General features: G+C 39.5%; 5 protein-coding genes and 1 long non-coding RNA gene across 14 annotated transcripts in view; 3 read left to right on the plus strand and 3 right to left on the minus strand.

Moving 5' to 3' along the window:
• The window catches only part of TIAL1 (TIA1 cytotoxic granule associated RNA binding protein like 1), a 20,915-nt gene extending 13,693 nt beyond the window's left edge, over window positions 1-7,222 (minus strand). Inside the window, exons 1-2 of one of the 3 annotated variants that reach the window (XM_074831400.1) lie at window positions 6,889-7,222; window positions 27-123 (exon numbers count right to left, since the gene is read on the minus strand). In XM_074831400.1, the coding sequence (XP_074687501.1) occupies window positions 27-123; window positions 6,889-6,917 (126 nt within the window). In that variant the 5' untranslated portion in view covers window positions 6,918-7,222. Of the gene's footprint in view, window positions 1-26; window positions 124-2,974; window positions 3,685-6,888 lie in introns of those variants that run through there. The other 2 variants (XM_074831401.1, XM_074831402.1) reach the window with 2 other exon arrangements.
• An 18,401-nt stretch (window positions 7,223-25,623) lies between these two features.
• Window positions 25,624-43,050, plus strand: BAG3 (BAG cochaperone 3). The gene is made up of 4 exons (XM_074831405.1): window positions 25,624-25,853; window positions 37,228-37,581; window positions 39,699-40,079; window positions 41,734-43,050. The coding sequence occupies exons 1-4, from the start codon at window positions 25,674-25,676 to the stop codon at window positions 42,502-42,504; spliced, it is 1,686 nt and encodes a 561-aa protein (XP_074687506.1). The 5' UTR covers window positions 25,624-25,673; the 3' UTR covers window positions 42,505-43,050.
• Window positions 31,136-65,799, minus strand: LOC141926133 (uncharacterized). 2 transcript variants are annotated; one of them, XR_012624043.1, is made up of 6 exons: window positions 65,666-65,799; window positions 64,853-65,090; window positions 56,210-56,269; window positions 54,737-54,833; window positions 47,054-47,149; window positions 31,136-35,959 (listed from the first exon to the last, which is right to left on the minus strand). It is a non-coding gene; the product is annotated as an uncharacterized LOC141926133 (long non-coding RNA). The 2 variants fall into 2 exon arrangements; XR_012624042.1 differs by lacking the exons at window positions 31,136-35,959; window positions 47,054-47,149 and adding an exon at window positions 52,002-52,175.
• A 204-nt stretch (window positions 65,800-66,003) lies between these two features.
• INPP5F (inositol polyphosphate-5-phosphatase F) lies at window positions 66,004-111,241 on the plus strand. 4 transcript variants are annotated; one of them, XM_074831407.1, is made up of 21 exons: window positions 66,004-66,226; window positions 80,842-80,922; window positions 87,374-87,510; window positions 88,906-89,034; window positions 89,753-89,920; window positions 90,228-90,284; window positions 91,854-92,052; window positions 94,464-94,643; window positions 96,487-96,554; window positions 96,900-97,024; window positions 98,337-98,414; window positions 99,152-99,272; window positions 101,315-101,443; window positions 102,966-103,083; window positions 103,621-103,819; window positions 104,831-104,902; window positions 105,001-105,074; window positions 106,339-106,467; window positions 107,212-107,299; window positions 108,572-109,717; window positions 109,838-111,241. In XM_074831407.1, the coding sequence occupies exons 1-20, from the start codon at window positions 66,130-66,132 to the stop codon at window positions 109,704-109,706; spliced, it is 3,384 nt and encodes a 1,127-aa protein (XP_074687508.1). In that variant the 5' UTR covers window positions 66,004-66,129; the 3' UTR covers window positions 109,707-109,717; window positions 109,838-111,241. The 4 variants fall into 4 exon arrangements, with proteins under 4 accessions (XP_074687508.1, XP_074687509.1, XP_074687507.1 ...); XM_074831408.1 differs by having other exon boundaries at window positions 103,675-103,819; window positions 108,572-111,241; XM_074831406.1 differs by having other exon boundaries at window positions 66,005-66,226; window positions 108,572-111,241.
• Window positions 111,242-113,191: 1,950 nt separating this feature from the next.
• MCMBP (minichromosome maintenance complex binding protein) lies at window positions 113,192-130,816 on the minus strand. Of its 2 annotated transcripts, XM_074831413.1 has the most exons (16): window positions 130,551-130,812; window positions 129,639-129,724; window positions 127,783-127,923; window positions 127,438-127,479; window positions 126,852-126,953; window positions 125,254-125,383; window positions 123,696-123,847; window positions 122,836-122,936; window positions 120,848-121,017; window positions 119,855-119,978; window positions 118,125-118,242; window positions 117,453-117,618; window positions 115,162-115,295; window positions 114,350-114,514; window positions 113,856-113,944; window positions 113,192-113,570 (listed from the first exon to the last, which is right to left on the minus strand). In XM_074831413.1, the coding sequence occupies exons 1-16, from the start codon at window positions 130,606-130,608 to the stop codon at window positions 113,444-113,446; spliced, it is 1,905 nt and encodes a 634-aa protein (XP_074687514.1). In that variant the 5' UTR covers window positions 130,609-130,812; the 3' UTR covers window positions 113,192-113,443. The 2 variants fall into 2 exon arrangements, with proteins under 2 accessions (XP_074687514.1, XP_074687515.1); XM_074831414.1 differs by lacking the exons at window positions 113,192-113,570; window positions 113,856-113,944 and having other exon boundaries at window positions 114,350-114,510; window positions 130,551-130,816.
• Window positions 130,737-155,892, plus strand: SEC23IP (SEC23 interacting protein). 2 transcript variants are annotated; one of them, XM_074831410.1, is made up of 19 exons: window positions 130,737-131,054; window positions 135,431-135,960; window positions 137,365-137,560; window positions 138,067-138,260; window positions 138,701-138,790; window positions 140,123-140,243; window positions 140,560-140,649; window positions 141,309-141,450; window positions 142,778-142,986; window positions 143,652-143,770; window positions 144,348-144,518; window positions 144,901-144,996; window positions 145,173-145,379; window positions 146,016-146,171; window positions 146,653-146,755; window positions 147,106-147,291; window positions 148,202-148,364; window positions 151,426-151,526; window positions 154,822-155,892. In XM_074831410.1, exons 1-18 carry the CDS (start codon window positions 130,751-130,753, stop codon window positions 151,505-151,507), a joined length of 3,159 nt encoding a protein of 1,052 aa, XP_074687511.1. In that variant the 5' UTR covers window positions 130,737-130,750; the 3' UTR covers window positions 151,508-151,526; window positions 154,822-155,892. The 2 variants fall into 2 exon arrangements, with proteins under 2 accessions (XP_074687511.1, XP_074687512.1); XM_074831411.1 differs by having other exon boundaries at window positions 137,380-137,560.
• The last annotated feature ends 132,466 nt before the right edge of the window (window positions 155,893-288,358 follow it).

A 288,358-nucleotide genomic window follows, 5' to 3' on the forward strand; every position in this document is an offset into this window, starting at 1 on the left:
ACCCCCCCGGATGTGGAAGGCCTTACCTCTGTTATCATTTTACAGCTTTTGCATGGTCCAATCTGGCTGAATAACTGAAGTATAAGAACTTCAGTCACATCTCTGGAGAGGTTTCCTACATAGCTACACAAGGAAACAAAAAACCAACATTTTAAACCAGAAATTTTCATCTTTTCAGATGTAATTTAAAATCTTAAATGACTATGAAAAATCTCCCTTTAAATATCCCAGGTATCTTAAAGGCAGTGTTTAGAAATTTCATGGTATTGTTTTAATGCAGCATTCATGGAGCTTCTAAATTATAAAGTTGGCCGCACAACTGAGAACATGAAGCTTGATTCAGACATAATACTGGACACTGATATCTAGTGCCAATCATTTCTTTGGCAGAGAACTAACTGTCCAAAGCAGGAAGAACATTGCTCGAGAATACTGGGTAGAACAAGCAACCAACTGGGCAAAGATGTTTTAAGTTGCACTTCCCACTGAGCATCTAATCAAGACTACTTCCGAATTTGGGTACGAACCCACATCGAACTCCTCTTAGTTCAGTAGTAGCTAACAGACATAAACTGTGCTGCCTTGCAAGCGACCAACTCAATTTTCCTGTTTTCCTGAACATTTGGAAAACCAGCCCACTCACCAATAGGCAAGGCAATTTATGCAGCATTATGCCATCGGAATGCTCTGCACAGCATCTATATCAACAGCTACCACCTCCCTAAAGCTCCCCAAAATTCTGGCAGTGTTATTTTAATATCACCCATACTTCCTGATTTTTTTTATTTATAAAACTTTAGAAATAATTCCAAGTTTTGAAATACCTATCAAGTTCAGATAGAGTCCTAGATTTACCCAGATAGCCAGAAATCCAATAGCAGAGTTGTAGAACTACTTCTAGATACTCTATGCTACACTTTACACTCGCAAAAAGTAAAACCAGGTCACAGAGATGGCTGAGAAAGTCATGAATGCAAAGCTTAATTCTAAAAAAAGTGACTTATTTGTAATCAAATTGTAAACAAAGTGATCAGTTAGGAGAAAGGCTTGCTACAGCAACAAAACTCAGAAGCACAGGGACATTCATTATCTTTACAAATAAGCCTGTCAAGACAAAGTATTCAAATGCAACCAATAACAGGAGCAGAACTTCTGTGATTTAGCTGTTGAAACAATATACATTTTATTCATTTTACTCTGATCTATTGCAGAATGTCATAATACTAACTAAACATAAACTAAAGTCAGTCTGAGCTGCTAATACACTACAGTGAACATATACGTGAAGCAGCATTTCTTAGTCTATGGATAGGCCAAATTCTTTTGAGTACAGCAATTTAAGTGCACACTTTTGCTTAATGGACATCCCTTTAAAATTTTTGAAAAGTAATTTCTGTGCTTGACAACTAGACTTTCATCTAGCTTCAACAAAATTAAAATGGACACAGTAAAGAAGTTAAAAACTGTAGAATTCTGTACGACCTGTTACAGGACAAATCGCCCATCTCACTGACTCCTCAATTCTCTGTTCTGAAAACTTAGCAGTTAAACATTTATCCGTACCTTCTTTCTGAAACCTTAACTAAATTTTTGTTAATCATTCACCAAGATTAAACTGTAAATCACTAATAGTTTTAAATGGAAATACTAACTTTTGCAGACACTACTAAAATCAGATGGAAAATATAATTACAAGTAGGAATTCCCACATAAATTGTCAGTACTGCTGTGAACTTATTACTAGTACTTGTTTCCTTTGTATGTTGTAGAACAGTATTAGTTAACACCATGCCTTAACAGCATACTGATATAAGCACCTGTCTGGTAGCACTGACATGAAATTAAACACACTGAAGTCCTATTTCCATTATTTCTACTGCAAAATCAGATACAGTAAGGAGCAAATTAACACTATAGGAAAACAGAATCTCAACCTCTTTTGCATAACATTAATATGCATTTTGGAAATGCAAGAACTCTGAAAAGCATTATGAAGAATTCCTCTTAGTCTGACAAAAAAAAAAAAAGACAGGAAAAGTCATTCCTTAGAAATCTATTCCAATTAAGGTAAGATAAGTTACACTAAGTGCTAGAAGAGATACTAGGTGGTTTTCCAATACCACTATGTCTTCATCAAAACAGTTGTGAGTGAGAATGTCGCATTATAAACTTTAGCTATGAAACAGGTTGCCTCTTCATAAAAATCAGCAGTGTAATTCTGGACCACCTGATTGCTAGATTCAAATAGGGTGTAAACTCCTACTGGTCCATTAATTCTCTAAATGTATATGATAAATACTGCCTTGATGTTTAATATTACCATAGTCAGAAGGCATTAATACCTTTCACAAGTTGCTAACACTCTGAAACTTGAGTAATACACTGAGAATACTTCACAATAAAAGGTTCATGTAACAAGGACATCCAGGGAGAACCAAATCTCTTGAACTGCATGGAAAATAAGGGAATACAAACCTCTACAAGTTTGAAACAATACACTAAAAAATATGACTTGATGGTTACTTTCATGTCTTGAAGTAGGTTGCAGTAACATTACCTCCTTCTGTACAGTTAAAGATGACTTAAAAAAAAAAAACCATACAAGGAAACATCTGCAGTGTACAGCATTTGAATACTATATAACTAAGAAATATATTCAACACATTAGGAACAGAAACCTTACCTTCTGGAAACACAAAACTTTCCTCAGCTGATGCTAATCACCTGCCACACATAGCCAGCCTATTGGTGCACCCAGTTTTCCCCTTTCTAGCTCAATTTATACATGATATAACACAACATAGTATTTTCTATTCTACTTTATGAAACCAAAATAAGCAGAATCACACCTCAAGAAAACATACAGCTTTTAACATGCAATTGCATGGTATTTCAGTCTTTTTGTTACACTCTAGAGGATATATTATTCAAACTTTTAAAAAATTATAAAACCCAACAGAGAAGAAGCACTTACTATACTTTTATAGGCTGTTGTCTTGGTTAATGTGACAGGGCAGCAAAAGTTGTGGCTTTTTGCATACAGGCAATAGTGTTTGTTCCCTTCTGCAAGTTTGAAGCACTTAAATACCAATTAATAAGCACATACAAAAAAACCCCGAACCATATATATATATATCTCCTGATATAGATTGCAATATATTACACTTTTGAATGCTTCTGACAACACAAAGAATAACAAACTGTATTTGAAATTCAGAGATCTTGTAGAATTATCTAAAGAATAAAAGAAGCACATATCAGCAAGTAATGAGTTTTAGAATTAAACTCTTTGGCTTGAACAGAAAAATCCTCTTTGTGAAGGTAAACAGGTTTTTATTGTATCCTAGACAGGTAGGGAAGAAAGGGACATTTACAGCCACTACTTTTAGGTCCACACAACTCCCCTATGTACTATTTGTTATGTAAAGATAGTAAATATGTTTTCACACTCACACAGACAACATGCAAGAAACAGCAGATTCCATATTTGAATGAAGAAAGTATGATAAGCAGTAAGGTAACTGATGTGGTGAAAAGCCTATAAAAATTCTAGTAGCATCTCTGCCTTAGTGCTAGTGAGCTACTGGAAATAAAATGATACCAAGAAAAATCCACTCTGTAGCCTCCACTAGCAGACAATATTCTCTACAAGAGAACTAAACTGAAAGGAAGTGTAAGAGAAGCAAATCCCACTCCCGGTTCACAGCTGAAGTCTTACCTGCGCACTCTACCCAAATTCCATGACACTTATAAGAGGGCAAAGCTAACGATATAACAACTTGTAGGTATTCAGTGACTGTTCACAAACTTTCTTCTAAAACTATTAATAAGAACATACAAATTTGGCACTTTTCTTCTGGTTATCAGCAACAGCTGAGAATATTAGCAACACATTAGATTTCAGATAGTTTAGTTTCCACTTTAAAGTAGAAACAGGACTTTGATACAGCTTGTGATGGAAGGAGATCTGACAGTACTCAGAAAACAGAGCTTTCAAGTGTTCTATTAAAAAAAACAAACAACCCAAACCAAAAAGACCCCACCAAACAGAAGCACAGAGCTCATTTTAGGACCAGGTAAAAAATTACACGTTGTGCATTTTCTGTATCACATTTGAATTGAGGGGTGTGACAAATCCTGCAAAAAGGCCTCTCTTTCTCAAGCTATCTTCAAATTGTTTAGAGCAATAAGGAAAACTTTTTGGCAGAAAACACTGAATGTTATTCTTCACATTTCTATAACAGCCTACTAGTTATGAAATGTGAGAAATAAAAATGCAAATGGTGTCTATTTTCTATATTAAGCCTCAGAAAATATTTTGAATTCTCAGAGGTTCATGACCGACTTATCATGACTGAAAACAACATAACAGCCCTGTAAGTACTGCAAATGGAAACAATTATTATTTCTGAGATATTTAAGATGGACATAAATGTTAGATGAACAGTGGTTAAGTGTGTTTTTCTTTTTATAATTAAAAAAATTGCTTACAAGTGTTAAAAAAGAAACCTCCTTCCTAACCTACAGGCTGTTTTTCTTTCCTGACGGAATAAATGAAATACCAAAGACATTCATAAGGTATCACTTAAACTATCAAGCAAGTGCTTAGGCAGGTGGTCAAATAGCTACAGAAACAATTTGTTCTTCACTTACTTGCCCCCGCTAAAAACAAACAGAAACAAGGAGTTCAACTTACAATAGTATTAGTTGTTCTTGGGGGCCAGTGAGTTTTATTTATATGAGAGATCATAACTGCTATACATGAAAAATATTACCCAGGATAATAATCTTTAAAACACAACTTGCAATTCTGAATTTAAAAATACTTCAGATAAAAGTGCGTACAAGAGGGAGGTGTAAGAAACGCTACAGCAAAATTTTTGTGTTCTATGAGAACAGCCCTCAAATAATTACAGGAAAGGAACCCTACGTGACTGTGGTCACTACAAAACTACCAGGAAATTAATGTATATGCTGTTTATTAGTTCGACAAATTAAACAGTCACATGTGTGCAATAAAACATCTTGGGCAGCTGCAGAGATGCCATTTCAGACATCTTGGTACAAACGTAATTTCTTCCTTGTCAGGGACTATGGGCTAAGTCAGGTCATCAATGGATGCGTTAGTAAGAAGATCCCACTCCCAACGTAGCACCAAAACTAGTTAGCAGTAAAAAGCATTTTAAAACTTAGTCTAGATATAAAAGAACACTTTAAAACTTAGTCTAGACATAGCACTTATTTTAAAAAAAGACCCAGGAAGAGAAGAACCTTGAAAATAAAGCTGAGTAAAAACGCTGTGTAACTTTGCCCTTTTCCCTCCTCTCACTCTAAAGCAACACTCTGAAAACTACATCCACTATCAGGGCCAAGTAAACTCAAACCATTTGGGGAGTCAACAGAAAAAGCATTTAAGATATGGTTATTTAAACTATTCATCTTAGGGAGCACGGACTGAGTAAGTACTTATACTACACCATAAACAAGTTAAAAGAACTTTTGCAACATAGCAAGGAGAAAAAACACAAATTGCCTTGAAAAGCCCTAAATGCCAAGTCATCATTTTGGTAGTGGAACCAAAATTCAGGGATGTTTTACTCTGTTTCAGTAGTTTCTTTAAAGTGGCCTTCAGTCCAAATTATCTTGGAAAGCCTTTCTGAAGGCTGCTGTCCCAAAAACTAAACAGACAAAGATTTCATTTGCACTGTCTTGAGCTGTGTTTCTCATATGGGCAGCCTGAACGCTGCACTGCTGGGACTGCCTTTCTTATGTGGACGGCCCGAACACTAAACTGTTCATACCGCACGTAACATCTTTTGGCAACTGGAAACTGAAAACCTATGAACTAGTTATAATAATCAACAACAGAATTATGTGCTCTCAAGTGCCTGACCATACATACTAGCCCCCCGCTCCTCCCCACCCCCCCCAAGTAATAGGACAAAGAAAACCCATCAAAACCATACCTGCAGAGTCGAAAAGAACTCAACAGCAACCAAAAAACTCTCAAATTTATATTTTTAAACAGAAAACAGATGACAGCCAGCAACTAACTAAACACTGCCTAGAGAGACACGGCCGACACACAGTTATTCCTTTTGCCAGGGCCCAAGAGACTGCTATTGAGCCACACTATAACATTAACTGGAGGGAAAAACAATTTTTCCTATCTGCCCGCTCCAGAGAGTCTCGCTTTGCGGCGATCCCCATCCCACCCACCGCAGGGAGAACACAAAGAACTTCCCTAACGCCGGCCCCGCTCTGAGGGGGACCCTCGGGCCGGGCGACCCGGCCCCGGGAAAGGCTCGTCCCCGCAGGCCGGGCAAGCGGGGCTGCCCCCCCCCCCCCTCACCCCCGGCACTGGATATGGACCGAGTTACACCCCGAGCCCCCTCGCCAGCACGTCGGCAGCCCCGGTTTCCCCCGCTTTCGCCCCGAATCGGTGCCACGCCAAGCCTGCGCCCTCCCAGTCCCCGCCGCTGGCAGCTGCGCTCTCCCGCGCCGCCCGGTCTCCTCTCCCCTCCCCTCGGCCAGCTCCGGACCCCGCTCCCCGTCCCTCCCTCACACTCTGTCTCCTCAAGCACCCTCCGCTCCGCTCCCGCCCGCCGCCTCCCCGCGCTCCCCCGGGACCCCCGAGCCCGCCGCCCCGGCCCCACTCCCCCTCGCTTCTCCACGCACCCGCCCGGCCCGCGCCTCCCCGCCCCCACCGCGGCCCGGCCACGCACGCCTCCGGGAGCGCATCCCCCTCCCCGCCTCGCCCCGCCGCCGGCCCGGCCCTCTCCGCCCCTCTCCGCCCAGGGCCCGCCGGGGATCACTCCCCACCCCCGGAGCACACCCCCCGCCCCCCCCTCAGCCCCGCGGCTCCCCCGCGGTCCCCTCCCCACTCACAGGGTCCTGGGCTGCCCGTCGTCTTCCATAATGGTGGGCGAGCGCCGCTCTCAGCCGCACCCGGGGGCAGCGCCGGAGGGGGGCTCCGCCGCGCAGGGAGGCGAAGGGAAGGTGAGGGTGAGGGCCCCGGCTCCCCCCGCTCCGTCTCGCCCCCTCGCCAGGTCCCGACACCGCAGCCCGAACAGGAGAGGGAAGAAGCACCACAAAATGGCCGCCGCCACCAGACACTCAGGAAGCCGCGCTCTGCGCAGCCGCGCCCCGCCGGCCCGCTCCCTCTCGGACCGGATTCTCCTTCCCGGTCCCCGCCGCCGCGCCGCGGAGCGCGCTGGGGATCGTAGGCGCTGAGGGGCAGAGCGCGGCGGGGCGGCGAGCGGGGCCCACCGGCCTCCTGGGCGCTGTAGTCCTCACGGCCGCGCACCGCGCCGCGGGCCCGCGGGGAAGAAACTACCGCTCCCGGCGTGCCTGGCGGGGGTCGGCCGGGCGGCGCGGCGGCCCGCGGCCCTCCCCGCAGCGGGGGGCCGGGCCCGGGCGGCCGCGGATTGGCCGCCGGCAGCCCGGGAAGATTCGCTTCTCCGCGCCGCCGCCTCCCGCCAGCGCCGGGGCCGAGCGGGGCAGGGCCCGGGGCCGGTCGCGGTCGCCGGCGGCGCTCGGGAGCAGCTGGGTACAGGCCCGTGCTGCGCCCCAGCCCCCGGAGGTTTCCCTGCGGTGGGGGAGCGCCCGCCGGAGGCTGCGCTGAAGCGTGGCGGGGGGGTGTGCGGGAAGGGCGAATAAAGCGAGCTGACACCCCTCTGGGGCTCAGCCTGGAAATATTTGTTGTATTGCCGTGTGCGTGCCTGCGGGCAGGCTGGTCTGTGCTAGCACACGTTACTGCATGTCGCGTTCACCAGCAAACGGTATGATTTTATGTACTGTCCACACAGGCTACCGATCATACAGCCTGGCTGTCCTCAACCCCACAGCGCAGAAGTACCGTATCGGTTAACTGTCAAGATTATGAGATGTGCAACGCTTGAGGGGCTCCCCGAGAGCAGAGGTGATGGGGAAGGAGCCCTGTCCATCTCCGTGTACCCCATAACAGGCGTTAGAGGAAGGGCACGATTTCTGTGTACTGTTTGGGACCGTGGCACCAAGCTCTATCATAGGCACAGAAGAAAGCGCCATTAATTAGCACTTAGAACCCCGAGCAGAGGTGGTATCACTGAGCAGAACTAGGTGCCAGCAGCTGGACTCAGGAAAAGTGACAAGAGAGCAATGACAATATCTCAGAGTAATTTCGAAGGAAGGAGCCTTGTGCATTATCATCCTTCATCAGCAATTTCAGCAGAGGCATCGACCAATGGTTTCTGGAAACTCCTCCTGGAAGTGCTCTCCTTTTTACATCAAACATAAAAATCGTTGCTAACATCATTGTTACAAAAAAAGGTTTAATAGAAGAATTTTTATGGTAACTTTTCTTTAGCTAGTGAGAAGTTAAGTTAGGAATTGTGAGTGAGGAAATGGATCAGAATAGCTCTGCATAGGCAGAGAATGAGTATCCTCACACGCAGTTACTGCAGAATAATCACAGCACTCTTACTCTGGAAGAAATTCAATTTGTATACATACTGAATATTCAAGTACTCTTAAATACTCTCCCTCTTCCAAAATTGTAACATCGTGGAGAAAACTGCCTATATACTTATCAAACTAGATATTTTCATGCCTGCTGCTCACACAGTAATGTTTGCCTATCTTTAACTTAAACACGCAAAACTGTTGCCAAGCATATATTTCTGGAAGAAGCTATTCTAGCTCGCAGATGCAGATATAGGTGGCTTAAATAACTTTTTAAAATGTATTAAAAACACAGAAGGTTGAATACATAAGGAATTACTGGAATACTCTAACCATGGGTTTTGAATAGCCAAAGATCTGCATATAAAGAATCTGCATATCCAGCAGGGATCAAACACTTTTTTGTCAGATACTGCCACTGGCAACGGCAGTAGAAGGAGGCACAAACAACAGGGAGAGAGGTGGTGTGTAACGGTGGTGGGGGCAAACACCAGCTGCATATCGCTTTGAAGTGGCCTGCATAGTGCCCTGCGTATGCCTGAGTCTGAGACCTAATATAAAACACGTATTTCTATAGCATGGACAAAACTGACTCCTGATGCAAACCATCTGTGTGGCTTGCAGGAGCGCCTGCACGGGAAGCTGCAAATTAACCAACAGCACAGCAGGAGTTTGCACTGCTCTGTAGGTCCCATAAAATTCGCTATTGGATCTGTGTGATCCATACCGGGCAGACTGAAGTCTTGGCACAGCATATGCAGATTAGCAATGCCTCCTGGGAAAGTCAGTGGGCTAAAAAAGTGAATGATACACATCTATACAAATAATTTAATTCCATGTACTACTCTGAGAAGAGATACTTGATTTACAGGAGCAATGTAAAACAATCATGAGAGACATGTAGTTTTGTAAAGATTATGATACCATAATATTTTAAATATTCTGCCATACACAAAATGACCAGCTATATCCAAAACCCCATCAAAACAGCACTAAATATTATTTCTCTCTTCCCTTAAAAAATGTTGCACTAAAGCTTTAATAAAGTTTCCCACACACTGTCATCAGTTCATGCCCTTTAAACCTTGTTTTTCTCTGCTTTTTTTCCCCCCACAATTGCCTGGGAAACTTTTTAAAAAAGTATCAAGTGCGAAAGGTCATGCCAGAAGATATGTCTGGATATATATACTTTTTTAATATATATCTCTCTCCAGATCAGTAAGTGAAATTATTTATTTCACATGTTTGGTTATTTGGCCTATAGGCAGTAAATCACAGGCACTCTCTGAGTGTTATGATAGTTTCCAGTGTTTATAGCTACAAGAGATGATGCAGCATGACAGATGAGGTGCTGCGAGACAGAATGGCATTATGGTGCCCATTACTGTCTAGCATCAATAATGTGCATCACTGTCATAACTGCCAAGACCCTGGTTGTTTAATGCAGGAATAAAAAAATATTTTTTTTAAATGCAGGAAAAATTAGTTCCTGAGTTCAAGCTTCACAGATTGTATGAATCAAAACTTACAGCACTGGTGCTTCTATTTTATTTTGTTAGTCATTTGAGAGTGTAGGAACGTTATGAAAAGCTGATAATGGAGGTAATTTGTGCCAAATGACTCCAAAATGAATGAGTACAAAAAATGCTTTCTCAAGCACAAGAATGTGGTTTCTTAAACCACAGCATGCTTTTTCATCCATGAAACCAAAGAGGCCTTTGGTAGGAACACAGAATCAGTTTCTTACACCAGTCCAGAGTGTCGCAGAAAACCTTCCACAAAGCTGAGAGCAAGGTGAAGGAAATGGCTGAACAATTTACTAGAAAATGAAACATCAGTTGACACAAAAATTGTCTTCTTGACATGAGTTTAAACAGCAACTAAGTTTCATTTCGGTTTCAGAGATAGGTAAAGTCCCTGCAACTTGCAGACAAAAAGTGGGTGTACATTTAGTTACATCAACATCCAAGGAGTGAAGCACTTTATAAAGCAATTATACACTGACTTAGAAATCTTCTCAAAGTACGGACTGAAAGCTAAGTTTTTCTACCTGCTTTAAAGACTGACAGATCTGCAGTACTCTGGGTGTTGGGTAGCATTGATCCCAGGAGAACATCTCTGGAAACACTGCTTTGCCGTTATGTTTTCCCATTAACAAGTAGAGATTTGTTAATTAGCATGTCTTAATCTGTTTGATATGTACCTTGATGCCTTTCTATAGCTCTAATTTGCTAAACAGAATGCCATTTAGTGTTATGGAAAGACAGTAATTCATTAAGTACAATGGCCCATTTTATGTCTGCAGATATTTTTATCAACCAAAGCAGCAACCTCCTTAAAAAATGCTCTAAGGACTATTGACTAGGTTTACGTTCCATACAACTACTTTTTAGGCACTGAATCCTAAGCAGCTGGGAGAAGTCTCACAATTGCTAGCGCTTGTTCTTGGGGGAACTTCAACTTACCAGATGTCTGCTGGAAATACCATACAGCAGAGAGGAAACAGTCCAGGAGGTTCCTGGAGTATGTGGAAGAGACCTTCCTGACACGGCTGGTGGGGGAGCCAACTAGGGAAGGTGACCTGCTGGATCTGTTGTTTGTGAACAGAGAAGGGCTTGTGGGTGATGGGATGGTTGGAGGCTGTCTTGGGCATAGTGACCATGAAATGATAGAGTTTTTGATTCTCAGAGAAGTAAGGAGGGGGGTCAGCAGAACTGCCACCTTGGACTTCTGAGGGCAGACTTTGGCCTGTTTAGGGGCCTGGTTGACAGAGTCCCTTGAGAGGCAGTCCTGAAAGGGAAAGGACTCCAGGAAGGCTTCATGAAGGAAATATTAAAGGCGCAGGAGCAGGCCGTCCCCATGTGCCAGAAGATGAGCCAGCAGGGAATAAGACCAGCCTGGCTGACCAGAGAGCTTTGGCTGGAACTCAGGGAAAAAATGGAGTTTATGACCTTTGGAAAAAGGGGTAGGCAACTCAGGAGGACTGTAAGCATGTTGTGAGGTTATGCAGGGAGAAAATTAGAAGGGCCAAAGCCCAGCTAGAACTTAATATCGCTATTGCTATAAAAGACAATAAAAAATGTTTCTATAAATACAGTAGCAACAAAAGGAGGGCTAAGGAGAATTTCCATCCTTCATTGGATGTGGGGTGAAACATAGTGACAAAGGATGAGGAAAAGACTGAGGTACTTAATATCTTCTTTGCCTCAGCCTTTAATAGTAAGACCAGTTGTTCTTGGGGTACCCAGCCCCCTGAGCTGTAAGACAGTGATAGGGAAATGGTTAGTGACCTGCTACACCACTTAGACACACACAAGTCCATGAGGCTGGATGAGATCCACCCAAGCGTACTGAGGGAGCTGGCAGAAGTGCTCACCAAGCCACTTCCAATCATCTATCAGCAATCCTGGCTAACCGGGGACATCCCAGTTGGCAGGCAGTTAACCAATGTGATGCCTGTCTACAAAAAGGGTCAGAAGGAGGATCTGGCCTGTCAGCCTGACCTTGGTGCCAGGGAAGCTTATGGAGCAGATCATCCTGAGTGCCATCAAGTAGCAAGTACAGGACAACCAGGTGATCAGGCCCAGTCAACGTGGGTTTATGAAAGACAGGTCCTGCCTGACTAACCTGATCTCCTTCTATGACAAGGTGACCTGCTTAGTGGATGAGGGAAAGGCTGTGGATGATGTTTACCTGGACTTTAGTAAAGTCTTTTACACCATTTCTCACAGCATTTGCCTGGAGAAACTGACTGCTCCTGGCTTGGACAGATCTACTCTTCGCTGAGTAAAAAACTGTCTGGATGGCCAAGTCCAAAGAGTTGTGGTGAATGGAGTGAAATCCAGTTGGCACTGGTCACAAGTGGTGTTCCCCAGGGCTCAGTATTTGGGTCAGTTCTGTTCAATATCTTTATCAGTGATCTGGACGAGGGGATCGAGGGCACCCTCAGTAAGTTTGTAGGTGACATCAAGTTTGGCAGGAGTGTTGATCTGCTTGAGGGTAGGAAGGCTCTACAGAGGGATCTGGACAGGCTGGAGTGATGGGCCGAGGCCAACTGTATGAGGTTCAACAAGGCTGAGTGCCGGGTGCTGCACTTGAGGCTCAACAACCCCACGGAACACTGCAGGCTTAGGGAAGAGTGGCTGGAAAGCTGCCCAGTGGAAAAGGACCTGGAGGTGTTGGTTGACAGCCGTCTGAGTATGATCCAGCAGTGTGCCCAGGTGGCCAAGAAGGCCAATGGCATCCTGGCTTGTATCAGCAATAGTGTGGCCAGCAGGACTAGGGAAGTTATTGTTCCCCTGTACTCAGCATGGGTGAGGCCGCACCTCGAATACTGGGTTCAGTTTTGGGCCCCTCACTGCAAGAAAGACATTGAGGTGCTGGAGTGTGTCCAGAGAAGGACAATGAAGCTGATGAAGGGTCTAGAGCACAGGTCTGATGGGGAGCAGCTGAGGGAACTGGGGGTGTTTAGCCTGGAGAAAAGGAGGCTCAGGGGAGACCTTATTGCTCTCTACAACTACCCGAAAGGAGGTTGTGGAGAGGTGGGTTTTGGTCTCTTCTCCCAAGTAACAAGCAATAGGACAAGAGGTAATGGCCTCAAGTTGTGCCAGGGAAGGTTTAGACTAGATATTAGGAAGCATTTCTTTCCAGAAGGGGTTGTTGAGCGTTGGAATGGGCTGCCCAGGGAGGTGGTGGAGTCCCCATCCCTGGAGGTGTTTAAGAGTAGGGTCGACATAGCGCTGAGGGATATGGTGTAGTTGGGAACTGTTAAAGTTGGGTTGATGGTTGGACTGGATGATCTTTAAGGTCTTTTCCAACCTAGACGATTCTGTGATTCTGTGATAATATTTGTGTTTAATCCATTCTCTAGAATTTCCCTACTATTCCAGAATTTATTGTGAGTATTAGCAGGATGAGAAACTTCAGCCCATTCCTTAAAGACCCTTGTGTAAAAACTGTTCAGGCTGACTGATTTTAAAATGTTTCTTTCTAATCAACACCCTACTTGTCCAAAAGATTGCAAATAAATTTATCAGTTGTTTATAACCAGAGGTCCCCATTGAGTGAAATATATTGTTCTACTTAAAAATCAGTATCAGAGTATTGACCGCAGGTGCTAGATCCCACCTGTCAGAGTTAAATGATTATTTTTGCTTAAGTGAGAAGTTTTGACAGTCCATCTGGACGGAGTGTAATGCGAGGTAAATGATACCTCATAGCTGCTTTATTGCCTGAGAATAAAGTCAAAATAAGCGGATCTGATTTTCAGACAAACACAATCAAGACAGTTGACCTTGTGCTATAGGGAAAGGATCAGCTTTTCAGCTCTACTGGGTCGGTTTTCTCTACTGATATAGAGAGGCTCGCGGACACTTCTTGATGGTGCAAAAGGCTTTTTCAAACAGCTACATGTACCATTTAACAAGAGCTAACACTTAACATTTATGTGGTGTTTTGCCTCTCTAAAGTGCTGCTTTACTGCTTTTTTTATGACTCATTCCTTAATAACAAGAACCTTAAGCAAATTTGTATTTCATTAAATTTGTGTTATAAATGGAAAACAGAAACTTAAGTCTATAGAAAAATTTAATGTGTCCCATCTCCTGACAAACCACTGATATTTTCAAGTAAGATACAGCAATTCTCATCTGAAACTTCTGGCAAACAAATTCTCTTGGATGCTCCAAGTCAGCAGCACTCTGTTTCAACACACCGACAACTGACAAAGAAGGCAGGAAGCATTAGGAATGAAATGAAGAAGTTATCAAATGATAAAGGAGTTAAATGAGAAATTAAGACATTTATAATCTCTGGTCACCCAGTTATCTCTGTTTTCCAGCACCACTCTACTTACTCCAGTGGGCAGCAGATGGTACAACAACATTCCCTGCAAACAGTTTTCGCTAATTATAGACTCCAGCAAAGGAATTGTTTTGGACTAGCCTCTTCATTTATCTCTTTGTCAGGCAGCTTATCTACTAGAACTTGTTAGCTTGCATACTTTATTCTTAATTACATACAGCAAGTCTGGAAGCTGTACTGTGGCAGTGAAATTTTACAGAGATGGTTTGCTAGCTTGTCTTCACCTCAGCTCTAAAATCAAAACACTTTTTTTTTTTTTTTTATTCTACAGAACCTGCATTTTACAGATTTATGGAGGAAATCAAAACACAACAAAGGTTTGAGTTCCTAATCACTACCTTAGACCACTGGAGGCCTACATGGAAGGTAGCACAAGCTGCCCTAGGAGGGCAATGTGGAATTACAAATAGGGACACCCTGGGAGGCAGAAGCCAGCAGAGTCTCTGGCACCGCTGCTTTCCCAGAAGCGAGAAGGAAGGTACAGGGCAGGGGGGCAGAAATTTGGTGCACAGCACACTGCTGTGAGTTCAGTTCATGAGAGCGTCTTTGAGGCTCATCCAGCACAAGGCAGAGCAGCAGTGACGCTGTAAGATGCAGGACAGCCAGGTCAGAGCCCTGCTGAGAAGCAGGGGGAAGGAAACAAGACTTAAGTACAATCTTTTCTTGCTCTCTGTCATCCTCACTTCAACAGCAAGAGGGTTAGTCTTGATATCCAGCCTCTTTTAAATCTAATTACTTTAATTTGTCTTCCTTTATGGATCAAATTATCCTTCCAAAGAACAGCAGATACAGTGAAACTTAAAATAACTCTTCAGATATGGAAGCTCTCAGATGTGTAATAGAAACACCTGGGGCAAACTTTGGAGGTCTCCTCAGGACTGTTATCTAGCCCTTGGTCACAGTGGTCAGATCCCTGTGAGCTAACTGGGATTTAGCACAGAATTATGGAGTACAACCAGGAGAGGAACCTGAACTTAAATCATGTCCTGAGAACATGCTTTTCCCTCCTGACCTTGGTTTTTTGCTTTTTTTTTAATTTTTTTTATTTCTCTGCCAGAAATCTAACGTTTCATCTATAAAATGTTTTTATGCTTTATCTGACTTAGGTGAAAGGTTGACATTTACAAGGAGACAGAGCTAATAGTCTGAGCTATTTGAATTTTGCAACTGCTAAGCACACACATACAGACATACCCAAGCCTCTTTCCTCACAGCAGACAGGTAGGAGATCAGAGCTAGGCCAGGATGGGAGCTGAGCAATGTAAACTAATGAACAGTAATGTGTAAGTAAATGAAAAAGGAGTAGTCAAATTATTCAAAATTTTAAAAATGAGAACACACAAAGAAGGCTCAGTTTGCTGAACTGAAATGCTCTTTTATTTTAGCTGCAGTGAAAAGTTCTTTTATTTTAGCATCAATTACCTTTTCCTAAGAGGAAGAAACCTTACCTATAGGTCAAAACCAGAAGAGTCAGTTCTGTATTTTCACGTAGCTCATCAACCCCATCAACTTTTCTAAACCATCTGGTTGTAATGACAGACAGCACTAGGAACTGAAACTAAGAAAAAGAAAATTACATTTCAGCTTTACATTTCAGGTAAACATGTGCCCCCCATTTATCTACTTTTTGAGCAGGAGGTTGTGAGAAAGCAGAAGATATCTTCATCAATTGTTCCCACAGAACTCCTCTGAGCTGAAAGTGTTTCTCACGTGGAAGTATAACTTAATCAGGAAGCATCTAGGGCCTTTACACATTGAAAGGTCATTCCACCAAAAATAAACATAAAGACGCTGCCAGCTTAATGAAAGTTTACTTCAAATGCCATCCAGAATTTGTCATCTATTTGTCAACTCTTAGTTTGCAACAAGAAAACACACATGTATCCTAAAATAAAATAAAACCTGCTGTTATGTCACACTGTTCCTATTTGTTCATGGTCTAAACTCTGAAAAAACATTGGATGTGATCCCACAGGACTAACAGGAGCAAAATGTGATCTGACAAAATCAGTGAGCTAAATACACAAATAGACTGATGCAGTTTTGCTTTTCTGAAGCTAACAAAAAGAAACTTTGAAGACCGTATGTGTCTTAACTGGAGCTGATTTCAAAAGCTAGGGTGTTCACAGTGTCTTCATTTCTGTCGTTAAACTGAGCAAAAATAATCTGAGAGAATATGATTCCTTGGACATCTTAACAGAAGACATCTGCTCGATGAGCAGTGAATGCAAGATGGACCAGGTCCCAGTGTCCCTTTTGTTCATCTGCAGCTCTGGTAGTCTTAACCAGAGGAGCCAATTCTGATAGTCTTTTTCAGTCAGGACTTCACTGGACATGAAGTTACAGGACTTAAGTTTTAAATTCTTGCCAGATGTACCGACAACTGTTATATTATTTTCCCAAACCAAACTATAATACACATAGTTGCTGTAACTTCAATCTGTTGAAAATTTCCCACCACCTGGATTTTCTTAAATCTGCTTATCACAATTACCCCAAGCTTCAATTCTTGCAGTTCAAGAGTTTATTGTACCAAAACCATGATGCAGAACTGTGTAAGATGTGCCTTTATTTGCCTGTTCAGAACCAAAAAGTATTATTCCAAACTACTGACGTGAGACTTAATTTTTTAAAAAAGTATTTGTCCATTATGTGTATTTCATAATCACTCAACATTTTTGTTTAATTATCATAAATGATTATGAACAAGAATACTATGCTAGGTTCCTGTGTCTTCTTTACAGGCTCACTGATTGTGCAGTTAAAACATAATTTCCTGTCACATGAATACACTGTGCTACGAATGTACAACCTTGCATCAGAAATTCTTACAAAGATTTTGTTTCTAAGACTTTAGCCCTAGAACAGGCAAAAAGAGAAACCATGTGCACAGACAACTGTGTATTATAAAAACAGGATAGGGATTCTGTGCAAAATTCACCCGGATATTCTTTGACTAGTGAGTGTGTAAACTGCAACCTGATATTCTCTTAATGTATTTTCTTTGGGAAAATCTTCTAACTGCATTCATGTTAGAGAAGAAAGATATATAAGACATATTTGTCTAGACACTGCTAGATTACAGTACCTCACGCTGCGTGTGTATTCAGTACAAGGGCTCATTCATGCAAGAGTCTATCTTTCAAACTGAGTTTTTTAAAAACTTATTTTACTGAGTCTTGCTGCCTGCTTGATATTACTGCAAACTTTCTGTGCTCAGTTCCCTCGCCTGCAAGTTCCTCCTGGATGTTCAGACTTGGCATTGCTCCCAGTGAAGATGTGGAGCTAAAAAGCATGGTGAAACACGTAGAACTTTAGTCTCAGAGCTTGGTTCTGCTCCAGCTGATTAAAGCAGTAGAGGATAAAGACTTAATACATAATTTTCAAAGCAAAAATTTGTACCTAGTTCAGGATGGACTTCAGCAAACACAGATATGGAGCTAGCTTTTTGCATATATTTCCATGTTTTGATGTCTTGAAGAGAAACTCATCAAACATACACATGGAGCACACTCACCTTCTTACAGGAGATAACCTTCACCAACACCATTAACATTAAAAATATGGCTGTACTTGAATTTATCATAAGAAGGATTATTTGGTCATTTCTAGTCTGCTTCTCCCAAGCTCTTAACATCTCCACTGAGCAAAAATACCATATTGCGTGGTAGGGCTATGGCTGTGCTGATTAGCCAGCAACCAGCTGTTGATCAGCGGGCTTCTACTCATCTTGCCTTTGCAAGAGATGTTCGTATGGGTTTCTCTCCTCTGCCCAGCTGTTGATTTCCATGGAGTGTATTAGGATGCAATTGCTTTTGAAACATTCTTCCTGCTCAAATGTATGTGAAAGGGGCCATGGATTCAAAGGAGTGACTGACAGACAGGCATCAGGATTGCATAAACAGCTTTTTGTTGGGACCAGGCTAAAAAAGGAAAAAGAAGGTATTCAAAAGGGTCCAAGGAATTTTAAAAATACTTCAATTTTCTCATCAGAACCTGCTGACTCCTTGAAACTAAACTTTTCTCAGGACTATGAGCTTTGATAGTAAAATTTTCAGACAAGAAAAAAGACAAGAAAAAGCACATGCGATGATCTCGTGGTATAGAGCTCAACTGGGCTGTAAGAAATAAAGGTTAAACTCTCTGATTTGGGTAAGAGCCAAGAGACTTGAACCCACAATTCAGTGACTGCCCCAAGCATGGGATTATTCTGGTATGATATTCTAATTTTTATACATGAAGACAAAAAAAGTAAAGATTTCCTTCTCAATGAAGGTCACCGACAATTAAGAAATCTCAAAACGTTTTGTGGGATGGAAGGAGAGACCAGGGCAGCAGACTTGTTCCCTGTCTCACTCACCTTGCCAAGGCAGACTATTTTGGCAGCTCAGGGTTTGCTGAAGGCTGGAAGTGATCTACTCCAGCTAAGTGTCAGGCCACATTCCCAGCCCCAGGGAACAAAAGGAGGGCTGTGCTGTCCTAAAGCTTAGCAAGGATCTTTCCATGCCAGCATAACTCTCTGGAAATCAGATCCACTGGTTTTGTGTTTTGCACTGTCTGTAATTTTTTTTAATAGAGGTGATATTTAAACCACAGAAGAATACAGAATAGATGATGTTCAGCCAAAAATAAAATAAAATAAAATATGAGAACATAGAGATGAGAAAATTTGCAATATGCACTTAGAAACAAAAATCTAGTTTTCCAGTGCCCTGGACTATTTAGAAATATAAACACTGGGAAAGGAAAACAGCCTTGTTCTGGTTTAAAATGAGCTAAAGATTGGAAACAATCTTTTTAGCTACCACAGACCAGAATTTAGGGGGGGAAAAGATTGTTATCACCATTTATTGTAACAGCAGTTCTCCAAAAAAATCCAAAGATAAGCATCATCTAATCTTCTGTTTCAGAAAATGGGTTAAGTTTGGAAAGTATTCCCCTACTGCTGCAATGAACTACAGGTTTTATCCATTATCCAGGTTTCAGTCTTCCTCTGAAACTCTGGAGATGCGGTTCTGACTCAGCTGAGCAGAAGCAGAGCCCTAGGTTTCCTACCTCTCTGCCCTATCAGGCATTACAGACCTGCAGGGATGGCAGAAGAAGATAATATGTGATCAAGAGCTACAGATGACAGTCCTCTGTTCTAATTTAAGAAGGAAATTAGCGACAGTTCAGATTAATCTGCAGGCTGCGGACTGTAGTGTAGCAGAGCTGTTTCATTCTGTGTCCCTCTTGCGGGGTAGGATGCTGCAGGAGGCAGAGCTGATGGGTATAAGCAGCAATCACTGAGCCATCCTATCCAAATCCACATATGAACATATGTCGGAGCCACTGCTAGAGATGGGATGTTTACCCAACTCCATTAGCAACGAAATTAGAGGAAAATTATTATAATGAGTAGGATTCACTCCTCTGATCAGGAAAGTTTTATAAATGCCTCCTCTGAATGTTGTTTTGCTTTTTTCAGACTAAGATACTCTGCTTGGAATTCCTTACTGCCAAAGACTGTATTAAAATTCACCATGGCAAAACTCACTTTTTCATGAGTATACCTGTAATCATGGTTTTGTATGTAATTTCATCTTCTGAAGGTTATTGTGCAAGTGAAGATTTGTCCTGACTTTTTGGCTAGTTCAAAGCTCAGCACAGACAAGGTAATGCTCTCCATTAAAATAACATGCACATTCTGTGCCACCCAGGACTTACAGTTTTACCTGCTCACTGGTTTGCAGCACTGAGTAGATGTGTAAATGTCTACATTGATCAGATAGCTGATGCAATGGGTAACACTGTCCAGAAACTTTCCACCTCACATCTGCCCATCCTGTCAAAACAACTGTCAAACGAACGATAGATTTCCTACATAGATAAATAGCAATAATGGCAGTGCAGCCATAGTGTAGCTTTGGTGGGGGTCTGGAGCGAGAGCTCTGCTGGAAGCAGCTCCCAGGAGAAAGGGAGGGAGGCACTAATGCTTCTTCCAGCTCTTCTCAGCTGCTCTTATCAGTGAGACAGCCTTGAGCAGCCAACTACACTCCTAGAAGTGGAGGGGTTGCATTCTTGGAAGGGACCCAAAGAGCTCTTTGTACAGCTAGGAAATGCTAGCACTTCCAACGCCGAATTCCCAGGCAGACACTGCTCCAAGAAGCAGAGCCAGAAGGAGCAGAGACTAAAGGACGTGCATTTGTTACTCTTTCCCTCTCAGTCTGCTGCCTCCTTTGAGACTCTAGTGTGCCAGGGAGAGAGACAGAGATGCTATCAGCTGTGCATCTGCTTCTTCAATTCAAAGGAATAAAAATATTTTGAAGGCATGATTAGGGACAGAGCACCAATACCATTAAATCAGTTGCAGTACCCACAGAAACTGGAGAAATACTTCTGCCCCCACATGTGCCATATTCTGCTACTGCTTATAAAAGGATCAATTTACTGATGAAAGAGGGTTTTCAAGTTCCCCTTTCAGTTGATCTTCCCAGCCTCTGTACTGTGCCTGCTATTGGGCACATTCAGCTCTGGAAACGGTTCTTTTTTGGACCGAGATTTACTAGTAAACCTTGAAAAAGTAACCCAGATGTCCCAAAGCACATTTGGGTCCTTGCAGCCTTGAGTACAGAAGAGCAGTTTATCCACTAGGTGGAGGCCTGGAAATACTAATGGCTTGACCTCAGCACCAGTTAAAAAAGTCGGATGAGGTTGTCTCTAATTCATTGTCCTGATTTCTAACGAAGTAAGGCAAGGTTATCCCGCTCCCTGGGTAGACCCAGACACCTCTTCCACCGAAGTGCTGTCTCCTTAGGCTTCTGTCTGACTGACTCAGGAAAAACAGGGAATGGTCAACCAACAATGCCTATTCTGTAAAGATTAATTTAGCTTACACGTGCCATTCATAACATATTAGGAAAATGAGGAGCTCTAAAAATCCAATTTGTCGTCTGCTGTCTATGTTTTGGATTGAATTTTTCTTTCTCTGCATACAGAATTTAAAACTGTTTTTGCTGTGTTCACAGCCAGGTTCGCTCCCTGATTTAAGGCAGGTTGCATTCCTGGTGGAAATAAAAAGGCAAAAGAAGGAAAAAAAAACTGTACTGGAATTAGCTTCTGGAATCTTTTTCAGGTTGAAAAAATCTGAAATTTTGAAATCTGAGTATGTGCTTTGTGAATTTAGTGTAGTTGCATTGTGATTGCAACAGGTATGTTTTAAAAGCTTGTCTCCATTTAGACAGTACCCTTAGCACTCTATCTTCTTATTAATGATTTGCATTTTCTATTAATAATATCTATCAAATAATTTGCATATTGTTACTGTAACTCCAATAAGCAGATGACATGATCAAGCTACATGAACCATACAATGTCTGCACCAGCACAGCCGTCAGTGTGAGATCAGACCATTTGTGGATGGCTGTCTACTTCATCAGCAGCTACACTAAATTATGTACCAAACATTGAAAATCAAGTCAAAAGTTGTCTGTGGCATAAGTGGCAGATTTGTACAAGACTACCAATTACTTTGCATCTTTAATTTTCTGAAATATGGGGCCCAACTGTATCAGTGGCTCTTTTTTTTTTGTACTGTTGATACAAACAAGTCCACAATTCTGAACAAATCATGAAGCCAAACATTGCCACTTCTCTGGTTGTAGTTAGCAGAGAATCCGTAGTTGAGACCTTTTGCTTTTAGTTGAAATGGTTTGTACACCTGGAACAGGATATTCAAAATGCAACCAGTGAAGGTCTGGGCTATTCAGTATCAATACTCTGGATTTGAATGAAACATCAGGCGATGGAAATCACACTGGTCAAATTCATCACGTCTCTTGAATCTGAAGAGTGAGAAACTCTGTGTGCTTGCTGCATTTATTAACAGACCTTTCATATGACTCAATCTTAAATGCATCCAGCAGAGAACTTGGACTGACGCCTGCTTAGAAACACAGCACTAGATACATGCCATAGGCATCACTTACCCACTTCATCAATAACAGCTTTCTACAATTCCTGATCCAGAACAAACATTTTAACTCACAGGCCTGATTAACAGTGCCTTTTCTGTTCAGGTGATCTGCTAAATTGCCACGAGTACTCAGGAGGTAGAAAGCCAATTCAGAGTTTACCACAAGACATGTTGTTTCCTGACACACCAGAGATATTTACTTGTTTATACAAAAAATAACTATTACAATGGTGCTACTTCTTGCAACCTGAGCTAGAGCTGGAGTGCATCTAGGAGGGAGCTCCCTGCAGCAGGACAGTCCACACAAACCCTCCCGACCACCTTGGACAGATCTGTAACCAGAGACCTCACGTGAACCGCAGATGAAGCAGATCACCTCTGCAGACATTTACTGATCCATCCACCAAGGGAGATGTGGCAGCATGCAGTGACTCCCCAGGGTGGTCCATACTCTCTCTAGCTAATACGCTGTCCTGAGGTTTCTGGAAAGTAGCTTTACCTACAGACTCCAGTAACCACAGGCCACCGTATGACTCAGAAGCTGAGGCCAATTCTCTCCGCAGTTCTAAGGCCAAAATTGAGAAATGATGCAGTTGATGGCTTGAGGAAGAAATGGCTTTGCTTTGCTTTGCTCTGGGGTCTTGGGTTGTCCATACAAGCCTAATAATTTTCTAGATGGTTTATCTAGAATCAGCCCATTTTCAAGACAAAGAAACACATGAAGACGCTGTAGAGTTTACTAACTCTGTGTAACTACAATTAATTACACAGTTTCTAGTTGTATTGGAACACCCTGGAGCAAATGCTTAGACCAGTACTCCTGGGTGTGCGAAGCACTGCACAGATAGACACCTGAAGAAGTCAGGAGTGCTGTGTTTGCCCGTGTATGAAGATGACAAAAAGTAGCAAATGGTTCTTGATTGTTTTACCTTTTGAAATGGAATGTATAGACCTTCAGCCTGGAATCGCATCTGATATTAGCCAGCACTACAGAGACTTACTTATCTTAATAACCAATTTTCCCAAACCCAAGATTTTTGCTTGGCAGTACTCCTCACGTGAACATTTCCATAAACCATTCAGATCATCATAATGACAATATAAACCAGAAACCATGTTGCCTCAGGGTTACAGTTATGGCCCAGTGACAGCACAGTACAAGAGGACAAAAAGCAAATCCCTGTACTGCTATCCCATATAACCTACTAGCTGGGAGTCCTTTCACCTTCCCAAGAAACCAGGCTAAAACCTACCTGTCAAGGAAGACAATTTAATCAACAATAAAAGCACGAGGTCTAGCCAACTAAATTCAATCACTAAAATGCTTTTCCTTCTCAGCCCAGACTGCTCTCTCTCCAGCTGGATGCTTGTCCACCCATGGGTTTCTTTCCTGCAGCAGCTCAAGTGAATCCTGAACCACTAGCCCATGCTAATTTCTGTGAAATATAATCCCTTCCGTTTCTTAGCAGGGCGTGCCCTTGCAAAAATATCTAATTTAAGCCTGTTAGACACCCCTTTGAATTTTCCTTTTATTATTTTTTCACCTACTTGCTGACCTTACTCATTACCTCTGCTGAGCATACAGTTAGCTGTCAGCTGCAACAAAACAAAGAAACCCCATTCTTCATGTCTCTGTTTACACTCTACAGACCCCATCTGTATCATTTCCTCAACTTACATGAGTAATTTTCCTGCAAGACCTTTTAACATCTGTGTCCCCTGTGTCTGAATCAGCTGCTTTTGTTGATTTGGCAAAGACTCTGGCATATGCTACAGAGAACATATGGTCTAAGCATGCCTTTCTGTTACAAGACAAGAGAGTGAAATTCCTCTGAAGATCTCTACAGATTAGAAGCAGAATAAACCTCTGATGTTACATCTTTTGAGGCAACTGCTGACAGTGAGGCTGAGCAGAGGTGTTCTATCACTGAGAGAGCATGAAGGGTAGCAGAGGTGGGAGATATGGCCAGAGATAGGCACCACAGGTCACTACTGACTCTGAGATGCACAAGGTATGTGACTTGTTGCTGTAGGAAATAGGCAAGTCAGGAATGGTGATGGTAATACAGACATCTGAAAGTAAATGCTCTTGGAAAAACGGATCCATTTACAGTACTTATGAGTCAAAGGCACATCACAACAAGGCCAGAAAACCAGGTCTGTGATGGACCACAGTGTGATTCTGGAGGTGAGGGACGTGCAGGGTGGAAGAGCTGCAGGAATGAAGAGGCAAGTTCAAGCAATTATTAGGATTGTCAGCGTGATAAACAAAACCCACTCTGTCAAAAGATAAATGACTATCGGTGCCAAGAAGTATTGAGAGATCTTTGATCCTGCCCTGAGCAGGGGGAGATCCTCACTGTCCCCAGGGGGGTGAACAGGCAGGTTTTTCTGAAGAGATACATCGGTAACGAGGATCTGTCTCTGAGGAATGCATACCCTGAGCTCCTTGAAGCAAATAGTTTTGCAGCAGGTAACGTCCAAATTTGAGGGCCACTGTGCATTCAGTCTTCTACTTAAAGTAACCATCAACAGGCATCTGTGGCTGTTTGTGTGACTGTCAGATGACTACAAGTGGTGTAATTGTGAAGTACAGTTACCTCAAACTAAACATGCTGAGTGCATGACACGCTGATACAGCACCCATGGAGAAAGAGATGATTTTAAAGCTCACAGACACATAATTTGCCTTCAGGTGTATTTCTAAGTGAAACCGAGGACTGACACACAGAGGTGAGAAAGTTCAAACCAGTTGAACCTGAAGAACAACACCTGCCCACAGCCTTATTTGGGAAGAAACATTATGTTATTTGTCCATTATAACCTCGAATTATCAGTCGCGGGGCAAAGAGCTTTTGGGAGGCGCTCCGGGCTTTTGCTCACTACTCGGGGCAGTGGGAGATTGTTAAGGGGTGATCGTGCCCCCGCCAAAGCAGGAGGGCTGTGGATTCCCCAAGACGGTTTGGGCAGCTGCCTGCCCAACGCGCAGGCGGTGGGGTACCGCACTCGGGGCTGCAGCAGACACCGGCCAGAGCAGTACAGCAGCTCCGGGCTGGCAATTGACTTCCCTCCGCCTGCACCCAGCGCTGCCCGGGTGAGCGGCCCGCGGGGCTGGGGCTGGGCTGCAGCTCTCGGGGCGCTACGACCCGACCTCCCGAAGAGCCGCGTCCGGTAACCCGCGGGTCAGCCGAGCCGTGCTGGAGACAACCAGAAGTTTCCAGCCGGCCAGCTCCTCCGTGTCCCTCCTCCGCGTCCCTCCCCCCGTCCCTCGTCCCTCCTCCGCCGCTTCCAGACACTTCCAGCCCCGCGCCTCCTCCTCCCCCCCCTCCCCTCCCCAGCCCCGCGGCGGATAAAGCCGCCGGTCCGGCGCCCCCGCCCGGCACTGGGCACCCGGCACGGCACGGCCCGGCCCGCCATGAGCGCCGCCGCCGCGCACTCCCCCCCGCCTCCCCCGCCGCAGATGGAGGGTCCCGCCGAGCCGCTGCCCCCCGGCTGGGAGATCAAGATCGACCCGCAGACGGGCTGGCCCTTCTTCGTGGATCACAACAGCCGCACCACTACCTGGAACGACCCGCGCCTGCGGGCGGCGGCGCAGGTACGGCGGCGGCACCCCCCCCCCCCCCCCCCCGGCCTTCCCCCCAACATCCCCCGTGGCCGTGGCGCCGGGACGGGGGGCGGCCCGCGGGGGGGGGGAGGGTCGGGCGCTCCCCGCAGCTTCGCATGGCAATGCAGTGAGGGCAGGAGCTGGCTTTTGTCTCTGACGCACTGCAGTCCCTTTTTTGTGCATTAAATCATTTGATACCACGGCCCTGTAATGTTTATTTAAAGTTGGGTTAAGTCCCCCCGGCCTGCCAGGGGAGACGCCAACCTTGATTTATTTTTCAGCTCCGAACAGCACAAACAATGAATGCCGTTAAAAAAATAAGAAACCCAGCCCGGACTTGTCAAGTTTTGTTTTCCTTCTTATTATTTTCTTTTTTTTTTTTTTTTCTGGTCACAAACTATCTCGGTAGCTGGTTTTGCTCTTAAGCATGCTCAGAGAAAAGCCGTGGCTTCGTCCAAATATGTCCATGGAAGGAGAGGCGCGGAGGGGAGAGCCGTTGTGATTTTATCGGGGCCCTCCGGAATGGCCCTTTCGGGTCTAATTCTCTGGGATTTGGGGAATACAGCCCTTTGACCCGCGATGGTATTTTCGCTTTGCAATGGCTGAAGGCAGAAAGTGCTGGAAACTTGAGCCGAAGTTGCCTGGTTGGGAAACTTCCCCCCGGGGTTTTCGGGCGCTTCTCAGCGAGCGGCATCGCCTGGCAGAGGGGGCTCCGCCACGTCCCCGGGGGCGGCTGGCCGGGAGCCCGGGACCGGCAGCCGCCGGGGAGGGGCCGGGCCCGGGGAGTCGGCGGCTGCTGGGGGGCGGCAGCGCCGGCCCTGCCCAGGGGAGGAGGGGGGGAGCGGGGGCCGCTCGGAGCGGGCCCCCTCGGGTGGCTGGAGCTGTCTGCTGAGCGTAGCCAGCCCCGCAGCGGGGAGGCAGCCGCTGCCCTCGGCATGTGTCGGCAGCATACCTGTTGCAGCTTTTCCTCCTGTACGTAAAACAGGAGGATCAACGCGCTCGGTGATATTATCTTAAGAACTTAAGGTTTCTTAAAATAGTAGTTGCCCCGCGTGTGAGCGCAGACCGTGACTGAAAGCTCGCTGGGAGAGCAGACTGGTGTTGGAAAGAAATGAAAAGGATGTACTCTTCTATCACAAATTAACCCCCTTTCCAGCTTTTTAAGGGCTAGTTAATTTGATCTATGAACCACATCATTCTAGTAATAATACAAAGACGTCTTAGAAAAATGTAATTTGGTAATACGAATATTGAGACTGGCATAGGAAAAAGTGCTTTAACTCCTCTTTGGAGGCACCATCTTCCTGCTGTAATGAGGCACCTGTTAACACTGGCTGTTACGGCAATAAAAATAATAAGTAGTATGTTTTTTATAACCATAAAACATACTTGAGAAGAAAAGTGTGCTGTTTACTCAGAGGCTTTTGTTACGGAAATACCACTTGAAACCCATTCAACGGAAAAGTCACATTTAAGCTGCTTTTGATAATTGTGCGAAAGCAGAGTCTGAAGTACTCTGATGGATCAGTACTTTGCTTGAGTGGGAGCCTGAAACAAAACAAATTTTCACCCCAATCTGATGCGCAGTCTGTGGTAATGAAAAGTGCCTTCTCCTCTGCCAGCTTGCAAAGGTTATTACAGAGAGAAAAAGTTGCACCTGCTTTTGAACAGCTCTTGTGGGATACATTTTTCCAAAGAGAAAAATCTGTTACTGCTCACTATAAGCAACTAATGTGTGTATGCTTTGGGATTGTCCACTGGGAGAGAGAAAAATGCTTCCAGAGGTGAATATGGAAAATTGTTGATTTTGGGGAGTACCTGTCTTATGTTGTTCAAAGAAAAAAATCTCCAGTTCATGGTGACGGAAGTTGCGTGTAACTGATCTCCTACAGCCATTTGTCAGAGCCTGAGTTAAGAATATCTGCTGGAATTAATGGACAGCTTCTGAAGTTGTTTGTTTGTTACGTACCAGTGTGTTTCACAAGGATGGGTATTATTTAGCAAAAGAATCTCAGAATCAGGCCCAAGGAAAGTATGTCTCTTCCTAAATAATATTTTCTTAGCTAGACAGTGCCAAAGAAGACAGATTACCCACTGATACTGAATTTCAAAACCGGCAGTGATTTTTGAAGGCATTAGACTTTCTTTTTTTTAACCTGAACAGGTAGGAAGGACAAAATCAGATGTAGGCAGAAAGAGAGACTAGATACGAACAGCTTTCTGATTTCCCTCATTCTCGTTTGAGCTAGACTGAGAACGGGTGGGTTTTAGAAGTGATCCAAGAAGTGCAAAAGCTGACTGCGTGGGTCAGGCTGCATGCACCTTTTCAAGGATGATTATACAGAGATCAAACTTCTACTGACTTTATTGCTGCCTTGCTTCCACTGAAATCAGCCAGTGAAACTAGCATTTTTTTAATCACCTTTATGATGGTCTTTAAATAACCCTTAAACTATATCTATCAATATTCTCTGAGTACTTCTTCCCTTTCTGAAGAGACCTAGGCAATGAAATGAGGTATTACACCATAAGTGGACAATGAATGGAGCACAGGTCTAAAGTGAACTGAGCTTTTCTAGCTAAGTAATATAGCTGAGACAGTATTAATAATGAAGTCCCATTTTTCTCAGGTGGTTGATCTTGGTCTTCTCACTTACTCTAGGCCTGACATCAGTGTAACTATGCTGACTGCAGTAGACTGTACCAGAGCTATAATCGGGTAAAATGAGAAATGGCTCTTCTAAAATCTTAACCAACAGAGCCATTTGAAATCAACGGAACCAGACCTTGATTTTGCACTGAACTATGTATTTCAGATGTGTTCATCAATTCAGATGGCTCTGTTATTTTCTCATTCGGTCTGGCCTTTTTTTTACCCACATGAAGGGTGGGTGTCCTCCTTCTGTGTGTTTAGCTTTGGTACTTACATGAAATCATTGCAGTGTAAGGCTGGACTAGGGAGACCTTCCTGAGAAGGAACAGAAAATTTCATACCGTACTCTAGTGAGAAATAAGCCCTGACTTTGCAGATGACTGAAAAAACATTTATTAACAAAACCTCTTGGTAGACTAATGATTTTCTTGCAAGTGTCTTAATTTGTTAATAGTAAGACATTCAAAGAATAAGGTACAATCAATACAGTAAAGCATGTATATGCATACTTTTACTAAAAGTGTTTACTAGCAATGTCACTCTTCTTCCTATCTTTTCTTTAGTAGAATTACTGATTTCCTATGCTTAGCTATTGTTGGTATTTTCTGTGTTAACTTATGCCATCACAGCTCAGCATACTTTCTGCAAGATTGTCTTATAATGTTAAATTGTTTACTTGGTATTTCCCAAAGTGTTGGTAAAAATAGATAACGTTTAAAGAAGAAAACAGAAATAAGGCTTGTACAAGTATTTATTGATGCCCCTTCCGTGTGTTGTTTCCACATGCAGTAAACCCAATGGGGAATACTGCAACTAAAAATAGACCAAAGGAATTGACTGTGCTGGGCTTCATTGAACTAACACAGTGATCGATAGCTCACTAATGCCTTGGGTTTGAGATAAAAGCTGTACCAGCCAGCCACAAAGTCTGGGAGCAGTCGTAAGTGGTACATTTATTGGTTGCAGCAATGACTGCACAGGCCTAAACAAAGAGAGAAGAAGCCATCTTACCCTCTTACTGATGGCGTCGTCGGTATTTGGGGAACAACTAACTACACCTAAGTTTCCAACCTCACCCTTCATGACTGTTGCATCTCTTTTCTCTCTGCTTCCCCAAATAAGTCTTAAGTCACTCAATTCCCATCTCTTTAGCAGTGAACTTATTTTTGAGCACTGACTTCTCACATTCGAGTTGACTGAAAAATTCTTGGTAGACCAAATTAGAAATTGCATCGAAAGTTCAATACAGCCTCTCTGCGTGTTTTGCAGTGGTTCACATCAGTGGAAGGGAATGTAAGACTAGGTAACAATTTAGGTCTCTCTTACCTGCAGTGTTTTTTACATTACTTATGTGCATGTGCGTTCTGTCACAGGTTAATAAATTAGTTACTGGATTAAAAAGGTACTGTATATAAAAGGCATAATACGTAGGAGTGGTTAAATTACCAGTAGGGGATTTTTGGAGGGTTGTGGACAGGCTTTGTCCAGATTCCCCGAAGCAGCTTTGTGTAGTTATTTAAAGTCCCCCTTGATAGAACATGGTAAGCAGGGAGTTAATTTATGGAGCTACCAATTAATCTAAACAAGGGGTGAATCAAATCAGAAATAAGAGAAGAACACGAAGGAATTACACTAGAAGTAACATGGCAGTGTCTGGGCAGTCAGGCAAGAGGAGAAGCAAGGAAGGTCTTGCATGGTTCTGTGTCACTCCCGACACAGCGTACCTCTTTAGATCTAAAGGAGAAAGGAAGAGTATGTGTGCTGGATGGCAGCATTCTTACCTGGAATCATATTTTTAACACTTCTATACACAGGCAGGAGTTTTCCATAACCTCATGGAAAAAATAGAACTGTTCCCACTTGAACTGTGATAAGGCAGGTAACAATCCAATATGCTTTGGGGTATATAGACAGTATCACTCTCTAGGTGAGCTCTGTCTCCACCTCCTTCTGTGGCAGCTATGCCCTCTCTTCATGCCAAGTTAAATAGAAAATAGAAGAAATAGCTTGTTCACACAAATTACATTACTTATAGATGAAAAATGCTGTATCTTCAAATATGTTGCAGAAGCTGTTGGTTTGATTCTTTTTATTTTTCCTTCTTGATTTTACAGACAGGAAAATGAGACATGCAGTGAAGTCACTTGTCTAACATCACCCAGTAGGTCAGGTAGCACAAAAGTGTGTTTTTATGGCTGGCAAAGCCTTAGAATTGATAAATTGGGTGCAGTGTAGCAAGTGTTTTTATAGTGTTGGAAAATTGCTGTTTAAGGAAGTGAAGTCAGAAAATTGCTGTGTGCAAAATGAAATTTAGATGAAAATGTAAACCCTGACTATAACCTGTGAAATTCACAGCCGACTCTTCAAGTGCTAGCTACTTACTCTCCTTTTTATGGGGCATTGTTTTGCTAATTCGTGAGGCTTGTACTTTTTTCAGTGTTTCAAATTTCTGGCTCACGGGTAATAGCAGGAAAGCAACAGGTTGACCACCTGCTCTTAGGTGAGCAGGCAGCGAACAGAAATAACTCAGTGAAATGTGTCATTCCCATCAGCCTTGAGAAGGATATTTCTGTTAGTGCTCCAAAGGGCTTTTCTGTAACCCCGTCCATTAAAGCTGTCAGGATGGGTGGTGATAGCAGCTCCCTCTGAAGAGCGCTCTGCTCTTCATAGCAGTCGTTGCTTCTTTCTCTGAACATGTTCAGTTTGGCCCATCAGATGCTTTCCGTGCATGAGCCAACTTCCACACGTGGGTATAAAGGGCAAGTGTTGTCATGTCTGGGCCAAGGCATTTTAGCTTAAGAAAGAATAATTTTAGTGATAAAAAAGGTTTCAGTTCCTGAAACAAGGTTGGTCCTCAAGATAGCCAGCATGTTTGCTCCAGTAAGGCTCTCTGTTCTGGAAAGTTTAGGATTGGGTTTCTCCTTCAATTTTTAATAGTGTTTGTTTATTTCCAGTGACATCATTGCGCTCCATCAGTTAGAGCATATGTTAATGTAATACTTGTATAATACAACACGATAATTACAAGAAAGAACAAAAGGCCTATTTGCCTACACATGTATAGGTTAGGAAATGAAACTCAGCACGCAACAAGTAAAACATCAAAAGCAGCTTGGCGTATAAATGGGTTACATGATGTGACTGACACGGAGTTCTGAGACAGCTCATGCGACTAAGCTTATTCATGGTTTCCTTCAGTCATTAGCTAATGATATCTTGCTCAAATGCCGATGTGCTCAGTGTATATATTTAAGCACAAATTGTGAGTAAAAGAGAATGTTAAAATCTTCAGTGGCTGAAGCGTGGCAGTAGGAAGTTCAGGGTCAGCGCTGAGAGCAAATCACTCTCCACCTTCCCATTTGTATAGGTCTCTGGGAAGTATTAATGAAACGTACTGTATGCTAATGTTGTACTATTAATATGGTTAAACACAAAGCACTGTTGAGAAACTTTATAAAAATACCTGGATATGCTAATTTCTATTGGTAGCAAAGCTAGTGTAGTCGTTTTGATTTATCTAGTTAGTGCAACAGAGCGGGGGGGGGGGGGGGGGGGGGGGGGAATGGTCTGGCCAAAAGTAAAATACAAGTGGATACGGAATCTAGTGGTTAAAGTTTCGCCTTCCATGACAGAATTTTTTTTTTTTAATATATAGACTTGGTACATCATTCTTAGATGTGAATAATGGGTACTACTGCCTTTTTTGGTTATTCATGGCAATAAATTCTGACTAAAAAATAGATTTGAGGATATGTGCAAAGAAAATTTAGTTGTGTTTCAGTCACTCAGTTATATTGTTGTATTCTGCTGTGAAAGAACAGAATCGTACTACTCCCTTCTTCCTAAATATATAGGATCTGGGCTTAAAATCAGGGGAAGTGTGCTCTCAGGTGAGATATTGGCATTTTCTCAGTCATTTGAGCAACCACAATATGTTTATTTGCATGATACTCTTTACAGCACCAGCTTAAAAATTCAGAACAATACTGAGGTCGGTAGACCTTCTCCTTGCATACAGAAAGAGATATTTCATCTCTTGGTAATGTTTGTAAACTTTGCGGTCCTTTCCTAGGTAATATTTACAAAACAAGTACAATTTAAATATTTGTACTGCTGCTCTGCAAGAGTATAGAGGTGCCACAAGTATGTATAATACATACCTGCTTTAGAGAACTGAATTGACTAGACTACAAATAATATCAGTACAGGTCAAGAAAAATGCAAGAGTGAGATGGCAGCAAAACTTGCTTTTTAACTTGTTCTATAAGAGGAATGAAAAAGGTATTATGCAAGCAGTTTCAAAAGGGATATTCCAAGTTTGATACAACTATTCAAGTGATCTAGTGTGCATACAGAATATTTTGACAAATTTCATTCTATTGGGACAGCCATCTGGATGTCCCCAGTGGCAATTTGCTAGCATCAGCAGTGACTGAATTTGCTGGTTTCTGTGTTTCCGTCTGGAATAACACTTGAGCAGTCACTGGGGCACATGAGGAGTTACGCCATTATCCACTCCAGACAGATAGTACGGCTGTACCAGGAGTTTTGTTGCAAGGTTGTGTTTTTCTCTTGCTGTCATTTCTTTCATTCCAGTGGCACACACTGTCAGAGCTCACTTAAAATCTGAGCAAGTTTGAGGATTTTAGCGTCACTCCTGACGGTGCCCTTCCCATGGGAAGCCAAGAGTAGGATGCGGGGGTATGAAGTGTTTTTTCCAGTTGCACAACTTGTGCTGGCTGCACCTTTTATTTATCATGGTGATGGCCTCACAACAGAAACGCATGTCCTCGTCTGGAGAGGTAGGAGTGCTGTCATTCCTCCTGAGCAGATCTCCCAGCACGGCTCGGCTGTCCCACTCGTGGCTTGTCCAGAACAGCGATGCTTTTTTCTCTCGTTTGACTGGCAGTGATGACTCCTTTACACTCACTCGGCACCTCCTGAAATGGTGGAATGGGTCTGAGTTTCTGGTCATGTTTCAGGCTACCTGAAGTGTAGTCCAGGATTGTTGTCGACATTTCTGAGCGGCTCAGGGGAGTCCCTCTCATTTTTGTGTTCCCTCCTTTTTGGGGATTCTGTCTCTTAAATGTAAAATAAGGGTGTGATCACAGCTGGCATTCCTGCAGTGCTGATTGTCAGTCCTACTACTTATGGGAAAAATACATGAATATTATGTTGCTTATAATTACTCTCAATTTTATTGTCAGAGAACTTCTTGTTTCCTTGGTTGAGGGCAGGAGAAATTTACTTCAGTTTTGTAAATGCAGAAATCTGAGTTGGGTTCCTGTTTTATATTTAAACTGTGAAGGATGATGTGACTAAGGCTTGTTATTCATTTATTGGTCATATCTCTTTGTGCAGGTTTGTGTTAAATGTGAGCTCTGGGCTTTTTCAGATAACATGTTTGTTGATATAATGAGCAAGAACTGTATTTTGATAGTAGGCAAATAGAAACAAAAAATGGTGTTTTGGTCTCCTGGCCGGCTGTCCTGTGAAACAGGAATTAAAGCATTCAGAGGGAATCAACAAATCTCTTCTCTGTAGCATTATGATGAGAGTTTTTTGGAGCTTGATTCCGTTCCTCCCCCCTTGCCTCAGTGTCCCTAGGCACGCCTGAGCTTCTCCTGAAGTCTTCCAGAGCCTGCTTGTCTAGGCTGGAAACAGGCTCCCTTGCACAAAACAGAACTGCTTTGGCCAAAAACCTGACCGTGGGGTTATTGGGATCCGTGTGCACTCCCTGTTGTGCTGGATTCTCACTAGAAATGAACCCAAACCACTTGCAGCCATCTGCTTGAACCCAAGGCCTCTTTAGTCTTCAGTCATGGTGCTGTGGTGGTGTTCCTCAGTGCAGGGTGTTTCAAAGAACATGTGCGTGTTCATGGACATGTGAAAGGGTGGGAAGAAAGGGAACAGGAAAGAAGAGGGAACATTGAGGATGTGGCGATACAAACTGGTTAATGTAAGTTACTGTTTATAGAGTTAAATATTAATCAAGTGTTGAAGAGAACGATGAGGATCAGGAAGAGCAGTCGTGATGAGAGCACCTTTCCTAAGTCTGATCTCTCTACCTCAGAGAGCTACTGATGGTGGAAAAAGAAAAAAAGGACACTGTATTTGTTCCTTTACTGAGGACTGCTCCAATATGACTGCAATGTTAAGAAACACACACACACAAATTCCTCTGTAGTTGGCACACCCGACTACAGGGGGGAAAAAAGCCTGGAACAGAGGACCAACTCGAAATACTGACTTTCCACAGGAGCAGCACAGGTTGCCTGAAGCTGCAAGAATACATGACAAACTATCAGAGCAGAAGTTTATGCTGTAGTTCTTACAGAGGGGCCAGTGCAAGTATTAAACTTGCCAGAAGTTTCACTTCAGATACAAACTGAATTGTTTGAAAAGGCAGTCCAACCTGATTTTAGATTGGTTGTGGGCTGCTTCTTTTGTATTTCTTACCAGGGCTTAAGTTGCAGAGGCAGATTTTTCAGATTGCTAAAACGGTTCAAAACAAGGGCAGCCTCAAGGGTCTGAAAATGAAGGCGAAGGAGGGGAAGCCCATGGTCAGACTCCTAGGAGGGGGTTCATGGAGGGTGGCGGGAGTGGGACACTGTCCACATTGAAGCCTTGGCAATGATTTATTACTGTGGATTACTCCAGAAGATTAAAAGTCTTATCCCCAAACGGAGCAGTTCAAAACATTGTAGACCCCTAAAATGCTACTCCTTTAGGGCAGATCTGTTGTACACCCAGGTGGAGTGGAGCACCTGTGGCTGAGAGCCTCCTCATGTCAGGGCATCTGCAGGTGCTACTGGCCCACCCAGCTCCTAAACGCTTCCCAGCACCGACCCTTCCCGTGGGGAGTCTGACAAGGCTAGAAGTGAGTGAATCTCCTTTTTATAGCCGTGGGAGCCGTGCCTGTAGGTGGGGTGGCTGGCTATGAACTCTCGGGTTACACCCGCAGCCTGCGCCCTCCGTCAGGGAGACTGTGCCGAGCAGCTGGTGCGCGCGGGGCGCCAAAGGCATCGAGTCAGCGCGGAGCGGCAAGGTGCTTCTTCCGACTGTCGAATCATCAGTTTCCCTCCCTGCTCGGCAGCCTGCTCGGCTCCGCTCGCCCGGCAGACATTTGGCTCTGAGGCGGCCTCGCATTGTTGCTAGCTGAGCACACCTCAGATTTATTTTCTGGCAAATGCAGTTTGCTGGCGTAACTGCGCGTCCCTCCAGATCCCAGGAGAGGTGGCTGCCGGGAGTGCTGCGGATTCGGGGTTATGCTGGTAGGAGGTGAACTGGCAAATGCTTGTTGGTCCTCGGGGTCCTGAAGCCCCTAGACAGCCTGTGTTCAGCAGAGGAATGTGGTTTCCTGGTAGGGTGAATTTAAAATGACTCATCTGTCGGCAGTGGATCCTGGTGCAGACCTTGCCATGAGATCATCCTTGTTCTGCAACTGGAAAAGCCAACTTCAAATTACTCCTCTGTGCAAACTTTCTAGGCCTGGCTCTCCTCTATGCCTCTTTCAGAATTTTTCGTTTGTTTATGGAGGATTTTTTTAATGAGTAAAAGGAAATGTAACATCAGGGCTCTTTGAACTCGTTCCTTTTAGTACTTGCTATCTTTATTTTATTAGCTTACATAAATAGCCTTTATTCTCTGCAGTTTCATTGCTTACAGGAATTCTCAGAAACTACTTTTTAAGGGGATACTGTCATGTAGGAAGAACACTCAAAATCTGGTTGGTAAAATAGTTAATGAATTGGTATATTAGTTTTTAGTTTGTACAGAAGCAATGTTAAATATTTTTGCAGCTTAAACACCTCTTTAAAAATAGGGTTTCCAACACTTGCACCATATGTCCCCTTATTAAATTCTCCTCTTACTGAATAATGACATTACCCTCTGAATGACAGAGGTGCTTGTTACATGATCTGACTTAGAGATACATCTGGAACTTGGCCCTCCCAGGGCCTCAAAATAGAATGACCGATGCAGGAAGAACTTACTAGAGGACTTGTGAGGGCTCTTAGTGCAAATCACTTCCACCCTTGCCAGGGCTTTGACATTGTCCAGTGAGTGTACTCAGACAACACAGGGATTTATTTTAGCTTGCTTTTCAGTGTTTTCCTCTTCATTACACTATCCCATCCTCCCCTCTCCTTTCAATATTTACTGAACTGGATCCTCCTGTAGTCGAAAGTGAATATATCCTTCAGTATGCAGTATTATAGCTCTTCAGGTAGCCAGTGGGAAGAACACTACCAGCAAACATCCCTTGAAAGTTTCTTGTCAGATGTTATCTATAGCACCAGGTGGGTTCTGAGAGGTGCTGAGGAAATGTCTCTGGTCCCACAGGCAGTTGTTTGGAGGAGCTCTGTCTGAAGGGGGTGGGCTGGTGGCTAAATGCAAGTAATACATGCTAAGTAAGAAATTGTCTTGTAATTAGGCAGGTATTTTAAAGGCTAAGTTGGTATTTGTGAGAAGTGAGGGTGAAAGACTCGTACATAAGCAGATTTTTTTAGTTTACTCTCTTCTTTTGCCTGCAGATCTGGAGCATTAGTTAGCACCTGCTGTTAGCTGCCCTGCATGGACCCAAGAGGGTCTGAGCTTCTCATACGCAACTGATACTGCTTTTAGGCCAGACCTTCAGAGCAGCTTTTTCTCACCAGGTGCATTGAGCTGGGCAACCAGCAAGTGCTATGTGATGTTTTTAACTTCTAGGAAGGCCAGTCAGCAAATGGTCCATCTCGCGATAGCCCCAAGCAGCCACCAGCAAGAGAAGGAAACATGGGATACCCCAAGCTCCGGGCCGGCTATATCCCTATTCCCGTCATCCACGAGGGCATCGATGGCAGACAGCAGCACCCGTGCTTTTCTGCTCCACAGCCTGGTGTGCAGCGATACAAGACAGAAGCTGTGCCTACCACCGTGCAGGCGCAGCCACCTCTGAGGGGGGCCTATGCCGGCCCTGAGTCCCCTCCAAGGGGACCGACGGAGGCTTCTCAGACAGATAAACAATGTGGACAGACAACGGCAGCTGCAGCAGCCCAAGCGCCGGCCGCACATGGACCCGAGGTAACTCAGTGTTGCTGGGGTGTATTTGCATTGGTCTTTGCAGCATTTATGACCTGAATGTCACACGGGTAGTTTATCCTTCAGAAAGCCAAACTTGCCCCAGGATTACATTTTCCCAATACTTCCCGAGAATTAAAATGCAAAAGTGCACAGTCATGGCAGCATAAATATGTAGGGTTTTTCTAGCATCGTCTGCTTTCATTCTGGAATGATTCTGTGGAAATAAATGCATGTAAATGGCTTCTGCCTCTAAGCTGTACAGGTCCTGCAGCAGGGGAGGATTGTTTTAGGGTTTATACCAGTTCCTCCACAAGCGGAGGATACAGGCAAGTCTCTGGTGTTCTGCACCATGAGTCAGAAACTGAAGTGATCAAAGTGGGAGAGACAAAAACAAAGTGGCCAGTTAGCTAACAAGCCAGGCCATTTCAGAAGTTACACTGCTGTGATCTTTGCTTTCCAATTTAATACTGCAGTTGTATTAAGTGTATAGATTTACATATGTACAGCTTTAAAACTGAGTCGCACAGTATTTTTGTCCTTCAGTGGCATGTTAAAGCATTTTAAAACTATGAGCTTCTTTAAAAAAAGAGTCACCCTGCTTGCTTTGTGTTTCAGAAGGTGGGATTTTGGTTTGCCTGTTCTCTCTACAGAATCAGCAGAATTCGTATTTGTGTAATATATGGTAATATCGACCTCGTTTTTATTCAAAGTAAGATAAGCAGGAAATTCAGCCTTCATCAAGCTGAAAATATATCATAAGGTCTATAAGTGAGCAGTGGTGGCTTCTTCTCTGAAACCTGTTTATAGTCTGAACAATGTAATTAAAATTCTGTTAGCAGGTTTCTCAGCTGTCTTGACTAACAATGCCTTGTCTGTGCAGTGCTGGGACAAGAGGCTCAGCTTTTCCTTCTCCCAACACTGTACAGCTTTGTGTATGCAGAGAGGCTTCAGGAACCTGTCTTCTGTGCCTCTTACTGAAGTCCTCTGAGATAACTACTGAGGACCTCAGAACTTGCTGTTACAAATTTAGGCAGCACAGTGTGGGTATCAACTGCCCAGAGCCTGTGATTGTGCTAAACTTTAAACCCCATGTCAACAAGGCCACCAGTAGTGGCAGTGATGGGTGTCATAATACAGACCAGCATTCATTTATTTATTTAAGGTTGCTGTTTTATGGGCAGTGGAGTGGTTCACCAGCACCAAAAGAGGGGTCTTGCTCCCCTTCCTCTCCTGCCTTGCCCGCCCTTCTCTTGCCTCTGGCTGTGTCCTGCCCTCTCCTCTGCCAGCTCCAGTCTGACGTGGCCTTTCACTGAGCCGTGTAACAAACCCGTCAGGAAATCATTTTTTTCCTCTTAGTGAGTGAAGCTGGTCAGAATAGCCTGACAGCTGCTGGAGTTGGTGCGGAGTAGGTGAGGTGATGGATTGCCATGGCAGGAGGTGGGAGGGAGCTGTGAGCAAACAAACTGCTGCTCCCCAGACTGCAGACCCACAACCTGGGACATGCCGGGAACTGGATTTTGCAGCGAGCCTGGCACTTGCTTCTGCTAATCAGCAAGTCTAAGCTAGTGCCACTCTGCTGCTGGTGCCAAGGGGCTAAGGTGTTGGGAGGTTTGGGGGGAAACAGGGCATTAGCCATATGTGCATTGCCATAGCCTGCCACTGAATTAATTACATGCCTTAAAAAAACCCCAAAACCCGAAATCTGTTAGTGTCACTGGAATCAGAAGTCTAAATGTTGTGTGCCTCTGTTAGGGGTTTGTTTTTGTCTCTAGCATATAATTTGTTTGCTTAACTTCAGTTTACCTCAAATTTAGCAGGTTTAGACAGGAACAGCCATGCAAAAGCAGCAAACGTTCTGACTGAGCATCCACTCCCTGCTCATGAGGGCTGGGAATGCTGTAGCTCAGGTTTCTACTTGTTATAATGATGGTCTCTCACAACTTCTGTGGTTTGTCTAGTGAGGCCCTTGGCCAAAAAAACAAGGAAATGGATCCCTTGCGTGCCGGAAACACGAGTTCAGTTTCTATGACCATCTCCTTCTTTTCTCTTTGGAAATGAAAAGTACTGTGAGCACAAAACCGGTTCAAATTTAATAATGGATTTTGTTTTCATGGCAGCCTCAATCTCCTGGAGCTTCTGATTCTCCAACGGTTTCCCCTCAGTCCGCTGGCAGACCCAACGCAGGAAGCCATCAGCTTCCTCGTGGTTATATTCCAATTCCCGTGATCCATGAAAATATCCAGCGGCAACCAGCGCAAGTCTACCATCAGGCACAGAAGACACACTACCCTGCCCAGCAGGGTGAATACCAAGCCCACCAACCAGTGTTTCACAGAATTCAACCAGATGAGAGGGAGCCTAAGACAACGCGAGCACAGTCTCCGTTCAGAGTGTCTCAGAGAGGCTCATCGAGCCGTGAAAGTTCACCGGCCAGAGTTACCACCCAGATGCAGCCCCCAACTCCCATCAGAGTGCAGACAGTTGTAGACAGACCCCAGGTACGTAGAACGAGGAGGGGAATTAACTGCCAGGTATTTTGTTCAGTGTGGCTAGAGCTGAAAAATTGGCTTGTACTAACAGGCACGTGAAAGCATGTAAATCAGTCTCCCTGTCTCGATTTAAACTGAGAGATCCTGTGATAATAGCAGCAGCAAGTTGCCTTTCCACCTATCAGGACTGTGGAGTCTTTGGATCACTGAAATATGATTTAACACACGATTTCATTTTCCTCTCATCAGAGTATAATTTGGTGTAATTACACTGAGGTCACTGATGTTGCATTATGTTTGTGAGAAGAAAACCAGGTCTGCGGGATTTGTGGCATCTATGTAAATACACCTCATTGATGTCTCAGAACCATTTAGGATAGCATCAGATGCACAACATAATTTTAGTTGAGAAAGAGGATCAGCAAAATCTAGTCTTAGAGCTTTTAATTTTTCCTACATGAAGCATGCTCTTGCTCATGGAACATGTTGCTCACTGAACATTTTTTCCATGTTAAAAAGCTTACTAAAACTACAGTTAAAGACTACTGGAAATTTGACAACTGTGAGTGTGTGGAAGGGAGGATGTATAAAAACAAGCCTTGATTTCCTCTCTGGAGAGATTTCACATTGAAAATGACAGGAGCAGAATTAGGTTAATATTTTTGAAAAGCCAGGTGGTAGGACAAAACAATGAAGACTTCAGATTTAATGACATATTCTAGGTTATAATGCTAATTTATTTTTACAGGTGAGAATTTGAGTCCCCTAATGAGATTTTACATTTAATGGGTAAAGCAGTAATAGATTGTCAGTGCAGGCTATTTTCTTATTTGGTTTAAATATAAATGTAGGTATTCTACTTCAGACATCTAAATCCGTGAGAGCTGGATCTAGTACCTTTCCAAAATCACTGTATATGTGCACAAATAAATGAAGGGGTTGGCAGGGGAAGGAAAATACAGATCTCATAAATTCCGGTTTTCTGCTAAGATTTCAAAACTAGTGTCAATTTCAACAGACTTCTGATTTGATGACTGTTAGATCTGTGGTAATTCCAAGAATTGTCTGTAATCGCTACAGTGTAATAAGATTGACATAGTAACCTCTGCATGTAAATACTCTAAAAATAAAATCAGTAAAAATAAGCGAAAAACCCGGAATGTCTCAAAAGCAGGAATAGAATGAGAATAGCCCAAAATGTGATTAAAACTCAGCAAAGTAGTTAGCTTTTGAAGAAACACCAGCTCTCAGTTAGGGACACACTGAGGATGAAACTTGATGGTGCTGCAGTCAGCTCCAACAAATCTTACTTAAGTCAGGTGAGGGCTTTGCTCAAAGGTAGTACCTTATAAAACTGCTTGTAGGGCTGATTTTGGTGAGCATGGGCAGGATTTGGCGGGTTGAAGTTTAATGTCTTTGAGAGTTGATTGGTGCTTGTAATCTGCAATAGTTTGAAAGCAATAACTGAACTCTTCAGCACAGTGCTTTTTTTAAAAAAAAAAAAGTAAAATTTAGCAACACACAGGAAACATTAATCATCTGGTGTGTGCAAAAATTGCACTTCCAGAAATACAGAAAACTGAATGTTAGGTTACTTGTTCTTTAGAAGGAAATAAGGAGCATTGTTCATAGTGTCTCAACACAAACTTGCCTTATTCACCAGGTTTCTCAGCAACAAGTCCCACCTCAAGAGCCACCAAGACCGTCCCCACCACCTGAGATCAAACCTGAAAAGGCAGCCCCACCACCCGAAACTGAGGTGCCGTCACCATATATACCCATTCAGGTCACCCACCAAGAACCAGATGCTAAACTACCACCCCAGAAGCCTCCAGCCATGGCAGAAAAAGCTGATAAAAAGGTTCCCTGCCAGGCTAAGGTGGTTGCCCCACAGGAAAGGCCTCCTCCTGAAGAAGCAGCAACACTGAAGACAATGGAAACAGGAGAACCTCAAAAGCATCCCGGTGTTTTGAAAGTGGAGGCAATTCTTGAGAAAGTACAAATGCTTGAGCAGGCAGTCGACTCCTTTGAAGGCAAGAAAACTGACAAAAAATACTTGATGATTGAAGAGTATTTGACCAAAGAGTTGCTAGCCCTAGACTCAGTGGACCCTGAGGGTCGTGCGGATGTGCGCCAGGCCAGGAGAGATGGTGTAAGGAAGGTCCAGAACATTTTGGAAAGACTTGAACAGAAAGCAGAAGATGTCCCAGAACCTGTTCAAGTTGATGGACTTCAGCCAAATTTGCCAGAGCCTAAGCCACCACAGGAAATCATGGAGATTGAACCTGTGGTAGTCAAGAGCAAGGGAGATACCAGTAATGAAAATGCTAAAGAGGAAACCAAAATGGAAAGACATCAGCCTGAAACTAAGGAAGAAGTGTTTACCAATCTCACCACCACGACAAACACATCTAATAATCCAACTGAACCGTAGCCACGTGCTGAAATTAAAATCTCTCAGACTTTATAACTTAAAGTGTGTTTAAGTGAATTTTAAGTTGCATGCATTTCCAGAGCTCTTTTCAACTGGTTTTTAATCAACATAGCAGCTTGGGACACAGTAAACACTTCGCGGGGGAAGGAGGGAGTTAAAAAGAAAGTAATGCATTTATCCTTTATTCTTACACTATGTAAAAGACATGCTTCAAAAATAAACCCTGTACATTAATCACTTGTACATCAGCTGAGTGGAAGAAAAACCCAAACCAACGACTTCAGGGTTAATATTGATGCGTGTTGTTTAGGGTGTATTCTTTTGCAGGTGATTTTTGTGAAATCAGTGGCCTGCATTGTCAGAATACCAGTCCTTCTATAAGTATAGCCACTCTTAACAGTAATGTTTTTATTTTTAATGTTCACAGTTGGGCACTTTAAGTAATGATGGATAGAAAAGTGTGTAAGAAATTGTAGGGATATTTATATGTGTGCAGGACTTCGATGCTATATTTTAAGAGGGAAATAAAATAATATAGAAGCCTTATTTAGTCTTGTGATTTCATAAGCTGGAAATACAAAGGCAGCAATCGGTTTCAGATACACTCTTCTAAACAGATTTCTTTTAGTACACCATTGTAGTTGAAGTCTGGACAGCTGCTTTCTCAATGAGACCAAAATGTGCCTTTCTCCATTCACTTGCTCCCTTTTAATGTTACTGCTCTATCACATATGTGGATTGAGGAAAGAATTTGGCTTAGCATTTCCTTTTTCTTTTTTTCCTTCCTCTGCCCTTAAACCATTTAACAGAAATGTTTTATAACATTAAGAAATCCATACCTATGCTGTTGTCATACAGAAATTTACTTTACAGCATCTTAACTCGTTCTGCAAAGTCATTAGTCCTTTATTAACAACTACTTCTGAAATTCCAGCCAAACACTTTGTATTCATAGAGCAAATATGATTAAGAGGTAGTCCTCTCATTTTGCGAACAGTTCAAGCAATACTTCATGGTTGTTCAAAGTGATTAGCAACTTACACTTAAGCGAGGGGCATAAAACATACTTCAGCTACATCCATGTAAAATGAAAGGAGCAGAGTCAGACGAGTGCAGAGTGACTGCAAGGGAGGAAGGAGTCCTAACCAACTCCAGAAGTTACCTTTGACTTGCATTTGTAAATTAAACAATTTTTTTTTTACCTGATAGCTTATGTTTACAGCATATGAGGAAAACTTTAATATAGCCACTCAAGGCAATTGATTACTTATTGAATTACACTCTGAATCACAAGATTAGATTGGAAATTAGATTTAAGCCCATCTGAAAACCTGGTTTTAAAAGGCAGGTTGAGAGTGGTTGTCTAAAATCGTCACTATTTTAATATAGTGATAATAGCATGTCAACTGTAATGTAACAAGTGTTTTGATGTAACAGTTGGACTGTGAACTGTCTGCTTAGTTGTAGGTAGAAGGTTAATGCTTCATTTAGTTTCATTTTGATAGTCAACACCACCATGTAAGAATACACAATGTCTTGTAACCATTTGGCTACTCTAGCTTTTGGAGCAGCATTGTAAGCATTCTAGCAGGAGAGGTGTGAAAGTTCATCCGCCTGCATAATTCTTGTATGAACTCATTTCAGTGACACATTCCTCCTGCAGGATTACATTGCAGTTGAGGACACACATATCTGACAACATGTAACAAAACACTTGAAATCAAGGAAAATCAGCTATGGGTTCTTAAAATTAAGCTATAAGCAAGGTGTGTGGGAGGTGTGAGGCCCTATTTCTTTCTGGTTTCTCTTAGTAGCCCACTAAAGTAATTCAGATCAAAAGCACCTCATTAGCTGAGATGGCAATGTGGAAATTCAGATTACAGTCATAAAAACATGCCATTTAGAGGAAGTTAAACAGGTGCTATCCTTTTAAAACATGTCATCCGCTGCTAATGGAGCCTGATTCATGTTATACTACTCAGTGTTGGTCAGAGTAGGTGGAGTCAAATTTAATGACAACTTTTTTTTTTTTTTAAAGAAGCAAAGCTAGAGGTAGAGTTGCACTTTGTGAAGTGGTACTTTAAAAGTTGATTATTAAAGCCAGTGATACTACTGCAGAATTGGGTACCACTCAAAATGAAGCAAGGTTTCATGATCTGGCCTAATAAGGGAAAGCACATTTGGCTGCCCTGGAGCTGCCTAGCTGGAAGACTGTTGCTCTGAGTCATAGCCTCTCTTTGTTTCCTCTGTTGCTCAAGAGTAAACTACACCCAGTCCAGCATATATGTCTTGACACATCAGCATAGCTACAAATTCTGCATATGGGCTGAGAGGAGGGATAGCGAAGGAGGAAGCAGTTGAAGATTCCCACCCATTCCCTGTAAGCTTCTGACCTGCTCTTTGCAGAGCATGCTTGCTTCCTTGCTTTGGTACCAACTATGTGGGTAGCTGGCAGAGGGGAGGAAAAAGATTCTTCATTCACTTGCATTTCTGCAGTAAGGTACTAGCTGGTCCGTGGCTTGACCCTGGGTGTGACTAACTGCGGAAACTTGGCTTTGAAACTCAGGTAGAGAGTAATTAGGGCTTTAATACTAGCAATAAGAATTACGACATTGCATTACTTTTCAAATAACAGCCATGTACAACAAATGGCAGATGTGCTGTGGCATACAAGTTGTTCAAATATATACACTGCATTTGCAGTAGCCATTTTAAAAAATGAAAATACCCCTAAGATTTTAATTAAGAAAAAAATAAAGCTGCCTGTTATTCTTTTTGAGTAAATGTCAAATTCTTGAAATTTATTCAAAAAGCAAATAATCCCCAAGTCAGTGAAAGACACTGTTGAAACATTTTAAAAGCAAGAGGGATATGAAAAGCCTGTACACAGAATCACAGTAAAAGCTGAGGCTGTTTTCTGATTGCGCTATCTTGTCCAGCTAGTGATATTTTAAATGCCAGTAGTGGCCTGTTCTCTATATTTAAACTATCACAGCAGGGAGGCATTGTATTTCCTATAAATATAGCATTTTGATTATTTACACATGGCCAAATCATACCGTACCCTGAGGAAGGGGCAGCAGATAGTTACATTGCCCTCAGGAGCATGCTGAGACAGACCTGTGGCACTCTCTGGTGTCCAGTTCCTCCCTTTCTCCAGCGGGAGGTACAAGCCCTTTATCTGGGATATGTTTCACTTCCAACTTCATGTTAGCTCAGCTGTGTTTGCAGACAAGTTGAGGAAGGAAAGGAGTACAAGTGAAACTCCGCCCAGAAGGCAGGAAAGAACACAGCACAGTTTGTAGAGGCAGGTCATTCCCCTGCACTCCAGTAGCAATTGTAAACCAGCCTAGGAAAGCCCTAGCCTCAGTATGGGTATCCTCAGTGAGGATACCACGTGGCACTTTTTAAAATGATCGTTGAAATAATAAAAAAAGCTTCTGGTGGCTGGCATATAGCTGCTGAAGAGGACAAAGGTTAATCAAGGTATGCTTATGAGAAGATTTTAATTTGCTAGGTTTTCAGTTCCCTCCTTAGATGTGCGTGTATTGATGTTTTTAAATATGCAGGTAACCAAATAAAAGACACTACTGCATCATGAACTTAAATAAGATGTACACAAACATGAGGGTAAAATCGGCTCAGACTAGAGGACTAGTTATGGGCAGTAACTTATGTGCTTTTGGTCTTGTGTCCAAGTAATGAAGTGCAGATGTGTTATGAAAGTAAAATCTAAATTGTTAGCTGTAAACATTTAATACTGGATCAATCTTTGGTTTTGTTACAAAAGCTAATATTGACCAATAATTGTTTTTCCAATGGAAACAAATCCAGCCCTTTTGGGCCACTTGGGTAAAGGAGTGCTTCTGAAAAAGCTAATCTGAGCTCAGTAGGGCTGGCTGTAGAATACAGATTGAAGCCATAAAATAACCATACAGAATATGATTCTCTGGAGCCTTAACATAAATATTAAGACTCAGAATCCAAATTTCTCTGGATATATAATATTGTCATTAATGAAATACGAACACGATCATTTTAGCAATAGATACAGTGATCTTACTGGCACTTTCACATTCTAGTTACGTGGGTAGGAGTATCTTGTAACGGTACAGGAGATCCAAATCAACCAGTCTGTTCAAACTATTTTTCTCTTAAGATAAAGCATTTGCTTAAAGATAAATGGATGATACTAAGATACATTAGCCTTGCGCACAAAGAAAGAGCCTTTTATACTGGATAATTTGGATTTCCTAGCTCTACACAAACCAACACATTCATAGGATTGTATATGGTATCAGTCTACACTCCCGTGAACCTCTGTGTGAATGTGAACGGTCTGTCTGCTCTTTGTAATAATAGATACAAATGTAATTGTATGCCAGCCAATGTAATCCAAAGCAAGAGTTATTTTAAGATGGGCAAGAAGCTGGTTACAAGGCAGTGGAATGTACCAATTCTCAGTCAAATACCTTTCCAGAATTTATAAATAAGCAACTTTAAAAAATAAAGAGGGTAAAAATTAAAGGCTAGTTCAGTTATCGCCTACCAGAATTTTCACTGCTGTCCCCAGAAGCTGGGAAACTGCTCGAAAGGAAGGAAGAAGGTCCAGCCTTCAGTATCCATATACCCCTGCACCAGCAAACTGCAGAGCAAGCAGAAGTAGAGGAACTCACGTTAAATTTCAGATTATAAAAAGAAAAGTGTGTTTGCCACACCTATTTCAGAAAAGAATTCCAAAGGGCAGTGATCTGTAAAGACATACTTCGTGTTTCACGATTAAACATGGAATATGGAGTTCTTCACCTCTGGTCCTTTACCTCTGACATCTATCCAAGGACTGTGCAGTATTGTGTGACGTGTTCCACAACAAATACAGAAGAATTAGCACTAATCAATAACATTGGAAGCCTCAGTAAAAAGGCTGGAGACTAAACAGACATGAAAATAAGTAGCTTCTCCTAATGAGAAATGGTACCTTTTCTAGGAATGAGGTGAGCAGGCAAGAAAACGGAACAAACTTTGGAGTGTTACTACTTCTATTATATGTACTCAGGGGATAGAGGATCTATCTGCAGGGCTGTTCAGCTGCCTTCACAAAGATAAAATTAATTTTAAAAAATCGGGGGTTATCTTAGTTTTAAAACAGTAAAAGAAATACACTGAATTGAGCAACAGAGGGTTATGGAACTTTGAACAGTGAATAGATTTGCAAAATCATCTACATGGATTACCTGAAGCTCTGATTTATTGCTTTTCATCATTTGGTGAATTTTGAGTTCAGGAAATCTCAGCTCCTTCCAATTGCAGAAATGAGCAATGTCTGGAAAAATTCTCTTGTGCGTTTCCCACAGGGCTGGCAGGCAGATGATGTATGTTTTCTGCAGCCCATATAGATCTGTGGCAAAGAATATGAGGAACCAGTAGTCTTTCCTGCCTCTCCTAGTGCACAGCTCAGAGTGTAATATCTGTTAGCAAGAGCTGTAACATTTAACAGAGTCTGAGTTTTTCTATTTTATTTAAAGATAATTGAGATTAAATCAAGGAAAACCTAAAGCAGTGTTGCCCAGTGGCCAAAAATATGAAGATTTTTACTTTGATGAAATGGTAACACATACCCCTAGTTAAGCATTTCAGTAGGTGTTGGTGATTACTTGGTCCCCAAGACCTTCTCTCAGTGTCATAATTTCTGATGAGCTCTTGTCTCCATTCCTGCTCTCCTCAACTGCCTTTCCAACTACCATGAAAACTGTTTCTCTTGGCCTATTACCTCAGGGAAGAGTGAGATAGAGCAGATTTGCACGTGAAGATTTCTCTTAACAATTTAGAGAGCTTGGTCAAAAAAAGTTGGGAGTTCAACTCTAATTTATCTCTCCAATTAAAGGTGATCTTGATCCTCAGTCATTAAATTCAAGTGTTTATCAAGCTTTCTGCATGCCAGGTTATAAAGCCAGCTCTTGAGATGGAACGTGCCTGGAAGCATGAGGACAAAGATGAAGGTAACTGTAACTCAATCCAGATTTGGCTTCTCTCCACTCAAAATACTGAAATAATTTTATTTACTTTAAACCTTTGGAATTTTGTACTTTTGAAATATGTAAGCATCTGCAGTAGGTGCTGAAAGTGCACAGCAGCACTACCAACTTGTAAATAGCCTTATTTAAATATTCAGTTTTGAATATTGTGCAAAGAAAGAAAAAAAATGCTAGTAGTGCATCCTGACAAAGAATAAATCTACATCAGAGATATTTTATCCTTCTTAACAGTAGTTACTTCAATATGCTGCTCTGTGAAAAAAAAAAAAGTATCAGATTGAAATTTAACTGTATGGATATATTAGATTACGCTGCATAAAGGATATAAGGTAGAAAGAGTTGTATAACAATATCATAAACAAATATTGCTGCCTAGAAACAGCAGGCATAGACACATTAAAATATTTAAGGTACTTAAATATTAACTACCTAGCAACAAGTCTGTGATTACTTCAAGGAAAATATGCACTACTAGGGAAGGCAGAAATCATAGCAATCATTGTTATTATACTTTTTTTTTACAGTAACAATTAAGACACATCACTCTTGTTACATAACATACAATTACACGCATAGGGAACCCCTGCCTTAAATAGTTTATGCTTGACTACATTAAGAAACAATATAGGGCTATGAAATTACAGGATACGTATTTGATAGAGCTGAGAAACTGGCTCTCTGCATCACTAAGCTCTAGTTTGTCCTCTGCCTCTGATTTGCAGTGTGACCATACCATCTCACTTATATCCATCCACACAGTCCTGTTTTGGTGCTTGGGATTATAATGTAGTTGTGCCATAGCACAGGCAAACATAATCTGAGGGACGTTACATGACACTGTCTGACAAGAGATCCAGCACAGGTTGCGAGTCTTCCTTCCCTTGACATTGCTAAAGTCACTTAATGTTCCTGCATGTTACTCTCATCATGACCCACGGTGCACTCGCATGAGGAGCTCCTGGGGGTTACAGCTCGGCTCTGCTGTGTCTTCCTGCACCACCATTACACATTCCAAGCGTATGAGCCCAAAGGCAGAATTTCCTCCTGCAGTATTTGTAAAACAGCTGAAAGGACTGTGATGGAAAATGGTTTCCAGTAATAGTTAAACAAACTTTCTAATCTTGCATGTGTTCATTACAGCAGTGAGTAAACATGTTGGCAGGGTGCTTACATGCTGTGGTGGCAGGCTCTAGTAGATGCCTACATTCCTATGATTTTTTTAAAAGCTTATAAAAGGTGTTAGGTTAATGCAGGTTTGCAGGGTGTTGGAGGCCTTGGGTTCCTGCAGATCTAGTTATAACAAACAACACTGACATATCCAGCATTTTAAAAGCCAGGATACTTTCAGATTTGGCTTCCAAACTAGCTTTTGTAGAACCCTACTTGCACATGACACTCTCAGGCTTCTCATAAAACCAGTAACTGTTTCCAGTCTGGGATCTACACAAAGACAGTAATCCCCTAGCAGAGGCATTAGACTTTGGTTTAAAGTTTATAAACCAAAAAGAAAGCCACTGGCTCATTTCTGCACCTCTATTCCATAACCACAACCCTAATCCTCATCCCAAAATTCAACACTACCAACAAGCCTAATCCATCAATCTCTACCGGCCTCAAAAGAAATACAAGCCTGCAGACTTGGGCAGAACAAGCCTTGAATTTCTCCATCAGCACTTCTAGACTGAACACTAGCAGCAGTCCTTAATTTCCTGCAAGCTTGAAACTGAGTACAACCTAATTGAGGGAAAGGATGGTAAACTGAAGTGGAAAAAACACTGAGCGAAGGTGTAGATTCAAACACCTCACGCACACCTACTTTTGAGATTATTTAACAGCTTAGCTTTTTTATGGTAGGTTTGGCTTTTCAATAGGTGGAAATGAATCAGCCCATTGCAAAGCCAGGCTCTATATAAATGTGCATCCAGAAAAAGTTTACAGCTTTTACTCATTCACTTGAATTTGTGCTTTTATTGAATGAAGAATGTGGAATTTAGCCACATCTTTATTATTTGTGAATGTATTGAGCTTTCCTCTGATAAACCAGTAGTTTATTTCTCTGCTATAAGTCATGCTTTCTTGTTTTTGTCACTTGTGAAAAATGCACTAGCGCCTAACTCACAGAATTGTTTTCAGACACCTGGCTCAGCTGGGGCAACAGCCTAGAGGTACAACAGCCCCTTTTACACTTGTGGTTTTTTAGTTTCAGGACACACCGCCTGGTAAGACTCACGGACACCAGTTTAGCAGAGGACCTGCATGTAAGTGGCATGCAGAGAAGGGTGATGGAAGAAGAAAACTTCATGATGTTGGTTCTGGTTGCTTAGAGAGTGTCGTGTTCTTTGTGATCACCATTCCAAGCAAATGACTCTAGATAGCCTTAATTCCATTAAAATAATAAATATAAATAAAGATTTTTACAGGGAGGCTTAAAGCATTTCTTTTTATAACTGATTCATTCAGATTTTGTACCATCCAAGTTCCTTCATCTAGAGGGTGAAACTCTCCCAGTGTCACATGGTGATATTTTTGCTTTTTGCCCATAAGTTTTCCATTGGGAACTCTGCATGAGTCTCCATCAGTTGTTGACAGAGCCTGATCCATCAGTGCAATCCACTCCTGATGCATCCTTTTTTATAACACTCCTCTCACACAGGGGCAGGAAAGTCAGGGAGCTTTTTGTGCTTACGATTTTCCCAGTTCTCCCTGGTGGATTTTCTGCCTCAAGGATTGCACAGCTGAAGCTTCCTTTGTTGCCAGAAGTTGGAACAGAATCTGGGTGCATTTATGTAAATGATGGAGGAAGAAAAGACCAATTTTTGTATTAGTTCATACGGACATTTCAGGTGTGATTCAAGCTGGTCATGTGCAGAAGACATATCTTGGCAAAATGAAGCTGTGAGAATCTTTCAAATTTACAATCTAAAAGACTGAAGTTACTTGGGCTTGAGCCAAGAAACATGTTTCTAACTAACTTCATTTGCTACATGGTGCTCTGATAAAGGCAAAATCCAATTTAATAATGAAGACACTAACAATGTCGGTAGATGGTAATTTAACATTCATCATACAGCCAACATTTACATAAAGAAAATGGGCCATTACAGCATTATTATTAAAACCAGCATAGACTAGGTAATTTTACGCCGTGACAAAATTTTCTTTTTCTCAGGGCCACCTGATACAGTTGCATTACCGCAAGTGGAAAATACAGCCCAATGGCTCATTCCAGCCGACTGTGGCCGTTACCCGCCCTTCTCAGCTCCAAGTATGACGTCAACAGCAACGTGACGTCAAACCCGGGACGAGAACGGTCCCCACCGACCAGCAGAGGGCAACGGAGCCCCGCGGATGACGCCGGCACCGCCGCCTCCCTCCCGGCCCCGGCTCTGGCCAAACCCGGCGGCACCGCCCGGCTCCTTCCTCCGGAATCGGGGCCGATGGGGCAGTGCGCGGGCTCGGCGACTCTTTCTAAAGCAGCCGCCTCAAAGTGTACTTTTAATGAAGCACAGAGCGTTGAGCGTGGAATGATGAGCGGAGAGAAGGTGACGCAGCCGATTTGTGCCGCAGCAGCTTGTCGCTCCCGTGGCAGAAATCCACCAGCGGGTCCAGAGCTGACTGGATTTTTTACAGTACCTACTGTCAACACAGAAAACACTCTATGAAAGACACGAAACTCCTTAATTTCCTTTATTTTATTCATGCATGCTAAGGCACTAAGAAATACAGGTTCTTGTTTTAACTTAGCAATTTTATATGATATGAAAAAATCCCCAATGACACCGGCACGAGGAACAGGGACAGTGAGTGAGGCAGGGCCTTCTGTGCCAGAGCAGGTAGTGCTTGTATCAGTCTTATGGCACATAAACACCATTTTCAGCTCAGTGCAGGTGTTCTTAAAAGTGGAGGCTTGCAAGTGATGGCTGAAACCCTTCAAACCTCAAAACTACAAAATATGAGGAGGAGTTAAGTAATTCCAGTACTTTGTATCAGAGTGATTTTTCCTTATACGGCACTGGGGAGCTGTACTGTCAGGCTTCTGAGGACCAGCAAACTTTAAAATTTCAGCTCTGCTTTTTAATAAAGTGCTGCTTCAAGTGAAAGGTTGGACTAATGATCCTCAGAGGTCCCTTCCGACACTTTGATGTCTGACTCATTTTAAAAGAGCAGGACATCAAAATCACAAACAATTATTCAGTAAACCTTCTTTTTTTTTTTGTCAAGGGTGTTATTTCTCGAAGCCAGGCCAGGTCAGACTTCATATAAGCCACTTTTTCCCCGAGATGGAGTGACTGCATATCCTATTTTAAAGTGACTTACGTCAGCAACAAAAGCTGCCAAGAAGTCACAACCATCTGACTCTAAGGGTTGCTCCAATCCGTTTGATATGACAGCTGATGCAGCCTTCTCTTGAACAAATTGGACTGTAAGAAGAGGACATATAAAGCATAGACCAAAATTGGTCTTTGCATAATGGCGTACTCCCCACATAAATTCATTCTACTATCACGATGGTTGGGGATTATTCTTCACCTAATTTCCATCTCAGGGAACTCTGCATGTCTTACATGTATTTATCTAGTATTTTAATTATATGATTCCAAAGTGTTTTCTGGTCATAAAATACTCCACGGGGACAGGTCATATGGCTATTATTCCAGGTTACAAGTGGCACAGTAAATTATTTGCAGTATCAGTAGTATAACCCAGCGGTGTTGTTTCCCCAGTCCTTCCTGAATCCTTTTCCTGTGGGCATTATACTGCTGTGAGCAACATAATTTATTTTATCTTCCATAAGCTGAATCCAAATACATTGAATAAACTGAAGGATACATGGCTACTTAAAATTACATACTCCAACTGAGAAGCAAATCTGTGACCACAGTTGGTTTTGTTAGTGTTAAATTGCATTTGCCTCTGGATGCTGTGTTTGATTAAAAATAGGGTAGTAGCATCTATTTTTAAGGCTGTTATCAAAGTTAAATAGAGAGTCTGTATTTATCTTTTTCACTATAATTAACATTGAGGCTGAGACAAATCAAATCAGCCAAACAGAGCCATTGCATGCATAATGCACTAGCTGGTCTCAGAAACCTTGTTTCAAACCCTTTTAGTTGAGCAGGAAATTTATTTGGGGACTTGCTGATGTTTGTTTTCTCTTTTTTTGGGGTTTAGGATATTTTTGGCACATTCAGAGCTGCTTCTGTAAAGGAGTAAGCATAGCTGAGCGGGGAAAAATGGAATGCCAGCCTTTTCTCTCTTTTTTCCTGTTCTTTGTGTGAACCTTTTTCTTTACATTGTTTATTCTTTGCTTTTTTGGAAAACATTGAAAAAATCTCCCTCAAGTTTTAAAGTACATTTGGACAATAGAAGCCTAGAAAGAAAGCACCAGTAAACAGCACAGAAAGAAACAAAACTCTTGTGAAGAAGGCATTTTTTCTTAATTAAAACAATAAATTGGGAGGCTATGGCCCAAACTTTCTGACAAAGTATCTACAGCCGTAAGGAAGCGCTAGAATCCACTGGCCTGAAATTTGAAAATCCTGCCATTTCTCAAGAGGATCTGGATGGTTAAGTTCAATTTGTACGTTATTTATAATGAGGCAGGTTTAAATTAAATAACCTCACAAGACCTGAGCATAGGAGGTGACACCAAGGCCATCATTCTGAAGACTCAGAACCCAGCTGGAAGAAGAACAGCAAGTGAGGATGCTGCTGTGAAGCAGGGCAGCAAGTAAAGGTTAGATAGCATGAATGTTGCAATTTCTGGTTAGCTAGCAAATATTTGCAGTTCTGTGGTGTTGCTATGCCTTGACAGGAACTTCTGCTACTACTTGATAGATATATGCATGAGAGAAGACAGACAGAATGGGATAGATGAAAAGAAGGTTAAGGAAATATGGAGATAGGCAAAGAGACTGAGATTCAGAAAAATAAGGGTGCAGCAAATCACCATAGGTTGTGAATAGGAAGAGATCGCATTACCTCATTGCTGTCTTGCCCAACCTGTTCTTAAAAAACATTAGTGGTGGATATTGCCCAGCTAATTTCAGTGAGCAGTCTATTCCCATGTTTATTTATCCAAATTCTTTGTTTCTAACTCATTCTTCCTGCAATTATGCTCACTACTTTTTGTCTTATCTGCAGTAAGACCTGCAATTGTTTAGTCTCAAAAAGAAAAGGCTCAGGGGGGATCTTACCAGTGTGTATAAATGCCTGATGGGAGAGAGAAGAGAAGATGGGGCCAGACTCTTCTCAGTAGTATCCAGTGACAGGACAAGAGGAAATGGGCACAAACTGAAACACAAGAAATTCCACTTAAAGTTAAGAAAAAACTTCTTCATTGTGAGGGTGGTCAAACACCGGCACAGGTTGCCCAGAGCAGCTGTGGGGTCACCATCTTTGGAGATACTCAGAACCCCACTGGACATGATCCCGGGCAACCTGCTGTAGTTGACCCCGCTGTGAGCAGAGGGGTTGGACCACAGGTACCTTTCAACTTCGACCATTCTATGATTCAGCCACAGTGAACAAAGAAACCAGTTATTCTTGTCCCCTTTCCATCAATTTTTATATATTTCCAGACTGTCTTCCTCTTTCCCATGAGAAACTAAAGAATCCTAATTCTTCATATCATAGATCACAGCTTCTAAAATTCAGAACATCCCTGATTTCCTTTAGCTCATTTTCAATTGATAATTCTGGAAATGGTTGTATCAAACTGAATATAGTATTCCCACTGAGGTCTTACTCACAGTAGAGTAAAAGGATTACTTCATAGGTCTTACGTATAATGCTCGTGTGTATTCATTTTAGTATAACTGGATTTTATTTCACTATTTTGTTACTGGTTGGTCGATCAGTTTATGATCTAGGATTACCCCAGAACTCCTGGTTAACCAGCTGTTCCTGAGCTTCTATTTATGCAGATGATCATTCCTCTTGGAAATTTTTCTCTTGCCAGTCTATTTCATTCATTTCAGGTAATTCAATCAATTTGCCACAACAATCTCATAATGGAATCCTGATACCCAGTGGGCATTCAGGCCCTCCTAGCTTGATAATTTACTAAGTACACTTGTTAGTCCATTATTTGGGCCATCAGTAAAGATACAGGACAATACTAAACTCGTGAGTTGACCATTAGTAACCACTCTACAAGAGAAACTTCCCAACTATTTGGGACTGTGGAGGTGTCCTAACCGGACCGTATTTCTTTAGATAGTTATTGGAAAATCACAAGAGACAGGATCAAAGGCCATATTAAGTGCAGATATATACTATCGCCCCGGACTGCTAGACTCTCATAAGAGGAAAGGGTATCGATTCAATCCTAAATCTATTACATTAACTGCTCCTAAATTTATTATGTTAACTGCTTCTTAACACTTTGTTGTCTTGCAGGTACTTGAAAGAACATACTTTGATTATTTTTTTCTATTCTTCTTTCATTTAAGAAAAGGGTCTGACTGATCTAAAATTCGCTGAGTCTTCCTTCTTTCCCTTTTTTAAGGCTCAGGATGGTGGCACAGATTCATCATTATATATAAAGCTATAACCTCCCATTGATTTCGCAGACATTGGAAAACAATAGTAAATTAGAAGCCCAAATACTTTTCCTGCTTTCAGGTGCCTTGCTCATCCTCTGATAGTTTTCCAAGATCAGCACTTACTTCTCCAAGGTTATTATGTCTCCACCTGGTCCTACCGGCTCAATGACATAGTGTAGACTCCTGCAACAATAACACATGCTTGTAATTTTTCCCTTCAATAATTACTCAGAGATAGATCTATTTCCTCCTGCATTCCATACGGTGTGATGGTGTATATGGCAGGCTTATAATGCCTTAATAAATGAAATGGTGCCTTGTAATTCTTATGTGCCTCTTCCCCCAAAGAGGTAATTGATTATTTCTAAGTAGTTTCTAGGACATTTTAGAATTTTGTTCAGGAAAGGCTTTGACTTTTTCTCAGGAACATCTTCTGGTAAAGCTGAGTCATCTGTGTAGCTACGTATCAGTCACAGTGTTATAGCTCTCTGATTTATAACACATAGTCATAGATCTAGGGTATAAAGTTATCATAGATATGCAGTATATATATTGTTCAAAAAAATATATATATATGTATGTTGTAACGTAATTAAAATGTCAAACAAAGTGAAAAGCATGTTAGTAATTGCCAAGTGTTACATGTGGCTCTGATTCCACCTTGGCTTCTCGCTGGTGTTTCCCTTCACAAATGCAAAACCTGACTGACTCCAGTGACAACACCGAACTTTCCTGATTTGTCTGAGGTATAGTCTTACAAAATTTTTTTCTTATTATTTCCATAAAATATAGAGATTGCTTTCATTTATCTGCATATAAATATGAGTGTAAACTCTTTCACCATAGCAGCTTAAAACATTTTACACTTATCAATAGTCAGGCTATAATACCTCCACACAGTAGGGAAATACTACCCTTAGTCATATATGGGAAAAGCAGGGTACCGAGAGCTTAAGTTATTTATCCAAAGCTAGGCAGATAGGACAAAGATTCAGATTTTCTGATTTTCAGTCCTCTTTTTCAGTCTCATGTCTATCTTCTTTCCCTAGATTTTACAATGACCTACATATCATTGCACAAGAAATGCAAAGCCAGCAATAAACACTTTTAGCCTGTACATAGCAGTGATCATCTATCCTAGTTATTCAAGTATAGAACATATAATCTCACAGGAAAATAAAATTCTTTTAATCTTCTGGTTTAGCCCTTTGAGAGTCATGAGAATTCTAATTACCGGTACCGTACTTAACTGCGCATCAAGAGCTTGAGGATTGCCAATTCTATACAGGACTTTTTTTATCCACATGCCGCAGACGAAGGAAAAGCTGATAGTGTTTTTTGACCTAAATTATAGCCTAGCAGCTAGAGATTCTGCTCTTGGGACAAAAGGATTCAGTGCCACTCTTAGAACTTGATACATCTCTACTCTTCTCTTAAATACTGATATGTTTATCTGCAGTATAAACGCAGCTTTACGTAAAGGTTGTGGTTCTGCAAACATGAGTTTTATTAGAGAGCAGTGGGTATGTATGTCAGGTTTTATTATGGCTCTATATGTCTGCTAAAATAACTTCACTAGCAGTGTTAAAAATAATCACCTCTTCAGCCAGCATATCTGTGCTGCTGAATCTGATTGAGATACAGCAAGGCTTACAGAAGACCACTCTTACTGTTCCAGCTCACATCATTTGGGAAGGTGATATCACAGTCTCTGGAAAAGCTCCTCTGGATGGCACCTCTGTGCCTCATCACAGGGCTCTGCTGCTCTAAGTGTGGATGAGCACAAAAATTGGATTCCTTACAGATGAAACAAAACCAGAAGATGCACTCCAGGACTGCATCTGATGTGCTCCAGTTGCTAAGGCGTCTGTAGGACAAAACTAGATCTAATCTTAAATAAAGCTCCTGGAACGTGCGTAGTGCGGAAGCTGGATCCTCAGCACCAGCTGTTTTGTTCTCCAACCCCTTTCGTATCGTACTGTGCTGCTTGCTATTGTAGGCACGGTTGGCATTAGCGTATTTGTAATATAGACATGATCTGATTCTGCATTGCTTGGCAACTCAGGATGAATTGCCAAGTGAGTGACACTAAAGTAAATCCTGACCCTAAAAAATTAGGCTCTTCCCATTCAATAAGGGCCAGGTAGGTTTACTGTTACTCTGGTTACTGTTATTTGGAGTCCAGTTTCATAAACAGTATTTTAGTAGGTTATTCTGCATCTGCATTAGTTCCCTGAATTAATTTCACAATATGTTGCACAAATGCTTGTGGCTATGCAGTGCAGGCATGGTACAGGAATAGAAACATGCAGCTGGGAAGGAGGAAATGATTATTTAAGCTGGCCTTAGCAGTATTGTTGCTGAATGTCACAGCATATCAGACCTTACTCTGAAAAGTTCCCTCTGGAACATCTTTTGGGGTAAGGAAAGGAGGATTTGACCCCCAATTACTTTATTGCATAGGCTTTTGCTGCAACTGAACAAGTACATATGCTATTTTAAAAGCATGTTAGTCACAACACAGAAAATGAAGTCAACTAGAGTGACAGGATACAAATATTTTGTATTAAAAATGTAATAATTGAATAGAGTACTAAAGTGTGTCTTCCATCACAACTTGGTAATGCTTAAATCCTGGGGTGCTGAGACCACTGGCTTCCAGGCTGATCAGTAATGTCTCCCTGTCTTACGTTCCATCCCTTAAACATCTGTTTCTGTTACTGTTCCTTGTCTTTTGTGATGGTTCTAAGTCTCTGGAACCTGAAGAGACATTTCGCTTTGGCTCTGTACAGTACCTAGCACAGCGGGGTTCCTTATTCATAACTAGAGCTCCTGGGCATGACAGTAATGTAAACAATGCATAATAATTAATAAATATTCTATAAAATAATAAGTGCCATGAGAAAGGGGAGCAAGAGGAAAGTGATTTTAAAAAACTCAGGGAAGGTTAGACTTTTCCTGCATTTATTTCCATCACATTCAACTGATAGAGATTTTTGCATGGAATAACTGATACATTTTCATAGGACAGCCAAAACCAGGGTGAAAAGTGACAAAAAGAAATGTGTAACACTTTTGTACTTGGCAACTATTGCTATTCTTCGGGTGTTATTTGATGCTCAGACTGAACAGGATTCACAGCACATAAAGTTAGTTATGTGAAGAATGGAATACATATATTTTGCTATTTTACTATCAAGTTGCCATAATAGCAAGAAACTGGGTAGTCATATTCATAACTAGAGACAGAAAGTATGATAAATCTTGAGAAAAAGCTAGATTCAGTGAACCGTAATACCATTACAAAGATAACCGGATGGTTTTTGTTTGATAATTTAAATTAGAAAAAAAATCAGAGAAAAAAAAAGCAACTTCCAAGAAAACCACTTACAAAATTGATACAAATTGGCTAAATTGTATCAGAAAAGAACAGACTTATTTTTTTTTTTAAAGACATATTAAATTCCAGTGATCCTAAAATTTTACTTTTCATCCCTCCTAAAAGCAAAAGTCTTGGGTTGGTTTTTTTTTTGAAATGTGAACTATTTTTAAAAAAACAACATAAATCAAAAGTAAAGAAAGAGAGGCAAGCTCTTCCAAAGGGTAATAAAACCATTAACTTTCTCAGACTGTTTTTAAATCTTATTTTGATGAATATATCTTCAATGACTTGCTGATGGATTTCCACCCCATTTTTTATTAAATTTATTCTGCTCCACTCCCAATACACAGAGTTAAATACTGTTTTGTAGCTAGAACCACCAACAAGACAAAGTTGTCTTTGAAACATTTCCATAGAAGCCCAAATTATGACTTCATGCCACCCTAATAAAGACACATATGGTTGTGAGGAAGCCTATTTTCGAAACACCTACACTGAAACCTTCTTTGATCAAACGTAGGTCTAGAAAGGGAAATCTCTTGTAAGGCAAATGTGCAAAAGCCCACACTACGGAAAAATGAGTCTGTTGTGTCTATTGCCTTGGGCAAATGGGATTCATGCCTCATCAGCCCTTAATCAATGAAAAGACTGAAATTGGGCTGTGGAGAAAAAAAATACAGTCTACTTGGTGAAGAACTTTGTTTGTCTGAGCTGGTCTACTCTGTACACTTACAAAACCACTGGAAAAGCAGCATGACTAGGTGATCAGATGAGGAAAAGCAAGTAGAATCTGTTGTAAATTAGCTGTGAATTTTATGATAATGGGCATGAAGAGCAGCCTGTCATTTACTTGGAGAAATTACAAATTAAATGTGGCCTTAGTATACTATAAATAGTATTTTAACTGATGAAGGCAGACCAACAACACAGGAAGGAATCTTTTCATATGTGATTGCACTAGCTTGGTAGTCTGCAAGGTGAAAATTGTAATTGCAGAATAAAAGAATCGTAGGCAGTCAAAACATTCTCATTTATTTTTGCAAGTGGTCTCATTGATTTGATCTTAACAGAATTGCAGCTGAGGGAAATCAATACATTACCCATGAGCCGTATAGTACACTGCAGATGTTAACCACATACACATTGCTTTGAAGGGAAAATGTTACTGTTTTCCTATGTGCTCGGTGAAATTCGGTGAAGCCTGATTCCCATTGGCAAGTAAGAGGTTTTCATGGGGAAAGAGGAAATACCAGAGTCCCTCTTCCTTTAGAGATAACAGCTACAGCTGCCATATGAAAAAGTTATTTCAGTGGAAAGAAAGCTAAAAATAAATTCAGGCAAAAATTCTTATGCTGAACTGTTTTCCCTGGTTTTGAGAAGGTTTTAGGTTTCTTGCCAAAAGTGAATATTCATGCCAGTGGTTTTGTATTTCTCTGTTATAAAACACAACATAATAGTATTTTTCAGAGTATTTAATATTGAAAGTACATTTACAGGTACTTCAGAAGTGTTCTGGTGGCAACTGTTGGCTGTCACAAACAAATCTCTTTTTATCTGTTATATTGCCAATCAGAAGAGCCTGTTGTGTTACTTTTGTTCTGAGGTTCCTTGTCAAAGCAGGCTTTTCAGAGTCTCTGTTTAATGCATAATATAAGCTCTCTAAAAAGCGCACAAAAGCCTTTTCAAAAAAATATTGCAGACAGGAAAGTAACTCAAGAGCGTTTCTTGCATCATCGTTTATTAACCACCTCACACAGCTGGGGAGCTATCAGGTTAATAAATATGTGATGAAGGATTAGGTAAATTAAAGAATCTGATTGGAATATTGTAGAATCCCTGATCCATGGATGTGATTTAAGACAGTAAGGGTATAGCATCATGGATTTATTACTCATATTCTTGTATTAGTAGGAACACATTAGAACTATCTGAGTTACAGAAACAGGGAAAGCATAAGTGGGTAGGGACTACCAAGGAGGAATACAGACACATTGCCTGGGCACACAGGGGTGAAAATAGGAAGGACAAAGAGCAGCTAGATTAAAAACTGGCAAGGACTATCCAGGGTAACAAGAAAGGCTTCTATAGTTACTTCGGCATTAAAAAGATGACCAAAGGAAACGTAAGCCCACTGCTGAGTGGGGTGGGCAACCCTGGGATGAAGAACACAGAAAAAGCCGAGGCCTTTTTTGCCTCAGGTTTTACTAGAGGATCTGCTTTCAGGCCTCCCATGCCTCTGTTCGAATAGCAAACTTGGGGTACAGAAGTCCTACCAGTGGTAGAGGAAGACCGAGTTAGGGAACTACTTAAAAAAACTGACATACAAAAAGTCCATGGGACCTATGGGATGCATCCAGAAGTGCTGAGGGAGCTGGCTGATGTCACTCCAAGACTGCTTTTTATCATCTTTATCATAGCACTTGACAATCCTTTAAACAACTAAACTGAATATACCTTGAATAAATAATAAGGTAGCAAAAATTATTTCCACTCGTTGGGCAGCTAAATAAGTGATGGCTCAACCTGTCAGTCAAAAGCAAAGCAGCAAATGTCCATACTATAAAATTTCCACCAACTGCACCTACGAACTGGTATCTCTAATAGCAAAAGAGCAATGAGCTGACTATAATGACATCATGCAGGCAAACAGGAGTGCTTTGAATATGTTACAGGTATATTCACTGCCAAAGAGGATTTTTCTGATGTTCGTCTGGAAGCTACCAGGAGCATGAAAGCCAAACAGAGAAAAAAATGTTTCACGACTTCTTACTTACAGACATTTTGAAATATAGGTCCTCACACTCTCTTGCAGTGTCATTTCCAAAACTGGTATCATTCATCCAGGAAGAGTTGCGTATTTGTCCAATCTATCCAGTCAATTGTACTTCCAAGTATGGACTGTTGCTAAATTGTATAATTTCTCATTAATCAACATTGAAACTTGAAATCAAGCTGTGGGCAATCAGGTAATATTGAGAGTGAGAGTGCATGACTCATTGTCAGCCTATGCATTTCCTTACCGTTAGCTATTGACAATGAAGTGAAAAACCACAAAATTCCTTCTCCAATTTTTTTCCCTATGTTAACTAAAGCTGACAGGCTCATAAAACCACTGCCCAGCTGTGAATCTATGGAAAACACACTGAATGTAAACAGAAAACTACCCAAGGGGACAAAAACCCAGAGCAAAAGGTGAACAAGGGTGAAACAAAGTCTGTCCTTTAAATCCCTGCAAGGAGCTCTGAATTATTTTAACGGTAACCCTACGCATTGCACTACAACACTGAACTACTTGGGAAATGCATGCAGAATAGAAATGCTATTGCAAGTGGCAATGATAAATGTTTAGCAAATGATAGTGCAGACTGCCCAGAAATAGAGGAAAGAGATGGGAGCAAAAATAAAGGGTTATCTTTTGACCCATTGAGATGTTCAGTTCTTAGTCTTAAACCAGAAAAGTTCTGAGGCTCATGCTCATCTTAAAGGATGTTAATATCTGATCAAACATATTTAATTTATACATCTAAAGTCACGCATACACTTAAATTCTTTTCTAGACTGGATGCTCAGTACCTTCCAAAACCAAGCGGCTAACCTCCCCAGTAGTCCACCCCCTCTGTCAGAGGAGGCTTCAGTACCCCCAGCCAGAGAGTGTCCAAAGGAAATCACTCTTGATTTGGCGTGAAAAAGGGATGCAAAAACCTCTGGCAGGGGAGGGAGATTCCCAAAATGGATCTGCCACTGACAGAACAGACTCATTCTGGAACCTTTGCCCTCAGCTGCTAGTTCCCACGCCCCAGCTACAGATTCCCCCTCTCCTGCTGTGTGACAAATGCAAAGTCAACTGTTTAGGGAGCCACTCTGAGTGGGTGGAGTCCATAGCAGGGGACAGGACACCTTCCTTACTGTCATTTCCATATTGGTTTTCATTTGTTCTTACAATATAATATCAATCATCTTAGTTAAAAAACTTTATGGTCTCAGATAATTAATTCAGTGTATATGTAAAAGTCAAATGCTTACATTTACACAGTGAAATGAAGGACTGGTACCACTGAATAAGGTGTTTATTTTCACTGTCCAGAAAACAGCGACAAAATATTTCAGGCAGGCAGGTGTGTACAACTGACGTTTAAAAGAGATTCCTCTACCTACTGAGAGTTAACTTCTCAAAAATCTGCCTCACCTCCCATCTTCGCAAATCTTGGCTCCAAATAATTCTCAGATTTCTTTCTTCCTTAAGGCTTCACACATTTCTCTGTGAAAAGGCGAATGCTGCAGCTACTACCGCTAAGACACCTGCTGCCTGTGACTCATTATCTGAAGTACTGTCCCTCTGCCCTGCTCATAGCGCAAGGCAGGGAAGAGAGAGAGGAGAAGAGCAAAACTCAAGAATCTCTTTTAGCTGTCAGTTGCCAGCTTCCTTGCAGGCTCACTGAGTGCCTTCTCTCCAGGAGAAGCTGCAGCAATCATTTTACTGAGCTGAGCATTTGAAAACCCGGAGGCTCTTGCTGCTCCTCACTCTTCCCTTTAGGCAGCTAAAACTGACAGACACAGCTTTCTTTGAACACCAGGAGCTTTCAGTTAGAGACACAAAACAGGTCCTATTGCAATCACAGCTCTGTGATCCATTCATTCTACCTGAAATTTCACAACGCCTTCTGTACTTGGGCTAGGCTTCATTTTATGGCACTATAAATGTATTTCATTTTCAAGTGAGAAAATAGCGCTATGCTGTTCTGCTCGGAAACCAATCCATCCCTGTACTGCATTTTTGCGTATGTTTGATACGCCTTTGAAAATACGTGACAGTGTGCTTATGGGAAAATCAAGAAGAAAGTAATTAAAAAGAGATGGATTTATTAAAATGCTGAGAAGTCATTTAAACCCTTCTTTCACCCAGTACCTGCAGGAGTGATCTGAACTACTAACATTGCCAGCATTCTGCCAATGGCATTGTCTGCTACATACAAGAATTAGGCAGGCCAAAGGCTACACTGGAAGCTGTAGGGCATCCACAAAGCATAGCATTTTCAAAATCGGGATGTGTAGCCAAGAAAGAAACAATAGTGTGTCTTTTTGCATACCTGTCCTGGGCAAAATGTTAAGAGATACTAGCATCTATTATCAAATCAAAGAGTTTGGTTCCATTCATATCGTTTCTATATTATTTAAGTGTACTGAAAAGAAAAAGGCAACATCAGAGATCAGACCTTATATTTGAAAGAAAAATCTTAAACTGCATTCAAAATAATATAAAGCCTGTCTAGAGACATTTAAAAAAATTCGATCATTCTTTTAAGAAAGAAGCATAGATGGAAATAAATAAAAAGATGAGAAAATTGGTTTTCCAGAACTATATAAAACTACTTACTTACACGCACCATTAATTTTCCAAGATATACTGAAGATATTCTTTCAACAAACCAAGCTGCTCCCAAATGGCTGTATGCACGATGGCATGCTTTTTGTCTATGTCCATTTCTACTTCAATTTTATAGGGAGTGAGACTTCAGCTTCTGTAAACAAACAAAAGCTCTGGAAACCTGTGGACAAGGAGCCTGTAAGGCTGGGAAGGGTTTGTAGCAGTGATGAGTTTGATGGTACATTTTCCAGTGTTGCCTGGAGAGAAGAGAGAGGGTATAATTACCCTTGTGTCAGGAGGTGCTCTTGTCTGTATAAATATTTAAAATCATAATGAGTCCTGTGCTATGGTGTTGAGATTTCCTTTCACCACTAGTTGGTATCAACTCCTGCCTGTTTCCACCAATTATTAAAGTTGCTCCCTCTTGGGAAAAGCTGAAAAAGCTTGGGGGATACAGACTTGGTTGTTACCACTTCGTCTGTGGCGGCTGGCTATCATCACCTCCTGCGGCTTTGCGGCTTGCGCTGCTGCTGAAGGCTTCCAGGCCCTGCGGGGACCCGGCACTCCTCCTCCCGGCACCAAGAGCCGGCGATCGCGGGCCGGGGAGACCCGGGGCCACCCGGGAGCCAGGCCGGGCTGCCCTCGCTCCCGGCGGGCGAGCGTCGAGGCTGGGCACTCGCCGGCGCTGAGGGCGGGGGGCGCGTGCCCCTCCCTCAGACCTCAGCCGCCCCCGGCGCCGGGGGTTATCGCCCGTTATCCCACCGCCGCGGAGGGAAAAGCGTCCCACTCCCCGCCGCGCCGCCTCAGCCCGGGTCCCCTCCCCGCTCCTCACTGTCTCTGCCGGCCTCGGGCTCTCTCTCGCTGCCCGACGGGTGGCTGAGGGGACCGGGCTGGGGGGACCGGGCCGAGGGGACGGCGAGGGAAGGCGGGAGGGACCGACCGGCGGGCGGGAGCGGGAGCCCCGCCCCTCGCGCTCCGCAAGGCCCGCCCCGCGCGGCGCTGCAGCCTCTAAGCGCTCGGCGAGGGGCTGATGGACAGCGTGACGTGCGGTGGCGGGGCCGGAACTCGGAGCTTGTGCGCGCGCCTGCTCCGCCTGCCCGGGGACGCGCTGGGCTCCCTGCGGCAGCGCGCGCCGCTGCCGCACCACCCCCCTCGCCGCCTCCGCCACCTCCGCGTTCCTCTCAGGAGCGCGCCCGGTCCCGGCCCTCCCCTTTCCGCCCGGTGTGCGCGCGGCAGCTGCGGAGCGGCGGGAGCGCCCCGTTCGCCCTCGCTCCCTCCCGGCGGCGTCGTGCGGGGATGGAGCTGTTCCAAGCCAAGGACCACTACATCCTGCAGAGTGGCGAGCGGGCGCTCTGGTGCAGCCGGCGGGACGGCAGCCTGCAGCTGAGAGCCGGTGAGCCCCCGCCGCCGCGGCGGGGCTGGGGCCGGGGCGCGCCACCGTGCCCGCTTCCTGTGTGGGGAAGGGCGGGCCGGGACCCACCCGCCCGGGGTGCCCTCGGTGGGCGGCGGGGAGGGGGCGTGCGGCTGACAATGGCCCGGGAGAGGGTCGCTGAGGGGCCGGGCGGTGGCGGAGCTGCCTCCGGGGGCCGGCGGAGGGGCCCGCCCCAAAGCCGCCGGGAACGGCCGGGCTCGCGCCGGAGGTGCCGCGGGTCGGTCCTGTGGGACGGGGGGTGACCGCCTCTCTCCATCGCTCCGGTTCCCCGAGGACGAGCCCCGGCTGCCGCCGCGCTGCCGGGGGCAGCTGCCCGGCGCGCTGTACGCGGGGCAGCGGGTCACGCGTGTCCGTGGCCCGGCGAGAAACGTCCCTTCTGCGGGCGGGGGGATTGGTTTTCGTGCACCGTGTGTTTGTTTCTTCACAAAATAAAGTCAGGCTGCCCCTGCCGCCTCCCCGTGCGTCACCTGAGTAGTTTGTAATGTGGAAATGCCCCTGGTCACCCTCGCAGGAGCATCATTAAATAGGGAAGGGCCATCTTGTGTTGGTGCCAGCCTTGTACAAGTGATGCCTCTCTGATACAGGCTGATTGCGTCTTTAAACAAATGTATTCTCTTGTCTCTCCTTTTAGGAGAAAGGGAACAGGTGTCTCCACTTGTACAATGCTCTCAAATTTTTTTAGTGACTATAGGCAGTATAAGTGACAATTACAGAGCGGGGTTGTGTGTATTAGTGTCAGGCTGCAGAGAAGGTAGTGGGAACAAAAATAGTAGATAGTGAGTTAACAGAATTCTTGAAACAACGGTAATTATAATGTCTAATCTGGGAGGTTAGTCAGTAAAGGTGTCTATAAAATGAAATACCATCCTTAGAAATTAGCTTGCTTTGAGTAATACACGTAGCTTAGATGTAAAGGACCAAAGTGTATCTGCTTATAAGTTAAAAGTACTCTGAATAGCTGGATATTTTGCCAAGCATATGGCAGGTTGCACAGATGCTACTTAGTTTTCTAAAATGGGGATCTGTGTTACGCCAAAAAAGCCAGTTAAGCATGTATATGACTACGTTGACTACTTGAGTTCAGTATACTCATGAGCTTTTTTTAAAAAGGCTGGAATAACTTTATATGTAAACAGCAAATACCATTGTTATCTGTGTTTATACAAAGAACTGTTTTTCATACTGGTCTTCCTTATGTTTTCATACTTTAGTCATGCTAATGCTTTTGTCTTGTCAGTGCAATTTGTTTGCATCTCTTAGACAAAATTACAGTCTCACGTGAATGTGACTTATTCTTGTCCAGCAACTTCATTTGTGCTTGAAAGTCCAGTAATACTTTGATTTATAAATCGCCTTACAAAATACTTGATGTTAAGCTAGGAAACAATACTGCTAGTCAATGAAATGCATGTTTTTGCAGAACACCCCCCCACCCCCTAGTTTTTTTTGATTTGCTGTAGTTATAATCATCTGCATAGGCATAACAGCTCTTACTTGACACAGAGTAATAAAAGCACAAACTAGTGAACTGTAGTTCTAGGAGATTGTTGGTTGAAAGCTTTAACTTGAAAAGCATTGGTGACTTGTTTTTATGCAGCCATTGCTGTGATTTGTGGGTTTTTTTTTTTTCCTCCTTGAAGTCTATTAACTTCGTAGAGGCTTTGCCAGTGCCCAGCAGTCTATCTGAATGCTGTTCAGCAGGATTTTGTCCTTAGCCTACCTTTAAATTTTCAGCCAGTATACATGTGATCCCTATTGTGTGTGACCTACAGATTAACGAAAGGTAATATGATAGGGAAGTCTCTTAGTCTGCTTGAAACTCTTGATGGTTAGTCACACTTTCCCATTTCAATGTGTTTTTCAAACCCTGTTTGTGGATTGTCCTATTGAAAGTGGGCTCTAGGGCTGTGAAACGAAATACCTTAGTATGTTGAAAGTAAGCCCATGGAAGAAATAGTTCTCTCACAAGAAGTATTTCTTAGGTTAATAGCTCTTGCTTGTGTTAAGATAAAGCTGGATATCCTCAAGTTTACGATTTTATTACATTTGATCATTTATAATCAAGGCCGCTGACCGGAAATGAGTAAACAGATGACTGTATGATGAGTCATTGCCATATTAAAAAAACCAAAGTCATAACTTGTGTTCATTGACATGTTTAATAGTCTATCAAAAGGCTATAATCTAACTATGTGTCTACTTGTTTTTGGAGGCCTTGCTGTTATTCTGTTCCACAGAGGCTGCTCTGAATTAATGTTTATACATTCATGGATTGAAATGGATAATATTGGCAAACCTTGCAAAGCGTTGCTTTATATGATAGGTCTGAATCTAAAGAGCTGATGCTGTGCTTTATAATACTCTCCTCCCTCAACTGTAAAGGCATGTTCAGAAATTTGCTAATCTTGAATGCTGTATTCTGACCTCTTTGAATCATGGGGAGAACAGCTTGAATTAAAAAAGGCAAAAAACCCTTGGTAAATATTTGCCATAAGCAAAGTCTGAGGTTGGCCCTAGTTTGAAGTATGTCTGCCTATGTTTACAAGATGTTTCTGGTGTTTTTTTCTCTGAAGTGAAAGCACTAATGAGTCACCTGCAGGAAATCCATGAATCACTTTGGCATCATAGATTTTTTTTTTGGAATTTAGCTGTCTACAGTGTATTTTTCAGTGTAGTGAAAAAACATGTGGTGTTCAACCATGCTTTAAATACCTTACATCAGGTCTTGATCGGGATTTCACTCTTGGTTTACTCTGTTTATGCTCTGCTTGGCTGTTCTTGACTGGTAGTTCTACATGGATTACAAACATTGTCTTATTGATGATGTTGGTATAAATTATGTATTTATATATGCATGTGCATACACATATAGAAAAGAGCAAAAGTACTGAAGACACTGAATTCTCCTCACCATTTTCTTATCAGCAGAAAAAGGAATGAGACTATTTTATGCAGTGAAAACATCTATTATCATTGTGGTGGCCTTGATAATATTCCGGGCAGTAATGCCAGACTAAATAAGATTGGAAATAGTTGCCACTAAAACTATTACTAGTAGTAATGCAGGTTCCCACCACCCTGGAGAAAAAAATCTATGAGATATTTTGAGTGATACACAGATTGGAATTATTCTAACACTTTTGGGGACTTCATGCTGAAAGACTCTTTCGCCTCTGCCTGTAAGAGTAAGGTGGTGTTAAGATGTGTTGTACCTCTGGAGCTATAATTAGAGGCAAATAAGCATTTATTTGTGTGAAATCTCTGAATCACAAATCATAAGGCCATCTAATAGTCTAGCTATGTGTGCTTGCCTTACTCCTCAAAGAAGTTACAGGAGTCATACAGAAATTACTTGTCAGAATTCCTGAGCTGTTCTTCATGACTGGAGGAGAAGAGTAATTCCTTTGTTTGCAGTCTAATGCCTGTAAATGCTCCAGTGAAGGCCTTGATCTAATGAACCGTGTAAGGAGCAATGCCACTGACACCAAAAGATGTATCAGTAGGCTTCAGGCTACAGAACAGTCCTAAGCATGGCTCTGAGGGATGATGGCCTGAGTGTTAACTCATGCTACTGAGTTAAGTATTTCATACAAAACTGACTCCGTGAATTTCAGTAGCATGTCTTGGAAACTGCCTGCCTATCCTGGAAAATGAATTCCAGAGGAGCTAGTTGTAGCATTTGAAAAATTCTCTCCATATTTCAAGCTGCTTCATAAGGAACCTCAAGCTGTTTTTTGACACTTTAGCTGCAATGGTAACTGAACTGTTTCTCACCCTTGCCTGCTCATTCTGTTCCCTCTTTTCTGTACCCTTTCTTAGTTGTCAGCACAACATACTTGTGGCGTATGTGACAAACCAGATGTCAGAACTGATCTGTATTAGCTTCAACCCAGCGAGAATGTACGCTTAAAAAAATCTTGAGCAGTTAGCTCCCTGCTGCTGCTTGCTCCTTCTTGCAAAAGAGAACAGAGAGGACTAGGGGAGAGGGGTGGGCTGCTGTATATCCTTTGTCTGAATATTACATACATCAATTTTGTAGCTTTTGACTGTGAGGCAAGATCTTCAAATGTATTTACCAGAGAAAAATTATTTTTTACTTTCATTAAATAAGATATACTTTATAATTCCATCCATGATTCTTTTTACAGAGCATAGTAAACCTAAAACTGAGGCTTAAATGAGCTGATAGTATGATACATCCTAACCTGGTGAGAATTGGTGAGGTGTTTCTTATCTAGTTTTCTGCTGAGTCTTAGTAGCAGATGACAAGTTGTATATAACAAGAGTGTTCCTGTCTATTTTTTCTTCCCCTTTTCCTTGTATGAAGAGGTCTGGAAATGCTGAACTTGTCCCAACTGGGATGCATAGGTGTCTTGGAATTTCTGCCCACACTGAAATGACTTTAGGTTTTAAATAAATATATGAAAACCTCTTAAACTTGATATGCTGTTGCTTTTTTTTAATCTGAAAGTTGCTTGCTTTGTGAAGGAAAAAAGTTGTTTTTCTTGCAAGAATTAAAATGAATCTGTAATCCAGGTGGATTTTTGTGGCTTGTATTTTGCTAGCAGAGGTTAGACTCATCTTTGATCTCATGGGTTAGTATTAACTAAATAGTGAATAGGAAATTGCAGACTAACTGCAACTAAAATATTTAGAACGGAAGGCAGACAGGTAGCAGGGTTTCAATTAAAAAAAGTCTGTGTCTGTATAAAAGGCTTGTGGCTTTTTAATCTGTGAATACTGTTCTTAACTAAGTTCTTTCACAGTTTAACAGTGTGGGCAATATTTCAGCTGTATGTAAGGAAACATTAAAACTTCAAGTCATTTAAGTTTTAAACTGTCTGAACTGTAGTAAAAGGCAACCATTTATTTGATATGCCACCTATGTTTTTGGAAAACAACTATTGTAGATTGGAATGTGATTTTTTTTTTTTTTTTATGGCCTTTAATTGATACTGTTAAACATACAGGAGAGACTTTATATGGCTGAAGTTATGCCCCGGAATGCATGGTTAGTGCTGTAGCTTCTTAAGCTGAAACATTTAAGACGCTTACCTGAAAGTTTTGGGTGACTTCAGGGCATGATTTGGTGGGCGGTGGGACAGTTGCTGGTAATGAAAGAGTGAGGCTGAGAACAAGACGCTTTCTCTTGCTTCTCTTCCAAACTGCTGTGCTGTGTGGCAGGTGCAGTGGGAGCCTTGAGATGTCAAGGGACTCTGCAATAACTTCCACTAAATGCTTCCCTTAAACTGTGAGACTTCTCAGATAGTGGTTTAGAATTTTCTTTGAGAATCAAATTATTCGGTGCAATATCAAACAGGTCTCATATATATAGCTTAAATATTGAATGTGTTTCAGAAACTTGTTCTGTTAAGGTTGTATATTGAGGCTCAGGGTCCAGAAATTAGCAGACTGTACTCTTTTCCCCTCAAAGATTTGAGATTACTGATGAAAGCTTTTTTGTCAGTGTTTAGAGATTTCATGATTCATGTTTAATGTTATAAAGCACATGAATTTTTAATCTACATAGAGGTCTTTAACGAGTAAGTTACAAATTTGGTAACTCAAAATTTGTTTAAGTGTTAACTACTTTTTAAAAATAACAAGTTTATAGCAAGTTTCTGTTAATTGCATATTCTGGATTTGTTACAAAAATGCATATGGTTAGTCTAATTGCAAAATTCACATGCACAACTAAATCTGTATTTCTTGAAAACCCTCTATCCTGATGTAGTAATCTAACTTGATCTAGGATGATTTAACTCTATTTAAACAACAACAAAAAAACTTTCCTCAGTTTATTTTCAGTCATGATTTAGTCATATGATTTTTGCAAGTATCACTTGCAAAAAATCTTAACCAGGAAATAACACTTATTGTTAAGATAGAATATGAAAACAGAATCCACTGAGGAGGATGGGGCCTATGGATATATGCAAGTTTTTCTTCTCCCTCCCTTTAAACCTTTTGTGAAGTGCTCTAATTCCTGTCTGGAGTTATCACTTCCAGCTGATGGTCATCAGTTCTATCAGCTGATCATGTTCTAAGTATAGCTTTATTTGTTAACATGATTGCATTCTGCATATCTTCATAGGAACCAAAGTAATAGGAATGAGTATCAAGAGAAGAAATTGGATGTATTTCTAGAGGAGAAATTTGGAAATGGTGCAAAAAACCTCTTTTATGAAAGCTCTGCTTTAATAAACAGGAATATTAATACTTGATGATCAGTTGTATATTCTTGTTCCAAATGCCTCTAATTTCTCCCCCATTAAAAACAGGGAGAGGATTTTTTCTTGAAAAGTTGAACTGAAATGAATGGAATTCTACTTGGAGACTCAGGTTCTTCCTTTTAAGGAAGAAATCTTAGTTGAATAGAAGCCCTGAAACAGTGTTCATTGTGTCTTTGAAAAACTGAAAACAAGCTACTTGAACATACTTTGAGCTCAAAAACTTATGTTCTACTTTGAGTAATGTAGTAAGTTTTTATCTCTGATAACATAAGGGATAGTTGGCAAGATCATACCGAGATGCTGAAGTAAATCATGTAATATGCCAGCATTGTGCAGAACAGAACTCTGAGCCAAATTTAGAAGTATATGACTTTGCCCAAGAGGTAGTTGCAAAATGTAAATGACAAATGTACTGGTCTATCACTAATTGTTAATTTTCATTTTTTTCTTCTTGTCTCTTTCTCTGTTTAGGAAAAACAGCAACTTCCCTAAGTATGGCTAATGCTTAAGTTTTTTCCTGTACTGAAATGTCTTCCAGTAATGTTTAAATGATATATTGCTTGTTGTCATTTGATTAAATAGTCAATTTCTCTGCAACAGTTTGTTGTTTTTTTTTTTTAAAAAAGGTGGGGGAAAGGGGAAAGATGTGGTATGTGTGGCATGAAATCCTTTACTTCCTGTTCCTGAAACCCATGTGCCAAGCTTTTGAGTATAACTTCCTTATTTAGTGTTTGAAATGGATGTTCCCAATCCATAATTCTTCTGCTTTAACTTTGATTAGTTCAGCAGTCAGAGAGGCAAGTTAATTATGGAGTGAGAAGAAAAGGTGACAGTAAGGGAAAACCTTACCTTGCTTAGACTTGGCTCACTACAGCTATACCAGTATTTCTCTCATGGCTTTTAAGGAGCATTAACATAAGTTGTATGATAAATAAAATATTTAGTAATAAATAAAGCTATTTTTTCATAATCATGAAATCCTTCTGCTCAATTAATGTTTATATTTAAATCTTTTGAGGGTGGGATAGATTTCTTGCATTCTCTTTTGAGTATAGCTGTAACTGTTAAGCAAACTTTTTACAATAGCATATCTTCAGAATGAGTGAACACAGCATTTAAACTGTCAGTTTTGTAAGTAGATTTGAATAAAATCTTTCTTCTGCCTATCTGATAATTTCCCTCTCACAAAGTAAATAGGATTAAAAAAAATTGCAGACAACCTGCTGCTTTTCTAGCTTTAAGAATATATCCACAAACAACTTGATCTTTGTTAAAATAGCAGCTGAAAATGGGAATGTGTGTTGGTCTGTAATAATATTTAGTACAGTGTTGGTACTTTTGGAAGGATAAAAGATATTATTTCCTTACATGTATCACTTCTGAGAAAGTATGTGTTTACTAGCAGAGTTGAGCAGCCTAGAAGAATAAAGGGAAGGTCTAAATTAAAAAAAACACAACCCACTGAGCTTCAGTGGCTTAGCACCTATTTGCATTTTACCAGAGTCGCTACTGATCTCTTATGGAATGATGTTTACAGGTTTGTGGAAGGGGTGAGGAGGTGATTCCAGTTTCAGACGGTTGAAATGCATCTAACAGCTCATTGCAGGTCTCTACAGTGGGGTGCATGCACCTCAGGGATGCACAAGACAATCCATTGGGGTGTGGGAAGAAAATACTTTGTACCATTAATAAAGAGAAACACTATTTTAAAGTTATTTCATCCATTTAAAATCTTTTGTATATGTTTTATAATGTATGTAGTGTTAGTACAGTAGAACACGTATATAATTTAAATATACATATATTTGAGGTGCATGCTGAAATATTTTTTTACTTAATGTGGTATGTGATGAAGTTTGCAGAGCACTAATCTACAGGGTCAAATCTGTTTGGAGGGAAGATGTTTCACCTGGTAACAACTGGTAACAGCAGTTTGTTACCACTTCTAGTACAGGACTTCCTTGTGCAATTACTTGTAGTGCTGGATACTCTCCAGACAACTGAACGTTTTCTGTATGTTTTTAAGTTTCCTGAGCAATGCCTGGTGACTCAGGGGATTTTATGACTGCAACAGAATACAAAGAAGTGTTCTTTATCAAAATGAGTAAGGATTCATTTTTATTAGGTGCTTTCTCTGGGACTTGCATCCTGCTTTTGCATCAAAAATACAAACTTGCATTGTATACTCCCACCCCCAGTGCTTTAAATCTGTCACTATAAAACCTGAATTGTACTTGAACCATTCCTGTCCATCTAGTCTGAGATACTGAACAAAAATGTCCAAAGAAACAAAATCACTGTTTCATTTTCCTAGACACATGTGAGTAGATGTGTACTTTGTAGTGTGCTGTACTTCTCTAGTTGAGGCAAGCACTCTGTAAGAAACTTGCATTGAATTAGTGTTTGGAATACATGCTTCTCATTACTGGGGATTAAAGGATAAGCAGGCTTTCTAGCAAGGCTGTAAGGTGTAGTAGCAATGAGAAGACTAACTGGGATTTAAAAAGAAAAATCCTCCTAGTGTAGACTAGCTCTGTGTGTGTGTGGGCAGATTGGGGAGTAGCGGTGATTTCATTTCTCTTATAAAGCAAAACATTTCAGTTCTAAATGATTGAGGACTATCAAGAGTAACACAAACAGCACAGGCTGTATAAATGACAAATTAATTAAAACAGGTGATTAACTGAAGGGATAACTTTGGAGTTTGGGGGAGAACATGCAAGTAAATTAACACTTCATGACAATTAAGAGTTTGTATTTGTAATCCTGAATGTTTTAATATTGTTCTGCAGTTACAGTAGCTTAAATATAAATTTAGAAATCTGCGCTGAAAGGAAAACTTAATTAGCTGAAGCTTGTTTGCATAAGTAGTACTTTATTTTCTACAAGAGAAAGAAGTTCATGTTTATACCCTTAAATCTTGCCAGTTTGTAATCTCTTAATCTTGGTTGATATTTTGGAACACTGTTCAAAGATGAACTGGAACTTGGAAGCAGACTTTCTTTTGAAAAGCTCCAAGAGGTCCTAAGGGTCAAATAATGCTAATAATAAAGTCTTGTAGTTGTCTTTGATCTAAAGCAGACACAATTTAAAGAAAAAAAGAACATCAAATCTATTTAAAAATAGTATTGAAGTTTTTTTCCTAAAAGTTCACACTTCAGGTATCAAAAACTACGTTAGCAGAGCTGAAAGGTTTACTTTGGCTGTTTACAGTGGGTTACTCAACTTACTTTTTATGTATAAATAAATATTGCTGATGTTGAATTGTGAGAATTGCTACACTGTCAGGCTATGGAAAGAATTTTTGAGAAATAGCATGCATTTATGCCTGTTTATATACTTATGTATAAACTGAGTTTGAAGTTCAGTGACATTTTGAATGTTTATACTGAGTCTGCTAACAGAAAACACTTTCTAGCCAAGGTCCATTCCTGAAAGCCAACAAAGTTTAAGGAAGATAAGAGGAGTATACTCCCTGAACTATAGCAGGATTGGAAGATAAATAGTTATAGCTGTTTGGGGGATTGAACCATGCAGTGGCTCAGTAGTAAGGGCTGGATTCAGGTGATTACAAATGAAATCTTTTTTTTCTTCTTTCTGCCTTTTCCCCAAAGGAGGCTGACAATCCCCCTCCTTAAACTGTTCAGACTTGCCTAGCTAGAGTCGTTCAGTGTTGAGCAAGTGGCTTATCCCAAAGCAGCAGTTTGTTTTCTTATCGGTTTGTGCCTGACCTAGGATCAACTCTGCTGGTGGTAGACTGGAGAAAGAGCTAGAAAGCACTTCTGGCTTTTGATGCTCTTCCAAGTTGCTTTTGTATCACCTTTTTCAGGGTTACGTTTGTGTAAACACAAGGAATTAAAGAAATTTTATCTGGTATTGCACGGCCCCGCGTCACTGCTGGTAAGCTCTGAGGGGTGATGGTGGAAGTAATCAAATCAAAGCTGGTTTTGTTCTGAATTTGTGACGGAAATTCTATTGTGCTGCAACTACAATGCTGATACAATCACTGTGAATGGTAAACATATAGTCAGTAATCCTTAATCTCTGACAGGAATTGGCAAAAAGAGGTGATGCTTATTTCAATAGCTTGAATTTAGTTAGTGGGGTAAGGGAAAGAATGAGCAATTTTGTACTTTGGAATGGAAAGTTGGTAAGCAAGTACACACCTCGGAGTATTAAGGGCATGTATTAAGGCCTATCAAACCTTGGCAGTTGTCTCAAGTTAAAACATACTGAGGACACCAGAGAACTCCCTGAGTCAGGGAAGATCTTCCATGGGGCTCACCTTGCTGCTTGTAGTGACTCTTTCTGTACACAGCTTCCCACTTGCTGCATTGAAGAACAATGACTGTTTTGACAGTGCTCATTATCACAAGCACAATACTGTAAGAAGTCCGCTTCAACAACACTGTGTTGCGGTTTCAGGTTGTTAAGTCTTTATTCCTGGCTGTCTGAGTTTCAAGAGATCACTAGATGGCTAGTATGACATCTATAGAAAGATAAGTTTGTGTGGGGAAGCAAGAGTAACTGTATTGATAAATTGTATTTCACATTATATCTCAAAGCATTCGGTCTGTTTTGGGTATAGAGGAAAGTCCAGTGTTTCCTTTGATAGAGCCTTGCTGTAGCTCTTATTGATAAGGCATTTCTTTAAAAAAAAAAAAAAAAAAATCAAACTTGCCATGTGTTGTTTCAGCAATCAGAAATGTGGCCACATATCTCTTATGTATGCTGTCCAAAAACTTTTAACTGAGGATTTTCAGTTTTGTTTTGCGTGGTTACTTTCCCCTTGGTTTTAAAAAGATGTAAATACCTTCTGTAACATGTATCACCGTCTACCAACTTACACTGCCTCTTAAATTCTGCTATATTTTACAGTTAAAGACTAATCCCCTACAGGCTTGCCGTTACCTTTCTTAGATATCTGTATATTTAAAATGTTACATAAGCAAAGATTAAGTGGTTATAATTTTCAAAGATACACGATGGTGGCTGAAGGTAGTTGTTGCCAGAATTGCCAGACTAAATGACTGCAAGCAAACTGTCTTGAACGATTTTACAGTTAGACAAAAGTTAGAGACAGCTTCCAAAACAGAGTAAATAGGACTGTACTTGACATGAAAGCCCGTATTCTTTGGGAGTGCATGGGGTAGCAATAGTTAAACCTTTTAATTTAGTTCATCCATCTTACATTTCCAGAGTGTACTCTTCAAGAGCAAGAGGTTCATATCGGTATTTACTGTAGTGATATTTTTTCGGCATGATTGGGTGTTGGCTCTGAGTCGAGATATGGCTGTCACACAGGAAACTGAGCTATAACCAGTAACTGAGTTCTTATCAGAAGGTCAGAACCAGATGTGTTTTATTTAGTTAAAACAACTTGCCTGCTTCTATGCTGTCATACTTTCTTTCCTATAGAAAGTTCTCTAGAAATATTTTAAGAAAAAGCTTTGTGATACCATCACCAAAGAAAGTCAATGTGATTCCACAACTGGTATTTTTTCACAGCCTACAGGCATATCTCCTGTAAGACTTCTTTGCATCTAGGTTTTCCTGAACACTGAAAAAAACATGTTAATCTCTTCAAATGTTGCTAAATGTGTCATTTTTTTCCTATGCCCTGCCTTCCCCGTGGAAAATTTCTCTTTGAAACAGCCTTAAACTGTTAGTAGCTTGGTAATTGCACTTACCTCAAGAGCCAGTGCTGGCCAGCTGGTGGATCTATATTTGCTGTCTTTAAATTCTTAAAGTATAATGTGCATTTAACTCCAAATACATTGGCTTTTTTCCCAAAGCATGTCTATATGTTAAGTGAACATAGGAGTTGGAGTTTAGAGCCCGTTCTCATTGTGCCTCTATACTACTAGGGAGAAGTATTCCTGTAGAAGACTTGGACATTGCGTGTGATTATGTCTAGGGCTACATGTGTCAGAGTAACCCACAAAACAAATAGCCACATAAGACCCGCTTGTCCTACAGTCCCAGATACGAGTTTCCTCATGTCCTTTTGCAGGCAAGTCTAAACTATAGTTTCCTTCTATCTGTAATTAAAACAAAATCTTGGTTTTTCATTTTTTTAATCCCTTGTAAGCTACTAGAAGAAAACCTCACTATCCAGAGCTTTCCTACTAATATCTGTTGTGATAGCAGGAAATCAGGGGTTTAAAAAAACTAGATGGTATTCTAGATTACTAGGTTTGTAGAAGCTACAGTAAACCTTCAGTGATTTGGTTCTTTAAATTCCTCCTGTACGTAGCTTTTTTGGCTGTTTGATGTATCTAGCTGGTTTCTAGCTCTCACAATGGAATACGAATGCAGAAGTCAATTGCAAAGAGAGCAAAAAGTAGATGAAGTCTGACATAATACAGCTCCAGAAAATTCCTAGGGGTGAAGACAAGACTCTGGGATTTTGTTGGTGAACTGGGAAAGAAGGCTGAAGATTTGGGAGTGAGGAAAACTGCCTGTGTTCCTCTTTCCTGTAAGTTTGACAGTGCAGATTTTCCACTCAGCATACAGATGCTCTTGCGTGTTATTTGGACTGAAACTCTGAGCTCAGGCTGTCCTAAAACTTGTTTTGTATGAGCACAGGTCTTTGGCATATGGATACAAGATGAGTTTAGGTACTTCAGCAAGGTTTGAGGGTAAATCAAACTGTTCAGTCATAGCCCCTGTCACTTATTTGCTGGTGCTGATCTATCTGTATTAGTCTCCTTAAGAACTTCATTTGATTGTCATGATTCATACTAGGGTCTGTACAGACCAAGAAACTGTCTGTAGCACTCTTACAGTGAAATGGGAAGAACCAGGAGTTTCTCTGCAGATATAGTCCATTGAATGGCACAGCCTAGTTTCACACATAAATTTGTAGCTCTGTACTGCCTCCTGCAAACATCTCTTCAAATTCGCATGTGTTCTTAGTTCTTGCTTTCCTGCATACAAGCACATGTAATGTATCCTATTTAAGGGAGTTCAGTTTAGATCTATCCTGACTGAAACTATTTCTGTTGTATCTCGTGTAAATGCTTGTATTTAATGATGAAATTAGCAGTCTGGTTTACTATTAAATGTTATGTTAAAAGCTAGGAATAAATGTGTATTCTTGGAATAGCAAAGTCTCAATTACAGATGTTTCAAGGATGATACAGTGTTTGAAAAGAAGTATATAAAAAGTTATCACGCTGTCAGTTGTCAGCTGGAGATCTCAGACTTCCAAGAAGAAACTAAGGTCTTATAAATGAAGCGTGTGTAGGTAGATGATTTGTACTCTTCTGTATCTTAAGATATTGTGTGATTTTGTTCTTTCAAATGTTCGTCTCCTTATACCAGGAGCTAAGATACTTAGTTTGTCTGGATGTTAAAACTGGAGAAACGCTTTCCACCTTGGAACAAGTGAGTTTTGGTAGATAATAACAAGCTTCTTGTCCTTGATATAGAAAAGCCTTGTCTTCTCCTTTGCCGTTGAGAGTTTGTTCTCTCCTACACAGATATTAATTGCTTTTAAGGATTTGGTTTTACTTACAATATTTGACTTAATATTAGACGAAATTTATTCTTTCCCACAGTCTTGAACTCTTGAACAGGTACTACACCACTATTAAACTCTTGCTAAGTATCAAAAATGCGTGTCTGTGTGACCACAGGATACTCTGTATGTTTACACTGTCATACTGACTTGTATTAAGTGATGGCTTGAATGCATGTTGAGAGGAGTACCCTTCACAGATTAGATAGTGTTGCCTTCCTGCTTTCTCTTATACTTCCTATGTGGTACACTGGAATTTTTTAACAGTAGGAGAACTAGGAACCTGAAACTTAACTTTGTGTGCTTTGGTATTCCATGTAGTTGTTGAGAGTGTTTTAACAAAAGAGGAATTGTGTGTGTGTACGCATGTATATAGAAAGAGGATGTGAAACTAATAGTAATTGGATAGGTATGCGAGAGCATGGAGCTGAAAGTTATCATCTGATAGGTTTTTGAAGCAATGTTATTAACTTGATGGCCTGTATTCAATTTCACTATAGCCATGTAAAATTTCAGGTAAGTTGCAAATTCTTAGAAGAATCAGGCCGCTGTTAAACTGAATTACTGTAGCCTAAATCAATTATGTATTTTTTCTTGAAATATCTGGGGTAGGGCTTTAAATTAGAAATTTAGTAATTTGGTCATAGCTACTTTGTAATAAGCAAAAATTGAACAGCATATGTATCTTATTTTTATTGCAGGAATTATGATGTGTTTTCTGCTCTCTAAGGAGGGGAAAGTGGAGAGAATGGCCATCACTGGATTAATTGTCCTATTAAGTTTACTTGAAAAAAACAGGAGTTCTGTTCTTTGTTTTTCAGCTACTGATCTTCTTCTGGCTTGGAATCCCATCTGTCTGGGCCTGGTAGAAGGAGTCATTGGTAAAGTTCAGCTTCATACAGGTATGTGGCAGATTCTGTGGTCTTTTTAGTGCTAATACACTTTGTTTTAAAATCAGTGATACTGCAAATAATACCGTGTGGCTCAAATAGAATTATGTACTGTTCTTTGCAATGGAGGAGTACTCCCCAACTATGTGAATTTGTCAAAGTGATTATGTTATAGCTGCAGATGCAAATTCCGTCTCCTTTCCAGTATATGTGTTTTGGTTTGTCATGGTCTTGTAAAAATAGAGAACTGCATTCACAAAGAGTAGAAATTTGTGTTTGAAGTTCTGAGACTCAGTGTGACATGCATAAAATTCTCGCACCTTTTTGAATAATCCTTTCAAGCATTTTTTTGTTCTCCTGTGGTACAGTGTGGAACCTAATGATGGAATCTTTTACAAAACCATAAGGCTTGAATTCTCAATGCTATATGAAAACCCAAAGACTAATGACTACCTTGGTAGATGACTATTTGAAAATAAAGGAACACTTGAACTTATTTGTAGCTAAATGTAAGACAAAATGAAAGCAGGTGTAGAATGCATTGTGATTTAATGTTAAGCCTGTCTCTGATTCTACCTTTTCCTGTAAAGTAAGGTCAGTGCGCTTTTAGCTTCAGTCAGCTGCAAATTCCTGTAGCCATAATAAATATTTGTTTTAATATATGCCAGCTTTATCTAGAAAGATTCTTCTGCCAGTAGATCTCTGGATATTTATTTACTGACAGGTAGGAAAACTAGCTGTAAACTCTGCTTCATTTACTGTGTGTGCTGTTCTTTCTGTGAATGCTTAGACCCTGCATTTAAAGTAGTGCCGGGCAATATGATCAATACAGGTAAAGTTTCAAGTGTGTTCCAGGATAACAGAATGGATTAAGTGCTGAAATAGATCAGATGTTTGTGGTCTGCTGAATAGAAGCAGATTAATCAAGATGGCAGTGGCATACTAGCAATAGAGGAGGAAGGAAAACGGCGACTGGTACACCACTGCATGAGCGTATGACAGATCTTGTTCTAGGAAATGCTTTGCTCCATAGCTCCTGTAACCCCTAGGTCTTGTTTCTGAGAGTAATAGTTCAGGGCCCATCTCTCTGAAATTTACGATCACATCCTCTTTCCAGTTGCATCACTTAATCTTCTTTGAATTTCATGTCATGTTTTTGTCTGTGCTCATTCTACAGATCTATTCAGCCATCCTTTTTCAGATCTGATGATATGAAGTGCTTCAGACTGCCATCTCACTTTCTCTTCTCATCCAGGTTGTCTGTGCTGTTCAGCATGTGCTGTTCATGATGAATGACGGCTAAACTGCAGTAATGACCTCCTCCTGCTGTGGGAAAATGCTCAATGATTGTTTTTAGCATGTTTTTTCTGTGTGTTGTGGTTTGGGTTTTTGGCTTTTTTTTAATTTATTTTCTAAACCAAGCACTTTGGTACACAAAGGCCTTCCCCCCTCTCTCTAGGGAGTCTAGTATAGAAGTCTTTGAAGGGGGAGACTGTGTCAAATCCTTTCTGGAAGGTCTAGTATGTTAAGGCAACCAAATATCCTTGCATGTGTGCTTATTGTGAGGCACTTCCTCTGCTTATGAAAGCTGAGTTCAAACTTTCCCCAGCATGTGACACTTCAACAGTTGCCAGCTTGTTGTTGTGAAATTATCAGGTAATAAGCCTGAGATCTAGTCATCTTTCCATGTGCACTGTAGAGCTACCAAATCAATTATGCTTGTCCAGGCACTCCATTCAGTTGCTGCTTAGGCCAGTGGAAGCATTTTGTTTCTGCATCAGATGACACCATCACAAACTGTTAATGGACTGTCCTTCTTGCTATCAATATTCTGGTGTTTAGTGATGCAACTGTCCTGTAAACAGACACTTATTTTTCTACCTTAAAATGTCTGAAGAAAGATACAATCTCTAGCTATTTATCCTTATTCTTCTGCTGAGAACTGTTCTCCCTTGAATCTGCTGGCAGTTGCTGCTGAGTGTTCCGTGTGGGGCTGCAGTTGAAACGAGAGGGCTGGCTGAGATGTCTTTATTACATAGGTGTCTTGAAGCCTATTATTGTCAATGAACTCTCAATTGATCATATTCAAGTGTAGTTTTATGTAATCTTCTAGCTGAATCATCTAGCACTCTGTAACAGTAACCTGTCTTTGTTACTTATTCTTGTATCAATCTTTGTCACCTGGAAACTTTTATCAGCAGAAGTTGTATAAATATTTAACATTGCTGGACTATTATCTCCAGACTTACTGAGTACAGTGCTGTGGAAACTGGGCGAAATGCTTTTTTCCCAGAGCTGATCTGTAACAGGAGGACTTGTTGCTCTGATTTTTTTTCTCCGCTGACCCCACACTGTAAGGATCAGACAACTTAATTTGAAGCTCTTTTGGCTAACTAGAGTCCTGTATGGCCTTGTCCTGCTTAGAACCTTGTCATTAGCTGTTGTTGGAAAGAAGTACTGGTGTGTTTTAAAAATGCTTAGCGCACACTGACTGGTACTGGAAAATTTAAATACCTGTTTAACTATTGAAGTTGCTACCTGTGTACTCTAAAGCTGTCACTAAGCGTATATGCACTTTAATATCTTGGGCATAGATCCTTACATGTTTTTGAAAGATTTGCTTAATGCAGAAATGCCGGAGTAGTCCTAAAATGACCTTGAAATGTCCCTGTAGTCAGTATTGGGCTGTCCTTAATTTAGCATTGAAATACTCTTGCCAAATTGCTGTAACTAGGGATGGAATTTCACTTACTCTTGATCCTGCAGATTTTATTGCTGACCTACTACAGGAGAATTTGTAGGAAAGCTTCTGTGGCAGGGAAGCAGTCTTGTAGAAGCGAGCTAGCCAATATTACATGGTTTGTTTTTTAATTCTTTAAAGAGACTTTTTGCCATGAGACGGTCAGTTGTACATCTGGACATAACTGTACACTCACATTGGAGATGAAAGTCTGCTTGAAGTATCATTTGGTTCTTCCCCAATACTGAATTTTCTTAAACATCAAGATGCTTTTTAATTTTTTTAATTTAAATCCAAATTAAATGCTGCTGGCAAGGTTCCATAGACTCAGTAAACAGAAGGGAAGTGGAGTTCTTCCTTTCCTATCCCCAGGAAAGGAAGGCTGCTTTTTGTTAGCATGCCTCTGAATCTTGGTACAAACAATGAGTGGTTCAGCATCTGAAATATCTTCAGTGAGACGTAACTACTGCCACTTCTAACTTCATCCAATCAACAACTTAAAACATTCTTTTTGCATGCAACTAATTTTTCTTATTTTTTGTTACCTGAATAACTTAAAATGGTAGCATGGAATTTTTTGGCTAAAATCAAAATACTTGCAAAAAGCAGGATTTAAAGTTAAGCACAGTTTAAGAAAAGTTACAGCAAATGTATTCAGGGAAAGAAAATGCTAGATTGTTTGGGAAGCGTTAGAGAAAATAGCAGTGGTGTGCTGACTGTTGAAGTGAAAGAGGAGCTAAATTCCTGTTTTAGTGAGGAATTGGAAGTAATAGCTTTAGATATAGTACTTCAAATTAATTGTTGCCATCTGCTCTGCCATAGTTCATAAAAACACTAGAAATGAACATCAGATCTTGAGATGATTTAAAACATGTACTCTTCTGCAATGACATGTAGCTGCAGTGTTCTTCTGTACATACCATACCTCCCATGTTGAGTAGACAATGATTTTTTTTTTTAAAAGCTATTCTATGGGACTACTTTTATCTGCAGAAACAACTACTCTATTTGGGGATTCAGTTATTTAGATATTGCTGGCAACCATAATATGATGCTATGGTTATTGTTGAAACTTTTACTGTAGGGCATGCTTTATCTGCATAATTACTTCCTGACTGTTTTCTTTTTATCTGCTGGGGAATTCCTGTTTTCTTTCAATGTTCTGTGGCTCTGGCTATAATACAGATAGTTTTGAAATGTACACCAAGATGACTTTTGAGTGCATTTTTAAAAATGGTAAAAGGATACAGAACTCAATTGGCTGTATTGAGCTCTTAAGTTCTTGTTTACTGCTACCAGGGTTTGTTAATACGAAGTAAACCAAAGTGTACCCAGAGACTTTTTTTCTTTTCTGGTTTTCACTAAAGTGTATCTGCTTAGAAATGCCTTTACATTATACTTTTTTCCAGTGGAATCATGTTCATTATTTCCCTGGAACTCTAGATGGTACCCTTTCTTAAGAGTATCTGTTTTGTTTATTGACATACTCTGGTGGTCTCCTCATAGGATTAAGTTGTGTGGTTAACCTTCTCTAGGTGGGAATAGATGAGATTATAGGACTGTCCAACAGGAATATCTATCTGGATGCCCTATTGTATTACCCTTCTGTTCGGCTTGGATTACCCTGAGTTTCCAGAGACTGTGTTTTTGCCTACTGGAAAGCAATATAAAAAATGGTAGACCATTTTTTAAATAAAGCAGTAGACATCATCATCTGTTGCTGGCGGTTTTGGCAGCATTTCAATTTCCCCTTTTTAAAAGGATTTTCTTACCTATTCATTGGTTTTTTCACTGTTGCATAGAATCTGTCCTGTTTTCCTCAGCTTCCCTTTTCTTATTTCCACCTTATCCCCATGGTTGCTAGGTGGAATGCTGGAGGCAAGGACAGGTGTTCTCCAAGTAGTGTTGCCTGTACCTGTACAGAGAAGCTGTTCCAGCACCTGCTGTCAGTGAGGATAACTGTCTTGCTGGCACTTGCTGTGACTCTCTTGTCCTTGTTTGTTATCCTTTGACGGGTTTTTAGGAGACTGCTTATGTCACAGCATTGAGTAACCTGGTCCAACCTCAGAGCTGACCCTGCTTGAGCAGGGTGACATCCTGAAATCCCTGCCAACCTGACTTGTCTCTGATCCTGTAGAGATTATGATTCTGATGCCGTGTTCAGGAAGTAGTGCAGGACTCCCTTTAGAACATCACATACATTAAATAAGTGGTGTACGTCTTCATTCCCCTTCCCCTACTCCCTTTTGGGGGGCGGCTGCTGGTTCTCACAGCACATTTGTAATTATAAGGGTCTAATTTTTAAAGGCTTCTTAGTACCCACCCAACATAACCACATCTCTTTTCTAAAGATAGTAATATATAATCAGCATAAGGAGTGGAGTGTCATAACACACAGCAGTCTATTTACAATGATTATTCCTTTTCTTTAGACAGAAGAAACTGATGCTTATACATGTCGTGTTAGATTTGGGCTAAAGTGTTCAAGATTTTTTTTTTTTTAATTGCAGTTATTGGGAAGATGCTCACAATTTTGATAGAGCTTTAATTCTGTGCTGAGAGTATATTAGAAAACTTGGGAAAGAGAACAATTCTGGGTGTCCTGTGACTTTAAACATGTTATCCTGGGTTTTTCTTAAGCACTCAGAGGATAAAATACTGTTTAGAATTTACTGAGCAAGGAAAACAGACTATTTTCTGTAAAGCCTCTAAACAGATTTTTCAGAGCCTATATATTGTGTCATGTGTTATGCCTTTGAATATGATCTACTGTCACAAATGTGGAAGCATATTTAAGTCTACCATAGCAGGCTTTTAATGTCTGTATATGACCTCTTCACTTAAACTCAGGTGGTTGTTTCTCAGCTGGGAGAAATAGTGAGTGTGTATGTGTGTCTCTAAGACTTTCTGTACCTTTTTCATCTCTCTTAACAGAACTCTCACTTTTGACTCAAAAGCCCAACATACTATTAGCATGCCAGTGATCTAACCAAGGGATTAAAATCTAGAAGCTAATGTCTAGGCACTATTCAGCAGTCAGTGGGAATGTTGTTCTTCTGTTTCCCTGTCTCTTTAAAATGTTGGAACTATAATTGTAGATTGAATATGTGTATGGAATGCACCTGTTACCAATATCTTAATTAATCTTTGGCTCATTAATTTCTATGCCACTTAGATGCATGTACTTCAGAAATGATGTTGTGAAGCTTTAAGCATATGTGAGCTGCTTTATGATGCAGTCCATGTTTGCTCACCAGATTTCTTAACTCATGAATCTTGTAGTCAGATATTACCTGTGTCTGTCTTGTTTGCCATTTTATACACAACAGAAGGTACAAAGGGAAAATTTTAGCTTGCTGTCTGAGCTGCAGCTATTCTTTTCAAATTGTACTGCTGTTAGTGACATGGGTGGGTAAGTGCATCATCCTAGAGACTGCCTAATTGCTATAGATGAAGCAGTAGTAACTTTACCTCTAATGGGTAAGTCTATGAAATAGTTAATCTCCTTATTATATTAGAGGGGGAATAAGTATTGGTTTTTAGAGTGGGTTTTTTTATTGCAGTGCATAATAACAAAATATAGCAATAGTGAGTCATCATTCACTGGAGTCTCCTAGTCAGATGGTTCCTGGCAGGGGTTTTACATTGGGGAGAAGCTTCTGGCAGACTAATCAAAGTAAATGCCTGACAGACAAATCAAAGCCTCTACTAATCTTTTTCCAGATTTACCATGGTGGCTACTTTTAATTCGTCAGAAAGCATTGATTGGCAAACTTCCAGGAGACCATGAGGTTTGCAAAATAACAAAGATTGCAGTGATTCCACTTTCTGAAACAGAGCCTCAGGATCTAGAATTAGAGGTATGACTATCTTCAATGAATTCTGACTTCCCCCTCCTGCTTCAGTGAAATGTAAATGTGAAATATAATAGTTAAAGACATGCCTCTTATCTCTTTTTTCCTGGTATATGCAGACATATTGAACATTTCATGCTTTTTAAATGCTGGGTTTTGATAAAATTTTTATTTTTTTAAATAGAAATAGCAATTTCTGCTAGGGAGGGAAAATAGAATAAAATTATACTCAAATTTCATAAAGGCCCTTGAAAATGACACACAAGAACAAAATTTTATTAGTGTAATTGAGCAACAGATTATTTGAGAACAGAACTGAATCCACTGGAATCATCTAAAGGGACAAAGCTGTAAACTAGGACAGGAACCTTGCTTTTTTTACTTTTTTAGAAAAAAAGCTTTCCTGATTACCTCTTAATGACTAGGATGGTAAGACCTTCAATAAATCCCAGTACTCGAAGATGATCTACATGGTGGTTAGTAGAATGTTGGGAGAACAATTCTGTCTCAAGGCTTTGTGTTTCATTTTTGAACGTGTGTGGTGGAGGGGATGATGATGGAGGGACAGGATGACTTGCGATAGTCTCTATGGTGTCTGTCTGACAGCATGAGAACCCTTCCCTGAAGAGGGAGAGAGTAACATGGAATCTCCAAAGCTTTGGTGGAACTCTGGGAGCATGAAAAGCTGCTGAAGCACTGCTTCAGAGTCTGGACATTAGAACCTCCCAAGGTCTGGGATAGAAGAATATGCCTTAATCTAGATTTAATACCTTCCTGTTCTTAGTCATGTAGACAAGAACATACCACATCAGCTTGGTGCTTCTGTGCTGAGAAACTGGTACAAGAACTCAGATTTGCAATTCCTTCTCTCAAATACTTCAAATTTCTTACTCCTGAGGTTATCCCTGAATATCTCATCTGTGGTTTTGGGGGAAGAAGCTGTCATATCTTTACCCTCTGAATCAGAAGAGAGTATATTTTTTGTTAATGGATGCTTTTGCTTCCATCCTGTTTTGGAATCTTAATTCTACAACTTGGCTTCAAGGGAAACCCTTCCTTTAAATGTTGCAGAATGTTTTTCAAAAGAGAATGGATAAAGGAAAAACAATATAAGTGAGTAATACTGATTTATACTGTAATTTGTGTGGGAAGTTGAGGTGGGTCTGGATAGTCAAGTCATGTCAAATTGAGGCAGGCATTCTCACAATCATAGGAGAAAATGCCTTTTATAAAAAAAGAGAATTATGCTATAGATGTAAACTTGCATGTTTTCCCTGTATTAGAGTGTCTTCCCTAGGTTTGTGGACATTGCAGTCTTGCTTTTGTAGACTTCAATTAAAATTTCCCTGAACTTTTTAAAGAGTATTTAAGTATTGGCTTTAATTCAATATTATTATTTAGCTTTGTAAAAAGCACCATTTTGGGATAAACAAGCCAGAGAAGATTACACAGTCCCCAGATGACACAAAATTCCTGCTGAAGACTCTTACTCAAATTAAATCAAATGTGTCTGCTCCAAATAAAAAGAAGGTAAAGCTTTCTACTGTTTTCTTGATTTTTTTTTCAAAATATGTAGTTGATAATTCAAAGGTTGTGGTGGATCATCAAATGGAGTACTAAGACCTAAAAAGAGAACTAGTGAAAAACTGCAGAATGTGCACCTACTGTCTTGAAGTTCAGTTTAATTTTTGATTATTTAACTGTGGCTCTTCTATGATTTTTCATTTTGTTATTATGTAATTTTGGTAGAATTACTAATAGAGTGCCTTTGTACCAGGATTAGCTTCTAATGGGATTCTAAACTTCTACAAATTGCTCTGCATAAGCATCTCATAACATAGAATTGGAGACAAAATTTAGTGCACAGCTCCTGAGAGAGCACCATACAATCTTATCGAAATGCTTTTAACACAGTAATGGCTTGGGTTAGAAAGTCCAAACAATATTTAAAATTAGAACAGGTAGATGCAATATTTCTTAAACTCTTGAGATTGAAGCATACCACTTAAATGGAAGCTCCAGAAGTTTCAGAGCCTAGCTGCTTTGAATGCCCTTACTGCTAAAAGTAATACCATGGTATTTCTGAAGATGCTGTCCCTTGTCTTTATCTCTGCTAGGAATTTTGAGATCCTGCTTCTCAATGGGAAAATGTTTGTCCTACAAGGTTAGAAATGGTATTTAGCAAATATGGCTGATGTCCTTTTCAATCAAAGAGAAAGACGTAAGAAAGCCGTTACTTTTCTTTCAGATTAAAGAAAGCAAAGAGAAAGAGAGGCTGGAGAAGAGATTATTGGAAGAGTTGTTCAAAATGTTCATGGATTCAGACTCCTTTTACTACAGCCTGACCTATGACCTAACAAATTCTGTGCAGAGGCAGAGTGCGTGTGAGAAAATTAACTTACCACTGTGGCGAAAAGTAAGTTTTTTTTTTTCCTTTTGGTAAACATGCCGTTCAATAACGTATGTGATCCAGACTTGACTGGTCACATTCTTTGCTGGTATAATCTACAGCAACTGAAGATCTTGTCCTGTAACCAGCTTTAGTGCAAGGAAATGAAACAAAAGTCTCCAGCAGCATGTCTTAAAGTGAGCTGTTATATTCAGAAGCAGTGAACACTATGTATGTATGTACAGTTGTGGTGAATAACATTGGTGTCTTTACCAAAGATATTGCCAAACCTTAATTAAAATATTGCAAAAGCTGCCCTTTTTCTTTTAAACAGGTTGATGACAGATTCTTTTGGAACAAGCACATGATTGAAGATCTCATCAGCATTGATGTGAGTCTCATTTCTAGTGATGTGTATTATGAGAACCATTCTTTAGTTTTAGTTGAAATATTTACTTAAGGCCTCACAGAAGTTTACTTAAAAACCTGCTTGGCAGATGGTCAGGGTCAGGGCTGTGCCTTCTGAAGCCGAGCAGCTGACATTACCTTCTTCTATCAGCCAGCTTTCCAGCAGCCTTCTAGTTAGCCTGTCGTCATTGCTAATGAATGAACATCAATGGAATTTAAAATTTCATTATAATAAAACAATGCAGAATAACTTGTGTGATATGTTTGTGCTGATTTCTGAAGGTAAACTTAAGATGTATTAATCTGTGAAATAGAAAATCCCTGGACAGAGCTGAACTTGATAAGGAGGAGGAGCCAGAAAAAGAAACTGAATTGCAAGGTTTTCTTGAGACAAGATTTTGTCTTCCTAAGTGGAGAATACTGTTTTTTCTCCTTGAACAGAGTAGCTGGTCAGTGTGACGATAGTGTAGAACAAGTTATTTTGAACAGCTGTTAAGAGTAGATAAAGTATTTTCCTGGCTAATGAGCACATAAACATAGAACAACCACTCTTTATCTTCAAAAGATGATCTCACTTCATTTTAAATTGACCTTGATGATAAAGGACTGAGTTACTAACTAATACATGCCAGCTTAGACCAAGTCTTAGATTTTTTTTTAAAGATGACAGCACACATCCTTACCTTGTGCTCTGCATCTCTCATTAATAATTTTACATACTCTAATGGTTATGGAGTCAGAGCAGGGTAAACCTAGATGCCCTGAAAAGTTGTGTATAATGCAGGAGTTTAGGTGTATTTTTCGTGTTATAAGATGTAAATGGATAACCTTGAATTAGTAGGGAATTGGAGTCTCAACTCTGTTTAAGAAATTGAGGTTTTAGGGTGACAAAGCACTAATGTGCAGAGCCCTGAACCAGTTGGCTTGGGTACTAAGTTGGCCCACATAAAGCTTATGTTAATATGTTTTGCTGAAAACAGGCTAACAACATTACAATTTTAAATTTTTATCTATTGACCTATATAAATGTAATATACTATATGTCCACATAGGTGTTGTAGAAACTACCTTAAAGCAGAAACTAGGTAATAAATTACTTATACTTCCTGCTGTACCTGAACTGACTATCCTTGTCTTTGACGTGAGAAGTTACTACTTCAAGCTTTTAATGTGCTTAAACATCAGGTGTAACATTGTATTGAAAACTCCCTTTGGGGAAACGGGACAAGAAGTTTTTAAATATTGCAGGGTTTTCTTCTGTCCCTAGATAGCTGGGAGTAAGGAAGGCTTTTTGCCTTGCCTTGATTCAGCTTTCTTAATCTCCACAGAAGACTCTTAAATTGCTTTCTCTTTCTTCCTACTGATTTAAAAGCCCTACAACTAATGGAGGAAAACTGCTGGTACCTCTTACAGAAATAAGACAAGGATATGGCAAAAACTTCTTAAAACATGAAAAGCATGTGAAGCAACTGTTTATAAACATGAGAAATGGCAGAAATAACTGTAGGTAATATAGAACCAACAGAATGTAAATGTTTTTTGTAACCTTCAGAATGCTGAAGTGGACTTCTGGATTATACCCATCATACAAGGATTTGTGCAAATTGAAGAACTTGTAGTAAACTATAGTGAATCTTCTGATGATGATAAGAGCAGTCCTGAAACTCCTCCTCAGGAATCAACTTGTGTAGATGACATTCATCCAACATTTCTGGTGGCACTTATTTCACGCCGGAGTCGGCACAGAGCTGGTAGGCAAACATAGTTCAAGGTATCGGGATTGTTCCTGAACACTGGAGAGGGATGAAGAAGATAAAACTTGAGTGCTGTGTTGTTCAGCAGATAGCTTTTGTCAAAGTGCTACAGCCTTTCCTGCTTATAGGAGGAAAAGAAAAGGCTATGGTGCATACAGCACTACACAGCTGTTGCTTAGAGTGGTTACCACGTGAACTTCGCTAGTCTCTTGAGCACTGAATGCATCTTTGGAGGACACAGTTCTGAGACAAAGTTCCATCTTTGCAAAGAATATGTTGATTAGGACCTTGTGTACAGTTCTGTCCTGATGTATTTCAGTAGGCCTGGGTGACAGCTAAGTTTTCACAGGTTTTTCTTTGAGGGCTTTGACAGCAGCTGAATAGAGACTTGAAAAGGCGTGTGTGTGCGTGCCTGCATTGCAAGAGATGTTTATGTAGGTCCAAGGTGTGAAATAAGAACCATACTTTAGTCTTGCACCTTATTTGACTTATGCTAATAGTAGCAAGGCAAAAAAAGATTATTCCCTTTCCTTAGCACACAGAAAGAAAGATTGAACCCTTTACACTTTAGTAGATCCTGTTCAACTCTAAGCATTTTAAGATTTTTAAGATATTCTCTACTGTGTCCAACTCCTTTCCTACATAGTCAGGTTTTTAACATGTCAAAAAACCACGCTCCCCAGGGTTTTTTTTCCTTACCTTAATATGGGACTGGCCTTTGTACCACAGCTCACTTCAATGCATTTAATTCAGTTCCCAGGAGAATTATTTGTTAGAACAACTCGGAGTAAATACTTGAGGGCTTCGGGGTAGTACCTAATTTGCAGTATGCCTTATTTATACTAAATTGTTTTACAGATACAGAAACTGAATTGCAGAGGGAAAATTTCTTATTGCTTTCCTCTTACTATTAATGACACTATGCTCATCTGATTGCTCGTCCAGAGCATAAACTGTGTAGAACTTTCCCCCTTGACATAAAAATAAAATTTTCAGTAAATTGATGTTTTGAAGAATAATTATAGGATTGTTTAATTCGTTCTGTAATACATAATTTTAGCCAAGAGTTTAAAGTGTTTTCATTTCTGAAATATTGTAGTTAAAAAAACCCACCCCTAAAAAAAAAAACCCAGAGGAAACACTGATTTGAAAGCCTAAGATACTTCTATGTTAAATACACTGATTCTTTACTTGTCAGGCAGCTTGTCTGTGACTAAAAAAAAACCAAACCAAAAAAAAGTCAAACCCACTGCACTAAATTATCAACATGCCCAAGACCTTAAGGAAAGGTATCATGAGGTAAAGACAGCTGCTCTTAAGCTTAAGAGAGTAAGAGCCTAGTGTCTGCAAAAGTTGAGATGTTAAAAGAGAGCTGAAGTTTCCTGGGCAATGGTTTAGTTTGGGTTTTGGTGTAAGGGCCATTATTGGTGGCAGGACATAAGTAAAGGGTGTCTGAATCTTTGGTCTAAAAGCCCATGTTTGCTTAAAGGTCGTAATACTGCTCTGACATTTTGTGACCCTATAAAGGTCCCTATGATAGGTATTTTATATTCCTTTTGCTTCCCTATTTCTAACCTCTTCCCTTCTCTCCCATAGTCCTTAGCTCCTTACCTAGTGCTGTTGCGGTTCAGTTCAAAAGTTTGGTCTAGTGCTACTTCAGGACTTGGAACAGAGTTGTTTTGATTCTGTGGAACTGAATTTTTGTGCTATAAACCATGGCCTTGAATCTTGTTTCAACTCTCTTTACTTACTTTCTCCATCCCTTGCTACCACCTGCATCCTTTCTGAAATGGTGATGTACTTTACTTTGAGGAAGGGATATGCAAACCTCCACATGCAAACACTTATCTGTTCTGTTTAATGATCAGATCAGAGATGGCTAGGCAAAAACCACGTAGTCAGAAGAGCAGTATCAGTTCTTAATGTGCAGAATTAGTTACACAGGTTAAAATGAGGGCAGGATGTCTTCTGTTTTGTGGAACATGCAGATCTTCTTGGGCTGTTTGTGGGATCTCTTATTGCGAGAAGTGGAGCATCTATCAGTAAAAGTGGCCTTAGGTTCATGGAGAATACTGAGCACTAAAGTAAAACTTTCTGCAAAACTTGACAAAACAGGAAGTAATTTATCCTTTAGTGTGGAATAAATATATCTGTGACTTTATACTGCCAGTAGACTGCCTTGCCGCATCAACTTACTTTCCGCTGCTTGTAGTATATCAGTAAATAAACTTTATCCATATAATTAACATAACTTTTGGGGATTAGACTAGGATAGGAGTGACTTTTACCATTGATCATGGATTTTGTCTAGAACTGTTGTTTTTTACTGTTTTTGACAACAGTAACACAAGTTATTAATGTTTAAGACTATTACTTAAGTATGAATTGATCATTCTCATTCCTCCTAGGAATGCGGTATAAGCGAAGAGGTGTTGATAAAAATGGAAATGTGGCAAATTATGTTGAGACGGAGCAACTGATTCATGTTCATAATCATACTCTTTCATTTATACAAACGAGAGGCTCTGTGCCTGTTTTCTGGAGCCAAGTTGGATATAGATATAACCCGCGGCCCCGACTGGACAAGAGTAAGTATTTGAGTGGAATACCTAAAGATCAGAGTTCCCTTAGAAGTAGGTTCATTGGAATGTTGCTTTACCACTAGTCTTTCAGTGGCACTTTCTAGAAGCTAGGAATAACAGTAACTCCTAGTCTAACTGCAACTATGCAGAGCTCTGACTTCTTATCCATTGTCTTGAATTTCAGTATTTAATGAAGTACCCGTTTTATGTTTAATCTTACTCGTTGCAGTGTTTTCTGGGTTGGGAAGGGAGACAATTTGACTTCTTTTGAGAACCTCCTTAGACATTGATTCTTAACTTGGTGGACAAAGATATTCTTAACTTATGCTGAGGTTCCTTCTGCATTAAGAACTGCTATTTCAATGTGGGAAAACAGACATTTCACATAACACCAGTTTTGTAGTGTTCTTCTGTCTTCTCTGAAATTACATGCTATCTAGTGGACTTTGTCATATCTAAATTGCTTCCTTTTCCATTCAAAGATAATGCAAAAACTGAGACATGTAAGAATATTGACGAGACTGGGAAATGTGGATGTTTGTACAAACTAGATATTCATAGCCCGAACTTTCTTAAAAGATAGAGGTCAACAGAATCTTCTCTAGGTTTAGAACTGTAAAGGAGAAACTTTTCTTGGAAGGAAACTAGTATGTTCACGATCCTGTATAATCAGACTGCCACTGAATTGGGTTGACTGGCATCCTAGATCACAAGTATGTACTCCTCCAAGTCTAACTTGTGTGTTGACTTCATATTCTCCTCTAGCATTAGCAGGTCTGGTCTTCTGCCATTGAAGACTATTTTTAGGACTGAAAATAAAAAAATAAATCTGCTCTTTCAGAGGGGACTGTGATGTTGGAAAGTTAAAGGACTGTTTTCCCCTGTGTCTTCAGTAAGACCTAGTAAAAAGGGCCTTTGAGCTTGCTTAGGAACTTGGGCAAAGCACATAATCTTAAATCAACAGGCAGTTGTTATCATTGCAAACTTAAGGAAAATGCATCAACAGATCAGGATTTCTTGTGATTTTTATACCAAACAATCTGGAGATTACTGGAGAGCAATGACTTGTTGCCACACCTTGGAAATGGGAATTTAAATAAATTCATAAAGTGAGGAAAATCAAACAACTCCGAACCTCCCCCCCAATATTTGGAAGCAACACTTGATTAGTTCCAACTGAAAGCTTGTGCTGTGACACCTGTTTATAGAGCTGAACAATTTTTTTGTTCATCTCTTTGTTTGTTTGTTTGTTTTCCTAATAGGATTAGTTTCAAAAACATTGAGGAATTACACTTAATTTGATAGATTTACAGGTAGGAATTGGGGTATTGAGGCATCAGTGGTGCCTTGAATCAGTTGGATAGCATTTTGGGTTTTAGTTTTGTTCTCTAGAACTGGATAACACTTTCACTATTATCCCTTGTCCTGCCCCCTTTGCAATTTTCAAACCTTTCTTATACTTCAGTTTGCTTTTTCAAAAGATGCAAAACAAATATAAGCACTCCTCATCTGGGAGGTGTTCATGTGAGTGTGTGGTGCGTATGCAAAGGGATTAAACAGGGTTATTAAATATTAAAATTTTGTCCAATCTGCTCTGCACTAAAAGCAAAATAAAGCAAAATTTAAGAATGGTGTTTCCTGTACACTATAGTAGTAGAACAATGTTGAAGTTGAGCAAATTGAAAGACAATTAAAAGTAATTCTGTACAGTGTGTTACGTTGTGTGTCCAAGTACTTAAATGAAGCTGTCTTGGTTTTTTTAAAGTATAGATTTGGGCATGATTTAATACTTCAAATGGGGCTTGTTGCTGAACAGACTGTTTCTGTCTAATGCTGCTCTGCCTTGTAGGTGAAAATGAAACGGTGTCCTGTTTTCGTGCACATTTTGAAGAACAGCTGAAAAACTACAAAAAGCAGGTGAGTGCTACATGATAAAATAATCATCTTATGAAAGTACAGGTGTTGAAAGCTAATGTTTTTAGTTTGTTGTTCTTGTTGGTGATATGGGTTGTGGTTTTAGAAGCTTGTGGAAGCCCCACTTTTGTGTACTTGTCCTGTGAATTCATAGCTTCTTTGTATTAAAATTCAGGTAGGCAGGTAACTGTTGGAGTTTGTTTGATCTTGGGTATAATATAGCAAAAATTGTAACTTCAATATTGCCTACGAATCTTTTAACTCTTGAGCTATTTTTTATTCCATTGTATGTATCTAAGCAAGTTGTGTAGCAGATGACAAGTGTTAAATTATTATATTTTTGAACAGGTTATTATTAATTTGGTGGATCAGACAGGCAGAGAGAAGATTATTGGAGATGCTTACCTTAAACAAGTTCTTCTGTACAATAATGCAAATCTGACTTATGTTTCATTTGACTTCCATGAGCACTGGTAAGAAACCTTTTAAAAATGTCACTTTGCATCTTTTTTTATGATCATGAAAGAAGAGTGGAAGGGAGGAGAAAAGCTATTATTATTTCTATTTCTGCATGAAACACTTTTCTTTTAAATAGGAAGGATACATTTTGTAAACTAAAGCACTGTAAAAGTTCAAGTTTGGGTAACCAAGCACTGCTGTTTGTTGATCTTGTATCTCTGACCTGTTAAATATGCAGTTTTTATTAGGCAAAGCTTAGAAGCTGTGATGCGTTTGAAGCAAGAGTTTCCTTAAACATGCTATGAATATAACACTGTGGCTGACCTGCTTTTCAAACTGCAGCATTCTGCTCTTAATTCTTTACTACAAGCCATCCTTCTGTTTCTCTTGTTTGTTTCTATAAGCATACGATGGGTTCTTTCAGGACCTTTATAAATAGCTGCAGTTTTCATGACTCTGCTCTGTTGGCATGGTCTAGTGCAGTGTTCATGTGCCCAAGCATGTGATCTGTCACACAGGCATGTATTTCTCATGCTTCCTTCAAGCAGACTGCATTTGTGTATGAATATGGGTTCTAAAAACTGTTTTAATCTTCATTTCCTAACTTAATCTAGGGATTGCATCTGGCCTGGGTAGGCATTACTGACTGAATGTCATTAGCAGATATTGTCTGAGAGGGGGAGGGAAAAGGAGGGGAAAAACCCCTCAAAGTAGTAATGGCCTTTGAGACTTCTAATAGGACTGTTGACGTCCTGAATTGATTTTATAAGGTTTTGTTTAAATGAGCTTTTATTTTTGTTTGTTTGCTTTTCTCCTAAGAACTGATGTAGTGACCAGGACTCTTTATTTTTGCACTGTGAGCATGAGTGAATAGAGAATGATACTGCAAACAACCTGGTGGCGTGGGGGTAGGAGGGGATGATGTGTCTGTGGGTGTTTTTTCTGCCTAATCACTGGTAAAGCAGGGCAGGCCATACCAGTTTCAAATTTGTAGTGGTTAATTTTGTTGAGACACTGCCTAAAATAAGAACAGTGTGTTGCACATGCCTGAATAGCTGCACACTTGCTCTTCCTTATGGAAGCAGCACTCAAGAATGCAAGTTCTTGAGAATTTAAAGATCTGAATCTCTTGCCTTGGATTTAGATATTGAACTGTACTTTAAAATAGTTCTGAATATTGGCTGCTATTTAAAGTTTATTGCAGGAGAGAATGTCTCTCCCACTTAACCAAAACATTAGCTTTGTTAACATTACAAATAAAATAATTAAGTAAAGAAAAATCACTACTCTAGGTCAAACTGACTTCTGTGAAATTCTGTGTTTTAGCCGAGGAATGAAGTTTGAAAACGTTCAAACGCTGACTGATGCCATTCATGATATTATTCTTGACATGAAGTGGTGCTGGTAGGTACTTAACTGTTTTTAGACTAATGTGAAATATTTGTAGGAAAAAAAACCCCATATATTCAGCAGCTTTGATTTTTGGCATAACTGCTATACTATATATTCCTAGCTCAGCTTGTGTGTCAGAGTCTGTGTTCTGAAGTATTGGTGTCCTACACACGTAACAGCAAAAATTCTTAGGTGCTGTTTTCTGCCTGAGGCTTACTGCATTTAACACTTTTAGGGTTTCTTATATTTAATGTGAAACACTTCACATTTGACCCACAAACCCTAAATGCCAACCTTACTATTGAAAACAGTGGGCATGTTTGACCTTTAGTTTGTACTGATTGAAGTTCATGCATTTCGGTAATGAGTGTGGCTGCAGTCTTCAATCAATTCCTGTATATTGTTCAATGTATTTTGTGAGTGAGATGTTGCTGTCGTTATTGTTGGCTCCTGTTTTTGAAATTAAATGCCTTCTCTCTTGAAGGCTTGTATTATATATGCATGAATTGAATTCAACATCTGATTACATATCAAGTTTATGGCCCCAATAGGATGAATGTTGGATATCTAGCCTAGACTAAGAAGGAGGATAGGTGGGAACAAGAGTATTTGAGTGGGATGTGACTGGGGTGATGAGTGCAACTATAAATAGTATTCCATGTGTAAAACTTTCTACTGTTCATAGAAGCTGATAAATTACTCTGGATTTTAAGTGTCTCAGTATGCTTTTGCTCTATCTTTGTTGAAAGGGTTGATCAAGCTGGTGTGATTTGTAAACAGGAAGGAATTTTTCGAGTTAACTGCATGGACTGTCTGGATCGTACCAATGTTGTGCAGGCTGCTATTGCAAGAGTGGTCATGGAACAGCAGGCATGTATAACCACTGTACTTTTTCAAGTACTCAGTACCTCAGAACTTAATTGTATTCATGGGCGAATTTGTGTGTTTGAAAAATGCTAAACTAACCTCTACTGAAAAGGATCTTTGCAAACTACTTGGAGAGCTATGAAGCTGAAAGTAATATGTACAACTAAAATAACTTGAAATCACGCTAAAACAGTGATGCCTAGTGTCCTCTTCAGAGAGGAAATGACTGTCCACATCTTGGAGAGGGTTCTCTTGTTTTGATCTAGTCAATTTAAGTTATGCAGTAATACAAAGTTTAAAAACATCCCCCTCCCCCAGATGAGATGTTAAAGGACTAAAATCTAACTAGAAGTTGGATGCTATTTTAGCCCCTTTGAAGTGAAATACTGCAGCAGGTAGGGAGATTAGTTGTCTCTTCTGTGTGTAGAGGAATAATTAATTCACGGTGTAAATATCTCAGATGGCTGACTACTATGCTCTGGAGTAGTTCTACCTGTATAGGGAAGGCATTTCCAAGCAGACTGAGTCCTTACTCTAGTCTTCCTCCTCTTTGCCCTGCCCTCCATTTGCTTTTTGACACAGAAGCTCAGTGACAATTGTCTTCCCTTGTGAAGGCTTAATAGTACTGTAACTGAAACTTTGAAGCCTCAGTTACAGCCGGGCTCTAAATGAACAAACCTGACTATGCTTAGAGTGAAGGACGGAGGATGAAGTGGGTCTTTCATCAGGAAGAAGAATGAGTGGCTCTAACTGTTGTATCTGGCAGTTCCTGTTTGTCATCTGCTTTTATGAACTCCTGACACAGAAGGAGTACTGGGGACAAGGGGTGGGACCAGCAATCCCACAGTCACTATTTCAGAACAGGATTTCTACATATGTTAACTCAGAGTTCAAAGGCAATCTTTCAAAATCTAGTTATATAGATTGTTGTGAAGAGGACTTCAGTAATCATTGCTGTAGTGGTAGCTTGTGATGTGCTACATCATTCTTGTATTATAGCTGAAGTACTTTTGGAATCAATTAATAACTGAGAAATGCCCTAAGCATTGGAAGGTGACTGATATGAAGTGAAAGACTAAGAGTTACACGTACTTTACCTTTGCACTTCCCTGGAACCATAGGACTTGTTTTCTCCCAGCTGGAAACTTGATGGGGCTTTCAAAGTCAATGAGCAGACATGTATCAATTTTCATCAAACTTGTAAAGAGTGCTTGAGCATTTTTTATTGGTTGTAAATTGAGGTTTGCCTATGATTTAGTCCAAGTTATCCCTGCAGTTGCCCTAACATTTAGTGACTATGCTGTGGTTATATATGTGCTGCTTTACCAGTTTAGTGTGTGTAAAGAAAGACTAAAGTTTGTATTCCCAAGACTTATTTTGGGAAAACTTAAGTACTGGTTATTTGGGAGAGTAAGATATCTTACTTTCAGTATCAGTGTTAAACAGTAACTGTCCAAATGCACAAGCATTAGTAATAAACACAACCTATGCAGTTGTTCTAAGGTTTTATTTTGAGGGAGGTGTAAGTTTGAAGATGGAGCCATTACTAACATTTGCTTTAGTGTCTAGAAGCAAAAGATTAAGAATCTGGTGTGCTTTATCTTGTAACTGGAAAGAGATTCCATTTCTTTATTTTCAGACCTTTGAGGTCATGAATGCCTTTGCAATAGAAGACATTAAGTTGTTTATCAGTGTTAAAGATATGTGATGTTTGTTCCTTTGATAGTTCTCTATAGAAAATAGAAACATTTCGTATATCTTGAGTAATCTAGAGTAACTTGTTTTCCTTCAGCTAATTTTTTGGAACATTGACTCCAACATCCATAATTAATATATTACTGCTGTGTCCAGTGATATGATGTTTAACAATGAATTAGTGATTCATTGCTAACAATTAATTTAATCTGACAAATTAGCAGAATGGGTTCCTTTTTCAGATCATACAAAACTTAAACGCTTGGCAAGTGTTCCCATTTTCTTTATCAAGCTCTGATATCGAGAACTGTTACCTTGAACCTTATATTAATGTGTATGTCAAATTCCAGCTCAAAAAACTGGGTGTGATGCCACCAGAACAGCCCTTGCCAGTAAAATGCAATAGAATCTACCAGATAATATGGGCGAACAATGGAGATGCCATAAGCCGGCAGTATGCTGGCACAGCAGCCTTAAAGGTAAAGGGTGGAGAGTGTTACCTGTTCTGATTATTAGTATGTTATGTTACAGGTTTTACGTGCACTGGAGAACTCTTGTATGTGTAACAGCCAAATATTCTGCATGTTTTTGTCTTGAAGAGATACAAGGCCTTTCAGTAGAAGCATAATTTGTATCACACTTAGTGTGAATTGGAGAAGACCTGAGTGTCCAGGTATCCTGTGGCAGTGCTGGCTGTATTTTAACTTTATTCTTTTAGTTTCATGTCTAGATACAAACCATAGCTGAGCTAAGAGTTTAAGATCTACATTAAGCATTACTTCTATTTAAATTTAAGCATGTTTATAGTACTTTTAAGCAATTACAATACATCAAAAAAATACTCTGAAGGACTGAAGATCAGGATATGTAGGTACTTTTTCTAAAGACTTTTCTGAATTTAGTTGTAATGCAGTCTGTCAAGGTAAGAAATCAGTCATGAAACTCCTTACTATTCACTCCTGATGCTTTGAAAAGTCATAGAATTTGAGCTATTTTCTCTGTGTATTGTCACTGATAGAACAATTTTTAGTATTCCTGGTATTTGGCACTGGAAAAAACTTTACAGTGGAAATGCTTAACTCTTAAATCTCTTTTTAAATATCTCTACTGAACTTTGATTAATCTATTATATGGATCTTTTTTTAAAAAAAAAAAAAGTAAAATCCAGCCTGACACAGTTGTCTTGATTGTGAATATTTAACTTTAAATCTGAAGCACAGAACTCAATTTATAGATCTATATTTTCAGCCATTCTGCTTGAAGATTTGTCTACTCACTCTTGAGGTTTGCGGATTAAATTTATTCTGAGTTTAATTGTGATGCTTCCTTTAATTTGAAAGTGAAACACACTTGAAATGTTCTTCATAGCAGTTGGCATGGCTTTTAGAACTGCTCTGTGCCAATGTTCAGAGTGTCTCTGAAAATAGAATCCTTTAGTGAAGCGTAACTACCAAAACTGCTTTTTATTCAAATTCTAAGCCTTCCATGGCCTAGAAACTTTTTGTTTCTGAGCTTGTGAGGATATGTTCCTTCAGTATGTTATGATTGTCTTGTTTTGGCAGCAGAAGCAGAGAAGATGAAAACCATTTTTCAGTAAGCTCCCATCTTCTCTGTTGTTCCAGTAATGTTCCTTTTACATTAAAGGCAAAATAAGGGTTTTTTTTTTTTTGATGTGTTCAAGCATCCCAGTGACTGATGTCTTAAAAGTTCTGCTTTAGTATTAGCTGGCATATATGTCCAGATTACTGTTTTCCATTAGGACTTCATGTAGAATTGTAAGTCTGTCAAAAGTGTAAGATTCTCTGCAGATTCAAACAATGTCCTGAGAAGTAGATGCTCCTTGAAAATCAGTATTTTCAACCTGTATATGAAATAGTTACTCGAACGTAATTTCTGAGTTGTCATCTATTCAGTTCTGAATTTCAGACCACCAAAGCTTTTGAGCTGAGAGTGCTACTTCAGAGTTGCATATGTTCATGATTCGCATATTCTGTGTAACAGGGTGACTTCACAAGGACTGGTGAAAGAAAGCTGGCTGGGGTCATGAAGGATGGAGTTAATTCTGCAAACAGATACTACTTGAATCGTTTCAGGGATGCTTACAGGCAAGCAGTCATAGGTAAGAACACAACTTCAACTAAGCTGAGCTATGGTATTTAGAAAAGTATGAAAATCATTTTGGCTTTATCTTTCTGACTGACTTTTTTTTTTCCCTGAAGCTTAAAAGCACCTTGAGTGTATATAATATTCATGTCTGTGTAGTAGACACGATATGGAACAGTCACTCTCCATTTGGAGATTAAACACTCAACTCAGAGGCATTACATGCAGTGTAGCTCATTGTAGAATTTGCTCCTAGTATCATTTTAGCATTAACTTTTTTATAACATCTCTCTTTTAGACAAAGTTAAATCTATGTAGCAAGTGTTTCTTAAAATGGTGAGTTAATTCTTGCTTTTCTCTGAGAGAAAATAGTGTTATACCTACTAGGTTTTAAGTTTCAGGCAACATTCTATTCAGAAAGAATAACCATTTTCCAAGACTGTCTTCAAATAGGAAACATTTGGAAGGAATTTACAAAGTAATCAACAGACTGTAGCTGTATATCACTCTTAACTGTTGGCTTCTTGTTTGTTATTTTGTGGGTTTTATTTAGATTTGATGCAGGGTATCCCTGTAACAGAGGATCTTTACTCCATATTTACAAAAGAGAAAGAACACGAAGCCCTGCACAAGGAGAACCTGAGGAGCCATCAGGAATTGATCAGCCAGCTGTTGCAGAGCTACATGAAACTGCTCTTACCAGATGACGAAAAATTCCATGGAGGATGGGCACTTATTGACTGTGATCCAAGGTTTGTTGAATAAAGTCATAATTGATCAGCTGGTACTATGACACCTCTGTTAATTACTACTGATGTTAAATGATTTTGATAGCTGATGTGTTAACAGAATACAAGTGGACAGTTTTGTAAAATGAGAAGAGTCCTTGAAAGGAATGAACACTTGTAACTGTAAAAGAAAAGCTCCTCTAAACATGTGCTTTTTTCCAAAGTGCCATAAAAATGGTGCATGCTGGTGTTACCTTTGAGACATCACCTGGAAATGCATGCGTTCAGTTAATATTGCCAAAATGGGGTAGGCACCACGAAGAGAACTTTTAACCACCCTTAGTTCTAGAAGGGACTGTTTGAGGATCTGTTGTTCCTTATTGCTTTATAGGGAAAGTGTAATGTGACTTCAAAGCCATATCCGATCAGATTAAATTCTTGTGTAATGAGTCAGTAGTAGGAAAGCCTAGATTTCTCTTCATGAAAAGTAGTGAGCATAAACTAACTTCACTGATAAGTCTCCTTACCAAGTTCGGAGTTCACTAACTTGAAAAACAGAGACTAGATCTTCTGCAGGTTAAACTTCAGCATCTAAAAATAGCAAAGCAGGATGTTATGATAGCTATTCAAAGCACAGACTCATCACCTTAACTGAGTCTTGAGGTATTTTTCCATTTCTCTGTTAGTGTTTTTAATTGCTTGTGGGTTTTCTGTTTATTTTTGGACCTGCTGCTGACCTGTTTGAGCTATTGAGTAACTCCAGGTTTAAGAGAGTGTTGGTTACATGGATCCACTTATGGTTTGATAAGTCTAATGACACATCACGTTTTGGCTTGTGAAGTGTCTCACCTAACTTGGTTTTTCAGTGGCTGTGAAGAGGTAGCAGCATCACTCAAGATAGTGTACCATAATTGAAACCTCTTGTTGTAATGTGCCTTCAACTGTAAGAGTGTCCCTAAAATACCCTGGGGATGTGTTGCAGCTGTACAAATAAAACCTTCTCCCTGTATTCATTTTTCTTCTTCCCTTCCTTAGTCTCATTGATGCCACTCATAAGGACGTGGATGTTCTGCTGTTACTTTCTAATTCTGCTTACTACGTGGCCTAGTAAGTTACCACTTTCTCTTAGTATGTGTAGCTTATTTTTAGTACCTTTGTTTTAGATTAGGAGGAAGCATTAAATTCTGATTCTTTTTTTTTTCTAGTTATGATGATGAAATCGACAAGGTGAATCAATACCAAAGGTTAAGTCTTGAAGCTCTGGAAAAAATAGAAATAGGTAAGAATGTAGTCACCATCTATTTTTTTTGTATGCTTTTAACAATAGCTTGAGCACTTATCAAAGCATCCTACAAATATATTCAAACAGCAAGCCTCAGTGTACTGCATGTATCCTGTGTAGTCCACTGTAGCTAGAAATGTGCTTTCTTGCCAATAATGGATGCCAGTTACTGTCTTTTGCTACTGCTTGAAATGGGAACTTTGATCACTGGCAGGGTTCTAAAATCTTTCCTCTTCCAAACTCTTAAAAAAACCCCCCATGGATTCCTCAAAACAAATTTCATTATTTATCAAATGGCAGTAACAATTCGATCAACTTCTGTAATGAATCACAGGTTTGTGCATTCAGTGCACTCTTTCTTTGATCCAAATGCAGAAGCTGGTTCAGAATTGTACTTTAGATCTGTTTCATGGCTTTCTAAAACTCTTCTTTCTCAAGGTCTGATAAGAAACATGCTATTATGAAATCACCTTGTTATGCTGATTGAACTTATTTATTGACTAAAGAATGTAACATCTGCAGGCTAAATCCAGCATTTTCTGCTGGAAGTATTAAAGATGTGCTATCTCTGACTTTACAGATTAAAAGTGTTTCAGTTGGAGAGAAGGGAGGGGAATTTTTGTGGCCTCACCCCCCTCGCTAGAGTTCAACCCCATTACACAATGCATAGTGATTTCATCAGCTCTTTGCTGTAACTTTCACTATTCTAAGTGAATTTCTAAGAATTCAGTGGAAAGGTCTCTCACTTGTGTATTGTGGAGATCTGTAATACATCCTGACGTACAGAATATAGTTGAAACATCTGGACCAAATACCTTATAAAAACAACCCCTCTCCCCATTTAATGATATAGATCTGATGCAGTGCATTGGAGAGTTGAAGTGCTTGGTCTAAATCATGAAACTCACATTTCTCCCCTTGGTAAAAATATATTGGCTTTTCCTTTAATCCTTGCAGGAGCATACCCTAAAACACAGGATGTAATAGGTGTAGATTTTTTTTCTTCTGTTTGAAAGGGTGCTCTGTAATAATCAATCAGACTGGATTATAATAGATATACACAAAGTCTAATTGCTTTTCGTGAGTAATTGATTTAGTTTCTTTGTGAAAATATTTAAAATGTTTATCCTACTCTGAAGAAAACATGAAGCTTTTTACGCCGAGAGACTTGTCAACGCTTACATATGTTTAAGTAGTCTTTGAAATATCTCTTTCAGTGTTTGGTTAAAGAAAATTTCTAATCTCCTGGTTCATTTCTCAGGGCCTGAGCCTACTCTCTTTGGCAAACCCAAGTTCTCTTGCATGAGGCTGCATTACAAATACAAAGAAATGAGCGGATATTTCCACACTCTTAGAGCTGTGGTACGCAACCCAGAAGAAGATGGAAAAGGTTTGTTTCATATGTAAAAGTTTTATACATCAAAGTGTATTCAGTATATCAGTGTTTCTCTAGGGAACACTTTTTCCATTGCTCTTAGAATAACTTCTGAAGAAGGATAGATTTAATATAATCCAGTTGTGTGGGGTAGGGACCCAGCAAAAAACCTCTGTATGTGGCTTCCTGTGTGAGCACTAGAATGTTACTGTTTTAATACAAAGAAAAATAAGTTTCAGATGTGGCTTTAAAGCAACATGTCTCTCTAGAATTGAGACATTTCCATGTATGGATCTTCACTGCTCCAAAAATGATAAAATGAACTTAAAATTAGCTCCTAAAGAGTAGAAGAAATTTATTTAGTGAAATCAATGTCTACAAATGTTCTGGCTTGTTTAACTAAAATGAACACTAATAAGGGAAAAAATATCACTTCTTACCTGGAGCACTGAGTTTTGTCAACAAGGATTAGAATAAAAATAATTGCTTCTCTTCCTTCCACAAATGATGAATTGACAGTGATTCACTTACACCCAGTATTTAGGGCTTAAGGAGAGTCTGTTCTTTAGGCTTATTTTGTAAACTTTAAATCAGCATTAGAGCTTGTAAGGTGCAACTATTCTGTGGGGTGAAGGAGGAAAAACAACCAGCAAAACCAAACTAACTTATGTTAAAATTAGACTTATTTCTTTGTAGATTTTGGAATATGGGATGTTAAGGGGTTTTTAAGGGTCTGACAGGCTGCTACTTGGATTTCAGATACTCTTCAGTGCATTGCAGAAATGCTGAGAATCACAAAGCAAGCAACGGGATTAGATGTGCCCATTATTGAGAAGAAGCTGGAGAGGTGAGTACTTAAATGATGTGAACCTTCTGGGTCCCACTTTTGCTCTCTTCTCAGTGGCTGTAACAGTATGTGGTAACAGCCATATGTGATGCCTCAAGGAAATGCCCCTAGCTGTACTGTGCTAGGAGTTAATTCGTCTGTGTGCTGCTTCCAATAATAACTGTCTGCAGGTGCTTATCTAAAAGTATAAGCAAGAATACTATTTTGTACATGTGTGCTTATAGAGAATATATACTACCAAATGTAAACAACATATTGCAAATCAGATGGTTCATGGTTAGTTTGTCAATTTTGATTTTTCCTATCTGAACTTAATGTCTGCTTCTGTAGTAATACAACCTGTGAAGTGTAAGTCTGGTTTGGATTCCACTGCAGTTGAGTGTTTAACAAATCCAGATAAGATTACAGGTCTTGTGTGAAGAAATGGCTGAAGTTAAACTTCTGAACTCTTTAAGTGTTAGTCAGCATGATACAGAAGTTTTTGTTTTGCAAGCCCATTAAGGGGGCACATGAAGGCATAGTTGATAGAGAAAACTACCTAAGAAGTTCTAGTAAGTATTTTTAATTAAGTCAATTGTCTATAATTAAACAGAAATAACCTTAATCTAATATTGTTGAGGTGTTAACAGTGAGAAAATAATTTACAAAGGACAATGGAGTAGAAATAAGAGAGGATGGCTAGCTGAAGTTTAGCATGTTTTACCAGTTTAAGTGTGATCTGTTGCATTATTCTGAGCTCTTCCAAATCAGGCTGTATGAACTACTACAAAATGTCGTGTAGCACAATTGTAAATTGTCAAGTGAAAACTATTAGGGCACATTTAAATAACTTTCTTCTGCATTTGATTATTGGGCTACTATTTCAGATGCTTTTCCCAGCTGAGTAGAAAGTGGAGCAAGAAAATTTTGTTATTTTTTACAGGTACCGGAGACTAGATGTTTGCTAAATCTGGCTACTGAGTAGAATATGCATAAAGGCAGGGTTACAAATACAGAGAATTCAAATCCAGTTTCATCTACAACTAAAAATGCCTGCAGAAGCTTGATTTCCACCCCCCCCCCCCCTTGCTTGGCTACCATTCTGTATCAACCTTCCTTTTTGTTGTTTCAAAATTGATTAGCTTATATAGGTATGATTATGTAAGGAAAGAATAACTTAGTAACAAAAATGTCCATCTCTATTATGGAAACAGTCTCTAAGATGGTAAATACTTGGTGTTTATAAATGAGACTCCCTTGATTGTACATTAGAGATTTTTTTTTTCCTTCCAGGAAGAGCAGTAAACCTCATGAAGACATCATTGGCATTCGGTCTCAGAACAGAGGGTCCCTGGCTCAAGGCAAGAATTATTTACTGAGCAAGTTCTCATCTCTCAATCAAAAAGTAAAACAAACCAAGTCCAATGTAAATATTAGCAATCTTCGGAAGTTAGGCAGCTTTACCAAACCTGAAGTGAAAGTCAATTTTTTAAAACCAAATTTGAAAGTGAATCTTTGGAAATCAGATAGTAGCCTTGAAACTTTAGAGAATCCAGTGGTAGATGCTAAAGTCCATACTGAATCTGATACAGAAGTATCAGATAATGATTCATTCCACTCTGATGACTTCCTGAGTAATTCTAAATCCGATGAGGACAACCAGCTAACTGACTCTCTGGAGAACATAGGGCAGGCAGACTATGTGCTGCCTAGCTGTGGTATCATTGCCTCGGCTCCACGGTTGGGCAGTCGGTCCCAGTCTATAAGCAGCACTGACATGAACATCAGCATTCACGTTCCGTCCGAGATCCACGTGTCTCAGGCCAGCCAGTCTGACTGTGAAGACATACCCATGCCTTCTGCTGACGATGCGGAGATGGAATTTGCTAAACCGATTGATGTGTACTGCCAGAGGTTTGTGCACGATGCTCAAAATAAGATGTCGGATGTTTTGGAGGCTGAGGCTGGTTCTCAAGAGCCCCATCACATAAGAAATCCATCCAGCAATAATACATGTAAGAAGGCAGAAACCAAGGCTGAAGCTATCAGAGACATTCCTTCCAGGCCATCTAAGCTGGATGTACAGTCTTCTGAACGAAATCCTCAGCTCTTAGCTGTTGGTGGGACTGACTTCACTAAATCTCATAAAAGCCCAGTATCTGTATCTGGTAACCTTGAGACAGGACTCCACATGACTCCTTCTCCAGCTGACAGTAGCAGCAGCAGAGCTGTATCTCCTTTTGCTAAAATTCGCAGTTCCATGGTCCAGGTTGCTAACATCACGCAAGCAGGATTGACTCAAGGGATTAATTTTGCTGTGGCAAAGGTCCAGAAGAGCCCTGCAGAACCAGAAGCTATAAATGAAATGAAACAAAAAGAACTGAAAGAAATGTTTACGCAATGCCAGACACGAATAATTCAAATCTAGTTGCTCATCTAGTAAGTGTTCTTCTAGTTGTGGCTTTTAATACAATACTAAAAAAATCAAATCAGGTCTCACTGTGGCATGAACTGCTACTGAATACTGGGATCAATAATATAGATAAAACTTGTTTACAGGAAGTGAGAGATGCAAGTGAATTTGGTTCTGACCAAGCTTCGTAATTCCTTCAGGCAGCTGAGACAAAAGAACAGTAAACCATATTTAAACAGGTAGCTTAGACACTGGGATTTAATAAGCATGCTGTCTGTCTTAAATGTGTTGCACAGTTATTTTTTGAGACTAATTTTGTAGCTCTTCTGACTTATGTAGAAAGTATTTATACTAAAAAGGTGATACTGCACTTCTATGACCTTACTTACCTTGCACTGTACCAGCAAAATAACTTACCGGTGAATTACACTATTTATTTTTGGACTAGTATTTTTACTTGTTTCCATTGACATTTTAGATGCAGCTTTCTATGAATTGTGCCTCTACGATGGGAATTGATGCGTTTCTGTTGAATTTAATTACGTTAGTCAAAAATTAAGATTTCTTTTGCTGTCCTTTTTCTTTCCACACATCTTGGGACACTTTCAGTAAAAATAAAGCATATTGATCCAATCTGAAGTATCCACGATCCTGCAGTGCAAATTTAGTTTGTAGATTTTTTTTTTCCTCACTTGTTTTGAGGTGAGGGGAAATGGAGCAAATGTCCTCTAATTGTTTGCCCATGCTAAAGCTATTCCTATTTCCTTTTTTCTGAATTGCAAACACTGGTAATTAGCTGTAACTTTTGTCTGTGTAAAGCAAGACAAGCCAGATGCCTGACCTTCAGGCACTGTGTCCCTCTACTATAATTTTTTTTAAGCTATATTTTAACTGTCCAGATGTAGAAGTCCAGGTAACTTCTAAAACAGAAGGCAAGTGTATGGTTTCATAAAATCAGTGTTGCATTAGAGCATAGTTGTCAGCATCTAATCAAAACCAAATTCATTACCAACTCAAGCTTTGTATACTTGCAGGATAAGGCTAAGCATCCACTCCTCATGCAGAGAATGGGATAAAGAAAACCAACCCTTATCTATGTGTGTCAAAAGATTAAATCTATCTAAATTACTCTTTCCCAGAAATGCCTTGCCATGCCATTCTAGTATAGGACATTATCCAAAAGCTACTGTAAAGCAGGATCTTACTGTGCTGTGGTTTGTAACTATAACCACCATGATAGACCCAGTGCCTCCGTGTTCTAGTCCATGTACTGTAGATAGGCTGCACGTGGTGTTCCAAGAAAATAGTGTCATATGGGTAGGGTAGTACAGTGTCTTAGGACTTCTAGTGCGTCTGAAATGATTATCATCTAACCCTGATGGTCTGAAACTTTGATAAGCAAATTTGATTTATTTATTTGTTTTATTAAAGTGATGTGGGTTTGGGTTTTTTGAGTGTCTACTTGTGGCTATATTTAAAATTAAACTACTGCTGTATTTTAATGTGGGCAATATACATGAGATATTTTAATAAAAAAAGTGGAATCAAAAGGTGTGTTTTGGCACATGATGTTAAAGGATACTCCAGGACTGTGGGGTTTTAAGTTTCAAAGATGCGTGGGTTCTCCTGACTTTCTCTGGCTTGAGTCAAAGGATGGTTGAGGTTGGAAGGGATGGCTGGAGGTCTCCTGCTCTGGGCCACCTGCAGCTGGTGGCCCAGGACAACGGCCAGCTGGCTTATGAGTATCTCCAAGGATGAAGACTCCACTGCCCTGGCAGTAAAAAGTGTTCCCTGACATCCAGACAGAACCTCCCGTGTTTCAGCTTGCGCCCATTGCCTCTTGTCCTGTCACTGAGTGCCCCCTCTTCTTTGCAGCATCCCTTCAGGCAGTTATAGACCTAAATAAGAACCCTGTCAGTCAAGGGACACATACATCTCTTCAGTCTTTGATCCTTTTCTTCTAGTGTTGTACTGCTGCAACTCTGGCCTCAGGGGAGGAAAGAAAACAAGTCAAAAACATATTTATGAGGACACTCCTTAAAGTGCCTCAGCATTGGTACTTGAAAAATTCTGGTGCCATTATTTTGGTAGGAGAAAGAGAATCTGATCTATACAAAGACTTCTGCAGTCTGAAGGAGTCCTGTAGGGCAAGGGTACTAACAGCTATCAAGTCACTCTTACATTTACAAAAATGCGGCTTAGTCAGGAGTCCAGGCGTATCTTCCTGGAAACTAATTCCTGACCTGCTGTATTGGTTCATTGCTTTCTGCTTGGTGATCTAAAAGTATCTCACTTAGGGATTGTCCAATACTTATGAAACATTGGAGATAGTCTCAAATAATCCATGGAAATATGCATAAAACCATCCTCTAAGCAGCCCTGAAAGACAAGTCTCACAAACCCAGGCTGCCTCTGGGAGAGGCACTTCATTTTCTTCCTATATTTGTTCAGTTGCTTAACTTCATATTAATGTAGCACAAGTCAGATCAAACCAGGAATGTTCATTTTAGTGTTCAAAGAAATAAGCTAGAAGTGACTTGAAAGGGCATCAAACTTGAGCTCAGTTTAAGATAAACACTTTTTGTGTACCATAAATACTCCAGTTAGTGTGCAGAGGCAGAAAGGACAGTTTCAGATTGGCTGTGCAATAAAAAACATCATGTTTAGAACACAAAAAAAAACAATAAAGGGGATTCCTCTTTACACACTCTCAGTCAAGAGAAAGCATTAACTGAAGGTGGTGTTGGCTTAATGTAAACTTTTTCTTGTTCAGAAAAGGATTAGTTGAAGGAAAATCTAGAATTGGCTCCATCGCTGACTCTTGCAGGCTGTCTCCACAAGGACAGCCTTACTATTATATCATCTTTCTGGATTACGCCAACTACTCTTTTACTACTTAAACCACCCTTGTTAAACTAGTTCTGCAAGTCATATTAGGGCCAGTCTGTCCTCTGAAAACTAGCTCAAACTGTACAGCATAAATAAGATATATACAGGCCATTCTTAATGCTTAATTGATATTATTCAAACACTTTAAACACACTGCAGTACTGGTCATGTAGAGAGTAAGGTATGTTTTGCATGAGCACATCACTAACTCTCTCTACTCAGTGCTTTTTTTAAAAAAAATGTGCCAGAATAAAGGTCATTTTGACAGATTGGAGAAGTTTTGAAGTCCTGCTCTTTAAGTACAATAATGATGTGTTTCATACTGGAACGTTGTCATGGATAAGATCCAAAACACTTTTGTGCCACAGTGTTATCACTATTATGCTGCTGCTGTGAGGGCAATGTGCCTTAGCTCATGGGAACAATGGGAGAGAGTTCTGGATACTAAAGTCAATGTTTCTTGCAGCTGCAGACTAGCCAAAAGCTCTGATCCTCAGAATTCAGCCATTCAAGAATTATAGCACAAACTTATTTCAGACTAGAGCCTACCCCTGCTGCCTGTGAAGGGCTCTGGGTTAAAGTTTCTTCTTATTAAAGGAAGTTTACACAACTTCAGTATTAAAGTTTAATATCAAACAATTTGCTCGTTGTTACCAATTTTCAATTACAAAACAGGCTCCAAAAAAATTTCATAAAATATGTTTAACTGGCTGAACAGAGTTAAGTGTGTTCAGACTGCAAGGGTAAATATCCATAACTTTTTGGTATAAATTATCTACAAAAACTGGTATAAACAATATTCCAATCTTAGTATGGGTTCCATCTAGGATTAGACAAATTTTCATAGCGACAGCCACAAAATATTAAAGTTCATTCCCATTAACACATTTTTGTTGCTGAAGTCGGACTTTCCGTAACGCCTCCAGTTGTTTTGCTCTCAGCCACCTCTCCCGCGACAGCGTTGTCTGCCCCGCACTGAGAGACAGGAACCTGGAGGAGCAGAAACAGCGATTAAGAGCTTGTTCACGTGTCAGGTTTGATAAGCTAATACAGTACAAAACCAGTTTTCTTTCAGTATCCTATGAACTCGAAAGCATGGGAGGAAATACTTTGCCTAAGAATCTGCAACAAGAGGAACAAAGGAAGAGGAGATTCCATCTTTTGACTGTTAGCCAGCCTCAGGCACCTGCAATCAGACTGCAGACTCTGAGCCTTGACTGGATTTATTACCAGCTTGCCAGAAAGCTTTTAGTTCTGGCAAACAGCACTACCCACCTTGCTACAAGCAGAGTTCTGTGCAGATCATCAGCTGTTATGCTCTCGGGGTCATTCTTGCGCATTTCTACAAAGTCTTCTTCTACTGCCTATAAACAATACGGCATGTAATTAAGTGGCAAAAAAGAATCTTCACTATGAGATAAGCTTTTATGGAGCTAAACCACCATAACAACCCTTAGATTCCAGGAGACACATTTCAGCCCATTGCTGTCAGGAAGCAAGCCTGAGTAAAAATAAGCTACTTCTCATCTTTAAAAAGAATTAGCTTTCAAAATGAGTTTTAGAAAGCAGGGTACATGTAAAATATATACTGAAATACTCAAGAGTACAAAGCCTTGAAGGCACATTCCAGGCAAGAAAATGCCTCTGGTTTTTAGAACACTTCAAGGAGAATCACTGACGGGGAACAATGGGAAAGTACAGTAACTTTCTATAAAGGTGCTTTTTATCTGAATATACAGTTGAAAACACATTAGTGAAGTCATCCATACCTTGGTCACTTCATCAGATATACTATAGTCCAGCAGCCTCAACAAACTTAGATAAATTCGAAATTTGTTCAACACAGAAGGGAGCACTGCTGTTAGGAGGCTGTTCATGTACTCTTCCATGTTTGGTGGAATTATCTGTGGTTGTAAGTGGACTTGGCAATCTGACTGAAAAATAAAATTACATATCATCTCTTTCCACATCCTGTTTTCTTCTATTCCAAGACTAAATTAATCTCTAAAGCAACAGAAATCAATATTTCCCAGAATTAAGGTAAGACAATTAATTCTTTAAATATTTAACAGTTCTTGTCTTGAAAACTAGCGTGAAGTCCTTATTCAGGCAGGAGCCAGTTTCACTTAGAGGCAAGAGAGCACAGACCCAGTTCATAAAGCTGGAATGCAAGAGATCAGACATTTGTAAAGCTTAGGCCACGCTGGCGTCAACGCCAGATCTGTTGCTCTTTATTCCTGTGCCCATCACCTGAGGAACTACTGTTCTAGAGTAAGGCTTTGAGATCAGTGGTGTCTCTGCAGGCTTTACCCATTACCAGGCCTCCATTAGTAACTCGAGCCTTGCCATCACTGTACTGTTCAGCCAAGGAGGAGGGAAGGTCAGTCTCTTCGTTTTCCTTTGAACAGGTTTTTGGCCTGGCTGCAACCACGAGGGAGAAGGCAGTAACTGATGCGAGTGTCATACCCGCCCTTGGTCACAAGACAGTTTTCCTGTCTACGCTTGTCCCTGGAATAGCATGCTCTAAGTAAGTAGCTACCAACTGTAGTTACTCCCCAAATTCAGGAAGACCTTGCCATACCGGTAGGAGCGATCGGCCCTCTGAAGTGATAAGAACATTAATATTGCATGGGAATTCCATCTGGTGGTAACTGAAGTCATAATCCACCTTCTGCCAGGTTATCAGATTACCCAGTGCTGTCACATTATGTACACCTAGAAAGGCAAGAACAAATTCTCTGACAACCGGACCTAAACAAATGTCAGACTGGATTTTTTTTTCCAATCTCTTTTCAGTGAGCAGCTGGTAGAAGAATTCTTGCAAGCATCCTTCTTGTGTCTGTGGGGTCTTCCAGATAGAGACAACCCCTTCTTAAGGCCAAAATTAAGAATTCTTGAAGGATTTCAAGCCTAAATTTTATCTGGCCTAGCATATGTGTTAATAGCTAATGTTTTCATCGGTCTTACAAAGCCAGATAACTATTTACAGAGAAAATTCTCTCCTCAAAAGAGGACAAAATTATCTGACAGCAAGTGGAGTTTAAGAGGGGGGAAAAAAAAGTCTTGCTGGATAAAGAACACATTAGATAGGCTAGCAAGACCAGAACAGCTGAAGAAAATACTTACAAAAATTTGGCAAAATGATAATGAAAGTCACTTGCCTTACCTGGAATGAAGTTATTTAAGATCTAGAAAGTTAAGACTGACAAATTAACTGGTTAACTCTTGGAATTCTCCCTTTGAAATACTGACATGTACCCAACAATTCAAACTTCTTTTCAGCAGCATTACTGCATCAAACGACACATCCGTTGTTATGTTTTTGCCTTTAATGAGTTAATATTAATTTACTATACTGTAAATAAAGGGAAAGTTAGTAAATAAAGGCATATTTAATATTATGGCTTACTTCTGGGACATTTTCCCCATTTGAAATCTCTTAAACTGTAACTTCTAACAGTTCCAGACCAACTATTAGATCTGTTAAGACACTTACTCTTCTCTAGGATTAAGTTTTGTTCCCAACATTGTTACAAGAAATTAAAAATTCCTACTTTTTAAACTCTAAATTCAGTAGAGAACATCACACCAACAGAAATGAAATAAAATTAACAAGCCTATTTTATCTCCAGCTTTTAATACTTTAAATACTACTTTGCATTAAATGTTGAGGTTTTTTTAGACATTAAGGACAAACATTTTAGAAAACCTATAAACCAGCAGAGCAAGATTTTTCTGTGAACGGGAGTTTTTCATGTTTTGACTTTTTTTTTGGAAACAGACAATGCAAAGATTTCTACTAGTTTTATTATTTTCTTCAGTGAAATTTTGTAACTTTACTAAAGCAGAGTAACAAAAAAATACTGAAGACTCAAAACCAAGTAAATAATTTCAATGAACAACTTTTAACAGCAGTAATTAAAAAAAAAACCTAAACCAAAATTATGTTTCTAAATAGAATCAACCTGAAATCTGAACCTCACTAGTTCTGCCAAACTAAATGCTTGAACGGGACAGAGCACTGATACTCATTAGGGAGATTTATTTTAAAATAATTTCCAGTGATTTCCTGTTCTTTCCTTGAAATCACCAGATATCCATACTATGCATACACCTTCTCCAGTTACCAAACTTTTAATAGGTAGTGCAACCTCTTTTATGTAGGCTATAATTAAATTAATTATCTAAAGCTCTGTAGAAAGCATGCTACACAGTGCTACATCAGCTTACAAGACAGAATCATCATTCTGTTCCACACAGTAATAGATATTTTTTTTTATCTCCCATTTTCAGTTGGGTTTTCAGGGATGGTTTCCATATATACAGTAAAAGTATAAAGCATAAGGCAGCAGCATATGCTTCCCCCACTTACTTTATCACAGGAAACTGAAACTTATTCATTATCACAGGAAACTGAAAGGCCATTCTAATGAATCAGAGGTATTTTGGTCTAAAGATTTATTCAAATTAGTGGCCTTTTCCACCAAGTGACAAAGACACTGTCCGGAGTTCTCTACAATGCAAACAAAGCTATACTAAACAAGAAACCTTCTTGTTTCATTATTGGTCATTTGTGGTCTGGGATAGAGATTTTGACTCAACACAGGCATTTCTGAGCAAAACACCAGAAACTTCCAGAAAGTCAAACAGGGAAAAAAAAAACCCCAGGAGATCAAGCCTTAAGTTGCCTGAGAAGGCTGCAGAGCAGCAGGAAGCTAGTTCAAGCAACGAAATACGATATAGAAACCACAGTTTTGTAATAGAAAGTTATCACTGGGGCATCATTAGCACCACTGTCTTAAAAATATAACAACTTTTAACCTTCCAGATGAGATTTTTTTTTTTTTTTAAAAAAAACAAAAAAAGTTCTACCTGTGGTGTCAAGCTGTCCCTGCTCAAGCTGAGTCTCATCTACTACAAGGGAAGTGTTGCTGGCAAGCTGCAATACTCCACTGACTAAGCGATTAGCTGCGTAGTCTTTGTGTGGGATAAATCGTGAATGGTTCATGTTTTCAATGGTCATTTGTAGGCGATAGGACTGCAACGAGAAAAGAAACTAATCAGCACTTTCCTCTCCTCCAGCTTCCCCAGTAAATGCTGCTCCCTTCAGCAAGAGCTATAACCATGAATCTCCATAGTAAGTAAAACAAAACTTATTGCAGCAATACAATTATTATGACCCCAAATGGAATTACTATGAATTTTCTGCAGAACAGTATCCACAAGCTTGAGGATAAATGGTAATGATGTGACAATTAAATGACCTAAATGTCTAAAGATATCAATCCAGAAAGACAAAGTATGCAGTATCTGTCTGTCAGTTTAAAACCTTGGAGGATATGATTTTATTCCATATTCTTCCTAGATGAGTAGGTAAATAGGGACTTCAACTGACAGGCAAGCTACATCTCTGTTTTTATCTGACCTCAACACAGATAGCAGGAGCCTTCATTTAAGAGGCCTGACTTTAACTAAAATACGTTTATTTGGTTGGAGCAATTAGTCCAACATCTACTATCAGAACTATTAAAGCATTATTCTTACTGCTGGAACAAGCTGCTGGATAATGCGGTATATGTGCTCTGTGAAGATGCTGTTTCTTGGACATCCACTCAAGTTGACTGTGAATTTTCCCAGAGGAAGCACATCTCGTCTTGCATAACTAAACCAAAAACAACACAGGTCAGGCAAGCATCTGATTAGCATGGTGAATACAGGTCTCAGTCAGTTTGAGTGTTGGGCAGTTCTCTGATAGCTAGCAGGATTTCAATACTAATACATACATAAATAATAGCCACCTTTTCTTCCTCCTCCAGTGTCCAAGGAGCTAAATTAGGCTGAAGGCTGCTCTGGAAGGCTTTGTGGCATTGCACAAAAGCAGTACATTTATAGTGCTTGAGATCCTGCAATGTGCTTTCCAGACGTTCTGTTCTCCTCGTGCTCTACTGTTACTCAGTCAACACACTTCATTCTTTTCCTTTCTCGTTGCCCAATCTCAATTTCCCTGCTTATCATGCTGATTCCTTTACCTGCCCTCAGCTTTCCTCTCCCTCCTCTTACTGTATATCTTCTCCCCATTCTTGACAAATTTCAACTTTTTTGTGATATCAGCTAAGAGAGGAAACATATTCTAGTCTAAGTGTTAGAGAATTCACAGTCCCACTAGAAAGAACAAAGTGTGCACAGAATAAAAAAAAAAAACCCTGCATACTGATAGTCACATGGGGACAAGGGTTCAGGGCAGAGTGTAACCACGATAAATCTTGTCAGCTCATAATTATGCTGCCATGGCATTATGGTTGGATCTGTCTTGATACCACCTCTCTCACTAAGACTGAGAAATATCTTATAGCTTTTTACACATCAGTTGCAGGTATGAGAAAGGTAAGATGCTGAGTCCAGTTACAGCTCTGTACACACTTCTCTTAAACAAGTATGTGCTGTACTATTCACTTTGTAGCAGAATGGAAGTTTTGAAAACCATAAAACAAGTGGTTCATTTACCAAGAAATTACTTTTTTTTTTTTTTACTGGAATCCATTTACATTTTGAAGAACAACAAAAATTCAATTTGAGCATGACAACTATACTTCATCTAATGAAAACATATTGTCTGAAGTTTCACACCTGAAATTTTAATGAGTCACAGGATGCTGCTCTTTCATCCAATGACAGTTTAAACCAACATTAAGAGAACGTTAAGCAAATCCACTTTAATCAGCCACGAAGACAGATCACAACACATACACATCCAGCTACAGCATCAGCTCAGGGGGTAAATTTCTGTCACATGCTAAATGGGGGGCACTTGAACTTACCATTAAACACACCTACATGTAATTAAACAAATTCCCAGAATGTACCTTTCAGTATCTTTTAATACCTAAACAATAATCACTGCAGTTAGTAAATGCTGTCTTTGAGAAGTCAGTGGTATGTCCTATTCAATAAAGAAGCTAGAGATAAAAAGATGTTTTCATACCTCTGTTTAAAAGTGTATCTTGGAGATTTTGTCCAACTCTCAAAGGAACACTGAAAGGATATACTGCCACAAAACTAGCCTTTTAAGAAAACTTACTGTTATTTCAGACAATTAAATCTGTTTATGGTGTCTATTATGACAGGACAGCTCTAGCTGGACGAAGTACTACTGGAACAAGTGCTATTGAAGCTATTTCTGCCATTAATTTGCAGAGTGCTGAAGAACCCCACGGAACGAGATTCTTTTTAAAAACATGAGTATATAAATTCTCAACAAACATCTAAATACTTACACTGTAGAGATGAGATGCAATATAAGGTATTCAGCAGCCAAACTGTCTCCCAAGAGGGCGTGGGTGAGGAACCCAAGCAACTCTGCTCTGACTGGTGACAGCTCAGACATGAAATTAGAAACAACTGATAAAAGAGCAGAAGACAACAAATGTCAGAAAACCTGCTGTTCCTCACCCTCTTCTCTCTGTACAAATCTTACTTTCCAGTACAGTTTGATGAAGAAAAATGGTTACTCCAAAGCAGCCTAGGAAACATAAACATTCGTCAGTTTTCCAGCTGAGCAATTGCTGGCTTTATATAAGCTGAGTCACTCACATTTCCTCAGAAATGTTTCCTTTTTTAAAATTAGATATTGTGTAATGCATTTGCAGAAGGCTGTAAAGTTTGGAGCCAAATTTCTAGAATTGATAGCCTATCCATAATATATTAAAAGGCAGAACAAAAATCCCTTGCACGTAGCACTGCTCAGGACAACCAATACAAGGCACACAAGGAAGAAAATGTTAAATATCAGTTAGAGGTTTGCATGCAATAATTCAAAGACAAAAAAAACCCCAGTCAAACAGGCCACAGGGAATAGCACAGTTGCTTGAAAACAAATCTGCCTTATTTACTTCACAGTGTTATGATTCTTTATGTTGTCTGTATGTTTCTTATTTTCACTGTTAAACTAAACTGGAAATCAAGATTTCCAGCAATTCACTACTCCATTTGAAAACAAATAAAATCTTATTGCTGAACAACTTGGTAAAATCCTTGGGCGTGCAGAATGAAAAACCAAGTTTCATATAAATCACATTTATGTCAGAAAAAGAAACACGTAAGCATCGAACACAAACACGTGTATCTTGTCCAGTTCTGTAGAGTTGAATGGTTCCTCCATTTAACAAGATTTAAATTCAAACCCTGCTCAGAGACAAATGCATCAGTGGCAAAGAAGTGCTTGTTCACATGCACTAGTACACAGAGAGAGGTCAAGTTTAGATACTCACAGGTTTTACTCTCCTCTTCGTTAAGGCAGGCAGGCAGTAATGGGTTAATGTGTTGTAATTTCTGTGCCAAAATCACGTGGATTCTGGGGACTAATGAGGCTGGAGGACTGTGCACTCTCTGTTCTTCTGCCGTGTCCATACACTCCATAGGATCAAGGGCTGAGCTGTCCCTAGGAAAGGGCACAGCACAACTGGACTTAGAAACATTCCACACAAATTTCTCTCCATCTGACTAAGAGCAGCTGGAACCAGGCCAAGAACACATCGGAACAAACAGCATCCGCTCCCAGCTCCTGCTAACTCCTCCCATATTCAAACTACCTTCTTTATGATTTTTATGAACAACATAAATACCGAATCACAATTATATAAATGATACAGAAATGCCAAAGCATGCTTGACCAAAAAAAAGTGGATTCTATTATTTCCAGAAAATAATAAAATCTTAGTTTCCTGAAAAAAAGAAATACCCCAAAACCAAACACACCAAACAAAAGCACATTTATTGTCTGCTGCACCATTTAATAAGATGTAGCTTCAAATAAGATATTACACATTGTTCTGTCCAGCATGTACCTAATGAAGTCCAAACAGTAACTTTTAAAAAAATAAGCTAACGATTTATTACATTTGTCTGTGTATGCACATGTAAGATTTTCATATTCCACTGGGTTCCGGAGCCTGATAACAAGATCTTCTAGACAGTCACATAACAGCTATATCAGTGGCTGAGTTAAAAAAAAAAAAGAAAAAAAGAGTAAATAAATCTTAATGTGCCTCAGCTCAAATTTGAAGGTATTACCTCTTAATTTAAGAGTTCAGATACACAAGCTTTGCTCTCTCTGATGATGCCTTACAAAATTCTTTCCAGGTGGTTTTCATTTGTTACATAGAAACTGAAATCCCTAAAGTGACTATATCAGATGATAGTAAAGTTTAGTACCAATTTAATCAACTTGTACTGGTTTTAAAAGCTGAAAGGCTTTATAACTTCAAAGCCTCTTCAGCAGTCCACCAACAGCCTATCCACTCTTTCCATGAAAAGAAATTTCTTTTGTTTGCATTCAAAACATTGCTAAATGCCACCATTTTGTCTATTTGTGACAGAATGACATGCAGGAAAAAACCCCAACAACCTATGACAGACCAACTGAGCTGTCAGTCTGGGATTAGCTGTCAGAAAGATGATAACCAAAAGCAGCTGACCAGGCTGAGCTAACTTTTAAGAAGTTGGCACTATAAAGGATTCACACTGCCCTCTCCATATTGTACTTATCAGAAAGATAAACAAAATCACCAACTGAAATAATTTAAAGCGCAATGGTTCAAGGCTTCAGTAGTACATACGTTAGATCAGTCAACAGTTTTATTTTGACTTCTTGCATCCTTCTGGATTAGTTAGTTTTTTGTCAAGCAAGTAATTGCAGAACTGCAGGTGATATGGGAAGTTTCTATGAGCGGTATAATGTGATGATATACCTTAATTAATGAAAAAAACCAACCCAATTTTTACTCATTTTGGTCACTTTCACTCTCCATGCAAACTTTTGTTTATATTCTTCAGAACTGTTTAGGGTAACAACTTCCATGGACTTAGAAATTATTTCAAAAGGACATTTTATACTTTTAAAGCTTATTTTTGAAAGCTTTTTTCACTATTCACTCATTCACTGGAAGTTTAATAGGCATGAAAGAGTACAAAACATTTAGCTATAGAAGCACCTTCTGCTTTACTTAGGTTGCACAGCAACCTAAAAAAACCCCACATTGTGTATCCAAGGGTATGGACGTACCTGAGTTCAACGGACTTCAGTTTACAGGATGGTGGATCTAACACTTTCCACATCAAGCTTTTTTAAGCAGCAAAATCAACCTCTTAAGCATAACTGTTACATAGTTACACATTTCCCTGTCTGTATTAAGGGGACAGCCAAAATATTTTGCTCATTGAACTAAAAATTTCAGGATCACACACCAGGGAGCCTTACCTCTCTTCATTGTTTACTATGCTCAGCACTGGGTCCACAGACAAAATACCATATACCTCCAGAACATCATTGACTTTGAAATTATCCCAGCTCTCATAGACCTGTCACAAAGAGAAAATAATAAAATGCAGAGGCAGATGGGCCAAATGCAGGACTGCACACACACACGCACCCACAAAAGGAAGAATCTCAGCAGATTCAACTGGAGACTGAAAACAGTCTGTGGGAAGAGGTGTCTCCTACTCCTCAGTGTCAGTAAGCTTACACTGAAAAATTACTTTCTACAACTGCATGCATCTTCCTGCTGGCATTCTTTTGCTACACAAATGCAAACGCTTGTATTCTCATCTGATTTATCAAGATCCGCTGAATAAGAGAGCATTCAACACAGTAACAGCATAGAAATTTTGTGTTGGAAGTCTCATAGTCAACATAGTATGCTAGTGAATCAAAGACTGTTTCAAATACAATACAAAAACATGTAGTGTATTTTTTTTTTTGGCTTGTTCCATCACAACTTTTTTCCTTTAGAGGACAAATCCTAAAAGAAAAATACCAGGAGTCCATGCCAGCTACACCTAGTGTAGACTTTTTTTTTTGTTTTTTTAAAACTAAGTGTAGTGTGAAAGTGCAAGCTCTAATAAATGCTGTTGAAGGATTTCAGCAATTACATTGCACTCATGAAGAGAAACAATGTAACAGTGAAAAGCAACAATGTAATTATAGACACAAAATTCTGGACTTGAGAGACTTTCTGTGCCTATAAACCAATGCAAGACTAACTACTTACATTCTAACTTCAGATTCTGTCTGCCTCACTGAGGCCACAGCCATGCTCATCATCTCTCCACTTGTGTTACCTTTACAAGACATGCTGGTCCCTTCTCTCCTGGCAATGGAAAATTTAAGTCAAGTGGAGGGGAGCAGTTGGGAGAAATGAGATGATGACCTGCAGAAGCTTCTGTTTCTAATCTCTTTGGCTCCACACATCCATGGATATCACCTCCGCTGCCTGAAAAATACAGGATTCGTACACCCTTTAAACAGAAATTCAAAAATGAACAACTTTCCTCAGTTCAGAATTAAGCTAATTTAACAAGGTGTGCGAGACAAAAACATTTAATGCAATATATTTGACAGAATATACTCTTAATCAGAATAGAAAAGTCTCACAAATGCACATTTTATATTAACGAGTTAAGTGTGAGAAAGAGTACTGGTAAAGACCTACGTGTCTTAGAAACCCAAACATGGCCAGAAATCTGATTTTCAAAATGTAATGCTTAACCTGTGTGAATGATTTTTTTCTAAATTCCATGAGCCTGCATGCAAAGGTAATATTTTTCTGCACCTCATGTTTGAAAAATGAGATAGTTCTTAAAGGTGAGAATATGCATCAACAAAACAGTTAACATAAAAAAATCTCTGTAGATTTTCAGCAGTAATAAAGCTATAAAAATCTGTTCTACAAATTGATCAGTCCGAGTATGAAGATAAACCAGTCTAAACTATCCTGCAAACTGGTTAGACTACAAAAGGAAAAACCTTAATTCAGCTAATGAACCTGACAGACACAGAACTCTGAACAAAAGAAAAGAAAAAAGAACTGTAGAAGCTATTATTTAACAGAACTAATGATGTTAAACTAACCACTTTCTCTTGTTCAAAAGAAAAGTGCCAAAACCTCCAAGAGAACCCTCATGCCAGTTCAACTGGCATCCCCACAGATGAGCATCAAAACAAACAGTTCACAAACTGATTACAACATCAGTAAGAACTGCACACCATCTGAACACTGCTAGTGTTTGAAATACCTTCTCTTAAAGGGTTTAAAAGCTTTCTTCAGGATGCTACAAGTGTCTGGTATTAATCTGGTTCCTTTATGATACTGGATTAGTAAATCATGTTAGAAAAGAGGTAAGGCTGGAAGATATTTTTTGGATATGTATTACTGTTTGTAGCAAAGCAGCACCTAATTGACATGTTTGGCTTCAATTAACACAAAATCCACACCTTGAGTGTGAGAGACAAGATCACATGATTTTTCCCAGATTACCATCTGCAATAGAGTGGGAAATTAAACAAGAACTCCTAAATTTCAGCCTGCTGCTATAAATTGTTTGTGTGCTGTTACATACAAAAGGCAATACACAAGTGCTGCTGTACAAAAGACTAGTTTTAGGAATTAACTCTAGAAAGTACTACCAACAAGTCATACCATATACATTGCAGCACTGTAGGATCTCCCACACTACTTCAGTTTAAACCACCGATGACTTCAAAGCCACCAAATTAGTTACAAAGGCTGCAACAACACTACTGATTCAAACAATTGCAAATATTTCAATTTTTGAAAATGAAATTTTTGCAAATTCTGGAAAGATATCGTAAGAACTATTCATCAATAACAACTATTACCCATATGTTGCTCTTTCTGTTTAGATGGATGTAGATCCATATCCTCATCTTCCTCATAGCTCCTCTTGTGGCGACTTGGTGTGTAGGATGTTGAAGGACTAACTCGAGCTTGGCTTGAACTAATATATGCGTAAAATTGCAGATTAAGGACAACCACAGACTCAGTTGAGAAAATTATTCAAGCAAAGTTGTTTTGTGGGCTTTTTTTTTTTTTTTTTTTTTACAGAAAATGCTATTATCCTACTTTGAGCAAGACATTAAAACAATTCTTCAAATTGTTATCTACATGTCATCTCTTTGGATACATAAAATAGCCTGCTTAAGAAGTGTACAGCCGTCACTGGCTTTGTTGAAAATAGAAACTAAAAAACAGAGTGCTATTCCACTATCAATCTCTAAAAAAGGGTTTGGTTTTTTTGGTTTGGGTTTGTTTTTTTGTTTTTTTGGTTTTTTTTTTAACACCCAGAGAACATGCTTTTGGTCAGGTACAACTCAAAAATCTCAAGAACTTTTGTCTCTCCCACATCTCAACCCTAAAGAACAGACATTACAATAATAAAGACTTGCTGATACAATTATTATTATTACTTTAAAAAGAAACACAGAAAATGTTTACATACTTGTAAGATACTAGCAATACTACACTTGTAAATTGATTTTGAAAAAGCTAATACACTTTTCCTTTTCTTAGCATGATGGGCAAACACTGAAATAGTGTTTACTACTTTAATAATAGTCTGGCTCACTTTACCTTTCCACTGCTGCAGTACTTTGCTGTAAGCTTCATTCAAAGACTAACTCTTATCAATCATCTTACTACGAAAATTGTGTTAACTTAATTTTAAAATTGCATTGACATTCTGTGCCAATGACAAGTTTTCTTAAATTCTGAACTCAAAACAGGAGATATCAAATCATTATAGATTTATGATCAAATTCTTATCTTTTTACAAAATGCAACACATCTTAGGTTTTCTAGACCTTCCCCTGGAGAAGAGAATAGAAAATTCTTAAAAGGTGTTAAAATAAGCATCCTGTATCCATTCCACTCAGATTAATTTAACTTCCATTTACTAGAAGAAACTAAAGATGATTTGTTTCTCCTCAAAATGTTTCCTTTACTTACGGAGAAAGTTACATACTGTGCTCGAACTATTAAAACCACAATACTTCATTTTTCCAGGAATTATTGTCTTAACATGTTCAGCTACAGGTGTTTTCACAGGTCCTTGTAGGAGACTCTCACTATGTAACAGTGTCCTAATTTAATCAGAAAACGCCAATGGAATACCCATGGCTCAACTGAGGTTTCTCTTTTTCTAGGCATTTACAAATAGAAATTAGCTGAAATTTTCAAGATCCTCCCAAGCAAACATGAAAATCTAGACTAAATCCCTACTAAATCAAAAAACAATGCTCCTAAATTCATTTGCATCCTCTTGTGCATATAGCACACCACCCATTTTTCCTTTTTTCTTTTTCTACACTTACCACCTTTCCCCGATTCACTCAAAAGAAAACTTATTTCCTTAAATCTAATGAATTGGTTGGTGATCACTGTTTGTACAACAGAGCACTAGCTCAGTCAAAAAGGATATTTCTTTCACCCATGCTGATTCGCCAGGCACTGGAACGCAGTAGAAAGTCTGTCTCTCTGAGGTGACTGTTTGTGAGGAGTTCAAATCAATTTCCTGCTGAGGCTAGAATACCAACAGAAAATTTGTTAAAAGTCTGATTAGAGTTTGTTTTCTTTTTTTAAGCTAATCTCACAGGTTCAGGTACTCACCCAGAAGTTCCAACAAACACGCAAGACTACATAGTCATGAAACAACAAATCCAGTCAGTCTGTATCTATAATGCTTTGATTCTAATTGCACTGCACTACCAAAAGTAAATTGTTTCCCATAGCAGAAAGTTTCAAGATCGAGAGCACTTCCCCTCTCCCTCCAAGCAAAGAAATTTTAAATACAACAGAAACATCTTGGAGCCTGCTGAACTTAGAATGCTTAACTGCATGAGCAGTTCGGAATACTCTGCTTTCCAAACCTGAGATTACTTTTGCATTTTAACAGCAGTATCTCCAGAAATCCACTGGTGAGTACCAAATAAGCTATACTGGCCCTATAAACTGCATCTTTCTGTCTAATGTTTTATCTCAAAATTCATGTAACTTGTATAACTTACCCCACATTCTGCCACATCTCTGTATTTACCAAAATGTAAAACCTGTCAAGGAAAAGGCAATGCAATCAGTTCACTTCTGACAGTACCCTGAACATGAATTACTTACACCAAAATCACTGCAGTCAAAAGTCCCTCAAAGACACACTGCCAAAGCTTTCATTATTTTGGTAATTCCTTAACAGAAACATAAGAAGTGATGTATTACTGATGCCATTTGAGCCATACAGAGTTACTATTAAATAGTGTCCAGACTCCATAGTTTTAACTCAGAAACTAGAGAAATATGAGGACTAAAATGAATAATTATAAACATTTACTAAAATAATAAATCAGTATTTCACTTACACGTGCATTTGTGTTTGGGTCAACTGTTTCATATACTCCCATGTAAAACTCAGGATCAAACATATCTTGAACCATGCAGCGAAATTTCACTAAACTGTTGGGTTTTAGGTAATGTACGGGAACATCATTCAGTGATGGAACCTATAAGAAAGAGCTTATTCTAAACAACTGGTATACATTAAGAAATGCTCTGAAGTAAGCCAAAACCAGCACAAAAGCTGTTACCAACTTATGCTCTGATCATGTGGTATACACTACTGTGCAGTTACTTCCCTCAAATCCTGTACTGTTGTTGATATGATTGTCTTATCAGGTAACATACTTAATATTTTCTGAGTACATCTCCTGCCCTAATCCAAGCAGGAACAAAGTGTGTACATCTCAACACCGGAAGTTTCTGCAATAGCTGTTGCAGATAATAGTTACGATTATTGGACACTTAACAGTTCCCAAATTCTTCCAGTTCTAAAGCCACCAGTCCCATTCATTTCTCAACCCTGATACTGGACTATAAAAGAAATGCATTTCAGTCACTGAAGCCATATGAAAACTGTACAACATTTGAAACTAACCCTTAAACTGGGAATTAATTATTGAAGCTGCAGTATTAAATAGAATTTATTACTTATTCCCACTTAACAGCACTTTTATCGTGTATTATGTATGAGTGGTACCATAGCAATTGCATACACAATTTCTTATAACAAAAGGCTGTGGAAAACCTGTATGTTAATTTCCAAGTCCACACTGGGGGAGCCTTTTTCACATATGTTTACATGACAATGGAAAAACAGAAGGAAAAAAAAAAATCAATGCCTAGGCATGTGGTGTAACTTGAAAGAATGAGACTTGCAATAAGAATAGAGTTTTCTGATAGCGAAGAAACTCTTTGTTGAAAAAAAACCACATCCAACATTAAAATACAACAAAAAAACAGAAGTAGCCCTATAGGAAATGGTGTTTTAACAAACATACATATATCACCTCATGTTTCTCTTGAGTAAGAAAACGCGCTTTCAGTTTCTTCTAATGCAAATTTAACACAATTTTGCCATCTACACTTTGATTTAAACTGTCACTAAAATATTAATTACAGAATACTCTCACTGACAGAGGAAGAATAAAAGAAATCCAGTCATTTTCACTTATTTTTTTTAGCCATAAGCGGAACAGATTTGATATGGAAGTTTGTAATCCACTTTGCAGTGTTCCGTGAAGCCGTTTTCACCAGTATTTTAGAAAAATATCAGCTTTTGAACTCAGCTTTACTTTCAGACCTAAAGCATAGCTTCCTTGCTAAACTGCAAAAACCAGGCCTGATCCAGTCCAGTAAGGCACAGTTTTAACAGAAGGTATTTTTTCCTAAAATCTGAAAGCCCAAGCAGCTATTTATTCAACCCACACAGAGTCTGCAGCATCACGACAAAAGATCACGAGAGAAAGGGTTTCTAAACGCAGTTCAGAAACTTGTGGTGTGCAAACACTTCCTGCAGACTCACAACAGACAGAGCAGGCATTAACACTTTCCAAAATGACAGTATTTGTCAGCTCCTGCCATCTACTGGATTTCACTACGAATAGGCAGCGTTCAGCGGCTACGGCCCAGGGCAAAACGGTAAGTACACTGAAGTCAAGGGGGTGGGCTTCTGTTTCAGTCGGGATTTTACATCTTTGCTTTACACAGATTAAAGCCACCGAGATGTAAATAACGTATCACAAAGCCTAGGCCTAAAATTTGGAAGTGTACTTATCACAAAAAGGAAGGAGTTCTCAAAGACACATCGCTGCAATAATTAAGAGGTCAAAAGAATGAAACTTAGGAAAGGCGTAACTCCCAAAGAATAAAACAATCTTACCCAGTTAGTAGCATTATTTTCTTTTAATTTCTCCTTGAAGTATTCGGTTACCTTCTTTTCCCAATCAGAGTTGGGAACATTTTGGGCTACAAACAAAACACATTTATGCGTGTATTAGCATCACATAACAGACTTCTCTTTGGCATTCTCTTAATATAGTAATTCAAACAGCCTGCCTGAAAGGGTGTAAGATGGGAAGTCAGTACAATTGTGAGAGGCATAAAGTAGTCTAAAATGCAGTCATCTGCCCAGAATAGAAGTAATTAAGATGAACACAGCAACTCTGGGAAGCTGAGGACAAGCTCTAAAGCACTGCAGTACACCCAGCTAGAAAGTGGAGGAGGCGAGGTACCACTTTCTACTTTATGTTCACTGCGGAAATTTTAATTTCAACGTGCTTTTAGTTAAGATCATGCCTAGCACAGAAATAGCTTCAGCGGATGGCACTGCTAACATTACTACTGATCGGTAATCCACATAGCCAGCACACGTTATTCCTGAAACCCAAAATAGGCTTTTTTTTTTTTTGGTGGTTTTTTTCTTCCCCTAACCGGCCTGCCAAGCCCAGGCAGACCTTGCTGCCCGGCCGTGAGGTACCGGCACAGCTGCAGGCCGGGACCCGCAGCCGCCGACCGTACAGCCCCTCAGAGGCCTGGGGAGCGCGGCTCCCGCCCGCTCCCGGCGGGGAAGGAGGAAGCCGCGACCGGCCCTCACTGCTCTTCCCAGTTCACCCAGGCGCTTCCCCGCGCCCGCCGCCCTCGGCCTCACCCGCCCCGGCCAGGCCGGGCCCGCCGCTCTCCCGCTGCCACCCCCTGAGAGAAAGCCCCGTCCGGCTGCCGCGCGGTTACGGGCGCCCTCACGGCGGCCGGGCGGCTGCTGAAAGGATCCCGGCCCTGCCCGGCCCGCGCTCACCGAAGATGCCCTGCACGATGCTGAAGGGGTTGTTGAGCCAGTCGGCCACGCACGGCATGGCGGGGGAGAGCCTCGCCGCGGGGGACGAGGGCAGGCAGGGGGCTGCCGGCGCCCTGCAGCCGCCAACTCCCGCTCACAAGCCTAGCACGGGGGCTCCCCACTTCCGCCCTCCTCCTCCTCCTCCTCCTCTTCCTGCAGCAATGGCGGCACCGCCAAGGCCAGGCCCGCCTTCTCCCCCTCACTCGTACGCGGAGAGGCCGTCAGGACGCGTCGCCGTCGCCGCCATCTTAGAAGCGGGCAAAGCGGTGAGGGCGGAAAGGGCTGAGCCGCCGCGGGGGAAGAGACGTGGCCGGGCTGCAGCCATGGCGGCGACGAAGTCTGGGGCTACCGGCAGCACCAACTTGCTCTTCTCTTCCTCTGCTACCGAGTTCAACTTCACCGTGCCCTTCATCCCGGTTAGCCAAGCTGCGGCCGCACCGCCAGGCCCCGCTCTTCTGGCCGCCGGTAGGGAGGGCGGTTGGGGGGTGCTGAGGGGCCGCTGTGAGGGAAGCGGGAGGGCGCGGAGGGGCTGCGCGGGAGCCCGGCGGGGCAGAGAGCTCCCGTATAGCTCCTCCATGCCGCTGGGTGACGGGCTGTGGGGTCGGCGGGAGCCCTGAGGAGCTGAGCCGGGGCCTGCCGAGGGGTGCTGCGGGCCTGGTCGGCGCCTGGGCCCGCTACGTGTCGGTTAGACCCTAATCCTCTCTCCGTGGGGCTCTGAGCTGGTTGTCACTGCCAGCTGTCCGGCGTTAATGCTTCGGGAAAGACAAGCTGCTTGAGATGTCTGTGTTCCGCTTTCTTGCGTGTACTTAACGCTTACGGCTTTGGTTTTTAGTTCTGTGTCTAAGGAGAGGGGATGTTTGCCGCGTTTTCAGTTCATTGTATGTTTGTTTCAGCAATTAGAGATTGTCAGTACTTCCATTCAGGGATGTGCTTAGTGTTTTCACTTTTTTCAAGCTCCTTTTCTATGTTACCTTCTCTTTAGCCTGCCTGAAAACAGCATGTTAAGCAGGCCCCTTAAAATTCATGTTAATTTAACCATAGTTTTAATATCCTTTCCTTAGAAAGCCTTAACGATGTTCCAAACAGGTGCATGTACAACTTAAAATCTGATGCTTGGTTTCAGATAAAGGAATTCTGTGATTCTGTGAATGGATTTTTCTGGAAATCCATTCACTCTGAGATTAAAGCCCTAAACATTAGAAATACATCTAGAAATTAGATATCTTACATTTTACTGTATTGCTCCGTGTTGAGTCCAAAATCCAAGATTTGATTTCAATGCTGTTGTATCTTACCTAAAATAAGTGTTAATATAGCTGGAAATCAGTGGAGTACACCTCTCTAGGTTTGATAAAATTTGCCAAGTATGACTTTGAAACATTGTTTTAGATCAAGTACATTTTTTTTGGGTGGGAGGGATAAAAGCATTAGAATATTATTCTTTCTTACTTGAAGTATCTAGGTAGCTGATATATTTGCTACTTTCATTGTGCAATCCTTATAGTTTTTCTTTCTTGCAAATATACATTGTTTTTAATCTTCTTAAAAAAGTAATTTTTAAGTGCTAGTCTAGCCAGTAGCTTTGCACAGATGACTATCATGTGGCAATTTCCTGAAGACTTTGAATCTAGCCAGGGAGAAAATCTGATGGGATTTCATTAATGTGGTGAATCATATACTCTCTATCTCACTTAAAAAGATTCATAATTTTGCAACTGGTTTGAATTTCAGTGCCAGAGGTTGTGCCACATTCCATGTCTATCCAAGTAAGGCTCACGTCCTCTTAAAGGTTCAAGTGGTCCATTGCACTCGCTGTTTGTCCAGCCAGGTGTCATAGGGATCTGGCTGCATAGAGCAGTTTGCATCTTGAATCATAATTTGAAGCAGGCAAGAACAAGCTCTTGAGTTTAAATTTTAAATTGTGTAAAATGCAGTAAGAATTGATGTCAGGAATTGCTTGACATCTGACAGCCAACATCAGGAAGCTGTGTGCGGTCATAAATCTGTTGTACCTGCAAGAGTGAGTAATAAGCGTTCTGTGCTTTGCAGTTTGACAGTAGAAGATACGTTCTCTGGCTCAGGTGTACAAAAGTACAAATATAATGTAGATAGAGAGGAGTGTTCCCAGTGAGGAAGTGGACTAATGTCACTTGTGGTTGTCAGGTGACAATCTGTGAATGACAAGGTTCTACCTTACAGAGGAAGGGATATACAGGAGGTTGTTGCACAGTCACTGTTGAAGAAAGACGGTTTTGTATATGGGAAGAATACTGCCCTTGTATAGCAAAGCTGTACACTCAGGAAATTTTTAAACTTGTATGAAGTGCTTCTCTGCCAGTCTGGGCTTGTGTTCCAATGTAGTTTTTGCAAAATTAGAAAAAGGCAAAGTAATGTATTGTGTTGGAAAACTCTGTGTGTGTATACATATATATATATATAAAAGTATAACTTTTGTTTTGGCAGAACTTTTGTCAACCTCACTTTGCAAGGAAAGATAGAGTTAGACTAAATCTCCGAAACCTAGTTGAAATTGGAGAATAGTAGGTGTTTTGTGAACGGGCATTTGCAAAAGGCCTTGAAAACTCTTCAGCATGTTGCTACGTTTATTGTGATCTGACATGGTGAGGTGAATTGCCTGCTCTGCTACCAGTTATTTGGAAGGCTGGGAATTGACAGTCATGTGCAGTATGCTTCTCTATTCCACAATGTTTATGAAATGTGAAAGCAAGAAGAATTTTACTGTTTAGAAGTTGAGACCTTTTATTTGGCTGTCCTTTGTCTTTTATTAATGGCTGTCCTGGATTCAGCTGGGATAGAGCTCGTTTTCCTTCTTAGTAGCTAGAGTAGTGCTGTGTTTTGGGTTCAGTGTGAAATTTGGTATGGGAAGAATGTTGATAATACACCAGTGTTTTTAGTTGTTGCTAAGAAATCAAGGACTTTTCAACTTCCCATGTCCTGCTAGTGTGTAGGTACACAAGAAGGTGGGAGGGAGCAGAGCCAGAGCAGCAGACCCAAACTGGACAATGAAATATTCCATGTTGTACGACATCCTGCTCAGTATAGAGATAAGCGTTGGCTGGGAAGCTCTGGCTCTTATGGGATTGTGGTTTTGGGATTTTCCCTCCTCTGAGATTGCTAGCCAGGAACGGGCTGGGCATCGGTCAGCGGGTGGTGAGCAATCGCATTGTGCATCACTTGTTTGTATATTTTATTATTAGTATTATTATTAAATTATCTCAATTATTAAATTGTTTTTATCTCAACCGACGAGTCTCCTTACCTTTACCCCTCCAATTCTCTCCCCATCCCCTGGGGCGGGGGAGGGTGAGCAAGCGGCTGCGTGGTGTTTGGCTGCTGGCCGGGTTTAAACCATGGCAATAGCTGTTCTGTCCGTAGTTGGGAGATAATCCGTAGGCCTGACTTCATAGCGGTCATTGCTTATAAATGGTTTTAGTATTCTCCATGCAGTGGTTCACACACATAGATTTTGGGTTTTGTTCCTCAAAGTGGGATAAAATGCTATAGGTGAAAGTAAGAGAATTTGATAAATGCAGGTGATGCCTCAAATTGACACTGTCTTAAAAGATTACTAAATAAAAAGTGGTCAAAATAGTCCTTTTTAGTCATGGCAGCTGCTTCTTTTATGATTAATTAATTAGAACAGCAGCTTCCTAGGGAGACTTCTCTGTGGATTCCCCTGTGCTCCCTTGATACTCTATTACAGTTATGTTGGATGCAGATAAAGACACTTGTTATTGGCTGCTTGTAGCTGCAGAGCTGCTTGCTCTGTCTCTTTGGCTGGGGACTGAGTAGCAGAGAAGCAGTGATAGCTCTGTGGTTTCTTCCCCACAGCCTGGGGATTATTTGATTGCTAGAGCAGGTGACAACACACTTCAGAAGTCTGATTGGTGGCTTGCAAGGTGCTGTTCCCTCAGCAGGCAGGCAGTGATGCTCAGACCGTCACAGGTTTAACTGAGCTTACTGTGAGACCTATGATATTGTCAAATCACTTTTTTTCCACTTGTTACTGGATCACTGCAAAGCAGAAAACTGGGATTGACCAGGACCTGGTTTATCTATTTTCTCAATGTGAAAGGGCAGTCATGGCCTTGCACCTTTTTCTGCAATTATGCAGAATGGCAACTTATTTTTCTGCACCAGAGATTTAGCTCTTGTGCCAGTCTAGAGTAGAATTATTAGAGAGAACTGGAGTAAGTCCTGCTCATCAAATGACTTGGAGTGATGAGTTATGGCCACCTTGCAAGTCAAATGAGAAACCTTGCAAGGGCTCTGCTGAAGGAGCAGATGAGAATGTGTTGGTTAACCAGTAGGTTTGGCCTATTTGGGAATGTTGTTAAGCTCTACTTTTGAATTTGATCTTGGAAGTCTAAAAATTAGAGCATAAAGTCCTATGCTTAGTAACTGTTTTCATAGTGAAAGGAAATGAATCAAGGCTGCTCTTGCATTTGGTAGGCATAAGGGAAATTGGAAGAGATTTTAGTGCCCTGGGAGCAGGGATCTTTGTCAAGTTGGCTTGGGACGGTTCTGACTTCAGTCATGTTTTTGTCTCCTGTTTCAGATTTTTAATTTTTGTTGCTTTGCCTGTGTACACTAAGGGACTTTTATGGTCCGTTTTAAATATTCTTGAAGACGTGGTATCTTTTGTTTCATTTTATGATGTGGTTAATCATGAAGGATACGTAAGCTTTGTAATCTTTCTGGCTTTATGGGGACCAACAGAGTTTTGGTAGTAGCTGATAATGTTACTGAACATTTTGACTACGTACACTAACTGGTGTGAACCTCTCACAATATCTCTAGTGATCTTTTTGTTTTTGCAGATGATTCTGCAGACGTTGGTGAAGAGGACAGCTTCTTGGGTCAGACTTCTGCCAGCCCCAATCCACCACAGACTTTCAACTACTTCTCTCAAGTACCTAGTAGCAGTGATCCATTTGGAAGCATTGGGCAGCCACCCTTAGCAACTGTTGCACCGCCTGTTGGAGCCCCGGCCTTCTCCAGGCCTCCAACTTCACTTCCACTTGGGTCTGGGTCACAGGATGGGCAAAATGCCTTTTCACCGCATATTCCAAAGTCACAGTCCTCTTATGGTGCACCACCTACTTCGCAGGTGGGAATCGCGGCTTATCCGACTCCTCAGCAGAGCTGTCCCCCACCTGCAAACGCGTCTACTCTTCCCCAAGGAGCATCTCAGCAGGGGTATAACCCTTATCGACACACCACCCTGAGCAGCAGAGCGAACCCGTACCTTACTCCGCCGCAGCTGCAGCAGAGTCACGCACCTCCTCAGCCACCATCCTCTGTGCCGCCTGTCCAGATGTATCAGACCCCTCCAGGGTCGTTGACACAGGTATATAAATCATTCCCAATGTCCTGGTACCAGAACAAAACAATTTAAGTCACTTTCCTCTTTGAATTGCATGTTTTATCTTCTGAAGATTTTTTTTCTTCCCCCCCAAAAAACCCAGAAGTCTTGAACCATTTCTGATAGCAAAATCTTTTCACTAGAACTAGCCTGGAACTGTTGCTTTAGCAAAACTTCCTGATCTTTGGAGTGAGTTTACCCTGAGGCTGTAACTACATGCGGCCTCTGGCATCAGAAACAAAGCCAGGTTGTGAAGTCCTATTGCTCTTTTCTGGCTGTTACTGAGTTTGCTGCCATTTCAGCTGTGCTGCTGCATTGTTTGTGCCTCTGCTGTAAATCAGGTCATTCAGCCATTTGCAAGATATGGGCTAAAAATCTCTTTCCAAGCTGGTTTTACTGGTGAAGCCAGCACTTTTTGAAATTATGATCTAAGTCACATAAATTGTCAGCAAACCCTTTGAAATGCATCAGTTGAGGATTTTGTGTGATAGAAAGCATTAGTCTCCATTCTTTTTTACCTTCACAAAAGCGTTATTAAAATAATGTAAATGGATTAGTAATAACCTGTCAAGTTTTCCTTGAAAACAACAAAAATTGCTTTTATTTTGCCTGAGCTATTGCTGTATTGCTGCTGTTGTGAATAAAGAATAGAAAGATTATATGACAAAAAACATAGCAAAGGCAGTAGAACCTAAACAATCTTGAGTTTTAGATTAAAGAATTTCAAAACTCTGCTTTTATATATTGTACAATGTATTAGGTTTTTTTCAAAAAATGTTACTACTGCTGACATCGCTTGCTTTTAGTAGTACTAACTGGGATCTTTGTATGAAATCCACTTTATGTAGGCTATAGTCCTTTTCAAAATCAGTTACTTTTCTTGCATTGCTGAGGTGATGTGTGAGTTTGAAATCTGCCTGTTCTGATCCCTTTGCAGGAAGAGAGCTATTACTAAAGTGGTCGCTTGTTAAAATTGACAGTCTTTATGCAAAAATGTAATTATGTATAAATGAATAATGAGAAGAATGCATTTTTATTGTCATGTCAGATTTGGTGGCAGTAAGAAATAAGCTTAGCCTGAGTTTTGAAAATTTAAGAGACTATTTTAAATCTTACTGGTTTTAGGTAATCAAGGTGCTAGACCATAACAGTTTTTAACAGTATTTGTGGGAATGAAATTCACATCCTTTCTCCATTTGGAAAGGTGTAAGTTTTCAAAAACATAATAAAGAGGACAACTTGTCTATACCATTTTTAGAAGGAAAGATAATGTCTTAGGGAGGAAAAAACATTGGAAATAAAGGCTCAGAGTGTTCTCTGTAGCAAAGTATAGATCAGTCATGTAAAAACTATGTGAGATTGAGGTGATGAGCCCGTATGTGTTTTCAGTTTCCACCGTCTCAGTCACAGCTCCGAGCTCCCCGGCCTGCAGGTCCCCTGGTCCAGGCACCTCCTGTTTTGCTGCAGAACCAATATGAGCCAGTTCAGCCACACTGGTTCTACTGTAAGGAGGTGGAGGACAAGCAAATATGGATGCCATTCAGCATTCTGGATTCTGCAAAACTAGAGGAAGTCTATAATTCAGGTAAGTTGTGTCTTACTCAGACGTGAACAGAAGGACTAGAAGGAAGATATTAGAGTAATGCCACTCGCATATTGAGAGTGTGATATGGCAGTAATAAATAATGCTAATACATATCTCAAAGATGTATTTTGTGCCATTTAATTTATTTCACTTACATTATCTGTGGCTTGATGCTGTCAGTGTGAAGATGTACATCCCTTCTGGATATCACATTTCATGTAGAACTAGTTATCTGTGTCTTGGTTTGCCTTTTTGTTAAGCTCTGTCAGCTCTGGAATCAGTATTTATATTTGGGAGTTGTTCAAAGCTTTTTTTGTTGTGTACAGAGCATTTAGAAGCATTTTAGGAGCAACATGATGGTTGCTTGATATTATGAAGCTTCTTTTCCATGGTATAACTATCTGTCTTAATGGTCTAATATTTATCACAGAAGTGATTGGGGCTGGGCTGAGAGACAAGATTGTATGTGTTAGTATTGTAACCGAGCCTGCCTTTTTGTGTCCTAGTCCAGCCTGATCCTGAGAGTGTGGTTCTGAGCACTGATGGGGGACGCTATGATGTATACCTGTATGACAGAATAAGGAAAGCTGTTTACTGGGAAGAGGAGCCTTCTGAAGTGAGACGATGCATGTGGTTTTATAAGGGAGACAAGGATAGCCGGTTTATTCCTTACACTGAGGATTTTAGTGATAAGCTAGAGGTTAGTATTACTTTTACATAAACTTCACAAGGAACTTGATAGTTCCTTGTATTTATGACCTTAGAAATACTTCTTTGTTTCATTAAAATGATTTTCACAATACACTTTCTGGAACATAAGTAAGCAAATCCTGGAAAGGGGAGTTGCTAGAAGGCCACATTGCTCATGCATAGGTCCTGCACCACTGTGACCTAAAATCAGCTCGTCTAATGCTTCAAGTGACACTTTAGTGAAATATATATATATATATATATATATATATATATATATATATATATATATATATATATATAAAAATATATATATATATATAAAGTGAAACTTTATATAAATAAAGTTATGTAAACTATAACCTTAACATTACAAAATGATGCACAAAGCCAAAAAATAGTTTGTCTGAGAAGGCATACTGATTTTGTGTAACTTGTTTGTTGTTTCAGGCAGAATATAAAAGGGCTGTAACTACGAATCAATGGCATCGGCGACTTGAATTCCCAAATGGGGAGACAATTGTTATGCATAATCCCAAGGTAATAGATTTTGGCAATTGGTTCTCAGAGAACTCATTAGGGGTGAATGAGCAGATGGATGGAAGTATAAATTGAATGCAGTCTTAGTCTTGCTTGAAACTACTTGTTGATTGTTTTGGATATGCGTGCATTAAAGATGATAAAGTTTATAGAACACTGAACTCCTGCTTGCTTCTGTGTCCTGTCACATGATTAAAAGACAATGCTTTCTGGAACCTAAGGAGAGCAAGAGTTCACGGAGTAAATATTTCAACTAAGTGTAACTGGCAGCAAATGGGAGGCAATTTGAATTAGTTTAACCTCAGACAGTCTGTACCAAATGAAAGGTAGTTTAAACTGAGAGCTTTCATGTGGAGAAGAGCATTAATCTAACTATACAGTAATTAGTTTGTGTATCTAAGCCATGAGAAGACTTTCACTGCAGCTATTTTTAGGCCATGAGAGAGTATAGCAAAAAAAAGCTTTAAAAGTTATTCTAAATACTCTGCTAACAGTCTTATGTGAGTAAAAATGGACTTCAGCCTTATTGACCAATGCTGTTAACTTTTCACTTATCACAGATGCAGTAAATAAGAAATAAATAAAATAATCCAAGGGCCAGAGAGGATCATGGTTACTCCTACTTTAAGCACTTATTAATGCGGGTTAAGGAGTTCTGTCCAGTAAAAACCTAGAGAAGGAGCGCTTAAACCACTTGGTGTCCTAAATATGAGTTCAGACTATATTGAGTCAGTGTAAGTCTTACAAACAGCCATATTACTGTATTCCTCACTTTCTAGGGTTTCTGGGCTACTTTGAATGTTGTTGTCCTTCCCTGAAAAGCACTGCACTCTTTTTCTTTCTTTCTTTTTATTTTCTCTTTATTTTTCTTATGATAGAGCAATTGTAAATAGGGGTAGTGTTCAGTTTCCTCACATAAACAGTAGTCTGCTAAGGAAGAGTGAGTACTGGGGTCTGGGAAAGAGGAGCTTGAATAATGCTTGTCTGAGGAGTTAAAATTGTTAAGAATCACTGAGCATACCAGCTTCTTCAACTAGTGGTACTAGTTTAAGTCATCTGTTGCTTTTTACACTAATGAGAATTACTGGTGTTATTTTGGAGTCTAGTTTTAGTGAAGCTGTCACTGCCACAGGGAATAGCCCCAGGGGGTTTTAAGACTTTTTTTTTTTTTTTTTTTTTTGCATATATGGTAACTGAAGAAAACAGTTGAGTCTCATGCAAGGTAAAGCAATCAAACAAAAAGTGTGTTAAACCATGCAGTGCTTTCAGAATAACAATATAAATCATAAGGTTTTATGTGTTCATAATTGGAGAATATATTTTTTTTTTCAGGTCATAGTTCAGTTCCAACCCTCTGCCTCACCAGATGAATGGGGCACGACTCAAGATGGTCAGGCAAGGCCAAGGGTAGTAAAACGTGGAATTGATGATGATCATGATGAAATTCCTGATGGTATGTGATTACTGTACGTGGGTCTGTAGCTTGAGCAGTCAGTTCGGTTCCGCACAAAAGTTGGACAATAGTGGCAATGCACTGTTCATGCCTAGAGTCTAAAGATTAAAGTTAACCTCTTTCAAGAATCTTAAATTAAGGAATATCTGGTTTGGGTTTTTTTGTAATCAGAGGAGTCCTGTGGGCTATATTATGTCCTGAGCCATGTTATGTAATAGGCTTTATAAAGCAAGTATATCTTAAAGTTGTTTGACTCTGAACTTCCCCACTGCAGTACATATTGGTACTCTGAATTGTTTCTTTTCTTTTTCTACAGGAGAAATGTCCCAAATTGACCATCTAGTATTTATGGTTCATGGCATAGGTCCTGTGTGCGACTTGAGATTTAGAAGCATTGTTGAATGTGGTAAGTTTTTGCTTGCTTAATGAGCAGTTGTATTCTTAACTGTTTAAATGTTGGTCTCTATTTCTTGTATTCAGATAAGCATGTCTTTTAAAAAAAAAAAAAGTCTCTAATGTTAAGAAGTTCAGTTGCTGGTAGAATTTTTTTTTTCTATTATTTTCCAAAAGCAGAATCTGTGTTTTGTCAGACTTACAGCTTTAACTGTTATTATTAGTCTTCAGTATTAGACTTAGAGAGTGGTTTGGGTTTCAGGGTGTGTGGGGTGTGGTGTGGTTTTTTTGTGTGTGTGGTGGGTGGTGTATGTGTTTGCTTTGTGTGGTTTATGTGTGTGGTGGTGTTTGTGTGGGGTGGGTTTTTTTTTTTTTTTTTTAAATACACTACAGTACAACTGAGTAAATTAAGAAGGCCATGTCTGGTCATGGAGTAAAAATGCATTCATTGTGACATAAATAGAAGCTTGCTAGAAAATCCACTTTTAAAAAAATCTATTTTCTTACAGTTAGAGGAGTAATACTTGAAAAGAATTTTCTACTTCGCAGTTTCCTTCATTTGTATTCTGACTATGTCTGAAATTGAAGGGGGGAAAAAGAAAAGAATATTTGTAATTGTGTCTTACTTGACTACTGCTACTATCAGACTTTTATTACTCTTCTTCTCTACAGTTGATGATTTTAGAACTGTTTCTCTGAAGTTGTTGCAGACTCACTTTAAGAAATCTTTAGAGGAACATAAAGTGAGCAGGGTGGAATTCCTCCCAGTTCACTGGCATAGTTCTCTGCACGGAGATGCAACAGGTGTGGACAGGTGAGTGTATTGTTTAATGTTGAGAACTTCATACAAGCTGCATCTTAACAGTTTTTGTAAAGTGGATAAAAAGAGGAGTTAATATGCTCTTTACACTAGAGGAATGACTGGGTTACAAAAGAGAATTGATAATTTTTTTAAATTAACATTTTGATGAGGAGTATAGGGAAAACTGGAAAGGTATGTGGAGTATTTTCTCATTTATTTTCATGACACTGAGTAACAGGATACTTACACACACACTTTTTCAGTACTGCGTTTTCATGAAATGGCTAAGGCATTGATACATGATGATGAGTCAGTGTGTAGAGATAGTGATCGAAGTACGAGGTGGTGGGCATGGAGATGAATTGTCCAGCAGCAGATATGTACAATTTAGAGTAGAGAGTTTTCTCTCCTGTACCTCCCTGCAGTCTGGTTGAGTTTGACGCTAGGAGATGTCAGTGCCCCTTTTCTGAGGAAGGCATTGAGCCTTCTGTCCATGCCTAGAGTAGTATCTGAATTATGATTAGTCAGTTGAGCTAAGATTGTTTTTTTTTTTTGTTTTGGGTTGGTTTGTTTGGTTTTTTTTGAAAAACAGTATCTATATTTCGGTAGGAGTGTTACAGCATTTTAAAATCACTTCTTGGTGCCTATCCCTTTGATGTTGCTTGATGTTTCGAGCTGTTTTTTCTTACTCAAAGATGGGGAAGTAGAAATCATGAGGGTTAGCAGTCTGTACCACTTAGAGCGTGTACTGGTGTTCTCCAGACTGTTCTAGCTCAGTTGAGTCATATTGCTTTCCTAGAGTCTTAGTCTTTTATTCGCATTTGAACATTATCGCGAGGAAGGATCCTTTTCTGTTAATCAGACTAGGCAATGCTAACTAAGGCAGTGTCAGTTCTCTAGCAATTCTATTGCAGCTGTCTTAACTCCCGGCAGGCAGATGGTGATGCCAAGCTTTTTCTTCAAAAAGAGAGTATTATGTTGCCTGTTACTTCAATTTCACCTTCAGTTTTTATATGCGAGTTCTTTTTCTCTTCCACTTCGACCGATCTGCTCACAAAATTATGTGAGAGCAGTGTTGGAACAGAGAAGAGATTATTTCAGGCTTCCCTTCAGCCTGGAGAGAAAAAAGGGAGCTGTATCTTTCAAATATGTATAGTCAGTACGTATGAATATGCAATGAGGCCAGAAGGCTAAATGTTTCTTTTTTTTTAATGTCTGTAGAGACCGCATCTGTAGTATTTACCTTGCAGTTCTACCACCCGTCATTTCAAAAGTTAATAAAGTTCTTATCTGCATTTCTTTAAAGGCATTCATGCTTCTAATGATTTTGTGTTACTAGGAACATAAAAAAAATCACTTTGCCGAGTATTGGACGCCTGCGCCACTTCACCAACGAAACACTCCTTGACGTACTGTTCTACAACAGCCCCACCTACTGTCAGACCATTGTGGATAAAGTGGGGTTGGAAATGAATCGTTTGTACGCACTTTTCATGAGTCGCAACCCAGACTTCAAAGGAGGAGTCTCTGTGGCTGGGCACAGTTTAGGTAATTATCTAAGGAACTGATTTGGGATAAAACCAGCATTCCTACGCTAACGGAAATGGAACCTTCGTTAAGCATAAGGCTAGAATTCACTGGTAGGGCATGGCTGTCTTTCAGAATACAGCTGAGTAAGTCAAACACCTCTCAATAGCAAAGTCTAAAAAGGTTTGAGAGAAGGTTTGTACTTTATGGATGTGTGCATTCCCCCTCCTCCCCCTTTAGTTTTGTTCATGAAGGCTTAGTGTCTAATTTCTGTTTGAAAGTTGACAGGTTATCTGGTGTCTTGTTAGGTGGGTAACTTCTGTGTTTTGGAACCCCCACTTAGTAAAAGTAAGATCATTTTTTGGAATGTAGAATAAGTGTTATAACGACATATGACATACTGATTTGGACTGGAACTTTTCCTCCAGTTTGGCAAGCAGCCTAAGATGGTTAAGGAAAGATAGTTTAATCATGGCAACTACATAAAGTATGAACGGGGGAGGAAAAAAGGTTTGCTTTTTGATGAGAGTGACTGTGTTCAAGTTAGTATGTGGGTATTTTAGTTTTAATTCAGCCATCTTTTTTTGATCAATCTATATGTTACTATTGCATATAAATCTGGCTTGGGACTTAGGGACAGGAAAATCTGACATTTTTCCCAAGGCAGTTTTAATTCCTGTTTCCAGGTTCCTTAATTCTATTTGACATACTGTCTAACCAGAAGGACTTGGCTTCATCAGTAAGTAGTGGACCGTTCTCTGGTGTTAATGGGACTGTAAAGGACGTGGCTGTTCATGATAAACAGGTAATTTGCATGCTAGTCTTTCCAGGCAAATAGGTCTGATATTTTCAGTAGCTTTTTCTTAAGTTTTCAGACTTAATTAGCTGAAATTGATACTATTAGCTGATAGTACATTTTAACATGTTAATGGAAATGTGCAGTTCTGTAAGTATTGTCAATTCTCAGGACAAACTGCATCTCTCTCAAGTTCCAAGTAGGCCAGTGATGTGACTTGATCATGAACGTCAGCTTTGACACTTTTGGACACGTAACTTGGTCTTACACTGTCTGAATGGTGGGGGAGATGCATAAGAGGGAAAGTATCTATCTGTGTTCAGGCTAGCAACAGTGACCAGTTGTTTGATTAAAAGGAAATATTTTTGAATGTCGGAAAGCTCAAGAAACATTTTGCCTCTTAGTAATTTTGCTGGTCTGTTACTAGTGGAAAATCTGTATTCTGCTTTACTAAAAATGGGCATAAATTTACAAAGCTTATATAATAATGTTTTTAAGAGAAAGTAATTAAACTTCATTTTACTTGCTGCATATTGGCTTTTCACTGTTAGATAATGTGATTCCATTTCTGTGCTGTTTTGTTAAGATGACTGAAGATACCAGTTCCTTGGGCTCCTCAATTACTACTTCTGGTGATGACCTTTGTGAGCCTGAAGCAGATGATGATGTTCCTACTTTGCAAAAGACTCTGGAAATGCTTAGCTTGTCAGAGTATGTGAGCACATTTGAAAAGGAGCGAATTGACATGGAATCTCTGGTACAATAATGTTCATTTGACTTATGGGGATTTCCCAGGGTTATGAAGGTTTATGTTTGGGTTGGTTGGTTGGTTTGTTTGTTTCTTTTCTTTATGGGTTTAGTATACCATGAGGCATGAAAGCAGTTACAAAGGTAAGATAATTAATGCATGACATGAAGACTAAATGTTATGTGACTCTTTTTCTTGGTGTGGTGTATCCCTCCCCAGTTACGTTAATGCACTTTGTATCATGTCTTTTTAAATTTTTGTAATTTCTGTAGCTTTATATAATGTCTTATCTAATTCATAAGTCATTGCTAATAAGAAAGTATATATGTCATTAGAAAAGTTACAGAGTATGCTTTGATGTGTGTATGTGGTGTTTGGTTTTGTTTTTTAGCTCATGTGTACAGTTGATGATCTGAAGGAAATGGGGATACCTCTTGGACCAAGAAAGAAAATAGCTAATTTCGTAAAAGATAGAGCAGCCAAGCAGGTAAATACGTTTTTCAGGAATGAAATAAAAAGTTGTTAAGCAAATGTAACTGACTTCCTTGCTGTGGAGTAACTCCTGTTCTTTAACACACTTGTTAACATCATGGATATATTAAAGGAATTTTGACAACTGTGAAATAAACCTTTTTTTCCTGATTTTGAAACTTTTCTCAAAAGGAACAGAAGAAAACACTAGCAGAAAAGAAAGCAGTGCTGGCTGCCACACTTCAAACTCAAGAAGATGCCCAGAAGGCAAAAGAGACAGTTACTTCTGTCTCCCCTTCAGAGTCTGGGCAGCTGCACTCAAAGAGGAGGCTTCCAGTTGGTGCATCTGTTTCTTCTGTGAACATTGACTATGAGTATTTTGAAGTTGGAACTGGTCAGGTGAGACTACATAGATTTAAATAATTCATTTGGAACAGTGCTGTCCTTTTGCTTGGTTTTGGTCTTTTTTTAATGTTGATGGCTTTGTGCTACTTCCCTTGATTGTTGTATAAAACTTGTGTTTACATGGAACTTTACCCTTTGGCAGGAGGGAGGGAGGAAGGGCTGGGAGAGGGGGTTAGATTACTGAAAAACAAACCCCATTATAATAAGGATGCCGTGACAATTCATTTTTTTCTTTCAGCTGTGAGTTCCAGAAGCAGAACTGTGTGAATGACTTAATATTGAATGGGTCTGTGGCTTTACAGTTAACATGGTAGCCTAAATTGATCCATTTATTCTGTTATATTTAAATTTTACCTCAAATTTAACTTAAAAACCAAACCTCGAAGACTTCCTCTTTTAAATACAATTTTTTTCATACTTCTGAATTTTTTCTTAAAAAATATTTTAATATTACGGTATGTACTAGTACTATGGTATTAGTATGGAAGAGTGCAATGCATCTGAAGCTTCCTGGAAGTACTGTGAGCATGTGGTTGATTTAATATACAACTTGTTTCTCCTTCCTAGCTAAGCATTATATTAACTAGCAGGCAGTTCTGAGAGATCATGTATCTGATTTCTGTCTGGTAGGTTTCTGTGGCTTACAGTGCATTGGACTTTGAACCAGATATTTTCTTTGCTCTTGGTTCTCCTATTGGTGTGTTCCTTACTGTGAGGGGTGTGGAGAAGATTGATGAAAACTACAGGCTTCCTACCTGCAAGGGATTCTTCAATATCTATCATCCAGTGAGTAAGCAGTATTTTTGAGATTTGATTTTAAGTTGATGCAGATAACAATGCAGAATAGTTTTAACCTCTGAGCATTACACCTCCTGTGCCCTATGTACATTTCCCAAAACACTTTAAAAAAAAAATGACCCAATTGAAATACATATTTCAAATATTTGTGGTCTTTACTGCAAAAGTAAAGCAGAGCTGGCTATAGGTTCCATACCTACCATTCTAGGTACTGTGCTGCTCTTTCACTGTAGTGTTTCCTCTTTAGAATCTCTGTCTGTCTGGAGGAGAACAAGACCTAATTAGTTAATGAACCTGCTTAATCTTAAGATTAAACTAAATGGTCATGAACTGAGTTTCTGTAAACTGAAATAGAATAGAATTAAAAAATGGGTCTCTATTAATCATGAGTAGTGATTTTTTTCACTGAAATGTGATAACTAGAATAATTTCTAAGATAACTAAATGTCAATGTGTTGTTTCTTAACAGCTTGATCCAGTAGCTTACAGGTTAGAACCAATGATCATTGAAGACACCGATTTAAAACCAGTTCTCATTCCACATCATAAAGGCAGAAAAAGACTTCATCTGGGTAAAAATAAAACATTTCATATATGGATCTCATTCCTAATTTACTCATTTGATGCATTAGAATATCGTAAAATTTCAAGAGACTAATGAGCGTTCCTGGATATCTGACTCCACGTTTTTCATAAACATCAGAGGGGCTTCCTCACAGCCCCATAGATTGGGCATTCATAATTGCATTCAGATGTAATAATTGTAGTTCCTCAGATTTGAGCTTCTAATTATCCAACTTCCATTTTAAAATTGTTGAACATCGCTTGTTCACCTTAATTTCTAAGATGATGTGAAACAGAAACTAAATTTACTGGTTTCTTTTACCTTGTCCCTAATGACTTCTCTTTTTTTCTTTCTTAGAGTTGAAAGACTCTCTCTCTCGTATGGGATCTGATCTGAAACAGGGTTTTATTAGTTCTTTGAAGAGTGCCTGGCAGACCCTTAACGAATTCGCACGTGCTCATACATCTTCAACTCAGCTACAAGCAGAGCTGGAGAAAGTAGCTAACCAAATTAAAGAGGAAGAAGAAAAACAAGTGGTAGAAGGTATGTGGACACATTATTGTTTTTCTTACAGCTTATTGATCTCAAATTAGTGGAAACTTGAGTATCCTAGTGATTGCTTGCTATTGATTTTCCTGACCCTGTTAAGGACGCCTCTGTGCTTTTGGAGTATTAATGTTAAATGTAAGATCTACTGCTGCATTTTTTTGTCTTTTAGGAAAGGAAAAATTAACAGCTTCTACTGAAGGATATTTTGGGCTTGACTTTGTGTAACCTTTCAAATTTCTGTCGGAAGGGCATGTTTCTAAATCAGTTGTGTTTTTCTTTCAGGGCAAATTAATACAAATAAATAACTTTAAGATTTACTCTTTTCAGTAGTGCTCTGCTGAGCTTTTGGGATGAGCTAAGAAGCATTTAAGTATATGGTCTAACTGAAAAAAAGGCTGTTGAGGAAAATAAACTTAAGTCAGATATAAACATTACCTCTAATGATACCATGGGCAGGCTTTTCAGTTGTGGAAAACTAAATACCTGTTGGTGTTTAGTAATGCTGGCTTTGGTTATACTTACAAAATCAAAACATTCCTCCTAGTTTAAATCGAGGATAGTGATTTGACTCTGTGCAAGGGGGATGTAAAAACATATTATTTCAGGTCATTTGCTTGTAGAATGACTTGATCTGTCTATGTATAGTTTTGTTTTTAAAATTGCTCAGCTACTACTTTGTGAGCTATTCTTCAAACAAACTCTGTTTAAACTGTTATAAAAGAAATAAGCCTATAGTTCCAGTAACCTTTCTGAATTAGGTAGTGGCATGCTAGTCAGTTGAGGCTTTTATTGTCTTACTGCAAGCACTTGGAAATAATTGCAGGGGAAATGGGTTATATTTCTTGATTATAGTCAAGCGGGCTGTGCTTGAAAATAGTTTAAATCTTGAACTCTTTAATTTTAGCTGAAAAGATCACTGAAAGTCCAGACCCTCCAAAAGATGAAGATTTTTTGGTGAAGGTTGGAATGCTGAATGGAGGACGTCGTATTGACTATGTTCTACAAGAAAAACCAATAGAAAGCTTCAATGAATACCTCTTTGCTTTACAGAGTCATTTGTGCTATTGGTAAGAGGAATTATTTATGATTCTATAAATAGTGCTTTTCTGATATAACTGTATATCTTTAAATGTTGGTAATGACATGCCTACCGTTTATCTTACTGCTATTGTCTGTTATTTACCTGTGACCAATATGATAATAGCTAGAATCACGTTTCCTGTTGTGAGCATTTTATAATGAAAACTTAAGTGATCTCTGTCACAAATCATGCCCTAGTGTTTCACTTCAAGAACATTTTGACAAAAATAGCTGGGTTTATATACCCAGATCTATTTTTCGGGCTGCTGATGATTTGACAAGTTAAACGTTGCAAAAGGACCAACCAATTATAAAGCTACCAGAGTAGGAGTTGTTCCAGTGGTCGATGTGCATGCATATGACTTAGGAGACCAGAGTTTTCTGGGTCTTTGTAATCTTTGCAATGTTTGGAAAGATGACCGCTGAGTTGGATACAAGGTCGTCACTTAATTCTGAAGTGGCCTCTCGTTTGGAAAGATCTTGCCTTCCCACACAGGCATACTGGAAAGATAATTTTTTTTTTGTACTCTGGATGCTCACGTGTTATATAATTGAGATGATTTGAGTATTAAAGTAAACAGCATATCTGACTACCCAGAACTGTCAGTCTCAAGGTGTCGCACCTAGATGTCACTATTAGCTAATCTCATTCCAAAACAGAATTCTGTGTTAGCACTAAGTAAACAAATCTATTGTCCTGTTACAATAAAGACATGGCATACTGTTCTCTTGAACTTTGACACTCAAAACACACATCTTTAGCTACAATAATTTTCAAAACAAGGAGAGCTCTATGAGCATTTTGACAAGTTTTTCAAATAAAACTATTCATGAAGGAATTATATTTAGACTACAATATAGAGTAAAACTTTATTACCTCAATGTTGGAATGAAATTGCTGGATGTTTGTTATCAAAGACTAACAAAAAAAAAAAAAAGAAAAAAGGCACAGTGGAACTTCCTGTAAATTCAGATGGTTGTGATGTACCACTTGTGGTACAGTGGTTGCTTGTATACAGAACAATTCGTGAACAAGAAGCAGAGTTTGGTGTCATTGTGTAGTCAGAGCGCAGTGCACTGTTGCCTTATCTGGATTTGGATTTACTGTTTTTAATGCTTACATGTTTCAAATAGAGAAAATATTATTCCATTTGTAGGAAAAACAGTAACTACTGACCTTGTTGTATTTGCCTTTAGGAGTTGTGCTCTCTTTTTCTTTGGTATGTCATTGTGTACATTTTATTACTGTCAAAATTAAGTGCATACGAAAATACACAGGATGTAGAATGGCAGAGCAAAGGATGTCTAAACTGTATTTGACAACACAACAACACACTTTCATATGTAAGAGGCAAGCTTGGATGTCAGTTGCTGAGCTGTGCAAAATGTTATTGGGGAGGGAGGGGTGACGAGTCTCTTGCTTTGAGTTTAGCAGGTGCCAGACAAGCGGTGCTCTACATCATTTTTGAAGGCTTTGATTTTCAATAGCTAATAATTTTTAGAAGCAGCCATCTTTCCAGAGGTTAAAATATGGAATCGAAAGCATTACTTGAAGGCTCTTATTAAAGTCAGTATCGCTTCTGTTGTTAAAGATCAATAGCTGTCGGAGAAGGGATTATCAGGGCTGCAGTGCTGACGTGTGCTTGCCAGAGCGGGGCTCCCCGAGCAGTCGGGGACCCGGTGGCGGTGGTGCCGATTTGCAGGTAGGGTTGAAGGAATGGGGAATTCTTTTCCACAAGGCGGCAGCCGATCATTGCCAGGTTTTTAAAAACTTGCTACCCATAGCTTTTTTTTTTTTTTTTTTTTTGTCATTCAAGTCAGGAAGATAAGCACAATGATTAATGACCCAAATATGAGAGTGTGTTGTTTTGGTTTTGTGGTGGTTTTTTTTTTTTTTTTTTTGAGGGGGGTGGTGGGGAAAGCCTTAAATGGAACACTCTGTGTGCAAGAGAGAACGGAGCTTCTGTGTTGATCCTTCTGTTTGCTTGTTGCTTGCTTGTTTAATAGTGGAGACCCATCAGGAAATATGGTTACTATCTCTATGCTCAATTATGGAAAATACCTGTAGTCCCTTAACTTGCACATTTAACTCTGTACTGGTGTTTTGTAAATGATGTTCCTCACATTTGGAGGATCACAGTTCTCGCTGTCTAAATCTCCTTTACTGTCTCCCTATGTTATTTCTTTTAAAAAGCACAGGAAGCTACCCTTATCTGACAACTCCTGCAGCTTTGGAGCTTTCTTAAAATTTGCTGGTTTGTTATTTTTTACACTGGTTGTTACTCTTTTAAATGGATATTGTTTATGTGTGTTTAAATCACATGTTATAGATGAATAAGAAAATTAAGTCTGTCCATGTTAAATTTAAGTTCAGATAGCCTGAAGCTTTGATTTTGAAAAGAGGAGGGAAAACAGCAACTTCAAAACAGGGCATTTGAATTATATTAATCTTTAAATTATTTGAGAACTTCCTTACTTTTTAGTGGTAAGGAAGAGAGGAGGACTATGGGTATTTGATATAGTCTGTTTACAAGAAAGTGCCAGCCAGTTATGAGAGAAGAATTAGAATATTGCTGATAGAACTGGCAAGGCTGAGTTTTGACATTGGGCTAATAGATGCAGTGGAGCAAGTAAAGGAAGAAAGCTTTGACAAGTAGAATGTATTCTTGGCGGAATATATTCCGGAGCCCATTACACACAAAAAGTGATAGACTATTTGAGATTTAAGCCAAATGAGTAACATCAAGGTGGATAGAGCAGGGGATTGTGAGTTGCAGCATAGTAAGTTAGGGAGGACAGAGGTGGGGGAAAATGTGGTATAAAAAAGGTAAATGCACAGGCTAGGGCTGGTCGAAATAATGCAAAACAGATGAAGAATTGTAGCTTGAAGGAAGTTAGTAGAAGTAAGGACATGTTCCCAAAAGATAAGTGCTAGGGTTGTGCAAGTTTTTAGAGCGCTGAATTGGGATGAAGTGTGGTTTACGAGAACCAAAACATGGGCCATACTAAAATAACCCTTCGTGGTTTTTTTTTTAACGTTCTTCACAGGGGATCTGAAGACACTGCTTTGCTGCTTCTCAAAGAAATATACAGGACTGTGAATATCAATCCTGAGCAGCCACAGCATTGATGTATAGAAACATGAATTTGTAAGTTTGTCCTAATGTAACTTATGTAGTCATATATCAAATTCAGCTGCAACTTAGATATTTTTACTTTCCCTTTTTCCTCTGAAGTTTACATTATGAAGCAGGCAGCTGCAAAGTGTCATTTTGATTGCAAAAACAACTTCTAGACTTAAATACAGGGGAAGTCTTCAAGTTCTCTCCTTCATTGCCAAAAGATACCTGATGTTAGAGGTTTTGTTATGAGATAATAATTGCCATTACAAATACGTCCAAAAATGTGATCTCTCTTTATGATATTTCTCTCTCAGTTCAGTTGTTCAGTGAATGTTCAAGTATAGGAAAACTTGCTAATATTGCATATGGTGAAACTTCATTTACAGTGCAGTAGATTAAACACCAACAGTGTTCCGTATTGTATCGGTTCACCAGTGGTGCACATGTATGCCACAGAAGTTGCTTGTCTCCTAAGAAGGTGTTAAACATTGATATTGATAAATTACTGAATGAGACCTTTGTGTATGTCAGTATTTTATTATCTTTGTGTAGTTTAAGTATTTCAGCAGAACAGATGAAATGATATAGCATGGAAGTTGGTTCACTTTGAAAAGAAACTAAATACATAATATAATTGAGTATCTTAGATCTGAAATGTACTTGCAGGTACTTTTATTTTAAGATGTGTGTTTCCTAACTGAGGATCTGTATTATACCAGTTTGCATCACTGGATGTTGTAGAAAAGACTATATTCTCTTTTGAGAGGCAAGGAGGAAGAAATATGCACCTTGTCTTTTTGGAATCGTACAACGAGATAGTTTCTGATGTATTTCTCCATTTTTCAGAAGGATTGATAATGTCAAGGTACATAAATACCCAGTATGAAGAGAAATTCTTGACATTTCAGAGGAATTTTCTAGATATCTTTAACTGCTACCACACAGTTTCAGTAGTCTTTTGTAACAGAATGCTTCTTAAAAGATGCTTGATAGCATCTTTTTTTTAAAAAATGAAATGTCATAGCTGATCAAATGTGTTTTTTAAAGCATGGTCAAATAATCGGAAAAAGGCACTGTTTGGCTGCACAGCTCTGACAGTGGCGTATCAGTTATCACAAAGGCTTATGCAGATTTTCAAGTCAGGTGCAGAATTTTTTCTCTGCTTTCAGTTCTTTACAACCATGTAGGGTAAAATCATATGAACCTTATTGCTACAGAAATAACTTTCAGTCTCATTAAGAGGGGATGGGATGTGATAATTTATCACCACAAAGATAAAAGTGGGTTTCTTGCTTAGCTTCAGCAGACACTGGGACAATTGTATTTTTCACTGAGAACTACCCAGTCGGAGGACGGTTTAGCAGGATGTCATGCAACAAAGCTCAGTCAAGAAAGTCTGTGTGATGGTAGTACCATTAGGAATTGCTTGGAACTTCTCTCAGCACTTGTTTTACTGAACAGCATTTGAGACTAGGATTCAGATCCCAGAGGCTGAAATGGGAGGGCCGTTTTGGTCCACTGGGATGCACTTAAGGACAAGTGGTATCTTGGGAAGGCTGTGCACTACAAGACCAGGATCTTTTTTATGTGAGAAGTGTCTCTCCATATGCTGTGTAAAATATTACTGCATAAGTCTCACAGTAGGCAAAATGAAAATTCTCCCCCAGTGTTCCAGACTGTAGTCAGGTAGGGTTGGCATGTGGGTTTTCTCTTTCTTTTTTCTTTAAGGCCTTCAAATGTGAAGGGTGGCACTGTGAAGGTAATGGATTATCCAGCAGTGCCTATGACAGCAACATCCATCTACCTATCTAGAAGTAGATTATCTGAAGAAACAGCCTCTCTCTACTTGTGGGCTGCTCAAGGGAAAGAGTAAATGCCAAAGGTAGCTCTGGGCTCCCTTTTCATACTTCTCATGTTAATTGATTTGAATGCTGAGACCTGACCACTTCCCTGCTTTGATGTGCAGAGCTGCCTCTTGCTGTCCAGTTTAATTTCATGGTGTCTGCTGCCAGCAGAGGGAAAGACAGGATCTACTAGCCTGCTTGCCTCTTCTCAGGTGCTGTTGGCCAGTGCAGATCCCTTTAACTTCTTGGGGACTGTGGTAATTTTGGAGCAGATAAAAATTTAGCAGAGAGGCAAGCTAAGGGAGGAGCTGGATGTTCAGTTTTACCTCTGGCCTGAATTACCTGATTGTTTTCTTTTGGGGAGAGGGAGGGAGTTGGCCAAACAGTCCGTCTTCTGCTTTTAAGAAAACTAAGGTGGCTGCTGTGCTTCATCATATGGAGGATGAATTCTGAAGCAAAGAGAAGGGTCACTGATGCACAGCACCTGCTGCACAGCATGTTACTGTAGTGTTCTGTCTTGGGAGGTTTTTCTTGACATCTACTGGTAACTTACTCTTAACTAAGTCAAGTCAGTAGCATTAACTATCTTAGCTAAAACTACTTACGAGAAGAATTTGTTGCACTTAAAATTGGTGAGTAGCTACCAATATCTGTTTGCTTCTACTCACTAATAAGACACTACAAATGATATTAAAACCTCTGAGTTCCTCTTTTGTTTTGTATGACTGACTTGATTTAACTCTTCTTGATAGTTTTGAAGCTGTTCTCTGTGAAGCAGTGATACGGGGTTTCATGTAAACAATGTAAAGAAGTGCTTGGGACAACTTTAACACGTAAATCGGAAATTTCATTTCCTGTATCTATTTTGGTTACTTGGTTGAAAGGAAACTGAAAACACTGAGATGTTTTTTAAATGACTCTTGCAAATGAGAATTTTGTCCTTCTTTAGTGAAGTATAGCCACCACTAGCATCTTACTCTTTTTATTAGATTCACGGGAGTATCTTTCACTGTGCTGGCTAGAAGATTTGTTTAAGTCACTATACACTCTATATATTATTTTTACAGCTCTTTTTGGAGGGCCTTGATGAGGGAGGAGAAGGCACCAGCATATTAAAGCTCAGATCTATAAACTGTCGCATCTTTATTTCTATGTCTATTCAGAGTAGGATAATTTATTACCGTAAGTTAAAGAATCTAGTAGCTAATGAAAATGTACAGTGAATGAATCCTATGAGCAGTTGTTGTGAGCTCTTTCTGTTTGTAATTGTAATTGCCAATTTGTGTCCACAAAAAGTATATTTCAGGAGCTTATTGTATTAAAAAATTGATGAAAAATGTGTATGGATTTTTAGATCTTTTTGAGTCCTCTTACAATTGAATGTTGGCATATTTAATTTTATTAGTACTACTGCAGGAATAGAAAACTTGATATATTTCGTATTTCCCATATGTACGTGTTCTGTTTTCTCTGCACAGCCATACCTATTGCTCCGACAGACCTGGTGAAAAACGCTTTGAAGAACATCTAGTATTTTCATAGTTACAGATGACAGGATAAGCGTCAGACTTTTTTTTCTGCCAGTCCAGAACTTGCTGAGATTCTACCTTCTTGTGTCACTTCAAGCAAACTTAAATTTTGAGATGATCAGCACTGTCATTCAAGAGATGGATGGAATGACACAATTTTGATCTTAAATCAGTTTTAATTGTACAGTTGCCAAGTGGAAGGTGATCGCCGAAGAGGTGGTTTTTGGCACGCAAATGATCACTTCTCTCCTTCAGCTGTCCCGTCTCAGCTGACTGTCAAACATGCTTTGCCTGTCAAGGTAGCATGTCCTTATTAAAAAAGACTTGTTGAGAAACAGCAGTAATCTGCTTTTCTTGACGCATTTGTTGGTCCACCTTTTAAAAATAAAATGTGAACTGTAGTTATAACCGTCTTTAATACAGATTGCACAAAACAGTTCATATTTACTAAAAACTAGCAACCAGAATAATTTTCTTACTATTGTAAGTGTGATGGAGATTATTTTATAAAAGACCTTTTTAAGCCTCTGTTAAGAGTTTTATTGTGGGGTTTTTTAAGTAAAAATGAACCTTTGGCTTTGAAAATGTTAGAAGTTTGTTACAGCTAGTTCAGTGTTCACACCTCCTGAAATGAAGAACAATTTAAAATAACATTTTGGTCTGGTAATTAAGGTAATTTTAGTGAAACTCAGCTGCAGTTATGAGAACTAAAATACTTACCTTGATCTTGCAATTTAATATCTCAAAACAGTTAATGTAAATAGAGGAATCTGAAGCTTACGGCTGCTAGATAATAATCTAGGTCCAGACCTGCAATCCAGACTCCATTTTCATGTAATGAGGTTGAGATGAGTTGGGTAGTATGAAATCCTTTGAATTCATGTCTCTGAATACTGAGCATCTGTAGCTTTCCTCTGGCTTCAACTTACATGCAAATTGTGGCTTTTCTTAATATTAGTGACTTAACCTTACTACTGACTATTTACCTCTGTTATTGCAGTAAATGAATTTTGAAATGCAGTATGTTTTGGTTTTTTTTCCCTTGGTATATGTAAAAATACACATTATTGTGTATATATTTTGGTTATTATAATTAAAAATACCTCCCAGTGGGTCTTTACAGCAAGATTTTGTGTTTCATCACACAAAATAGGTTGGAGGAGACCTCTGGAGAGGTTGCCTAGTCCAACTCCCCTGCTCAAGGCAGGAGTGGCTTAGGGCCTTGTTCAGAGATGGAGATCCTTCACCTCTCTGGGCCCTATTCTAATGTTTCACTGCTATGATTGCAAATTTTTTTTCTAATAGACAGTTGGAATTTCCCATGTGGAGCTTGTCTGTTGCCTCTTGTCCTTCTGTGCATCTTCAAGAATAATGCTTCTGTCTTCTCTTGTACTCTCACATTAGGTAGTTGAGTACAACAGTAAGATTTTCCTGTTTGGCTTCTCAAGACTGGACACTTCCCTTGACCTCTTCTTGCATGCCATGTGCTGTGACCCTGTGAGTCCCCTTGGGACTTTCCACTGGACTTGCTTTAGTTTGAGTCCATCTTGTTCTGGGAAGCCAGTTTGCCAAAGAATACTTTTTATCCAAAACAAAACGTATTTGTATCTTTGTAAATTGACCTCTGGAGACCAAGTTTTCTGAGCTTTGTGATCTGCTTTGTTAGCTAGAATACAAATAATATATTAAAAAACAATCAATAAAAAGCCACAAACCACAACCACTGACCTCATTTTCATCTTAAGTACCATAGAGTGGAAGGTTATACACTTATATTTATCAACTCTATGCAACACTGAATAATCTGATGAATATGCTTAAATAGCTCCGACGGTGCCTTGTTCCTTTTCTTCTCTTACTGTAAAACTGATGGGCTGTGATTCAGCCCCCTGGGAGGGAACAGCAGCACCCAAGAACAGTAAAATTTTATGTGTGTTGCATGGGGTGACCCTGGCTGGCAAGGAGCTTGCTTTGCAATGGAAGGATGCACAGGAGGGTATTGCAGGTGAAGGAGAATCATCTGGAGCGGAGAAATTGTTCTGGGAATATAGCATTAAAATCAGTCCTAGTTATACAAATAAAAGTTTGACTGCAACTACAGTAACTAGCAACTCTTACACCTTAAAAGCAAAGTTAAGGAAGGAAAAATGACAGCTTGACCAATGATTATATAAAACAAAGAAAAACTGTAAAACAAATGGAGTTTAAACAGTGACTGTGTATCTGCTATAGATCTACGTGTTACTTCCTCAGCAGAAATCTTCCTAAATGCTGCCACAACTTATTAGACCATATACAGCACAGCCTCTGATACATGCTGCTGTAGGTTCCTTGGGTTTTATTTATTTTGAGTTTTTTAAATAGGCATAGTAGGTGTTATAATCCATAATTAAATAGACAATGCTAATTAAACTTTAGTTAGGCAATCCATACACAAAATTTCAATGCTTTACCTGCCATATTTTCATCTGTGCTGAAGTGATTGTAAACATTAAAAAAAAAAAAAAAAGATTGTCCAGACAAAGATGTTTTTAAATCAAAATATCTGTGTAACAGGGCCTAATAGCACAGGAAAAGGAGGGGAAATAAGTTCACCCTACCCCATAGTGCTGGGGATTATAACCATCCCCTTGCCACTCGGCTTCTGCCCTGGCTTGTCTTGTCATCTGCCCATGTCACCATGAAAGTGTCCTCAAAAAAAACCCCAAGTGTACTGCTTCAGCCTTGCATCCCGGCCCTGGAGCTTCTACAGGAGAAAAGAGGATTGAAAGTTTTAAGGTGAAAGTGTCTAAATTAACTTACTGAAAAACAGCTGGAGGCTGAAGAGCAGGCAGAAGTGGGGAAGGGCAGCTGGGGTGGGGTGGTGGAAGTTCTTGATTCTGTGTTGTTGGTACTTGCAGCATTCACATCAGTACTCTGAGGCGAGGGGCTCTAGGATCCCCCTGGAAAATGTAGTTCATCTCTGCTGTTAATTTTAAGCTCTTCAGTGTGAAAGTGGAAGCTGAGACAGTTTCCTTAAGCTGGAGTAAATGGAGAAAAAGGTAACCTGTTCTCTGTCACCTACCCCTAGTGTCTTTTTAGCAATTTGGCTGTGGGCTTCAACTTATTCCAGGTTTTCATGGGAGAGATGGGTAAATCTTGGCTGTGTTCTGCAGCCCTGATCATGTGTCTACAGCTGCCCCAGGGCTCATGTGGAAATACAGACTGCAGTCAGGAGCAGTCCTGGGCTGAATGGAGTTGTGCTAGTAGGCACCTGGATGTGTTCAGGAATACACCAACAAGAGTGATATTGGCACCATCTGCCAATGAGAGAGAGCGCTCCCAGGGGTAGGTGTACTCTGCGGCGCTTAAAACATCCTTGAGACAGATCACCACGGAGTAGTTCATGCAGAGACAAAAGACTGCTAGTTCCTTGTAGGAGAAGAGAAAAAAGACGTGACTAAGTTGCTGACAGAAGCCACTCGATAGGGTGCACAGAAGAAGATTCATCTTGCCCTGTGACTTTTGTAAAGACATTTGATCTCCCTTCCTACTCCTGAAAACCTGCAGTGTTATCTGGGGACAGATAGTCATCATTAAAGTCTTAAGCAACAGCAAGCTGCTCTAGAAAATGCTGCAGTCACAGAAAACAGGTCACCTGGGGCCACGAATGAGGTGCTGTAACTAATGCCACCTGCGTCCTGGCCGGCAGGAGAGCCTGGCTCCCTCCTTTCAGCAGCTCAGCTTGGCTGAGCTACTTCAATCAGTATTTCCTACAATTAACACATCCGTGCTAAGTGTTCTCTGGAGGATCTTCTGAACTTGATGCTCACTTCCTGCGCTGCTCTGACACAGCCTTTCACCTTTGTACTGGGAGACTATCTCTGTGCCCTAATACGTGTGAAGATCCGAAGACTTTTGACAAGATATGGCGCTTTGTTTAGTGAAAGTGTCAAAAAGCGGATGGTCACTCTCCTTCTGTGAGGAAACTGCTGTGCTGAACGGTATGCAATGCTTCCAGATAAGCACATATGTAACGTTGTGTTGATCTTATATCTACAAATCTGTTAAATTGCACATTTTTTGAAAATACGTTCATTGAAGGATGTAAGTTCTCTTACTTGACTTTTCCACAGGCATTTCATCCTTGTAGTATTACAACATGTGCAGGAACCAAAGGTTGTTGGTGAGTTCCCCAAAGCCACAGAAGTAGTGAAGGGCACAGACAAGAAAAGTACACAGTGTACAGAATACATTGCAAAAAAACCCCAGAAAAGTGAAAAACTGATCGGTTTCTGCTGAAAGGTTACACCTTTCTGGATGCTCCTTTCATATGCTACTTCAGACTTTGATACAGTCCAGTTGTGCATTCAGGCCTTGTGGAAAATTAATTTTCAGGTGGAAATTTTTATGAATTAATTGCAAGGAAAAAATCAGAGCCTCTCTAAGAAATCCAGCACCCTTCCAAAAGATTCCCATTTGAGTGAAATTGAATTTTTCATTGAAAACTTACTTCTTTTGAAAAACCTTTTGACCAGTGCTCCTCTCCTGCTGTTTCAGGAGCCGTTGCCTCCACCAGCAGTGAATGTTTCTGTTCTCTGGGAACACCTCCTCGCACATCTCTTTGTAAAAGAAGCATAGTCAAATAATTTCTCCTTGTTCTAGGAGATGTCTTGCATAACATTGAAAATTTTCAGTAACTGTGCTTCTGGAGTTGTCTTGGTCCTTTCCCAATGAATATTATATTAATATTTATAACTTTGTGTCTGCAATATGACAAATGTCTTACAAACTCTGTCTAAAATACAATTTCCATAATAATATTCTCTCTGATTCCTCCCTGTATGTTATTTTTCTTTTTTTTCTTGTGATGAATAATAAAATCTAGCATTTTTTTTCCTTAAAAATGATCAGCAGTTGGTGTCAGTGCCAGGATGCTGGTTGGTGGAGACTAAACGTTCAAATAGAAAGGAGTGGGCATTGGAGAGCAGCCCTTTGCAGTGCTGCCTCTCTCAGACTGAGCTAAGTATTCTCGGATTTTTTTTAATCATCACTTTGAATTAGGATGTGTTCCCCAAGGTTGAAATAAAAAATCCCATGAGTTCTTGCTTAATAATGTGAAACATTATTTCAAATGCCTGTATTCATTTCAGTACTCTTGGCATATCTGTATTTAATTGAAATGGTGTAAATCATTGACAGCTTGATTTAATGGGAGCCGTCTGGTGGTTGTTTTCAGACTCTTGTAACAGCAACTCTTAAAATAAAATATGAGCTTGGCTCTAGATTTCGATCTGATTTTCATATTTGTAGATCAGGATTAGCTTCCCAGAGGCTAATGGAACCACTCCAGTGTAAATACGATTACAAACAGACCTGCTGGGACTCAGAATTTCCACAATTTCCACCGTCAGTGACGGGTTTTAATTTGTTTTAGATGCAGATTACTAGTGCTTCTTCTAAAGAATTACTGTTTTCCTGTGGTGATAGGAAGGGGGTGAAGGCAAGCAGGAGCCAGGCTCTGGGTACCACACCGCTCCTGGGTGCCTCCCAAACAGCGTAGGGAAGGAGGCTGAGGAGAAGATAAGCATTGCTGCAGCTAGCTGGGATCTGGTACATCAAAACTGGGCGTCGTTCAGAGCATCCTTGACCCTCCATGTGGGGTTTTGACCAGAGAACCTGGAAGTGCGTGAACCTTATGTTCTTTTGCTGCATGATGCAAATCCCAAAGACCTAAGTGTTTGTCTTATTTCTGCAGTGGAAATTTTCAGTGACCTGAACAGAGGTGATCATCAGTACAGGTTTTGCTCTCAGCGGTAGTGTTCAGCTGAGCTGCTCGGGGGGGTACAAGAACCTGGTATAATGCACCTTCTTGAAGTTAAAACACAGTTCTCCAATATGCATGAGGAAAGGTGCTTTCAGCTCACTGACTTTCAAAACCCAGGACTCTCCAGGCTTCCTTTATATATGGAGGCTATAAAAGAAGCAACGTCTTTCATATGTCAATAAAATAGCTTCAGATCCATACAAATTCAGGCAATCAAAAGAGAAGTGTGTCTATTTAAGAGATGGTAATAGAGAACAAAGGTCTGAGAGGAGAAGAAAGCAAGCAGTTGACCTTGTATCTCCCTTTCTGCCAAAAAAATGTTCAAATAACTTTTAATGTAATCTTGTTAAAATGGTCTCATGAATGCAACTGAAGCAATAATTATGCTCGAGACTGCTCTGAGTGCATGAGTAGGGAAAGGGTTTATTCAGAAACTAGAAAGAGCTCGCTTGAGTGTAGGCAGAAGTCAAGTTTTCCTAAGCCAAGTCTTGTTACGGGTATTGTGAAACATTTAGTTATTCATCTGTTTGTAGCTCAGGGGATTCATGATGTTCTCTGCGTTGCAGGATGTTCAGGTATGATTGTCCTTTCCCCAGTTTTTCCATCTGCACAAAGGACTGAGAAAATAGAGCTCTGAATTTCTAAATAATAAGCCCTAGCTCTAGCAGGCTCCAGGGAGGGTCTCTTAAGTGGCGTGGGAGGGGAGCTATAGAAGGGAACTGAGGAAGAAACAGCTCTCAGATTTCTGCCAATATAAAGTAGCCAGCTGCAGGGAAAGGGGAGCACAGGTATGTCATGACAAATACTTTCTCTCTGTTTTTTTTCCCCTTAGCTTCTCGGTGGAAGCTACGTGTGGAGAAAATTATGACAGTGCTGCTGAGTGAAAAATGGGAGTTGCAGTCGCAGAATAGAAACGAATAACCTCAAAAACTCCTTCACGAAGGTGGCAGTATTTCTGCAAAATATCTTGGCTAAATGATTTGTTAAGAGACCATTTTTTCAGAACTGAACTGTGTCAATAAACAAGATTAGCTTTGTTTTTCAGACCATCCTTTGTACAAATATATGTGGTTTTAGCCACTGCAAGATCTTTCGCTGACACAAACGTGGTACAAGTTTATTGATTGAAATATAGTGACATCTCATATTGAATGATTTGTGAAGGCCTCTCAGAAGATAACCCACTTAGAAAATAGTGAGACAACAGTATAAAAAGAGCTATTAACAGAAACCAGTAACTGAACTGAGATAGTAATTATGTGGGACTAACAGGTGTAAATGCATATACATTGATGTACAGGTACATATTACATGTACATATATGCACACATACATATATATGTGTGTGTGCATATCTAAATGATCTAGATATTCTGTGTATATTAATTTAGAAAATAGAAACAGTTCCAAATTGAACCCTAAAAACTCATTAGCCTAGGTCCACATGTTTGGTATTGAGAATGAGAGATACTGTAGCCCTTTAGCTCTTGCAGACATCAGGCAATCACAGTATGTTTTTCCTTATTGCTATCTCCTTAAGAAACCAAGGTGTGGAAAAAGGTTAAATTACTTTGAAATGACCTAAACGTGTTCATTGAGCTTTGGTGGATTGGATTTGGTGGATCCACAAAAGACCTAGTCCCCAGATACAGTGGAGCTTCATGCTACTTAGATGGTAAGCACTGACGCATAGGTAAACCACTCATGAAAAAAGCAACCTGAAGTCTACAGTAAAATTCAAAGACATATTTTACCTGTATCAGTACAGCTGACCTAAATTTTTGTGTGTTAAACTCTTCCAGGATGGTTTCTCATGGCTTCCAGTCTCACTTCATCATGTTGTTGTTTTTAGAACATAGATGAAATTGAAGAACAATTCAGATTTTGTATGTATCAAAACTTAAAAAAAAATTAGCTCACAGTGTGAGACCAGACTAGATAAATTTTAATCATATTTCCTGGAAAACTCTTATAGAAGGAACGTAGATCCCACATAGCTCCCTCCCTTGCTTGGTGGAACAGCTTAGGGAAGCATCTTCCTTGATCTCTGGAGCGAAAGCTTCACCTCATCTCCTGTCACCCCAAGTAGGAGCGGAGTGTGGGGAACGAGGTGCACCATGGCAGGAGGAGAGGGATTGGAGGAGAGAGGGAGCATCTGACTTGCACGCCCACCGCCTCTGCAAACAACTCTCTGAAACAGCCAATTCCCTTTCACAGGCGCAGAGTCCTCTTGTTCTCTTAGCAGAGTTATGCTGTGCAGGGGTGTGGTGGCACGGGGCAGCCTGACAAGAGTCACTGCAGAGGAAAGAGCGGGATGAATGGGAAAGCACAGCAGCACTCAGAAGGGGAAAGGCAAATTTCAGGGTGAAAACCTTGCCCAAGCAAAGAGGCAAAAATGAAGACTGGTTATAAAAATGAGAGGCACGTATGAAGATAGCCTATGGGCCACCTGGGCTGCAAAAGGGGCTGGAAACTCCTAAGGAGGAGGAGGTTGTATGAAGGTTGAAGTATTATTAGCTAGTGATAATAAGGGCTGAAATATCCTTCTGGCTGTTAAATTGCCACTGTCAAGTGACCTGACACTCTTCAGAGGTGAAAACTAATACTGGCAGCCTTAGCTGTGGAGATAGATAACTGTGCGATTCCTTACCTGTTGTGCTTGTAGCTAATTCCAAATGCTTAGCATTGGCTTTTAAATCTCAAGCAGCACAAGGTTATGTTCTAAGGTCTACCCGAGCAGAGCTTTCTGTTATAAAGCAGTATCACAGGCAGCTTCTGTGAAACTCCTGGCTGGCACAATGCAAGACTGACCAGGTAATTCAAGGTCATTACATTTTACCTCCATGCTAAGATTAGCTGCCACTGAAATCAAGAGGCATTTTCTCTGTTGACTCTAGTAGGAGTCAGGTAAAAGGACATTGCCACAGCAGTGTTAACTTGCACATACACTGTCTATTCACTGGCCAGTTTGAGACTATGTAAAACCTTTCCTGCCCAGATTTTTCAGGTCTGAGTCTTGCAGTCTTAAGGTGATGTCCTGTTCAACAGTATCTAAGCTAAGAGCAGGGTGAATGGGATGAAACTGAAGCACCTGTTTGAAAAGTCCTGGTTTTTGAGAAGAGGCATCTCTCCTGTAACATCAGTGCTTGATTTTTGACTGCTGATAACTTCTTTTTGCACTGGAAGCCACGTAGCATTTGAAGCAGGAACACATGGCAGCCTCAGTGCCTACACACACACAACTGCCCAAGTAGGAGCTGCAATAAACTGGTTTGTTTTGGATCTAAAATCCTCCTAAGATCAACCATCTGTGCAAAACTCCTCTATGCACCCAGATGTTTTATTACTCAAAAACTAGAAGACGAAAGAATGAAACACCGAATATATGTGCAGACTGTGGGTTGCTTCTTCAGCATTTCGCCCTTTATCTTGATAATAGATCCCAAGTCTAACCTTTCCTCCAAGAGGAATTATACAAGATATAAACCCTTCAAGATAAATTGAACTGAAATATACTGTTATTTTAACATGTCCCCAAAATATTTTTAATATGGCCTTGACATGGTGCCTTTCTTTTAAATGGCATTAAGTTCAAAATGCCACCTGCAGCAGACCACTTGTACAGCATAATTCAAGGTAGGAATGGAAACGCATTTGTGCTGTGTTCAAAGGGCTTGTGTCAGGGCTGGTTTTACTCTAGTGTGAATTTTCCTCAACTCAGTTGACTTTATTTATTTAATTCTGCAACACTCAGGTGGTGTTTTGACAGATTTTAAGTAGTAACATCACCTTTATGAGCCTCTTCCCCTATTTTGACCACTCAATTGCCTACTTGGATGTGTCTGTTGCAGCTGTTTGTGAGGCAACTTGGTGAACTGGACTTGGGTTAAATGTAGCCCAGAAGAAGAAAAAAGCAGCTTTTTCATCTGATTCAGCTCCTGGTTCTGGCGAACGAAACAACTTCTCAGCCACAACAGAGGAGACAGCATGGGGATGGGGTACTTATGCCAGCAATACTGCCAAAAGAAAATGCTTGCCAAGCTGTTCCTTGGAAGGTTTATCTGGCAACAACTGATAGTCCTAAATCCCTGGATAAATTTGCAAAATATCCATTCTATCCTCCTATATTTATCAAAACATGCCATATCTGTTAGTGTACATCCAACACCGAAAAAATAAAGGAACTGCATTGGCAGACTGGGAATAGCACGTGGGGATACTAGTAACTACCACTGAACATTTTGTCTGTGATGTGGCAGGATGCTCCCCCCACACTGTGAGCCAGCTGCTGCTTTCCAGCACCACCCACCCCCAAACCCCAGACTGATAGTGAAGAGGGGGAACCGCCTCGCACTCCTCCTCACCAGGGCACAAGAGGCTGTTCCAGACCCACGTCCCACATGAAGGCGCAGCACAGCTCGCCACACCTGCCTCCACAGCACCATGAGGCTGTTTGCCCTTAAGCAGGAGCAAATAACCACCCCTCACACGTTCCTAGCTCTTTCATTCCAAACATGTACTTTAAATGCTTCAGGTATATCCAGTCCCAGACTGGACAAGCTGTATTTCTTGCCCAAGATGCAGCACAACGGAGCTGGTGCAGGGTCTGGAGCACAGGTCTGATAGGGAGCGGCTGAGGGAAGTGGGGGGGTTTAGTCTGGAGAAGAGGAGGCTGAGGGGAGATCTCATCGCCCTCCACAACTCCCTGAAAGGAGGGTGCAGAGAGGGGGGATGAGTCTCTTGACCCAAGGAACAAGCGCCAGGACAAGAGGGAATGGCCTCAAGCTGCACCAGGGCAGGGTTAAACTGGCTCTTAGGAAGTATTTCTTTGCAGAAGGGGTTGTTGGGCGTTGGAATGGGCTGCCCAGGGCAGGGGGGGAGTCCCCATCCCTGGAGGGGTTGAAGAGTCGGGTTGACCCAGCACTGAGGGATCTGGTGGAGTTGAGAACAGTCAGTGTGAGGTTCATGGTTGGACTGGAGGATCTTCAAGGCCTTTTCCAACTGAGATGTTTCTGTGATTCTGTGAATGTTTCTGTGCAGCTGAAAGGTCTGTCTCACTGCTGTGGATGCTGTTAGAGCCGTTTCAAAGATATTTGTTCCCATTGCTCACTGCTGTGCTCAGCAGATTGACTTGCAGAGTAACTGTGACAGGGGGACACACATCTGGATGGACCAGATGATACGTGGCTTGTGGCTACTGCCCCCCTGCAAGGAACAGCGCTGGGTGAGCATGCATCAGCCTGGAGTGCTTGGAAGGAGGGGAAGGCAGTGCTTGAAAAGGTCAATTGTCTCAGTCCATCTTAGTAGACAGAGATATATTTTTTCCTTCATGAAAATGGGGACAACCTAGCCGGGATCTAGTTTAAAGACCTGTTGTTTCTCCCTTCAGGTACTCCTGTGTCTCCTCTCCTGAGAACTCAGCAAAGGGACACGGTGGCTTTCAGAGCCACATGCAAATCACATTATTTTGGCTTTGCAACAGAAAGTGGGATGTTTTTTGGGGGTGTGTTTTGGAAAATGTCTGCCTATTCTGTTCAAATTTCCTTAATCCAGTTGTAGATAAGAGTTGAAGTCAGCGAGTAGCCATGGACAAAACCGGAGGACGCTCTGCCAAAAGCAAACTCTGAAGGTGTGGCCAGTAAGTGGGAGATGTTCTGAGTCAGCAGCATCTGCGTGAGAAAAAGCCAAAGCAAAGAGTTACTGTACCTCCACTGATGCTGATAATGTATGAAAACAGGAAAAGAGGGGTGGGTAATAAAAAGTTATGTCAAGCTATAGAAAATATATATGGAAATAGATGTTGATGGTGACAATTAAAATTGAAATGAACCAAATGAAACTTCCTAAAAATATTTACAAACTGCAGCAGTATACTGTTAAATATCCAGAAAGGAAAGGGGTAACGGCACATCTGATGCAAGGGTAAAAAGGAATCAAACACTTCAGAAAACACTACAAATGATTGCGTATGTGTATCTGTAACTACAGGGAAACATGTTGCAATGAAAACTGTCCCTTACAGTGTTTAGATCCAGAATTTTAGAATAAAAATTTAGGTCCAGGAGTCTTTCTTTTTTACTGTCTGTGCTAAGAAACATTCAGGAGAGAAATAGATTGTATGATAATATTTAGGTGATAATTGTGAACATTCTGAGTGGACTATTATTTTTCTATTATTCCAGGTAAAAACATGTAACAGAATTATCCGTAACAACAGCTAGTCAGGTATCATTTGACCAGTATCTGTGCTGACTGCACTACTTACCAAATATCTTTTTCATTCTTTAATCCCACATACCTCTTATAATGTATAAAAGATTTTTGTATGCTATGGTCTGTGGGAGGTTTTACCCACTCAGTATCTGGTTGACCACAAGCATTTATCCTTCACAAAATAACAGGTACCATTAGCACAGTAATAAAAACCTTTTAGACCGCATGTGTGTGCTGAACTCACATTGTGCCTAATTTGCTGATAAATGTATCTTGTTAGGTATCATTTTCTCTAGATATGCGTTGACCTTCCCTTGGATTTCAGCAGGAGGTTCATAGTTAAAGTACAAGATAATTAATGGCATAGCTAATCGTACCAGATGTTGTACTGGAAGCATTGAGGGTAAAGCAATTAGGACTCAGCTAAGTACAAATTAAAATAATCTGTAGGCTAACAACATTGCAGGGATTGTGCTGGGCCACCAGTGGAACTTCAAAAGTTGGTAGGAAGGACAGAAGTGTTTCAAAACAGGCATAAATTCAATGAGCTCAACAGTGCTACATCAGCCACGGCCCTAAGGAGAAGCTTGCAAGATCCTATGGTTTTGCCTACCAGGATGTCAGGATTGAAGCTGATGGCAGGAGGAAGAAGGAAAGGAAAGGAAAAGTTTGTACAACCTGAATGTCTGAAAATTGTTAAGAAAAACGGTATGAAGAATGGAGGTGGGGGTGAAATTTCAAAACCCTTTGCAGAAAACTAGTCTCTGCAGGCAGTAGGAGTCTCCTCAACCCCGCCTGGGGCTGAGCAGCTTCTGGTCTTTACTGGGCACAGTGGCTGGGATGCCACCGATGGGAGGATCTTTGGGCCTCTCTTTGAGGACACCTTTGGTGGAAGAGCTGGTGTGCCCATGGCTGGCACCATGCTGAAGTCATTAACATCCTCTACTCAGCACTTGCCAGGCCACACCTGGAATAATGTGTTCAGTTTTGGTCCCCGCTATACAAAAAAGACGTGGACAGGCTGGAGAGGGTCCAGAGGAGGAACACAAAGATGATCCAGGGGCTGGGCAGCCTGCCATGTGAGGAAAGGCTGAGAGAATTGGGTTTGTTCAGCCTTGAGAAGAGGAGGCTTAGGGGAGACCTTATCACCATGTTCCAGTATTTAAAGGGTGGCTACAGAGAAGACGTAGACTCCTTTTTTACAGGGAGTCACACAGAAAAGATGAGGGGTAACGGGTACAAGTTACTCCTGGGAAGGTGATTGGACACAGGAGGAAAATTTTTCACAATGAGAACAATCAGCCACTGGAATAATCTCCCCAGGGAAGTGGTGGATCCCCCAACATTGGACACTTTTAAGATTGAGCTGGACAGGGTGCTGGGCCATCTTGTCTAGACTGTGCTTTTGCCAAGAAAGGTTGGTCCAGATGATCCTTGAGGTCCATTTCAAGCTGGTATTCTAGGCTTCTATGATTCTATGATTGTGCCTCCACCTGCTGCACCCTGAAAGGTGACAATGGCTCCGGAGGGGTCCCCCTGTGAGGAGCCCATCTCCACAGCTCTTTCTGCCATCACTACATGCACTGTCCACAGAGGTTGCCAGGAGTGAAGACTTGAGATGATGTCCTTTGCTCTCTCCCCCTCTTGCTGCCAAAAGTCCCCAACACTTCCCATACACTCTGGGCTTCTTACCCCCTTATCCTGCCAATGCAAAATGTGTTATTTCAAAAAGCCTGCCTTAGCTGGTGCAGAGCTACAGCATCTTGTGTAAACTCATTTCTTCTTGATCACAGAGTCAGGCATCTTATCTGCAGGATTGGCTTAGCTCTGCCCACGCACGATGTGTCTGCAGAGAAATGAAATAATATTTTTCTTTTACTGCTATTCATTCCAGGTGTCCACATATGTAACACAGACTCTCCAGTGCATTCTTGAGCACTTTGCTAATCAAAGCAATATTTGCAACATTTTGTTTACACTGCCCATATTTATTATAGGAGAAATTTCACCGCGAGAGAGCAGCCAATGCAACAGAATGGTTTACTGTAAATGATCATAGATCTGGGTGAAAAAAGCAGGAGTCCAGAACGTGGACTTGGTGATGATATACCATACTAAATTCAAGCACTGGGGCAGTAACATGCAAGGCATTAGTGCTATGAAGAAGGAATTTCTGTCAGCAAATGGTGATGGAAAATTCTTCACTGTCTGGCTTAAACTAGATTTGATCATTACAAATCTGCAATTTACAGACCAAATTAGGCTTTTGAATTGAAAACATTATTTCTGCCATAACATATGGATGTGGAAGCAGAGGAAACACCAGAAGTAGAGACAGATGGCTTGTCATCTTTGTAAACAGTTCCCTTAGGAATATACCAAGTTTCAAATGCAATGAATATATGCCACTTGCCAGTATTTGTTAAAGAGCTCCACAACTCCCTGCCTCCAGAGCCATGCAGACAAGGTCTATGTGAAGAGCATAGCTCTCTGGATGAATGTGTTTTGAGGCACCTAAGAGAGTGATTGCAAAATCCCATTGGAATATAGAGGGAAAAAAGTCTGTTCTAGATGCATGATAAACCACAGAGGTCATGCAGAGCACTTCCTAGGACAAACAGGAATAGTATGATTTCCTTTGTGCCACTGCAACTTTTGATGGTACATCTGTCCATGTCTGGCTCTAAAACATGCTGCCAATGTTTTAACAAGGACTTGCTCCTGATAAAGAGTGTTCCAGTCCAACCTTCCCCACTACCCAATGGTAAACTTCATGTACCAGTGGCAACCTGCAATGCAAAGGTAATAAATTTCTCATGTCTTGCTCTCTTGAGTGCATTTCAAAATAACAGTGAACTCCTCCATCTTTCACCTTTTCATGCTGTGCCTCAAGAAAGGATTCCTTCAGAAGGGAAAGGGCATAGGAATTTCTTAAAATTCTCTTTAGTAAGGGAATTTCAGTGCAGATTATGTAGGACTTCACCTCCAGCACAATGAGTTAAAGACTTCAGGCTAAGCAATCTACTGATACATATTGCTGAACTCCAGCTATAACAATGGAGCTCTAGCAATGCCTGCCAGCAATAAAAGCAAACCTTGTGTTTATCTTGGCAAGACCCTCGCTTGCATTCTATCCAAGGCTACAAAATGCTAATATTAGCCCTGAATCCATTGCTTCTGAGCAATGACTTTTGAGATTCAATTACTGTGCCATTATTAATATACACAAGAGACTGATTGTAAGTATCATTCTTAATAAAAGATAATGACAATGCCTTTCACTCAAGCAGGGATTGTATTCATGAGATACCCTGCCCTCTAAAAAAGAGACCTTGGTATTGTGAATACGTCCATGGTGTGTACTGCAAAAATACCAATTAGCATAACCATAGCTTAGCTGTGTATTCAGCTATGTACTCAGACGATATACTGCCTTTCACTGTATCTCTTGGCAGGAAAGTAGTACTCACGGCCTACTTACTAACAGAGCAAACTGGTGTGCAGTGGGCATGAAAACGAGCTGGTGCTAGTTTGGGTAGGTCTGTGCAGAAATGCCACCCAGACGTGCAGAAATCTTCACTCAGGGGGAACACTCACCAGCCAAGCTAGCGGTGGCTTGATGGGCTTCATGCTGAACAGGAAAAAAGCCATGTTTTATTTGAATATGCTTTTTGATAAGCAGCAGCTGCACCGTTGGACTGGAACCACACGCGTGAGCTGGAATAAGGGGTGGAGCGTGATGACTGTCAGTGAGTTCCTCTGTCGTTTGTGTGGCAATGACTTATACAATGTGACTGGGGCACTTGTTGGTCTACATGATCTCCATTATCGGCTTCTGACAGTTTCACATGACACATCACTTGTGAAACCCCAGTTTAGCAGCAACCTTTTTTCAGACTGTTTCCTTCATGTTGTGGAGCTGCAGGCAGGTGCTCAAGTTGGTAATAGCCCAAGTTAGCTCAGAGGCACACGCAAGCACCAGGCTCCTACCTGAGGGCTCAGCCCCATGGTCTCTCGGGGCTGTGGGCTGAGCTGCTTGGAAACAACACGGAGAAAAAAAACACTTTTAAAGCACTTCTGGTGCTCCATGACCTTAAACTGTTCCGTAGCCTCCGAATAACTCAACAATCTTTAGGAGTTCAGTTAAGGTACAGGTGCCTCCTATGGCTCATGGTACCACCTGGCGTGTCCACAGCACTGACAGCTCATCCCTTTCCTTCAACTCGACTGCATCAGAGATCCAGAAGAGCCTGGGAGTAGTTTTACAACTTTTCCTCTGCAGGGGAATAATGGCTTTTAGGAGCTCTACTGTCCCTTTAATGTAACATATTGGCCATTAAATATATACTGCAGAACTTGTTTTAATTCTGTCTTTTTGAGTGTGCTTGAGCAGAAATTAATTAGCTATTTTTCATGCCCAGTGCTGAATATGGGAAGTACTACATAAAATGATGATTAACTGTATAAGAAATGGAAAGACAGTTGAAAGAGAATGATTGGAGGAGTTCATTAGTGCTTCAGTAGGACTTTAGATCTGACTTGGCATGCTTTTGGAGACCCAGTCCTACTGACAACCTCACGTCCCTCTCTCCATGGCCAGTTCAGTCCACACCTCTGCAAAGGCAGTTTACAAAAACATGAAGAGAAATGAATGTCTAAAAGTCCTGTTTGAATGTGAAAGTAACTGTGATGTGTCCTTCTTTGTAAGATCCAAGATCTAAAAGGGAACAAAATTGTTTATTGGCGTTAAATAATCAGATGCAGGAATAAAGGAGGTCAACTAAAGTAATTATGCCTCTATCTTGCTCTGATACAATAATTTGTTTTGCAGCATAAATCCAGTATGCTCACTCAGACTTTTCCTCAGAAGATGTGTCACAGAGACAGGAATTCATCTGTATTTTCATTCAGGTATAGGGAAATTGAGTTTCTAGTACCGCTGTGAAAATTAATTAAAATTTCTTCTTTTACATGGGAAAGAAATACCAATTACAAGTGTTTCCAGAGACAAAAATGAGTGGGTGTGAAAGATGTGTGATTTGTGCCAGTCCCCCAGCAGACAGCAGCACCCTCCTGTTCAGGGGGATTCTCCCACAGTGAAATTTCAACTGTTAGTATCTGCCCTAAGTTGGTTTTTGGAGAATAAATTTCCCAGTGGGTCTATCCTGCTTTCCTCATGCATATTTGCACTGGCAGAAGATCATTTTATGTCAAGAAGCAGAGAAATAAGAGAAGCAAAGGAAAGAGTGATGTTGAAATTCAATCCATTCATCCTTCTTGTCATCCCTGTGCAATCAAGCTCTCATATTTCTCGAGGAGACATGAGGGCCGTTTAATGGTAGGTGATGAGCCAGAAAATGAATGAATTACCAGCAAGTGCAGACAATCCATGGGAGAACAATGCACACAATGTTGACCTTGTAGTAAGATAATTTGTGTGCGAGATGTGAAACCAAAAGTTGACATTTTTTTTCCTCCTTTAGTTTTGACTCTAAGGAGTAAGGAAAGAACTACAAGCTGAAAGTCTACTGAAAAAGGATAAAAAAAAGGTTAGCCTACATAAAAATAGCTCGATACAGCCCTTCCTCTGAGCACCTGGAGTAACATCCCTCATAATTTAAAGTAAATTCATATTTACTGCCATTGCAGTGTTCATGGGGTTGTGTATTAAAATTCTCCCCCTCTTCTGCACGTATCTAGTCAGGCTGCAGCCTCCAATGGATAAGTGACTATCGCCCTCCCTTTCTGCTGTGCCAGCGGCATCGCCCACTGCTTGGTCCAGCCCAAGCCTAAGCAGAGCTGAGGCGGGGTTTCTGCTGAACTGCCAAGAGCACACCACCAGCTACCTCTTAAGATCTTTGGTATCTCTCGCCTGTAAATCTCTGCTTATATTTCTGAACAACAGCAATCCACACATTTCAACTTGCACATGCTTCCTCCTAAACGATACAGGTACATCCACATTTCCTACAATGCATTTGGCTGTCTTGCTGACTATTGCCCCAGCCTGAAGTTGGCTTTTACTGGGGTAGATACTTCAGCTCAGGTTGTATCCTTATTCCATAACTGGAGTCTTAAGCTTGGTACTTATGTGCACGTGAGTGTCTGCAGACATACACATTTTCACAAACTGTGCTGATAGCTTGATCTGAAGTGGAAGACTAGAAGAAAGAACAGGGTAAGGTGGTCACAGTCCCTCTGCAGACATCTCATAGACATCTTGCTGCTCAGAGGATTACTGGGAGTTTACATAGACTTGGATTTAAACAAGTTGAATTTCCATTTCCATTCACAGCCTTGTGCTGGGGACTAGAATTTTATGGTTGGAGGGCCTGTGTTAATTATTTTGTCATGTTGGCCTGTAAAACCGAATTTCAAAAGTTTTCTCTCAAAACTTCAGTCATCTCTATTAATGTCAGATAATTTATGTTTTTTGAGAAGGCAAAATACATTTTACAGGCTCTAATATTGATTAAAATATTTTATTTTAATTTTGTTGGAATGAAGTGAGTGCAACATTTGCCTACAAACCTCTCTCAGCACTTCACATGTTTCAAAACCCTGTTAAAATATGACATCCAAGAAAGCAAAGTAACTACAGATGTTTTCATTGCCCAAGACATCTAATGTGTGAGTGTTAAATTACTGAAGAGTAAATGAGATTTTAAAAAATTCTTTCAGGTTTAATAACATGGAATATTATCAGCAGCACAGGTAGGGTTTTGTTGTAATGAGATTTTTTGCTTGTCAATTTAAAAAAAAATAAATCCATCATTTATACGCAGGACAGCTGCCACAAAATAAGATGCCAAGAAAAACAAAACCCTGCTTAAAATGAGAACTGTTATCCTTTTTATTCATTTCCATGCTTAGAAGCATTTAATTCCTAGAACTATTCTGGTCCTGATTACAATTTACATCTAATCATAAAATCATTCTCTTTCAAAACTCTGTCTTTTGGCATGTTGTGTAACTAACATTATTCATGGAAATCCTAGCTCAGTTATGTGCCCATCAATCACTTCTTTTGGTTGGGTTTTTTTAGAGTTTTTTTCCTTCTTTCTTCTCTAGGTTTATCGGTTTCTTGTCAGAAATGGGATATTGCATGACAGCTCCATTTATATCTGATGCAGAACATGAAATTGTGACATTTCTATTATCTTATAAGACTTAAGATGTAGTATTTGCAATGTGTTCTTGCAGAAAGTATGAAATTACATCTAAAACATTTATATGAAACAAATAGAAGTGGTCTAATCAACATAGCAAACTCAATGCACATTAAAATTGAACTTCATTCAACATACCTCATTAAAATATAACTGAAGAATTAGAATAAAATCCTCAAACTGTTTGGAAAAAAATTTTTACCCAAATACATTTGCACTGATGAGGAATGTACAGCTTCTACTACTACCAGTCAACACAGCGTATTTTCTCCCCAGTACTGCTGAATCATAAAACTACAAACTCATCTATACAAAGCAGCTGTGACAGAACTAACAATATCTAAACTGTTACATGCAATCTTTGTATACAAGAAAGAATAAGGTAATTTTACACTGCCTTCAAGATCCTTTATAAATGAAGGTCTGAAAAGAAGTTCAGCCAAAACATTTTTCAGTCATGCTAGTTATATTGGAGCAACAATTACACTTTCAGACAACAACTTGGTGCTTCCAGGCAAGGGCAGTCGGCAGAATGAATCCAGTTACACTCAGTGATCTGATCCACTAAGGAAGTTTCCTATAAAAGTAACTATGTTTATACAAAAGTGGATAGGCTTGTGCCAACAACCATCATCCTCTTTCTGGACATTATTTGGCTAAAACTAGAGCTATGCTAGCATGTAGAATAGAATCAGTTTTCTCCTGCACTCTGAATAGCCAAACCAGACAGTAAATAAAATTGCTGTAGGTGGTCTTTGTAAAGTCATTAACTATCACTTTACTATCAGCAACAATTTTTTTCTCATTTTCTTTCCTATTAACACCATCATAATCATGCAGGACTGTAGCATAGTTCATTATGCTATGAAATTTTTAGAGCTAACAAAATTTTTCTCATCCAATCTTAAGAAGTAAGAAAGGGATTTCCATCTTCCTTTTTCTGGCACTGTTTTAGCATAAACACAAACCATTAACAAAGCTGCCATGGAACTTCAGGAGCAATTGTATCTTATATGGCTACCTTTATAAGCTACAGGTGGGACGTATTGACTTGAAAGCAGGAAGATCAAAAAATATAACCCAAATCAGCTTCGCTTCTCTGTTTTGACTGCTCTTGTCCTTTATGTAACTAGTGAGTTCATTTGTAATTTCCACCAGTGCTCTCTGACATGTGCAGAGCCTTTGGCATGTGAAGTAAAGCAGCTGAGGATATGCAGAGTCTATCTCAGCCCCTTCTCCCAATGCTGAAGCCTGCACCACTCTTAAAACAATGCTGGAGAACAACTCGAGGACCTGATACAGCTTGTCTGCAGAGAGTTGTATATTCTGTATGTCTGCAGACATACACATTTTCACAAACTGTGCTGTGCTGTGTCCCTGAACACCATAGGGACCAGTGATTCACAGGTCAATGTAACACAGCTGCTCTGCTCCCCCTCAACAGTAAACCAGATTGCTATGCTGGCACATGGGCCGCCTTCTCCAAGAAAACAACAGACACAGCTTGATGAAGAGTGCCTGTCAGGGTCCTGAGGGCATTAAGAAGCCTTAATGGAACCAACCAGCCTCACATGGGGCCTCCACCCCCAGGCCTGGGCTCAGGGATTCTATTTAAGCTCAACCTGGACCTATGAAAGGTGTAATAACTCTATAGCCCAGTCCTATAGCTTGAGCAATGCTCTAGGGAGGCAATGTCTCCACTTCTGCCACAGAATTGCTCTGCATGGCTATGGAGTAATTTAATCTTGGTATCAACTCCTGGGCTTACTCTCTACCTTGGCCTCTACCCTGCCATACAACCATGGACCTGCCTGGTGATCCCTGGACCTCATCCTGACCTACAGATTGACTTCCTAGCTGGACCTAGGACACACCTCATCACTGTGAGACTGCATTGTGACATGGGCTCTTGGTTAGACCTGGATAATCTCACTGGGTCTGCTTTGCTTGGGTGCTGTGGTTGGGCCCTGGTAGGTGAGGCCCCTGCCCTGCTAAGCTGGGGATGCCCTGTGGCCCTGTCCTTTAGGGAGCTGCCAGCCCTCACAATGCACTGGTATTATGATCCTAGCTCCACTTATGATCTGATGTGTAGAAGGCTTTAGACAGGTCACTTTCTCCTTAACTTGTTTTCCCCATCTTCAAAAAGTGAGGTATCTACTGACATCCTTTAAAGCTTAGGAAAAATCTATAAATGGAAAGACTCATATAAGAGCTAGGAATTTACTGTAATTAAGCAGAGCTTAAACATGGGACACAAGCTGGGTATGGCAGTTGTTTGGAAGATACCTCTTGGGGACTTTTTGGTTGCTGAAGTGTTGTTAAAGACAAATATTGGAAGCATGTGACCACTGAGAACTTGCTTTTATGAGTAGCAATACAGATAACTAATTCTTAGAATTCACAAAAGTGTTTACCTATTGACAAAGAAAGGTGGGAAATTACATTACTGTTCCATGTACCACTTTCCTCTCCTAGTGAGTGAAGTTTAGGAGTTTCCTGGTTATGTAGGAAAGAATCTCATCCAGCTGCCTGAAGCGCACCTGGCACCACTGCTCCTACCTAAGGAGAATGAAGTGTCTGAGTTGCAAAAACCGTTTAACGAGTAGCTTGTTTCTACATGCTCCCTGCACAGGAAAAACCTTATAAACTGTATCTAATACCACATCTCAAAACTTAATGGTGAAGGGAGGATGAGAATACTGTCACCTGCTAAAGAGTATTTGGTCTGTTGGAGTTAAAGCTGTGCTGAAGTAAGGAGTATACAGTAAACAGGTTATTTTTGAAGACTGGAATCAAATGCTAAGTAGTGGTAGAGATTTTCCCTCAAGGGTAGCCTATAAGTCAAGATCAGATGTCATCATTAAAGGCAAGGTTTAGTTTAAACTAGAGGAGACCCACAGCCTGTGTAACAGTGATGATAATCCTTTCTGGCTTTACAGTCCATGGACGTATAAATCCCAATGATAACCAGAGCTCACGTAACTATTGTGCATCAGCATATGCCAGGCTGCTTTTGCTGGTGATAAGAAGCTCATTTATTCAATGAACAGCCACTTTCATCTCAGTGGTCTGCTCATAGTCAAGTGGATCCATCCCTATGGGGAGTACTTTGCTTTGCCTGGAAGCTGCCCAGATGGCAACCATGATCTCTCCCAGAAACATTTGTTTAGTTCTCCAAAGTCAGCTGTGTTTCATCCTCTTGACTGCAAGAAAACACAAAGAAATCCTTGCAACAAAACACACAAACCCCACCGCTCCAATGCATAATACTTCTTTGGTTTGGGCATCATAAGGTTTTCTGCTTCTTATGGCTTTTGACATGTTAGTACTCAAGATCTTAAGTCTGTTACAGAAGGTCCAGATCTCTTGAGACTCATGATCTGCAGAATAAATTTTTTGGTGGTCTTTTTGTCTTATGTGTCTGTTACATGGTTGACTCCAAGTTTGTATGCTGGCTTGATAACTGTACACCAGTTGTTTCTTTAGGCTACAACAGCCTATACCTACTCCTGAGGAAGTCAGTGGCAAGACTGTCAATGAGGTTAGTGGGAATGAAATATGAGAATTCCTCATTCAGGAATAATTTTGGGCAGCTCAGTATCCCACTGAGGTGCTATGACTTTTGGTCAGATTTTCAGTACTAAAGAAAGCATTCTATAGTTCCAAAACATCAAAAAGTGGGAAGCTGCCCCAAATCCCAGACAGTATGATATAAGAAGAGATTAAAATGAAGCCGTTGCAGCAAAATATCCTGGATAATTATGCTGATATACCCCTATGTCATTAAAGCTTGGGGGGAGATATTTAGGGAACTAGTGAATTGCTGTAATGAATGTTTGTGACACACAAAGCAATGCACATGCCACTCATGATAGCTCATTTTAGTTCACTCTCTGAAATTCTCTCTAAACTCATCATATACTACATGTTCTGCTGCTGACATTTAAACCAGAGCAGCATACTAATGAATCCAGGAAGGGGGAGAAGTTTTTTAATAGTGACTTTGCAGCTGCAGTGGTCTTAGCAAGAGAAACAACACTGAATTAATAGCCTGCTGCTTCTCCAACCTGGATTCATAGGTGACTTTGGCAATTTGCATAGTGGCATTGAGGGTTTGGGATTCATTTGAAGAATTACAGAGTAATGGCTCATTTCCAAAATCATTCTGAGTTGCTTTCTTCTACTGTCTGCTTTACTGGAATTGGATGGGTTATTGTAGAAATAACAGGCAGTTAAAACAGAGAGGGATGGTGTCTCATCAGGAATCTGTCTTTAGCTTATCCCTCTGAAGTCAGTACAGCAACACGACTACACACCAGCTTCTTAATCTTCAATTAGTTCCATCTTCAGGTCACTGTGGTTTATCTACAGGCAATGCTGTGTGTATTTGCATCTCTCAGGGGATGCAGCTCAGTCCCCAGTGCTGCTGGAGGGACATGGAGCCTCACTCTCTGCCCCTTCCTTTGGGATAGGTGGAGGGAGAAATCTCTGCACTTGAGGGAAAACACTCTGCCCGAGGATGAAATTGTCTTTATTTTCTAGAGAATGACACTCCTACCCACCTGTATACTTGGCATATATCCACCCTGCACTTTGGAAAGACTTCTGAGGTCGTTCCAATGTCATTATTGCTACTGGGCATTCAGTGTGGGTAAATATGAGCCTCGTATTGTCTTTCTTGAATGTGAAATATTTGCTTATTTGCAAATACTAGATTTAAAAAAAGAAGGAATATAAACACAAAATTCTGTCTAACGATTCTTACCACAATTCAGATAAAAATCTGTTTTAGAAGACTGGTTAAATATGCTTTTTTGGGTCTAGGGCTCAACCTGTGATATAATATTTCCCAGGGTCCAGTGTCTTATGTTAACATCAATAAAATTCCTACCAGGCTGATTTTATCACCAATGTGCTAAATACCAATGTGTTTATTATTTGTCTTTAGTTTCAGTCTGATGTAAATCAGCGGGAATCATTGCATTCATTCCTCTTGATTTACTCTGGAATGAAGGAAAGGAATCACTCTTTCCTTTTTTTGTTCCAAATAGATATCAAATTCGTATAATTTTTGCAAACTTTGAGCTACATATTCTATCCTCTGAATGTATATAGAGAAAAATTTCTTCAGGCGAAGAATTTGATGAATAGTTACTGTGTGTTTAAATTAAGATTCATGCCAAGTACAGAGATTAGAGCCCCATCAGTTGCTATGTTTTAAAAAATTTTTTATTTCAACACTGTTTTCCTTCTACTGGCTAATGATAATAAATCGGCTGCCAGTAGCAATCCTACCACCTGTTGAGCTTCATTTCTCACACCCTACCACCGACTGCACAAACAGATCTAAACAGCTATAGCAAGCGATTGAAGAAAGAAAAAAAGGAAACAAGGACGCCTGTGTCCAGCCCTGCTGTGACTAAAACTAGAACAGAGGACTGCTCAGGAGCATTGGGGAGATCTGCACCCTGTTTAACAACAGACCCAGCGTACTCAGGCAAGAAGTGACCTTGGAAGACGGCAGCAAAGCCAAACATTTCTAGGCAGAATAGCAGGTATATGGTACAATGTTCAGCTGTTTGATGACAGCTTTTCATTTCAAACGTCAGCATTTCCATATTAGTAATTAGAGAAGCAGAAAGTACACTTCATTAAAGCATCAGTGTTTATCAGGCTACTGAGTTTGGCTTAGCATATTACCTGTAATAGCTTCTATTCTCAGAATGAAAAATGCCCAGCTGGCATATTTAGCTATTAAAAGGAGCAATTATTAATATCTGAAGGCCGCTAATACAATTTGGTTTATTTTTAAATGCAGGGTACATTTTCATAGAAATTCCTCATCATTGCTTTATTAGGACACATGATAAAGGGCCAAAGATATAAATATGTATATTTCTCTTTCCTGTAGCTATATATAAAAAACAGTCTCTAAGATGGTGCAGTCTACATAGCTTACAGAAAAAAGTCAAAATCAGTAAGTGGAACAAGCTGAAATATTGATATATATCACTACGGCGTCACTATAGCAAAAAAAAGTTAGATGTCCAAGTCCTAAATACTGACTTTAATGAGTTTATCTTGAAAAATATCATATTTTCTGTTCTGTTCCCCTCTAAAGATTAAAAATCCTGGGTTTGTACAGTTATATAAATGCATCGTTCCAAAGCTGAATACTGTTATATTTCCAAGCAATCGAGATTTTTTTTCAGGGAAATCAGTCAAAAATCCAATTTCTATTGTTATTTTCAAATTGCACACAAAGAACTGCCTGTAACAGCTTTATTATTGCTGCCTGTCACTGCTATGATATGATACTCTTTCAAGGCCAGAGTGCAAAGATATTGGAATATGCAAGTTACTGTAGGCATTGGGAGGCACTACGTAATGGTGTCTAGATCTGATCACAGTGTTTTGTTTTTGTAAGTCAAAGCCTTCATCCAAAACCTGCTCCCATTTTCCCTATCAAGACAATGAACCAAAACTAAAAAAAAATCTGCTTTTATAATTGATATAAAACCTAGGTATATTTAATAATAATAATAAAATGAATAAAGCCAAATTAAAATCCTATTGTTGAAGCTGAAAACAATTACAAAAATAAAGGCCAATAGGAAATAATGGCATTTACAACTCTAAATTTGACTATCAGCTCCCTCAGTGAGATATCATGATATTGTTCCCCACACACTTCTGCTCTTTCATCTTCATGTTAGTTTATCTGTTTTCTATCGTGCTGCTTATAATACCAATAATGTGCAAAACTACTCTTGCTGTGCATGCATTAATATTGACTTGGGACATCATGGCCACAACTGCCTGTGGCACATAGACACTCTGCACCTCCCTCTTCAAAAGGTAAGGGCACAGAAATGACACGATTTGCAGGGACATAAATCAATCATGGGCTAAAAATCTAACATTGATGAGGAGAAATGTTGTCTTCAGCATTTGATGTGAGATTTTTGATTCTTTGACTTTGAACATTTTCAGTGTCAGGCCACACCCAGTTCTCATTATCGTGAGGAAAAGTTATTTGGTACTGAGGAGAACTTCATTAAGGTCTATAGGCTTCTGAAGGGAAGAGAGAGGTTGTTATTATGTGCCCCTTAATTTAGAGCCCAATAAAAAATCCAGGAGTAAAAAATTTCACCTAAGGGAACACAAACAGTGATTAAACTTAAGCAGAACTTTTCTACTAAGTTATTAGATAATACAGGGATTAAACCCACTGGACCATTAGTATAGCTCAGCAATGCTGTATATACTTAATAAGGAAAAGTAGAATCAAAGTGCAACTCCTTATTTTAAAGAAAGGTATTGAACCGTGTAGTTTCTTCTGAGATTTCTTCAGCTCATTTTATCTTCTGCTGAGCTAGTGTGGCCCTCCTCTTCTGGGTTAGAAATTCCAGAAGTTGCTTGGTATTTATTACACCGATGAGCTTAAAATATTAAAGCTTATTTCACTGTCTAACTTTAAAAAGGCACTTCCATATTCTTATGATACATTTCTTCATAAATAATCAGAAGTGAGTGTTTTGAGCTCTACAGAAATCATTTGACACTCCCTGTCAAGCTCTACTAACTCTATGTCAGGTTCTTACTTAGAAGCCATTCTGTTCTATCATACCAGCTTCAAATTCACTTTAGTGACCTTCTGAACATGAAAGGAGGTCAGACTTTTCTCTCAGCTGCTCAAGACTTCAAGTTTTTAATTGTTTCTGCACTACCTGTCACTAAACTCAGCTAGCAATGGCTCCATTATGATTGTTTTCAAGATTTTGGGGTCTACAAAAGCATGCAAGTAAGAAATCTTTTTGGTACCAAAGGAATTAAAAAGCACATTTTAAGTTTTTAAAACACATGCCTTTCCAGAAGTCATTTTTAGCCCATTAAAATTAATGGTAATGCATCCAACAGCTTTGATGAATGTCAGGCCAGGCTGTTGTCTCCTAGGCACTTTCTGAGCGAGCTAGACATAGTAAACAAAAACTAATGAGCTATAATTAAAATCACATTGTTTAATATGTATTACTTGGCAGAGATATTTTTTGCTTTCAAGTTAGACTATGGTTCTGTTCTGGAAAGTCACTCAAAGAGTGGCACTGGGAAATGGCATATTTATTTGTCACTTTACTCTTCCCAGACGAGTCTTCTCCGTTCATAAGCAAAAACGCATTTCTTCTGCCTTACCCCTCGCCCTGTAAATGGCATGCTTGGAATGAAATTTAAACCATGTCCTTCACTGCTTATGATTCATCATCACTGAGCATGATAAAGCCCAGAGGGGTCATAGCTGAGATCAGAAATGCAAATGAAAGGTACCTGTTGTAACCCTGAATTAAAGATACATCACTGATTTGGAATGCAGCTTTCTACGTTGACTTCAATTATCTTTCCATCTGGTGTTTGGGAGCTAATTCTGAAAGTGTTTATACATGTACTTAATCGTCATGCTGAAAATATCACTGACAAGTGGAAGCCCCATCTAGTCTGATTATGCCAGCTTTTTCATTTTCCACTGATTTTGTAAACTTTAGCTGTAGAACTGATGTTGTGGGGGGAAAAAAAGAAAAAAAAAAAAGAAAGAAATCCTTCTAATTCTGACATTGTATGTGTCCCACATCCACCTGGTTACCCAGTTGACATTTCCTAATCACACGTGCTTGCTGAGGAACACAAATGTGGCCAAAGCAGCTGTACAATGTGGGTGGCTGACTACCTCCCCTGCTGAAAGTTCCTGCCCCTGGTCCCAAAGCTGCTGCTGCTGCACAAGCACTTTCACGGACTGTCTGAGCTCAGGCCTTAAAGAGCAGGCTAAGATCTGGCTGACAAAAAGGTCACAGAACATAACCAGAAGCAAGGAAACATCACCAAGGGGATGTATGTATATTTTGTCCTCCAGGGATTAGTTCTTAGGTCTTTAATCAATAGAAATGAAAACACAATGATCAGGGACTGGTCCATATGTTGAATAGGAGTAGGTATTTACACAATACCTCTATTGTCATATTGTGGCTAGGACAGTTACCAAACAGCTGAGAATGATGAAACTAAAAATTGTTAATGGATAATTTCAACCTGAGTGAGTAGCCAGAATCCACAGGGAGTTTATGAATGTTCGGTATGTGCTGAATGCCTGTACTGTAACCTGCACTGCTGCTGCACTCACCTGCTCCTGTCATCACCCGGCTTTTACTATAGTGTGCAGATGTGCATCAAAATTGGGGAGGCAGTGAAGAGTGAAAAATGGATTAATTACTGTGGAATAAGTTGCACTTAAATACACTGTTGCATTTCTTTGGATCAGACAGTTCTTTAAAGCATAAATCTAAGTTTTAGGCCAAATTTAAGGTTGTTAATCCTTCATTTATATAAGCTCTACGGCAGGAAAGGTGTTGCAATGTAAAGACATAATAAATATCTGAAATTATTTTAATTATCTAACACATCTCTGAGTATACACATCTGAATCCTCTAGAGCACAGTTTTTTGCTGACAGCTGCCTTTGCCATTCCCCTAAGTGAAACTGTTCCCATATCACCACAACAGTTTCAAGATCACTTCAGGGCTGCTAGAATTACGCAGTAAAAACATGCATTTAGAAAATTTAGGGACCCTCTCATTCACCATCCCTGCACAGTGACACAGTACCTTGGGGTTTAAACTGGCTATCTGAATGAAAAAAGATAAATACATGGAGGAGAAAGAACCTGAGGGCAGTTTGGCAGGTCTTGCCTACCCATAAAATTACACTAAATTACCGAGTGGGGGTGCAGGAGCAAGCAGGCAAAACTGGGGATGACAGGGATTAATCACCCCTTTTAATCCAGACTCCTTCCTGCTGCTGCCCCTCACAGAGCCAGGAGAGGGAAGCTGAGCATCCCTGGACAGAGCAGTAAGTTTGGGTAGGAAAGAGAGGATTTATTAGTTTGTCACACTCATAGTAAGAGTAAAAGCTTCCAAGGACGGCACCATCTAGTAGGCAGAAAGGTTGGGTTATTTCCCCACCTCTGCCCTGGGCTGGGTGAGAGGCTCCCTCTGGGCTCAGCCTCGCTCATCTCTGTGCTCAGGCACAAGCCTGTGCCACCATCACCTGTGGTCTTGAAGGTTCAGGAGCTGCTCTGTCTCTTCCCAAGCAGTGCAGAAGCTCCACCCCGCCCAGGAGGACTGTGCATCCTCATAACAGGAGCAATAGATATTCATCCACCACGCATGTTAAAACTCCCTTTATCACTCACGTCCGCAATACTTCAGATTCATCTGTAGGAACTCTACTGAATTGCTGTTTGCTGCTCAGCTGTTTGTTTGCACTTAACAGTGTTTGCGTTTTCTCTGGAGCAAGACTTAAGTTGAAGCAGTTGTAACATTCACAGGACTTACAGCCCTGCTGTGTGTGCTAAAATTAACAAATAGCATTTGGAGTACCTCGCAAAAGAAGGACTAAATTATGTTTTATGTATACATCTGTGCAAATAAAGAAAAAAAGCCAGATGGAGCAAATTCCTAAGCTCTCAGATAAAAAGACAAGTTAGAAGGTGACAGCATCAGTAGTAACTGCCTGGGAACACAGCTCTAGCAAATATGACATCATTTGAAATCGATCTCTTTTATTGATGACAAACACATGCTAAATCAAATCAGCTGCCATTTGCCTTCCGGAAGTCCCATGCACTCTACATTAACACTGATTAGCTGACCTTGGCACAGTCTGTGCCCTAGGAGCTGGATGCAGATCAGTTTGTTGATCAGGTTGGGAGATAAAATTATGAGTTGAGAGAGCTGCTAGTCAGAGCTTGGAGTGGCAGGTCCATCCCCATGGAGCCTGAGGGTTTTCCTCCACATGTTGGAAGCGTGTGTGCTGCTGTGCTTTGATGTCCTGCAAGACAATGGGGGAGGAAGGAAGGAAATGGAAATGAGGAAGAAAATGCCTGATTTATGAGAAATTCCTGGGAGTCTGGTTATGATTACCTATATGTTCATTTTGTAAATGAATACTATGCAGCATAAGTCAGAGAAGATGGAGCCTCTAGTTGGCTATAGAAGTGTGATGGCTTTGGCACACATCTATTTTTGGACATAAAACTGATTTTTCTTCAAGTTCTGTCACAACCAGATTTTAGTTGTGCAGTGAAACAGTACACTTGCCATCAGATAACATTTTGCTCTGAGCAGGAATACTTCTTTATAACTTACATTTTCCTTCTCTGAGAAAGGAGGGCAAAGCAACCTCACTGAATGGCAGCAGAGTGCTCTGGGGGAGCTGAAGATAACTGTGAGGCATCATCTGTTCACTGGCAACACGGCTACAAAAAAGCACATGAGGAAAAACAATTCTTCAGTCATATTTCCTAATCTGGAGGGACAGGTGGGTGTGAAAAGTAATGACAGCCTGTAATAGCCTTGGCTAGCCATCTGGTAGGGTTTTTATTTGCTCTGTAAAATATAGTGAGTTTAATACTGAGTGTAGAAGAAACTGTGCTGTCTGAAAATTCAGTCAGGAAAATAGACTTCCAGGAGGAAAGAAAATTTCTTCCATCCCAGAAACCTTTGCAGGCATGTGGGTATTGTGCGTGTATATATATGTTTACATGCACACATATGCATGTAATTTCTTTAGAAAATTAATAAAGATCTCAAGAGTATGCTTGTTAGTAGTGTTGCGTTTTAGTGGGTTAAAGAGCCAGTCACAGAGTGATAGAAAAGGTTTGAAATGTATCCTTGTTACACACTGAATAAATTAAAAGACATATGGGGAGGAACTTAAACACAGTCTTTAATCAACAGCTTTAAAAGAACACTTGAGAAGCTGCAAAATCAAATATTCAAAGTTTCAGAAATGGGTAGGTAGCACAAGTATACCTACGTGGCATTTCTCAGCCAGACAAAGTTGGTCCATATGCAACTTTGAACATCAGTTTGCTTTGAAGGCTGAGCTGCAGGAGGGCTCATTCTTTCAGCCCTGCTTATCTGTTCAGGTCTCCACTAACCTGCAGCTATGTCATTTCTATCTCAAAGCTAGAATTAACTCGTTTGAGGAGTCTTTGTGGAGTTGTTTTCATTTGAAAGTAAAATATCCAGCATGTTATGACCCTATGGTTTGTGGGGTGTTGTGCAAAACAACCCTGGGCTTGCCAGCTCTCTCATCATGTTTCATGATGAAAGCTTTGAGCCAGGATTGAAAAACAATTTCTACTGTGTCAGAGTGAGGCTAGATCAGTGAGAAATTTAATTGCTTCTATTAGTATAGTCTTAATGTGATTTCTGCTCCCAGGGAGGTGTTGGGCCAAACATGGTCAGTGGGATAAGCACACCCCCAGAGTGGAGTCAGATCACTCTACTCTGGAGTGACTCATGAGAAATTTGTAGATGCCAATCAGCAGAAATGAAGAACTTCATTGAAATTGTCTCTGCATTAGCTGGGGCTGTAACCACAACTGTACTCACCTCTTTCAGGTCAGGTCTAGGTTAGAAACAATACCCTTCTGGAGAAGGGCCGAGGAAGGAGCAAGCAAAATAGCTGAGTGAAGTTTTTTAGTTGTTTGGGTTTTTTTAAAACTTTATACGTCTGGTGCCAACTGAGTTTTATTCATAATGCTGGGGTCTTTAATGGATCTTTAGGTTGTTGAGTGTTGTATTTAAAGTGGGATATGGGTTTCAGTTAAGGACTGCAGAAAAAGGTCTGGGACTTTGGATATTATTATATTTGTAACCAGCCATTCCAGTTACTGCCCAATGCTGTATGATTGCTGAACAGCATCTATCCAATCCCACACAATGGCCTAATGAAGAGGAAAAGGTGGTGTTAGGGGCCAACCATAAGTGAGGCAGCAAATGGTTGGGTTTCAAAGAAATTATCAACAGTTGATAGGATTTTGGTGTTGTTTTTTAAACAACACTCATTCCAGGTTTATGAATAGTTACACAGTAAGTCACATAGGATCTCTGTGCTAATGGTGGCTGTTATGGGGAAGTAATTGCCCTGTTGGGGATAGGAAAGGGTGAGGAGAGGACTGCTCTACTGTAACATCTGAACATTGGTTTACAGGCAGGTATTATCATGTTAATCTTTTGGAGATCAATAACCACAAACTGCTAGAGCACTCCCAGGATTTAGCAACATCTAGAGGATGTGCCTTGGTTTGAAAAAGGCTGAGGGCTGAACAAGTGGATGTACCGCTGGCAGCAGAATGAGCAAAAGCTGCCATGCTCCAGCCTTACTTCTGACTCTGTTACAACGTGATGGGTGTGACAATTATACTATTGATGGCTCAGCAGACTGCTGCTGTTTCAGCTTTCCTGAAATGTCTATGGCACTAAATTATTATTATTTTTTTTCCTACTGGTAGTTGTAACTTAATTGTTTGTTCTTACTAATGCAAAGAGTCTTGCCACCTGATTTTATAACTGTTGCCTAATAGCATAGAAAGCTGTTGGCAACTTCTTGTCATAGAAACTATTCTATCTTCAGTAGTGCTTAGTAGCTTTGGCAGCAGAAGTTTGGGAGAGGTTGTTTCTATACTTGGTTCCAGTTAATTGCATAATTGGTCTTATAATTGCATGCAGTACCAAAGCTGTTTCTACTTTTATAGAGCTCAAGTTGGAATTTTAAGGATAGTTTTTGCTTCCAAAAAGTTTTTATTTTCAGTACAGAAGTGATAGAAAGTGAATTATAAAATTATAAATTAAAATTATTCCTTCTTGAAAGGAAGATGCCATGTATGGTAGATTTTAGCCAAACAGGTCAATCTTAATCTAGAACCTTGAGCAAAACCTCTCTGGTAGCAGTTACATCCACGAAGATTAAGCATTCAAAAATAAAACATCCCAAAGATTAAGATGGGTGGTTTGGTTTCTTATCTATTTAGTATTTACAGTACTGTGAATCAACACTGCAAAGCTAACCTCTAACATTAGAAGTTTTATTATTTGAGAGAGCAAATCCTAATCTGAAGAACAGACATACCACACTTTCCACTGCAGAATATTTTGACATAATGGCTGAACTATAGTAGGAACTTGAGCTCAACACGAATCCTTGATGTTGACTTGACATTAGCTTGAGGCACTGACTGCCTCAAGAAATATAAAGTGCTCGTGTTAAGTAACTTATTATACTTGATTTCATCATTAAACTTTTTCCCAATGCTTAAAAAATAAGACAGGATTGAACACTCTCATGTAATTTCTACTTTTCAAGTACTTGCATTTCTGATATTAAACACGCTGATTTTGAACTGCGGTTTTAAACTATTCAAAACATATACTACATAAAAATATTGTTGAACCATTGAAACGTAAAATGCACCAATGGAAAAAAAAAAAGGAGAGGAGAAAAAAAGGGGAGTGTCTATAATAGGTTCCCTGCTGTGATTACTTGGACTCTGCACAATTGTTCCACTAAGACTTCAGCAGATGGAGTAATAGGCAAGCTTTAAACACTGATTACAAATTCCTGCACAAGTGTTTTTTGTCTGTTTTGTCAATTTGGAGATCTTTCATAACTATTCCCTAGAAGGCTCTTATGCCAAGATTATCCAACAGACTGACAAAACTAGCTGCTCACCGCATGCCAGGCTGGTTGCAGAGATTAGTCCTTACGTGCCCGTTGGAAGCAGAGCCGCAGCAAGAGCTGTCGCTGCTCCGGCTCTCAGGGGCAGCTGCTCAAGGATACAAAGACAACGTTCATTTAGCTTTCAGGAAGCATATTCCTTCATTCAGGGTTCTCATATCTCAATATGATGCCAACTTACTTTTTTCATGATATATGGAGATTTTAAGCCTGATTTTGTCAGTAATTGCTAGAAACTCAAGCAAGTGTTTGTTTCCATTTGTAATATTTTAAAAGCATCCTGCCTAACAGTTTCCTTTATCCAGATGTAAGAGGACAGCAAAAAGCCTGTTTGATCTCCTTTGAATAAAAGCCAGCAGGTGACCACTTTAAATGTAGAAAAATCACTTATGAATTCAATATTTATATTAAAGCAGTTCACAATGTGTTCAGACCACAATGAGCACTCAAGTTGTTTAATAGGAGAGATTGTTTTCGAGACACTTGTTAATCATTTAAAATATGAATGCTGATGTTAGTCCTTATTTTTTGTTCTAGTAATATGGAACTATACCAGAATCCAGCTTTTTGCTCATTAACATTCCAAGAACAGAAGAGATTAAATAAAAACTTGCACCAAGTAACAAATCAGCTTTCAAAGTTGTGATGTTTATGGCACAGGACCTCATAAACTCAACCTTAAAGAATCTTGTTGGTGTTACACTATATAAAGATTTTTAGTTCCTACTTTCATTTCACAATTTATCATTTGCCTATTACAGGCTTGGTTTTACTGAATTCTCACTGCATTTCATTTCTTTTTAAAAACATTCTCTTGTATACTCAACTGAAATGCCTTTATGTCTGCATGCAGGGAACATCCATATTTCAGCTGTCTTTGATGATCTTCTCTATATTTAATTCGTGTGCTTTTCATATTCAATGCACTAATTGGCTTTTCACAGCCTGACTTTTCAACTCTGCATGATAGATCTTATTGCATTAAAACCATTTTTACCCTTCTTTCCTCTCCTATTCTCCAGCTTAGTATTTTTCCTTTTTATTAGTTCTCTGCCATCCTCTTTCCTGTCAGCAATGTGTATATATGTAGATCAAAGCTGCTTCAAATTAACATCTCACCCAACTCTTTTCCTACTCTATGAAAGCTTATTTAAAGACTTATATTAAAAACTTTTAGCTTATTTAAGTTTGCTATGTAGGCTCCTCTGCAGTTATGCGGATTTACAGTACCTCTCAGCCTGGCACTCTGACCGAAGCTGTGGGCTAAAATCTGGAGTTTAGACAGTAGGTGTGGAGTCATCCATCACTTACCTTGTGACCATCATTAGTGCTTGCTCACATATATGACCTGTCACAGGAGAAATGGTTTACGTCTGAAATAAGTCAGCTGCTGAACTACGAGTAGGTTACTCAGAGCTTCAGACGTGGTTCTCTCTGTCAGGGAGAGCTTTTGTCCTTTTAATGCTGTTAACTTTGCAGCCTGTTCATTTGCGCTATCAGGATCGTTGAGCCTTCTCTGCACAAGAGAGCAGACCCTTTTCTGGGTATTCACTAGCAATAATTCATTAAAGACTTTCTCCTTGCTCATATTTACTGAGCAAATTCTCCTGCAGTCCAAAGAAAATATTTCACAGGAGGAAACTGCTGCTAAAAAGAGAAAGGAAACACTAATGGTGCATGTGTTATAATTAAGTGTCTGTCCTCTCATTAAAAAAAAAAAAAAGGAAAGAAAAAAAGTGAAGGCATTTATGTTTTGTGCCATATTTACTTCTCCAATCTGGTCTCTCACCATCGTTTTAAACCAGTTATTTCTTCAAAAATGTTCTCCAAAACTTTTATTATGAAAGCAATATCTCTTTTCTGAAAACTCTTCTCTCCTATGTTATCCAAGCCTCACGGAGAAAGACACTCCCACTGTTGTCCCACCATGGCCCCATAGGACTGTGCCATGCAGACAGAACGCCTAAACCTCTAGATTTAGGGTGTCCAGTGACCAGATGTTTGTACAAGCAGACTTTGGATCTCCAGCAGTCAGGCAGCATTTAAAGGACTTAATCAATTGTTGTTAGTGTTGCTGCTGTTGGGGAAAGAGCTGGAGTGGTACAAAGGAAAACAGGATTTTACATGGAATGTTAGTTCAGTTTGTATGTTATTAAATCTTTAACCTACACCTAAGAAACTGATAAATATATATATTTTAAAAAATATTTGTTTCAAATGAAATAGCCTACATAGATGAAATTTGCTTGCACAGATTATTTGGACAGAGTATTCCAGTGCATCTGTTTTACACTTCGTATCTAATGCCTTATTTGTTTGAAATAAAAGCTTTAAAAAACCAAAACCAACTAAAACCCACACCCTAAAAAATTTAGCCCATCAGCCAGCATGGGAGAGAAGGTAGCCACCATTAGCACTTAAGCCCCCTCCATGTGAGGTTCTTCACTGTGTGGTTGTGTACCAAAACAAAACACTCAAATAACATGATGGGGGAAAAAAAGCACTGCATGTGTGAAATATATTTACTGACTTAGGGAAGGCAGATCAAGAAAAAGTATCAATAGGAAGCAGACTAGGAAATACTAAACCTGTTGGATATCATCATCTATGAGCCAGATCCCTTTCTGAAAGTGTTTTCTGGTCTACATCTAGGATACTGTAAATTCAAATTTAAGAAATACAAGAGCAAGTTTTTGCACACAGACCACTTAGTAATAATTTCCAGTGGTTAGCAGGACAACTACTATAGACGTTTATTGTGCATTTTTGGCCTCCCTTGTTTTGTAACTAGACTCCAGCTGCCCAGGAGCAGGTGGGATTAAATAATATCATCCCAGTGGAACAACTCAGAAGGTACTTTGCACAGGAATCACACCTAAGAGGTACAGAGGAAGAGTTTAAACAGGTTATAGAGTCTTATCCATGAGAAAAATCTGGATTAGACTTGAAAGCACAGATATTTTCACAGAGTGGGAAGCAACTTATTTTAACTAGAAATGGGACTCTCACCTTTTTTCATCTAAAAGCACACATGTCATTTCTAACCAAGTGCTTAAAAGTCTAACACTGGTTTTGTTTCTTCTTTGTTTTTAACCAACATTCAGAAAGCAAGCAGGACAGACTTTTACAAAAAAAATTATCTAGAAACATTGTGAAGAGCAAAATCTGTAAAGCAAAGCCCTGCACTTTTTGTTTCAGAGGGGGAATTGACAAAAAGAAAAAGACTTATTAGTATTGCCTTAAGAGGCTAGTAAAACCTTAAGAGTCAATAAATTATCAGAACTAGACCACATTTATCCAAACCTTTTATCAGAATTAAGGTTGATATCTACTAGAGGAAAAATGCAATATATATGTTCAGGGAAGCCAAATGATATTGTGGAAAGCTGAAATAAACAGTTTCATCCACTCCCAAAGGAGTGTGAGAATATTAAAAACTAACAAGCTGCAATCTTTTTCCTCACTTTTTAAAATCGTTCCAACATTTGATGATGGCTGACGGCAAAATAGGAACTCATTAGAGATTGTGGAAGGGAGAGGAAAGAGGGAAAGGAAATCCACTTGTACGTAGGTCAATGTTCCTTGCTTGGCGATTTAGAGAAGGTAATTTTGAGACAATATAGTCATGAAATGAGTTTAATAATGTGCTATGATAAAATGATCTGTAAACTCATAAAATAAGAGACTAGTGACAGTGAAAAAGAAGTTCAAAATCTTATGGCTAAACCGGAATGTATTTAATCTCAATATAAACGCTTACTTCTGTCTAATACATTAGTCTGTTGTTTTCAGCATGCTAAAATGATTTCAAACACAAGCAACAGAGCCTGGATTTTACAAGGGAAGAAGACTTGGCAGTCTGTATCTGTTTCCTTATAAAAAGCTTTATACAATGCACACGGTGAATTAATTAGAAAATACAATAGAAAAATACAAAGCTTTGCTGTTTATTAGGTTACTAGATAGACTAATTAATATTGCTAGATACCGTATCAGGATTAGCGACTACGTGGCTGAAAGCTGATTGGAAAAAAGGTAAGACAAGTGGAACGTAAATCACCCTGATGGGATAAGGAGCGTGATGGATTGAAATGGAAAAACTGAAGAGTATTGGGCCATGGCATGCGAGTTTAGTAGTGTGAATATTCATATCACAGCTCTGGAAAGGTTAATTCATGTACTGGGCACAGGAACAGCAGAACGCAGACTCTGGATCTTGCATCAGCCCTTCCCCCATGCTATTGCTATATCTCTTTCAGCACCAACTTGGCAGTTTTGTCCTCTTTTGTAGTTTAGAAGACAAAAATAGACAAGAGAAAGAAAAATGCTTTTGCAAAACAGGGAGGATTGATTTACACCTTGTGAAAATCTTGGAAGCTGTGGAGAAAGAATATAAAGCATGTTGTTGTTCTTTGAAATTTATTGCTGATGTGCCATCATACCTTCTCCACCACCATGCAGAGTGCACTGCCCTTCAGACCCCTCAATGGACCTCCCTCCCCCGAACCTGCACTCACCTCTGCTCCCCAGTTCCTTCCTGACCAGCTGCCCAGGGTACAATTCAGGGCACTCCTGTTGGTCGCATGTGCTGGTGACCAACACATCCTGGGAAAGAATTTTTATTCTAGCTGCCAGTCCTGAGAACAGTTTGCAGATGAGGAAGAGCTTGGTGGAAACCACTTCTGTTTTCCCTCCCTGTTTTCCATGTGAGTAATTAAAGTGCAAGGTCCTGCATATGGTTTGGGACAATCCCAAGCACAAATACAGGCTGGGTGAGGAGTGGATTGAGAGCAGCCTTGTGCAGAAGGATTTGGGGGTGTTGATTGACAAGAAACTCAACATGACCCAGCAATGTGTGCTCACAGCCCAGAAAGCCAACCGTGTGCTGGGCTGCATCCAGAGCAGTGTGGGCAGCAGGGCGAGGGAGGGGATTCTCCCCCTCTGCTCTGCTCTCGTGAGACCCCCCTGCAGTGCTGTGTCCAGCTCTGGGCCTCCAATGTAAGAAGGACTTAGACCAGCTTTAGAGGGTCCAGAGGAGGCCATGAAGATGATTGGGGAACTGGAGCACCTCCCTTATGAGGACAGGCTGAGAGAGTTGGGGATGTCCAGCTGCAGAAGAGAAGGCTGCGGGGAGACCTTAGAGTGGCCTCACGGTACTTAAAGGGGCTACAGGAAAGGGGGGAGGGACTCTTGATCAGGGGGTGTAGGGATAGGACAAGGGGTAATGGCTTTAAACTGAAAGAAGGTAGATTTAGATTAGATGTAAGGAAGAAATTCTTCCCTGTGAGGGTGGTGAGACACTGGCACAGGTTGCCCAGAGAAGCTGTGGCTGCCCCCTCCCTGGAAGGGTTCAAGGCCAGGTTGGACGGGGCTTTGGGCAACTTGGGCTAGTGGAAGGTGTCCCTGCCCATGGCAGGGGGGTTGGAACTAGATGAATCGTTGAGGTTGCTTCCAACACAAACCATTCTGTGATTCTAAAGATCAGCATTGCTCATATCATACACCAGCATGTCCAATGGGTTGCATGCCTGAGCATCACCAGTGGAGCTGCTCATTTAGCTGTGACTGGTTCCAGATGGTGCAGACTCCAGCCTGCTATTTCAGCAGGGCTAATAGGATTAAAGAGCAAAAAACTTTCCCCACTGAAGTAAACAAAAATGACAGGCTGAATAATATGTAGCTTTTAAGGTTACATTTTAGATGCTTTAGCTGACAAAAATTTTGCCTTGTTTCTCTCAAGTCAGAATCTTTTCCACTTAAATTAAAATAACTAATGATTTATGCAATCAAGGTGAAAGTTGAAGTGAGTTACATGGTCTTATAAGGTAATCACTTAAAAATATCTAAAATAAATGTAACTGCTCAAAATAGACAAAATATAATCTGTTCAACAAAAAAATTCCTTTCGATATAACCATTCGTGTGCAAGTGCAAAGCAAATTGTGCTTTCCACAGCATCTTCCGTTCATTCAAATGCAATATGAGATATGAAACACTTTTAGGAATGTTTTTCCACTATGTTTATTTGGTTTGCCTTTATGTATTCATGACAGCGCTGCACACAATTGTTTTTGTAGATTCTTGGAAGCCTTTACACATTGCATCCTTTGATACTTCATCTGATACTGGAAGCAAAATGGTCTGAATGACAAATCTAGGCATCTAAAACAGGTTGGAAAACTTGTCTTTAATAGTAACTGACTTGGATTTTGCCAGGCACTGTGTCACAGCCAAGAAAACACTCAACATATCCCTGTATGAAAGTATCATGGTTTTACAAAGGTATATCAGGGAAATGTCTGTGTGCCAAATATGTCATCAAATAATTGAAACCAAAATTGTGCACATAAATGGTCTGAATTTTCTTTTCAATAACCAAGAAAAAAAAAAGTCATTGTTTAGAGATGAATTCTGGAAAAGCCCTCGGGTTCCTTACTCACATATATGTGAATAAGTCACAATGTTACAGGGTTAGAGTGATTATCTTGTAAGTATGGCTTTCAAACTCAAATGCATCTAAAGTTCTTACAAACTTTCTGGATGGCAAAGCTGGTGGTTTAGGGTTTTTTTGTTGTTTTTTTAAATGTGTTATTCTAATGAATTTTGTACAGAAAAATTATTTTCCCAGAATATCTCATATAGAGTAATTTTAAATTTTTTCTTCTGTTGAACTTGCTAAAAGTTATTTCTAAACAAGATAAAAATTGTAAAGCTATTTCAGTGAAAAGTTTGGCTGAAAAAGTAATTTTCTGTTCCAAGAAGTAGAAAACAGGACCCACTTTGATTTTGTGAAATAAAATGGCAAAGCTTGCTGTAAGACTTCAGCTTTTTTATTGTTTTTTCCTAACTGTAGAAGTGCTTAGAAAGTTATAATGAATCTTGTAACTCTGAACACTTTCAGCCAAACGTCATTTGCTTCACGACAGACTCTGCCCTCACATCTTGGTAAACGTGCTGTAGGCTTTCAGTGAAATTCTTTCTAATGATCTCAATTCCTAGTGATTGATGCTTGGAAAGGTTAACAGCTGATAGCATGACAAAAGAAATTGAAACCTAAATACCACCTTTGTTATAAGTTTTTATTCAAGAAAGCATTATGCCATTTTATGCCTGCTTCATTTTTTTAACAGACTCGTTTGTATGGATGTCAAAACCAAATTGAAGTAGCAGTGTGTCTGCCTTGCCAAATACATTAATTCTTTTGAAACTTCTTTTCTGATAATGATGCTATTCTTTCTTTTCTTTTTTAGGAAATGGGTGCTTTAGAAGGCAATGATGTGTGTTAGCAACAACTTTGTGAATACTTATTACTTTAAGCAATAGTTCCTCCTATTTATTGGTAAAAATAGAGAACAGCATTAGAATTTCATGAAGTTATTGCTCCTGCTGCCTCAGTGCAGTGCAGTCACCCTTCAGTTCATGGCATCAGAGTCTAGCAGGTTTTTTCCCAGTCTAAAAACCAGTATTTCTGAGAGGAAGAATAAAAAGTATTGTAAATTTAATAAAATTAATTAAAATGTATGGAACCAGTAAATGTAAGGGATGAGTCATCTGACATAAGAAGACCTTTTAATCCAGAAAACAAAAGCCAAATCACAGTAATACCAAAAATACACAATCTCTGAGACAGAAGACATTCCCCATTCAAACTCGGCACCCTGGTGCTTAGATGTGTGTCAGACTTGCTGGCCAGGTGAAAGCTAGAAATCAGTAATTAGCCTGGATTCCCAGCAGCTGATTTAAAAGTCTTTTAGGAAAGCAGAAAGGTAGCTGATTGCATGGAAGGAGCAGGAAGGTCTAGATTACTCAGTTTGAAAGAGGTTAGTGTTGTTCTTACCTGTTAAGATTTTCAATTTTATGAAATAAAATAATTTCTGAAGTGTTCATTGGAAGTTGGTGTGGCATCTGCTGCCTTGCTGATGTGTATGTGCCTATGTTCCTTGTTGGGGTGGTCAGTGCGTTTGTTTGGCTGGAGTCTGGGAAACAGTGTGCAGTTTGGTGGCCTAGGTAATGTGGGTACCAGGCTGTATAGCTGTAGTTTGGCTTTAGACTCTACAAAATAAATTGTATGTAAAAATTTTACAGTTAAACTTGCTACTGTCTTGGGAAAGAGGGAACAACTACAGTTATAAATATTGGGTTACTGCTGGGTTCTTTCTTGAGGGCAAGGACAGGTGGGGATGGGCCTGCAGTTGAAGTGCAGGTATAGTTTAATCCTCTGTGGATTTTCTTCTGCTATTTTATCCACTGCTTTTTGCGTTTCACCCTGTGAACTGAGCTGTTTATGAAGATGTGGGCTCCCCACTAGCTTCCCTGTGTGAAGGTTTTGAGATGTAATATATAAAAATTAGGGTAAAAACCTTATTCTCTATTTGTGGCTAGGGTACTAAAGGAGGCAGAGTGACTGGTTCCCAGTTCAGCCCCCTGACTGGTATGACACTGTATGCCTCAGCTGCCTGGTGTTACAGCTAAGGTGGGAGTTATGGGGAGAGTTGCTTTGTAAGGGCAACTGCAAGGGATGGCTGATGGCTTTGTAAGAAACATGTAATCACTGTATTAGCCCTCTTAGCCCTTTATTGCCATTTGTTCTGTTAATTTATATTGTGTTATGCTTAGGGCACGGACCTGGGTTACCACCTCTCTGTAGGGTGTTTGGGCAGTCACAGCTTTCCCTCTGTGCTGTGGAGGAGGATGCAGGTGGCCCTGGGTGGGTTCCTGCGATGGGCTGATGGATTCCACCAGTTCTGGTTTCTGTTAAAAGTATAGACATGCTTGCTGGTTGTCAGCTGCTGTGGCTTTCCACCTGGGTTACAAGTTGGCAGTTAAAATACTGGATGTTTGGTGAGTAATGCAGTCTGTGAGAAATATTACCTGCTTCCCCAGGGTTGACAGGGCTTGAAAGGAAACATTTATCAGAACTGTTCCTTGTTTTCTGTCCTTTCTTTGGTCTTCCTTATGCATTGCATTAAAATAAATAAATGGCATGAGATGGAAGGGTGATGAATTTCTTTAATTGTGAAGCGGTCTAATAGACTCCCTGGGGGCCCATTACACACCAGGGTTGCTGTTCAGCAAATCTCCTCCTGGGTTCTGATCACCAGCACTTTTCCTTACAATGGAGACCTTTCATCTTAAGTGCTGCTAGTGCTTTGCAAACATCCATTACATTTCACAACACTTGAGAGAACATAATTACTGTCTCTTATCCAATTATAACTTGTGCAAAGTGAAAGAAAGGCACAGATAAGTAAGGGCAAGATGCAGTTGTCACAGAGATGTGTGGTACTGGGGCTGCATAGCCACTCCTGCTGTATCATATAACCAGCTAGAAACCATCTCTTCCCTCAGTGCAGCTCGTCCCTACCAGATTATAAAGCATATCTGCCATGTGGCTGATAAGAAAAATCTAAATCTAGGCTGTTTCCTGGGTCTAGAAAACACCAGTATTTTAATGAGCTAATCATGCTTAGACTGGACTTCCTGATTTGATGGGCTTATGGTTTAAAGCATATTGCTCACCTCAGTACAGCTTTCCATAGTACTCGGCACCAGCGAGCAAAGAGAAAACGCAGATGCTTTCTGCATGTAGTGCATAAAAATAAGATAATTTTATAATATATGATGGTAGGGAGAGCCAAGAGGGACCTAATACACCTGGCTTGCAGTTGGGCTTCCTTTTATTAAAGCTTTTTAATACTGTTTGCTCTGTGTTTTCTCTTTGTTGCAGCTAGATGTGGCTGGTTAAAAGGTGTAGAGGCTGTGCTCCAGACATTCACGTACAAAGAGCAGTCAGATCAATATCAATCTCTGCAACCCGGTGCTGTTTCAAAGGCTCGCAAGTGCATGTTGTTCAGGTGCAGTTGTGCCTGCAATAGAGATCAAAGTGGGCTGAATGGTGCTGTAGCTCCTGGGATGCTGCAATAGAGATACAGAGGGTGGTTGAGAAAATAGGCTAGGGAAGATGCAAGTGAGAATGAATGAGCTCTGCTATTTGCCACAATGAGTTAACTTTAATTAAGGATGAATCACAGAATGGTTTGGGTTGGAAGGGACCTTAAAGATCATCCAGTTCCAACCCCCCTGCCATGGGCAGGGACACCTTCCACTAGCCCAGGTTGCCCAAAGCCCCGTCCAACCTGGCCTTGAACCCTTCCAGGGAGGGGGCAGCCACAGCTTCTCTGGGCAACCTGTGCCAGTGTCTCACCACCCTCACAGGGAAGAATTTCTTCCTTACATCTAATCTAAATCTACCTTCTTTCAGTTTAAAGCCATTACCCCTTGTCCTATCCCTACACCCCTGATCAAGAGTCCCTCCCACCTTTCCTGTAGCCCCTTTAAGTCCTGGGAGGCCACTCTAAGGTCTCCCCAGAGCCTTCTCTTCTGCAGCTGAACACCCCCAACTCTCTCAGCCTGTCCTCACAGGGGAGCTGCTCCAGCCCCTGATCATCTTTGTGGCCTCCTCTGGACCCACTCAAGTATGTCTGTGTCCTTCTGATGTTGAGGGCCCCAGAGCTGAACACAGCACTGCAGGGGGGTCTCATGAGAGTGGGGTAGAGGGGGATCCTACTTCATGGCAGCTGATAAAACTGGGTGATATTCCCTGGGACTGACTGGCATGTAGAACAGGGCTTGGTTGGTCCGTACTTGTTCTCTTCATCTGTGTCATTGCACTGGACTTACATGAGTGCCCACAAATGCTCCCAGGAGCAGCTGTGGCCTGACAGCCCAGTGTGGTCTATGTTGACAACAGGAGTGGGCTTCAGAGCTGGTTGTGTGGTGGAAGTACCTTCACTTGGCCAGCCAGCTGGGTGTCCAGGCATCGATGCCTTGGACAAGCAATGGGTGCTTGGGCCAGTCCCAAAACCCATGGGAAATAGCTTTGATTTGACAGACTAGAGATCGTCGGAAATGCTTCATGAGATGTGGGTAGCTGCTCTTCCAGTGTGTTACTGGATAAGCTTGTGGACTTTCAGCAGTTAAGTACAGTAAGGCACTGAGGAAAACCTCCAGAAATAAAAATGATTTTAGCCAAAGTTGGCCTGAAACAAAGTTTTGAAAAGCTACAGAATGTATCAAAACAGTGATAAGCTTTAATATTTTTTTCTACTCTTTTATATGAATATAAAGATGGCAGTTTTATCATTTGATGGACTGCATGTATATTTGGTTATGGTGAATCTAAGAGTAAATTTTATTTCCTCAGGGCTGTCTTTGAATATGTCTTTGTCATGCCTTGTTTCCGATTCAGCATGCAATAACTTTGCTGCCCAGTAATATCACAGTGTCAAAGCAGGTTCTGAACATTTTTTCAAAGGACTCTATACCATTTTCCCCTGTTTAAGGCTGGTTTTACTAGGTATAATTCAGTGCTTAAGACCAATCAAAAGGGATCCATCTATAGCTTTCTTCCATGTTTTCCTGACCCATGGTTTTTGTTTTTTGTCATTCTAAATATTTCATACTAAATTCTTCAGACTCCTACTCTTCTACGAAATATTGCATTGACCACAATAAGCGCAGAGCTCTGCAGCACAAAGGATGTACTCCAGTCCACAAATCTGGGACTTCTTGTAACTTTGATGCCCTCTTTGATGGCAGGTCTGTTTATATTGCTGGCATTGATTACTTGTGAAGTAGCTAATGGACTCTTTGGACTCCAATAGGTAATTTTATGCTGCAGAAGACTTGCATTGATCATAGGCTAATAAAGTTAGGGTAGTGGCATCAACTCTAATTTCATACATTTCATATTGTATTTGCTTTTTAATTTTAAAAGGATGTATTTTTGCCACTGTTATAAATTCACCTTCTTTGTTTTAAGAAAACTCTGGTCGTGAAAAAACAGCTCTAAAAGAATGAATTCTATTGTCTCCTTGGTGTGTGGTATTTTGCTGTTCCAAGCTTTAGCTTTACAGTTTCTCCCTGGTAAGACAGAATTCATACAGAGGTTTAATCTTGTTACTTCTGGAGTTATTGGAAATATCGCCTCTGATTCAGTCCTCCATGAGACTGTGTCTTTTAGGGATGTTCTTTAGATTGTATTCTGGCTGTGTAAAAATGCTTGAATAGAGCACCATATATTTTATTTTTTTTCCTTCCCAGACACCTTATGTGACACATAGAGTTCACTGAATCAATATGTATTTAGGCATAGTGTTAAATTGAAATAAAACTAGCCTAGCTAGTATTTATATCTCAGTGTATTACATCAAAAAGACCCATAAAAACCCCTAAATAAGCCAAATGGTCCATGTAAGCCCAAACTATAAATAAGAGTTGAGGGCATAAATATGTTGGCTTTTAAATATTTCTTCAGGCAGCCCCATAAAGGGTTGGGAGAGACTTCTTCAGTTCATTTAATTCAATCTGGAAAACCAACCAACCAAAATCCTCTAAATATCCTTCTTCTCACCTAAATGACTATTCTGCCTTTGCAAGGTAATGTGTTTGTGATTTTTAGGGAGAATTCAAGCCTGGAATTCTGCTAGGAGTATTTCCAGATATTTCGCTGCAGTCTCTTATAGTGAAAAGCAGACTTAATTATTTTACTTACAGATGTTCTTTCTCCCTAAGAGAGACAGTACAAGATAAATTGTAGAATTAGTAGATTGTTTCAGTTCTCACACCTATTTACTATTAAATGGCCTCTCTTTTTTTTTTTTAAATGCTCTTGAAATCTTTTTAGTCATGTTTTCTCAGTGCTTGTGGCTTCCCAGTGAAGGATAAAAGACAGTTCACTATGAAGTTCTTGTTTTCTCAAGCTGTATCACTATAAAAAGCATTTAATAAGGGACTGGTCTTGGGATGTTTGCTGTAATCTGTAAGTTTGTTTTCATTAAAAGGAAATTAAGATTTAATGGCAGAACACATGACCTAAATTCTCTAGAAAGTACATGGTAATGTACTTGTGTACAGGCAACTAAGTCTGTACTAGATCTAGTCCAAGTGATCCTAGGTTTTATGGTAACTGATTGATAATTAATTGTCCACAATTAATTGTACTTTAGGATTGAACTGTTATTGGTGAATGGCTTTCTGGAGGTTTGAAAAAAATCTCTTAAGAGGAATAACATGCTCCATGAGAATGCCAATTATTTAAATAAGAAATATACTTACCAGTTTTGACACTGGTTCAGGCAAGGTTTGCTAGTTGAAGCTGGGGTGTAGTTTGAAATGATCAGTCTTGTTTACAGACAGATTGATCAATTCTATTACAGAGTCTAATGAGTTTAGTGAACTTTATTTAGTCCCTGGAAAACAGTGATGTAAGGAGCTGCTTATGTAAATAAGACTAGCATCTGTGCTTATGTTAGAAAAAAATTATGAAGGCTATTAATACTTCAAATCACTGACTGGAATTAAAAGAAAAAAGTAGCCCATAATGGCATATTCATGCTATGGTGGAATTATGTGCATCACGCTTTCTCTGATTAAATGTAACTCAAGATTGTTGTGTGATTTTATTTTTTTTTAAAAATACAATAACAACAACTCCCCCCAAAAGCTCCATACCTGTTTCTGGTTTATAAACTGTTCAAACCACAGTCCTACAGACCTTTGGGACAATTAGCAGCCCTATGCAATATGCCTCCATGCTTTATTTTGGGGTGCTGGTAACTACAATATTAAAACCTCAGGTATTAGTGAGTTAGATGGGTTTCAAGGCCCGTGCACCTTTGTGATCTCTTCATGTTTCTGGAAATGTGAAGAGCTGGTTCATGCCTCCTTCAGGGTACTGTATCTTATACATCTACAGACCTTATTTTACAAAGTATTATGGTATGGCAGTCTTGCTGTTCTCTGGATGACCTTGCTTTGTGCTGAGGTCTGATTTGGAACTCCTCACTAATGAGGGCAAAACTATATCATCTGCTTTCTCTATGCCAAATACAGTGATCAAAAATTTGAGTGTTTTTTTGTGGGTTGTTTGTTGTTGTTGTGTGGGTTGTATGTGTTTGGTTCTGAAGGTAATAGCCTTGTATTTTTCTATATTAGTATACTGGATATAATTATGTGTTGCTTTGTCTTTAATCTTTGAAATTGTCATTAAATGGAAGAATGACAGGCTTCTGAACATAAGACAAACCTACTTTATCTCTTAAATTAATTACCAGGAGACTGTATAAACACTGAAAACAAATTTAATAAAGGAGGCACTCCAGATGGTTGAAGGTAGACTTATGCATTCAGAACATTCCTCATTATAATTGCAGTACTGTGCACAGAGATTCATACTGACGCTTTGGGGAATTTACAGTTGAGATGCACTACAATCTGCTAGGAGGCATAATATTCACAGGGTTTTATTGTCACAGAAAAAGCATAATGACTATTGAAGAAAACTAATTGCTGACAGTTTTTGATCTGGCTTTGGCGCAAAATACATTTGTTCTGCCCTGTAGATCCTTGTTTCAAAAAATATTTAAAGTACACATGCAAATAGCAACATATTGCTCTAATCTCCGTGGCATTTATGTACAATTTTCCTTAAATGACTCCACACTTCCTTTGTCTATACAGGTGCTTAGTTGGCAATGTGATTCTTTCAAAGGTTCAATTTCAATGCAGCTCTGGCAAGATACCCTAGATTCTACAGTTCAGGCCCCAGATAAAATAAACTGATGAGAAAAGCTTTAAATAATGTGCTTCAGCATATCCTTCTCTGCTCTCAGACGGCAGCAAGAGAACATACTGGTCTTCTTTCTCTGCGGGGGAAGCTCTGGGATGCTGCTTTCATCTGGGAGCAAAGGGAGAGCTATAGTTCAGGACTCTGACCCAGAAACACCTGCAAAAGAGAAGGGATTCCCCCATACATCTGTGTTTCTGATCTCCAGTGGGCATTGTAGCATGGCTTTATTCACAATATTCTTCTGATTCTTGTTTTGTTCTTGCTGAGAAAAATTCAGCAGGCAATGTTCCATGGTTTGTTAACTTGTCAATATGACTTTCAAAACTTCAAATATCCACTTCTAGCTGACTTAAAACATAACTAAATTGCAACATAGCTGCAAAGGGCTCATCTGTGTGCTGAAAAAGAGGGGGTTTTGTGTCATAGACTGTTTCCCAGCATTAATCCTGCTGTATGAGCTTAAGGCATCCCCATGTAGAGGTATGCAGAATAGCTATTAGCTGATAATATTAGAAAAAAATATTTTTAGTCAGTCGCTTGGAGGTGTAGAAAAGTTTAGACTGGTGTTCAGTTGCTTCTCCAGGAAGCAAGGGGATTCTGTAGGTTCTGTGAGGTGCTTTTGGAAGCATGCTTCAAAGGCACCTGGTGTGTTTTAATTTGTTCACCTGTGCAGTCTTATTATTCATTCTTTGCACAGTGAAATGGTATTGCACGTCAAGCCATTTATCAAACTTTCAACCACGGCCTTGGAGGAGAACTGCGGTGACCAACGAAGTGTGCCTGGTGAATGAAGGGCAGCTAATGTGTCATAAGAATTGGAAGGTCATCAGTCTTGGAAGAGTTGTAAATGGGTATTGAAGTTGTACAAGAGAATTAAGCAGATAGACAAAGAGAAAATAAGTTTGTAGCAATTAATTAGTTCTCCCTACTGTTGTTGGTTTTTGGTGATGAAAGACAGAGACATCTCTGGTCTTCTGATTTGACTGCATTGCTTTGGGCACTGAAGAAAGTCATGGTTGCACTGGAATAGCTTCATTAGTGTGGAAAAAGACACAATTCAAATATGAAACAGAAGCAGTTGTCCATGAAGTGACTGGAATGAAACCTGGTCAGTGCCTCCTGGGATCTACAGACTGCTGCCTGGGCTCAGGGAAGGAAAAAATTTGGTCCAACAGGGTTAGGCTGGGATGAGAGCATTCAAAGCTGGGAGGCTGCACAGGTGTGATGACCAGCGGTGTTAGAAATCTCTTCAGTTCAATGAATTATAATCGTAAAATAGGTTGGGTTGGAAGGGACCTTTAAAGGTAATCTAGTCCAACCCCCCCTGCAATGAACAGGGACATCTTCAACTAGATCAAGTTGCTCAAAGCCCCGTCCAACCTGAGCTTGAACGCTTCCAGGGATGGGGCATCTACCACCCCTCTGGGCAACCAGTTCCAGTGTTTCACCAAATAATCCTGACAGCGTAAATCTGTATACTTGCTGCTCTGAATAAAATAAAGCAAAAGTTGTAATAACAAGAAGTTTGGACCTTGGAGAAATTTTTTCTTTGCAGTATTAGTTTAGAGGCCAGAAAATATACCAGGGGAGCACTTCCAACACAAATTTGAGAAAAGAATGAGTGTGGATTATAGGACTAGAACTATTCAACCTTCTCTTGGCACCTACTCTAATCCGTCAGAGCTCTGGGAAATTCAAATGTATAAGCAACTCCTGAAACAAAGCAATCACTACTTCTTTCAGTTCCTATTTTAAAATTATATGTGCCTAGTTCCAGGGAAAAAATACAACAAAAGGTTGGAAAACTATTACAGTTTCATCTACTGCCTTATTTAAGCATCTCATGTCTATGAGATGGGAGCATTTTAGTGCTGAAATTTGATTTCTGGATGGAACAGGGATCAAACAGGTAAAAACCGGAACTCAAACCATATTTTCTTCAGCAGCTAGAGTTCAGACAACTGTGTGGTGGGAAGGCTTAGCAGCTGGTTGAACTGTGGTTTGATGATATGATAAACCTGGTTTTTCAGTCAGTGATAGAGGATCAAAAATGATGTGACTACATGGCATGAAAATCTGATCAGAGAGAACTTGCTATGAAGTTTGGAGTTTTGTTTAAAGAAATGTTTATGGATTAACTTTGTAGCGGGAAGGTTTTATGCCATGTCAGAAGCTTTGTCAGTGGGCATAAATTCAATAAAAAGTAGCATGAAACTAAGGCTGTGCACTCTGACTGACCAGAAGAGCAATCATGTGCCAGTGTTTGTACAGCTGGTGATTTAGCAGTGCACTGCCCATGGTATTAATCACTGTGGAGAAATGTCTTAAATTCAAGTCCTTAAGTATCATGGATAAAGAATCTCTGCTTCCTGCACAATACGAGAAAGACATCATGTTAAAGGTGTTTGCTGGCTTTGGGGGGATGCTAATTAAGGGTGTTTGGTTTTGTGGAGTTTTTTTGTTTGTTTTGTTGTTTTTTGGGTTTGGTGGTTTTGTTTTGTTTGTGTTTTTTTTTTTTTTTTTTTTTTTTTAAATAGAGGTGTTTGCCTCTTTTTTGAGGGGTGGAGGGGGGAATGCTTATTTTTAGTTGGATGTTTTTTTTGAAGATGCTTCTGCCTTAACTTATAGCAAAGCTAAATGTTTCTTTAAACTCAAGTGATTGATTCTCTGTTAAATGGCACCTAGGATTTCCAGAGAGGTTACACATGACCGTTGTGAAAATTTCTTTATGTATTGCATAGACCCTGTTATGTCACATATGATTTTCAAAGAAAGCTTTGGTGTGCTATTATAATAGTGTTCCATAATGATAGACTGAACATATGAATGAAAGAAACATTGGAAACAAAGCTTTAGTTGACTTTCAGTTTCTGTTTAAATTGTAATATTGTACCGTCAGCCATTTTAGGCCAGTTATTTTACTAGTTGCATACAGTACACTTGCACAAACCCTTTTCCAGCTACCATTACTACACTATCTAGAAAGAAGCCTTGAAGAACAAACTAAGCATGTGGTAATTTTCATCAGAAGTGCATAAAATACTTTCTATGCAACTGTTATGGTTACTCTGTAGATCCTGGGAATAATGCTGTTGAAATATGGGGTTGTAATACTCACAGGAATTTGCTAGTGGAGATAAGAAACTGATCTCCATATAAAACAAGTTGGAGATTTTAAAAACCTTTAATCAAAACTGTCTTACTGGGTCTTGTAGATTACTTTTACAAGAGTGTTAATGAGTGTTACAGAATGTTCTCTTGGAAAGGTCATAGTTTGCTAAAAACTAAAATATAACAATAAAGATAGTCTGATAACCTTCAGTATCAGGCTGTGATCATTACGTCTGACCTTACAAAAAAGTACAGAACATGTAGTTTTCTTGAGATGTCTGTCTTTAAGTCTATAGTTCAGCATTGAATTTGAGGTTTTTTTCATTTTTAACAAAAAAATCTAATCTTAATTTTCTAACAGAAATCAGTGCAAATAAAATATAAATAAACTCACACTGTGACTCTGCTCATATATCTGCTGGTTTTTAAGACCTAGGGACATGGTCCAGTTGTAGGTATGAACCAGGTACGAACATTATTTTGTGATGATAATATTAATGAAAGTTTTCTTCCCAATGCCACAAGCTTAAAGGAGAAGCCATCTGCTTTTTGCTGTAGAAAAACATATCGGTTACAGAAGGAAACCAAAGGTTGATGGATTGAAGAAAAGATTCTTAAAATAATGTAATTTATTAAATAAGTAAAATTATATGGCTTGATCAGCTGAATAAGGTAAGAATAGTGAGATGTATCAAGTCTTTGGCCTGTTGATTCATCATCCTGAGTTATAGGATGGGTAGTAAGGAAAGATGTCAGGAGATTAAAAGAATTTTTTAATCCCAGGCTTTGTTGCTATTTTTTAAATAGATTAATGAAATATGTGGGTGGCAAAAAACAATTCATTATAGGACTAACAAGTCTAATGTTACTTACTTGCCTCTTTTCTCCTGTAAATCAAGAAGTCTGTCTTAAATTAATCATATTCTAGTAAAAAGTCTTCCAAAATGGCAGAACCTTCCTCAGCTGCAAAAGCTGGAGAGGAAATGTTTCTTTCATCCTCTTTCCTGAAAAAAAGACCTTACTGACACCCAACAACATAAATCGTTTTGCTCATTTTGATGTTTATTTTGCCTGTGTCTAATTCTCGTTATATCATATTATTATATTACTACAAAATGTCAATCGGATAGAGGCTGACCTCTGGTAAGCCTGCATGCATTTCACTTCCTCTGCCCCATTTATGAGCTCCTTCTTACAAAATGTCTGGAAAAAAACCCCAAATCTGGAGTCTGGCAAATGCAAATACTCCAGGGTTGAGAGGATGCTGAGGGAGAGTACTGTTCTGGCAGACCCACTGGGTTATCAAGTACTCTTCTCTGAGCACCCTGGCTGTAATTACTGCAGCGTTACACAGATTGACAGGCTGCTTCTCTGAAAAGTCAGCGTAACAAAGCAATTGGATCTTAGTTCAATGCCAACTGCAGTTCTTGGCAATTTCCCACAGCCTGAAGTGTCTAAGGATCTGCTTCTCAAACCCAGCTCCTGAGATTACTGTCAAATAAACATGGCAGAGCCTCAGTCTGTAGCCACTTATTCTCAAACCTTGTATGTATCAAACCAGTACTACCGCCTCAAACTTATACTGGTATTAGCAGAGGTTTTTTGTTTTCCTCTTACTCTTCCTGCTTTTATCTCCCTCAGATCTTACTTCTGTCTCTGGGTCTCGCGCTCCAGGCAGTGTTGATGGCTTGTAAGAGAAAATTGACATAATTGACATCTTTTAAGAACTTATGAGCAAATGCAGAGCTGGTATAAAGTTTAATGCTGTAAGATGGAATGCTTGCCACAAAATGACCAATTGCTCAATGTTCTTGCCTTCACTTTTTATACAATTAAAAGACAATCAGCTTTGGAGGGGGGAAGATGTGCTTCTCACAATTACTCAATTAAGCTATGAAGAAGAAAGCACAATGCCACCAGTCAATATTGCAGTGCTGCCTTTGACTTGATGAGTCCTTCTAGTGCTTTCTGAAAAATTTTGTAATTTATCCTTCCTGCTATGACTTTAAAAGAATTCTAGCATAGTGTGTGTGTGTGAAATTTGTTTATCAGTGCATTGTCTTGCACAAGACACACAGGATCATTATATGAAGCTCCAATTGTTATTTGTTAATTGAGTGAGGTCCGCAGGTTACAGTATGTCTGATTACAGCATTAAAAATGGCAGGATGTTATTAGAAACTGAAGATAACTCCCAATAGGGTAAAAGAGAAAGATGGATTGTCAGAAAAATGAGCTTCTGAGCTTCTTTCAGAGTGAAATGATTAGATTTTTTTTTTTTTCACTTTATGTTGTGTTACTACTTATGCACATGGTCCTGACACATGCCTATTTCACTGATGCAAATGATGGTGAACAGCCTGCCAAGGGCTGGTCTTGGAGCACAGTGATTTCCAATCTGAGGATACGGTCACTTAAATTTCATTTAAGATGTTGTGCATATCCCCAGATCTGATATATTTGAAATTTCTGTGTGATTTGAGAGACTTGCAGGAAGCAAATTCCATTTGCACTAATGCCTAGTGGCTTCATGAGCCAAGTCTTTGAGGACATTAAGCCTTGGCACATGAGAAGTCCCAGTAACAGACCAGTTGCTGGCTGTGTTTAACATTTCTCTTAACTATCCTGATTAAAATAGGCTGAAAACATATTTTTCTCAGGATATGTTTTTCTTGGGGTATGATTTAGCCCTTCCTGTTTCTTTGGTGCTGGATATCATGTTAGTTACCTGATAGATGACATTTTTATTGTGGTGAAGGAAAGAGGGAATACCAGTACTCTGAGTTAGAAAGGTATTTCTGTCTTTACAGAGAGGTTAGCTCCTCCGCTATCTCCTTGACCAAATTAGAGCTGGCAAGAATGTGCAGAGGATCTTGGGTGGGAAAAAACAATTCCTGTAAGAAATACTGGTTTTTCTTTTAAAGAAAAGCTATTCAAAGTATTTTGAACTTAAAAGTAATCTCTCCAACTATGGTAAAATTTGTAAAGACTGAAGACTTGCTATCTTTTTGTGTTTCCTCTTTTAAATCCTTCAAAGACAGACACATGTGGGTGGTGTTGCGTTTTTTGTCGTTTTTTTTTTTTTTTATTTATTTATAAGTCTCAGGCACCAATAACACCTTGAAGTGGGACAATGAAGTGAGGGTTGATAAGTCACTGTTAATTATTCATGTTTTGCTTTTTGTTGGAGTGTCCATTTGGTGAAATAAGCCTAACCATAACTTGTTTCTCAGTCTTTTGCTATGGCTTTGTATGAATTTGTAGTTGGGAACTGTCATTGTTAGGTTAATGGTTGGACTAGATGATCTTCAAGGTCTTTTCCAACCTAGACGATTCTGTGAATAGATATCAATAACCAAATAACTCGGTGGGAAGCATATCTGCCACACTTTGGAACAATGTGCTGAACTATCGGGGAGACGTTTCAGCTCCCACTGCCGTTGCTGTGGGAGCCAGGGAGCCTAACAAGATGCACAGACCGTGTCGGTTACATGTTTTCTTGGGGAATTTCCAACAAAACAGTTGGTTAATCTCTACCCTCACTAGTTTATCACTGTCTTTTTACATTGAATATTATTGCTCCAGCCAGATTGTTTCCAGACTTAGCACTTGTCTCTTAGTACGTGTTAAATCCGGCACCTTATGGAGAAAGGGTAAAAAAAAGTTTTCTTATCTAGGGGATCCTTATATTTAAAACAAGTTTAGGAAATAATTTTTCTGTATGGACCAAGAAACTAACACAGCTACCTCTGAAAAATTGTGCCTTCTAACAGTCTGCTGTGTTCAGCCATCGCTTATGCATTGTTCTGATAAATGTGATCAACTTTTTGGCTGTCCCTGCTCCTTATCAGAAAAGCACTGCCTTTTACACTGACTGTGGAAAACCTATACGATATGGGATCTCATGGTGTTAGCTATCAAACAAATTGTAGAGGATTCACAGGGGAAACCTGCGACTTCCATGCTTGGCTTTCATTGTAGGTGACCCCAAAGCATAATCTGTATGATCTGAGCTGTGTGGATTCATGTCATGCAGGAAAATAAGTAACTCATTTATGCAAGCTAAAATGTGGACCTTTTTTTGGTTTAGGTTTTTTGTTTGTTTTGTTTTGTGTTTTTTTTTTTTAAACTAAAGCAGAAATTCTGATTACTTAAATTCTTGATCAGAGAATTACAAATTAACTTAGAAAAAGAGATTGTGTTCAAAGAAATAATAGTCTTAGAGTATACTTAGCATTAAAACTTTTTCCAGCTACAGTTTAACTTTAGGGCAGATTTCAGATCGTAGGACTGAAAAGTTAAGGGAACATTCAAGAGCACTTTCTCTTAGAGAGCTGAGCACCTTTTCCTGACCATGGTGCCTTCACTTCAGGGTTTTCTGGTCAATCCACACGACATTTCAAAACATGCATGCTTGCCCAAATTTTTTTCTTCTACTTTTGTGGGATCAGAGTTGCAGCTTTCTAATTAGCGTGAAAATGTAAATGAGCCATTTCCAACTTTGAGGAGGTCATCCCTTGGCTGACAAAAAGGAAGGTCTTCAAAATGTCAGTCCTTCTATACATGCCACAGACTTGCTTAGAATTTGCATTGTGAAGGTCTCTGGGTGCTATCGTGTATCATATATTTTATAGGGTTTATGCTCAAAACATTAATAAAGCATGTTTTGAACCCTGGAGAAAGGTTCTTGAATTAAGCTGCTTCCCTCTGTTCTACAGAGTGTTGATTTCATGTGTCATTGTGCCTTATTTATGTGTTGCTAGTAGGTGGAATGCAATCAGTTCATCTACCTGTGGTACTCTGAGAGAGGTAACATTTTAATCCAAAGAATAATGAGATATTTTGGACCATGTCGAGCTGTTTGAGTGTTGGGAGTGTCACCTTATTGTTGTTTCTCCCTCACCTGTGACCTAGTCCTTTATATGAGTCATCTTTCTGTTTTGTAACAGCACAGTTTGTGATTTGATATGAAGCTGGCTAAAATCTGAAGTCCTTGATTCATCTGTGTAATTGTCTCCTCCTAAAGGCAAACAACTCTATTTAACTCTTATACTTAACTGCTATAAATCTTGAGTGGATAGTTTTAATCCGCTGACTCTATAGTCTTAATCCGTTGTATTTAGTAAGGACGTTATAACGCCTGTGAAGCTTAATGGTATTACCCTCAGCCAAGAAGTTATAAATGAGATTTTTAAAAATTTATTTATTATGAAACACTACTTGTAATGGTATTTTTTCACTTGTTGGCCTAGTCCCATTGTCATTCATGGATTTATAACAATGTCAAGTTTTCTCTGTATTTTGGTAAACAAAGGTGAACATAAACATTGTTCCTTGTTATTGCAAAGGTTGTACTAGAGAAACCAGTAACTGACCTGATTTCAGCTAAAGATATCTCCAAGCAGCTAAAGAAAAATAAGCATTTTTTTCAAGTCATTAAGAGATGCTTTGGTAAAACATTGCCCTTGCATAAGTCTTGTTTTTACAGAGCAGTTGTAACTAGTTTGTACTGTTCAAAGTGTCAGCCAGGAGTCTGTATACTTCAGGGAAATAAGACCGAGTTTATGACTTCACAGCTTGGAGTGATGGCGTGCCTTAGCAAACTGCAGCATGCTAAATAGTTTCTGATGAGATGAAAACACAAATTTTGTTACTTCTGAAGGTCATACCATATTATATGTATCACAAATATATATATAACAGCCATAAAATGCAAATTTACTTCCTCCATTACACAAAATATCCTGTAATATAATTCTAGTTGTTTTTTTTTCTTTGGCTTCTGCTGAAAGCAAGTCTGTAAGATTTATTTCTGAAGTGGCTGAATTGGTGTCCGTGTTGGAGATATAATCTCAAATAATTGTTTCCATTCTCTTAAAATCAAAGAACTCAGGCTTACACCACTTAGCTTCCCAGTTTGCATACTTATTTATATCAGATAAAACATAGTGATTTTTTTTTTTTCCATAGTGAGGAATGAAAGGATTTTTTTAATAACAAAATACAGTCTTTGTGTTTTTCACCAAAATCTACTTTGTCATGATGGGTGACTAAATCTTAAATTGTCGCAACAGCATGACATGAGACACTATTTTGAATATTGGTATTTTATCTTTCACATTTGCAGAGTTAAAGTTTCTGGAGAGTTCAATTGAAGAGATTTCTTATAACCCCAGTGACATTTTTTTACTGACAATAAAAACTATTTTTCTCCCTCAGAAACCTAGTTCTTTCCCAACATATTTTCATCTTGTTTACAGAAAGAAAAAAAGCCTGAAAATGAGAGTTGCAGAGATCCTTGGAGAGAAAAATTGCATAATTACAACTTATGGTTCTGACGTTTTTGCCTGAAGATGTACGATATGTTTTATGAGCATTTTATCTCTCAATAAAATGATTTTCAGCTGCCTGAATTCACATGACGTGGCAGTCAAATATTTTTTCATTTGATACTTTGATTTTTGAATAGTTCTGGCCTGCAGGGTTTATTCATGAAGGCCATTGGAAGCTTTTCTGAACTATATGTCTGTCTTTTGTTAGGCTTTGTATTCAGAATTATTCACTTGATTAAATTAGAATTAAATACGTTATTTAGAGTTTGCTTTCAAACAATTCTGGGGTAGATTTTATTATATTTTAGTCTAGGGTTTGTTTTGGCTTGTTATAAAAATCCCAATTAGCTTTTATCCTTTTTATCAGAAGTTTGAAAGAACTGGTTTCCTCCAAGAATATTATTTTAATCTGTCTAAACCATGATTTATGGACTGTTTATATAAGTTTTATATAAATATTAATAACCTCTTTTTGTTCTCTTATGAATGAAAGAAGGTGGTCAAGTTTTCATGTAGGTTTTGTGCTTGAGAGAAATTTGGGTACTATTACACTGTATATCTCCCAGTTCCTAAACAAAACATGTAGGCAATCCTATGAAAGAGTTAATGTAAATTAAAAAAAGTCAGGGTTTCTATTCTAACCCAACACTTCTCTTAGAGAATGAGCTGGCTCTGCTCTTTCTTGGGGAGCAGGGAAGAGGAGGGCACCTCAGTTCTCTTGATTTATAAAATGTGTGATGTGACATGAAGGTGAACTTCTCTTAATGATTGTGTGGTGCTTAGTACTGTAGTGTGAATTCCTTAAAAGTCTCTTTTATCTGAATAAGATTTAAAATACCCCAAAGTGAACTTTGGAGGAAGCTGCTTTCTTTGCAACAGCTGTATTAAAGTCAGGCTTCTAATCTAAGTCATCTCTACAGACAGTGGAAAACAGTAGACGCTTGAGCAGCCAATCCATCCTACCCAGAGATAAGGTGGGTGAATCAGCCTCTGGTTGTTTCTTTCTCCCTGGATTATTTGGGGGGGTATGGGAGTGGGTGTCAGAGAGCCCATAGATCACTGTCTTCAGACACGTAAAGCGAAGAGCAAGAGCTCGTTAGCCTTAAAGTAAGCAGTTGCAGCTTGATGACTTCAGTGCAATTTTTTCCTGTACCTATCACTCACAAATTTGATATGCAGGTAAGTTATAATACTAAGTATGTAGTGACTAGCATCATAATGTTTCTTTCTGGTTTTCTACTGCAGCTGTTACTGAATTACTGAATCTTTCTACCTCTGACTGCTGTCGGGGGGAACAGTTTGCCTGCCATGATTGATGGCAGCTTTTCCCATTACTGACTACTTCTGATTTTGTACTCCAGGCATGTCTACATTAAATTTTATTATGAAAGATTCTTGCTTTGTGATTTCATTATACAGCTATTGGAAGAAGGAAGGACTAGAAGCATAAACACTTTTGTAATAAAGCAATATGTAGATTTCCAGATTCATGTTCTGAAATGCTCATTGTCTGAGAGAAAAATACAATGCTTCAAGCAGAAAAAAGCGGTCAGGGAGTTATAAGTTAAGGCTCTGGAGAACCCAGCTGAGGTCTCTGCCAGTACAAATAGGCAGTCAGAAAAGTATCTGCCCCAAAGGGGTTTAGATTTATAGACAAGACAGGCAAACTGCACATTAGAAAGCAGGAGGGGAAAAAAGCACAAAAAATGTCTGAGAGGGCATGACATGTCTGTGACAGAGCCAGCCTCAAGAAAGTGGTGGCACTTAGACCCTTGTGCTGCTTGTCACTGGGAAGATGAGAGCATCTACTGCGTGTTTGGCAGGGCTGCTGGTCGTGACCTGGTCCCGGGTCCACTCAGGCAGCACACATAGTGTCCCAAAGCCTCCACTTCTCAAAGCTAAAGAGCTTTTGTGGTGGGAAATAGGCAGCCTGAAACATCAGGATGTGGGCTACCATATAATTCCAGAGTGGAATGGCTGAGTCCTGCAAACTCATATGCTGCAGCCTCTTAAAAGTGGCACTTAAGCAAACAGTGGGGCGTGATCAATGGTTTTGTCATGTGGTGGTTTCTTACTAGGTTTGGAAAGTCTCATTTAAACCAAAGTACTTGCTGTTTATTGTATGTTTGGTTCTCCCACCTGCTTTCTGTTGTGTAAAAGCACTCCAGATGCTGCCCTGCATATGGGGTTTACCAACTTTGCACACTCACCATCCAGAGCTGTACTCTATGTAGTTTCTTCACAAGCCCCATACAGTTGGATCAGAAATTCCAGCAAAGGATGGACCCAAGCAACAGAAAACAAAGCAGAGTAGTGGAAATGAAGTAAAATAAAATGCAGCCTGGGATTTCTAAGGAGATTTAAAGGATAAGCTTGGCCAACTTTCCGTGAAATCTGAGTGGGATTTAAAGCTGTGACTCCTTAAAGCTCTCTTGAAAGTCATAACTTAAAAGGAAAGAACAAGAAATTTTAGAAACCAAGTGGTAAGAGTCCATTGCACAGATGGCCCAACACAGACGGTGCAAGTCTGACCATCTCAAAGATATCTGGCCTCTTGCCATGGGGCTCTAGAAGGGCTGATGCTAAATCGAAGAGATTCAATATCCTGGCCTGTGTTAAACAGCAAACCAAAAGCAGGGCCAGGAATGCTGTCAATGCCATGCTGTGCCCAACACCTTGGATTTTGATTTCTGTCATGTGCCCAGCTCTGAACTATGAGCCATGTGAAACCCATTGATATAAATAAAACCAGGAATGTGTTTGGCATGTGCTCTCTGAGGCCTCGGGGATCTGAGAAGGACAATGCAGAACTACTGTAACCTTGCAGGAGAGAGAGGCTTGTGAAAAGAGCAGTGGAAGGCCTGTAATGAAAGACTGAGCCTTGCAAAAAGGCTACGGTTGAGGTGTTCAACCCAACTGCTGCTGCTGTTTTGACTGTCAATGACCTTGGAGACATTTAATACAATAACAGCTATTATGAAATGATAGAAGTCTAATAATATACATACTTTTTTTTTCTATACAATGGGAAATGGAGTATAGATGATTTAGATGTATGCACTACAAACATGTTAGTCCCAGTTTGTTTCCTATCAGTAAACTGCCTCCTTATTAAAGAAGAAAGATGATGACTAAAACTTTAATTGAAATTACATTGCAAATAAGAAATAAATACAGGAGATTTGGCCCTGATTCTGAATGTTCTTCCTTTGAAGTTTTAAGTGTTATCACTTACTGATGGTGATTATAAGACCATGTGAATAAGCCAGAGGAAATGATATAATAGTACAAAGAAATAAGCTACAAAGCACTGATCTAGTTATAATACAGAAAGAATGTATTCTTTTACCTATAAAAGTGCCTCAGACTTGCCAACTACATCAATTAAACTTCCATTTGCACAGTGGGTGATAAATATTTTTCTAACCTGAACGAAGACAGTAATTTCTGCCAAAATTCAATATACACTTCTTGTGTATGTTTGTTATTTTTGTAGTATTTTGTGGGGTTTTTATTTATTTATTTCTGTAGCTTTATATTTGTAATTTTTTCCTACCCAACCACACTTCTACCCTTGATTTTGCTTTACACTTTTAAGACCATAATGACTTGACTTTACCCAGTCCTTCATGGTATTGCTTGACCAGATGCACCATCAGGAATAGCTAGAATTGGATCATTGCCCTTATCTGTCAAGAAGCAGCTTGTACAAAACTGTATGAAACAGCCTCATGATAATATAGTATGTTCTGATTTAGGAAAACCTGTAAAGCCATATGTGTTAAGTCTGTTAATCATGTGTGTCTGAGCATTGAGTCTTGCTGAGAAGCCCCAGAGTGCTTACAGTATAGTTAGTAGAGTGTTAATCTATTATCCTGGAAGATCTGTTCCTGTAAATGAACACAATCTCTCAACTAAAGCCACGTGCTGGATGTCTTTAACTATGAACTGCATGTGTTGTTTCACTGAAGATGAGCAAATTTGTGTGAGCACTGTTATGCTCCCAATAAACCAGCAGCCTTTATAGCAGGCTCTTAGGATATAATCATAGACACGAGCTCATTGTACTGCAGAACGTCTGGTAGGTGGATTCTCTGTGGTGAGAGACTGCCTCTATACTTCTGTAACTTGCTTTCAGTAATTATGACAACCCCCAACATTTAAAGGATTCATGATAAAGGTTTTTAAAAATAAAAAGTTGTCCTTGTTCTACTCTTGTATTTGCTCTCTACTCTGCAGCCTGCAGGAATCATATTCCAAGTCCTTCTAAAGAATAAGACTGAGGTTTTTTTTATTCCTTAAAGAAAAGGAAGTGAAGATTCTTACACAGAAATCTGGTTTAAATAATTGAGGCTATATAATAGATTTGTTCCTTTGTCTTGCGATACAGGTATCATACATCTTTTAGAAACAGGCCTTTAATGACCCATTGCATCTCAATGTACCTAAACACTGAATGAGAAGGGAATCAGTCCATTGATCTGAAGTTCGGAGGTTCTGTACACCTATGACTGAACACATCTTCAAACTAGATGACTTCATACATTTGCAACATTTAAATTCACAGCTCATTTGCTTACCACTCAAAGAAAAGGGGGGGGAAAATAATCTAGCTTTTCTTCTTTGTTTAAAGGAATCCTGGCTTGGTGACCAAGATGCACGTGGATTTCTTCCCAAATAGCAGTATTTAGGCATTGAGGTGTGACTGCCAGAATAATAGTGTTCATCTGAATAAACCACTTGAATTTATTCTATTTTACGGAGATAAAATACCCATATTCATTTACTTGGTTTCAATTTGTATGAATTAGTGTGTCTCTTCCATTGCCAATCAGCGAAGTGTGCAAATAAGGATATCAGTGCATCAAATTAGCCCTGACCAAAAAGAACAGTGCACAGTTTGTTATATAAATAGTCAGACTGATTCCTTCCTTCCTATTTTTTTTTTTCAGTTCCCTTTAAAATGAAATTCTGTGAAGTATTAAACACACAGGGCTTATTCACTTGTTTGTGTTGGATAAGTGAATTCAGTGCTTGTGGGAGATGCCAGATGGGCTGCATGGGAGACAGAAGGTCTCTGTCTCTCCACCAAGCAGAAGCAGTGTGTGCTTCCCAAATTATGCTGCCAAAGTGCCTCAGACCTGATCCATAGGTAAGAGGCTAGTTTTGATACCCCTCCAGTCCATAGCATCTTTGACACTGAGAAAGCTTTAATGCCCTGCTCAGAATGTATGCGTAGATTCTCCTCAGCTTCAACCATTCTTTGAGACAAACATACTCTGCACTCCAGAAAACATACGTGACTGATTATGCTGCTTAGGCTGCTAAAAAAACAGAAGGAAAAAACCACATAATTCACTATCCCTTCAACCATGGCTGGTTGAAAACAACATACATACAATTTAGAGTTTCTGACAGCTTTTTCTGTTCGAAGTGCTTTTACTGGTACGTAAACAGATTAATATCATAAATTCATTCTGTTGTAACCAGGTACAGTAGTAAAGCAAAAGTCCATATTAACTTAAAACTGAAATTTCACCTTAGCTTAATAAAAACTTTCCAAAAAAGAATATTCTTAATGAGTTATTTGTGGACTATACAGGGTCGTGGTAATAGCTAATTTCACTTTAAGCTGTATGCTAGTTTAATTTGTTCTCCAGTTGTCATCAACTGAGAGAGCTTAATGAATGTTGGTAAGATTGAGAGCCACACTGTATCTTTTTAAAAAAGATATATGCATAAGTATTTGTAGTGATTCTGTTTTGTTGTTGCATATTTTGTGCAGTCCATTTCACAAAGCTTAGCCTAGTGGATTTGGTGTTTTATGCTGAGATTTGCTAAATCCATTTTGAGAATGAAATGCCAGTGGGAGCATTTCTCGGGTTCTGTTTTGTGGTAATTTTCATAATGTTTTTTAAGTTTGAAGGAAGATGATTAATTTGGAAATTTGGGCAGGAAACAAAAGCTGCAAGGGAAGCAAATAGGATTGCATGAGGAGACTGGAGAGGGGCTTTATTTCAGACAGAACAAAACTTGTAATTACCTATTGTTTTATCTATTTCACAGTATGAGACTTTCTGAACAATCACAATGGGACATTAATCATTGCAGGTATTACAGTCCAAAGTTAACAGCTTTTCTTTCTGGAATATGCCTTCTCAGTCAGATAAATCCTTATATAAGCCAGCTACAGGATTGTTTACTAGAATACCAAAAGGATCAGTCTGTGTATACATAGAAAGTTAGCTGAGTTTGCAGCAAATTCTTTGTTAACTCATACAAAGATTTTTTTTTTTTTTATTATAGCTAGTCAGAAAATGTCAGTGTTCTTTATGGGAACATCTGAGATAAATATATGAAATACCCCATTCTCCATCTCTACTTTCTCCCTTCATGTAAAAGGTTAATACCAAAGCCTAAATGTATATTTTTTTCATACAAAGAGAGTTTCAGTGAGTACTGTCACTCAAACATGAAATGAATGTGAAAGTTTTAACCAAAATCAGATTTTAATTTTTGAATGCAAATTCTTAGTAACAATGTTTCCTGTTTCCAAAACATATCAGCCAACAGGAATTCCCTAGCAGACCCTTAAAATAGTAAAAATTGTGCTATTATTGGATTTTTTAATAAGAAAATGTTGTTTTGAGGAAAAAAAAAAGTCTAATTCTTTCTTTGTTTTTAATGTGTTTAACTTCCTGGCATGTCATATATTTGTAGTTAGACTGGCATGTAGCTCTCCCTTACCAAATCAGGGCTATGTCCAATGGCTTTAGCCATTACTCAATAGAGATGGAACCGCTGGCAAGATTTTGATTGCACTGTGCCTTCACCCAAATTGGTCCCTTCGCCTATATGCTTCAAGTCCATCCCAAGGAAATGATGGTAGCCTCTGATGGGAGAGTTTGAGCATGTTTTTACTGCTTGCTTGTTACTGGTGGTTGAGGAAGGGGAAGGTGAGGAACTGGAACAATAGCTTGTTACTGTTATTCTGTTAAGGTTGTTTTAAGAAGAGCAAAGAATTTAGACTTTTTTTAATTGGACATTGCTGGAAAGATGTGTTTAGAGTAAATGAGGCAATTCTCAGTGCTAAAGACAGAAGATTTCTCCTTTTAATACTCTGGGGGAAAAAAAAATAAATCCACAAATTTTATCTTTTTCCTTTTAAATTTTTTGTCCACAGCAAAGTAAATTTCTTATCAGTCTTGAACAGGCAGCTTCAGTGTCACAGATAAGACCTTTGAGTACTGCCAGAAAATATAGGATGTACAGATACACAGTGGACAACAGAATAGCATATCACAACATTAACAAGAGGAGGAGAAGCTTCCTCCACTGGTATGTTATTAAAGATCATCCTCCACTGCAAACCTGGATCCAGTGGATAAATGCGAAGCAGAGAAAAATCTGAGAAGAAAAGTGCTAACATAACCAGTATTGAGTTTCTATCTCCTGTATAATTTCTTTTACATACTCTCAATTGTATTCATCACTCAAGCACATGGTTTCCTTCAGTTTCAGTCACAATATACAGAATTTGGTGATAGCATTTTAAGCATTTCATTTCTTTATTTGTGCCACTGTGTAACGCAGTAAAACTCAGGCCTTCATACTGTAAGGAATGGATAATCTCTATTTGGCATTTGCGTGTTATCTTCTGCAAACCTTTGCTTGTCCAGTATTTCTATTGGACTGGATTCAGAAGGGGTTAATCCTTTGCAGCCCAGTGTAATATTTTTAGGTTTAATTTTTTTTGTCTTCAGTGCACAAGCCCATGTGAAATTATAGAAGCAAAGCAACATATTGACTGCCCTCTGAATATAGAGATCTAAAATAAGCTTTTACACCCAGGTGGCTCAGCCAGCAGAATTTAAACGATGGTGACATCTTTCTCGGACTGTTAGATCAGTGTCTCATACTAATGAAGTTACTTCATTGCAGTTCGAAATGTTGTGGAGGTGAATCCTAAAAATCAATCTGTTTGTCTTTAGATAAGAAGCTGACAGTGTTAAACATTCATCCTTCCTGCTTCTTAGTTTGGTGCTTCAGTTCTTTGTGTTAATTATTGTTTCAGCGTTGTTAATTATTAGTTCAGTCTTGTAAGGTCCTGAAGTTGTTGTTGGTTTAGTTACACAGAGTAAAAGAAGGGAGGGAAAGAATCAGCCCTGAAATGTTCTTCCACTTCTGTCTTCAGAGCAGAAAAAAATCAAAGGGTGTGGGAGAATGAAAGTGAATAGGCAGGAAAGGAGAAATGAGCAAGTTGCTGCCTGCGTCCTGAGGGGATCTGTTCTGAATTGTGACAAAGTCAAATTTCATCCCAAAATGCCTGTTTGAACTTGAAATGTTTTGTTTTGAGGCATTGTGGTTACAACTCCAGCTTCAAATTCAAGGCAGAGCTCTGCTTTCCAGATAAAACCTTTGGTTGACCTTGGGAGGAGCTCGGTGCATATCTCAGCATCTCTTCCTGGGGAGCTGAATAGGTTTTTGGCTCAACAGAAATTCTAAAAAGGGGGAAAAAATTAATTTTAACTTGGGTTATAATGAGAATTTTAAACCCTTGAAACTTCTGACTAACTACAAGACTGCTTCTCCTGCCTCACCTTGCCTCCTTAAGGTCTGCATCATTAATGCTGTATTCTCTAAGTACAAACATAATGTACTGGAAAGGACGATTTAAGGAATGTGTGACATGTCACTCTTGCAGTGACCCACATGCACGTGAACTGACCTGTCCCCACGAGATGCTGGTCAGCAGGTGAAGCTATGTTGCCCTGGGTATCAGGCATGGATGATTCCCTTCCAGGCTGCCTCTGGGCAGTTGGGTTTTGAGCTGTGCATTTAATCAAGGAACTAGCCAAAGCTTATTACACAGCTAGCTCATCCACATGCAAAATGATACTGGTAAAAATGGGAGCAAGGCTTAAGGCTTTGCTGCATTAAAAGGAGCAGAGACAAGAGCATACAGCCCGCCAGGAACATGGAGCTGTGTGATGTGAGCTCTGATCCTGAACTGGGAACTGGTTTTCTGCTGGCACTGACTATGCCTGAAGTAAAAATCAGGAAAACATCAAACCCACCTTATTTTATCTTCCAGGCAGCCCAAGTGCGCATGCAGACCATGGTTAATCGATCTGCAGGTCAATGCCCACTGGCTCTGGTGGTTCCTGGTAGGAAGCAGCAGATTTATCCAATGAGTGAGGCAATTCTTCCCTGGCATTAGTACACAAGAAGCTGTAGATGAAGTACCTGGGGAGTGTCTTTCCTCTGGTGTGGCCCATGGTGTGTGCTGAGGGATGGGAAGAGACTCTGCTATGACATGTGATGTGAGGGGGAGCATGGCTATAGGGGCACACCACTGCATGGCCCCTCCGGGGCTGTAAATGACGTCAGCATTGAGTCAGTTGGCAGGTAAGCCTGCAGAAAAACCCCCTTTATTCTCTTGGGGTGAAGTGGATAACTGTAATGACCTTTGCTCACAAGAGTGCTGCGAGGATTAACTGCTCTAATGTGCATGAAGTGCTTTGGAGATGAAAATGACTGAGTAAATCTTAAGGTTATTGATGATAACAATACTAGTTTAGAAGATATTTTTTAGACACCCACTGTCTTTTTCAGAATCGAACAAAAACCTGAGAGAAATTAGAGACTTCTTTACCTGGGATACCGCTTTATTGTTCTGTCAGGTTTTACCCTTCTACATAGCTGCACTATAACTAACTAGAAGTACCCCAACATCTAGAGCAATAATTATTATTTACTCAGTTCGTACTAGATGCCCCTGTAAAAGCTTCTGAGGATAAAGTTTCTCCCAAACTGTGGATGCTACCAGTATAGACAAAATTGAGTCCTTAACACTGCCAAGCCTTCAGATTCTTGCAGTTCCTTTTGCATGTAGTGAGCTTGTAGATGGGAGATGGGAATTTAATAGCAGAAAACTTCTAGATTTCTGATTTTTATATGGTATTAATTGACTTAGATGGGATGATGCCAAATATACTTAAAAAAAATGCCCTGTTACCATTTCATTACTTTTGCAGACCATTAAACACATCCTTTCCTTATCTGTAGTTTGGAATCCTCTATATCTCCAAAATCTTAGAACAACAAATCAAGTTTAGGGAAGATGAAGTAGGATGTCAGAAATCACTCTTCACTGCAAAAGAAATTCAGGGGAAAGAAGCAGGAGGGGAAGAAAATGTGAACTATTTTAAATTGGATGTGAAAAGACTATGAGCTACCCATCAGTGAGTACAGGAACTGAGTGGTAGGTGTCCCTGGCTGTTCTGAAGTGCTGCTGGCAGGAGAGCAGAGTTTGAGGGCAGCACTTGGAGAAAACAAATGTGTGAGCAAGTCATGCCTCTCTAATTTCCTATGGGAGAAAAGGATGGGATTATCACAAAAATTCTTCTGCATCCCTTTAGAGTTTCCTTCACTTGAAAGACAACACAAAGTTTTGTACCGCGCTTTTGAATAAGCTGTTAAACACCATGGGAGCCCTACTGACTTCCATAAATGCTGTGGATGTCATGAAAATGGTCAGTATTTGGGGTACTTTGTTCTAGTGTTGGTGGGTGGTTTTGTTTGCCTGTGTTTGTTCAAGACCCCTGTGAGTTTGGGCAGTGTACTTCAACTTTCCATATCTCCCCTCTTTATCTATATTATAGAGTTAGGACTGAGGAATTTTTGTGAGTGTTTGACACTGTGCAAATTAAGTCATAAACATATCTATGCATGCTAGTTGAACTGGATTTTTTTGGCTCGAAAGTTTGATGTTTTTAAAAACTTTAAACATTCTGGATAACAATCCTACTAAACATCCCATTGTTGTATAAAACAGATCCCCAAATTCTTTTCTACTCCACTGAATTTATTCATGTTTAATTCTCTAAAACATTAGAACAAATATAGTAGCTCTTACATTTTCATAAATCAGAGAAATCCCCAGACTTCAACACACATCACTTAATTCCGCTTATAGTCACTGTGTATTTACATATTAGGAAACATATTTTAAAGGGTTGGGGAATAGTTAACAGATTTTTTTTTTTTTTTAAGCCATTCAAGAATTGTTGCCCCTTTTTTTTTTTTTTTGGTAAGGTCTCAGCTGAACAAAATTCAAGAATTTCTAGTTGTCCATGTTTGTTTGGCAGGGTCTAACAGCATACCTAAGTTTATTTCCATCTCTGTTACACACAATAATAAAATATTCACCAGAGTGATCTGTCACCTGCCTTACATTCTGCTCCCAAGATTCAGTTTTGCTTTCTATTTTCCTTCACTTAGGTATCCAATATATGATCCATAAGTTGATTGATATCTCTCCTGGTCACAGATGGGTCATGCACTTGGGTGCTGGGTCTCAACACTCTCCAGGCTTATGGAAATATGAACTTTGAACTATGTATTTCACAGACCCCAGTGAAAATTAGTTGTTCTTGAGAGCTCAGGCTCTGAAACAAGCTCAGCAATGAGGTTGACTCTGTAGCCATGGCCAGGATCTGCTTTGCTCTCTGCTTGTTTTCCTTTGTGACTTTGGAGATGGTTAGCCTTAGCATTGCTGACCTGCTACTATTAATAGATTTTTCTTATTTTGTGCCTCCTCTGGGATTTTCACTTGACATTATCTAACTGCCCAACAGAGAAAGAAGGTGAGAGTAGTGCCACTCAGGCTACTTGTTCCAGGCAATTGCCATACAATAGTGTTTATGGTGCTTGAATGTCAAGCATTTTAATAATCTCAGCTTGACTGAACATGATTTAATTATTAATAAGGAGAGAGATGTTCCACGATTGTAAGCCCACCATGTGCACAAAGAGATACTGCTATTTTTATTCATTATCAGTCATGTTTAACATTCCAGTGTTTAAAGGCTAATGAAGAGACTGATCCTATTATGCCTAGCATAAAATTTTAGGAAAACAGACATTCTCTGTTAGATAGTCTAAGGGGAAGTGCCTCGTGTCATGTTCTCTGTTGTTATACGTACCCATATTTTGGTTATCTGTGTTACTGCAATACCAAACTTGAATTTGTTAATACATCTTAGAGGTGCTTATGACTGATTTATAAGCATGTTAATTTGGTTGTGTAGTTTTCTTCCAGGTTGGTGGTTATTCATGTATGCTGGCAGAATACACAGAAGAGGGCACCTCTACCCAGGACATGTAGAGATGGTGATCAGGATCCATGATTCAGCCTAAGTCAATTTATTTATGACTTCTCTTGTCACTATGGCAGGGACCATGCTAGTAACAATCCATCAGCAAAGCAACTACATCCTCAAAGAGAAGTTTTGCCAAGATCAATGGCAGAGAAACATTCCATGGATAGAGTCAAGCAGCAGTAATTGCCACAAGACTTGCTATAGCTTATACAGAAGTTCCTCAGTTGTTCCTGGTACCAGCTCCACGACAGCATGTAAATAGTTTTCATCATAAGAACATGCTAGTGTAGCTTCTAAGAAGGAAGCTCTTATAACTTCTTATTGTACTTAATAAACATGAAAATACGGAAAAGAACAAGATAGCTGATGCAGGAACAACAAAGTGTGCCACAATATTATACATAGTTGTTTTGACAGAGTGCTCAGTTGTGACACATTTATTAGCATTGTTTTCTAGAGACCTCCCATAGTTAAAATGATATATCTTGAGAGGACAAAGCTTTGCACATTGCCAACAACATATTGCTCATTGTGGAAACAAATAACAGTTGAGTTCAAAAAGACATGTTTTTGCTGCAGCTACTGATGTCTCAAACCATGAAAGTATAACATGTCTTTAGTAATTACCCACTGCAGTCCATAATTACCCAACATATGTGGAGTGGTGGGAGTCTTCTTGCAGTGCTCAGGAGAGTTTCCAGCAGAGGCAACTCAATCATTAAAAACCAGCAGGAGAGATGGAAAACAGACACAACCCCTTCTCTGTTGTGGTATTGGCCTGTTCTGTGCTGGACTGTGACTTCAACAAAAAAGTTTGAGACTCCAGGAATTATGTAGCCGCAGAAATTGCAAAACATCTGGCTGTTTAAGTGAAGATTAAATTTTGAAATGGTTATCACTCCCTACCCCTCTCCAAAATCCAGCATACAATTTATAAATTATATAATGAAAAACAGAGTGCCTGTTCAAGAACCATTGATCATCTCAGTTGCTCATCTCCTGCTATCCTTGTGCTTAAGAGACAAACAGATTTTTTTTTTCCTCCAGGTTTATGACACAGATTTTTACTGAATCATGATGCTCAAGTCAAAAGAAAATGACGTATTTGAGTAGAGAGAGGAGTGGAATAGGGATGACTGCGCATAAAACCACCTTAACAATATATTTGCCATAGATACGCTGTTCAGTCATCTTGAAATACCCATCTCTTTACCCTGCCATTTCTTACTATGGTATCTATGCGTTTTGTACAAAAAATTGAAGTGAAAGTTTATTGTGTTAAATAAAAACAAGCTTATTGCCCTTACTGAGATTCTCAACACACATACACTGGTGGGTAGCATCAGTGAGCCTCTGGCTTTGTCTGAGGACCTTTTCCCCTTCTCTGCTTCCCCCTCCACATGAAGAAGTGGTTGAGATGGAGACTGAGCTCTTGAGCGGGCTTCTCCTGGTTTCTCTCTTTTCACCTACTAACAAGTACAACACTCTTGGTTTGGCTCTTCCAAGGCTCAGAACCATTTGGATAGATGTCTTTCCTCCTGTTGCTAACATTGTTTTTCTACTGGGCTAATGTTCACGTTCAAGTCATCACTGTAGACTGTCCATCTTAGGAGCAGCTCTGAGAAACAACAAGCTGGGGTTTTGTAGTCTGATCTTGAGTTGTGTTTGCAGTCACTGTGAAGCCAGTTCAAAGCATAAAATTAAGGTAATGTTCTGCCAGTAAGCTGAGGTTGTGGCCAGCTGAACTGCTGCCCTTCCTGCTGGCCTTCCTGGGGTATTGGTCTTCATACCTGTGATACAAAATGGTTGGATTTAATTGACTGTATGTAGTCAATGAATATTGTAGGCTATTCTACATGGGTTGAGACTTCTGCTTTTCATGGCTGTCAGTACTACCCAGCTGTCTCTTGCCGGTGTTCGCTCATTTATCACTTCATGCCAGTGCAAGCTCTGTGGGGCAGAGCCTTTCTTCTAATATATAGTCTGTAACATGATGGAGTTCAGCAAAGTGATGAAGGCTTCAAGCACTATGGACTTGCAATTTTCTCTGTGTTAAAGTTAAGTCAGACATTTCACAAAATGTTAGAAACGACTTCTCTGAAGGGAAATGTGTAAGTTAATGAGAGTGCAGGAGCTGGTATGTCAGCTGCCAAAGGAGATAGGTGACAAGATATGACAAAATATATTTTAATATGCATCCAGTAGTACTTTAGTAGTACTACTTTAGTAGTACTAAAGAGGACGTGAATTCTTGTATGAAGAGCATAAATTATAACAAAGCCTCTTTTTAACCAGTTTATGTGGCTAAAGACTTCGCCACTGGCTTACCCCATGCATGTCTGGCTAAAACCTTTTTAAACAGTCTTTCATTCAGTATCGGACTGAATGATTTGTCTACCCTGTCTGTAGTTTCAGCCTTAATCATCTACATTTTATAAGCTCAGACAAATATATTTACATATTTTCCCAAGGTTTCATCATTTTTCAGAGACCTTGTAAATGTCTGCACTTAGTTTATTGTGTTAAAACCTTTCTTCAAATCTCTGCTTTGTCCTGTTGTCTCATCTTTTTTAAAATAACTTCTCACAGAATTTAGCTTTGAGACTGATAGGCAGTGAAATAGAAATATGACCGAATAATATAGTTGTAGACTGCTTTACTAGGACTTGCCATAGTTTTACTTGTAAAAATTCTTGTTTCTCTCCCAGAAGCAACATTTATTAGAGAAATAACTGGTTTCAGAATGCATCTGCTAAAAGCATAATTGCAGCACCAATGGTTTGGTAAATTTTTTCTTCTATCTTTAGATTTTTTGGCCTTCTCAAATTGATTTTCATGATAACTATTTGAACATAAATTTCTAACTGTTGCAGTCTTACTACATCTAAAATAAGAAGATCTTATGTCAGCAGCTGGACTCAGAATAGGTATGTGCATTTTTTTTTATTCCAGCAATGGTTTAGTCATTGGCATGCATTATGACTCTTGATGCTCACCATGTGCAGGGAAGCAGCTTTAGGGAACTGTTCATCAGCATTTAGGAAACATGAACTTCTTAAGCTTTTCTTTATCTGGAGGGTGGTTTGCAAAAAGGTATGCATATTATTGTTTGAACTTAAAAATGAGATTCTGTGCATACCCTCTGGCTTAACATAATTTTATCAGTTTTCCTCTCCCTAGAAAATATTGCTATTATTTCAGCAGATGTTGCACCAGGCAAGACAGCTGGTACGTGCCTGTGTGTTCAGCAGTAGCTGAAATTGTAAGGACTCTAGCTACAGCACCAGAGCTCTGGAGATGTTCATGGCATGACTGGGAGTATTTTTCTGGACCAGGTCTTCAGTGCTCTGTGAGAGAAGAGCATCAAGGTTGATGATATTTAGTGGAGACTGCTTTTTTAATGAGGCAGGTCCTCAAAGGCTATAAACCAGTGTAATTCTGACAGTGAGGAGCTTAAATGTGAAATGTCATTCACTTTCCCTTTAAATATAGAAGTTACATATACCTCAGAGTTATTCCTGTTCTAGTTATTACCTATTTTTATGTTTCTATTAAGAACTATTTTTTAATACAGTCACTAATCTTATCATTGTGGAACAAGGTGTACAACATGTACAATAAAGGAGGTGGGGGGAATAAATGAATAAACAAAAGAACAAAATCAGCTCATAGAAAGCTGAAAGGTCTCCTGAATTTTGTGTAAAAATATTTTTTTTCTTCTTTCTGTTATTTGTGCTTTGATATTTTATTAGCTTCAGAAGACGTTCAAGCTTGATTATACAAAATTATTTACCTCCTTTCACTTAATCCTTCAAACATTACTAAAAAGCTATTAGTATTAAATATTTTAAGCTCAGTATAGTTAATTAGAATGGAGTATTTTGAGTGCTTTCTGGGAAGAGAGTACTGTTTGTCCAGATTAGGGAAAGGGACAGTTTATGAGGCCCAGGGGTACTGTGCTACTGTAGCTGGGAAGGTGGGTGACAGGGTACGTGGTTGTGTGTTATTTTGTTGTTTTAAACTTGGGGTTAATTTTTTTTCTGGAGAGCTGTGGCTCTTTATATCACTTTTCAGAGCTGTGCAGATCTAGTCTGCCTTAGGGCAGCAATTTTCTGTGCTTCAGAGAGATCTTGGAAAACTTAAATGAGATGATAAACACACACATTGGTTAGTCAGCCAAGATAAAGTGTAGGTCTGGTGTTACACAATGTCTAACTCCCCATATTTATAAAACCAAAGTAGAACCATTTCAAATAGCTCTAGGTTCCCTAGGGGAAGAGGAGGAATTTTTTTGGAAACAGAAATGTTTCAAGAGAAAATGTCCTTTACAGTGGTGACTATAAGTAACAATTTCAGGTGTTTACTTTTAAGACTTCTGTAGATCAAGTACTCTGATAAAAACATGACAGCAATCATTAAGCTTGTGTTTCTTGTCAGGATTTGGGGAATCCAGGATGCAGTTTACAAAAGTAGTTGAACCTCTAGTCCCGCTGTATTTTAGTGCAAATGTTATATTAATATAAAAGCTAGATATCCAGCAAAAAAACCAGACACGTCTAAATGCTTAAAAAGCTCCACTGCCAAACAGCAGGAAAACAGCTTGGGCATGCAGTGGTATTAATCATCTTTACAGGTATCCAGGAGAGAAAATAGAAGTATTCAAGTGGGCTATTAGGCATGATGGCTGTGCACCTGCCACGTAAGTGTGCCCCTTGGAGAACAGGGTAGGCACGCAGCACTCCAACTGTCTTCAAGCTTTGAAGACTTGGCAGCTTGCCTCCATGCTCCTCCCCAGCAGATATTTGTCTAAGTGGCTAGCAATCTTCAGCTGGTTCTCTTCCATGAACATGTCCATCTTTTTCTTGAGCCTATGCGCATTGAGCCTAAGAGCATATGTTAACGTGTTAATGGTAACAAAATCATGCGGTGGGGGGGTTGCTAGACTAGCTATGGGGCTTATAAAGAACCACCTCTCTTTATTTGTTCTGAAACTGCCAGTTGCTAGCTTGATTTGATGTCCCTGATTCTTATACTGAAAAGATTGTGCACAGACAGTCCCTATTGTCCGTCTCTGTGGAATTCCAGATTTTGCATCCTTTCATTATATCACCCCTGAGTATCTTTACTCTAGGCTGAAAAGTCCTAGCCTGCTCAGCTGTTTCTTGTAAAAAAGCCTTTCCATGCCTTGGCTGGTCCTTTTTTACCTTCTTTTTGACCTTTTACACTACTACTAATAATAGGGAGGTGCAGAAAGAGGCAGAAATTTCTCTGAGATTAACTGAGATGCAATTTTTTCTGGAAAATCTTCCTCCTTTTGTTCATGCTTGGAGGCTCCTGCTACATTTAACATTGGCAGGTACTTGTCAGCCTTATGAATGCACCTTCCTGCAACACTCTTGTAGACTAATAACTGATTCCAAGGCAGAATATTTATTGATCTTCATATTAGCTATCATGGTCATGTTGTCCAATTTCAGGGCCTTTATAGCCCCTTCTCAGAAAACCATTTTTATGGATGATTGTTCATTAGGATCTGGATAGAGATATCGTTGTAGGACACTTTGTAATTCTGTGTTTCCAAAAATAGAACTGAACCCTTTCAAACACTGTTGGGACTTATGGGTGTGTGTGTGTGAAAATCTTTGGAAAAGCAGAAGGCCTTTTAAAAAATGTGAAGTATTTTTAGCACTATTCTGTTAAAGTGTGGGTAGGAGGTACATATATAGGGTGTAGTCTTCTCAGCTCCTAAAAACTACTGGCTCCAGGTCAGTTTAACCTTTTAAATTGTATTTTCATTAAAGAAAGTGAAAAATTGCAAGTATTTTTCATGGAATTTGTGAAAGAGCTATTTATTTGTAAAGTTTTGCAAAAAGTGTATTGATTTGGCCTTTTTCACCACACTCAGCCTTTTTCAGTTTTGCTGCTGAAAAAAGCCCCAAAGTGAAGAGGGAGCAGGGAAAATCTGACATCACAACTCTTTTTTTTTTTTTTTTTATGATAAAGAAATGAATGTGAATTTTTGAAAACAGCCTACTTTTCAGTGAGACATTCTGATGAGCTTTTGTTTATCTTTAGTACAGAACTTAAAATAATTGCAATCAGCCTCTGTATGCCTGAGTTGACCAGGCACTGTGATCTTGGGAAGCACGGAGGACTGGAGGATGTGCCTTTGGGGGAACACTTGAGCTCTGTCTAATTCTGCACCGCCTGGATGGCTGTCTAATGTGGGAAGGAGCAGCAGTATATTTTCTGGCACTATCTTCATGCTGTTCTCAGCAATTTTTCCTGTTATTCTTCTTGATAATGCTCACAGGGAGCCTAAGAAATGATTGAGCAGGAGTTGCCCTAGGGCAGCGCCAAGGAGATGCCAATTTTTAGCTGGGAAGTGCTTGCTCTGCCAACAATCAGTCCCTTTCACAGCCCCTTTATTGCTGATTTTGAAGCGTCAGGCCGGGCATTTGTGGTTGAATTGTACAATTTGTGCTTCTAAAATGAGGTTATCTTTTCCTCCTCTGCATCTTTATGGCCTTTATGACTTGATTTTAAACCAAAGACCAGATTAATGTAAGATTCTGGCACTGAAGCTACTCCTTTTGGGAAGTTTTGTTCAAAATTTTTTTATTGGGACCACTGATTCTTCACAGTGGAAACTTTTCGCAGAAATGTGTTACTTCTGGCTGAACTGTCACTGGGAAAAGGTATCCCTGATCTAGAATGATCAGATTTTTAAGTATGTCCACACCAATAAACGTGTTTTCATACACCAAGAAAGTAAAGGGAGGATCTCCTTAGTTTCTTGTATCTCCTACTGAATTTAAATATGTTAATTTTGAAGGCAATTGGAGCTATGAGAAGTGGACATCTGATGATATTCCGTCAGAAATTCCTATTTCCTAGACTGCTAAATTTCAGTTGCTTTATTCACCATATTTTCCTTTACAGGGTATAGTGTGAATAAATCACCACAGGCCTTAATCTTGTCCATGGTGGCATTTGGGGATGTGAGATCCAGTGGTCCATCTGGACCATTGTTGATCGGGAATCTCAGTGCAACACCCTTCTAGTACCAATGTGTAGTGAATCCAGTGTTGGCTTGGAATGACACTTTTCTACACTATACAGCCATTTTGAAAAGCTCCACAAGCTGAGTATTTAGCAGAGACTCATAGCTGAGTGCTTCTCTTACAACAGAGTTGAGAGTGTTTTTTCTGAAAATGGCAAATAATAGTGGTGTTTCAACAGTAAAACCTGTGATTCTCTGCTATATCTAGTCAGAGGAAGAAACAGAAGTTCATGGTGCAGGCTCACTGCCAGACGGTTCTGACTTTGGGTTTCTAGCACAGGATATGTTTAACACTTTTTTTGCTAAACAATTTAGTAGATTGTGCAGGTAAGTAGGCAGGTGCTGGGCCTCTAGAGCACACCTCTTATACTTACATTCTTCTTTTTCTGTTGCAATCTGGGTATTGGCCCAGTTTCCACACTTACTGAATGAGCGAGTCCTCACCAGGCACAAGAAAAATCCCGACTCCCTTTCTTAAGATAGGTTACATTCAGCTTTATGCCATGTAAGGTTGAGTGCTGCTCACACTTTCTATCCTGAAAGATATAAACTCTTTTTGCCAGACTATAAACCCCAGTGGTAAGCAAACATGAAGGATGAACTTAGAGAGCTGGAATCACCTTGAATAGTGGTGCTCCATAGAAATCACAGCTGGTATTGCTCTTATAATAATAGAGTTGCATGCAGGGGTTGGGCTATAATGAAGTTTTGTGCTGTAGAGCAGGGAATCTGATGTAATCAGATTGATGGAACAAAATCAGATATTCAAGGGAGAGGCAATTAATCCTTCATTTAAAGACACTCAAATCAGCAAGACATCTAGTGTTAAGGATATAAATGAGTCTTTAATGTGAGCTTCATGATAGGTAACTCCTGCAGAGGCATCTATCAGCTGTATATAATGGTAATTTGCAACTCCCTGAGGAGTTAGAGACAACAACTGATAATTTCTCAAGCTTTTTCTGCTAGTATTCACAGCAGGGTTAGCCTCTTGCTCAAGGAGTAGGCCCAGGCCTTTAGAAGATTGGTATCACGCTAATTTTCTTCTCTTCTAAAGAAGATAAAATGTTGATCTGGAAAAGGTAAAAAGTTGGCTCTAAGAAAGAATACGTTGGAAAACTCATTGTAGTAGCGTCCAGTGTGTAACCCAGTAGGCTACCTTCAGTGCCTGGGTTTGAGACTCCAGCATGAGATTCAAAACAAGTCACGTGGTGATCTGGGAGCTGTCTGAAGGTAGCTGTTTGGGAAATGGTAACTGTAAGGGGGTGGTTTAAATCCTGCCCTTCTTCCAAACTTCCCTATTGCACTCGGGGCTTCAGGAGAGCACTCCTCTAGACAGCAAGACAAGAATCTCTTCCAAGAGTAGGTATCTGGCCCATACAACTAGTAAAACAGAATCAGAAAAAAGCTGGCATCTATTTTGAAACTTTTCTTATTACACTTATCCAGGAAGCACATGTCCTGGGGGAACATCATCATCACTGTTATTTTGGTTAGTTGGAATACACGGGTGCATGCCCTCCTAGGTCACACTCCAAGATGAGACTTCTGTTCTGATTTTTTTGTCACTGAAAGAATCCAAGATTCAGTGTATCTGAGAGAACACATTTGAGAATGGTCCTGTAAATAGGAAGGTTGGTAGCATTTACAAAATGAGAACCAAAAGGTCTCTTTCTGTATTTGGCCTTGTGACTGCTAAATAAAACATCCCTGTGTCAGATGCCAGAACTTAGGTTTGCGTCTCTAGCGTACGAAGTGCCCTAACTTCTCAGGTATGATACCTGATATCAGAGAGGTTCCTCTTTCAGAATGGTGGAGGTCTGCAGTCTGGACACCCTTGTCCAGACAAGTCTGCAGTGCCTGGCTCTTGCGTACTCCGCTTGGAGGTCTAATGCAGACTTCTGCCTTCCATAAGTTTTGGGAGTCAAGCTGAGGGGCTAGGCTGAGATTTTTCCAAAAGCAAATCGGGCATCTTCACCTGGAATCACACTTATGCATCCCGTCTTGAGGGATCACAGTGCTGTCTGTATCGTTAAGGCAAGGTTGTTACTAGCAGGTATGTATGCCAAGGCTTGACTCGATAGCAGACCCTCATCAGATTTCTGTTCCAGAGTAATATCAGGTGCTTAATGTACTCCCCATAAGTTAGCCGGCAGGCAGGAGTGCACAGCCTTTACATGAGCAGCTGAAGATGCATAATCTTGTTTAGGAAGGTCTTGCAGTCTGCACGTCCCCTGTCTCTAACAAGAGATAGCTGCTGATGTCTCCTCATGCACAATTTTGCCAGTCTTTTTTGAGAACTTGCTTCCAGACAAATTCTATAATTCAGTCCCAAGTGCCAATCTTTTCCTTCCTTTCCTGCGCTGGTTACTCTGCCACATTTGCCTTGGGTAGCAGATATCCACTTGGTCTGTAATAATCTGCAGGCAAGCAGAGTGCTAACCCAAACCCAGACCCCAGAGCAGCATTTGAAACAGGAGAAGTAATAGGAATTTCTCTCATCCACCTTCATCTCTCCATTGGGAAACTCCTAAAGGGGCTCTGAAAATTGATTGCCAAAACCTAATTTGGATAGAAAGTATAAGTTATTCTGTGGTGCTGCTTAACATGAATAGGTCTTTATTAATGTTTTTCATGCACTGTACATCCAGTGGTAAATTAAACCTTGAAGTTCATTAGTCATAGTGATAAGACTCTAATTGAACTTCTCCATTTCCCAGCAAACTGTGTCGACAAACATCTCCCGTCTTCTCTACCTGGCTTTCTGACTCCTCCCAAAAGGGAAGGTGCGTGTTGCTGTTTATGGATGTAGCCCCAAGAATGTAGGCAGTTGCATCTATGAGGAGTCCTGCTGGATGTGCAAACCTGAGCACTTGAATGAACATTTCCAGAAATGAGGCTCCTTGAGATCCTGCGACAGGCTGGTGCAGGTTTCAGAAAGTAGGATCAAGATGAATTGCACTGACTCTGTCTCATTTTGAAAGGGATTAAGGAGAAGGCAATTTATTACATCCTTCTTGAACCAAATTCTTCCTCAGAAGATGAATATTAAGCAAACTATGGAAACATGGATTTTGTAATGAATTTTACTTTTTTCTCTTTATGTTTAATGTATTAACTAAAAATTTTTGCTATTTTCCCCTGAATAAGGAACAGGGATAAAGCTTTAAAATATTTCTAGATGTAGCTGGAAAAATCCCCAACCCCTTCACTTATTTACGTTGCTTATATCTAGAAAGTCATCCTCTCATTATTGTAAAAGAAATGTCTCTTCTAATGCTGTCTCGGCTATTAATTAGCTTTGCAAAAGCTAAGTTTCTGATATTAGAACATTTGAACTAATGCATAAGCCTATAAGCCTTGTGATCATCTATCCTTGATCAAATTACCTCATAACTTCAATGCTTAAGCAGTAGCCTAACCAGTAAGGATGCAATTTTTCTCAGGTATTACATGTGAGTGAAGATATATTTTTGGTGTAGTTTTGGCTTCAGTCTGTCTTAAGAAACTGATTTAACTTGTTAAGCCAAACCCAATAATAGTTCATAGGAGGTGACTGAAAGTACTATTTGTTTTTCTTGATTGTTGTTTAAAAGAAAAATAAACAGAAAAATATTGTTTACTGAAAAATGTTAGTCTCATTTTGTTTTCAAGAAATAAGCATTTTGTGTCCTTCCCTTATTTGTCAAAAAACTTGAAAGAAACTGTTTTTTGAAGATGTTTCCAATACTGATGTCCTCTTTGTCTCATCGTTACACATTTTAAACTTTAATAATATGAATATCTTCATGGAAATCCAGATAGGACAATATTTTGTGAGGAAGTACTTACAAGATTGAATGGATACACAGCTCCTATGGTGAACTCTTAAAAATACTGTAGATAAAGAACAGATAGTAATGCCTTTGTAGAAGTGGGTTTTTTTTTTTTTTTTTCACACTTTCATGAATGATAACAGAAACACAGTGAATTATCATGGAAAGAACCTGTGAATTTCATAAATAATCACTTAAATCTTTGAAAAAGTGTTAATAATCTTAGTTGTAAACCTATTATTTCTAAGCTTACCAAAAAAAATCTACATCAGGCTTGTGGTTCAACTGTGCAAATAGAAGAAGGGATCATCTGTTGGTTGCTTAATGAGAAGAGAACTGCTGATGAAGGGAGGCAGGACTGCAGTCAGTATACCCACAGATGCTTTGAGACAGCTCTTTAAAAAAAAATTGCCTGAAAATCATGGTCTCTTGTAATAGGTTTCACTATTGAATGGTGTGTGAATTGTTTTTTTTTCTTTTGTAGAAGGTCATCTATTTTTTTAATCCTCGTTTTACTGAGATTGGAATCCGTCATGTCCTTACTGGCGTAAAGAACCATTATAAAGCCTGTTTAAAGAAAAAAAGTCAGTACTTGCTCTCAGTTATACATTCATAAAAACTAAAATCTATTACTCTTGCTTATTTCTTTTTGAACTCCTGAATTCTGTGCTGTATTCTGGGGGCAATGTTGATGCTATGAGCTTCCAAGCCCCCCTTCTGCTGTTGGAGTGCAGTGTGGAGCATGAAACAGTGCTGGGCAGCAAGCACAACATACACCTCCCTGCATCTTTGAAGACCAAACTGCTATCGTTTGAACCAATCTGTTGGCTGGCGAGCCCATCTTAACACCTCCAAGGCTCTATGTGTCCAGGGAAAAGAGCATTTGTCAAGTTTCACCCAAGCATAAACTTTTCATTGTCTCTTAAGCAGACTGTGCCAACTATGCCCTCTATCTGTGCAAGCACCATGGAGTAGCTAGTTATTAGTCAAGAAGTAGTAAATCACCTTATAAGCAGCCTCAATAGTAATATATTAAAAAGAAAAAAAAGTTTTAAATTTTATACTGCAAGTGTGTAGACTCAGGCATACTTAGGGATCTGTGCCAGGAATTTCCAAAGAGCCTAAAGGAGTTAGGGCACAATGTTATCCGTAGAGGTGAGAAAATGAGTCAGAGCGGTTCCACCCTGCATCTGCAATAAGACCAGCCTCATGTAATGATTTTACAAGTGGTGACTGCAGGACCTCCATCACCATGATCATTAATGAATGCAAAAGACTGATCTACTAACCTAGAAATGAATGAATAAAGCATGTAAATATAAATGTTCACACTGTAGTGCAATTAAAAATAAAGTGAAGTCAGAAGAACTTTGTCTACAGTGCATTACTAAATCAAGTCTTTGAGTCAGATTAAATTAAACATTTAACATAGCTTCTTTATTTATAATGATTATATAAGCCTTCATAACTACTAACATTTTATACCCTTGCAGTTTATTCCTGACTTTATTATCCAATCAGATCAAAGTTATGTGTCTAACTTCCTTACAAAAATCAGTTGATGTATTCTACAAAAAAATAAGCCCTCTTCTGGTTGAGGGTGAATGTAGTATCTCATGTTAAATATTAAAAAAAAAAAAAAGGAAAAAAATTTACTGTAGATCAATCTTTTTCTTTCATTCCAGGTTTCCTGTACAGTCAGACATCCTCTGTTTTCATTGGTAGCTTTTCATATTCATGACTGATAGATATAATCAGTGCTCTGGAGAAGGTATTTACCTTAGTGATGGACTAGGGATGTTCACTTAGAAAAAGTTTTCTGCGTTGTCAACAAAAATGCTGTCCTATTTCGTGTTCATTATAAATATGGAGAGTAAATTATCCTAGTTTTCTTTACAGTGTGATTTAACATACTCAAGAACTTTATGATGTCTCTCTCACTCTTTTCATCTCTAGATTAAGCAGTCCCTGAATAATTTGTTTTCACTGCAAAGGAATATGCAATAACTGTATTGTATAATGATACCCACAGAATGTTATTCTGAAAATATGTCTTAATGTGTGTGTGACAGACTCTCAGATATGACAGACTATGTGAATAAGAAAGTAAGTATTAAATGGAACAGGAGAGAAAGTAAAAATTATACAGTAGGGTATGCAATAATGTATGTACTGACACTGTTTAGAAATAACAGTAAAAAAAAAAAAAGGGAGAGTGGGACTGGGGTACCACCCTGTGCTTTCAAGAATCTTATCCCATCCCGTCATAAAGGAAGGGGTTTCTGATGTTCAGGAAGATCAAGGATAATTCCAAAGATGTCACTATGGCCAAAGGGTGACCCATAGATTATTAGGATGTGTATCAGAGAAACCCAGGCATTTTGTCAAGAAGATAAAGACATGATTCAGTGTTGAAGAAATTTCAAAGATAGAGGAAATAAATGTTAAAGAAATGAAACTAGGGAAAATCCTGCCTCCTAGGAGACCGGAGATTGATTAACAGTAACTCTGCCAAGAAAAGTAAAACAGTGAAATATTAGTGGCCTAATGACAGGAACTAGCATGGGATTTGGAGAAAAGAACCCAGCCTGTAGGAGGAAAAATCCTGGAGGAGGAAAGATGGATCAGGGGTACCTCCCTGGAAGACTGCCTCCTGTTTCTCCTTCATGAATAACAGCTTCAATTTAAGAACTCTGCAGTGCTTCGCTTTTTCTGCTCAAAAGCTTTAATCTGCTTTCTGTGAGAGCTTTTGGACTCTTTCAGATGTATAGACAGGAAGGTGTTCATACCACGTTGGTTAGGGTCAAGAGGTATGAGACAATATTGGTAATTAATTAAAAATAGGAAGTAACGATGATTCAGTAGTTTTGTCTTAACCCAACAAAGAAAGAAAATGGGCTGAGGTGAATGGTATGTGGGGCCAAAATGAACCTGATAGGTAGTCAGCATGAAGTGATAATGAAAGTTATACCCTGTGTAGTCCCTTAGAGAAAAGGAAAAATTCAGTTTCACAGTAATTTTTATAATTTTCCTGTAAAGTTCAGTTCCTCTTCAGCAAATTAAAAGTTGATTGTAAGAAAACAAGAACCTACAATTGCTTCTGAACTTTATTAAGAGAAGACTTCAGTTTCCTAGGGAATATTTAAACCAAGCATCAAAGTATAGCAGCATGGCATTTCTTTTCATTTTTAATTCTTCATGTCACATTTTCATTGGACACATCAGAAAAAGCAGCAGGCAGGCAGTTTTTGCTTCAGTGTTTGAGAAATAGAAGAATTAAATAACTCAATTTCAAGCAGATGTAAGATCAGCATAAAAGATGCTGTTTTGGGGGAGCCACTAACATTCAATAATGAAGTGTAGAAACCATACATTTCTGTTTAAATGTTTTTCTTTACTAGATTTCTTGAGGCTGCCAGGGGCAATGACTTTGTAAACCAGAAAACAAAATGGTAATTGAAAATTCACTTAAAAATGCAACTTTCAGAATAAAGCCAGGTATACATATCCCAGAAAAAGGTTATGCAAACCTAATGGATTATGTTAAAGAGAAAGAGCTGGCGGGTGAGATTAATCAAAGTGAAAAGTGTTTGAGGAATAAAGAATGCATATTATTAACAAAAAACCCAAATAACCCAACAAATCCAACCAAAACTGGAGCAGAAATCTAAAAGCTTTAAAATGTAAAGAAATGAAGACAAAGTCCTGTGTTGGGACTGATGCAGGAGCTGAGACCCCCTGCCCAAAAGGAAGCTACCGTGGGCACTCTGCTTTTAGGTGCTACCTGGTGTGCTAAGGGAGAGTATTACTGCTACAGACTTTGATGGGCAGTAGGGGACACAAAGCATGGGCCATATGGTCCCAGCTGCTCCTGAGGATATGGTCTTATTTCTTCTCAGTCCCCTAAATATGGAATTGCTTGTGTGTGATGCTGGGCAGGAGGTAGAAGAGGGAAAGGAAGAAACCTTCTTTTGTCAATCTGCAAAGTAGAACAAAAAAAAAAAACCCAACCCCCCTAACCAAACCTCAGTCTTTCTCTATATTTCTGCCACTCAGAAATTAGTGTAAATGATTAAAGCTCCAAATATTTAAACTAGATCAAAATAAAAGCATGAATTTAAAGTAGTCCACAACAGTGATACAATTATTATCAGAAGGAGAAATGTTTCCATCATTGTTTCCTTTGCTTGGAGTTGTCTTTGAAGTTGAATCTTTTCATGTGAGGTCTCAAAGACTTGTTTTTCCTCATTTTTAGTCTTTGAAGAAAAGAAGTCACATCTGATCTACTGAGACACTGGACTTTTAGTACTTACGGCCTTATGGCATTCCCATTGCAGCTCTGTTATTGAAATAATGTGCAGGATATAAGGAGGAGAGAATGCAAGGGTCTGCCCAGAGAAAAGGTTGTTATGGTGGTATTGCTAATACACACTTACGTGGTGTGCATATATGACATCCAGGTTTTCTTTTTAAAAGGTTTATCTTTCCAGTCTTCTAAGGAGGAAAGAGAAGCTTACAAACATAATCAAATGTAAAGGCAGATATGGTGACACCGTACTGTTATAAAACAGGTTAATGTTTCAAATTAGGAAGGTGAGCAAATTCTCTTGATTTTTAAATAATCTAATTTGTTTTCAAGAGTTAATTCTGAGTTTTGATTCTCAATTACATTTTCTAGGACCTGCACAATACTTTAGATATCTGTTGTGTTAAATAAAGATGAATACCTCTTGCTTTCCACACTGCATTAGAGCAGGAGTTCTGTGGATGTGATCCATCTCCTTGAGGTTTAGTCGTAAGGTGGAAAAAAAGCTCCATTTTCCACCTGAAAGTTTAAAGTGATACTCTAACTTGATTCTTCCTATTCTTTAGGCTCACCTGTGTGCCTACTTGAGAGGCAAAGACCTGGAGGATCAACGTTGCAGGGCTAGAACTGTTGATTCCACAGTTCAATCACAGAGCAGGATCATTTTGCTTTCCTTCCATCAGATGTCTCGTGATCAGACATATGTGTTACAAAGATCCCATGGTTCTTGAGAGCCTCTCCTAGCAGATTCATATTCCACTATATGAAAGGATAATCCTCCATTTAGCTTTGGCAAAGTCCCCAAGTAATAAATTCCCTTGATACACTGTCAAAGTCTGAATGCTAAGTAACTCATCAATTTTCAGAGTAGATTTTAATTCTGTTAATTAATTAGTAAAGCAATTACATACACATGTAGAATCAGCATGCTTTGAGGAAACAACTAAAATACCAGATGTATTAAAAAAATAGCTATAAGGCATAAGTATGTTAAATTTCCAGTTTTTAAAACTAACCTTACAAACACATAAACATTTTGTTAAACCATACAGATCATAAAATAAAATACATGTATTAAACTGATCATCTTTGTTTCTTTGGAAAGTTTACATAAAGTAAATGTTTCCACAAACCAAAAGTTGCTTTGTTATATAGATTAGTAGATTCAATTCTTTGTTCATGCCACATTTACTGCTATAAATCTGTCGATTGCAGCCTAATTACACCTGATTTATATGTGACATTGTGCCCTATTGTGTAGACACTGAGCTCTATTATGAATGGGTCAGTAGCAGATCAATCCTGATTAAGTTTCAACATTTCTCTTATGGATCTACTGCTAGTCGAGGTGTAATGCTGACTATGCATCATGACAGGGTCGTGTCACTGGCAGATCAGTTGGCCTGTTTACTTTCTGGCTCCTATATAGGATCGGAATATATGGGAGCATTTGCAGCATAAGTCTGCAGGCATTTTAGTTCCATTAAGCCTTCCCTGTAGTTGCTGTTCATAAATTACGGCTGGCATTTAATTGTATTATTTACATATAATGTTAATAGCGATTAAAAATTATTAAGATTTCATCCATGGTATATTCATGTGAGCAGTTTCATGGCCTTTGATAGAATCGTTCATGTGAGTAAAGAAATGGACTGTAATGGTTGTGGAATTGAAGTCTGTACTGCACATCCTCAAAGGGGATAAGGGGATTGTTATCTGTTTAAATTCTGATTTCACTGGAATCGAAAACAAAAGAAACAGGTTGCACAAAGCTAATTTCTTCAGGTTTAACATTTAAAAAAAGGTTATTTCTGAAAATGTATCATTGGTAGTTAAGGCATAATTAGAACAAAGCACTGTTACTTTGTAGATATGGTAGAATTGGCTTTAGCAAGCTAGTGTGCAGGAGACATTTTGTGCTTCAGTAAGTTAAATTCATTTTTTCATTTAGGAAAATTAGCAGGTAATTATGTTTAGTGCATTGCAGATGTATAAGATCAACTTGTTGCAGGAGAAATCAGGCTGTATTACAAGCAGCTTTGGCTGTTGAGCTGTGCAATTAGCTGTTATCCCTGCGTCGGGTCATGAGGGAGCAGATCGGATTGCCATTGTTAAATTCCGCTTATAACAGATACTGTGTATTTGCCTCAGTTTTAGTGTATGGATAATACGTTAATATAGATGGAAACAGACTTTTCTGTACTTGTTTTGCCTCTGCGCCAAGCTTGTGAGGGGGCATTTGGGTCCAATCTGGAAGCCATGTGACACCAAACATACACTTGTTTGCATCTGTCAGTATAGACTTAACCTCAGTCAGTCCCTGTTCCCCTCCCATCAGTATCTGGTTTCCTGGAAGTGAATTGTTAACATCTTCTGAATATTCATGTTATTTGGGCATTTGCATGTTGGGGATGTGAAGATTCACCAGCGACTCAATCTCTATTCACCAGGGACTTGGGAAGTCTCAGCCCTTGGCTATAACCTTCAGACAAGCTGCTCTCCTCTCTTGAGAAGGTCAATGTTTAATGCATATGTTTGAACAAGTAAAGTTTTCTGTCTCTTTTCTATAAACCCTGTGGCAAATGTTAAAGGCATCATTCTAGGAGATGAATACCCTTAGGAATTGAAACTGAAGCTTTTCTCATAACTCTTCATGAAAGCTCAGTGAAATATTTACCTCGCTTCCTTGCCAGTAATCCTAGTTCTGGCAACGTGCTCTAAAGGTGATGTAGAAGACACGATAGCTTTGTCTGTTACCTGAAGAGAAATAAAAATATGTGAAAATACATATTTGTAAATGGAAAGTGAGTTGTGCTGATTTGTAGGTGGTTCAGAGCCCTTTGCGTATTTACTTTCTAACCAAGTAGGAGACGCAGGTGGGGCAAGCACTGTTCAACTCAAGCTCATTCAATACACACATCATAGACTTTCTCTGGTTTCTCATTCTAGCCAAATTTCATGGAAGCCAAAACATGAAGAAACAGCTATTCTGACCTAGGGAAGGTATTCTTTGGTGTAATTTATATTATTTTTTCTTAGTCATTTGTACTACTGAGAGATTTGAGGGAGATGACTAGCTTTACATCTAACTACAAGCTGGGGGTTCATTGTTTTTCTCTTTTTCTTTAACTATAATGGCCATCATGAAAGAATCATGAAGCTGACTTTTTGAAAATTAAATATGGGGCATTAATGTTGATATTCTGGATTGTTTCAAAGTAGAAATTAACTTCTTGATCCTCACAGATAATGACAGGAAAAGACAGTTCTATGAAAAGCTCAAGTCCTCATACAGTCTACATGGATATGAAGATTGGTACCATACTTAATGCCAAAACAATACAAAGAATTTAAAGGATTAGAAATGTAATTATTTACAGAAAATTATTTAATGTGCTATTGGATCACATTCTTTTCCTGGTCACAACACTGCCATATTATTTTGGATTTAATAATATCAAAAGTAATGATTTTTTTCTTTGGCTATTCTTTGAAAGTTAAGTTTTTCCCAAAGTACAGTTTTCTTTTCTCAGGAAAAGGTTATTTTAAAATAAAACTATTGATAAATGGATCTGACAATACAGCAGACTGCCCAATTTTTTTCTCCTGAATTTTTATTTTCGATGGATTTAGGACTTCTGTGTTATAAAGATACAGCTTTGATAGCAAAATATTTAAATGAAGTATTTGACTTCTTAAAGGTCAGCAAGTTATATATAGCAAAGACTAAAAATATTCAGAGAGCAAGAGTTGGACTGAGAAACAGTTTCACCTTATTGATGTAAAAGTCCCAATGTAGTCACAGGGGCTGTCTTTAAGCAGGTAAAATATGCACATGAATCAAGCTGAGAATGTGAATTTGAGCATGAATTGATTTGTAATTGTTTCAGGTAGCACCATTAGAATTTTTTCCACAAAAAAAAATGAATGGAGTTTGAAGCCACTTTATTACATATGTTAAACATAACTAAATACTTCGAATTTGAGAAATTTCTGATATACAGAAGTGTTACATTTGGCGTATAAGGGTGTACACAGGAACATGTGAATGGGTTATTACAATCTATGAGAAAAAAGTTCAATGAATTACAATTTGATTTTCACATGAATTAATTAAAATATGATATGTTCCATACTTTCAGTTAATCTGAATCTATATTTCTTTCTGTTAAAAAAACCAAGGACAGGGAGTGCCCAATTTACCCTCACTTTGTTCTCTAATTTAGGCTGCAACTTCTCTTTGTAGATTTATTTAGTGTATTATGAAGTATTCCTCCAGTGTATGTATGTTTCTGTGCATGCATGTAAGAATATAAAAGTTTGATATATGGAATATAGAATTAGAATATTGCTTGTATCCAAGAGGGACATTAGGTTCCTATGCCATAGATAGAGTGGATGAAATAATAATCTGTAAATTAATTTGGTATATGCAGAGCAAGAGAATATAACCTGGAGTTTGAAATATGATTTCTAGAAAATATAATTCTGGTGTCAGTGCAGACAATACCAAGTTGGTCATTAACACATCTGGCAATGAATTTTATGACCAGTCTCGACATTTTTGCACAGGAAAAATTGGATTTTTGTTTGATGTGTATTGAGGTAATCCTGTGTTTTTTCTGTGACTGGTTATGTCATCTGAAATTTTGGAACAATTTGTGCAGACTTCAGTTATCCACTGATAAATTTGCTTATAAGATTGTTTTCCCAAAGATTTTGTGTGACTAAGCATGCTGGTTTTGGCTGGGGTAGAGTTAATTTTCTTCACGGTAGCTCCTATGGGGCTATGGTTTGGATCTGTGCTGGAAACAGTGTTGATACTTCAGGGATGTTTCCATTACTGCTGCGCAGTGCTTACACAGAGTCAAGGCCTCTTCTGCTCCTCACCCCACCCCACCAGGGAGGAGGCTGGGGGTGCACAAGAACCTGGGAGGGAACACAGCCGGGACAGCTGACCCCAACTGACTCCAGGGATATCTCAGACCATATGGTGTCATGGTCAGCATGTAGAGCTGGGGGAAGAAGGAGGAATGAGGGGATGTTTGGGGTGATGATGTTTGTCTTCCCAAGTAACCATTATGTGTGATGGAGCCCTGCTGTCCTGGAGATATCTGAGCACCTCCCTGCCTGTGGGAAGTGGTGAATGAATCCCTTGTTTTGCTTTGCTTGTATGCATGGCTTCTGCTTTACCAATTAAACTCTCTTTATCTCAACCCGTGAGTTTTCTCACTTTTGCTCTTCTGATTCTCTTCCCCATCCCACCGTGGGGCCAGTGAGCAAGCGTCTGGGTGGGTCTTAGTTGCTGGCTGGGGTTAAACCATGACAGTCCATTTTGGCGCCCAACATGGGGCTTAAAGTGTTCAAGATAACAAATGTGCTAGATCGAATTTATAGCTGTTACTGTTGTTTAGCTATTAATTGGTAGGCTTCTGTGCTTGCTGTGGGGCTTGCTTGCCTTACTGTATGTTAGCCTAGTGCTCGTTAGTGGCTGCTTTTTGCTTTTGCTGCTTGCTGTGCTGCTGTACTGCTTATCATCTGACTCTGCTGTGCCTGGGAACATTTTGATAACAGCAGTGGCGATGTGCCTGGGCTGACAGATGGCCAGGGCATCGCTGCTGTTTCTGTGTTGTACTGGACAGGCTGGAACTCCAGTGTGAACTTGAGTCAAAGGGACTGTGACCTGTGGATGAGTCCATGTGGGAGCAGGACACCCCAAAACATCTGTGGCCATGGATTAAGCCCATGCCAGCACAGGTACATCTCAAAGAGTCTGTAGACATGGTTATGTCTGTGCTGCAGCAGGTATACCTCTCAAGGGATTGTGGCCCAGGGATAAGTCCATGCTGGAAAAGGTACACCTTGGAGCATCTGTGGCTGCACATGAGGTCATGCTGGAGCACCTCAAAGTGTGGATAAGCTCGTGACAGAATAGGTGCACCCCTGGAGGGACTGCAGCCATGGGTAGGGCCACGTTGGAGCAGGTACATATCTGAAGGCATTGTGGCCTATGGAGAAGGCCATGCTGGAACAGGTGCCCTTCAAAATAACTGTGACTGTGGATAAGTCTGTTCTGCAGCAGGTTACACCCCTGGAGAGACTGTGGTTCATAGATAAAGCTCCACTGGGAGCAGGTACCACACCTAAGGGTCTGCAATCTGTGGATGAGTCCAAGCTGGAGCAAGTCCAAGCTGTGGCAGGGGCAAGGGGAGGAGTTCATTACAAAACTATTAGATTCATCCATTCATTTCATTCCACAAGTGGGGATGGGCTGTTTCTTCTGGTTTTTGCGTATGATGTGCAGTGCTGCTCCTTCTTCCTCCTCTTTGCATCTCCATGTCACCTTGGATAGGGTGGATTTTGCCAGGTGTTATCTGGTGGGATCCAGTCATGGTGGTCTCCCACAGAACCATCTCAGTCCTTGTGAGAGATTTCTGTTATGTGAGACCAGCAGAATCCTTCAAACCCCTAGCACAGACCATGGCATTTCAAAATGGTGGGAATTGTGGCTTTCACCCTGGGAGTGCAATTGCCCAGGCAGGGTGACTGCAGAGGGAGTAAGGCTATGTTGGTGTGTTCCTGATAACCATGGGAAAAGCTTTTAGTTCTCCTGTAGCCAAAAGTAACAACTTTAGATCCCAGTGCCATATGGCACATGAATGATTTTATGTTCAGTGTTATCATGATGCAAGACATAGTAATACCTAATATTGTGATAGACAGATGTAGATGATTATTTAAAATGTTTTTGTAATTAAATTGCCCAATTCCATTAGTTTATGTGTCTACTACTCAGCATAGCTAATAGGAATTTTATGAGGAATCAATTAGGATGTGAAAGCATATTTGCTAGCTCTTATGATCTGGAAAGATAAGGATTCAGGAACAGAAATAAATGTTCTCATATCTCTTGGAATTCAAGCAAATTATAGATCTGGTTCAGGGAGAAGATATGAACCTTAAATTTTATAGGAAAGCTGTTTGGAAAAAATCCATACCAAAACAAAAAAATTAAATCAATGAAACTACACATTAAATAACATGAAATGGCTTGGACATCATGACCCAAAGAATTTAAATACATAGCTAGAATACTGTCAGACTTGTGGCAAAGGCTGAGAATAAGCAAAATGTTCACAGAAAGCTTCTTAGTGCTTAGATTAGAGTAATGGATGCCTCAAATTAGACTGATTTGGTACTTGGGGTAGAAATGCAGAAAATAGGGTGTAATTTTGTGGAATTACATAATTGTAATTTTGCTCTTATTGCTAAGCAGATTTTTTTTGAAGCTTAGGACAGAAATGTAAGAGGATTTATAACTATGAATTAGGAACTAGGATCCCATAACAGTAAGGGCTTTTTACGTAAATTGATGGTGATGGCAAGGAAAACCTGACCACTTAAAGCTCACATTCTGACAAGAAAACAGTTGAGTCTGATATAGGCTTCACGCCCTTTTTCAGTCCAACTAAATTCTGCGGAATGCTTCTGAGGTATAAAATTTAAGCACAAACTGACAGAATCATGATTTTGAGGATCTGAGCAACATGCCTTTAGCAGAGACTTTAGGCCTCTAAAATGGCAAAAGAGATTATTTTGAAGTGCTTTAATTTCACTTCCACGGGGACTGGATTTTCTCAACATCAGGGAATATTAGACAAGATCCCCATGTCATAACTTTTCTTGCCTGTTTTATTTGTTGTAGTGGTTATTTTCTTTCAGTTAAGATGTGCTGCTGTGAGAAGTTCTCTTTCTTTCTTTGATTTTGCACTGTAGCTGCCCATCATGTTGACTTGCCAAATTTTGACTTGCTGACAAGATGTAGAATGCACAAAAAAATGGAGAAATAAAATATGTTTCATTGATATAATTAACCTACTGGTGCCACAAGTTAGGCCTTAAATTATCTGGCATTGAATATGGCTAGTGATATTGGCTGATGGGTTAGTATTATTAAATGTTACTTCTACTACAAAAGGCCACATAATGAAATGTGATTTACATTGTGACTATTTTTGATTTTTGTAATAGTAGAAGTAATAACAATAACAACAGTAATAATAACAATAATATAAAAGCCCCAAATTTTTTTTTTTAGTGAATGACAGCTATCTGATCTGTTCTGTGTATACAATATATATGCAGTACCAAAGGCAAAAAACATTATTGTTACTGATAAAGCCAACCAAAAATGTCATAAAAAGTTGGGATGTTTTCTAAAGATCTTTAGAAAAGCCACCAGAAGCAACCAAGGGAACAGGATTTTGGGTTTGCTTTTAATCTCTGGAAAACTGGAAGTGAAAGGATCACCTTTCTCTCTAAAAATACCCCAACATTGTATGAGTGAGGGGAGCCCTCTAGATAGTAACAAAACTCTTATTTCCTCTGAAGTTTATATTATGGGCAAACATGTGGCTCTTTTCATTTATTACAATTAAAAAAACCCCCCAAACTTGTTACTGCTCATTTTATACACCAGTGGATCATGAGTTTTCTATTCATACGACTGATCTAAAGATGACCTTTTCACACATCCCCAGATGCTTTGACCTGAAAAACAGCCACTCAATCTCGATCTAGGTATGCAGCACATTAAACTTAAAAAAAAATCTTGGAAGACATAAATGAGTCTGTAAGCTGTTATGCTACAAGTTCTGCTGCAGTTTGTAATGTTCATTATCACTTTGCCATTCTGATAAATCCCTTCAGACTTTTTTTTCTTCTTGGGTTTTTAAGGCTTTGTTAAATATGATTAAGGAATTATTAAGCCATTTATCAACAGGGCTTTGTTTGATCAGCTGTAATTTGTGGCACCTTTTAGTAAGGAAATGAGCATGCTCAGTGACGGACCTTGCATGTTTAGTATGCAATGTGTGTGCAGGCTCGTTCGTCTGGAAGAGTTGTTCGCTATTTATTCCTTATAAAGTCAAAATAAATACTTCAGTTTAATTATCTAGGCTTTGATTTAGGCTCCTAGAGCATCAGGTGTTAAATGCACTACTTGTATTAAATGAGTATTATCATTATGTGTTAGCTCAAAAGCTTTTCTAACTGGTGACTCCAGGTTTTTCATTGGGGTACTCAGATAACAGGAAGAGGCACAAAACCACAGAATGGCCGAGGTTGAAAGGCACATCTGTAGGTCGCCTACTCTGACTCCCCTGTTCAGAGCAGGGTCAGTGAAAACAGGTTGTTCAGGACCACATCCATTCAAGTTTGTATATCTCCATGGATGGAGTCTCCACAATCTCTCTGGGCAAGCTGTGCCAGTGTTGACCCCCGTCACAGTGAAAATGTGGTTTCATATGTTTAAGTGGAATTTCCTGTATTTCAGATTGTGACCGTTGCCTCTTGTTCTCTCACTGGGCACCACTGTGAAGAGTTTGGCTTTGTCTCCTTTATTCCCTTCCACAGATAAAACCCACCCTGAGTCACCTCTTCTCCAAGCTGAACAGTCCGAGCTCTCTCAGCCTCTCCTCATACCTCAGATACTCCATTCCCTTTATCACATTTGTGGCCCTTTGCTGGACTTGCAAAGTAAGTCTTTGCTTCTTGCACTGGAGAGACCAGAACTGGACCCACCACTCCAGAGGTGTCTCACTGGCACTGAGTAGAGGGGAAGGCTCACCTCCCTTGACCTGCTGGCAATGGTCCTCCTAATGCAGCCCAGGATGCTGTTGGCCTTCTTTGCTGCAAGGGCATATTGCTGGCTCATGTTCCAGTTGTTGTCCATCAGGACCCCTCAGGTCCTTCTCTGAAGAGCTGCTTTCCAGCCATCTGCCTCCAGTCTGTACTGGTGCATGGGGTTATTCCTCTCCAGCCGCAGGAGGCAACAATGGACACAACCATACATATGAATGCAAACACCAATGTAAAATACATTTTATCCATAAAAAGCTTTGTTTCAGTGACTGTCTTCAATTCTGCAGCAACACTTAGCCATTTAGTAATAACATGTCTGGGTTTTCACATATATTTCAGCATGGTACATTTTTTGTGTGTTTTTCCCCATAATTCATTTTCCATTTCATGCAGTAGCATCTGGCACTGTCTAGTTCACAGAACCCCCAGTATGAAATGTAATTGCTTATTGCTTTCTACCAGGCCTCTCATTTAAAATATTACTTCTGTTTTCCCCCTTTCCTTCTCTGCCCTTTAAAGTTTCCAGATTGCTATCAATTTCTGTATTCTCTATTTCATGTTTACTGTGCTAGGAACACCTACCTTTTGTCACAAATATTTCCTTTCCCAAAAGGTTTAGTTCTTTCCCTTGACTGAATTTTTTCTTATTGCTTTTTGTGACTCTGCACATAGGAATTTTTTTCTTAAATGGGGAGGAAAGTTGAGGTGTTTCAATGCAACATAGAGAAGCTAAGATTTGGATGGGATTTTTTGGGGGAAAGTGAAGAAATAGTTTGCTGTCAAAAAGGTGAGGAAGAGAGGAAGTCACAGATGGAATACAGTTGCATTTTCAGAGGCTTTTTGTACTCTGAGCATATCACACTGCCTTATAATGCCTGGTATTGAGCTCAGTGTTAGTCATGCAGTGACTGGATGCCCACAGGACATCAGTTTGGTATTGGTTAACGCATCAGAATTTGTTTTATTGGGAGAAGGATGTATGAAGACTTGAGAAGGGTGAGCAACTCTTAGAAAGGCCACGGTGTCTTGCTGCAAGAGACTAATAATAAGCAAGTAAAGATGGAGCAATTCACAGAGCCTTGCTTTCCATTCCCCCATACCCCCTCCCTCATTTCTTCCCCAAAGGCCATGTGGGATAAACAAAAATTTACTGCTGGTTGAGAGCAAGAGTACATCATAAATGCCCAGCAGTGAGGAGAAAGAGGTGAAGCATTAGATCTTGGAAAGAAGTCTGAACCATACTGACTCCTAGAGCTATATCTAGGTTGATAGACTTTATATTCCATTAAATTCACATTGAATGTCTGTCTTGAGCATTTTTCCATGCTTACTGCCAGGCATCACGAGTATAGGTTGATAGACTTTATGTTCCATTAAATTCACATCGAACATCTTTCTTGAGCATTTTTCTCTGCTTACCATCGAACATCAAGAATATTGGGCTGTACAGTCACAGATCTTCACAGGTTTTCTATTTCCAGACCTTGGAAAGTAGCAACTGCTATTCAAAGGTTATAGGACTGTATATGTTGAGCAAGCCAGCTGGTCTGGGAAAATATCAGTCCCCCAATTTCTGAATATTTTAACCTCACTTAACCAAGAAATGCAAGTCAGCAGCTTGAGATGAAAATTTTAATTAATTACTGCAAGGTAATTAATAAGCAAAAAATGATAGTTGTACCATCTGTTTGGTTTGCAAGTCTGTGCACCAGCAGTGTGGGCAGGAGCAGGTAGGCAGTTTTTGTGGCTAGTCAGAAGAACAAGCTCAGGCAGCTCAAGCTGAGGTCAACAACGACATCACAGAATCGGGCCCACTGAGAATGAAGCAGAGTTTTTTCAGTGCAGTGGCAAGTTCTAAATTCTCAGTGATTTGATTCTGTTTCAGGATTCATGCTTTTGCTTTTATGTTTTTTTTTTCCTTGGGTTGGTTTTTTTGTTAGGTATTTTTGAAATGTCTCCTTTTTTTTTTTTTTTTTATCTTCCCTGTTTTGCAATAAAGAGACAAAAGGGTTTTTCAAAACATGTGGGAATCCACAAGTCAATTTTTTTATATTTCCTTTTTCTTGGGGGCAAGATAGGGACAGTAGGGCAAACTTGGCTGTGTAGGGAAAATCCTAAAAATCCAGGAAATAACATACACTTTGACAAAAGTGAAACAAAAATCCTTTTGTACCTTCAGATTTGGAAATTAAAAAAAATCATTAATATTGACATTTTACAGTAGGAAACTTCTGGTAAAACAAAACATTGTCTTCTCAAATTCTATTTGTTAATCAAAAACTGCCCTTCATGATGAGACCTGTAAGGAACCTTGGAAGTTTCTCTCAGTTCTGGGCAATGAACTTTTGACTTCTATTTGCTGCAGCACCTTTTTTGTTAATATATTTTTAACACTGCTTTTTCAAGGTCTTGCTGCTTTTCATAAGACATTTGTTTTTGAGAGAAGGTAAAGACTGGTACTTTTCAACACCACCTCAGTGTATTACAGTAGAAAGCTGTAATTTTGACAAGAGGCTATTTCTAACCTAAAGTGATGAGATACATTAGGAACTGGTATGAATAGCTAAAGAGTCATTTGCTTAGGTGTTGTTAAACTGGGGGAAAAAAAAAACTTTGGAAAACTGTAGAGCGTATCCATTTGCCTGGAATACTTTATGTGATAATGAAGAGATATAGACCCCAGCAATAGGAGGGTTAAGCTATTGCAGGAGGTAGTCTAGGATGGGCTGGGTTGAGGATGGAGAGGAAGCACTGTCCTGTTCAGAGCTCTCCCTGGCAGAACTCCGTTTTAACTGTAAATGGAGAATAATAATTATTGCTCATCTAGCTCAGTGCATTGTTCTTGTGCTTGGTGCGTGTTTACAAGGCGCTATAGAGATGAAGGCTATTATAAAAGTGCGAGTTTCATGATTAATTGTCATGATTAATTGGAGAGCTCAGTGGTGTTCATGGTGCACATCTTTTTTAGGAAAATAGAGAGTGGGGGCTGGAAGTGATGGCTGTTGCTGTTACAATGGAGGTGATGAACCATTGCGGAGAAGCAATTACTATGTGTAAAGTGCTGTGAAAAGGCAAGTGTAAATAGCTATTCCACCACATGACCGTTATTATTTTAGTTTATTTATTTAACAAGAGACATTGTAGAATTTATGGAGCAGATCCTTCGCTCTGCTAGCAGGTTTAATTACCATGATTTCACTTGTGTTAGGCCCAGTTACACCAACTGAAATCCATGTGTTATTATTTGCAGAAAATTGTTATCTGTCTCTCTAATATCATGCAAGGTTCAATATTTTTTTCAGAAAAGGAAATTTTTTTTTTTTCATCTCACTTATACATTTTGATGAGGAGGAAACATTCAGTCTTAGGAGTCTGTATCCTGGCACCAGGGTTAATTTGGCAATAGCCTAAGAGCAGTTACAATGGTGAGGTTAATGCATGGTGTTTAGTGCTGTATATTATGTTTCCAAATGCACAGACATTATACACAGATGAATAAACATAGTATTTTGCAGAGTAAAGCTATATAAGAACAGATATGAAAAATACTGCCTGTAATTAACTGTGAGATGAATTAATGAACAACAAAATGTTTGAACAATGTTTGAGCTACAGGATAGTCATTAATATAAAGGCATGCTGTGGTTCTAAGTTAATAAGAGTCCATTTTAAATGTTAAAACTGTAGTTTCTTTTTTCTATTGAACTATAAAAAGTTTCACAGTTCAGTAGGTGAAGAAAGGTGATCCTCAATTGGGCATGTAGAAAGGACATGTCAGTCTGCATCACGAAAAGCACTGTTTCTACCTTGTTTTTAATTAGGTTGGCACTGAGCCTACATGTACGTACCTGAAAGAAGGTCTGTATCAAGTGACATTGCTCTTCTTTTTTCTCCCTGCAAAATCAGCATTTAATTTGTCACAGCTAGATTAAAAGTGAAAGGACCATTTTGCCACTCAAGAATTCCTAAATGATTTAAGAGCTAGCTTGTGCTGTTAAACACATTATTTTAAAAATGTAATTAGGTTGAATTACTGTTCTCTCTCTATCTTTAAGGTGGGAGAAGATGAGGTGATAGAATGAAGATTTGACTTTCTGATTGTTTAATGTTTTACAAGCTAAATATATCCAGAAGAAAAATGAAGCCAAAATACAAGTGTGTGGTATTGAACTTTAGTCCTTAAGTGAATTTCTCTGTTTAACTTCAAATAGAAAGTTTGTGAAAAAAAAAATATTTAGAAGTGTTTTGCTGAAGTAGTGTCCATTCCTGGTTTAGGTCCCATGTCAGTGAAGTATTGCCAGATTCTAGTAAAGAATATAAAGAAATTATTTGCATATTTTTATCATTGCTTTTTTTTTAATGATCATCTTATCTTTCCCCATTGGGAAGAGCCAATTTATTCAACTGCACAATCTCTGGGAGTGACATTGATAAATCATACTGTAGGAAAAAGTGGAAATATTCCATTTTCCCTTTTTTTTTTCATTGTTTTGTTTGACATTTATTTTGTTTTCATAAATTATAGAATAAGTAGAAACAGTCACAAAACATTTAGACCAAAACCAAAACATATTTATTAAGCTTTGGGTTTAATATTAAATTTCAAACAAAACAAATTTTGTCATTTTACTTCTGTTCTGACATGAAGACAAACTGAAATAAGGAATGCAGCTGTCAAACTGCAGCCATGAATTAGAAAGTTCTGGAATTTCTGGTTTCAGCAGGAGTAGTAACAGCACCTGAATAATCCTTTCAATATCTTCTGACCCTTTTACTTCTGGCGTAGAGGAAGTAGAGGATGAAATAAAGCAAAACCATTTGAATCTGATGTTGTACTGATAATAAAATCCCCACTAAATGTCATAGTACCATTATACCTTTTTGGATGAGAAATCGATAGGGATAGAGGGCTATGCAGGAGGTTATAGTTAGGGCTTCTTCTCTCACTTAACTCATCCCCTGTTGATGGAAGCCTGCTTTTACTTCTGGGAACTTGTTTTCAAGATGGAGATTGTGGTGAAAGATATTTCTGGGAGCCTGCCATCTGCCCTTTCTCCACCTTGTCTTCAGAACTTCTGTTGCATCTCAGCTTCTTCCTCCTGCCCTTCCCCTCCAGCTCTGCAGATCTCCCAGCTGCATGCCCTACCCTGGCGCTTTCCTGAGATAGGGAGGATGGCTGCTGGATGGAGAAGTGTGGTTTGTCTCCACCTCTTCTTCCTCTCAGCCCCTGGAATGGAGATATTGAGTCCTGTACCAAGCCAAGGTAGAGACTGAGGGAGATGGGACATGGATGAAGAGGAAAAGGGTGGCTGGACTTAAACTATGCAGGACAGCATAGAGAAATGGGTGAAAACAGTTTTGTAATATTGTGCTGTTACTCATATCTGGGAACCATGACATCATATACTGTCAGACCGGTAAATTTCCATGAAAGAAATTTTGGAATCTCAGAAAACAATAGGATCGCTTATTTTTTTGGATGAAAGTTTGCATAGGATATGTTTTCTTCCAGACTGATTTTACCTATCATTAGATATTCTGCACCTGAAACTGCAAAAGCAATATTCATAATCAGTTAATTCTGATGTAGCATCAAGCAGGCCTATCTTTGGCCAACCACATTGGAACAAGTGGTGCAACTCTGCTTTGGGATATTTTAATATGCATCTGGAAGATGATGATCTATATTTACATGTTTTCAAATTATATGTCTGTAACTGAGATGTGAGGAAAAACAAAAAAATACTCAATTTTTGGAGATATTCAAAAGCCTTCTGCACATGGTCCTGGGCAGGTGCCCCTAGGTGGCTATTTTTGAGCAGGGTGGTTGGATGAAGATGGTCTCCAAAGGTCCCTTCCAACCTCCACAATTCTGTGATTCTGTGAAGATAGCCTGTTGGTGTTAGATAAGGTATAGCTTCAGAGAGTTGAATTTAGCATAACCAAAATCTGCTCTAACATAAACAAAATCTGTTTCAACAGCTTCTTGCTACTTATTGTTCTTGTACAAATGCAAATAAGACTCAAGAAATGCAAATGAATACTGTAATGTCACATCCTAATAGTGTGTACTCCATAGAATTATTTAGATACGTTTATATAAACTGATTTGAAAAAATTAAACCACCAGGAACTTTCAAACAGAAGGAGGTTGATTGTTGAACTTGAGGTCAACTGAACCTGGACTTGACACTGGAAAATTTGATAATTACAATTTTTCAAATTCTGTTAATTGTAGTAAATAGGAATGCAGCTTCCTTAAAGGCTTTTAGAAAGAGAATGTATCTTTTCTTCAGCTGACAGAGCACTGAGCATGACTGTGAGTACTTTTGCTTGTTTCCTAATACAAGGAATTTCCTGATAGCAAGTTCTAATTCCTGAATTTCCTACTTTGTCATGTCTGATGTAGATTATTCATTTTTAGAAGTGGTTTGAATTACTGCTTGTAGAGTTGGTTATATTGTTATATATATTTTTCAGGTTAGCTCTTCATGATGTCTTTTGTGATGAAAGGTGAAAGCTGCATGAAGCTTGAAAGCTGCAGCTTCAGCTGGTCCTTACCAGCAACAACTTCTTGTCTCTTCAGGGCTGATCTTAGTACAGCTGTGTTGCAGGGATACAGAAAAACCACTTGCAATGATATTTACCAGTGTCTGAATGTAATATTTTGTAAAGGCACTTCTAATCTGGAAGATTTTGACATTCACTTATAAGTCTTCCTTCTTTTACTTCAAATATATACACTTAAGAAGTTAAAATGTCTCAAAAGATTAATAGTACATTAATCAGTTGAACTGATGCACTCTGTAGGGATGCATACAACCACAGCATGAATATGTGGGGTGAAAAAACACTTCATTGATCTGACATAATGAGATCTTGTGACCTTATGTGCTTATGTCACGCCTCTCACTTTCACTTTCAGCAGGGAGACTACAGTTCTTGACAGCACTAGTAAATTTAAACCTGTTTTGCTGGTCAGTGGATATAGTTACAGTTCGGGCTCCATCTGTCTGTGTGAAATGAGTGAATGGGTCTCAGCAGAATTCCTCACCAGCAAATATTATTAAGAAATACTGACTCAGTTCACAGTAATTATCCCCCGTTGATTGTCTCAATAGAAGCGCACACATGAAGAATTAACTATTCTTCCACCTCTGAAACAGAGCTTTTAAAAGGAATCTAAAGCAAATTGGCTGGGTATTTAGGGAAAACCTGTCCCGAAATTGCTTGTGTTGCTTTTGAGATCCAAATTCCCAAAAGTGGTTGAACCAGCAAGAAGTAAGTTCTCTCTGGCAACAAAATGATAGTAGTGGGGGAAAAAAAAGAACCACTCCCAAAATGCATCTGATCTTTATTAAACCAGACTGCCAGTACCTTAACACTATCTACAGGGAAGCAGAGACTGAACACTGACCAAGAGAGGTGTAAGTGACTTGCGGCAAAACTTGAATGTGCTCCATTCTCTTTCCAAACATCTTTTGGGAGCTCTCATCTGAAGAGTTACCAAGAGGAACCGTGACTCCTGAAAGTAAGACAGTACTTCTATTAAGTATAGAACTCAAAATTCTCATTTACAGGAGCTTCTAAATAGCCAGTAATGTCATAAGCTGCATCTAAGGTGAAGGGCCAATTTGCTTTATATCACTCTCCATATCGCTAACCCAGTGTGCAGAAGACCTATTGGAACACATCACAGCTCCCTTTTTTGCCTGTGATTTCTTTCCATGGAAATGAAGGGCCAGAGATGGAGAAAGTTTGGTACATACCTAGATCTTGCCCAATCTTTCTGTTGGTCTTTTACTAGATCTGTGAACCTTCCACATGTTTGAGGGATGGTGCTGGTTACTTGTTATTTCTAATGAAGTAATGTGAGTAGGGTAAATATAAAGATAGACCTGACCTCAGAATTCTGCTGTCTAGAAGGAGGACATTGCTATAATGAGATGAAATTCCTTGCTTTCTTTTAGGCTTCATGACAGTATTTTCTGACTTGATGACTTATATTCTATTTGTTATTTACCTGCATGTGATAAATGAGTGTAAATGTGTGTAATCAGTTTTGAATTCCTACATTAAACCTTAATGGTTTTATCACTTAAATTCACATTCAAATTGATTTTCGTCTTTCCTACTAAAAAGCGTGAAAGTATTTCTTTTTGGTCTTCAGGGGTTTTCTCTTTTTCTTAGTAACCTTTATTACTTTAGCAGAACAGCTGCTGAGTCTCAATTTTGTTTTCAGTAGCATAGGCTTATTCATTGAACTATTTGGAAGAAATTGCATAAGCATTATTTCTTTGAGAGCTAGAAAACTAATAATTGCCTTTTAAGTTTTAAACATGCTTTTCAGTATCGCAAAAATTGGTAAATTAGTTGACAATTTTCTTAAGATGACTGTCAAATCTATGAATATGACAATTGCCAAGTAAGGTTGTCTTACAAAGCCTTCCAAGGAAATTTCCGTGTTTCCAATTTTTTTTTTTTTTTTTTTTGATGAACATATTGCATTATCTTGGCCTCTTCTTATGGTCCTCTGGAACAGAAAGGGAGTTTTCAGTCATAGCAGTTGTACTGCATTAATGGAGATCCCTTCTGGGTGCCGTTGTGTAACATGGAGAGAAAGAGCAGTAGCAGTGAAGATGCAGAAGCACTTAAAGAATAGCTCCTACCCTTGCAGAATATTTGGACACCCAATGAAGCCTCCCTGACTTCCTGCAGTTAACACAACTGAAATCATCAAGGGGGTAACTATGACAACTCAAAATGGCTAAAGTGTGGCTAGGTTTTGGATAAGCTGGGTCCTCTTTTTGACTTAACCATAAATTTCGAAATAGGTAAACTTGAGGCCAAAACATCATGTCTTGCAGGAACACTACTTGAACATTCTTATCTTCTTTATGCCATCTAACCCCATGTCTTTATTTCCCACATGTAAATGGGAACGATAAGATTTCCAACACTCCTCCCACTCCCAATATTCTCTGTTTTGGTTGTCATTCTTCACAGTTCTTCACAGATGTGATTGTCTCTTATAGGTTGTGCATAGACTGCCAAGAACTTTACATGCAGCAGGACTTTGATCATGATTGGTATTTCTAGGTGCTACTATAGCTATATATTATAATATAAAAAATACTGATACTTATGCAAGGTTCTCTAGTCCAACAGTGATTTTTCTGTCACATGATACAGTGTTCACAAAAATATTGCAATGTTGTAAATGTTTGCTTCAAGACAAGATTCCAAGAGCAGAGATGGCAGTGTGGGAAAAGCAGGAAAGAGAAAGAGATTTTTTTTTTTTTTTTTAACTGAAACACTTTCAAATTAATTCATGTGAGCCTTCTTAAATCCGCTTTCTGTGTATCTTCAACACACATAATCCTATCTGCATAAGTAGTTCATTAAGAAAAATCAATGTTGTCTTATACTGTGTCTTTAGAAGGAGGAAGTTGTCTAGGGTGTTTGCTTCTGTGTGACTGTAAGTCACAGGGGAATCTGATCTTCAAAGATGCAACAGTTAGCACATTCCTTTGTGCCAGCAAAATATTATTGTAACATATAACTGAATTCATTTTCTTGACCTATATAAAAAGCACTGGAAAATATATTTTATTAGGGAAGGAGACAGTGATTTCAATTCCCCTCGGCTATTACCCCACATTTATCAGCTCTATGTCAAAGGCTAATAATTAAGAGAATATATATCAAAGATTGATTTCTGTCAGGTTTTTGTAGGTTGCATGCAAGTTGGAGATTTAACAGACGCTAAAAAAACCTTGAATTTTATTTTAATTTTTTTTTTTTGAGTAAGCACTGTAGGCAGGGTTGGAAACTCCACTGCTTTTAATTACTGCAGAAGGGTAAAGAGCTTTGCCCACAAGGAGTGATTATCCAGTCCATTAGAAAATGCTACAATTTTGCCTAACAGCATCACAAAAATGAATGAAAATGTACATAATAATTTGGTTTCAGTAAATGGCCATCTGTGCATCTGGACAAGTAAGTATCAACGTTTGCAGGGAGGCATTGCAGACCTTTGAAAGCTCTCCTGACACTCATCTGAGATGAATGAGATCCTGAATTGCAGAGCTTTAGAGAGGACTGTAGGTCTGTAAAATACAGCAATTATTGATAGTGGTCTACTGTAGACAAATAAAAGTTGATGTTTACAGTCACTCTTGAATAAGTACTACCCATTATTTGAAAGCACTGTTTTGTTCCTTACACGTTTATATACTGTACAGGTAGGCCAGGCGTTCCGGCAGCCTGCTGTAATACATTGGTATGCATCTAAAATCTGCCACCTAATTTGGAAGGACTGTCAAGTTTAGCACTGTGAGTTGGGTATCAGAATCTTGACTTCTGCGATTGATCAAGAAACCCCTACAATACAATGGAAGAAGGCTCAGAGGAGATGGGCAAGGGCGATGTGTCTGTAAACCTCAGAATAACGTAGGGTGTGACTGATCATGGCTTGCAAAGAAACCTGACTTTATCTCAACGCAAAGGGGACCAGAGGGTGGCCTTTGTTTTAGATAAACAGCTATGTCAGTTGAGTGGATTGACTGCATCACAGTTGAGTGGATGTAAATGTATACATGGCTCAGCCCAACACAGTATAAAAACTAAACGAAAACATTTTGAAGAAAGGAATGGGCTTGAGCTGGTTTAAAACCATTTATTCCTTTCTGGGGACACTCAGTGTTGTGATGGTGAGTGTATTATAGAGACTGGTAATAGGGTTCACATTGGTGTTGTGATTGAACTGTGTATTGCAATTGCTGTATTTTGCTGAACTGGTGTTGTGATTTCACTATATTGCAGTACTACTCTGCTAAATCATAAATCCCATGTAACATCAGATATAAACAAAAAAATAAATCTGATATTAAACACTACACCCTCCACATATGGAATATACAGAAGAATCTGGTCAGAAAGTATTGAACTCTTGACAGCTTGGAAAAATCATAGCTCCAGTTTTAATAGCTTATATTTAAAGGCAAGATTATATCAGAAAGTGAATCTTACCACCTGTTTTCTAAACCTTGAGAAGTTTACATCTGAATTTCATGGCTTAAAGCTGTTACCTCTTAAATCAAATGCTCATCTGTCCCCCTGCATCAAAACTAAATTAACTAATGAAGTGGCCCAAAGGGACAAGCTAACCCTTGCAGATGTGTTGTCAAAGCGGAGGTTAGTCAGCCTGTGGCACTCTACCTGAATTGCAGCAGTCCAAGCATGGATCCCTTGCTGCATGTGCCATTTTTTTGGTGCTGAGGCTCTGTGGGCATAAAGGATGCAGCCTAATCTGAATCTGCAGCAGTGGGAGGAGGGAAGCCAATAGCCAAAGCACTAAGACAGTATCTTCTGTTGCTCTCGGTTGTCGCTATAAACCCAGCCCACTAGCACAGCTGGATGCCACCAGCTGAGTGAATGCTTTTGGTGACCTTTGGGTTCAAGCCTTCATCATTCACAAACAAGTCGGTCACCTTTCACAGTCCAGAAACTCCCTTAATATAAACCTGTCTTCATGAAAGAATAAACAGGAGTCTTGGACTTGATGAACTTAAGGGTCTTTTCCAACTTAAATGATTCTATGATTTTATTAGTTTAATGGTATCCATTAAAAGAGGACGTTTTCCAGTGTTCTATTACTAAAGTAAATTTACTTCTTCTTGATGCTTTAACAATTGATAAATCCTGGAGAAAAATACATGCTTCATTAAAGTTACATTATACATTTGAATTCAATAATAAAGACTCTGTGGTATAGCTTTAAATATATACATGCATGTATAAAATTATGTTTTAAAGACATATATATTATTGATGTGCTACATATCTGAAAATGTCACTTAACATTCCACTGGTAGCCAGGCATTGGCTAACGCCGTTTCTGGACCATGGTACAAAAGTGATGTTACCCACTTATAGAAACTTTTTAATAGAACGTGATCCAGAGTTCACCATATTGTGGAAAACTTCACCTCACTTTAAGTGAGCTCTGGATAAATGTTCTAATGTTCACACAGAAACAAATTGCTCAAATTTTCTCATGCCTGGGGGACAAGAAGTTAATTAGGTTGGGACAACTGGGATTGCCTACAGCCCTTTCCCTGTGTGTGTCTAGATGTGAAAAAAATGTCAAGTACTTTCAGCTTTGCTATCAGGAGCACTTTGTTGGAAGACCTTTCTTTCAGAGCGATAGTCTTGACATCTGCAGAGAGTAGGTATTTTCCTTCCAAACACCTGGTCCCAGTGATGTTATACATCTGCAAAACTGCATGTTGATCAAGCCCTGATAATTTGGCAGAGTAATGTTATGAAATGCTGCTCAGTCTGTGAAACTGGAATGTGGCACTGGGAACTGACTCATGGTGCTTGGAAAAGTTGCTCGTAAACAAAGAGACTGATTTAAACTGATTTGACTTTTTAAAATACTGGTATTAAATCCTCATTGATATGTATGCTTGTGTTTTTTATTGAGAGACAAGAATGCAATAATCTCTCTGAAGTTAATAGTGTTTCCAAGTTATCCCTAGAAATTTTGAACTGTGATTTTGCTACTTTAATAGTTTTTGTAGTCATGACCATATTATTAAACACAACATGGTACAGAGAATTTGAATTATGTAATAAGCTTTTCTTAAAATTCAATTCAGTGACATAATGTACAGGATGCAAAACATTTTCAAGACATGTTTTTCAGGAAAAAAATTTGGAACAAGCTAGTTGATTCTTCCCATAAACAAGGAGAAATATAACGGTATACTCATTCTATGTTGTGTCTGTCAGATTTCGCAACAAAAAGGTGGTGGTGGTCTGACCCAGACTACAGTCATCTTTGAAAGCAGAAAAGTCAAATGAAACTGAGAAGGGAAAGGGAGATGCTGGGAAGGGTGCCAAAGAAATAGGCTTATTCTAGACCCTCTCTCAAGAAACACAAAAAATTCTCTGCCCACAATCTCTGTGAATTTACCCCAATAAAATTATGCCAATTTACTTGAACTAACAATCTGGGCTGATGAAGCTTCCATTGCCTTTCTCTGTTAGGCAGTCCTGAATGGGATGGGAAAAACCTTGTGTCCTTAGGATCAGCCTGGACATACTCCTGCCTTGGGGATCATGCTCCCACAGCTATCCTGCAGGCGCACGCCCTGTGTCCCAGTGTTTGTTCATTAAATGTGGATTCACAAGGTGTCAGTCCTCTGGATGGTATTCATGTGAGAAAGGGTCAGTTTAGGACTCTGTCTGCTTAACAATGTGGAGTTTTACCTGGTGACACCTGTATAAAGCAATCTGTGCCTAATAGGACATTTCAGGAAGGTATCTGCATCATATTTTTTGGTCATTTTTTACGATGGTCCTTACTAAAATCACTACAGTATAAATTCCATATACCTACCAGCCATCAAGTCTTTCTTTGGATTTGTCTGTTACTTAAAAAATTTGCTCGTTGAGATTTCAGTGAGAAGGTACCTAGGCACCATGGTGAAATTACTCATGATTTATCCTGGTATAAGTGACACAAATATTCCAACCTGCAGTACAGTCATTAGTTTTTATAGTTATCAGTACAGAACGTAACCAGAAAATTAAATTGAACATATTTGATGGAATCACACATGCTAAAAACAGAAACGTGTAGGCTTAGCTCAGTCATGTTCCAAAACATGTGTTTCAGCTACTGACTAACTTGAGGGCACAATATTGTTTATACATTGGATTTGCCATTTTTACACTTTCATCATATCAGAGTGCATTGATTATATAAGAATCATAAGAATTTCCATATACTTTGAGGGCAATGATATTAATAGCTATTATTTCTTTCATTCTGAGTGTTTTTGGAATTGTAATTCTGTTGTGTGTATGGTGTTGACATGAAAACAAATAAGTTAATACAGAGATTCATGAATTTGTTGTCATATATCCCCAATGTACAGCTCATAGAGAACATTAGACTTAAATATAGAACTTTCAGCTGAACAGAAGCATCCATTTTGAACATAACAATTTCAATTACAGTAATTGCATTATATTTTAAATCTGTTACAACTCTTGTCACATAAAAAAGAGGAGTGAATTAGAACATTTATTTTGTTTTGGTGGAAAAACCAGAAAAGCTATTGGAAAGTCTTGAGTCAATTATGCATGTTATGTCTCATTCCCTTGTCATTTTTCTAAAAATCTAGTCAACAATTGGTGTACCTGTTTTGGCTTCTCTCTGTCATTGCAGTCTGATATAAAATCCTTGTTTGTGACTTTTTCTGGAATATAACTGAATTTCACATTATTAGCTTTTGTATTCAGACTGTCAAGTGCTGTAGTCAGCATGATGACTGTAGATGAATACAGATAAACAGATCGCTAATTTAGACCACATGGTGTTTATCTAATTTTCATAGATGTGAATCTACCTGTGCTTTTTTTGCATGAATACTCTCTTGAGATTGCATTTTATGATACCTAAAATGGACAAAACCAAATTCTGCATTAAGCTTCAGCAGATCTTTTAAAACTCAGCCCTCTTGAAGTCGGAACTGCTGACCTTGAAGCTGTCTGAAATCTGTCAAATTTGTTTTGAATGCCAGAACACCACAGCACACAGACATGACTCAATCTCATCTTCTGGCTAATTGCTTACAAGTTAGTACATGCAGTAAAGAATAAAAATCCCCAGCTGCCAAGTGCTTCAGGAGATAAACTGGCTCTGTCTCTGTTTTCAAGGGGAGTGTCTGGCTGCACACAACATTGAGTTGGTCTCCACCGTTTGAGGTAACTCATCACAAGGCTTTCTTAAAAGTTATAATTAATTTGGAAGAAGGGCGACCTCTGCCTCCTTGAGTAGATGAAAGAAAACAGAATGAGGGCACTCAGCTGCCTTCTCTATGAAAACATCTGTAGAGGGGCATGCATGAGATCTAGGCAGGCTTTGACCTTCTGGACTAACACTGAGACATTGTAGCGCTCTTATTTTGTAAAATGTCTATTTTCTAGTGCTTGTTGGTGAAGCTTGCAATATCTGCATGAGAACTGGGGCAAAATGATCTTGTTCTGAGGGACAAAGCCACATCGTGTCACAAGGGAAGAGTCACAGAGCAAATAGTGTTTCCCCTGTCCTTACCCTAGAACATGAGTGCTCCAAGGTATGGTGTGGAAATATGGGCATATCATTTATGTGGAACAGTTCCCAAGAATAAAGATTTGTGGTATTTTTCTATGGCTAGTATTAGTAATAGGAAAATTCTGCACATTTTTGCTTGCTTTGCCTTTTATTTTTCAGAAGAATATGCAAGTCTGTGACTGCATGATGTCCACACAAACACTCTCAGCATTCACCTCCATATTTCATGCAAGTGTGAGTTCAAATCTACATTCTTAGTCGATCCCATTAGTGATAAACATGTCAGAGACCATGGACAATCTCAGCAGTTGCAAGTTCTAGTTTCCTTTACGCCCCTGCAGTCTTAACAAACAAATCCTGTCTCAACTGATCTTCCTAACTCTATGAGCAATTAACTGGTCTTTTAAATCTCTTTCAAATCTCTTTAAATCTCTTTCTCCGCATTATACAGCTTACCAGTACCTAAGCATTTTCAATGGTTAAAAAAAAGGAACCATAATAATTATCTCTTCCTTTTCCTTGCTACTTCTAAGAGTCAGACATAACGAGTAGGTCTTACATGCTTGCATCTGTATGCAAGATTATAAGAATCAGTCATTGCTACAAATAAACTAAAGAAAGATTTTATTACTGAAATCCTCTCGTGGAAGGGAGGTATCTGGAGGGGGAATCAGGAGCCTATACTCTGTATAAGGCCAGACAGCTCGCTCTACTTCTCTAAGCACTTATCTTAATAAGGAATGAGTTTAGAAGCTTATTATTTTTGACCATATGGTACAGGAAACAACCTGAATGATGAAAGACCTGGGGCCACCCCCATTTCACCAGGAGATTTTGTAGGGTTGTGAAGGCTTTGTCTTTTTGTGCAAAACTTCTCTTTAGTGACTAATGAGGTTCTTGCTGCTTCTAATGTCACTGCTCATGTCAAAATATTTCCTGCAAATAATGTCAAAATATTTCCTGCAAATTAGTACTTTCCTAATCATCATGCCATGTTATTTTTGCTTTCTCTGAAAGTTTATTTTGTTGGGTTGTTTTTGTTTTTTTGCTTTGTTTTTTTTTCCTGTTTCCTGACTTGGTATTCAGACAATTGGGCGGTTGATAAATGTCTGCTATAAAAAAATAATTTAAAAGGTAATAATTTAAAAGGTACTAAAATTCCTGTTAGCTTCCTGAGTATTACAAGCAAATAGCTCCTGCATTTACATACCAATCTGGGCCTTCATTTACTAGTTGGAGACATGAGTGGCTGGAACCACACTCCTTTCATCCTGGGGATTTTTGCCCGAGATATGCTTTAGTTGAACCTTCTCTTCAAATTTATCCTTCCTCCAACTGCTTGTGCAGATACAGTAGACAGCAGGCTTGAATTTTTGAAAATTCTTGTTCGTCAGAAGAGATTCTGGAGTAACTGTTAAATCTGGGGATATCCAGGAATTACGATGTAAATTTTTATTCTAGGAGTCTAGGGTTTATTTCTTCATCCTTTGAAGTTGGTGCAGAGCTCATAATTGGTTGCTTTTCCTTTTAATTATGCTTTCAAATATTTTTAAGCCTTCCAAATGCTTTGGGGATTTTCAAACTAAGAAAAGATCCCTGTTACTAGAAAATTTTAGTTTAATGTAATGCGGCATGCAAATCATTAGAAGCTAAAAGACTAGGGATGGGAAGATCAGGTGCTGATTCATTATGACTTGAATGGAGCCCAGGGAAACAGGGCTGGATTCAAAGTGAGAAGCAAGAAGATCTGGTGTGTTTGGAAGCAAAACTGAGGTGTTTCAAAGATTTGGTTGTGTAACACATTGTGGGTGTAAAAGGAGGTAATTTCAACAAAAACCCCAGCTTATTCATGACAGCCTGGGGTAGTAATGTAGGTACCCTCAAATGTGATAATTTTTTAAAGATCTAGAGTAGTAAAATATTTAAAAAGCGATATGAAAGCCACCACAGGTCATTCAAGCGTTATATTTTCTGCTATTAGAAATAGTAGATATGAGGGAAAATAATGCTAGATCTGAGGCAAATAAAATTCCTCTCTAAACCAAAAAGTGATTCAGAAAAATCTAAACCATTTCCAAGTGGGCTTAAGACAGAGATACCAGTTGGAACACATGAACAGAGAAAATATGTCAAAATGTACCTTAAACCTTTATTTAGTCATATAGGTAGGATGTGCAATTGATATATGGGTATTTTTGGAGTTTGCAGACAAGTCAGATGAAATACCAGCTCATTTGATTTAAATTGATCAGAAAGTGGCCACTTTGGAGTTTCATTACTATGAAGGTGGATGCTTAAGCAAAAACCCCAAAGACTTAGCAAATTAAATATTTTAATAGTGTAGAACAAAGAGGAAATCTCCCAAAACAGTAAGCAATCAGGGAGCAGAGAAGGACATTACTTAGGTGAGGTAAAGTATTGATAGGCCGAACTCTGAAAAAGCAAATTTTCAAATTTAGAGGCTACAGGGACAGAAAATATCTTAAAAGAGTTTAGACAAGTGAAACAATGTTATATTGACAAGTAATTATTTTTTTGTCTATTGAAATACAGAAATGAATGCATGACAGTAGTAGCTCCCTGAAGTGCAGTCAGTCATGTTTGATGACCTGGCATCTGAACATGTATTTCTTTTCTGGCGGCGAGCTAGTGGGAAAAGTGAACTGGCTACATTACTTCTAAACAAAGGGGGAGTTTGAAGAGCAGAATTATTTTTATTTTTCTTATTTTTCTAATAAATGGAAAGCTAGTCCTTGGTATGTGGAAGGAAAAAGGCTCATGTATTACAGAGAACATGTGGAACATGTGGCAAGCGGAAGTGCCACAGAATTTGCCACAGACTGACACTGTTTTTTTCACAGTGTGATTTTTATTAATTCCTCTGTGCAGAAAAATCATCAGTTGCTCAAGGAAAGAACATCCAAAAAAATAAAACCTGCAAAAAAATTACAGGGTGATTTTGTTTCACCTTGCTTAAGATTTCCTTGATGTGTTATGCTGGGATTATTTCTGTGCTTTTATTGCAGTACGGGCAATTACTGTCATTCTGCCCAGAGCTGTTGCTCTTAATACATCACTTCATTGGCTAAGTTAACAAGTAGTGCTGTAATGGACATTTCTTTTTGAAAAATAATTTGAGCTCAGCCTGGTTTAATGAACCATGTGCTACAACTGTACGTTTATTTTCCTATTCATTTTCCCATTCCATGCATGCTAAGGAAATTATATTTCAAAACCTGAAATTTTAAGTAAATGTGTAATACCATTATTTAGCATCACAAAATACTCTTGTAATTCTTCATGACTCTTAGAGTCTAATTACTCTCTCTCAAACCACAAATGAGGAAAGTTATTAAAACATCTTGTTTAGAGTACTCCCATCTTCTCTGTTTTTATTATTTGCTCTTTAAGGGAGGAACCTACACTGGTGCAGTCATCTGAAGCTCCTACAAGTAATGTCTTTAAAGAAAGTGAACTAAGCTGGAGGTTTGGGGCCTGAAGGTATCAGTGCACAAAGATCTGTGTAATACCCAAACAGTGCACTTGAACTCCCTGTGCTTCAATTTTGCATCATTAAAGTGAGGACATATTACTTTATTTTCCTCTTTCTGTGCTGTCTCAACATATGATTTTAAGCCCTTTGAAGCAAAGGCACACTGTGTGTTTGTTATAGTAACTAGAATAATTTGGCTATGATCTCATTTGCTGTTTGAAGGCTCTACTGTACTTCTAACAGAGAAATAATGTTATTAAATGAGTGGAAATGTGCTGAAATATTTTTTTCCAAGTGTTGCATTGAAGCATTGGCTTTTCAAGATGGTTGATGTCACCTATTTTCATGGACTTTGGGTTTTCAAAATATCAAAATCATTATCTTGAACTGACTGCTTGTGGATAGACCTTAGGGTGCAACAACAACCTTGGCAAATTTGGGCTGTGTCTCAACTACTGAGCATTCAGAGTGAGTTCTCTGACAGATTTTTTTTGTTCTTGTTACTTAGTAAATTTTATATTTGTAATTTTTGATGAAATATTTTTACAGTATTCTGCTAAAAGATAATAAAACAAAATACTGCAACAGCAAATGATCCCATTGGGTTCTCTAGTGACCTCTTATAAACACAGTTTATTATTGGCTTATAGAGAATTGAACCATGTCCTCAAGTCTAATACCAAAGTCTTTAGATGTTCTGTAAAGAGAACTTTGGCTTAACTATAGTATGACTGACTATTAAGCATTTTTAATCCATATCTTGAGATTTATAGCTAGTGGATTTTTTTTTGCTTAATGATGTATGTACAACATTTATTTAAGCTGCCTTGGATTCTGAGGTGCCATTAGAATCTGAACAAATGGTGCATAATAATTTTAAATTTAAAAGTTGTTAATTAGTAGTGTTCTAGGCAAAATATTAATGAGAAGGGTTTTTTTAATGTACCCCTTTTTCTGAATTCATGCTGCTCTGACTTTAGTGAAGTGCAAAGAGTAAAAACTCTTTGAAAAAAACCCAAACAAACCCAAAACAAACCCAAACCATTTCTCCTCAATAATTCCTGAAAGTGAATTTAGTCCAAGTAGCCTGAGAGCTAGGAAGGTGCAGTTTAGCTCCTGTGTCTTTGTGTTGATGTTCAGAATGTAGATTAGTGTTTTAAAACTCTGTTGTACATCAGAAGCTTTGATATCCTGTGTACCTTTGATCTGTAGAAAGCTTCTAACTTGAGGATAGCTCATGGAGTTTTCTACAAATGTTACGAGATAGACTCTCATGTTCTATTATTTTTTTAATGAGTGCAACCTTCTTCCCCAGGCAGAGATCAGGGCTGAGTTGTGCTAGTTATTGCACAATGCATATTAAAATTTCTGCTATCATACCATGCTCAGTAAATGCTAAAACCCTACAGAGAAGAATATGTATACTTATGATTTATGGTTTACAGTGACTCACAAAATTGTCAGTCCTAATCGGCTTCAGTTAAATGCAAATGCATGTGTCTTCCTAATGAAGTTCCTCACCTTGTTAATATTCTAACTTCTCTAGTCTTAGATTGGGCTAGATTGCTGCTATCTGTTTAAAAAAGTTAATGGGAGTCTTGGGTTTCTTTAATATGTTTTTCAGGTTATATAACAAATCTTCCTTTAATTTAGTAGCTTACTAAGCTATACAGAACTCTTTCTGAGACATGGTCCTTACGGCTTTTCAAGGCTATGTTAAAGAGTGCGTATCTATTTTAACATTTTATCTTGGCTAAAACCGCAATTTAATCTAGTGGGAGTACATAATTATTTAGCCAATAAAAACCCCAAACAATGACTTGTACTGAGAAACAACCTATGTTTTGCATAAATCTTAATTATCCACAAAGCATTACCCACATAGAATCCACCCAATTGACAGCAGATAGCATTAGATTCCAAAGGCTGAAAGCTGCTTTGCTGTCAAGTCAAACCTATAGGGAGAAGATAATAGGCTTTATACTATGTTGTCCTGGTTTTATGGATTTTATGGTGGGTTTTATACTGTGGACCTTCTTAACTAGACACAGTGTCAAAGTACTTGAGAAATACAAACCTTTAGGAGAGACTGAAGTGTAACTTTTAGCTGCTATAAGAGTCAGCTTTCTAAATATGGAGTGTGATTTTGTGGCCCCAAACCACAACACCTATCAAAATGGGATTAAATTTAAATGTACTCAAGAATGACTCTTGCAGTGTACTTCTCAGCCCCCTTCTCTCCATCTGTAGCTGGTGGGAGTTGAGCTTACTGAGAATTTTGCTGAGAATGCTTAACACCTTGCAGATGTTTCAATTTGAATACTGTTTTTAATAGATATAAATAAAGTAATACTGGTTGGCTGTAAAATGTAATATATTTGAAAGCCATGTTGAAAGAGTTGTTTGAGACAAAATGTGTACTTTATTTCAGCTGACTTTATACTTCTTTAGATGAATTTTCCAACTCTGCACAGATTCTTGCAACTTTTTTTTGAATAGACTGGGTGCAAAGAAATCCTTTATTCTTTTTAAATCACTGAAGGAGGTGTTTCAGTGATCACGCAAGTAGAGAGCTGATCCTGAAGCAGGACCAAGTTGGTTGGAACTCTTGAGAGGTGGATGTATCCGTACAGGTGTGAGTCTGTAGTGTTAACTGCAGCATGGTAGTGCAGGCACCTCTTCAAACAATTCTCCTCTAACTAAACACCAAGGCAAGAAGTGGATGGACAAGGACAATCTATAAGTGGACCCTCACCTCTGCCTTCAGTAGTTTAGGTAGCACAAGAACAACCTCAGAGCACACTGTCCCTTTCAGAGTCATCCTCTATGTCTGTCTTTCTCCTGTAGAGCATATCTGTGGATTATTCTTTTGGCAAATCCAGGCAGGCTTTTGAAGCTTTTTTGGCTATTCATCTCCTACAATTCATCCCTCCTACTCTCGTGACATCATTCTCTATATGCCTATCCAAATAAGAGAGAATACTTTTGTTATTTTCACAGTAACAGCATTAACAGCTTGAGAGATGCTGAATACAAACACTAGTTTTGCAAGGGAAGGTTTATATAAACGATGACTTGATTGCATGTAGTGGCAATAGTAAATACATCACTAATGGGAAGGCATTCTCTTACGAAAATAATTTTTCAGCACTGTTCTACAGTGCAACCAAAATGCTGTAAAGCTTTGCCCTAAGTTAATAATTGGGAATATTGCTGAAAAATGGTGAGCATTTTTAAGGAAGATGGATATTTGCTCTAAACCAGACATTATTTTATAGCTTGGAAACATAAGCAGTCCCTTAAGTATCTGCCTTGCAAATATGAACCTGGGTCAACAGGAAAGAAATCAGAGAGACTACAGCAAGTGCTGTATAAGGCTGTTGCCCCGGCATAAAATGCTTAGTGCTGTTACAAACTATATTCAAACAAAATGAGAACACAAGACCTTTTACTGGCCTGAAGCTTGAAAGAAGTCTTTTTTTTTTAATTTATTTTATTTTGTCTGATGTCTGGTAGTGAAGTATGCCCTGTGCTAGCATTTTAAGGCCGTGATGTGATAGGTAAGGTAGCATCATATCTTCCAAGATTGACCGGTGATTAAAGTTCCCCGCCCCTAGTCTGTCAAAGTGAATGAAATTTATTCTGTTGACTTAATTGGACCCATTTTACTCAAGCATGGTCTGAGGGGAAAGATGGATATCTAGCTTCTGTGCTTTATGAAGGTATTTCTAATGTTTGAACCAAATCTCTTTTTAATACATCTAAAAGTCATCTTGTTCCATTAGGGTGAGTTACTAGCAAATAGAAACCTGATCGAGAAAAAAGTGGATTTACAAATGCATTTGAGGAGAACAATAAAACACTGATGTTCACGTATCACTCACAGGGCCAGTCAGAGCAAGTGCCTCAGAACAGCTCATTATACCACCACAAATGTCTCTAATAGTGTCTACAGCTTTATATTGAAACTTAATTGAACCTATTTCCAATAATGCCTTTCACAGAGAACACCAAGACTTCAATTTTGTAGAGACTTTGAAACGATGGCATTAGATCAAAATGTAATTGAAGCTGGGAAAATTATTAACATCATAGACTCTGTAAGTCCCAGCTCTCTATTCAAGCTCCAGGGACCTGATTCAGCTGCATCATTCAAGCCCTGATAATGTGATAATACAGATAACAACAGAGGTGCTAGATGACTGCTTAAAAGCAAGCAGTTAATGAGCTCTTGTTACAGGGCAAAGAAAGGGCAAGAACCCTACCTGACCTACAAAGCAAACCAGGGTGCAGGGGTGAAAGACGTGCAAACCGCTATACAGTGGCACAGTGGGCTTCTATAAGGTTGCATCTCTTCTTTCCACATACAATGTTGTCAGATTAGCAAGCAAAGCTGTAGAGCAGGCTGAGGTGACCTTTTCGATGTGCCAGGACACGGCAGCTGAGCAAATGCGAAGGGGGAAGTAGCTCATAATGACTTTATTCTTGAAGAAACTTTTGAGAGGAATGGTTTTCAACTTGCCTTCTCCTAGGACAGTGCAACTCAATGAGATATCCCTATCTTTTTGAAGCATAAAATCCACATTTGGCTTATAATAACTATCTTTTTGTTTATTTTGAGAAAAAGAAGTAAAGGACTAGAGAAGCAAAAGCTATAGCAAACCAGGGTCTTATGAATATTTTATTGAAAAATTATTTTATTTGACCCAGGGTCTAAAATTATTAGTGGTTATTGTGAAAATGTAATGGTTAAAACCAATCTCCACCGTATCACTTTTAATTTGATTTTCAAAATGTTTTCATGATAATAGACATCAATGTATAGTTGTTTCAAATCATGACATTTTCAAAAGTAATTCTATTTTCTTGATGTGAGATAATGTTATTTCATTGTTGTCTCTTCAAATCGTCACCCAGCACTGTGTCAGGCATGTGGGTGTTGAGATCACTGTTCTCTATTGAGTGTGAGAGATGAAAATACATCTTAGAAATCTTTCTCTGAAAGTTTTTTTTCTGAAAGTGGCAATGACCAGTGTATGTGGGCTGTATCTCATCATGCTGCCTCAATTCATTGTCATGCTATTGAATGTCACAATGTCACAGTGTTCTCCTCCTTAGCACCTACTCCTGTTTCAGGACTATATTTAATAGAAAGAAGCTATTCTTCTCTTTATTCAAAGAGATTTGAGTCTCTTTTCTCTGCTGAGAGACATCAAATGTAGAAGCCCTTTTGTTAATCATGAAGGACATTAAAGGTAGGGTTGTGGAAAAAACAGGATAGCACTCAGTTCCACGTGGGCTAAAACTGGGGCCCTGCATCATTTCAAAATTTCCACCATTTCCATCATTTCCCTATCATTTCCAGACATGTCACTGCACTATTAGCTGTGCCAAGTGCTATTTGATTAGATTGTGGAAACTAGGGATCAAGTTTCTAGCCTGTTGTGGTAGCCTGGATTACAATCAACTATCAAAAGCTCTATTTAATTACAGTTAACATTAGAGCATGATGTTTCTATATACTCAAAAATTTCTGAGCATTTCTGTGCTTAAAGGTATATAAATAAAGGCAGAGAAGGAAAGATTTCTGCATGCCTTCCTCTTTGTGTTGCCTATAATGGGATCAGCAGTGCTTTCATTTCCCTCTGTAGAAGGTATCTACGTTCAGAAATTTGTTCTTTGTTATGCACTTTCAATATAATTCTTCTGTTCTTAAGTAGCAATTTCATTGACAGGGCTGACTGTCACAATATTCCGTACATTTGTGAAATTATTTTGTCTTAACACAGCTAAGCTCTCTGAAATTAAAATGATGGTATGAGACACTCACTATAAGACTAAAATGCACAGAAAACACAACTGATAGATAACTGCTGATACAGGAAGAAACCTCCATGGAGCCACCATTTGACTCCTAATGTCTCAAAATAGTTTTGATTTCCTGCACAGACTTGTACAAAACCATCTTTAATAACCATGAAGAAAAATGCTTAAAAAGATTTTAAAACAAAAAATGTTATGATACTTATGATACGATATTGTCAATAAATTTTTCATCAAACCAACATAAAAATACAATTTGAAATACAGCTCAAAGTTCATATTCTATGTTTTGACTTTTTGCCATTTCAATGGTATTTCTTCAACAAACTAAAGGTTAAAGCTCTTATTAAATTTGAATTCCATAACAGGACCTTAATCATAGTGCTGCTACTTTGATACTGCAATTTAAATAGTCACCACTGTGCCAAATTTCACATTGTTGCTCACTGAAAGTTGCAGTTACTTATTCCTGCTAACTTGTTCTTATTACATCCTACTAACTTATTATTGTCATAATCTGGTGTTATCTAGGCATAAGTCCCATCAGTCTTATTGTATTTCACAGGGATGTCTGAGGGCCATATAAATCTTTTTTTAATATGTTAAGCTGGAGTTTAGGTGGCCTCCAGCATATATATTTTTGATCTATGGGCAACCCAAATCTCATTAAAGATGATGCATCTGCTAGATACCTGTCACTTACATTAAAGTAATGAACAATTAAATAGGTCATTCCTTAGTGATAGATAGAGAAGGCCAAGGACTTCTCATCATGTAAATGCCAGGACTGGAATTTTAACAGTTTGGAATATCATCTTTCCTTCCCACCCTCCACTTCCACCCCTCCATGGAACAGGTTTCAGTGGCAAGTGGAGAAAAATCAGAGAAGCAAAAATACAAGTGGAAAGCAACCAGAGAAAAAATAAGAAATTCAGTTTTTATCATGGCCTTAGGAGAAAATCAACAGATGGAATTTCTTTTTTAGAGAATTTTTGGAAGAAAAGCATGGTTGGAATCACAAACAAGAAAACTGGCTTATGTTTTCTAGACCTCTTCTATTCAGCAAAATAAGTGTTTGTATTCATAGATTTTTAAGTCAACTGAAAGGGATCAAATAACTACAATTTGCTTTAACAAAATATTTTCTAAACAAAATCAACTCGCACAGATTGTTTAAAACTCAACTAAGCCCTTGAGCTGAAAAGTGTCTCTTCTTAGTGTGAAATTCCAGGGTCACAGAAACAAACACAGCTTTATCAAAATTTTTTATCTTGGTTTAATGTTTTAGTTCAAGTTATGTATTGCAGGGAACAGATCTTTCTAGATTTACTGTGTAAAATATAAATTTAAATTATTAACAGATGGTGTTAAAAATGAAAGGAGTTTGTTTCATTTCCTTTTTATTTCAATTCCCTAAAGACATTTAATCTAGGGCCGAGAACCCTATTGATATGACTATCAAATGACTATATTATATGACTATGTGGTCTTTTTCATCTCTTAAGACAGGAGAAAATATTTTCTAAATTTTCTGTTTGGAGGAAGAGTACTTGTTCCTTCATGCTAGTTTATTTTTAAGTTTGCTTACTGTGATTGTCTCAAGACAGGCTTTTACTTCACAGGAAAAAGGAGTAAAATTTTATGCTCACAGAGTTTGTCTTTTGCAGTCTATCTTTGTATGTTTATTGTATGTACAGTCTAAGGGCCACAGGCACCCCCTTCTTGTCTCTCCCCTGATTTCCGGTTAGTGCCATGATAGTATGGACAGTTTTGTTTCTTAGAAACTCTAGCTACATACTTTTATAAAAAGACTTAGTTTTCAGAATACTGATTGATGGGTACAAACTTTATACTTGGTTTGTAAAGAACAAACTATCATGCCTGCCCTAAAGAGGGACCTAATTTTTGCTTTAGATTTACTTCAGTATCAAAAAAATTATATCCTTCAATATTAGGAAAATAAACAAGAAAAAGCTACACCTACTATTTCCTGATTTTTAATGTGTAATAGGGAAATTATAACAAATAATAGGCTAATAATAATAATAATAGGCAAATTTAGTGGTCAGTAGATTTATATGTTGGTTGCAATTGTGGTTGCTTCATTCTGTTTGTATTGACCTCAGTTGCAGTGGGTCACTTTTATATGTAGAGAGCAATATGTACCATGTAAGGATTATTGCTGTTAATAGAATTTAAACAACAAAAAAGGGAGAAGATGACAGACATACTGAGGTCAGTGGGAAGACTAAAAGGGGATTTAGATTTCTGCTAAATTAAAAACAATTGGCAAATGCTAAGGAGTATTTACCAAATGCCACAGCAACACCTGTTAAACAAAAGATAGGGCAGCATTTCTGAGATTTTTTTATATTTGACTTTTATTGTTTATTTTAATTGGGAAAATTTGTTTCATCTAAATTCAGTTATGCCATGTTACCTTTCCAAATACAAAAGGGTATGAGTCTTTGTGATATATCATGTGTGCCTGTGCAGATTATGGCTACTTGATCGATTGAGTTTGATTGGTTTCCTCAGAAAAAGCAGTTTCATTTTGTTTGTTTCTTTTTAAGCAGTTAGCAAAGGATCACCAGATCAGGTACACTGAATTAATGGAACAATCCAAAAGAATGAATTCAGTAGCACGCTCTTCCTTGAATAATTATATATCTTGGCATTTCAGACAATGCATACTTTCCTGCTACTTGTTATTTCGGTTATTTCTCCAAAGCAGTTTAATGGTGTTCACTCTTTGTTAGGATGAACAGATCAAAACAAGGACAAGACTGGGCTTGCATTGGACAAGACAGTAGACAACAACTGTGTCTATTTTTAATCAGATTTATTTCCATTGGAAAAAGTGCCTCAGAAGGCCTTTTCCTGTTTGTTCCCAGGGGACGTCTCTGCCTTTCACATTGTGTAGGTGCTACTCAGAACAGCTCTGTGGTACTCTGACAATGCTTTGATGAATTTATTTTGTTATTTCTGTGTCTTTCCTCCATTGCTTTTTCAGTGATGGTTCTGGATGCCAGAAAGTGGACATCTGATTTCCAAGACAGCTCAGTAGGAATGTGTCTGACAATTGATATTATAGTGATTTGCAGCTCCAAATTAAACAAGCAGGCATCAGAGTTTGCAGCTATCCAAATATCTGCCTGGTATTAAATAAAAGAGAAAGTAGGAGACCAGATTTCTCTGCCGTTTGACTCTGTTTATATCAGCTGCACTGACAGAAGGGACAGATATTTTTGGTAATTTTTGTGGAGAGTATGGGAGCAGCCTGTTGAACCCAGTGAAATCAATGCAGTATTCCCAGATGTTTCAGCATAACTAGGCTTCTCCCAAAGTTTCTGATCCCTCAAACTTCAATTCCCTATCACAGTCAATGTGAAAAGAAGGCTACTGGTATGTCCTGTATGAGATAAAATGATATATGATGAGGCTGATGATAAGGGATATTGCTGACCCTGAGTTGGGCAATAGGAGCTACTTGTGTCTTTGGGAGCTGTGGATATGTGTGATGTTATCAGGCTAAAATTTTAGTCTTTATCTGGAGCGAGCGAGGTTTTGTACTGAGATATGTTATGGGGTTTGGAGCAAAATAAAGAGTCACAGTACCTGAATTCACTGTCAGTCTGGGATATGTGGAGGAAAAATGTAATTCTGCTTATGTTTTGCCATGGTTTCACCACTGCTTCCTCCTTGTAAAGAGTAGAAATGAATCCATTGATTTAAACCCATGCTTCTTCCTTTACTTCCTGGGCCTGACAATTTTAAGCACCCAGGTGGTGTCTGACATCAATCAGGGCTTCCTGAGCAGATTTCTGTATCAGGGGGAGTTCAAAAGCTCTGCTTGAAGGACATTTTCTTGTGGAGGTTCTTTGAAATTCTGAGGAATTGAAATGATGAAAGGTGGCTCTGGTCTGTGAAGGGAGGCAGATGATTGTTTCAAGTGCTTTTATTTTTTGTGATCCGTGGATTTTTCAGCTTCCGCATTGACTAGATACTGCTATAAAATGTATTTATTAAAAATGCAATACAAAGAAAATGTTTTTCAAGTTATGAAATGTTGATAATAAAACCTATTAAAGACCAGAAAAATAAGCTTTCTGATACAAGTATATTCAGTAGATGATGGGCTGATGTTCTAGTCAGTATTTTGTTATTGGAACTTACTTCTTTCCTGCAGAAAGCAAGCTGCAAACCACAGATTTGTTAAAATGTCTTTCTTGATTGTAATAAAAGCTGTTTACAGGCTATTTCTTATGAGGAGAAAATGAGGGAGAGTAAGATTTTTCTTATTAACTGGTAAAAACGATCAATATCTTTTTTTTTTTTTTTTTTTTTTTTTTGTGCATAGTACTGTTTATCCAAAAACCAGTGAGGTGGCAAGGAAAAGGAAAAAAGAAAGAGCAAAGAAAATGATGTAATTTCTGAAATAAACGCAAATTTATTTCAGCCTAAACCCTGTAATTTTTTTATATCCTCTACTGGAAAAAGAAACGTAAGGGAAACAGAAGGAAAATCCCTCAGCACCTTCAAAACCTTTCTTCTACAGTCAGTAAAAGTGTATCTCAGGGAAACCAGTTATCTGTAAGCCAGGGCAGTATACGAAGTAGATTTTATATAATAAGTATAAATTAGTATAATTAATCTGCTGCTTCTTAGGATGCTGTCTTCTTAAGATGCTGTCTTCCACTCAAACAATTATATTTTCTGTATTTTATATTTATTAGGAGACAGCTAAATGCTCTTTTTGTTATCTGTTGCTGGTACTGTCTAGATTTCAGATTCTCTTATGTGTTTGGTCCAAGTTTAATTAATCTGAAGCTAAATTGTACTGCATACTTCTCTCCTGTGCCCAAGCCTAAACTATTGCCTGGTAGAGCCCCCCTGAACCACAGTCATGCTTCAAGATAGAGATTTTCAAAAACTTAGAGGCCTTAGTTAAATTGTACCTGTCAGGACTTTGAAACTTATTTCAGTTTCTATTTCAAGTGTAAAAGACACTTCTCAAAATATTCCACAAAAAGTAGGAAAATATTTTCCCATATTTATTCCAGAATGGCCAAATAACCGGGTGCTCATTTGGGAAATCAAGCTTCATGGTGTTGCTCTGCTAAATTTGGAGAGGCTTTGATCTTACCCTGTCTAGAAAATGGCCCCTAGCATGTAATGATCTATAGTAAACCTGAACAGTGCCACTGCCAGCTCCCAGCAACAATTTGTTGTTTCTCCTGTTGGGAAAACAGTGCGCACTCTTGTACTGATCTGCTGACTCTTAACTACAGCATCTCCAATGCTCCCTCCAGAACCATTATTTTATATCAAACCAACTATGGAATTTTTTTCTCTACAACTTATTCTGATCAGAAATCCTATCCCAGATCAGAAAAATCCTCCTGTGCAAAAAACCTGTGTTGAAACCAATATATATCCAGAAGTCATGCTGCATTAGAAAAAAGACGTTTTGGTGAGAAAATCACGTATTGGAAAAGTTTCTATCAATTCTAGAAATAGCCTGGTGGATTTATAGGATCTGAACCATTTGGGAGATGAATTCTGTTAAGTTTGGCCCTTAAGATGGCTATTCTACACAAAATTCATAGCTGAACACCACGAGAAAAGCAATCTACCTTTCCTACATGACAAAACCAACACGTCTGTCACTCTGTAGAAGTTGTGCACTATCTTCACGACCCGTTAAGAATTACTTCAAATTTACTTCACTGTCTACTTTCAAAATTCTGTTGATATCTTATTCTCATAGCTTTATTCCAGTTTCTGTTTGGTTTTGATCAGCCCAAATTCATTACTGTGACTTCAAATTTTTTCAGATTTTGGAGCATGTTGTTGTGGGAAGTCCTGTTGGATGTTTTGTCCAGTCCTGTCTGTACTGATATATTGCAGATATTTATGAAGAGCAAAAACCCCTCATATCTCATCTGCACTTGCTTGTTTTTTCAGTCTCACTCCTCACCCCTCTTCAGTGTTTTCCTCAGAGCTGTACCTCCTGTATGCCCATTGGTTCATGTGTTCTGAACTTTAAAATCTTCTGTTGTTTATCTGGTTTTAGGGACATTTCTGGTAGTGTCTATTTTTTTCTTAGTTAAAAAATCTGTTACCAAACTTCCAGTTATCTCAAAGATCCTTCACAGTATTGTGCTGCATTGAATACATAATGTGTATCTGGTGTCTTACAGATATATCTGAATTTAAGAAATCACGTTTGGTTTAAATGAACAAGTATTGCTATGTGTTTTGAAATAACTTTTAAGATCCTTTGAAGAAGGTGTGAGGGTTTCATTACTGAAAATTCTTTTCCTGTGTGATACAGCTACTCTACAAAGACAACATTTTACAATGTGGCCAGTTTCATCCTATGAATTTTCATAACTCTTTAGCACTGAGCTACTGTGAGTGTTATTATCTCTTGAGCCAATCACATATTTCTCAATATTTTATCCAAGATGGCTATCTGATATTGCCAGTGCTCTGAAGGTTTCTGTCCTTAGCCCTGAGCTATTTTCTGTCCATGTACTTCCAGTCTCATTACTAGACTCATCTAGCTTTCTGTAGGTGGCAGCAAGAATATTGTTCTGCTGATGCTCTTTCATATCTCTAAAAATGTTTGTTCCGGACCTAACCCAAGGAATGTGCAAATAGGTGTTTTACTGCAGAGCAAATACTTAGCAAACACGTTGAGTTCTGGGCATGACAGGAACACATGACTTTCCTTAAATACACATTCAGAGAACAAAATAGCAATAAATCCACTGCCTGAAAGAAATCACTGCGTCAGTTTAGTGGTTATGATGAGAGAGCGTGCAATCTGTGACAAGGGAGCTACATCCTCTCTCAGATTTCTAGTTTGAAACTACCAGCACACCAAGGCCCTAGGGCATCTTGTTGCCTCTGTAATGGCTCATACCGACTCCCTACACAATCTCCAGAACAGCCAAAGATAAGAGGAGAGAGGATGAGAAATAGGATGGGTGGAATGAAGTGCAGAAAAGGTAGGTGTGGATAAGGAATAACATGCACTTGGGCATTCTTTGCTGGTAAAATTGCTCTGAAGCAGCTGCTATAACTTAGCGTGATGCTGAGGATCCCTAAAGGAGCCATAAATTTCAAGTAACCTAAGTTGTTCCCTAGGTTCAGCAGTGTTCTGTAGAGTCTGTCCTACACATATTGCTCAGAGCATTTAAGAAGCAACAATTCTGTCTCTTTCCTTGTCTCTGAAGGTACCAACCTATCTCTTGAGTAATGTGATGAGAGATCTGCATGAGGAACAGTTCTACTCCGTTACCCTTCCCATTACCATCCAAATGGGGCCCTCGCATTTTACACAACATACTTATCCTCAAATGTCCTCTGCTGAAAGTTATGCCCTATTCAAAAGATCTTCTTATTCCATCACATTCCCTTTTGAAAAATATGAGGCTGACTACCCTCCTGAACCAAATCCTCTCTGTTGTTCTTTGTCTTTGCACTCAGGGTTGTGATCCCATGTATATGTCTAACTGTATGTCAAGATTCAGGACCTTCTCACAGTGGTTTTCTGCAAACCCTGTCCCATGGTGTTACGGAGGCTTCCAAATAAGCAACCCACCACCAATTTAAAAAAATAAATAGATTTATTTTTTCCATAAAACCACCAGTCAGCTCTCCGTAGATTACAGATCCGGATGTCCACAAGAGGAGAACAGAATAACTTTCTGGGGTTTGACAGTAACCCGAAATACTTTACAAAGCCCCACTCCCCGGGGGTTTAACGACAACCCCAAACGAAAACTTCACTTCCTAGGGTTTAACGGGAACCCGAAACGTAAAACAAAGCCTCACACCCCAGGGGTTTAACGACAACCCCAAACGAAAACTTCACTTCGTGGGTTTAACGAGAACCCAAAACGAAAAACAAAGCTTCACAGCCTAGGGGTTTAACGGGAACCCCAAACGTAAACTTCACTTCGTGGGTTTAACGAGAACCCAAAACGAAAAACAAAGCTTCACAGCCTAGGGTTTAACGACAACCCAAAACGCTCTATCACTCACCTAGAAAGTGAGGGCTCTCAACCTCGAGGACCTGCTCAGGGCAGCGTCCCGACCCAAAGTACCTCGAGGAGTTTCCTTGGGCAGCGTCCTGACCCAAGGGGAGAGTCCTCTGACCGCAGCGTGCAGCTCCAGGGGACGAGCTCAAAATGGCTCCCCCAGGGGACTCCATTTATACCCAGGCCGAATCTGACCTGTAGTCAATAGCGGCTCCCATTGGTCAAAGGTCTCAGCTACCGCGAGACCCTGAAAACAAAGACAGCCAAAAGCTGCCACGTTTCAACAGCCAGGAAGCTCTGTTTTCACTGGGCGGATGCACCTGCCACAATCCACCCCGTGACTACAGTCATGATTCGGCTGGTTTCCTTGGAGTGGTGGCGCAGTCACCTCTTGCCTCCAAGGTTAAAAGGGAGCGCGGTCCGGTGAGTCTCCATGCTCATTGTGGATTGTCATCCCTAGGTAATTATACAGTCAAAATTGAAAAGGCTGATTAACCATTCTAACAAAACAAACAATCAATGCCCAATATAACAACACCAAGTCCAATCATATTCTTCTGAGGGCTGTCAATTTCACAAGACTCCTTCACCACCCCGTTGTCATCAGGATCTTGATTGTCCATATGGATCCCCACAGCCAGGCAAGATGTCGACATCATCCATTCCTCCGAGGTCCTAATAAAAACAAAACTAGGCCTCGGATCAAAACCCGGGCATCAAGTTAAAAATCAGAGATTATCCATTGGACACTAATTCGGTGGGTTTCCTCACCTTTATCTAAAGCCTCCCAGGCATATAAACCCCTAGATTTTACCAGGACCATAGACACAATGCCAACTAGGAGCAACTTCACCATGACAGGCTGGCATACATATCGCTCCACCATGCCATTGGCTTGAGGGTAATATGGTGTATAAAACACCCACTCAATACCTTCCCCTCGTGCCCAGTCTTGCACCACTGCAGCTGTAAAATGTGACCCATTATCACTCTGAATACATTCAGAAATGGGCAAAATTGAAAACCATCCTTTTAAAACTTGGACTGTTTGGCCTCCAGTAGCTACATTAACAGCTGTAGCCATAGTTAGTCCCGATACCACCCCTACTCCCACCAAGATGTACCTTCTTCCATGAGATGGTTTTAAAGGACCAACATAATCAACTTGCCAGGTGCTCCAAAGTCCCTTACCTTCTTTAATATGTTGGGCTGGTGCTTGATTTGGATGGTTAATCTTAAGCCTCACTTGACATTGTGGACAAGCCATAAGAATTGCTTCACACATCTTCATTGGCACAGGCCATCCCCAGGACCAACACCCACAACAGAGATCTATTTTCCCTGAGTGACCTCGCTTAATATGTAGCCACTCAACCAGCCGATCCCAATCTCCTTTGTCACTATTAACTACCCTGATTTGGGCCAAATGATCTACTTGTTGATTCCATTTTGCAGCAGGGGTTCCATCTCTTACATGGCCCTTTACCCACTCTATATACCGCCGTTCAGCCTCCTTAAATGAAGTGAAAGAAAATAACAAAGGTCTAACTGGTCCTTGTGGTCCCTTCTGAAACACGCCACAATAAGAGGCATGTTCTGCAAATCCCCACTTCACTCTCAACAGGTCCTGTGGATGTAAGGGCCCCAACTTCTGATAAGTTTTAAGTTCATCCTTTAAAACATTCAGGGCCTCTGTATGCTGTAACGTCCAGTCCCATGCTCTATCTTTCCGCAGCAAACCATATAAAGGGCAGGCAATTACTGAAGACCCTGGTATATGCTTCCTCCAATAACCCAACAGTTGCTGCAGTTCTACCTTATTACCTGGTATCTGTCCCTTCTCAATAACTGATAAAATATCATCAGATACTACAATTGCTCCAGCCACCCACCAAGCTCCTAAAAATTTAATTTCTTGTCCTACCTGTTCTTTAATATTTCCTATATACTGATATATATGAACACCCAACAGCATCTCCACCATATCAAGAAGCTTGGCCAAAGTATTATGAGCAATAGTGGGAAAATGTTTATACCCTTGTGGGAGTCGATTGAAAGCATATTGAATCCCCTCCCAGGTAAAAGCAAACTGAGGCTTATCTTCATCCCTCAGAGGAATCATAGGAAACATATCTTTAACATCTAAAGCAGCCATCCATAAATAAGCAGCTACCTGTATTGCTGCTACTACTGGTGATATATTTGGGACAGAAGCTGTTAAAGGTAGAATATTGCTATTCAATCTCCAATAATCAATTGTTAACCACCAATGCTCATCTAACTTACAGACTGGCCAAACTAGAGAATTACAAGAGAAATGTGTTCTCACTAGGGGACATTTTTCTATTGCCCCCATCACACCTACTATATTTGTAAATTTCCTTGATGGTTTAAATCCTAACTCAGTGACTTGTCTATTTAAAACACTAACTCGAGCCCCTATGTCAATTGAAAACTCCAAACTTATCCGTTTAGGACCCACAGGAATATATATATAAGGTTCCTTATCAGCGGACCATTGGCAGGAATTCACCGTGCGGAGTGGGCGGCCCGATCCCCAAACCGCAGCTACTAGTTTTTTTAACTCTCTCAACTCCCCCCTCGATGCCACAAAAGGGTTAATTTTCCCTTCCTGAGGGAGTAGAGTTACCTGTGTTTCCCTTTGTTTTCGAGTTTTCCCCTCCAGCAATTCCACCAACTTTAAGATATTATCAGTAGACCGCCCATGCAACCCGGCCCGGGGCACCCCCAGTGCCAGTGCCTTCTGCCAAAGATCATTCCTTCCTGACTCATAAAATCGGCCTAACTTATCTCGGGGCAATTCAAACTCTCTACGAGCAGGCTGTTCAGCGGGGGAAGCTGTTCGACTAACTTGTCGAACCCTCCGATTTTCACCCCCACCCCCACTCAAATCAATCCAGCCCATCTCTCTAAGGGACTGGATATGTGTCTTTAAGGCATCCGGGAGCCCTCTGATGAGAGGTTTAAGGTGGCTGGGATCCACCGGCGCCGCAAGCGGAATTCCACACCGCCCCCTCTTATTCATCGCCTGAATGCCAGCCGCCTTTTGTACTCCTTCTGCCAGCTCCACTGCTGCAAAGTAGTCCTGCGCCTGAGTCAAGCAAGCACCTAATATGGCGCACATTTTTCCTTCATTTCTGCTTATCCACCAACTTCCCCGGCTCTGTTTCAACTTTCTCACAACTTCTACCGGGTCAAGCCGCCTCTCTTTTGCCCACTGTATCTCTAAAGGGGAAGGGGCACAGCTATATTTCTGTAACAACTCCTCTATTGACATCCTGCCGACTACGCCAATTGTTACGGAGGCTTCCAAATAAGCAACCCACCACCAATTTAAAAAAATAAATAGATTTATTTTTTCCATAAAACCACCAGTCAGCTCTCCGTAGATTACAGATCCGGATGTCCACAAGAGGAGAACAGAATAACTTTCTGGGGTTTGACAGTAACCCGAAATACTTTACAAAGCCCCACTCCCCGGGGGTTTAACGACAACCCCAAACGAAAACTTCACTTCCTAGGGTTTAACGGGAACCCGAAACGTAAAACAAAGCCTCACACCCCAGGGGTTTAACGACAACCCCAAACGAAAACTTCACTTCGTGGGTTTAACGAGAACCCAAAACGAAAAACAAAGCTTCACAGCCTAGGGGTTTAACGGGAACCCCAAACGTAAACTTCACTTCGTGGGTTTAACGAGAACCCAAAACGAAAAACAAAGCTTCACAGCCTAGGGTTTAACGACAACCCAAAACGCTCTATCACTCACCTAGAAAGTGAGGGCTCTCAACCTCGAGGACCTGCTCAGGGCAGCGTCCCGACCCAAAGTACCTCGAGGAGTTTCCTTGGGCAGCGTCCTGACCCAAGGGGAGAGTCCTCTGACCGCAGCGTGCAGCTCCAGGGGACGAGCTCAAAATGGCTCCCCCAGGGGACTCCATTTATACCCAGGCCGAATCTGACCTGTAGTCAATAGCGGCTCCCATTGGTCAAAGGTCTCAGCTACCGCGAGACCCTGAAAACAAAGACAGCCAAAAGCTGCCACGTTTCAACAGCCAGGAAGCTCTGTTTTCACTGGGCGGATGCACCTGCCACACATGGACACCATGCTGTGACATGGCAGGTTTCCATAGGTTCTCCCAAACTGTCAGGACTCTCCTTTTCATCTGCCTGATTCAACATGGAGTTACTCCTGTTTCTACTTCTGTCAGTGAATGGAGAATCAACACTTGTGCTTGTGGTTACATCATGTAGGTTACTTTAAACTCAGTCAACTGATGGCAATTATAAAGCAATCATGGTAATAGAAGAAATTGTTCTACTCTCAAGAATTAAATGAAAAACTAGATAGTGAAGTGTCTCTGCAAATCTGAGCTGGTAATATCAAGTTGGGAACACTGTTCACATAGTCTTGCAAAAAGTTACTCTGACATCAACTGAAATAGGAATTTTAACAAGTCTTCAGACAGAAAGTAAGATTTTAATTTCAGAAGTAATCAAATCTGAATTGTTTTGACTCTGACCTAAAAAAAAAAGCAAACTTGAAAGAGTAGATGGTCCTACTGGGATTTGGTAACATTTCGCAGCAAACAAGGATGTGTGACTCATGCTGTTCAGGAGGGCTGGATCGTGTAACCTGCAAGTCTCTGCTCTCTCAAATCTCACTCCAGGCTCTCCTTCAGGCATGCACTACATAACAACACCAGTCCTGCTGTCTAAAGCAGGGAGTTTTTCTTATCTCTGTTCTCTCTCTTCCCTTGTTGTCTGTACAGCATCAGCACCATGGTGCTGCTGCGGTGTGCAGGGGAGGGAGGATTGAGGCTGTAAGTATGAACTGTGGTCCGTTGTATTTAACGTGCAAAGCAGTAGGGATTGCTTAGAAGGCAAAAGAATAAGAACAAGATCATATTTTTTAAAAAAGAATCTTCTACCTAGTGTCAAGCAATATAAGATTTTCTTTTTTGTTCTCAGCTGCAGGGAATGCCTCGGGAAGTAGAGCACTGAAGCTTTTAATTTACTTTCCCCTTGACTCTATGTATGTTGCAGTGGAAGCAGACTACAGAGCCTCACTGTTGGTCTATCTTATAATTGTTCTTGTCTGAAGGAATTACACTTTACTGCTAACTGCAATATGCTGCTGCTTTGCTGTCTATTATCCTCATGAATAAATGACCAGGAAGAAGTGGAAAACAGGCCTCATTTTCATCATGTATAAAATATACCTGCACCCTTCATGCTGTTCATTAATTAACTGAACTCTCACCTTACTGCCCATGAGTAAGCAATTTCCTTGTTTATTTTGCAACAAAAAGAAAGGACATGGCGAAATACAGGACTAACTTAGTGTTGTACGAAGTGGCAGAAAATGGCCAGCTTCTGCCCATTGAAAATACAAATGCTTCTCTGTATTCCCAATGCAAAATACTCATCCTGTAGCACACTTGCAGTGAAGTGTGCCAACAGGAGCAGCTGTTTCTTCTGTCTGACTATGACTGCTTTACTATAGCTGCTTAAACACTTTACAGTCACTGAAAGAGCTCTGGAGTCTGATCAGAGAAAGCCAGAATAGAAATAGTCTCAAAACCAGAGATTTTAATCCTATTTTCCTCCACAATATATAAAATTGAATCTTCAGAAATTGTTTTCCAGAGAAAAACACAAAAGCTTCTTTTCTTTCAGAGAAGCTTTGGGTTTATGGGGGAGGGAATGAAGTTGCCTCTGTCACATGGTAGTTGAACCTGCACTAGGCTATTGCATATTCTGATGGTGCTCTGCAAAACTTTCACCTGCGTTAGAAGAGGTGAATGTCTTATTTCCTTCATTTCTCTTTTCCCCATACCTTAGTTTCGAATCAGCTGACCAGTCTGAGCTTGCAAATGTTCCAAACTTAGGCTTAAACTTTTTTTGCTTTCTGCTGTACTTTTACTTCCTCTTTGGGCATCTAGGCACATATATATATATATATCAAAAAAAGAAAATATATAAACCCGTTCAGGACTGATGGGTAAGGGGTAGAGAGGGCTGTTAATTCCTTTCTCCCAGGAGAAACACATTCTCTGTCCAACTCACATGATGTGCTTCCTCTGCTCCTTGGAGCTAAAGCTGTAGCTCACTTCCATGCAGATTTCGAGATCTTGTTTGTGAAAGGC

Source organism: Strix aluco, chromosome 7 (genome assembly GCF_031877795.1).
Source record: "Strix aluco isolate bStrAlu1 chromosome 7, bStrAlu1.hap1, whole genome shotgun sequence".
Lineage (NCBI taxonomy): Eukaryota > Metazoa > Chordata > Aves > Strigiformes > Strigidae > Strix > Strix aluco.

Excerpts from the sequence above, each read along its gene's own strand:
- BAG3 (XM_074831405.1), top strand. The coding sequence starts at position 25,674 with ATGAGCGCCGCCGCCGCGCACTCCCCCCCGCCTCCCCCGCCGCAGATG. Across the intron at positions 37,582-39,698 it reads CGGCCGCACATGGACCCGAG|CCTCAATCTCCTGGAGCTTC; the intron begins GTAACTCAGTGT and ends TTTTCATGGCAG. Across the intron at positions 40,080-41,733 it reads CAGTTGTAGACAGACCCCAG|GTTTCTCAGCAACAAGTCCC; the intron begins GTACGTAGAACG and ends CTTATTCACCAG.
- INPP5F (XM_074831407.1), top strand. The coding sequence starts at position 66,130 with ATGGAGCTGTTCCAAGCCAAGGACCACTACATCCTGCAGAGTGGCGAG. Across the intron at positions 80,923-87,373 it reads TAAAGTTCAGCTTCATACAG|ATTTACCATGGTGGCTACTT; the intron begins GTATGTGGCAGA and ends ATCTTTTTCCAG. Across the intron at positions 90,285-91,853 it reads AAGATCTCATCAGCATTGAT|AATGCTGAAGTGGACTTCTG; the intron begins GTGAGTCTCATT and ends TGTAACCTTCAG.
- MCMBP (XM_074831413.1), bottom strand. The coding sequence starts at position 130,608 with ATGCCGTGCGTGGCCGACTGGCTCAACAACCCCTTCAGCATCGTGCAG. Across the intron at positions 121,018-122,835 it reads ATAGTAAACAATGAAGAGAG|GGACAGCTCAGCCCTTGATC; the intron begins GTAAGGCTCCCT and ends GCCCTTTCCTAG. Across the intron at positions 117,619-118,124 it reads TCCAGCAGCTTGTTCCAGCA|TCCTATCGCCTACAAATGAC; the intron begins GTAAGAATAATG and ends TTCTCGTTGCAG.
- SEC23IP (XM_074831410.1), top strand. The coding sequence starts at position 130,751 with ATGGCGGCACCGCCAAGGCCAGGCCCGCCTTCTCCCCCTCACTCGTAC. Across the intron at positions 131,055-135,430 it reads CCCCGCTCTTCTGGCCGCCG|ATGATTCTGCAGACGTTGGT; the intron begins GTAGGGAGGGCG and ends TTGTTTTTGCAG. Across the intron at positions 147,292-148,201 it reads AGAAAAACAAGTGGTAGAAG|CTGAAAAGATCACTGAAAGT; the intron begins GTATGTGGACAC and ends CTTTAATTTTAG.